The 249,313-nt window shown below is 39.2% G+C and overlaps 6 protein-coding genes and 5 pseudogenes across 35 annotated transcripts; 8 read left to right on the plus strand and 3 right to left on the minus strand.

Moving 5' to 3' along the window:
- Window positions 1-6,563: 6,563 nt before the first annotated feature.
- On the minus strand, window positions 6,564-25,147 carry TCP11X2 (t-complex 11 family, X-linked 2). Of its 3 annotated transcripts, XM_026483625.4 has the most exons (9): window positions 24,952-25,147; window positions 14,026-14,128; window positions 11,119-11,239; window positions 10,158-10,378; window positions 9,267-9,403; window positions 8,824-9,041; window positions 8,549-8,730; window positions 7,615-7,778; window positions 6,564-6,796 (listed from the first exon to the last, which is right to left on the minus strand). In XM_026483625.4, exons 1-9 carry the CDS (start codon window positions 25,076-25,078, stop codon window positions 6,564-6,566), a joined length of 1,506 nt encoding a protein of 501 aa, XP_026339410.2. In that variant the 5' UTR covers window positions 25,079-25,147. The 3 variants fall into 3 exon arrangements, with proteins under 3 accessions (XP_026339410.2, XP_044234537.2, XP_026339408.2); XM_044378602.2 differs by lacking the exons at window positions 14,026-14,128; window positions 24,952-25,147 and having other exon boundaries at window positions 6,564-6,598; window positions 11,119-11,229; XM_026483623.3 differs by lacking the exons at window positions 14,026-14,128; window positions 24,952-25,147 and having other exon boundaries at window positions 10,158-10,348; window positions 11,119-11,214.
- Window positions 25,148-46,687: 21,540 nt separating this feature from the next.
- On the plus strand, window positions 46,688-46,974 carry LOC123000272 (ragulator complex protein LAMTOR5-like; annotated as a pseudogene).
- Window positions 46,975-62,704: 15,730 nt separating this feature from the next.
- Window positions 62,705-65,712, minus strand: TMSB15A (thymosin beta 15A). Of its 2 annotated transcripts, none has more exons than XM_026483605.4 (3): window positions 65,606-65,712; window positions 64,069-64,185; window positions 62,705-63,122 (listed from the first exon to the last, which is right to left on the minus strand). In XM_026483605.4, the coding sequence occupies exons 2-3, from the start codon at window positions 64,166-64,168 to the stop codon at window positions 63,085-63,087; spliced, it is 138 nt and encodes a 45-aa protein (XP_026339390.1). In that variant the 5' UTR covers window positions 64,169-64,185; window positions 65,606-65,712; the 3' UTR covers window positions 62,705-63,084. The 2 variants fall into 2 exon arrangements, with proteins under 2 accessions (XP_026339390.1, XP_057169255.1); XM_057313272.1 differs by lacking the exon at window positions 65,606-65,712 and adding an exon at window positions 65,218-65,393.
- Window positions 65,713-75,704: 9,992 nt separating this feature from the next.
- On the plus strand, window positions 75,705-92,764 carry LOC113244331 (nuclear RNA export factor 2-like; annotated as a pseudogene).
- Window positions 92,765-94,116: 1,352 nt separating this feature from the next.
- On the plus strand, window positions 94,117-95,480 carry LOC113244345 (aspartate aminotransferase, mitochondrial-like; annotated as a pseudogene).
- Window positions 95,481-114,303: 18,823 nt separating this feature from the next.
- GPRASP2 (G protein-coupled receptor associated sorting protein 2) lies at window positions 114,304-219,330 on the plus strand. Of its 11 annotated transcripts, XM_048213219.2 has the most exons (6): window positions 211,779-213,849; window positions 213,924-213,979; window positions 214,455-214,519; window positions 215,080-215,147; window positions 215,695-215,772; window positions 216,097-219,330. In XM_048213219.2, the coding sequence occupies exon 6, from the start codon at window positions 216,409-216,411 to the stop codon at window positions 218,983-218,985; it is 2,577 nt and encodes an 858-aa protein (XP_048069176.1). In that variant the 5' UTR covers window positions 211,779-213,849; window positions 213,924-213,979; window positions 214,455-214,519; window positions 215,080-215,147; window positions 215,695-215,772; window positions 216,097-216,408; the 3' UTR covers window positions 218,986-219,330. The 11 variants fall into 11 exon arrangements, with proteins under 11 accessions (XP_057169271.1, XP_048069178.1, XP_048069175.1 ...); XM_057313288.1 differs by lacking the exons at window positions 211,779-213,849; window positions 213,924-213,979; window positions 214,455-214,519 and adding exons at window positions 114,304-114,349; window positions 126,533-126,573; XM_048213223.2 differs by having other exon boundaries at window positions 211,779-214,167; window positions 214,430-214,519.
- GPRASP1 (G protein-coupled receptor associated sorting protein 1) lies at window positions 114,319-154,655 on the plus strand. 3 transcript variants are annotated; one of them, XM_057313274.1, is made up of 7 exons: window positions 114,319-114,349; window positions 126,533-126,573; window positions 148,406-148,470; window positions 149,018-149,095; window positions 149,233-149,337; window positions 149,429-149,507; window positions 149,822-154,655. In XM_057313274.1, exon 7 carries the CDS (start codon window positions 150,134-150,136, stop codon window positions 154,304-154,306), a length of 4,173 nt encoding a protein of 1,390 aa, XP_057169257.1. In that variant the 5' UTR covers window positions 114,319-114,349; window positions 126,533-126,573; window positions 148,406-148,470; window positions 149,018-149,095; window positions 149,233-149,337; window positions 149,429-149,507; window positions 149,822-150,133; the 3' UTR covers window positions 154,307-154,655. The 3 variants fall into 3 exon arrangements, with proteins under 3 accessions (XP_057169257.1, XP_057169262.1, XP_026339393.1); XM_026483608.4 differs by lacking the exons at window positions 114,319-114,349; window positions 126,533-126,573 and adding exons at window positions 145,143-147,805; window positions 147,880-147,935; XM_057313279.1 differs by having other exon boundaries at window positions 149,018-149,337.
- On the plus strand, window positions 114,586-118,628 carry ARMCX5 (armadillo repeat containing X-linked 5). The gene is made up of 3 exons (XM_048213800.2): window positions 114,586-114,625; window positions 115,179-115,286; window positions 116,620-118,628. Exons 1-3 carry the CDS (start codon window positions 114,586-114,588, stop codon window positions 118,293-118,295), a joined length of 1,824 nt encoding a protein of 607 aa, XP_048069757.2. The 3' UTR covers window positions 118,296-118,628.
- Window positions 196,253-196,735, plus strand: LOC113244346 (translationally-controlled tumor protein-like; annotated as a pseudogene).
- LOC113244353 (U2 spliceosomal RNA) lies at window positions 204,576-204,745 on the minus strand (annotated as a pseudogene).
- Window positions 219,331-221,249: 1,919 nt separating the features above from the next.
- Window positions 221,250-235,970, plus strand: GPRASP3 (G protein-coupled receptor associated sorting protein family member 3). Of its 15 annotated transcripts, none has more exons than XM_048213234.2 (6): window positions 221,250-221,770; window positions 224,977-230,898; window positions 231,939-232,037; window positions 232,430-232,520; window positions 232,883-232,961; window positions 233,288-235,970. In XM_048213234.2, exon 6 carries the CDS (start codon window positions 233,574-233,576, stop codon window positions 235,224-235,226), a length of 1,653 nt encoding a protein of 550 aa, XP_048069191.1. In that variant the 5' UTR covers window positions 221,250-221,770; window positions 224,977-230,898; window positions 231,939-232,037; window positions 232,430-232,520; window positions 232,883-232,961; window positions 233,288-233,573; the 3' UTR covers window positions 235,227-235,970. The 15 variants fall into 15 exon arrangements, with proteins under 15 accessions (XP_048069191.1, XP_048069190.1, XP_048069184.1 ...); XM_048213233.2 differs by having other exon boundaries at window positions 232,445-232,520; XM_048213227.2 differs by having other exon boundaries at window positions 224,977-225,137.
- Window positions 235,971-249,313: the final 13,343 nt, after the last annotated feature.

A 249,313-nucleotide genomic window follows, 5' to 3' on the forward strand; every position in this document is an offset into this window, starting at 1 on the left:
ATGTACTCCAGGAAACAAACTGAGGGTATTAGAGGGGAGGAGGGTGCGGGGATGGGTTAGCCCAGTGATGGGTATTAAGGAGGGCACGTATTGCATGGAGCACTGGGTGTTATAATCAAACAATGAATCATGGAACACTACATCAAAACCTAATGATGAACTGTATGGTGACTAACATATCATAAAATAAAAAAGATTGAGATTATCCCCTGCAGATTTTCAGACCACAATGCTTTGAAACTGGAATTTAATCACAAGAGGAAATTTGGAGAGAACACAAACACTTGGAGGTTAAAGAGCTCCTGTTTAAGAATGAATGGGTCAACCAGGAAACTAAAGAACTTAAACAATTAATGCAAACCAATCAAAATGAAAACACATCAGTTCAAAACCTGTGCGATACTGCAAAGGCCATCATAAGAGGGAAGTACATAGCCATTCAAGCCTCTCTCAAAAAAAAAGTAAAAGAAAAGAAAAAGAAAAATCCCAAATGCACAAGCTAACCATACACCTACAGGAGCTGGAGAAAGAACAGCAAATAAAGCTTAAACCAAGCAGGAGAGGAGAAATAATAAAGATTAGAGCAGAAACCAATGAAATAGAAACTAGAAGAACAGTAGAACAGATCAATGAATCTAGAAGCTGGTTCTTTGAAAGAATTAATAAGATCAATAAACCTCTGTCCAGACTTATCCAAAAGAAAAGACAAAGGACCCAAATTAGTAAAATCATGAATGAAAGGGAGAGATCATGACCAATACCAAGAAAATACAGACAATACCAAGGAAATAGAGACAATTGTTAGAACTTATTACCAGCAGCTATATGCCAACAAACTAGGCAATCAGGAAGAAATGGATGCATTCCTGGAAACTTATAAACTACCAAGGCCGAAACAGGAAGAAATAGATAATCCGAACAGACCAATAACCAGAAAGGAAATTGAAGCAATAAACTAAAACTTCCCAAAAAACAAGAGTCCAGAGCCAGATGGCTTCCCAGGGGAATGCTACCGAACATTTAAAGAAGAAATAATACTTATTTTACTGAAGCCATTTCAAAAAATAGAAATGGAAGGAAAATTTCCAACTCATTCTATGAGGCCAGCATTTCCCTGATCTGAAAACCAGACAAAGATCCCATCAAAAAAGACAATTACAGACAAGTATCCCTGATGAACATGGATGCCAAAATACTCAACAAGATCGTAGCCAATTGGATCCAACAGTACATTAAAAGGATTATTCACCACGACCAAGTGGGATTTATTCATGCAATGCAAGGGTGGTCCAACATTCGCAAATCAATCAACATGATAAATCACATTAACAAAAGAAGGGACAAGAAACATGATCCTCTCAATTGATGCAGAAAAAGCATATGACAAAATACAGCATCCTTTCTTGATTAAAACTCTTCAAAGTATAGGGATAGAGGAAACATACCTCAATATTATAAAATCCATCTATGAAAAGCCCACAGTGAATATCATTTTCAATGGGGAAAAACTGAGAGCTTTTCCCTTAAGGTCAGGAACACCACAGGGATATCCACTCTCACCACTATTGTTCAACATAGTACTAGAAGTCCTAGCCTCAGCAATCAGACAACAAAAAGAAATAAAAATCACTGAAATTGGCAAAGAAGAAGTCAAACTCACTCTGCAGATGACATGGTACTTTATGTGGAAAACCCAAAAGAGACTCCTCCCCAAAATTGCTAGAACTCATACAGCAATTCAGCAATGTGCCAGGATACAAAATCAATGCACAGAAATCAGTTATATTTCTATACACTAACAATGTGACTGAAGAAAGAGAAATTAAGAAATTGATTCCATTTACAATAGTACCAAAAACCTAAGATACCTAGGAAAAAATCTTAGCAAAGAGGTAAAGGATCTACACTCTAGAAACTACAGAACACTTATGGAAGAAATTGAGGAGGACACAAAGCAACAGAAAAACATTCCATGTTCATTGATTGGAAAAATAAACATTGTGAAAATGTCCACAATGCCCAGAGCAATCTACACTTTCAATGCAATCCTTATCAAAATACCATGCACATCTTTTACAGAGCTGGAACAAACAATCCTAAAATTTGTATGGAATCAGAAAAGACCCCAAATTGCCAGGGAAATGTTGAAAAAGAAAACCAAAGCTGGGGACATCACAATGCCTAACTTCAAGCTATATCACAAAGCTCTGATCATCAAGACAGCGTGATATTGGCACACAAATGACACATAGATCAATGGAACAGAATAGAGAACCCAGAAATGGACCCTCAACTATATGGTCAACTAATCTTTGACAAAGCAGGAAAGAATATCCAGTGGAAAAAAGACAGTCTCTTCAATAAATGGTGCTGGGAAAATTGGACAGCTATATACAGAAGAATGAAACTCGACCATTCTCTTACACCATACACAAAGATAAACTCAAAATGGATGAAAGACCTAAATGTGTGACAGGATTCCATCAAAATCCTAAAGGAAAACATAGGCTCTTTGACATTGGCCCCATAAGTTCTTTCAAGACACATCTCTAAAGGTGAGGGAAACAAAAGAAAAAATGAACTTTTGGGACTTCATCAAGATGAAAAGCTTCTGCACAGCAAAGGAAACAGTCAACAAAACTAAAGGCAACCCACAGAATGGGAGAAGGTATTTGAAAATGTCATTACAGATAAAGGGCTGGTATCAAGATGTATAAAGAACTTCTCAAACTCAACATCCAAAACTAAATAATCCAGTCAAGAAATGGGCAGATGACATGAACAGACACTTCTCCAAAGAAGACATAGAAATGGCCAACAGACACATGAAAAAATGCTCCACATCACTAGCCATCAGGGAAATACAAATCGAACCACAATGAGACACCACGTCACACCAGTCAGAATGGCAAAAATTAACAAGAAAGGAAATAACAAGTTTTGTTGAAGGTGCAGAGAAAGGGGAACCCTCTTACCCTGTTGGTGGGAATGCAAGCTGGTACAGCCAGTCTGGAAAACAGTATGGACGTTCCTTAGGATGTTAAGAATAGAGCTACCCTACAACTGAGCAATTGTACTACTGGGTATTTACCCCAAAGATACAGATGTAGTGAAAAGAAGGGGCACATGCACCCCAATGTTCATAGCATCAATGTCCACAATAGTCAAACTGTGGAAGGAGCCCAGATGTCCTTCAATGGATTAATGGATAAAGATGTGGTTCATATGGACTCTGGGAAACAAACTGAGGGTTTTGGGGGGGGGGATGGGTTAGCCCAGTGAAGGGTGTTAGGGAGGGCACATATTGCATGGTGCACTGGGTGTTATACGCAGGTAATGAATCATGGAACTTTACATCAAAAACTAAGGATGTACTGTATGGTGACTAACATAACATAATAAAAAATTAAAAAAAAAAGATGTGGTTCATATATACAGTGGAATATTACTCAGCCATCAGAAAGGATGAATACCTATCATTTGCATCGACATGGATGGAACTGGAGGGTATTATGCTGAGTGAAAGAAGTCAATCAGAGAAAGACAATTATCATATGGTTTCACTAATATGTGGAACATAAGGTATAGTGCAGAGGACCATAGGGGAAGGGAGGGAAAACTGAATGGGAAGAAATCAGAGAGGGAGACACACCATGAGAGACTATGGACTCTGGGCAACAAACTGAGAGTTACAGAAGGGGGGGGGATGGGGTAACCGGATGATGGGTATGAAGGAGAGCACATGTTGTGATGAGGACTGGGTGTTATATGCAACTAATGAATAGTTGAACACACATCAAAAACTAATGATGTACTATATGTTGACTAATCGAACATAATAATAAAGAGAGAATGCAGCTCTGCAAGTAGAAAAGGCAAGTCAACAAATTCTCTTCTAGTGCTGCCAGAGGGAGACCCTACCAATACCTTGGCTTTGACCCAGTAAAATTGATTTTGTATGTGGTCTCCAGAACTATAAGAGAATAAATGCATGTTGTTTTAAGCTACCAAATTTGTGGTAATTTGTTAGCAGCCATAAAGAAATAATATTGGCATCTTTAGAGATCATCTAGTGCAGTAGTTTTCAAACTACTTTTTCCAGCTCTGCTTCAAGGTGCCTACTTTTTATCTTATTCATGGCCTTCTGGAAATACTTCATTTTTTAAAAAAAATGACCATATAGGATTAAACAATACAATCACTGATTTAGTCCAATACACAATTTTATAGATGCAGAAAAAGGAAAAGCCCAGGAAATTGAAAAGATTTTCTCTTATTCACTGAGAGCTGACAAACAAAAAACAACAAGTTCTCACTCCCAATTAAGAGTTTCTTGTGCTACACTGCACTAGACCTGGAAAATAAATTGGAGATAAACTGTGAAGGAATAAACCATATGTGTAGAGAGGTCAGAAAAGCGCCTGGCACACAGGTGCTCATAAGTGTTATATATTATTATAATATGTACTTGCATTTGCATAGAATATTTCTGGAAGAGTAGACAACAAGTCTTGGTTTCCTCTAGGTATGAGAAATGAGACACAGGGTGGGAGAGAAATTGACTTTTCGCCATGTCTTTTTTAAAGAATGTGCATATACTACAATTTATATATACATAGAATCCCTAAACAGTGAGAAGGATTGAATGAGCTATCTTACCTTGTTTAGTAATAAAGTTCCTTTCTCCTCAACGTGGAGATATAGAACCAACTCAGAACCTCTAAGAAATCAGTCATGCCAAATTGTAATTATAAAGCATTAAACAAAGTTTCATTTCAGTCCAATGTCTACGTCCACCAAGTACCTCATCATCTTTACAAAGATTCCTTCAGAGCACATTTTTCTAAGATAATCAGGCTTCCAAAATTAAGATTTTTTAAAGATTTTATTTATTTATTTGAGAGAGAGCATGAGCAAGGGGAGGGGCAGAGGGAGAGGGACAAGCAGACTCCCCACTAAGCAGGGAGCCTGACACATACGGGTTGGGGGGAAGATGGATCCTAGGACCCTGCGATCATGACCTGAGCTGACGTCAGACGTGTAACCAACTGAGCCACCCAGGTGACCCCAAAATTAATATTTTTTAAAAAATTGTATATATATTGGCAAATCAGATTTGAAAATCCAACTAGACAAATTTCACTACCTGCTTATTACATACACCACATTCACCAGTCTTGGTCTCTTTCCTGAGACTAAGTCACAAGATTAGAACTCTTGAATGATCCATTCCCCAGCTCCTCTGTGTTTCCTATATCCAGCCAAAGTTAAAATATTACTCCATTCATCTAGCTGTGTTGTCCATCTGGGATCCACCCTCTGGAGAAATTGCCCTGGGACTAACGGAACTCAAATCCCATCTGTTATGTTTCTTGGGTTAAGTAAATTATCCTCAGCTCTTTCCATCCCCTGAAATAGTGAGGACATTTTTTACCCAGTTATAATATCACATAAGTGAATTTTTATTTCCTCCTATCCATTCCAAACAAGTCAAAATCCAAAGTGAATTTTTTCCTTAGTCTCCTGGATTGCTGTTGGTCTGTTGCAGTTGGCCTAAGAATGATAGGATGAATCTCTACAATCTCAGAAAACAAGCCCAAGTCCTTGTGGACTTAGAACATTTGTCATGTGTGATTCCAACTGAGATGACAATCATAGCCTGGCAGTTAGAGTTCCAGGCTGCAAATAAGAAATGTGGTGGCTGCTTCCACCCTTGAATACCCACATCACCTCTGTCAAGAAGAACAGGGTGTCCTAAGCCTAGAGATGTGGAAATAAGAGATAAATTCAGTTATAGAGCAGCACCAGGGATGAACCTGATACAAGTCAGTCACTGATCTAATGCTTAGATTTGGTGTTACTATCAGAGACTCCAAACCTCACCCTCAGGATCACTTGAGAGACATAAATCCTGTGAAGGCTGAGAACTGTCCTCAACTGAATGCTTGTTAGCAGACAATACCAACTTTCATCCAGTCCCCAGTTTTCATACTGCTTCATGCCACACAACAGAACAGGAGGTGGGGGCTCTTACTATTGCTACATCCTTTAAAATTACAGGGAAATTTGACACTGGAAATGGGGTTCTATGTCCTCTCCTGATCTGTAGCTCAGTAAATTTCTGACTTCCAGAGGCTTTTATATTCATACTCCGGATAATTCCATTCCACAAAGAGTTTTCATAGCCCTCAAAGAAATTACTCTCTGAAAATGTCAGCACCTGATGCCCTGATATTTGCTCAACCACCGGCATACTGAAGAATGATCAGTCAGTGAAAGGAAACCTGAGAGTCTGCTGACTTCTCAGATAGTTAGAAGATAAGGACACAGAACCTAGATTCAGTTGCAACACAGAAGGAACTGATGTTTTCTTGCAGCTTGGAAGTTTATTAATAAAGGAGGTTGAACCAGTTGGTGTCACTTTCTTGAATGCTGCATCTTTGTGTCCTGGCTATAGTGAGGAAGAGGACTAGCTGCTCTGCTGGCCACAGGTGATGTCATCCCAGGAACATGCTGAGGCCTCTCTCCTGGGTCCCTGTTGCCATAGCTGGGGTCCAGCATTATCAGACAGACTCCACTTCTGTTTCTTGTGCCTGAGCTTGAGGGATGACATTTTTCAGGATTTCAGCATAGTAGGGGCTAAATACCTGCTGATTGTGATGCATCAAATTGAAAAAGTTCCAGCCTAGTTCTGCCAATTCCCCTTTGATGAGACTAAGGCCTCCAGGGAAGTCTCGCAGAGACTCCTGCATCCCACGAACCAAACAACATTTGAGAAACAAATGGATTCGCTGATCTGTGAGCAAAGAAAAACAGAGGAAAGGGGAAGATCAAAGAGATTTCAGAAGAAATTCACAATGCCCTTGTACTCTCTGCTCACCAAAGTTAACTAAGATATTCACTGACTTACCCATTTATCTGGATAAACTGTATAAATGAGATTTGTCTGCTTCATTTTGGAGAAGGGAATGCTATCAATTTCACAAAAACCATGCATGATCAAAAGATGTTGAGATAGCAAATTTCTGGCTGTTCATAAGATTGTGTGGTTTTAAGTGAGCTCTTGGTATGCACTGACCTAACAAGAGGATCCCAGATATTGTACCTGAAATTAAAAGGGCATACATTGCAACCAGTGCCCACACATCCAAATCAGACAGTTACAATGCAAAAGTTAGAAGCAAGCTGCCAAGTTCGCTGCTTCTTTTCCAGCATGGAATATGACCTGCAATCTAAGTCAGTATCAGTTCCTTGGAGGGGAGTAGAAGCCCACGCAGTAACTTTTAAAGCAAAGAGTTTCCCATCATAGATCTTGGACTATAGCTAAAAAATGACCAGGGATGACTTAGTGGGGTTAAGGGGACAGTATTTCACACCTGCAAGTTATATATCTTAGCTGCAGGTCCACCTTAAAACCATACATTCACTCTTCAAACTGAAAGAGATCTATTTCAACCTGCATATTATGGATAAGAAAACTAAAGCCAAAAGACTTTCCCAATGATCATGTTTTCCCATTTTTAAATGTTTCACTAACTGACTTCCAAGTTTGAGTCTACCTTCTCATCCTCCACATTCTTGACACCCTCCCTATCACTACTATGGGACTCTTACCAATGATGTTACGAACACAGTTCTCCTTCTTGGCGATATTCTGGAGTTGGCCTATAAGAGATGCTGTGTTTTCACTGCTCAGGGCAGTAAGGCCCATGTCTTTGAGTCCTTGATGGATTTCCCAGGACACTTGTTCACTCACACTCACCATAGTCTCTTGAGGCCTAGATAATGGACAGAAAACAGAATGGCCCTGGCATAGGATCAAAGCCCAGAAGAGCCCCTAACAGAAGACCAGTCTACTCCAAGCCCCCACCACTAGTAGACAGCAGGACCCCATGTATAGATTTAAAACCTTCATTGTTACCCTCAAGGTGACAACTAATTCATACGTATAGTACTATATTAGACTTCAAAAAAAAAAAAAAACCAAACAAGCAAAACAAAACAAATTGGACAGGGTTCAGTTCTATCATTGGACCCACTCAGTATTCTTTAGTTCCATAAACTTTATTTAAACCTTGTTTTAAGATTTTCTTGGGGATTTTCCATCATTGTGTTTTTCCGATTTCACCAGTTAAATTATAAATATGTTAAGAGACCTAAACTTCTAATTCCTCTTTTATTTTGGTTGTGGTACCCTACATGCAATGGTTATCAACCAATATTACTGATCAACTGATAAACTTTCGGATACATACACAAATCCAGTGTCACCCATTCAAATATATAATGACTCACTTTTAGAAAACACGATAATGAATCCTTTGTAGCAAACTAGCCTCCACACTCTCCTCTTGGAAACAAGTTTTATTTTTCTCTATCCCAAGCCTCAATATGACTTATCAAAAGATACCAACAATCTTTGCATGTGGTTCCCAAGGTCCTTTTTGTGGTTTGTGATGACAAATAAGTAAAAATCATATTATCTGCCTATGTCCCCAAAACCACATATTGTTTTCAACTCTAAAAAAGATCTGTCTATGAAGCTTACCTGGAGTTAAATTCCTCTGTCAGGGCCTTGGTTATGCATTTCAGTTTATCCACAAACTCAGGTGAGCTGAATAAAACATTACCAGAGAAACTTCTGGCTACTAGCAAGACTGAGGCCAGGATGGTTAACTGGTGCAACTGGGACTCCATCTCCTGTAGCCGGATTCTGTCCATCAGCAAAGTCTGTTGAAACAGGGAAGACAGTCAGGAGAGGAGAGTACTAGTAGAGATGCTCAATACAAAACAAAAAGGCAATGCTCTAACACACATTCCTACCTCGGGGAACTCGTCGTCATCAGGATCCCAGAGAAGAAGGTTCAGGTAACCATGATATAGCACCATTGTGGGACTGGGGAGCTCTGAGCTGTTAGCTGCCCAATTTGGAGGTGAACAGCCCAAGCTGGAGGAGCTGAGAGAGCCAAGAGAACTTGGAGATGGTGTAGTGAGGTCTGTTGCTGCTTTGGTTAGCCATTTTGTGGTGCAATCAAGGAGACCTATGACATAAAAGGGAATATATGAGGGTTAAAGGCTAAGGTTTTAAGATATACTCTTGGTCAATAAATATTACTTTGTAGGACTTTCTGTCTTAGAGAAATATTTTTCCCTACCCCTTACCCAGAAAAGAAACTTTTATTTAAAAATTAGAAAATATTTTATCACTGTAAGAAGGCAAACCCAAGGTCAAATCTCCCACTCCTGCACTTAAATTTTAAACATACTGGACTGCTTGTCAAGGAGTTCCTGGAATTTAGCTTGTTCATACTGGACAGAATGTTCCTGCAGGTAGGGTCGAAGGCTCTGGATAGTATAGTTCACCATGTCCATTTTCATCAGGCCCAGAACATTGAAGATACCCCTGTCATAAGGAGAAATAAAATATTTACACTATGAAAGGAAATCTAGTGTGGAGGGGTGGAACTCAAGCAAGGAGTCCTAAAATCACAGTATTTTAGAATTAAAATGGGCCTTAAAAATAACAATCCAACTTCAATTTACAAATAAAAACATTGTGGTTAGGGACCTAAGGCCACAGAGTGAGTTGTTGTCAGAAGTGAGGACAAATATATCTTCTGTCCTTTTAGTTACCAATGAAGAACTCTTTCCAACATAGCCACTATCTTCTCAGAAAAAGTATTCAGTGGAAGGAAAATGACCAAAGTCCTAACAATATCTGTGAGGAGTTGGAATGATGGCGATTGAATTTCTAACTCATTGGGCACATCACTTTACCTTTCTGGGTCTTGATTCTCCTAGCTATGAAACAGGGATAATCTTCATTTCTGTCCCCTCATGGGGTTTAAGTTAGGATACATAGGAAAACATCCGGGAAAGGGCTGTTTGAAATCTCCAGAAGAAAGAATTATTGTGCTCTGTCTTAGCATCATTTCTTAAAAGGGATACAAATGATCTAAAGATCACCAAAAAGGCCTTGAGAGACTCTCCCTGGAAAATAAAAGCCAATGGTCTAGGGAGGAAAATAAAAGGTATTAGTTAATTCTTCAGTATAGAAGAGCTAGACAAATCAGGAACTATAACACAGTATCAGGACCACAGTTTTCTGGCAGAGTGGTCTAAGGCAGATTTCAGGGACAGTACGTTTAGTTTCTTACTTTAGTAACTGCACAGGATCTGTCATGCTTTCTAGTTTCTGCACTGTTTCATCGCGGACTGGTGCACATAGCAGGGTCATTAAATTGAGAATGTAGTTCGAGAGATGAGGGACATCCAGGGCCCCATGTTCTGCTTCCTGCTTAAGGAGATCCATGTCCAGAGCTTCTTCAATCTCATTTCTTAGGCGGTTCTGGTGTGGTAATAGCAGTGATAACAAGATCTGCCCAGAAAAGAAAATCAAGGAGCCAAATTGTTTAGAAACCCAAACACTCTCCAATGAACAACCTTCTTAAAACAAAGACATCCTAGCCTATGTCTTTTGGAAGTCTTGAAAATAGGTCTCTAAATTTCTTATAGAAGAGTATTATTTCTTTCTGTTTAGGGGCCAATTATAGTTCAAGGCTTCACTGGTATCAGTAATAACAGTAGTGCCATATAATATCCTGATCATAAGGATATTAAAATATGAGTAAAAATAGGAGTGTGATAAAAAAATACGTGCAGGATATAAAATATATAAAATACACACCACCACAAGGTGATTGAAGCACTCTTAATAAGAATAAAGACATGTTTAGATTATTTTACTTCAAAGGTCAAAGATAAAATAAGCAAAGGAACCATTAAGGGTTACTTGAAATAGCTTTTGATTCAAAAGTATAAGTTCTTTGTGGGCAAGGGCTCTTTTATTCATTTATGTGCTTCTGAAAAACAAAACATAGTGAGGGTTCAGTGAAAATCTTTTTAATTGAATGACATACTGTGCCATTATAACAAGATGTCAACCTTTAAGCTTCAAATCATGCAAAAAAAAAAAAAGCTTCTCTAGATGGTCTATTTAAGTAATGGACCATGTTCAGAGAGGCAGTACAAATCTTAGGATATTGACAGCCATCAACAATCCAAAGGTTTGGTATGCCCAGGAACTTAATATCCACAAATGGGAGGTTGGTTACTCACCTCCTTAACTTCTTTTAAAAGTTCAAGAGCACACGTGAAGTCAGGGGGAGTACTCAATAGCTGCTCTTTCAGATGGTCCCAAAAGGCATTGTACATTGTCTCCATGAATCTGCCTTCCAAACTGTAAAAAGGTTAAATGAGCAAATTGCTCTTCACCCAGAGAACTGATCATAATTAGGATATAATTTCCTAAATCCCAAATAGCATTTGGGATCATGAAAGATCGTTAAATTGCCAGGCCAAGATCTATATTTATTTAGCTCTTGAATGAATAAACTAAGTTCAGTGTCGAATGCAAAGATGTTAGCCAAATCCTCTCAGGAGGGTACGTCAGGGTTCCAGAGAAGCTCTCATCCTGCAGTAGAAAGAACCATGAACTAGGTAGGGGTTGAGTCCTTGAGTTCTAGCTCTGGTTCTGCATCAAACATAAGTGTGTACCTTAGTTTCTTTTTTTTCCAGACAAAAAAGAATATATATTATATGATTTCATATACAAGAACCCCCACAACAGGCAAAATAATCTGTGGTGTTAATAATCAAACACTGGTTAGCTTTGGGGAGAACAGTTAACTTTCATTGGTAAAGTGCTGTGTGCCTTAGTTTCTATATCCATAGACTTATAGTTTGAACTAGATGTTCTTTTTCTTTCCATTTTGAAATCCAAGAAAAAATCTCCTCCTTGATAACACTTGAAAGTCTTAGGTGCACCTCAAACTCAGCAAGCTGAAAATTGAACTCATTATCTTCCCCATTCAAACTTGTTCCTTGTTTGGGCAAACCAGAAAGCTTAGCCCTTTTCCATCAAACAATACAAAAATAATTCATGATTTTGTTAAAACTTTTACAAACAATACAAAGATAAATAGGTAAAAAAGTCAAATTCATCTCCCAACACACAAATCCCACTTGTGAGATATACACACATAACTCTGGTGTGCACTAGAGTCCTTCTAAATTACTTTCCCCATTTCATCTACTTGGTCACAAAATTCCAGAGATTTTGCTTCCTAAATATCTCTGGAATCCATCTCCATTTACTATCATTTCCTATCTGGACTATTGCAGTAGTCTATTAAATGGTCTTCCTGACCCAACAAAATCTTCCTCGCACAATGCCACATACTCTTGCTAAAAATCAGTGATTTTTCTAAGATACACATCTGGTCACAGTGGCATGCTCATTTAAAGTCCTCCCTGGGCTCCCTATCACCAACAGGATACATGGCCTCTAAGACCCTTTATGATCCTCTTCTGCCACTTCTCCTACCTTATTACCTTCTTCCTTCTAACACTCTGCTTCAACGATAACAACCTACTTATAATGAATATATAATGTCTTTCACCATTCTATGCCTGTGACATGACATTTCCAGTTCCAGGAGAATCCTGCCCTACCCCCCACCCCTGGACCACCTGAGAAGTACCCATTCATACTCCAAAACTCAAGTGTTACCTTATCAGGAAAGTCTTTCTTGACCCTCCTCGGGCAGCTGAACACAAACATAGAACTCCATATACTAGATGTGAGAGTACTTATCATTGCACAGTAGCTATCTACTATTTAACTATCTACCCTACAGAAGCCTCTTGAAGGGAAAGCTAGCATCTTAGTCACCTATATGTTCCCAGCATTCATTATTGTTCCTTACACCTAGTAAGTATTCAATAAATGTTTGTTGTATAAATATCTGACAATAAAATTTTCCTTAGGATTTATAATCATGTTATTTTATAAGACCAAAGGCAAAACCAATAATCAGTATCTACAAAATAGATAACCCCCACATCCTATTTCAACTTCGTTGCTGTTATACTCTTTGCATTGCTACACTAGAATAAGGCTGTTAATAACAGAACAATGAAAATCAAGCTCTAAATAGTATTATTCCTTCTGTTTCATTTACTCACCCCTCATCACCACCAAAACCCCCAGCCACTTTAATAGATCTTCACTCTCCTAGTTTCACTTTCTCTGTACCCTAGCCAGCAGAGAAAAAAAATTTAACTTGGGTTTCAGGGATAGTAAAAGCAGTGAGGAATATGCTAGGAGATTTGTCTTTTGGTGAAAACCTCCTTTGGAGAAGCTGTGCTTGGCATAAGTACCTGTTGGCAGCCAGTAAGGGAAAACTCAGAAGCGTGAAGATCAAGAGAAACAACTAACAGAGCAAAGTGTTTTAGAAATAGAACCCTTAAAGTGGGAAATTAGAAATGTTGTACAATTAGGGCACAGCAAATTAATTTACCTATTTAACTATTAACAAGCCATTAGAAGCAATTCATACTTAATGAATTTAGCGTCTTGCAATATGAACATAACTTTACATCAAAAACCGGGGATGTACTGTATGGTGACTAACATAATATAATAAAAAATATATTATTATAAAAAAAAGAACCAGAATTAAGCCTCATTTTAGAGGGGCATTATTTATCAAGGTGGTTCTGATCTTAATCACAGACTTTTTATTAAAACTGCTTATAAAGCAGAAATGTTCTATGAAATTTTTTGTCCCATAAAGAGTTGGCAATACTACTATTAGAAAAGTACTCTTTTCACCAGTACCAGTTTGGTCTGAAGACAATTAAAAGAAAAACTTTTATGAGCTACTTCTTCCAAGGTTGTCTAAGAAAATCTGAAATAAACTCTGTTTCATTATTAACTGGGATACCAAAATAAACACTCTGACAACTGCATTGGGTTACTTCCTGTTTAAATATAATTTTTTCTGCTTTGGCATAAAAATTACACTGATAATTACACTCCTCTATTTTATTTGTTGGTACCATTTAGACATACTTAAAATTAATTGTATTAATAAAAATGCTTCAATCTTGATCGAAAGTCATTTGTGTTATATACCTATCCCGGGAGGAGTAAAATGAAAAAAAAAATAGAAGAGTCTGTACCTGTTGGGAGGTAAAACACTCTCTTCCATACAAAAATCTTGGTTTACCACGATTTCATGAGCAATGCTAAGTTTAGAAACTTCGTTAACTGTCTCTATCAGATCTGTGACAGAAAGTACTTCCGGTCTGCTCTCTGGAAAAATGTATAGCAGTCATTAACAGAGAACGTGCACAAGTAGAATTTCTCTTTTATTTAGAGATTCACTCAGTGAAGTAAGGCCCCCAAATTTAGATTCATCAAGCAGATCTTAGATAGATTCACTTAATCATTCTAGAATTTGGGTGTTTCTGAACTCTTGCCCTTCAATAGTATTGGAATTCTCAGAGAAGTCAAGCATGAATAGAAGTTTATGAAAAGCAAAAGGTGAAACTAATTTCAGAACCCTTTGCTTGAAATGTCAAAATAGTAAGTAAAAAACAGCAAAGAAACATTGATAAATTATGGTTTATAAAATAAATAATTTTCTGGCTCAGTTGGTTAAGCATCTGACTCTTGATCTCAGCTTAGGTCTTGATCTCAGGGTTGTGAGTTCAAGCCCCACATTGGACCCTATGCTGAGCATGGAGCCTACTTAAAATAAATAAATAAACAAACAATTTTCTAAAGGTTACTATTTCTATTTTTTTTTAGTTTCAGGAGTAGAATTTAGTGATACATCACTTACACACAACACCCAGTGCTCATCACAAGTGCCCTCCTTAATACCCATCACCCATTTAACCCATCCCCCTGCCCACCCCTCTCCAGTATCTCTGTTTGTTTTCTATAGTTAAGAGTGTATTTTATGGTTTGCTCCTCTCTCTTTTTTCCCCTTATGTTCATCTGTTTTGTTTCTTAAATTCCACATATGAGTAAAATCATATAGTATTTGTCTTTCGTTGACTTATTTCATTTAGCATAATACTCTCTAGCTCTTTCCACATCATTGCAAATGGAAGGATTTTATTCTTTTTATGGCTGAATAATATTCCATTGTGTGTATTTTTTACCCATTCATCAGTCGATGGACATTTTGGCCCTTTCCATAATTTGGCTATTGTTGATAATGCTGCTATAAACACTGGGAATAAATTCAAGATGAATGAAAGACCTAAACATGAGACAGGAAACCATCAAAATCTTAGAGAAGAACACAGGCAGTAACCTCTTCGGCATCGGCCATAGAAAATTCTTACTAGATATGTATCCTACGTAGTGATTTGATGAATTTATACATTAAGCTATGTTCACCACAAGTGTAGCTATCATCTGTCACCATATGTCATTATTACAATATCATGACTGTATTCCTTACACTGTGCCTTTTAGTCCCATGACTTATTCATTGCATAACTAGGAGTCTGTATCTCCCACTCTCCTTCACTCATTTTGCCCATCCCTCTACCCCTTCCCCTCTGGCAACCACCAGTTTGTTCTTTGTATTTATAGGTCTGATCCTGCTTTTTTGTTTATTCATTTGGTTGTTGTTTTTTTTTTTTCTTAGATTCCACATATGAGTGAAATCATATGGTATTTTTTCCAAAAAAGATATACAGATGACAAATAGACACATGAAAAGATTCTCAACATCACTAATTATCAATAAATGCAAATGAAAATCACAATATTACCTTACACCTGTCAGAATTTCTAAAATCAAAAAGACAAGGAATAACAAGTGCTGGCAAGGATGTGTAGAAAGAGGAACCCTTGATACACCGTTGGTGGGAATGTAAACTGGTACAGCCACTGTAGAAAACAGTATGAAAGCTCCTCAAGAAATTAAAAATAGAAATACCATATGATTAAATAATTCCATGGCTGGGTATTTACTAAAAGAAAATAAAAACACTAATTTGAAAAGATATATGCACTATTTCACACTCTAGCATAAGAATTTGGGAACCACTGTTCTGAGATTTTTTTTTTACAAACTTCTTACTTATAGCAGATACATAGTAAGCACATATACTAGTTATAACTCTTATGCAGTATATTTGGCATATAAAATAAAACTACTTTCTCATTCACTTTCAATATAGTTCCATAATTTGTTCAGATATAACTATTTGTCCCCAAGATACAATAACACACAATTTAAGAATTGTAAAACTTGGGGCACCTGGGTGGCTCAGTTGTTAAGTGTCCAACTCCTGATTTCAGCTCAGATCATGATCTCAGGGTCATGAGATTGAGCCTTACATCTGGCTCCACACTGGGCATGGAGCCTGCTTAAGATTCTCTCTCCCTCTCCCTCTGCTCCCTCTACTCATGTGTTCTCTCTCTCCCTCTCTAAAAAAAAAAAAAGAATTGTAAAAGTCACGACAAAAAGATGGTCTATTTATGCACATTTACTGCTTATTTTTAATAAATAAATTGTTTTATTTGTCATTTAAATTCAACTAACAAACATATCTAGTTTCAGATGAAGTGTTCAATAATTCATCAGTTGCGCATAATACCCAGTGCTCATCACATCACGTGCCCTTCTTAATGCCCATCACCCAATTAGCCCATCCCTCCATGGACCTCCCCTCCAGCAACCCTCAGTTTGTTTCCTAGAGTTAAGAGTCTCTTATGGTTTGTCTCACTCACTGATGACTTCCCAGTTTTCCCTCCCCTCCTCTATGGTCCTCTGCACTGTTTCTTATATTCCACATTTGAGTGAAACCATATGATAATTGTCTTTCTCTGATTGACTTATTTCATTCAGCATAATACCCTCCAGGTCCAACCACATCAATGTAAATGGTAAGTACTGGTCAATTCTGATGGCTCAGTAATATTCCATTGTATACATATATCACATCTTATTTATCCATTCTGTTGATGGACGTCTCAGCTTTTCTCACAGTTTGGCTATTGTGGACACTGATGCTATGAACATTGGGGTGCATGTGCCCCTTCAAATCACTACATTTGTATATTTGAGGTAAATACCTAGTAGTGCGATTGCTGGGTCATAGGGTAGCTCTATTTTTAATGTCCTGAGTAACCTCCATACTGTTTTCCAGTGTGGCTGTACCAGCTTGCATTTCCACCAACACTGTAAAAGAGGCTTCCCCTTTCTCCACATCCTTGCCAAAATTAGTTATTTCCTGACTTGTCAATTTTAGTCATTCTGACTGGTGTGAAGTGGTATCTCATTGTGGTTTTGATTTGTATTTCCCTGATGGCTAGTGATGTGAAGCATTCTTTCATGTGTCTCTTGGCCATTTCTATGTCTTCTTTGAAAAATGTCTGTTCATGTTTCTGCCCATTTATTAACTGGATTACTTGTTTTCTGGGTATTGAGTTTGATAAATTCCTTATGATCTTGGATACTAGCCCTCTTTCTGTTATGTCATTTGCAAATATCTTCTCCCATTCTGTAGGTTGCCTTTTAGTTTTGTTGACTGTTTCCTTTGCTGTGGAGAAGATTTTCTTGATGAAGTCCCAATAGTTCATTTTTGCTTTTGTTTCCCTTGCCTTTGGAGACGTGTCTAGCAAGAAGTTGCTGCAACCGAGGTTGAAGAAGTTGCCGCCTGTGTTCTCCTCTAAGATTTTAATGGATTCCTGTCTCACATTTAGATATTTCATCCTTTATGAGTTTATCTTTGTGTATGATGTAAGAGAATGGTCCAGTTTCATTCTTCTACATGTGGCTGTCCAATTTTCTCAGCACCATTTCTCAGCACAAAGACACTATCATTTTGCCATTGGATATTCCTTCCTGCTTTGTCAAAGATTGGTTGACCATATAGTTGCAGGTCCATTTCTGGGTTCTTTATTCTGTTCCATTGATCTATGTGTCTGTTTTTGTGCCAGTACCATACTATCTTGAGGATTACAGCTTTGTAATAGAGCTTTAAGTCTGGCATTGTGATGCCACCACCATTGGTTTTCTTTTTCAACATTCCTCTGGCTATTCGGGGTCTTCTCTGGTTCCATACAAACTTTAAGATGATTTGTTCCAGCACTGTGAATAATGTCAATGGTATTTTGATAGGGATGGCATTGAATGTGTAGATTTCTCTGGATAGCATAAACATCTTAACAGTATTTGTTCTTCCGATCCATGAGCATGGAACATTTTTCCATTTCTTTCTGACTTCCTCAATTTCTTTCATAAATGTTATGTAGTTTTTAGAGCACAGATCCCTTACCTCTTTAGTTAGGTTTATTCCTAGGTATCTTTGGGTTTTTAGTGGAATTGTAAATGGGATTGGTTCCTTAATTTCTCTTTCTTCTGTCTCATTGGTAGTGTATAGGTGCAACTGATTTCTGTGCATTGATTTTATATCCTGCCACTTTACTGAATTCCTGTATGAGTTCTAGCAATTTGGGGTGGAGTCGTTGGGTTTTACACATGTCATCTACGAAGAGAGCATTTGACTTCTTCTTTGCCAATTTGCATGCTTTTTATTTCTTTTTGTTGTCTGATTGCTGAGCTAGGACTTCCAGTACTATATTGAAGAACAGTGGTGAGAGTGGGCATCCTTCTCATGTTCCTGACATTAGGGGAAAAGCTCTCAGTTTCCCCCCTTGAGAATGATATTCACTGTGGGCTTTTCATATATGGATTTTATGATATTAAGATATGTTCCCTCTATCCCTACACTGTGGAGAGTTTTAATCAAGAAAAGGTGCTGTATTTTGTCAAATGCTTTTTCTGCATCGAGAGGACCATATGGTTCTTGTCCTTCCTTTATTAATGTAGTGTATCACATTGGTTGATTTGAGAATGTTGAACCACCCTTGCAGCCCAGGAATAAATCCCACTTGGTCGTGGTGAATAATCCTTTTAATGTACTCTTGGATCCTATTGGCTAGTATCTTATTGAAAATTTTGGCATCCGTGTTCATCACGGATATTGGTCTGTAATTCTCCTTTTTGATTGGGCCTTTGGTTTTGAGATCAAGACAATGCTGGCCTCATCAGACAAGTTTGGAAGTTTTTCTTCCCTTTCTATTTTTTGAAACAGCTTCAGAAGAGTAGGTATTAGTTCTTTAAATGGTTGGTAGAATTCTCCTGGGAAGCCACCTGGCCCAGGACTTTTGTTTGTTGGGAGATTTTTGATTACTGCTTTAATTTCCTTGATGGTTATAGGTCTGTTCAGGTTTTCTATTTCTTCCTATTTCAGTATTGATAGTTTATATGTTTCTAGGAATGCATCCCTTTCTTCCAAATTGCCTAATTTGTTCACATATACTTGCTCATAGTATGTTCTTAAAATTGTTATTTCCTTGGTGTTGGTCATGATCTCTCCTCTTTCATTCATGATTTTATTAATTTGGGTCCTTTCTCTTTTTTTGTGATAAGTCTGGCTAGGCATTTATTGATCTTATTAATTCTTTCAAATAAACATCTATTTCCATTGATCTGTTCTACTATTTTTTTAGTTTCTATTTCATTGATTTCTGCTCTAATCTTTATTATTTCTCTTCTCCTGCCTGATGTAGGTTTTATTTGCTGTTCTTTCTCCAGCTCATTTAGGTGTATGGTTAGCTTGTGTATTTGAGACTTTTCTAGTTTCTTGAGAAAGGCCTGTACAGCTATGTACTTCCCTCTTAGGACGGCCTGATAAATTTTTCTCCACCCCCCACTTTCAATCTGGAGGTGCCTTTAGGTCCAAAATGAGTCTCTTGAAGACAGCATATGGATGGGTCTTGCTTTTAAATCTAATCCAAACCCTATGTCTTTTGATTGGAGCATTTAACCCATTTACATTCAGAGTAAATGCTTAAAGATATGAATCTAGTGCCATTGCATCACCTATAAAGTCCCTGTTTCTTAGATTGTCTCTGTTTCATTCTGGTCTATGTTATTTTGGGCTCTCTCTTTGCTTACAGGATCCCCTTAAATATTTCTTGCAGGGCTGGTTTAGTGATTACAAACTCTTTTAGTTTCTGTTTGTCCTGGAAGCTTTTTATATCTCCTTTCATTCTGAATGACAGCCTTGCTGGGTCAAGCATTCTTGGCTGCATGTTTTTCTCATTTACTTCCCTGACTATATCATGCCAGCCCTTTCTCACCTGCCAGGTCTGTGGATAGGTCTGCTCCCAGTCTAATGTTTCTACCATTGTGTGTTAAGGAGTTCTTGTCTCAAGCTGCTTTCAGTATTTTCTCTTTATCTCTGAAATTTGCAAGCTTCACTATTATATGTCAGGGTGTTGATCTATTTTTATTGATTTTGAGGGGGGTTCTCTCTACCTCCTGGCCTTGAATGCCTATTTCCTTCCCCAGATTCGGGAAGTGCTCAGCTATGATTTGCTCAAATATACCTTCTGTCCCTCTCTCTCTTTCTTCTTCCTCTGGAACCCCAATAATTCTAATATTGTTTCACTTTATGGTATCACTGATTTCTCAGAGCCTCCCCTCATGGTCCCTTAGTTGTTTTTGTCTCTTTTCCTCAGCTTCCTTCCTTTCCATCATCTTGCCTTCTGTGTCACTTACTCTCTCTTCTGCCTCATTTACCCTAGTTGTTAGAGCATCTAATTTAGACTGCATCTCAATTAGAACATTTTAATTTCGGCCTGATTAGATTTCTTCACTAAGAGATTCTCTAGTGTCTTTCATGCTTTTTTCAAGCCCAGCTGGTAATTTTATATTCATTATCCTGAATTCCAGCTCTGACATTTTACTTATGTCCATATCAATTAGATCTGTGGCAGAGAGTATTACCTCTGGTTCTTTCCTTTGTTGTGAATTCCTCCTTCTAGTCATTTTTCCCAGAGAAGAATGGATGAACCAGAGAGCAAAATCAAAAATATCAACCACGACCCAAGCAAAATACACACTAGACAAATGTGAAGAGGTCAGAAACCAAAAAAGAAAAGAAGAAGAAAAAAAGAGGGGAGGTTATTCCCCTGATGTTCCAGCTGGTCTTCGGGGGGATGGGCCTGCTGCATTGATCTTCAGGTGTCTTTGCCTGGGTGGAATTGCACCACCCCTTGCCCGGGGGCCGGGCTCAGTGTAAGCTGCTTTGGGTTGTTCTATGTGGCTTTTGTTCCCTGCCACTTTAGAGGATGAAAATAAAAATGGGCGCGCCCCAATCTCCAGCCCTGGAGCTGAAAGATCATGGCCCCCTCTCTTCAGTAAACCCTCAGGGAAAAGCAGTCTTCACTTTTGTGTGCACCAAACTCTGCAGACTCCTGTGGTGTGCACTGGCACCAACCTTGTCTGGAGAGGGAGGAGGGTCGCTGCAGGCGTGCTGCTTACAGAGCTCCTGCATGGAGAGCAGTCGCCAGTTTGTGTGCACACCCCCACTGCTCCTGGGGCAAGGTGGAGGGTCGCCACATTTCTGCCCTTTGCAGGGCCCTCGCATGGAGGGTGGTGGCCCCATAGTGCCGAGGTTGAGGTTTATGGCAAACCGAGCTGAGAGCCCACTCCCGGGCTTGCTGACCAGAGCGGGTTTCCCCATTCCAATACTTGGGAACTCTGCCAGCTCAGGCACCCCCCTTCTTTCTATGACCCTGGGGATCCTGAGACCACTTTGTCCCACCTAAGATTCTGCCCTGGCTCACCACCTGAGCACCTTTTAGGCAGGGGTGTCTCTCACTGGAGCAGACTTTCTTTTTTAAGATTTTATTTATTTCTTTGACAAGGAGAGAGAGATGGCCGGTGAGAGAGGGAACACAGGCTGGGGGAATGGGGAAGAAGCAGGCTCCCTGCTGGGAGCCTGATGTAGGACTCAATCCCAGGACCCTGGGATCATGCCCTGAGCTGAAGGCAGACACTTAATGACTGAGCCACCCAGGCGCCCCAACTGGAGCAGACTTCTAAAAGTTCTGACTTTGTGCTCCAGGGCTATATCACTTTCTGGTAGTCGGCTTACTGAGGCTCCCTTTCCCCCACTGTGTATCTTCTAAAATATCCCCTCAGATTCACTTCTCTGCACCTCCGAACTTGCAAAAAGTGGTGGCTTTTCTATTTGTAGAATTCCAGCAATTCTTTTCTTGCATCTCAGGTTGACTATATAGGTGTTCAGAATGATTTGATAGTTATCCAGTTAAATTCAAGGTACCCTATGATACAAGGTCCCCTGCTCTTCTGCCGTCTTGCCTCTCTCCTTAACTAATTGATTTAAAATTTAAAAAATCATATCCTCTTTTTAATGGATGCAGAAAAAGCATTTGAGAAAGTACAGCATCCATTCCTGATAAAAACCCTCAGCAAAGTAGGTTTAAAGGGAACATATCTCAACAAAATTAAGGGACTATATAAAAAATCCATGGCAAATCATACTCAATGGTGAAAAACTCAGAAATTTTCCCCTAAGATCAGGAACAAGACAAGGTGTCCACTCTCAGTACTTTTATTCAACATAGTACTGAAAGTGCTAGCAGCAGAAATCAGACAGCAAAAAAAAAAAATAAATAAAGGCATCCAAATTGGTTAGGAAGAAGTAGAACTTTCACTATCTGCAGATGGCATAATACTACATATAGGAAACCCTAAAGATTCTACCAATAAATTACTAGAACTGATAAGTGAATTTAGTAAAGTTGCAGGATACAAAATCAATATACAGAAATCTGTTGCTCTTCCATACTCTAATAATGAAGTAGCTGAAAGAAATTAAAAACAATCCCATTTATAATTGCACCAAAAGAATAAAATGGTAAGAATAAACTTAAAAGAGGAATTGAAAGACCTGTACTTTGAAAACTATAAAACATTGATGAAAGAAATTGAAGATGACTCAAACGCATGGAAAGACATTGCATGCTCATCGGTTGGAAGAAAAAATATTGTTAAAATGTTCATATTTCCCAAAGCAATCTACACATTCATTGCAATCCCTATCAAAATACCAACAGCATTTTTCATGGTACTAGAACAAATAATCCTAAAATTTGTATGGAACCACAAAATGCCCCAAATAGCTAAAGCAATCTTGAAAAATAAGAACAAATGTGGAGGTATCACAATCCCAGATTTTGAGATATATTAAAAACTATAGTACTCAAATCAGTATGGCACTGGAACAAAAATAGACACATAGATCAATGGAACAGAATAGAAAGCCCAGAAATAAATCTATACTTTTATGGTCAATTAGTCTATGACAGAGAAGGCAGGAATATGCAATGGGAAAAAGTCAATCTCTTCAACAAATGGTGCTGTGAAAACTGGACAGCCACATGCAAAAGAACGAAACTGTACCCCTTTCTTACACCATACACAAAAATAAACTCAAAAAGAATTAAAGATCTAAAAGTGAGACCTAAAATTTCTAAAAGAAAACATAGGTAGTAATCTCTTTGTCATCAGGCATAGAAACTTTTTCTTGATATGTCTCCTTTGGCCAGGGAAACAAACACAAATTTAAACTATTGGGACTGTACCAAAATAAAAAGCTTTTGCACAGTGAAGAAAATGATCAATAAAAAAAGATAACTCACCTAATAGGAGAAAATATTTGCAAATGATATATCTGACAAGGGTTTAACATCCAAAATATATAAAGAACTTTTACAACTTTTACACCCAAAAAATGAAAAATTCAATTAAATTAGGGGCAGTAGATATGAATAGACATTTCTCCAAAGAAGACATAGAGATGGACAAAAAACACATGAAAATGTACTCAACATCATTGATCATCAGGGAAATGTAAATCAAAACCACAATGAGTATCACTTCACACCTGTGAGAATGGTTAAAATAAAAAACACAAGAAACAGCAAGTGTTGGCAAGGATGTGGACAGAAAAGAACACTTGTGTACTGTTGGTGTGAATGCAAACTGTGCACAGTGGTGCAGAAACTATGGAAGACAGTATGGAGGTTCCTCAAAAAATTAAAAATAGAATTTCTATACTATCCAATAGTTCCACTACTGGATATTTACCAAAAGAATATGAAAGCACTAATTCAAAAAGATATGCATCCCTATGTTTATTGCAGCATTATTTACAATAGCTAAATTATGGAAGCAATGCAAGTGTCCATTCATAGAGGAATCAATAAAGAAGTTGTGGTGTATATACACAATGGAATATTACTCAGCCATAAAAAAGAATGAAATCTTGCTATTTGCAACTACATGAATGGATCTGGAGGGTGTAATGCTAAGTGAAATTAGTCAGTCAGAGAAAGACAAATATCATATGATTTCATTCATATATGGAATTTAAGAAGCCAAACAAAGAGCAAAGTAAAAAAGAGAGACACAAACCAAGAAACAGACTCTTTTTCTTTGAAACAGACTTTAACTATAGAGAACAAACTGATGGTTACCAGAGAGGAGGTGAGGGGGGAATGGGTGAAATAGGTGAAGAGGATTAAGAGTACACTTACCATGATGAGCACTGACTAATGTATAAAATTGGTGGATCAGTATATTGTACACCTGAAACTAATATAACATTATATGTTAACCATATTGGAATTAACAAAATTTTTTAAAGCTCTAAAGTATAGAGAACAAACTGGTGGTTGTCAGAGAGTAGGTGGGTGGGGGGGGATAAGTGAAATAGTTGAAGGGGATTAAGAGTACAATTATCATGCACTGAGTAATATACAGAATTTTTGATTCACTTATCATACACCTGAAACTAATATAACCCTGCATGTTAATTATTCTGGATTTTAGAAATAAATAATAAATAAATAAATATGCAATCTATTTCTAATGTTTTGAACTAACTCAAATACTCTCAAGTTTTGCCAAACATAAGTTATTATGCTTTGTTGGCCTCTTTCTCTATAGCCAAAATGTCTTCTAATTTTACTTTCCAGTAAGGGTCCTAGGTCCTATATGTAAATTTTAGAAGGGGAAAAGAAAACAACAAAAATAATAATCCAAAAGAGGAGTAGTAGAAGGATGATGAGGGGAAAATGCAAGGTTGCAGGAGACTTTCATTCTCCTTAAAGACACTTAAGCCACAGGCAGTCTATTCCTTTAATGTAACTACTATCAAGCTCTACCCCAGGATGTGTTGATAGAACTCTAGACCTACCAGGAGAGTGGTCATCTAAACAGAAGCTCTTGTTTTCCTGGCTCTGCCCTGGTGTTTTAGGCTTATGAGCCCCAGTCACTGCTTCACTGGGATCATTTTGGAGCACAGTTTCCTCAATCTTGGGCATCTTGATGTTATCTGAAATTAGGGAGACAAGAAAAGGTAAGCTGTTGGTAGTATATCTGGCTCTGACCCAAGGATGACCGAGAGGAGGGCTTTTCAGCTGCCTTTGTGTGCCTTGATGACAGAGCCTAGTGCTCCCAGTTAAGGAGGTTAGGAACAAAGATTTCAAGGGCCTCTTATTGCAATAGCTAAGGTTCTCAAACAGCCTTGGGGGAAGGTGAAGTTGAGATTAGTGCGGCTGCCTTTCCTTAAATCAAAGAAATTAGGGGTAGGGCAAGCAGAAGTGGAAATTAAGGCCCAGAGATGGACAATGACTTGCCAGAGAACACTGCACAGGAATGGTGGAGCTAGGAGAGGAAACTTCCGCAACTCTGGCTGTCTTCAGTTAATCCAAGAATTACCCCCTTCCTCCTTAACCCAGACCCGCATTTGACTATGAAGAGTGTGGCATCCCCCTCGGCCCTGGGGACCCTGGTCCCTCACCTCCTGCCAGTCCTTGACCCGCTGCCCCACAGCTGCGTCTGCTAGTGAAGCCCTTCTGCCTGTTCAATATGGTCCTGGAGCATACCATGGTGGACAAGGCAGGAGGGGAGATCAGCAGGAAAGGACTGGATAGAACCATGGAAATGATGAGACCTACCTGGAGCACACCCCTGCCAATGATGCCAGGTAAAAGAGTCCAAAACCTAAAAACAAAGGGTGGCCAGTCTCCCAGGTAGCAATATGGATTTTGTGCCTGGGGTACCATGGGAACCAAGAGAGCAGGAAAGGCAAACAGAGAAGCACCATTGGTGATAGAGATAGGAGCCAGAGACTCCTCACGCAGAGGCTTCAGGCGCATATCCTTCTTCTAAGGCTTGAAGTCCCGGAAGGGCTTGAAATTAATTTTCTCAAGTCCTGTTCCTTCCCCATAGGTAAGGTACTGTCCAAAACTATTAACCTCTTTCCCCCAGGAAAAATTAAATAACCATTTAGAAAGGAAAATGATCATTAGCTTTTGTTGTTTCACTTCATGTTGTTCACGTAGACTTAGAAATGAAGAACCAACAGGGTTACAGAATTCCAGAATTCTGTTGTGATGTTTTTTTCTTTAAGTCTTCTACACAATGTGAAGTAGACATATAAGCTGTTAAACTCTTATTTAACAAATATGGAAACAAAGAATTATTTTAAAGGGCTAATCATAGAAGCTGTGTGGTGAAGGGGAAAAACCATATGCTTGAGACAGAGCTTAGGTTTTGGTTTTGTGCTTCTAACAATTTCTGATGGTTTTTCATTACAATTCAATTATGAGCCTTGGAGATCATCTGAGACCTGAGGATGCTGGAATAGATGACTCTAAGAGCCCTCATGTTGCTCACTCTTTACTCCTAGTTTACTCCTTCACTCTACTGGCCAGTTGCCACCATGATGTGCAGACCCCTGGATTGACCCCTTTCTAAATTTTGGAAAAATACATATATTTTTAAAAAGATATTTCTACACTACAGTATTCCACCCCATTCTTTTATCCTGATTTAATTTTTAATCCATTAACCTTTTTTCCATAAAACAAGACTATAATTTGGCCAAATCCTCATCCAAATTCTTGGCCTATTAGTGCCTATAGTGAAGTGTGGATATCTTGCACAGCATGTCGATTTTGAGAAAGGAAGTTATAGAAGAGAGCTTTCCAGCCAAGGGAAACTCCACCCCACTCTCCACGTCCAAGAGGATATGAGGGATCTTGGCCAAAAAACCAGAAATCAACTTGATTTCTTTTTTTAAAAAAAATCAGATTTCTACTTGGTTTGTTTTTAAGAAAAAATACCTAGAATGACAATTTATTTCCTCAAAAAATGCATTGTTTTAAAAGACTCTCCCTAATGATGCCTGAAATTCTATTAGCATTAAAATAATATAAATTAAACTTTTTAAAAAAATAAACTATGTTTTATAGAGCAGTTCTAGGTTCACAGCAAAACTAAGGAGAAAGTAGAGTAATTTTCCATATGGCCTGGGCCCCACACATGTATAGTCCCCACCAGAGCGGTACATTTGTAACGCATTTGTAACAACTGATAAACCTACATGGGTACATTATCACCCAGAGTCCATAGTTTACATTAGGGTTTAGTCTTAGTGGTGTTTCTGGACAAATGTACAACATGCATCCACCATTATAATATCCTACAGAATAGTTTCACAATCCTAAAATTTCCCTGTGTTTTTACCTATGTATTCCCCCCTTCTGCCTAGCCCCAGACAGCCACTGATCTTTTAATAGTTTTACCTTTTCCAGAATATCATATATGTCATATAGTTGGAATTATCCAGTAAGTAATCTTTTCAGAGTGGCTTCTTTCACTTGGTAATATGCATTTAAGTTTTCTCTATTTCTTTACATAGCTGGATAGCTTATTACTTTTTAGCTCTGAATAATATTCCCTTGTCTGGATACATTACAGTTTATTTATCCATTCATCTGCTGAAGGACATCATGGTTGCTTTCAAGTTTTGGCAATTATGAATAAAGTTTCTATAAATATCTTTGTGCAGTTTTTTGTGTAGATATTAGTTTTGGGTAAATACCATGGAGTGTGATTCCTGGATCATATGGCATGAGTATGGTTGGTTTGGAAAGAAACTGCCAAATAGTCATCCAAACCAGCTGTGCTATTTTGCATTCCCACCAGTAATGAATGAGAGTTCCTGTTGCTCCACAGATTTTGGCCATTCTAATAAGTGCTTAGTGGTGTCTCATTGTTTTAGTTCGCATTTCTATCATGTCATATGAAGTGAAACATCTTTTCATATGCTCATTTGCCATCTTTTTATTTTCTTTGGCAAGATGTCTGTTAAGTTATTTGACCCATTTGTTTTTAGCATACAGTGTTTTATTAGTTTCAAGTGAACAATATAGTGATTCAACAATTCCATTCATCACCTAGCGTTCATCACAAGTGCACTCCTTAATCCCAGCACCTATTTAACTCATCCCGCCACTACACCATACACACACACAAAAATCAAAATGGATTAAAGACTTAAATGTAAGACCTGAAAACACAAAAATACTAAAATAGAACACATGCAGTAACTTCTTTGGTATAGGTTGTAGCAACTTCTTTCTAGATATGTCTCCTGGGGCAAGGGAAACAAAAGCAAAAATTAAACTATTAGGACTACATCAAAGCAAAAAGCTTCTACACAGAAAAGGAAACAATCAACAAAACTAAAAGGAACCTATGGAAAAGGAGAAGATATTTTCAAATGATATATACAATCTTTGGCTTATTTTTTAATCAGGTTGTTTGTGTTCTTTATTGCTCAGTTTTAAGAGTTTTTTGCATATTTTAGGTAATAGTCTTGTATCTGATATATTATCTCATATGAGTTTTACAGTTTTGCATTTTACATTTAGTCCTGTGGTCCATTCTGACTTAATTTTTATGAGCTGTGTAAGGTCTGTGTCTATATTTTTTTCCTCACATGTGGATGTCCAGTTATTCCGGTACCATTTATTGTGGAGGCTATCTTTTCTCCATTCTATTGTCCTTGTTCCCTTGTCAAAGATCAGTTGACTATATTTATGTGGGTTTATCTGGGGCACGCTATTCTATTTCATTTGTCTATTCTTTTTTCAATAGTATACTGTCTAGATTATTGTAACTTTATAGTATGCCTTGAAGTTGGGTAGTGTCAGCCTTCCAACCTGGTTATTCTCCTTCAATATTGTGTTGGCTATTTGGGGCCTTTTGCCTCTCTGTATAAACTTTAGAATCATTTTCTAAATACCCACAAAATAACTTGCTGGGATTTTGATTTAGATTGCCCTGGATCTATACATCCATTTGGGAAGAAATGACATCCTCAAAATATTGAGTCTTCCTATCCATGGATATGAAATATCTCTCCATTAGTTTAGTTCTTCTTTGATTTAATTCACCGACACTTTGTAGTTTTACTCATATAGATATTGCACATAATTTGCTAGATAAACCTAATTATTTTATATTTGGGGTTCTACTATAGATGGACTTGTATTTTTAATTTCAAATTTCATCTCTTTAATTTTGGTATATGAGAAAACAATTTACTTTTGTGTATTAACTCTGTATCCTACAGCCTTGCTATAATCACTTATAAATTGCAGGAATTTGTTGACTCAGATTTTCTACATAGACTATCATGTTATCTGCAAATAAAGACAGTTTTATGTCTTCCTTCCCAATTTTCATACTCTATTCCCTTCTCCTGCTGCATTAGCTGGAGACTCCAGTACAATAATAAGAGTGGGTAGCCTTGTCCTGTTCCTTGTCTTAGAAGAAAAATACTTAGCTTTTCACTGTTGAGTATGATGTTAGCTGGGGGCATGTCAGATGTGACTTTTATTATGTTGAGGTACAATCTGTTGAGACTTTTTATCTTGAAAATATTTTAATTTTGTCTTTTTCAGCATTTATTGAGATGATTGTGGTTTTTTATTCCTTCATTTTGTTAACATGATATATCACATATTGATTTTTGTATATTTTGACCCATGCTTGCCTTACAGGAATAAATTATTTTATCATGGTGTATGATCCTTTTAAAGTGCTGTTGAATTTGATTTGCTACTATTTTTTTGAGGATTTTTGTATCTATGCTTATCAGGAATATTGGCCTTTAACTTTCTTTTACTGTAGTGTCCTTGTATAGCTTTGATATCAGGGTAATGTTGACCTTGTAAAATGAGTCTATACTTCTTCAATTTTTTGGAAAAATTTGAGAAAGATTGGCATTAATTTTTCTTTAAGTATTTGGTAGAATCATCTGTAAAACCAGCTCGTTCTGGGCTTTTCTTTGTTGGGAGCTTTTTAAAAATTCTTTATTTAAATTCAATTTAATTAACATATACTGCATTATTAGTTTCAGGGGTAGAATTTTGATTACTGATTCAATCTCTTTACTCATTATTGGTCTGTTCAGAATTTCTGTTTCTTCATGATTCAGTCTTGGTAGGTTTTAGGTTTGTGGGAATTTTTTTCCATTTCTTCTAGATTATACGATTTGTTGACATATAATTATCCATAAAAGTTTCATAAAATCCTTTGGATTTCTGCAGTATTAATTTTATTGTCTCATCTTTTATTGCTGATTTTATTTGAGCCTTCTTTTTTTCTAAGTCTAAGTAAAGGTTTGTCAATTTTGTTTATCTTTTAAAAAAATCAACTCTTAGTTTCAGTGATCTTTTCTATTGTTTTTCTTTTTTTATACTACTCTATTTTATTTTTTTAGAGAGAGAGAGGTGCAGAGAGAGAAAGATAATCTTACGTGGGCTCCAAGCCTGATGCAGAGCTCGATCTCACAACCCTGAGATTTTGACCTTAGCCAAAATCGAGAGCCAGGCATTTAACTGAGTGAGACACCTAGGCGCCCCTCTATTGTTTTTCTTTTTTTTATTTCACTAATTTCTGCACTTATTTGTTATTTCCTTGCCTCTACTAACTTTGGGTTCAGTTTGTCCTTCTTTTTCTAGTTCCTTGAGGTGTAAAGTTAGGGTTTTTCTTTTATTCAGGATATTTCTTTTTTCTTAATGTAGGCATTTATCACTATAAATTTCTCTATTAGAACTGATTACTGCATCTTATAAATTTTAGTATCTTGTGTTTCCATTTTCCTTTGCCTCAAGATTTTTTTTAATGTTTCAACCCATTGGTTGTTCAAGAGTGGGGAGAGTTTCAAGATGTCAGCATAAGAAGACCCTGAACTCACATCCTCCCATGGGTACAAGTTCACAGCCACATATGGAATAATTTTCCTCCAAAAAGGACCTGGTAACTAAATGAATAGTGCCTGGACAACAAAAGATGAAAGATATGCATCAGGATAGGTAGGAGAGGCCAAGACTCAGTCTCACCAGGCACAGTGACCCACAATCAGAAAGAGATTCCAAAACTACAGAACTCCTTCTTCAAGGAGTATAGGGATTGTGCCCCACATGAGACACACCAACCCTTGGGTCTGCCACCAGAAAGATGAGCCCCCAAATGGTTTTAAAAATCAACAGGCATCAAGTCCAAGGGCCCCACAGACCTGTAGAGAATAGAAAATGTATTACGGGAATCATGCACAGACCCATCCACTCTGGGATTCAGCACAAAAGCAAAAGTTTGAAACATGCCTAAACCATAATTGAGGGAGACACACTTACTAATCCTAAAACAGCTGCTGGACAGATAGGAAACTGCAGAGACTTTGTCCATGGAAGAAAGCACTGGTGCTCACCAGTTTTGCAATCTCATTCTAACTTGCTGGTTACAGAGCTGGCAGGCACTATTTTTGGAACCCTCCCTATAGCCTACTAGCACCACTGAGTGTGTTCTGCCCTGCACCCACCCTGCATAGCAGCTGTGTCACAATCAGACCAAGCAAGACTACAATGCCATGCCCTCCCCTATGTAGTACCTTGACACAACTAGGCTAGCGGAGCATCCTGAGTCCCGCCTACCCAGGACAACAGCCATACTGTGACCAGCCTAGGTAAGTACCCATGACCAGCCCATTACATGTAGCAGTTACACTGCAAGAAAACTGCAATAGCTATAATTATATTACACAAAATAGAATATAAAGCAAAGACTGTAATAAAAGACCAAAAAAGAACTACATAAAGGAGTCAATCCAGCAAGAAAATATAACATTTATTCATGTATATATATGCAACCAACAAAGGAGCACCATAATATATAAAGTAAACATAAATGGACATAAAAGAAATTGAAAGCTACACAATAATAGCAGGGAACATTAACACTCCACTTATAGCAATGCATAGATCATCAAGACAGAAAAACAATAAATATCAGCCTTAAATGACACATTAGACCAGATAAGCTTAATAGATACATACAGAATATTCCATCCAAAAGTAGCAGAATACACATTCTTCTCAGTGTGCATGAAACATTCCCCAGAATAGATCACATGTTGAGTCACAGAAAAAGTCTTAATAACTTCAAAGACATTGAAATCATACCAAGCATCTTCTCCGATCACAATGGTATAAAACTAAAATTCAAATACAGTAAGAAAACTGAAAAAAACCCACAAAAACATGAGAATTAAACAACATACTGCTGAGCAACCAATGTGAGATCAAAGAAATCAAAGAAGAAATTTAAAAAATTCTAAAGAAAAATGAAAACAGAAACACAACATGCCAAAATCTATGGAATTCAGCAAAAGCAGTTCTAAGAGGGAAGTTCATAGCAATACAGGCTTATATCAATAAAAAAGAAAAACCACAAATGAACAATCTAACTTTACACCTAAGGGAACTAGAAAAAGAACAAATGAAGTTATTAGAAGTAAGAAATAATAAAGATCAGATTGGAAATAAATGAATTATATAATAAAAAGATGTCAGAAAAGACCAATGAAAAAAAGAGATGGTTCTTTGAAAAGATAAATGAAACTAACAGACCTTTAAGGAAGCTAGCCAAGAAATTTTTTTAAAAAGAGAAGACTTAAGTAAATAAAATCCAAAATGAAAGAGAGGTTACAACTGATATCACAAAAATACAAGGATAATAAGAGAATACTGCAAACAACTATGTGGCAACAAATTGGACAACATACAAGAAATAGATATATTCCTAGAAACATAATCTTCAAAAACAGAATCAGGAAGAAATAGAAAATCTGAACAGATCAATTATTAGCAATGAGATTGAATTGAGAATTTAAAAAAATCCCCAATTCTTAGCTTCAGCAATCAGACAACAAAAAGAAGTAAAATGCATCCAAATCAACAAGGAAGAAGTCAAACATTCACTATTTGCAGATGACATGATACTCTATGTAGAAAACCCAAAAGACCACCAAAAAATTGCTAGAAATAATACATGAATTTAGTAAAGTCACAGGATATAAAATCAATGTAAAAAAATCTGTTGCACTTCTATACACCAATAATGAAACAGCAGAAAGAGAAATCCAGGAATTTATCTCATTTACAATTGCACCAACAATAGTAACATACCTGAGACTAAACCTAACCAAAGAGGTAAAAGATCTGTACTCTGAAAACTATAGAACACTGTGAAAGAAATTGAAGAGAACAAGAAATAGGAAAACATTCCATGCTCATGGATTAGAAGAACAAAACATTGTTAAAATGTCTATACTGTCCAAAGCAATCTACACATTTAATACAATCCCTATCAAAATACCACCAGCATTTTTCACAGAGCTAGAACAAACCTTCGTAAAATTTGTATGGAACAACAAAAGACCCTGAATAGCCAAAGCAATCCTGAAAAAGAAAAGGAAAGCTGGACACATCATGATTTGAAATTTCAAGTAACATTACAAGACTGTAGTCATCAAGACAGTATGGTACTGGCACAAATACAGACACATAGATCAATGGGATAGAATAGAAAACCCAGAAATGGACCCACAACTATATGGTCAACTAATCTTCGAAAGAGCAGGAAAGAATATCCAATGTAAAAAAGACAGTCTCTTCAAGAAACGGTGTTGGGAAAACTTGGCAGCTACATACAAAAAACAAAAAACAAAACAAAAAAAAAAACAAGACAGAAAGAAAAAGAAAGAAAGAAAGAAAGAAAGAAAGGAAGAGAAGAAAAGAAAAGAGACTGGAACACTTTCTTACACCATACAAAAAATAAATTCAAAATGTATGAAAGACCTAAATGTGAGACAGGAAACCATGAAAATCCTAGAGGAGAACGCAGGCAACAACCTCTTTGACCTCAGCTATAGCAACTTCTTACTAGGCATGTCTCCAAAGGCAAGAGAAACAAAAGCAAAAATGAATTATTGGACTTCATCAAGATAAAAGCTTCTGCACAGTGAAGGAAACAATGAACAAAACTAAAAGGCAGTCTACGGAATGGGAGAAGATATTTGCAAATTACATCTATGCTAAAGGGTTACGATCTAAAATGTATGAAGAACTTACCAAACTCAACACCCAAGAAACAAATAATCCAGTTAAGAAATGGGTAGAAGACATGAATAGACATGCTTCCAAAGAAGACATGCAGATGGAGAACAGACACATGAAAAGATGCTCAGCATCCCTCATCAGGGAAATACAAATCAGAACAATGATGAGATATCACCTCACACCTGTGAGAATGGCTAAAAACACAGGAAACAACAGATTTTGAAAAAAAAGTTAATAGAGGAGAGAAAGATAGCAATGGAGTAGGTGAACCCTTGGCTCATCTTGTCCCACAAGCACAACTAGATAACTATCAAATCATCCTAAATATGACAAAAATCGACCTGAAGAATGACAGAACAAACTCCACAACTAAAGGGAGAGAAGAGACCACATCAAAAAAGGTAGGAAGTGTGGAGACATGATTTATGAGAGAAACAAATAATGGGTGCTGCAGAGGGGAGGGAGCCATGGTTATGGACAAGGGCAAGAGAGAGATAGGAGCACACAGGGGAACACACAAGGAGAATGTTTCCCCAAAGCCATTGGCTTGGAAAATGAAAAGGGCTGAATTTTGTGAGTTCTTCCAGCCAGGAAGGTTTCAAGTTGGAGAATTTTAAAGGTCAGTGGGCTTGGTTGGGATAGAGACTGGCGGCACTACATTGTTCCTGGAGAGAAGACAGGAAAATAGCCCGGGGGAGGACAGAATGGAAACAGTGATCTGAAGAACACCTGGGGCACACAATGAGGAGATTATTTGCTCTTCTCACAGCATGTCATTGAGAAGCAATGTTTATAGAGACACCTTTCTGGGAACAAAGGAGTTGGCTGGTGCCATTACCCTCCCCCTCCCCTCAGCATAGACACATACACACCAGCAGGAAGGTGGAAACTGGCTGACTAACTTGCATACACAAAGCTCCACCCCAATGCCAGCACTCTTTTGGAATTGCCCTTTTCCATCATGTTTACCTCAGACCCAGCTCAGCAGGCCCCTTCCCCAGAGGACCAGCAAAAACCCCTGCCCACACCACATTGCCCAGAGGGTTTTCTGGGCTCTCAATTCCAGTGGAGGTGATGACATGTTTCATTTCAAAAGCACACCAAAGCACACCTAGATAAAACTCATCAGGCCAAAGACAAAATGCTGCCCACTGCAGGCAAGAAGAGCCACAAGAAGTAGCCATCTGGCCTCTGTAGCCAGAACGCAACAGCAGAGTGCACAGAGCACCCACTGGACACACTCCCTGAAGCACCAGGCCCTGGGCACAAGGTAACCTCTTCTTCATAAAGCCATTACTGTCAGGAGCAGGAGACATAATTGGCTTTTCTAACACAGAGAAGAAGGCAGAGACTTAGAGAAAATGTGAAGACAGAGGAATTTATCCCAGATGAAAGAAGGTAAGGCCATGGCCAGAGGGCTAAGTGAAACAGATATATGTAACATGTCTGATGAAGAATTTAAAGCAATGATCATAAGGATACTCACTAGGCTTCAGAAGAGAGTGGAAGATGACACTGGAGAGGCTATGTGTTGTAATGAGCACTGGGTATTATATAAGATTGATGAATCATAGACCTGTACCCCTGAAACAAATAATACATTATAAGTTAATTAATTGAATTTAAATTAAAAATAAACAAATAATAAATTTTTTAAAAAACAAGAAAAGAATGGAAGACATCAATGAGACCCTTACCACAAAGATGAAACAATTAAAAAAGAATAAATTGAAGATGAAGGCTGCATTAAACAAGATTAGAAATGCAATGAACAGCAGGCTGGAAGAAGCAGAGGAATAAATTAGTGACCTAGAAGACAAAGTAATGGAAAACAATGAAGGTGAACAAAAGAGAGAAAAAAAGAATTATGAAAAACAAAATAGACTTAGGGAAATCAGTGACTCCATCAAACATAACATTCATATTACAGGAGTCCCAGAAGAAGAAGAGAGAGAAAGGGGGACAGAAAATGTATTTGAGGAAATAACAGTGGAAAAATTCCCTAATCTGGGGAAGGAAATGAATATCCAGATCCAGGAGGCACAGAGAACTCCCATCAAAATCAACGAAAGTAGGCCCACATGAAGACATATTGTAATTAAATTTGCAAAATATACTGATAAAGAAAAAAAAAATCTCCAAAGCAGCAAGACAAAGGAGCCAATAACTTACAAGGGAAAACCCATTTTGCTAGCAGACTTTTTTACAGAAATTTTGCAAGCCAGAATAGAGTGGCATCATATATTCAAAGTACTGAGTGGGAAGTATCTGCATCCAAGAATACTCTATCTAGCAAGGCTATCATTCAGAATAGCAGGAGAGATAGAATTTCCTAGACAAACAAAAACTAAAGGAGTTCGTGACCACTAAACCAGCCCTGCAAGAAATACTAAAGGTGATTGAGTGGAAAGGAAAGACTAAAAGTGACAGTATAAAAGTATAAAAGTAGAAAACACAAAAAACAGTATAAATGAATATTTTTTGTAAAAAAAAATGATTCAAGGAACAAACTAAAAATGATATAAAATAGAATAACATATACCTAATACATGGGAATGAGAGGAGTCAAGAATGGGTCCAAACTTATACGACTATCAAGTTAATATACATTTCTATATGCAGAACAAGTTATATGCAAACCTAATGGTAACCATACACCAAAAGCCACCAATAAACATGCAAAGAATAAAAGGAAAGAAATCCAAATATATCACCAAATAAATTCAGCAAAACATGAAAGAAAGACAAGAAGTTATCAGAGAAAATCTCCAGAAACAAGCACAAAACAAATAAAAATGACACTAAATACATATCTATCAATAATTATTTTGAACATAAGTGGACTAAATGCTCCAGTCAGAAGACATAGGGTGACAGAGTGTATAAAAAGAAAAAAACCATCTATATGCTGCCTATAGGAGACTCTTTTCAGACCTAAAGACACCTGCAGATTGTAAGTGAGGGAATGGAGATGCAAAAGGATGTCAAAAAAGCTGGAGTAGCAATACTTATGTCAGACAAACTAGACTTTAAAGCAGAGACTTTAACAAAAGATGAAGAGAGAACTATATAATAATAAAGGGGACAATCCATCAAGAAGATGTAACAATTGTAACTATTTATGCAACCAACATGGTAACACACAAATACATAAAACAATAACAAACATAAAGGAGCTAATTGATAATAATACTAGGAGATATTAGCACTCCATTGACATCAATGGCCAGACCATCTAAACAGAAAATCAGCAAGGAAACAATGGCTTTGAATGACACACTGCACCTGATGAACTTAACAAATATATTCAGAACATTCCTTCCTAAAGCAACAGAATACACATTCTTTTCAGGTGCACATAGAATATTCTCCAGAATATATCACATATTAGGCCAAAAAATAGGCTTGAATAAACTCAAGAGGATCAAAGTCATACAGAGCAGCTTTTCTAACCACAATGCTATGAATCTAGAAATCAACCACAGGAAAAAATCTGGAAAGAACACAAATACATGGAGGTTAAATAACATGCTACTAAATAATGAATGGGTCAACCAGGAACTCAAAGAAAAAATGAAACAAAAATACATGGAAAAAATGAAAATGAAAACCAAATGAAAATGAAATCCAAAACCTTTGGGATGCAGCAAAAACAGTTCTAATAGGGGAGTTTATAGGAATACAGGCCTATCTTAAGAAGCAAGAATAAAATAATCAACCTAACCTTATACCTAAAGGAGCTAGAAAAACAACAAACAAAACCTAATGTCAGCAGAAGGAAGGAAACAAATAAAGTTATAGCAGAAATAAAAGATACAGAACATAAACAACAACAATAATAGAACAGATCAATGAAATGAGGAACTGATTCTTTGAAAAAAACTTAATGAAATTGATAAACCTCTAGCCAGTTCTATCAAGGTAAAAAGGGAAGGGACTGAAATAAATAAAATCACAAATGAGAGAGGAGAAATAACAATCAATACCACAGAAATACAAATAATCATCACACAATATTATTTAAAACTATATGCTAACAAATTGGACAACCTAGAATAAATGGATAAATTATTAAAAACATATAAACTATCAAAACTGAAACAGAAAGAAATGAAAAACTTGAACTGACTGATAACAAGCAAAAAAAATTGAGTCAATAATGAAAAAGTTCCATCAAACAAAAGTCCAGTACCAGATGGCTTCACAGGTGAACTCTAACAAACATTTTACAAAGAGTTAATACCTATTCTTGTCGAACTATTGCAAAGAATAGAAGAGGAAAGAAAGCTTCCAAATTCATTCTACAAGGCCTGTATTACCCTGATACCAAAACCAGATAAAGACTCCACTAAAAAGAGAACTATAGTCCAATATCCATGATGAACACAGATGCAAAAATCTTCAACAAAATACTAGCAAACTGAATTCAACAATACATTAAAAAAATCATTCACCATAATCAAGTAAGATTTATTCCTGGGTTGCAAGAGTGGTTCAATACTCCCAAATCAACATGATATATCACACCAATAAAGAAAGGATAAGAACATTATGATCATTTCAGTAGGCAGAAAAAGCAATTCAAAAAGTACAACATCCATTCATGATAAAAACCCTCAACAAAGTAGCTTAGAGGGAACATACCTCAACCTAATAAAAGCCATATATGAAAAACACATAGCTAGCATGATCAATGGGGAAAAACTGAGAGCTTTTCCCCTAAGATCAGGAACAAGGCAAGGATGTCCACTACCTCCATTTTTATTGAACATAGTACTGGAAGTCCTAGTCACAGCAATTAGACAAAAAAAAGAAATAAAAGGCATACAAATTGGTAAGAAAGAAGTAAAATGTTCACTATTTGCAAATGGTGTAAAACTATATACAGGAAAACCTAAAAGACTCCACCAAAAATCTACTAGAACTGATACACAAATTCAGTAAATTTGCAGGATATAAAATCAACGTGCAGAAATCTGATGCATTTCTACACACCAATAATGAAGCAACAGAAAGAAAAATTAAGAAAACAATCCAACGTACAATTGCACAAAAAATAATAAGATACCTAGGAATAAACCTAACCAACAAGATGAAAGACCTTTATTGAACTATAGAACATTGATGAAAGAAATTGAAGAGGATACAAAGAAATGGAAAGATATTCCATGCTCATGGATTGTAAGAAAAAATATTTTTAAAATGTCTGTACTACCCAAAGCAATCTACACATTTAATGCAATCCCTATCAAAATGCCAACAGTGTTATTCACAAAGCTAGAACAAACCATCCTAAAATTTGTATGGAACCACAAAAGACCCTAAAGAGCTAAAGAAAATTGAAAAAGAAAGGGAAAACCGGAGGCATCACAATCCTGGACTTCAAGTTACATTACAAATCCATAATAATCAAAACATTATTGTACTTTCTTAACCAGGAAATTAAAGAAGAAATTAAAAAATACATGGAAGAAAATGAAAAGGAAAGCTCGACAGTCCAAAACCTTTGTGATGCAGCAAAGGTGATCATAAGAGGGAAGTGTATATAGCAATACAGGCCTTCCTCAAGAAGCAAGAAAAGTCTCAAATACAAAACCTTAATCTTACTCCAAAAGGTGCTGAGCAAAGAATAGCAAATAGTCTAAAACCAGCCGAGGAAGGGAAATAAGATCAGAACAGAAATAAATGATACAGAAATTTAAAAAAAAAACAGAACAGATCAATGAAACTGGGAGCTGGTTCTTTGAACGAATTAATAAGATCAATAAATGCCTTGATAGACTTATTGAACAGAAAAGAGAAAGAACCCAAATAAATAAAATCACAAATGAGAGAGGAGAGATCACAACCAACACGGCAGAAATACAAGCAATTATAAAAGCATGTTATGAGCAATTATATGTCAACAAACTGGGCAATCTGGAAGAAGTGGCTAAACTCCTAGAAACATATAAACTACCAAGACTGAAACAGGAAAAAACAGAAAATTTGAACAGACCTGTAACCAGCAAAGAAATTCAATCCGTATTTTTAATTTCTGCCAGATTCACTCTCATTTCCGCCCTTAGAGATTCTATATTCTCGTTAATATTTTCATTAATATTTTTTTCAAGCCTACACATCATCGTGACCATTCTTACTCTGAACTCCATTTCTGACAATTTGGTTATATCCATATCCATCAGTTCTGTGGCAGAGGCCACAGACTCATTATCTTTTCTTTGTTGGGGGGGATTTCTCCTCTTTGTCATTCTGATGAGGAGAGGTTGCGGGGATGCCCAGAGCCCAAACTATGGACCAGGACCCAGGCAGTGTGCACTTGTTTTATAGGGACCTTAGGGATGTGGGCTTCTTGATTTTTCAGCCTGCCTTCTGGGGGAGGGGCCTGCCTCGCTGGTACTCAGGCAACCCTGTTTGGGTAGAGCCTCCCTGTCCCCTGCGAGGGGGGATGGGGATGGGCACAATGTGAGCTGGTATTTCCGGGCTTTTGTTCTCTGGTGGCTTTCCCTGGTGGTTTTCTGTGACTCTTCTGAGAGTCAGAGCAGCAGTGGCCGAATCCCAGCCTCTGTCTCAAAACAGAGAGATCGCAGTCCGCTCTCCACTGAGCTCTCTTGGCCCTTTTAACTCTGTTTCTGTTGGTGCTGCTAAAAACCCTGCAGCGTCCTGGGCTGTGCGCCTCACAGCCGCTCTCCCAGCCCTCACTTCCAGGGCCGGCACATCTCTGTCCTTTGTGCTTCTAACACCACCAGCCGCCCCCGGTTCCCGTGTGCGCTCCCGAGCTCCCTGTTTCAGGGTGGTTCGTGTGTGCTCCGGAGTGCCGGTTTTCAGTCTGGTCCCGCGCACACTCCTGAGCTCCCGGTATCAGTCTGGTTCCAGTGAGCGCTCTGGAGCTTCGGTTTTCAGTCTGGTTACATGGGCGTTCCCAGGCTCACGGTCTCAGTCTGCTCTCTCCCGGGTGGTCTGCGAGTCCAGCCCGCTCCCCAGTGCAAGTGGCTACTGCATCTAGGCGCCTGAGCACGGCGGCTCCCTCCCTCTTCCGTTTATCTTCCTACATCTGTGCATGGATTCACAGCACCCCATGTTCTTTGGAGAGATCCAGATGTATCTTCCTGCATCTCAGGCTTATTTTGTGGGTGTTCAGGATGGTCTGGTAGATATCCAGCTTGATTCAGGGGACCAGCTGAGAAAGGGGTCCCCTACTCCTCTGCCATCTATTTAATATCTCATGAAATTGTCATGAGTGATATGGTTTTGGAATATAGGTGAGGTTCAGTGGGGTGGAGTCCGGAGCCAATGACCAAGAAAGAATTCTTGAGATGTCTTTGGTGCAAAATGGTGGTTTATTAAAGCACGGGGACAGGACATGATGAGGTTGTAGAATATAGGTGAGATTCAGTGGGGTGGAGTCTGGAGCCGATGACCGAGAAAGAATTCTTGAGGCATCTTTGGTGCAAAATTGATGGTTTATTAAAGCACGGGGTCAGGACCCATGGGCAGAAAGAACTGCTGCCCCAGGTTGTGAGGGGTGGCTGATTATATACTATGGCATTGGGGGAAGGTAAGGAAAAAGGGAGGTTGAGAAAGGACTTTCATATGTTAAAGAATACTTACAGGATACGGGAGGCCTTGCCATTGTCAAGTTAAAGTTGTTTGCTCCTCTAGTAAGGCATTAACATGAAGATAGTTGGGAACTTCCTGGATTCGTAGAAGTATCTGTCTATGGTCTGCAGGCTATAAGACATTTAGTTGTATTTACATTCCCTTCTGGAAACTAGGTTAGTGATAGAAATGCCTTGTTCTTGTAAAATGCTAAGACATTTGCAAACTGAGGGAGACTCAAGTCTTGCAGGATTGTGGTATCTATAGGTTAACTGTTCCTTTGTCCTTTAGGGCAACCAGGAGTGCCTGAGGAATGTCAAGTACATCCCATGGGGGGGGCGTGTTGCAGGGTGTCAGTTTCTACTTTGTCCTCAACTTGCCTTCTGTTCCCTCATCAGGACCCATGGGCAGAAAGAGCTGCTGCCCCGGGTCGTCTATGCAGAGTTTTATTCAGGGTAACTTACTGACAGGGAGTATTGTTGGGTACAGACCATCCAAGCGGTGTTGGACTCATGGATCGGAAGAATAAACATAGTTAAAATGTCTATGCTACCCAGAGCAATCTACACTTTCAATGCCATCCCTATCAAAATATCAATGACATTTTTCAAAGAGCTGGAACAAACAGCCCTTAAATTTGTGTGGAACCAGAAAAGGCCTCGAATCGCCAAGGAATTCTTGAAAAGGAAAAACAACGCTGGGGGCATCACGTTGCCAGATTTCGAGCTATACTACAAAGCTGTGATCACAAAGACAGCATGGTACTGGCACAAAAACAGACACGTAGACCAATGGAACAGAATAGAGAACCCAGAAATGGACCCTCGGCTCTTTGGGCAACTAATCTTTGACAAAGCAGGAAAAAACATCCAGTGGAAAAAAGACAGTGTCTTCAATAAAATGGTGCTGGGAAAATTGGACAGCTATATGCAAAAGAATGAAACTTGACCACTCTCTCACACCATACACAAAGATGAATTCCAAATGGATGAAAGACCTCAATGTGAGACAGGAATCCATCAAAAGCCTAGAGGAGAACATAGGCTGCAACCTCTTTGACATCGGCCACAGCAACTTTTTTCATGACACACCTCCAAAGGCAAGAGAAACAAAGGAAAACATGAGCTTGTGGGACTTCATCAAAATAAAAAGCTTCTGCACAGCCAAGGAAACAGTCAAAAAACTAAGAGGCAGCCCACGGAATGGGAGAAGATATTTGCAAGTGACACTTACAGATAAAAGATTGGTATCCAAGACCTACAAAGAACTTCTCAAACTCAATATGTAAGAAACAAATAAACAAATCAGAAAATGGGCAGAAGATATGAACAGACACTTTTCCAAGGAAGACATACAAATGGCTAACAGACTCATGAAAAAATGTTCAAAATCATTAGCCATCAGGGAAATTCAAATCAAAATCACATTGAGATACCACCTTACGCCAGTTAGAATGGCAAAAATTGAGAAGGCAGGAAACAACAAATGTTGGAGAGGATGTGGAGAAAGGGGATCCCTCATACACTGTTGGTGGGAATGCACATTGGTACAGCCACTTTGGAAAACAGTGTGAAGATCCCCTAAAAAGTTAAAAATTGAGCTACCCTATGATCCAGCAATTGCACTACTGGGTATTTACCCCAAAGATACAGACAGTGAAGGGAAGGGCCATATGCACCCCAATGTTCATAGCAGCATTGTCCACAATAGCTAAATTGTGGAAGGAGCCGAGATGCCCTTCAACAGATGACTGGATTGAGAAGATGTGGTCCATATATACAATGGAATATTACTCAGCCATCAGAAAGAACGATTACCCAACATTTGCAGCAACATGGACGGGACTGGAGGAGATGATGCTAAGTGAAATAAGTCAAGCAGAGAAATACAATTATCATATGGTTTCACTCATTTATGGAACATAGGAAATAGGAAGATCGGTATGAGAAGAAAGGGAAGAATGAAGGGGGGTAAACAGAAGGGGGAATGAGCCATGAGAGACTGGACTCTGGGAAACAAACTGAGGGCTTCAGAGGGGAGGGGGTTGGGAGATTCAGATAGGCTGGTGATGGGTATTAAGGAGGGCACATATTGCATGGTGCACTGGGTGTTATATGCAAATAATGAATCATGGAACATTACATCAAAAACTAAAGATATACTGTATGGTGACTAACATAACATAATAAAAAATTATTATAAATAAAAAAATCATTGTATGTTAACTATACTGGAATTAAAATTTAAAAAAGGTAAATTAGAATTGTTTGCGATTAGTAATCTTCTTTTAGTTTTATGGAAATAGATTTTCTTAGTTACTTTTCAAAGTATTTAAAAATAGTATTTTCTTTTTGATGGAAATTAAATATCTCTAAGATGTTTTATTCCTATTTTTAAGAAATTTTTCCATAAATAAATCAGAGCACACAATATGCTAACTGAAAAAAAAAAAAGAAATTGAATCAGTAATCAAAAATCTCACAACAAATAGTCCAGAGCTAGATGGGTTTTCAGGGGAATTCTACCAAACCTTTAAAGAACTAATACCTATTCTGAAGCTGTTTCAAAAAATAGAAATGGAAGGAAAATTTCCAAACTCATTCTATGAGGTCAGCATTATGTTGATTCCCAAACCAGATGAAGACCTTACTAAAAAGGAGAATTATAGACCAACATCCCTGATGAATACGGAGGCAAAAATTCACAAGATTTTACCTAATAGAATCCAACAGTACATTAAAAGGATTATTCACCATGATCAAGTGGGATTTATTCCTGGGCTGCACAATCAACATGGTATATTTAAAATTTAAAAATAGAACTACCCTGCAATCCAGCAATTGCACTATTATGCATTCATCCAAAGAATACAAGAACACTAATTCAAAGGGATACATCCACCCCTATGTTTATACCCGCATTATTTACAATAGCTCAAATATGGAAGCATCCCAGTGTCCATTGACTGATGAATAGATAAAGAAGATGTGATATATGGAATATTACTCAGCCATAAAAAGAATGCAATCTTGCCATTTGCAATGACATGGATGGAGCTAGAGCTAATTGAAATAAGTCAGAGAAACACAAATATAGGATTTCACTCTTTTGTGGAATTTAAGAACCAAAAGAAATGAACAAAGAAAAACAAACAAACATAAAACCACACTTTTAAATACAGAGAACAAATGTGGTTGCCAGGGGAGAGGTAGGTGGGGGAATGGATGAAATAGGTGAAGGAGATTAAGAATACACTTATTGTGATGAGTGCTGAGTAATGCATAGAATTTTTGAACCATTATATTATACACCTGAAACTAATATAAGACCACATGTTAATTGTACTTGAATTTTAAAAAGTAAATAAATTAATTTAAAAAATAAAACTATTTCTCATGTAAAAAAAAAGGGGGGGGGAGAGCGGCATTCTCATTTTCACCCACCCCAAATTTCTTCCCCAGTTTGGTATCCCAGGGCTCAAAATTGCTGACACCATGGAGGTGTTTCCTCCTAATTATTCTTAACCCCAGGAGGTTCCTTTTTTTAAAATGCAAGTAGGTCCTGTGAGATCACCTGGGCCCAGATTCTTACCTTTTGTCACATGCTCCAGGGTCTTATCTATCAACCATAAACAAATTCCATAGTTGTGCTACACACACCCCAAATGATATAGAGCAGCACATCTGAAAACCATTTGAATATTTCAAAGAGAAACGTAAAAGTAAAGGATCGTTATAATTCATTGCTAAAGGTGTTTTCAATCACACCCTGCATATTATTGCAAATGACTCCTGAGAAAAATAGAAGACTCTTTAGGTCCCAAAGAAACATCACTAATGGTGAAACTTCAGATTCCAAGATAACATGAAAGGTATTTGAGGTATGAGGGGACAATGCTTTCCCCAAGTGTTCAAAGCCCACTTCAGAGGTTACCACCCACTTAGCCAGTTTCTAGGCCAACTTTGACCACTGGTAGCTTGGGGGAGAAACTGGCATGACTGAGATGGAGATTTCCAGAATCTGAGAACCAGGAGACATCTTGGAAGTTCCTCATTTTACAGGTGAGAAAACTGAAGCCCAGAGGGAGGAAATTGCTCTCTCATTCAAAGTTGAGGAACCCAAGTAGAAAATTATGGTACGGTGGGGCTAAGTTTCAGCAGAGATCAGAAGGTGACAGAGGGGAGAATGATGAAACTATTTTAAGGACTCTGCCCTCTTGGCAGCATTGGCTCCTCAGGAAACTATTCCTGCACAAGCCCTACCTAATCAGACAGAAATGACTATTCATCCTTTCAGCTGGCTGGCCACCTTTCACAAGCCCAGTATACACCCTTCTTTACTGTAGCCACTCTGTCCAGGAGAGGCCTCTCCATCCCAGTCCCTTGACTCAGTGAAAGAAAGTCTAGAAATAACACTTTTAAACTGAAAACATTTTTGCTTTTCATCATAAAATATTAGCCATTAATAACCATGGATCTGGAGTAGAAATAAAATGTGAACCCCAGGCTGGAAGCATAGAAAAGGCATGAGGTAGTAAGGGAATTGAAGGAGGGGCAAGAGGTCTGAGGAGAATATCTTTCCAATATTATCCCCTCTGTTGTCTAACCCTAAAATTTCCTTGCTAATCTTCCTCCCAGGGACATGGGAAGGCTGCATCTTCCTTCATTTAAACCCAACTTAACTCCCACTTCATCGTGTCATGGGACTGCCAAAGGGTAATGAATGAACTGTAGTCTGCTGAAGTTTAATCTATTTCCTTTTTTAAATTTATGCCATTCTGCTCATTCTTAAAACATTTTTATCATGAACTAAGTATTATCAATTTTACCATAATATATTTGTAGTGCAATTTTTTCAAAGGAAAATAGTGGATTTTTTCAACAATATCTCATTTAGCTGCTTTACTAAATAGTCATTTCCATCAGTTATTTTTCTAGGATCCTCATATTCAATATCAAAGGCTCTTTTCAGAAATGCCTACATTTTCATAATAAGAATTGTGGTCTGCTAAAGTTTTATCTCATTATTTGGCCTTGTGGCATTACAAATTTAAAAAGTAAGGAGAGAGGCAGGTGGATGGTGGACAGGATAGAGGCAAACTTGGAGCAGCATTTGGAAGACACAATGAAGAATCCATCCATTGTTGGAATCCTGTGCACAGATTCCAAGGATCTAATCTAGGCTGCTGTGGGACCCTGTCCGATGAATATGCTGGAGTGATATTTGTTCTAGCCCAACAATCTGCTAAGCTAACCTCAGATCCCACTGATATTCCTAGGGTGTGTCTAGAATCAGATAATGGGAATATTATGATCCAGAAACATGACAATATCATAGTGGCAGTGCACAAAATGGCCTTTTGACATCTCATATCTGTTCTCCAGCAGCCTATCATAGGGGACTTATCCTGCCTATGTTAATTATCTTGCAGAATTATTAAAGTTCCAGTAGTTAAGCCATTTATTTAGTGTGCATTGGACATTTTTCTATTAATTTTAGAGTATGCTGCTTTTTGTTACTCAATGGACTGACTCATCAAATTATTAGTAAGAAAGGATCATGTTTTGAAGCAGCAGGTCCAGGTCACTTTGTACATAGAATTTTATTGTGTTCAATAAACCTGGTTGGAGGAAAGCTTGGCTCTTTTCTGGATTCATTAAAAAAAAAAAAGTAAAGGGAATACAAAAGAGCCTTTATATGGGTTACATCTGCCAATATTTATTTTATTAATTGTTAAAGCTAAATTTTAAAAATGTTTTTGTTAATTCTTTTAAATAGTACCATAAATACCAATTATATCATGTAAACATAAATTGATAAATGAAAAATATGATGAAATGAGCAATTTTTATGTACTTAAAAATCTTTTTCATATCTGTCCTAATAGAAATTCCTAATTCTGCTTTGCACTAAATCCCTAGACATATCATATATAATATATCTATGAAAATTCCCACCTTGTGGAGAATGAGATTAAAAAAGGTAAATACAGGGGCGCCTGGGTGGCTCAGTCATTAGGTGTCTGCCTTCCGCTCGGGTTGTGATCCTAGGGTCCTGGGATCAAGCCCCATGTCGCGATCCCTGCTCAGTAGGGAGCCTGCTTCTCCCTCTGCCTCTGCTGTTCCCTGTGCTTATGCTCTTTCTCTGTCTCTGTCAAATAAATAAAAATTCTTTAAAAAATAAAAATAAATTAAAAAGGTAAATACATTTATTATATAATTTACACCTTTCAGATCCTTCGAAAAGCTAACCTAGAAAGATCTCAGAACTGACCATTTAGTAACTTATTATTTAGCAAATCAATTAGGGAACAAACTCACTATTTCCTTTTGAGCAAATTGCACTACAGATACATTAAAGTTGATAATACTTAGTTCATGTAAAAACAGATATTTTAAAAATCAGCAGGCCATCACAAGTTCAAAAAATGAGGTAGATAAAACTCTACTGGGGGGCACCTGAGTGGCTCAGTCAGTTAAGTGTCCGCCTTCGGTTCAGGTCATGATCCCAGATCCCGGAATTGAGCCCCACCTCAGGCTCTCTGCTCAGCGGGGAACCTGCTTCTCCCTTTCCCTCTGCCTGCTGCTGCTCTCTCTCTCTGCCAAATAAATAAATAAAATCTCTTAAAAAAAAAAATCTCTGGGGCGCCTGGCTAGTGCAATCGTTAAGCGTCTGCCTTAGGCTCAGGGCATGATCATGGCGTTCCGGGATCAAGTCCCACATCAGGCTCCTCCACTGGGAGCCTGCTTCTTCCTCTCCCACTCCCCTGCTGTGTTCCCTCTCTTGCTGGCTATCTCCCTGTCAAATAAATAAATAAATAATCTTAAAAAAAACCTCTACTGGGCTACAGTTCTTATTATGAAAACTTAGGTGACTCCAAAAATAGCTTTAGTTTCTGATGATCAGATCCTTCTGAATACAGCTCACTTGCAGCTGCTGTTCTTGGTGGTGGACTTTTTGCACTCAGATACAATGTGGTTGGCCAGCTCCCTGTACTTCAGCTGTTTGGACCCTGGACAGCTTTGAAGATGACAGTCAAAAGCCTTTGTAATGAGCCAACTGGGGAGACTTTTCTGAGATGCACTGAAAGATACCATTATATCATTATATACCTGGCCTTTTATAAAATACTGATCTCAGGATGCACCTGTCTCAGTGGCATGTATTTTTCTTCTACTCCTTCAAGCTTTTAAAGGCATTTTCACTATAGGCCTTGCATTCAAATGAAGTATTGAGTAAACTCAATATCTAACTAGATAAAATGCAATGCAACAAAGCGGGCCAATAAACCATACCACGTTAAATGTAATTGGGTAGTCTTCCTATCTGGCATGAACCAATTAGAAGACAAGGAATAATCAGACTGCTAGAAGCTTCCTGTGGCTTCTACTAAAGGCACTTTGAACAGGTTGCTGCCTACAGTACCAAATTAATGTAGAGATGTAACTAGCTCTACATATTGCTTGGGGGCTTCATTGCATTACTGGTCTGCATGAATCTTTTCCCAGACCTGTTCTATAAAGCCCCCTCCTCTGCAATGCATTTTTCTTTCCTATCTCTCTAAAAAGCTGCCTGTCTCTGTATTAAGCCCATGAGAATGGGAACACGTGTTTCCTCCATGGTCTGCTTAACTCAACCGAATTCTCCCAATAACCTTTTGTGGTATAGACTCTTTTTAGCCTCATTTTTAGATGAGGTAGGAGAAGACACAGAGAAACTAAGTAACCTATCCAAAGATGACACTGCTAATACATGGAAAATCATGGATTCAAATCTATGTCGGTCTGAGTCCATAGCCCAAGCACTTGAACACTGCCTCTGTCATATTCTGTTAGACTGGTGATGTTGTCTTCAATGAATGGATACCCAGGCAGTCTGAGGTGATCCCACCTTTACAGCAAGCCTTTCCATAGCCTGATCTTTTCTTCAAAGGCTTTATGAGCAGCTCAGAGGTATAAAAGCTAAAACCTCAAGCCAACCTCCCTGCAAAGGTGTATTCTTGTGCAATCACTGGAAAAGTTTGTTCAAGCAGTAGTTAACAAGTTCAACACTTCCTGTGCTCAATTCTTTATTTCAATAGCTGTCTCAAGCATATGCAAACCCATTCCATGTTTCATAACTGCATCCAATATACTGTGGGGGGGAAGGATGGAAAGCAGAGAGTGGAAAAAGATTTCATGTTGGAATAAAACAGCCATTACTTGATGACCCACATTAGTTCTCTACATTTAAACATTGTTGCAGAAACCTGAATGTTGTTCCCACATGTAGAATATCTAGTTATACACCAGAGGAACTGGTGATCCCATCAATCAATGCTTTTGCCTCTAATTAGTTACCAAATAGTTATGTTAGCATTCTTTCCTGCCTCTATTTAGAGATGTTTCCTTGCCATTTGATATTACTGGGAAGAACAAAATATTCAATAAAATAGTAAAGTTGAGGGCTTAATTATAATTATTACTGAAAAGGACAATTTCTTAAACATTGGAGCTCCATGTGAAACCTATTAAACAGAAAATATAATGAACCAGAACTTACACTACCTCTAATCTTGCCAGTTTATTACACTCCCTTTCCCTAACACCGTTATAGATTACACTCCTGTTTCAGTTGGTGTTGTTCAAACAAGGCATTGCTAAACTAATAAGAGTCACCATTGACTAAAAGATAACGATGTCAGGCACTCTACTATACACATTTTAGGAAATAATGTCAATTATCTTTCATGACATTCCTGCAAAGTAAATAGTATTATTATCTTCATTTTTATGGAGGAAGAAACTGAAACACAAAAGATCATCATTTGCCTAAGATTATACATATGTGAAGTTGGAAAGCCAATAATCAAATATATTTCAAAGTGTTTAAGAGTCCAAGGGCAGGAGGGAGGCAAGATGACAGAAGAGTAGGGGACCTCGTTTCATATGGTACCTTGAATTTAGCTAGATACCAATCAAATCATTCCGAACACCTATGAAGTCAACCTGAGATGCAAGAAAAGAGTTGCTGGAATTTCACAAATAGAAAAAACGACCACTTTTTGAAAGGTGGGAGGTGCAGAGAAGTGAATTTAAGGGGTTATATTAGAAGATAAATGGTGGGGTGAAAGGAGCCTCAGTAAGCAAGCTTTCAGGAAGTGATACAGCCCTAGAGCAAAAAATCAGGACTTTTGTAACTCTGCTCCAGTGAGAGACACCCCTGCCTAAAAGGTGCTCAGGTGGTGAGCCAGGGCAGAATCTTAGGTGGGACAAAGTGGTCTCAGGATCCCCAGGGTCATAGAAAGAAGGGGGGTGCCTGAGCTGGCAGAGTTCCCAAGTATTGGAATGGGGAAACCCGCTCTGGTCAGCAAGCCCGGGAGTGGGCTCTCAGCTCGGTTTGCCATAAACCTCAACCTCGGCACTATGGGGCCACCACCCTCCATGCGAGGGCCCTGCAAAGGGCAGAAATGTGGCGACCCTCCACCTTGCCCCAGGAGCAGTGGGGGTGTGCACACAAACTGGCGACTGCTCTCCATGCAGGAGCTCTGTAAGCAGCACGCCTGCAGCGACCCTCCTCCCTCTCCAGACAAGGTTGGTGCCAGTGCACACCACAGGAGTCTGCAGAGTTTGGTGCACACAAAAGTGAAGACTGCTTTTCCCTGAGGGTTTACTGAAGAGAGGGGGCCATGATCTTTCAGCTCCAGGGCTGGAGATTGGGGCGCGCCCATTTTTATTTTCATCCTCTAAAGTGGCAGGGAACAAAAGCCACATAGAACAACCCAAAGCAGCTTACACTGAGCCCGGCCCCCGGGCAAGGGGTGGTGCAATTCCACCCAGGCAAAGACACCTGAAGATCAATGCAGCAGGCCCATCCCCCCGAAGACCAGCTGGAACATCAGGGGAATAACCTCCCCTCTTTTTTTCTTCTTCTTTTCTTTTTTGGTTTCTGACCTCTTCACATTTGTCTAGTGTGTATTTTGCTTGGGTCGTGGTTGATATTTTTGATTTTGCTCTCTGGTTCATCCATTCTTCTCTGGGAAAAATGACTAGAAGGAGGAATTCACAACAAAGGAAAGAACCAGAGGTAATACTCTCTGCCACAGATCTAATTGATATGGACATAAGTAAAATGTCAGAGCTGGAATTCAGGATAATGAATATAAAATTACCAGCTGGGCTTGAAAAAAGCATGAAAGACACTAGAGAATCTCTTAGTGAAGAAATCTAATCAGGCCGAAATTAAAATGTTCTAATTGAGATGCAGTCTAAATTAGATGCTCTAACAACTAGGGTAAATGAGGCAGAAGAGAGAGTAAGTGACACAGAAGGCAAGATGATGGAAAGGAAGGAAGCTGAGGAAAAGAGACAAAAACAACTAAGGGACCATGAGGGGAGGCTCTGAGAAATCAGTGATACCATAAAGTGAAACAATATTAGAATTATTGGGGTTCCAGAGGAAGAAGAAAGAGAGAGAGGGACAGAAGGTATATTTGAGCAAATCATAGCTGAGCACTTCCCGAATCTGGGGAAGGAAATAGGCATTCAAGGCCAGGAGGTAGAGAGAACCCCCCTCAAAATCAATAAAAATAGATCAACACCCTGACATATAATAGTGAAGCTTGCAAATTTCAGAGATAAAGAGAAAATACTGAAAGCAGCTTGAGACAAGAACTCCTTAACACACAATGGTAGAAACATTAGACTGGGAGCAGACCTATCCACAGACCTGGCAGGTGAGAAAGGGCTGGCATGATATAGTCAGGGAAGTAAATGAGAAAAACATGCAGCCAAGAATGCTTGACCCAGCAAGGCTGTCATTCAGAATGAAAGGAGATATAAAAAGCTTCCAGGACAAATGGAAACTAAAGGAGTTTGTGACTACTAAACAAGCCCTGCAAGAAATATTAAAGGGAAATCTTTGAGTGGGAAGGAAAGAACAAAAGTAAACAAGAGTCCAGGGCTGGATGGCTTCTGAGGGGGCAATTCTACCAAACATTTAAAGAAGAACTAATACCTATTTTTCTGAAGCTGTTTCAAAAAAACAGAAATGGAAAGAAAACTTCCAAACTCTTTCTATGAGGCCATCATTACCTTGACCTCAAAACCAGACAAAGACCCCACCAAAAAGAATTACAGACCAATATCCCCGATGAACATGGATGCCAAAATTCTTACCAAGATGCTAGCCAATAAGATCCAAAAGCACATAAAAAGTATTATTCACTATGACCAAGTATTCCCGGCCTGCAAGGGTGGTTCAACATTCCCAAATCAATCAGTGTGATATATCACATTAATAAAGGAAAGGACAAGAACCATAAGATCCTCTCAATTGATGCAGAAAAAGCATTTGACAAAGTATAGCATCCTTTCTTGATTAAAACTCTCCACGGTGTAAGGATAGAGGGAACATATCTCAATATCATAAAAGGCATCTGAGGAAAGTCCAGAGAATACCGTTCTCAGTGGGGAAAAACTGACACCTTTTCCCCTAAGATCAGGCACATGACAGGGATGCCCACACTCACCACTGTTCTTCAACATATACTGGAAGTCCTAGACTCAGCAATCAGACAACAAAAAGAAATAAGTCACTGAAATTGGCAAAGAAGAAGTCAAACTCTCACTCTTTGCAGATGACATGATACTCCACGTGGAAAACCCAAAAGCCTCCACCCCAAAATTGCTAGAACTCATACAGCAATTCAGCAATGTGGCAGGATACAAAATCAATGCACAGAAATCAGTTGCATTTCTATACACCAACAATGAGACAGAAGAAAGAGAAATTAAGGAATCGATCCCATTTACAATTGTACCAAAACCCATAAGATACCTAGGAATAAACCTAACCAAAGAGGTAAAGGATCTGTACTCTAAAAACTATTGAACACTTATGAAGGAAATTGAAAAGTCAGAAAAAAATGGAAAAATGTTCAATGCTCATGAGTTGGAAGAATAAATATTGTTAAAATATCTATGTTACCCAGAGCAATCTACACATTCAATGCAATCCCTATCAAAATACCATCAACATTCTTCACAGAGCTGGAACAAATAATCCTAAAATTTTTTTGGAACCAGAAAAGACCCCAAATATCCAGAGGAATGTTGAAAAAGAAAACCAACACCGGTGGCATCACAATGCCAGACTTCAAGCTCTGTTATAAAGCTGTAATCATCAAGACAGTATGGTACTGGCACAAAAACATACACATAGATCAATGGAACAGAATAGAGAACCCAGAAATGGACACTCAACTTTATGGACAACTATTCTTCGACAAATCAAGAAAGAATATCCGATGGAAAAAAGAGAGTCTCTTCAACAAATGGTGTTGGGAAAATTGGACAGCCATATGTACAATAATGAAACTGGACCATTTTCTTACACCATATACAAAAATAGACTCAAAATGGATGAAAGACCTAAATGTGAGACAGGAATATATCAAAATTCTACAAGAGAACACAGGCAGCAACTTCTGTGACCTCGGCTGCAGCACCTTCTTGCTAGACACATCTCCAAAAGCAAGGGAAACAAAAGCAAAAATGAACTATTGGGACTTCATCCAGATTAAAAGCTTCTGCACAGCAAAGGAAACAGTCAACAAAATTAAAAGTCAACCTATGGAATGGTAGAAGATATTTGCAAATGACATACCAGAAAGAGGGCTACTATCCAAGACCTATAAAGAACTTCTCAAACTCAACACTCATAAAGCAAATAATCCAGTCAAGAAATGGGCAGAAGAAATGAACAGACATTTCTCCAAAGAAGACATACAAATGGCCAACAGACACATGAAAAAATGCTCCACATCACTAGCCATCAGGGAAATACAAATCAAAACCACAATGAGATACCACGTCACACCAGTCAGAATAGCTAAAATTAAAAACTCAGGAAACAACACATGTTGGGGAGGATGCGGAGAAAGAGGAACCCTCTAACACTGTTGGTGGGAATGCAAGCTGGTACAGCCACTCTGGAAAACAGTATGGAGGTTCCTCAAGAAGTTAACAATAGAGCTACCCTATGATCCAGCAATTGCACTACTAAGTATTTACTCCAAATATACAAATGTACTGATCTGAAGGGGCACCTGCACCCCAATGTTCATAGCATCAATGTCCACAATAGCCAAACTGTGGGAAGAGCTGAGATGTCCATTGACAGATGAATGGATAAATAAGATGTGGTATATATATGTACAATGGAATATTACTCAGCCATCAGAATGGACGAATACTTACCATTTACAATGACATGGATGGAATTGGAGGGTATTATGCTGAGTGAAATAAGTCAATCAGAGAAAGACAATTAACATATGGCTTCACTCATGTATGGAATGTAAGAAACAGCACATAGGATCATTGGGGAAGGGAGGGAAAACTGAATGAGAGGAAATCAGAGGGAGAAAAACCATGAGAGACTCAACTGTAGGAAAATTAACTGAGAATTGCTGGAGGGGAGCTGGGTGGGAGGATGGGGTAATTGGGTGATGGGCTTTAAGGAGGGCATGTGATGTGGTGAGCACTGGGCGTTATTCTCAACTGATGAGTTATTGAACATTACATCTGAAACTACTGATGTACTATATTTTGGCTAATTGAATTAAAAGAAAAAGAGTCCAGCAGCAAGATATTCTTTTTAGGTATGAATGTGCATTAATTAAATTTTAAGATATTTATAAAACTCATGTACCTGTGCCATTTCATAAGGATTTTAAGTCATGACACTAATTGAGATTTTTGATCTTTTGCAAAGGTGGAGCAGGAATGAAATTGTTTGACTGACTTTTCTCTCTTGATTGACTTCCAGCATATTTTTCCAGCATATATTATTTCTGTAAGACATTTTGCCCTTTTATATTCTTGGTAGCTAAGGCCATGTCTCTCTGTGTACACTAATGGGATAAATGTATAAAACCACCATCTGAGTAATTCAGCTACCTTTGCATAGGATGTGGATGAGGAGACAACCATTTATCCTGTGGCAGTAGCTATCGATTACAAAGGTTAACTACAGAAGTAGAAGAGCTGAGCTGCAATCTGTCAAATGTACTATGCACAGATACAGTCTGAGCTGAGGCTGAGGGCAAGAGACTCTGGGTTCCAATTGTTGCTCCAATGCTGTCTCTAGGATCAGAGTAAACTAAACTTAAACTGTCATGTGTGCAACAAGATGACTACTGAATTAGAGTGAATTAGGTTCTAGTCACTGGAACAGCCAAGAGTCAAGAAAAACCATTTACATCAATGGGCAGCTGTCTTCTAAGAAAACCAACTTTAGACTGGGAAACATGGGGCTCTGAAGCCGGTGGAAAAGCTCAGCACTTGATTCAGAAGACAGAACTATATCATCCCCCAGCCCCATGAAAGCAAGAGATGAAAGGAAGAAATATTCACATTTTTTATTCGTGTGGTAAAAATAATAATAATATAAATAAATAAATAAATAAATAAATAATAAATAAAGCAGCTCCTTTCTATTCTCTCCCACATCAATTCCTGCCTCCACTATTTCTGTTTACTAACTGCTTGTCCTCTTACAATTCAGGTCCAACCTTTGTGAAAATACACCTGAATTCAAAACCTACTATATAGAAACCTGTGATGGTTGAAGCATGTGCAATATACATCTTCCCTTCTATGACTCACTAAATAGAGTTTATTATTTTTAACTTTTTTTCCCACCTCCAAGTGGGACTCTTTTTGATAATAGCCATTTTAACAGGAGTGAGGTGATTGCATTTCCCTAATAATTGGTGATGTTCACTTTTTTATGTACTTTTTAACCATTCAAATATCTTCTTTGGAAAAATGTCAATTCAGCTCCTTTGCCCGTTTTTATTTTTTATTTTTATTTTTTAAAGATTTTATTTATTTATTTGACAGAGAGAGAGACAGCCAGCGAGAGAGGGAACACAAGCAGGGGGAGTGGGAGAGGAAGAAGCCGGCTTCCAGCAGAGGAGCCCAATGTGGGGCTCGATCCCAGATCGCCGGGATCATGCCCTGAGCCAAAGGCAGACGTTTCATGACTGAGCCACCCAGGCGCCCCCTTTTGCCCATTTTTAATCAGATTATTTGCTTTTATGCTATTGAGTTGTATGAGCTCTCTATATATTTTGGATATTAACCCCTTATCAGATATGTACTTTGCACATACTTTTTTCCAATTTTGTAGATTCATTTCATTTTATTGATTATTTCTTTTGTTGTCCAGAAGTTTTTTAGTTTGATGTGTCCTTGTTCAGTTTTGCTTTTACTGCTTGTGCCTTGGGAGCATATCCATGAAATTATTGCCAAGGCCAATAAAAAGAAGCTTTTTCTTATATTTTAATTCTAGCAGTTTTATGGTTTCAGATTTTACATTTAAGGTTTAATTCATTTCAAGTTATATCTGTGAGTAGTATATGATATGGGTAAAATTTTACTCATTTACCTGGAATTATAAAATTTCCCAACACTATTTATTGAAGAGACTATTCCCTGTTTAGTATTCTTGGTTCCCTTGTCAAATATTAGTTGACATATACGTAGATTTATTTCTTGGATATCATTCTGTTCCACTGGTCTATGTGTCTATATTTATGTCAATACTAACTGTTTGGATTACATAGCTTTGTAATATAGTTTGAAATCAGGAAGTGTGATGTTTCCAGATTTGTTCTTCTTTCTCAGGATTGCTTTGGCTATTTGGGGTCTTTTATGGTTCCATACAAATTTTAGGACTTTTTTTCTATTTCTATGAAAAATGGTATTGGAATATTGACACAAAATGAATTGAATCTGTAGATGGCTTTAGGTAGTATGGGCATTTTAAGAATAATAATGCATACAATCCATGAACATAGGATATCTTTCTATTTATTTGTATCTTCAATTTCTTTCATCAATGTACTAAAGTATTAAATGTATGAATCTTTCACTGTCTTGGTTAAATTCATTCTTAAGTATTTTATTGTTTTTGATGCTATTGTAAATGGGATTATTTTGTTTATTTTTCAGGTATTTTACTGTTAGTGTGTAGAAACATAACTCACTTTTCCATGTTGATTTTGTATCCTAAAACTACTGAATTTGTTGATCAGTTTTAACAGGTTTTTTGGTGGATTTTTTAGGGGTTTCTATGTAGAAGATCATGTCATTTGTAAACAGGGACAGCTTTACTACTTTCTTTCCAATTTGGATGTCTTTCTTTTTCTTGCCTGACTTCTCTGGTTAGGACTTCTTGTTCTATGTTGAATAGAAGTGGTGAGAGTGGATGCCTTGTCTTATTCTTGACCATAGAGGAAAATCTTTCAAACTTTCACCATTGAATATAATGCTTTGTGGGCTTGTCACAAATGGCCTTTATTATGAAGTACTTTCTCTATACCCAATTTGCTGAGAGATTTTATCATGAATAGATGTTGAATTTTGTCTGATGCTTTCTTGTGCATCTATTGCAATGATTATGTTATTTTTATCTTTCATTCTATTGATGTGATTCATTAGATTATTGATTTGCATATGATGAACCATCCTTACATCCCAGGAATGAATCCCCTTGATCATGGTGTATGATCCTTTTAATGTGCTAGTCCCTTGAGATGCAAAGTTAGGTTGTTTATTTGAGACTATTCTTTCTTCTTGATGTATGCCTTTATCTTTATCAACTTTCCTCTTAGAACTGCTTCGGCTGTATCCTGTATGCTTTGGTATGTTGTGTTTCCATTTTCATTTGTCTTAAAACAGTTTTTTATTTTTTAATTTTTTTGATCCATTGGTTGTTCAGTAATGTAAAGTTTAATTTCCATGTATTTGTGAATTCTACAGGTTTACTTCTGTTCTAGATTTCTAGTTTCATGCCATTGTGATTGCAAAAGTTACATAATTTCTTTCTTTTTGAATTTGTTGAGACTTGTTTTGTGACCTAACATATGATCTAATCTAGAAAATATTCCATGTGCACTTGAGAAGAATGTGTATTCTGCAGCTGTTGAATGGAATGTTCTATATATGTCTTTTAGGTCCATTTGGCTCAGCATGGAACCCAACAAGGGACTCAATCTCATGACCCTGAGATCATGACCTGTGCCACATTCAGGAGGCAGACGCTTAACTGAGCCACCCATGCATCCCAATGCATTGTTTTTCTTATGTTATTTTGTCTGTGTGTGTGTTCTTGTAGGTCACTAAACTTTTTTAAAACGATTATTCTGAATTCTTTTCAGACGATTCATAGTTCTGTTTCTTTAGGGTGAGTTATTGAATTGTTATTAGTTTCTTTTCGTGGTAGTACAGATACACAATTCTCTGTGATTCTTAATTTGTTACATTCGTATCTGCACAATTGGGTAAACTATCTCCTCTTCCAGACTTTACGGGTTCACTTTGCCAGGAAAAGACCTTCACCAGTCAGCTCAGCTTGGGGTACTGGATGGGTCAGCTGGTAGTATCAGTTGGAGAATGTCATAAAAAAGATATAACAACCAATTGACCCATAAGCCAGACCCAGGCATTCGGAGGCAACTCACCTCCTCCCCTGTCTTTGGACTGTGGGTTCTACTTATCTTTCCCACTCTCAGAGTCCACTCCAAAGACATATCTTGAGATTGTGATGTGATGTTGAGAATACCCACATGATATATGTGCCTGAACCTAGTTAGGGCTTCTTTACAAACTTTTAAGATTTGGCTGGCAGGTGTAGAGATCCATTTCTTACTGACACCCAGGGCAAACTCCATATGTAAGTTCCCTTTGCTTATTAAAACTCCCACCTACTAACCCGGAGTGGCCTGCCTTTTTCTTCAGTCTCTCCCTGCCCCAGTGTATGGGAAGTGGTTTAAAATTACACCAGGGAAGCTCATGGGAGGGATTACAAACAACAGCATCCATAAGCAGGAGGGCTTTGCTATCAGGGTCTCTCATTGGGTGAGGCCACGGCCCATGCTCTGAGGCCAGGAGGATGACACTGGCTGGGTTCCACATATAAGTAATTCCACTGGACAGGCTTCCTGGTAAGATGGGGCTTCTGGCTATGTTCTGCAGCTACACGGGGCCACTAGCTGGGCTCTGAAATTACCTCTGTTTAGGTGAACTCACAGGCTGTGCTGCCTGACAGGGTGGTGCCATGGGGTTGGACTCTGCAATTGGGAAGGACTGCAGACTAGATTCCACAATCATTCCCGGTCAGGTGAGGTCTGTTTATCCAGTCATGCTCTCCAGCCAGATGGTGTCACTGGCTGAACTATGCGTAGGAATAGCCACAGGCAGGTCTTCATGGTTAGACAGAACTTCTGGCTGTGCTCCACTGTTGAGCAAGGTTGCTGGCTGGGCTTGCTGCCTGTTCAAGGCTATAGGCTGTGTTCAACAATCAGGCAGGGCCATAGGCTGGATTCTGCTGCAGGACAGGGCTGTAGACATGGCTCTGTAGCTAGGCAGTACCAAAAGCTGTGATCCAAAACCACCCAGGGTCACTGTTCACACTCCTTGGTTATGTGAGTCCAAAGGCTATATTTAATTTAACAATTTATATTTGACAATTGGGTGAGGTTGCCAGCTTGACTCCCTGCCTAAGCAGGGCTGTGGGATTGGCTCCACTGCTGTCCAGGTTCTCTGTCCAGGTGTCCTTCTCTATGGGACTAGAGGATATACTCAGTGGTTGGGTGGATCTGTGAATTTGCTGTCTGGGCCTGTGAATTTGCTTTCCTACCCAGGAAAAGCCATAGAAGGGGCTCAACAGCACATATGGCTCATTGGCCAGAGACCGAAATTAGGCAAAACTGCCAACCAAGTTCCTTGGCCAGATATGGCCACCAGTTCAGCTTTTGCACACAGGCAAAACTAACTGCTAAGATCTCTGTTCAGGCACCACTGCAAACAGGAATGTTGTCTGCCTAGATCTGAGCACTAGCTGTTGTAAGTCCTGCTCCCCCTTCTGTCTCTATCTGTTGTCTGGTGGTCAAGACCTGAAGATTTCCCCAGTGATCCCTGTGAAGTGAGACCCAAGTGGGCCTCCTAGGAAGTGTCCCGACAACACTAGGGAAGCTCTCGTCTTCCCAGTGGAGAAACCGTAAGCCGAGGGGGTACTTCTAAGTGCAGCGCTTAACCATCCTGGGGGAGGGGCAATGCAATCATGGTGTCACTGCTCTTCTTACCTTTTTAATATAGTCCTTGGTCTCTATGATCCCGGTGAGGCCTCAGCCTCAGCCCCAAGTCCTGGGATTTTCACAATGGTGTCTTGCCTATGGATAGTTGTTAGTTGGTCTTCTTGTGAGGGAAACTGAAGTCAGGAATGAACTATGTCACCATCTTGATGACATCACTCCTCCAGATTTGCAATAAATTGATTCAGGACCCTAGATTTCAATGCTTATAGTGGGCTTATTAGAAAAAAGTGAATCTAGTGACTAGAAGAGTACCCCCATATTATATATTTAAAAATCCAGGGTAAAACTACTCTAGATGGGCAAATGTTTTTCTCATCTTGTATCTATATGAGTATTCACTTAGCAACTACAAGTCTTTCATCTCTTGCCATGTACTTCTCATCTGCTCCCACTCAGTTTAGCACTTACACTGTCCAGAGTGGAATCAATACATTAATGTAAAGAATGGTTACCAGATGAAACTGAAAAATGGAAATTATTGTCTACCCCAGCTCACCTGACAATATTCATGCTTCCTTTAGACTCTTTGAAATGGGACTTAGTGGATTAGTGCACAAATGCAGAGGTTGCTGAATCTATCATGGATTTACAACATCTTTCTCAAATTTGCAAGTGGCAATACTGAAAAGAGAGCAAATGTGTTGGATGACAGAATCAGGATCCAAAGAGATCTGATAATGAGCAAATTTGAGCACATCAGCAAACAGTATGGTTCCCCATACATGAAACTTAGGTCCAAAGGATCTGAGAATTGTCATGAAGAAAAGACAGAGGTACAGGAGCAGGCATGCAACAGCTGACTTCAAATACTGGAACAGGTATTAAATATGCTGTGTGAGTCTCCAGCATACAGTCCTAGGAGTGTTGGCTAGAAGTTACAGGAAGGCAGATTTGGGCACAGTATAATCAGCAGGTCACTGCAAGGGGCTGAGTAACTCTATTGGACAATTGTTTCAGGCAAGAGGTAAAGCATTGGTGATCAACATGGTTACTTCTAAGTCTCAAATCCTCTGGCTACACTAAGGCCTGTGATTGTGTTACTTCACTGACACTTGATCAGAGTTGACCCACCTATTCTTTTGCTTATGGAAGTTTATGCTCTAGCAAAGAAAACAGCTTCCACTACCTGTGATTATTTAAATATGTAATCCATCAGAAAGGGGTGGTAACATAATACTTGAGGTTTCAAGTGGGTATGAACAGCATAATATTTTTTGTAGGAAAAGACATATGTATTAACAGACTATAGCCTGGATGGTTATACATCCAAACGCTAACAATCCTAATTGATGGGATGATAGGGATTGATTTTTACAGTTTGAAAGTTGATAAAAGTATTAAGGGCAGGGAATGGAACACTCTAATTTATATGTATTCCTTGTGCTCACCATGAACACCAAAAGTAATTGGTTCATAAGACAGTGAATTCTGTTCCAGACAAGAACAAGAACAGAGATTCAGAGTTGCAGGTCATTAGCAGGTATTAGATATCTGAATTTATGTTCAATAGATGTGATATGCTTAGCACGATCTGTGCTAGCACATGCCTCCTTCCTCTTTCTCCCATCCAACACTAGGGTCGGGTGTCTCCTCCTATTAAGTTGAAAAGTACATTCCAGAAAGCAAGACAGCCCAGTTTAAATATCCCAGCCATTATTTGCCTTAGATCACTTCAGACCCTGTGTTTTCATTTTCTCACTTCTAAGATAAGGAGTCTAGTCCATGTTACCTCCTCTCCCAAGGTTCTCCTGGGAGAACCATGATTCCCACTCTATGGAAAAGTACCTAGCATTCCCAAGTCAGAATCCACTGCACATGGACAAAGGAGGGCCTTTTCCCTGTGACTAATCTCCTAAAGTGGCTTTCCTTAAACCATTTTGTTTGGCTAAAAAGAGTACCTTTGTTGTACTTTCATTCCTTATAAGACCACCAAGAATGGACCACCACAGTCTCAAAACAATGACTATATTTATTATTTTATCACTACATTAGAAATGAAAATAAACTGAGAAGTTGCAAATGCATGCCACTTCATGAATGTTGTGGAACAACAGATACATCCACTGTAGAAAGTTAAAAGTGGCTTAACTTTGGGGGATGCAAGGACTACACAAAGGTCATCAATGGTAAGATTGACAGCACCTGCCAGATGGAATGTACATATCAATGGAAAATTTTAAAAAGGGAACATTGGCTGGGAACACAGGTGGGAAGAAATCAGAAGATGCCTAAAATCTCTACAAATACACAGGTTTATAAAAAAAAAACAAGCCCCAAACTAAGACACTAAAGCAACATTGAAATTTGCTGTTTGGAGGAGATCCCCATTTTACGATGTTTGAACACACTCTTTCTCTTGTTGGATAGCTGGGGGGGGAAACAAACACAAAAAACCATTAGGATTAAGTTCAGTTTTCTTCTAAGAGTTCTTTGCCAAGTTATTGAAGCCTGCCATATCTGCTTTAAATTTAGAAGGCTAAGGCACTAACCATAAATCCCCAGTCGAGTGTTGTGTGTGCAGGCACACGCGTGTATGTAGCATGTGCATGCACGTTAACCACCTGAACATTTATGAGAACCTGCATGGTTTTTTTTTTCTATTTGAGAGGCAGATTTATGTTGTTGCCATTTTTTCCATAGATTATTCTGAGACTGAGGAGGAAGCGAAGCATTTTCCTCAGATTTATCTATCACTATATACTTAGGAAGTTATACCCTTTCAGATAATTCTAACTGTGGAACTCAAATAACAATGACATGACAAAAAGTGCCCCTCAGGTTTGTGAATATGCTTGGAGTTTTTCTTTTAGGCTATAACTCCCAAGGCCAAATCTGATCCTTTGGAGTCTGGGAACCTTGAGTGCCCCCAAGATCTAAACTTTTTCTCTGCCTTATCTTGTCATCAGGTAGAGAAAGCCAACACTACAGCTTGTGTGGTTCTTTAGGAACGAAATCGTGGACCCAGATTGCTAGATGCAGAAATGCCTAATAACCATAAAGTGGAAAAAACTAAGATTTTTCTAGCACTAAGTCTAATATTCCAAGATTGGTTATAATGAGATTTTTAGTAATTTTCCAACAAGAAACTAGTTTCTTATTCTCCCATTACTTCTTGGGTCTGTCATGTGAGAACCACTTACATAACTCAAGTAAGGAAACAACGATTTGATATTTTTAACTGTTGCATTAAATACAATGGTACTGTAATTATTGCTTAGTTAGTGGCAAAATTTACTGGAAGAGTTTATTTACTGAGCCTATAAATGTTCATCATTGTTTTTCTCCACCAGAAACCCCCAACCCCATGACTTACTTTCCTGTGAAGGGAGAGTATTTTTTTCTTCAGTATTGGTTTTCTTCAGTTTTGACCTGTCAAACTTCTCCACTTCAGATAAGTCTGGCTTATCACTCATCTTGACTAAAAGAAAGACTGAAAAAAACTTTAATTTAAAATCGGCAGAACTATTGTCATACTAAGGTATCACAGCCAAAAATTCTCATATTTAATATCAAAGCATATTTTACCTGCTGATTTTCAACAAGAAAACAGCACACATCTTAGAAAAGTCATGTTTTTATTAGAATACTTTGAATTACACATCACTGCCCCATTTCTGATAGGCAGTAAAAGCCTGAATCAGAATGCACTAAAAACCAAGATGCTCTAAAATCCAGTCAATATGTCTGACTCTTTCACAATCATAGCTGAGGTCAAATGGAGGTGACAGAAGCACAAGAAGAGATAGAGATAGAAGAAAAATAAGGACTGTGTTTAACCAGCTAATGACTTTGTAACAAGAGATAGCATTTATTTGAGCGAATTCACATTGCATTCAATTAACTTGGGGCATTTTTCTGGGGGAGTAGGAAGCAGCACACAAAAAAGGGTGGCATAACTTGTACTAGTTTCTTTCCATTTTATCTGCCCAAAGATAGATTCGGGAGCCGCAGTAAGAGAGGGAGGGGATTTAATCCAGTCATAACTAATTACATGTCTCCTACTAGCTCGTTATGGCACCAATTTGTAAACGCTGTACGAAAACACAGCTAATTAGAATCAGACCAAGGACTTCAGCAGAATGGGATAAACCAAATAGAGCTGATTTTTATTTCATCATGTCTTCTCTGCAAAAGGAGAGGTTAGATGAGGTGCCCTGTGACCATTCTGGATTTACTGGAGCAGAGACAACAGAAGACCCCAGAGACCGGAAAACAGAGCTGTCCCGCTCATGCCTGGCCCCACCGTGGTAGAGGTAAGACGCGTCTAGTGCCCAGAGTAGAATGGAGAGGCCCCCCAAGCAGCCAGAAGTCCCGAGTATGCCTCCCTTTCGTCGAGGTCACCCTAAGACCTCCTTTGACGACCGACCAGTCGCCAATCTCCAGAGGTAGGAAAACAGGAACTAACAAATAAATCATAAAGGACTGGGCGCGTGGGCCATTTTGTCAGGAGCAGTTTGCTTACATTTTAAAATAACCATCATCTCTGTCGGGCGCGCAGCCCACCTTTTGGCCACAGGAAGGTAAAGCGCGAAGGGCCGGCCCCCGAGGGCCCATTCCGGGCGGCACCCAAACTCCTCTTCCTCTCAGCCTCGGGCCTACAGCCACAGCGGACGGGCCGCTCTGAGGGGCCGCCCCTCGGGCCTTCAAGGACCCACCCGGGGAGGACTCGGCAACGCGCAGAAGGCGGCGCCACAGAAGACAAAGGCGCGGGCTCTTCAGGAGGCGCGGTTACAAAACGCCAGTCCCAACCCGCCCCACCAGTTCCCGAAAGACCGACCCCCTCCGCCCTGCAGCCACTGCGCCCCCCGTCCCTATAGTCTTCTGGCTCCGCCGGGACCGCAGGCCCTCACCTGGTGGCTTGAAGACGGGTGAAAGGCTAACGGCTGGACCAACGGCAACCCACACACCGGACGCGGTTAGCCTTCCCGCGCGCAACGCTGCGGTTATAAGTCGCGGAGCAGGCCCCGCCCCAGACCCCCCCAGCCATCGCTGATTGGCTGAGAGATCCCAGGCCCGCCTCTTCGCCCCTCCCCCTCCCTCCCTCCGCTTTCTTCTGGTAGGCTTGAGCCCGCTGTCTCCCCTCAGGACTTCTGGGCTCTTCAGTGCTTGATGACGTCATACAGGAGCCGCCTCCCCAGACCCTGTCGAAGCCCTCTCTGATTCGCCGAGGGATTGCCCGCCCGTTTACCAGGTCTCTCCGACACTACTTTTGCGCTGAGGATCCACTTCCCTCCTTCCCAAGTTAACTCTCTCCGCCAAGATAATTGGGACCTCTACAATAAGCAAGCACTTCTTTCTTGCCCAGTTAGGCTCCAACGTCTGGAACTGGCTTTTTATAGCCGTAGAGCCTAAGTACGCCGTGATAACCAAACAATGGTTCGGAAGCAATGCTCAGTGGCGTCTAATCCTTGGCCAGGTCATGAAGGAGGGGAGCTCATTGAGAGGGTGGGCAGTTCAGAGTCATTCACCCCCACAGCTGAGCATTTCTATGCCAGTGGTGCTCTCCTATGTAAAAGTCACATTTTCAATTTTCTCAGCCACTGAACATGGTAGTAGTCAGTTTAGGGTAATCACAGGAGGATCTACTGAGGCTATTCATCTTTATCTCCCCAATCCCTAGCACTTTGCTTGGCCCACAGGAGACACTAAATACCTGTGTATAGACTGAAGTACTACATCTATGATAGAGCAGAAATTTTGGACAGCAGCACCACCATGTTAGGGGAGAAAAGTGAGGATCCAGTAGTTACTTGAAAGGACTGTATGTTCAAAGTCATTTCTGGATACTCACCCAGAACCTTAGAGCATTAAGGTAAGATGGAGATAGGACTATGTCTTTAGCTTGTATCCCATATTTGCCATATGGTTCATGTATGGTGGTAAAGATACTCTACATAGATTAGCACCCACTCTCTCCACAAGGATTTCTCAAGCCCTCCCCACTTCTCTCCATTCATTCCCTTTCTATGTTCTTGTAGCTCTTCGTGTTAATCTTAGAATTTTGTATGTTTATTGGAGAAATTTTTAAAGTAGAAAGCCACCCTCATTCAACAAATAATATTTATTGAGTACCTACAATGTCTCAGGCACTAAATATAATAAACACCAATGTTTCCATGGCTCAGAGTTGAATGTTTTTAACATTTGGGTTTATTTACTGTCTTTTTTTAAAGAATAAAAATAGTACAGAAAAATTGAGGTTCCCTTGACCCTTGCCCTGTATCCATTTACTCTCCCACTTCCCCAGAGGTAGTTCAATCTTGAATGTAAAGTATAGTTTCTAGACCATTTTTCTATCATTATAGATTTATGCAATCTCTGTTTCCAGGAATGACATGGTATATTGTATGGACCAGTGCTCCAGGTGTAAGACTGAATTTCCACATTACTTGGGGTCAACAGGAAGTTCCAGATACCCACCCACCCCACCATAGCCCAAAATTCAAAATCTGCCTTGAATCTATCTGCCTTGAATCCATCAGAACTCACCTAATGACGATGTTTATCCTCATTTTTGCCAGTTACCACAAGAACCCCGTGATGTTCCATGATACCCCTCAACTCCCTCATTTTAACCTCCATAAGGCTGTGACCACATCCCCTCTCTAGTTTACTTCTCACACCCCTTCCCTATTCCTAAAACATAATGCACCCTCAGTAATTCCCCTATATCCTCAACCTCTTCTCTCAATGTGTCCTTTATTGTCATCCCCTAACAGAAACCAGGCTCTCCCCCTGAGGACTCTGTGTCCCTTGAAGCCCACTCAAGAGGAGCGTATGATTTTTTCTCTCCTACCACCATTGTACCACAGAACCTGAAGGCTGAATAAACGTCTTTCTTGCTTCTCTTTCTTGCTTTCTTGCTGCCTTAGATAATTCCTCTCCCACATCCTTGAAAACTGTCAGCTTTTGGCAGTTTGTCACCAACTAGCCTTTATTGTTGTCATCTACCAAACTTCAGTTTCCCATCTCTCCTTATTTCTCGAAGATTTTAGCTCCTGGAACATGGTCACTCTCAATGAAGTAGTACTGTCTTAATTCCTGGTGGGCTCAAGAACCACCATTCTGACACACTGACTCCCTCAGTTCCTTGAACATTTCTCTTTCATGACATTGTCTTTGACCCTATCTCAGCTACTCACTCACATGGCCATACCCTAGGCTCTGTCATAGCAATTTTAGCAACTCCTCCATAATCTCAATTTCAAAGATCCCTCTAACTATCACCTCCTCTCTTTTCAGCTCACTCAGAACCCCACATTCTTTCAAACTCACCAAAATCTCTACTGCATAGATCTTACCAGATTTCATCATCTCTTGCTCCCTTATAGTTTTCTCTCCCTTCTTTCCCCAGCTCAAATATTATGTTCAGTCTTCATTAACACTTGTTTACATATACCCTGTACTCTCCTGCCCCTCTCTCACTTTGTATTGTTTCCCTGGCAAAATCATAACCCTGACTAAACCCAAATACACCTCAAGGAGCTTGAACCCATACAGCTAACCCTGGCTGGAGGAAAATGCACAACCACATGACTAACTTGAACTTGACTAATATGAATTTCAATCTGGCCCCTTAATGCTGCCCGTCAATTACTCAATAGGCCTCCTCTCCCTTAACTTTCCAAATGTTTTAGGTTATGATTTTATACCTTTTCTCACCTCAAATTCCCAACACCACCTCACCACCACAACTTTTCTGTTACTTTCTATTTTACTAGAAAATTGTAGCTATCAAAAGAGAACTTTCACTGACTTCTACCACCACATCACTCCACCTACCCACACCTGCATCTGCATACATAGCCTTCTTGTTGATACCTTCATTAGCCAGAGTTCTCCGGAGAAACAGAATCAATAAGATGATAGATGATAGATAGATAGATAGATAGATAGATAGATAGATAGATAGATAATGTAGGGGATTTATTATAAGGGATTGACTTACTTATGTGATTATGAATGCTGAGAAGTTCCACCATCTACTAAATGCAAGCTGGAGGCCCAGAAAAGCCAGTGATGAACTTCTAGTCAAAGCCTAAAAGCCCAAGAACCCAGGGCCAGGGGGTGGCCATAGGGGATGGGGGGCAGGCAATGGTATAAGTCCCAGTCCGAGTTCAGAGGCCTGAGAACCAGGAGCACTGATGCCAAGGCCAGGAGAAGAAGAATGTCTTAGCTTAAGCAGAGAGAATAAATTTGACCTTTCTCTGCATTTTTTTTTTCTATTTGAGTCCTCAAAAGATTGGATGAAGCCTACTCACATTGGTGAGGACAATTATTTTTACTCAGTCTACTGATTAAAATTCTAATCTCTCCTGAAAACACCCTTGCAGACACACCCAGAAATAATATTTTACCAGTTATCTGGGCATACCTAAGCCCAGTCAAGCTGACACACAAAATTAACCATCACAGAAATTGTCTAATATAAATTAGCCAAAAAATCTTTAATATGAGTGAAATAGAAAAGAATATGCTTGAAAGGATGCCAAAAAAATATCGAGGACCTTTAAAATGTGCTAATATATATAGAATGCTGCTAAATTTTAAATGCTTTTTACAAATAAGAAAACAGTTGTGTCCTAAAATTGACTAAAGACATTTCTGGATTATTTGGGTTGTCAAAATATAAAAAAGAAAACTAAAAAAGATATTTTAAAATCTCAGGAGGAATTAAACTAAGCTACCATAAATAAATTTTGGTAAAGTGGATTTTAGATAACAATGTCATTAAATGAATTAATAAAGAAATAAGTCAATATATGGCATGAAGTAAGTCAAATATTTAAAAGACTGGAGAGAGAATATCATTTCAAAAAGACTGTAAAGGTCTGTAGTACATATTACCCTATTAAGTGTTAAGCCAAGGACTTGTGTAAGTCAGGGTTCTCCAGAGAAACAGAACCAGTAGGATATATTTCTTTCAAAGAATTTTATTTATTTACATTTATTTCAAGGAATTGGCTTATGCAACTGTGGGGACTGGCAAGCCTGAAGTCCACAGAGCAGGCCAGCAGGCTCATGCAGGAATTAATGCTGCAGTCTTGCAACAGAATTTCTTCTTCCTTTGGGAAACCCTAGTTTTTGCCCTTAAGAACTTTCAGGGAAAAAAGTGGGGCACCTGAGTGGCTCAGTTAGTTGAGCATCCTACTCGGTTTTGGCTCAGGTCCACCTCAGGGGCATGGAATTGAGCCCAGCGTTTAGCAACCCACCCTTCCCGCTGCTGAGCCCCCTGTTGGGCTCCATGTTCAGCCAGGAGTCTGCTTGCTTGGGATTCTCTCTCTCCCTCTCCCTTTTCCCCCTACCCCCCCACACACGCTCACGTGTTGTGTTGTCTCTCTCTCTCTCTCTCTCTCTCTCTAAAAATAAATAGATGAATCTTAAAAAAAAAAAGAACTTTTAGTAGATTGGATGAGGCCCATCCACACCATCCAGAATAATCTTTATTTAAAGTCAACTGATTTCAGATATTAACCACATCTACAAATACCACCATGCGAATGTCTAGATGGATGTTTAATAAATAACTGAGTACTATAACCTAGCCCAGTTGACACATCACTTTAAAACACCTTCATCAAGAACCCTCTCTGGAAGACCAACTAAATTCCTTTTGAAATTTTTACTCAAACAATCTTAAGTCTGCTCTAGTGATTTTCAATATACAGATTGCCACACACCATTCTTCCAGTTCAATAAGAATTTATTGAATATCTACAACGTGGTAGGTACTATTGGAGTGTCTGTCCCCAAGAGGCTCCATAAATCTGAGGTTTTGCAGGCAGTAAGTTTATTTGATCTATCATTACCACTTATTACCTTTAAGCAAATGTGTCGGCATTCAAAGGATGCATCTGAATAGACTACTGAAAAAGTTTCACCAATAAGATTTGATAGGTTTCTTGGGGCGCCTGGGTGGCGCAGTCGTTAAGCGTCTGCCTTTGGCTCAGGGTGTGATCCCAGCGTTCTGGGATCAAGCCCCACATCAGGCTTCTCTGCTAGGAGCCTGCTTCTTCCTCTCCCACTCCCCCTGCTTGTGTTCCCTCTCTTGCTGGCTGTCTCTCTCTCTGTCAAATAAATAAATAAAATCTTAAAAAAAAAAGATTTGATAGGTTTCTTGTCTATCAACATATCTTTTAGAGTTCAGCATTAGCAGTCCCTTTACAGTCTCAAAAGTTTCCTCTACTGTGTTGATTGTAAATTTAAGAATGACTTCATTATTATATGAACACAATGAGGCCATATCAGCCCCTCTATATCCTGGCTTTTATATGATATATATTTCTTATCTTTCAAGTCTATACTGTTCTGTTTTTACCTACCCTTTCTTATTTATTTATTCACTTTTACTATACTCATTGGTCTTTGCTAAAAATCACGAAGTGAGACCAAAATAAGGATGTTTGCTGCGTAAAAGCCAAAGTGTAATGGGGATGGTGCAGCCTCATTTTGTTGACCATTTGTAGTGGCATTTTCTTTACGATCTATGTAAGTGAAGTTGCACCTTAAGGTAAAACTATAATTGTTGGTGTATCACAATTGCTGACCTGAGGTTATATGTAACAAACTTTGTAGCCACTCTCTTTCCACGTAATTTTAGTGCTGGTAGCCATGTTTTAAAAAATACTGATACCTGGCCTCTACCCAGCAGTCTGCTGCTAAATATTTAATAACTGCCCTGTAGAAGAGGCTGATATATAGACTTTGTTGATTTTCATGGTATAAATACTCTCATGATGGCCTATTTTATTTTCTTTTTCCTCTTTCTTTTCTTTTTTCCCCATTTTTTATTTAAATTCAATTAATTAACATATAATGTATTATTAGTTTCAGAGGTAGAGGTCAGTGATTCATCAGTCTTATATAACACCCAGTGCTCATAATGCCATCCCCTCACCCTCCTCCCCTCCAGCAACCCTGTTTGCTTCCTGTGATTAAGAGTCTCATATGGTTTGTCTCCCCCTCTGATCTCCTCTTGTTTTATTTTTTCCTCTCTTCCTCTATGATCCTCTGTCTTGTTTCTTAAATTCCACATATGAGTGAGCTCATTAATTGTCTTTCTCTGATTGACTTATTTTGCTTAGCATAATACCCACTAGTTCCCTCCACATCGTTACAAATGGCAAGATTTCATTTTTTTGATGGCTGGGTAATATTTCACTCTCTATATATACAGCATTTTCTTTATTCATTCATCTGTTGATGGATATCTGAGATCTTTCCATAGTTTGGCTATTGTGGACATTCCTGCTATAAACATTGGGGTGCAGGTATCTGATGGCCAGTTTTAACCTATCAATGTGAAATAATGAATTCAATCAGCTGGTAAAATTCCTGAAATTTTTCTAACCAGATCTCATGAGCCGGTAGGAGTTGACTTCAGTGGACCACTGCCTCTACCCTGATCCTATTTCACAATAATTGAATCAAGATAAATTTGTCTCACACAGAGCTTTTGTAAAGTAGTATTTGACCCCAAGGTTTATAACTAGACTCTACTATTTCATAGCAGTGAAACCTTGGGAAACTACCTCACCTTTCTTCATTTGTAACATGGGGATATTAATTGTACTTACTTCCTAGGATAATTATGAGGGTTAAAAGAATTTGTGGGGGTGCCTGAGTGGCTCAGCTATTAAGCTTCTGCCTTCGGCTCAGGTCATGATCCCAGGGTCCTGGGATCGAACCCCGCATCAGGCTCCCTGCTTAGCGGGAAGCCTGCTTCTCCCTCTCACACTCCCCTTGCTTGTGTTCCCTCTCGCTGTCTTTCTCTGTCCAATAAATAAATAAAATATTTAAAAAAAGAATTTGTGTATGACACAGCAGTGTCTAGTATGTTAGTTATTGTTATTCTCTCTTAATTCACTTTCTTCATCTCAGCTGAACTTCTTTGAGAGGATTGTCCAAATTTGACTCTGGCTACCATTTTAATGTTAATCTTTGACTGATTGGTTATCCAAAGCACCCCAGGAATTCTGTGTAGGAAAGAATTTAAGATGATCTTAGATTAAGAATTCAGACTGAGAACAAATAAGAATTTTAATTAAAACAACACGTAAAAGTCATAGAGCATTGCATTTCATTCCTTATCCTAGGCTGGGGTGCAAGGGGGTAGTGAACATTTGATCAGCTAGAAACATTTCCTATTCATCAATATTGTGAACCTAAATTAAAAATGCTAATGACAGGGGCACCTGGGTGGCTCAGTTGGTTAAGCGCCTGCCTTCAGCTGGGGCATTGATCCTGGGGTTCCGGAATCGAGTCCCGTGTTGGGGGGGGGGGTCTCTACTCAGCAGGGAGTCTGCATCTCCCTCTCCTGCTACTCTCTTCCTCTCTCTCTCTCTCTGTCAAATAAATAAATAAGATTTTTTAAATGCTAATGACACACTCCTCAAAAGATGCTTTACTCCATGGATTAGGTACAGGTGTGGACTTAATGGATACTGAAGACATAAATAAATACCTTAAAATGAATTTCTGAAGGATAGATTACAATTTCATATTCACTGTCCATATTATTGAAAAGCTTAATCTCTTAAGAAAACCCTATTTACTTAAAATAAAATTTTAGAGCCCAAAGTCACCTTTGAGATTATTCTTTAATCACTTAAAAGGGAAGGACTTTTGCTAATTACGTCTTAGGTATAAGCAAGTTCTGAATGAGCCCATGGAATTTTCTCAAATATTCTTTGGCTCTCAGTTTTTTAATGGATTTTTAAAATTTGCTGAGAATTTCTGCTAATCAGACTCTAAACAAGAAGAGACTTAGTTAACAGGAAAATAAAGAAAAAATAATACAAGTTTATTTTCTAAATAACATCATTAGACCAGCTTGGAAATGCCCTCCTACAGCAACAAAGCTTATAAAATCTATGTGGTTTATTTAGATAAATGATCCATACCCCCACTTACTGTGTAGGCTACTTAACAGAGTAGCAATTAGGCTCCCAGCTTTGAACATTTTACTCTGTGGCTCACAAATCAGGACTTTCATCTTCTTAAAAGTGTTTTTAAATTACAAAATTTATGTGAAATATCAGGGAGAGAAAGGAAAAGAACCAACTTTTTTTTAAGTTCTATTTTCACACAAGGTACTGTGGGTAGTAATTTCCATATGCTCTCACATGAAGCCCCATGCCAACGATTGACGTTAGGTTATGTAATTCATTAAAGCCTTAGGATTAATACCTCATGAAACTGTTTTTACACACTTCAGTCTGACTCCCAAACTCTTGGCTAATGTTATTAGACCCATGCTGCTTATGAAAATGCAGGATAAAAAGAAAAGAAAATGCAGGATGAATGCAGTATATCTATAAGGGCATTATGTGTTTAGGTATCTGCCTTGTGCATGCTTTTGTGAGCTCCACCAAGAGTAGAAATCAAATATTAGTCATTTTTATATCTGTCACCAAACATTATTCCCCAAACGTAAAAATGCCCATTAAAGTTCTATTGACTGAACTAGTGGCATCAAAAGAAAGTGTTAAGTCTGGAATAACTAGAAATATTTTGACATTACTATATAATTGTATAATTACAAGCCCTATCGGCTTTCTAAAAACTGGCTTTTCAAAACCCATACCAAATTAAGTATAACTTAATATACTATACCATCTCAGAACTTAGTAGATGCGAAATAAGTGTTAGTCTTTTTATGGTGTGTATTTTACACATAAAACACATTTAATCCATATAAAATGCATTTCAAATAATCAATAGCTACATGTGACTAGTGGCTATCTTACTGGAAAGTGTGGTTCTATATTATTCGGTGTATGTTAAATTTTTCATAATAAGATTTTTATTAATAAAACTCAGAAAATAAGAATTTATGTATGATGAATTCCTATAAATATTTCTGCAAGTTTGGAGGCCTGTAAATTATATGAAATTTAAGTGGAGGAGTATTTTTCAAACATAATTTATATTACGAAATTTAAATACAATAAACTTTTAAAATTTAAAAGTGAATAAAAATATAAAGAAGCCAATCATGATTACTCCCCTACTCGGCAATATCAGCAGTCTTCTATGTCTTTATGACTACACAAACACTCACATACACACAAATATAGTAGTATGTGTTGTCTGTCCTGTGTAAGACTGGAGGACATGAGAGGGAAAGGGTTCTATGTCCTGTAAAAAGAAATAGGTCTGGTTTTCACCCCAGTGCTCTCTCTATGCAGACTCACACCTACCATTTATTCTGCTGAATACATTTCTTAATCAGCCTCCAGAGAAATCAAGACACTATTTTCCTTGACATTGCCACAGTTCCTCAGAGGTCAAAGAATAGGGAAGAGGAGGGAAGGAGTACACCAGTGAAATGCAGAAGAAAGAGATATTTGTCTCCAAGGCCTTAGATGGTAACTATCACTCTAATTCTTCTTCCCCAAAAGCTGTTGTCATTTAACTTGTGAAACAACAAACCATACCAGTTGGGTGGCCTGTCCGATATTATACAGATGGCCCACACAATCAAGATTCTAAACTTCTCTAAAAGTGAGGTCAGAAGAGAAAGTCAGATCGAAATTGGGTTGAGAGTTGGTGGTAGTGCTCATCAGAGTGACAGGTGAGGAGGTCACCCAAAGTCAGAACTGCTGATTGGGTCTTTGAAATCTCATTTGGGTTCCAGACCATGGAGATAGACTGTCCTCATTACTCCCCCACAATTACTACTTGATCCATGACTCTGGTCATGGGCCATGTGACTTCCCACCAGACAGTGTGGGAAATACCTATACTGGCCAGACCATCACTTTCTGTTCCTTTTTCTTTCATAGAAGCAGCTTGTGTGAGTACTTCAAGGGTAGCAGGAATATGAATGGGTTCAAGGACCCCTGTGTGTGTGTGAGTGTGTGATGGGCAAGACTGAGTGGGGAAAGAGGTCAATCTTAGGGCCCAGGGTGTTGCAACCCCTGACCTTTGCTTGCTTCTTCTCCCCCCATGGTCCTGCAGATTCAGCTGCTGAAGCAGATAAAACATGACATTATGGGATCCTTCTGTGTGCTGTGCAAAACTCAGCATGACCTCAGCTCCTTCATGGTAGACCTGTGGCTCCAGATGGTGAGTACCTGCTTCCTCCCTCGGCAGCCCCAAAAAGCCACAGTTGGGTAGGGGGTTTAGGTGGTGACTGAGCACTTGGGCTCTTCCCTTTCAGGAGATGCTGTTCTGCTTCTGTGTCAATGGAGTGTTCAAGGAAGGTGAATGTGCAGGGAGCCCCATCCTCTGATGCCCTCCTGCTCCCTCCCCTGCTGGGACCCCTCTGAGAACCCTCCCAGCATCTCTGATCCCTTCCCTTCTCTTCCTATTCCCTCTGTGTTTTTCAGTCCCCACTTACCCCCCCATGACCTGTGTCATTTTAAAACCATCAATTCAATTAAAATTTAGAAGCACTTTCTATAGTTCCAAAAGAAAAAAATTAAAATGTGAGAAGCAAGGAGAACATATATGCAAATAATATCGCAGGCTTTGTACTAATATGCTTACACATAAAGGACTTTGTCTAATCAGGAGTGAGAGAGACAAAGATATCAATGGTTAATTTAATTAAAAAGCAAAATGATTGTCCAATAGATGTCTGCAGAGGCTAAACCACATTGTCTAAAGATATGAAAATCCAGAGATGTCTCAATGAGTGAAAAATCCAATGTATATATTTTTAAATTTTGCAATCACATGAATCACTGAATATATACATATATGTTTATGTGTGTGTATATACATGTATATATGTTTGTGTGTATATATATATAAGACTTAAATATTTTAAGATAGGTAAATACCTATTTTATGCATCTAGAAAATATGCACCAATCTATTTACAGTGAGTATCTTTGGGTCATGGTGAGGAGATCATATAGATGAAAGATGCAGGATGATTTTATTTTCTAAGTACATACTTAATATTATTTAATATTTTGTAAGTAGACAAATTTATTGAGAGAAACACTTAAAAATACAGCTTGGCACTTTATGTATGTGTATATGTTTTTGTCCTAATACTTCCCTCACCCCAAATGTCTACATTATTAAGTACTTATTTCTCTTCAGCTCACTCAGAAGTTGGATGTCTTCTCTCAGGGCATAGAAACCCAGGAAGAGACTGCTGCAAGGAGGGTGAAAAATACTAGAAAGTTCTGGCTGATGCTCTAGAGTCCAGGCCCTTGTCTCTCTTCCCTCCCTTTACAAAGTCTTTTGGTCAGACCTTCAGAGCTACAATTCTGGTCCTGACCACCAGGGGGAATGTTTCTACATAACTTTTTTCCCCCCAAAAGGAAAAGGCATGATTTTTTTTTTCCTACTCTCATTCCAGTATCCTACCAAACTCTGTTTGCTATTTCTTTATAAATTACTGGTCAGACTCTAGTGTGACCTCTCTGAGATAAACTGGAGTTATTTCCTGCGTGTGACTATTTTCAGATCTTTAACTTTGCTCTTTCTTAAGTAAATCTGAAATCATCATCATCATCATCATCATCATCACAGAAAGCTTATTAAAGCTGTGCATGGTGGGATCATGCCCATTCTATAAAGCTCAGTTCCAGTGTCTACATCCCCACATAACGTCTGAATTACTCCAGAAAATTTTCTACATTTTCTTAAGCCTTAGCAACTTCAAGGAGGGCGAAGAGTGGTAATTCTACAGATAAGAGCCTTTTTGTGAGGAATTCTTGAAGGAACAATGTAATGCAGCCCACACAGAGCTTGGCCGCAGCTGACCCTCAGAGTTCTCTTGCTTTGCAGCTACAAATATCTGTGATCCAGTCCTCTTACCTCTACTTACTGCCTCTGTGGAGATCCCTAGGTTGGCAACAGTTCCCTGAGTATTAGGCTGGTAGCCAATTCAGGGAGGCAGTAACAACAGGAAGTTAAGTCTCCTCTGGCTGCCAGGACTCTCCTCTCTATGTCCTTGGGGAAGGAATTATCTGTAAGAACTCCATCTTACTTGTGTGGCCTTGATAAGGATTTAGGGCCTGCTCCTACTTTCTTAAAGAACTGTAATAAGATCTGCCACAAACTCCCAGCTCCAGACCCCACAGTGTCTCTTCACAAACACCCTTTGAAGACAGTGGTGACAGGTCACTGCCTTCAGGTCACACCATAGGTGAGCTGGTCAACATGAGGCATTGGCCTCAGATCCTCATAGAGCTGGAAGGATTCTAGGCAACCTCCCCCACCCTAAGCCACAGCACACCCAGCCAAGCCCTCTTTAGGTGGCCTGGCAGGGGAGTAGCAAGGGCCCAGGCTATTTTTCACTCTTTTGAAGAAATGGGCTGAGTTGGCACTAACACACCCATCCTGGTTCCACATGGAAAACCTCCACTCCTGTGGCTATACTGATACAGCTATGCTGTGACTAAGCTGAGATGTTCCCTTTGGTTGAGGGGAAGTCCTGAGTCATATAATCCTCTCTGGTCCAGGATTTGAGGTCTGAGGAGGATCACTTGGGGAGAAGTATTAGAAATTAACATAATTGGGATGCATACTAGAGGAAGGGAAGGGGCAGAGAACCCACTATTACCCTTGAATTTTCACATCAACCATTCAGGGTATATTGTATTATCCCCATAGAGGTTTCTCTGGGTTTGGTTTATGGCCCATTTTATGATATATTCTGGAATGTTGCATGGGTTGTCATATACAGTGTTTTATGTAAATTAAGGAAATTTTGCTATTCATGTTGTTTAAACCTTCTGTCACTCAGTGAAGTGTATTAAAATTTCCCACCTGGACTGTGGATTTGTCCATTTCAACTTTTACTTCTGTTATTTTTTTACTGTGTATATTTTCTCCATTTATTTCTATCAGTTTTTGCTATGTATATTTGGCTCTATATTAAAAGGTGCATACAAATTTAAAATTATTTTATTAATTTTTTTGTTGAATTAAACATTTTATCATTTGCAATCTCCCCTTTTCTCTAGTAATGTTTTTACTTGAAGTATATTTTTACTCTTATGAATTGTAATACCAGCTTTCAGACACTCTGTGTTTAAGTGGCATATCTTTTGCCATCTTTTTTCTTTCAAATTTTTTATATTTTACATATGTCCCTTTTAAGGAACATCTGATTGAATGATTTTTTTAAAAAACTAGATTCTGGGTCACCTGGGTGGCTCAGTCCTTAAGCGTCTACCTTCGGGTCAGGTCATGATCCCAGGGTCCTGGGATCAAGCCCCGCATTGTGCTCCCTGTTCAGTGGGAAGCCTGCTTCTCCCTCTCACATTCCCCTTGCTTGTGTTCCCTCTCTCGCTGTCTCTCTCTGTCAAATAAATAAATAAAATCTTAATAAATAAATAAATAAATAAATAAATAAACTAGATTCTTTTTAAAGATTTATTTAATTACATGAGAGAGAGAGAGTGGAGGTGGAGAGGGGCAGAGGGAGATAAAGAATCTCAAGCAGCCTTCCCGCTGAGCATGGAGCCTGACTCAGTGTTTGATCTCATGACCCTGAAATCATGACCTGAGCCAAAATCAAGAGTGCAACACTTAACTGACAGAGCTACACAGGTGTCCCTAATCTAGATTTATGATCTCTGCCTTTTAATTTGAAACCTTCAGGCCATTTACATATAACATAATTCCAGATATAATTTAGTTTAAATTATCTTACTGTTTAGCCTACATTTATTTTCCTGTTCTAATTTCCTTTTCCTCTATTTTATGTGTTCAATATTATTATTTTTTAATTATTCAATTTTTACCCATTTGGCTTGGTAGTTTAACATTCTTTTGTCATTTTTGTAGTGTTTACTCTTTGGATTACAACATATACTTTTGCTTTATTACAGTTAAATATAAATTAGTTCTTTTGCATTTCATGGGATAACACTAGTACTTTTCATAGTTCAACTCTATTAATGCCCCTACTAATTTATTGTTATACATTTTAATTATATAATGTAATATATTTGTATAATATAATTATATATATAAATTCTTCAAAGAAATTATCACTATATTATACAGCCAATACTTACTTAGATTTTCCTCCATATTTTGAAATGTCATTATTTTTCATTCTTCTTGCATCTGTGTACCTTCAACTCAGATCATATTTTTTGACTCGAGCATAAATCTTTAGTTGAGTTGGCTGGTGACAGATTTGCTTAGCTTTTGTTTGCATTAAAATGTCTACTTATTTAACTTCCATTTCCAAAAGATAAGTTTTTTATAGACACAAAATTCTAAGTATGTAGTTATTTTACTTCAACACTATGAAGGTAGAATTTTACTTTCTTTGAGCTGTCATTATTTCTGTTTAAACATCATATGTCAGTCTTAATTTTGCTCATTTTAAGATAGTCTGTTGTTTCTCTCTGTCCTCTTTAAATATTTTCTCTCTTTATTTGGGTTTCAACAGCTTTACTATGAGGGACCTGGGTTTGGTTTTCCTCATACCCCATTATCCTTGGCATATATACTGCTTCTCACATCTGTGACTTGATGTCTTATGTTATTTTTCAAAATTTGTCGAACGTTATATCTTGAAATACTATTCTGCACTGTTCTGTCTCCTTTATAGGACTCCAATTAAACATGTTTGATATATTTACTGCATCCCTTTTAAATTTGTTCCATTTCTTTCTATAAAATTCATCATTCTGTCTCTCCATCCTTCATTCTGGATATTTTCTTCAGACCCTTCATTTATTTCTCTAACTCTCCCTTCAGTGTGTCTCATATGCTTCTAATACCATAATTGTTCTTAATTCCAGGTATTGTGTATTTGAGTTCTAGAATTTTCATTCATTTTTTATATTTTTTATATTTTTAAATTCTTGGCTAAAATTTTCAAATTTTATATATTCTTGACAATTATAAGTATGATTATTTAAAGTTTATATCTAATAATGCCATTATCTGAATTTCACGTGGGTGGTTTTTAATGTCTTTTTTCATTCTTTGATTAAAAATCATATTGTCTCTTTTTAAAACTAGTTATTCTAATTTTTTTCGGGGAACTATATGTAATACATTGTAGATTTATTTACTTCAGTCCTAGAATGAAGTTATCTTTCTTCATGAAAAAGATTTTTGTTTGTTTTTCCTGATGAACTGCCAGACAGAAACAAACAACCCCCAATCCCTTTAATCCCACTGGTGGTTGAGATTATTAATCTGGACTTCAGTCTCTTGGGGAACTGATCTAGTTCTAGTTTGCCCTTACTTGCCTGGCATAGTTCTTGGAGGTCCCTGTGTAAGCCTGAGTGGTGTGCCGGGATCTCCTCCCCTTGGAAACTCCACTTTCAACATTTATGTACTTAGCCCTATGACTCTGTAGAAAATCTGTCACAAATCTGCCAGCATTTAAGCATTTTACGTGTCTCCTTAGGAATCATCAATTGCTGCTAAAAGAAATGTAGCCCCAAACATTGAGATTGCCTTCTGGATTTTTTTTCCCTCTGATCTTTGCTCTGTAGCATCTTATGGCATGGCTAGCTCTTTGATACCTTCAAATAATATTTTACTTTAAATGGTTTTTCACACTTTGCTAGTTGTTCTTAGTTGGAAGTTTGGCCCAATTTAGCTCATCTGTCAGTGCTGAAAGCAAAATTCTAAATTTATTTCTTTTTCATGCTTAGTTTGGCATAGTTGTTATTATAATTGCTATCTTCTGCATTGTGCTTTTTCTAATATCTAGAATATAAGGTAACAAGAACAGGAAAACTCATGTAATATGCATTTTATTAAGTTTTCCAGATGGATGTGTCTGGCCAGCGCAGAGTCAGTACCTTAGATATTTTTCTTGTTTTATTGTATTACAAGTGCACGTCATCATCTTATCCTCCCATTTTGACTACTTGCTCCTTTTTCTGAGGCCCTCAGGTCAGTTCCAGCCTTAAGCCACTCTCATATTTCAACCATTCCACTGACAATAGATTCTGGATCCCCACTCCACTGTATCTTCCTGTTCTATATGAATATATTTTTATTAGAGGCAACGCTATTCCAAATATAAATTCAAAAGATAATTGTTTAATCAACATGTAAACTTTTTAAATTTGTGGTGAGCTGGTGAGTAAATAGCCTCATTCCCTCACTCTTGAATAGCATAAAAATAGGTATATATATATATATATATATGTATATTTATAAATATCACTTATAAAAATTTCTTAAAATTGAAAATATTCATATTTTGACCAAAATAACCTACTTATGGGAATTATTACATGGAAAACTATAAAATAAACAGAATGTGTGTATAATCTTTTTCATAATAGTTTATTATAGCAAAACCTTGAATTTGTTGAAATTTGCAACTGTACTGGTAGGTTAAAGTTTGTGACAATTAAGATTTCAACTGAAATGATAATCTAAAGTACAAATTATATGAAAATAATAAATAATTATTTTTATATTTTTAAAATATAAAAAAGATATGTTTCAGATTAATCCTAGTTATTTTTTCCTGAGTTTCCAGCTCAATGAAATTCAACCCTCAGTTCTTGCTTTGGTGAATAAGTGACCTTAGCTTAAATTTCTACAATGTCTTTAAAGAAAAAGCATATTAATTTGGCAAGTGATAAAAATCTATTAAATATTTCTAAACATGCAATGACATCAAAAATTTGTTAAATAAAAAGTGCAGGTTACACATATTTTTACTGTATGATTATATTTAATATATATCTATATGTATAAATGCATAATATGTCTCATAACATACAAACATACAATACCAAATATATTAACATATCTTTCCCCCTCATTTGTTTGTTGAAGAAACTGGTTCATTGCATCCCAATGCTGAAACGAGAACTTAAAAGACTTCATCAGATTCAGGTTTGATGCTTTTGACAAGACTTCTTCACAGACAGTGCCTATAACATTGCTCATGATGTCTGATTGTTGTGTGTGTGTGATATTTACCAGCCATTTATCACCATTGTATAGGTTCCTTACTTAATTATGAGTTTTAAAATGATGATGCTCAAATTCTGTCATGCCTTCTTATATTAGCTAGAATACACTTATAAAGAGAAACTCCATCATCAATAAATTTGCTATCTTTATGTACAGCATATACAGAAAAAAAGAATAAATATTTTATTTTTCCTCTTTATTTATAAATTTTCATAAAACTAAGTTGATTTACTGGCCTTCTCCAAATGTCAACAATAAGGTTTCTTGTTGTTGTTGTTGTTGTTGTTGCTGTTGTTGTTATCATGATGAACTCACCTTTTAACATTTTGATGGGCTTCAAATCTTTTAATAGGATTTTTATAGCAAAAGACTGACAAGATTTGACTTATGCTTTAAAATATCACTCTGCCTTCTGAGTTAAAAATAGATAGTGAGGGAGCATGGGTGAAAACAGAGGGATCAGTTGGAAGGCAATATAATACAGAAGGTTGACGTTGGTAACAACTAGGTTGGTAGCAATAGAGGGGGTAAGAAGTAGCTAGACTTTGGACATATTTTGAGGGCAAGCCAAGAGAATTTTTTGATAAGTTATATGTGGAGTATGAGAGAAAGAAAGTACTCTACGTTAATTCCAAGTTTTGGGCACTAAGCATATGGAATTTCTGGTTCAAATACTTTAGTTTCACTTCCATGTGCCATACAAGGAAAATATCAAAAGTTGTGAGTAGCAGGACTTTTCTGACAGCAGGTCACACAGTGAAAGTAACCACTTCCCAAAGGAGTTAATCCAAGGCCTGTTCATCATCAGTACATCTTGGAGGGACCAGGAATGAATAGATCTCTACTTATAAGCATGCTCTGAGACAATGTGGAGTAATTAATGTACAATGTGCAACACACAAACCTAGAGAATCTTAAATGTTAAAACCAAAGAAAATCTGGTTTCTAACCTTCTAATTGCCTTAATCCTCCCTCCCCCAAAACCACTAGTAATTCTACCAACTGGTACATTGTTTCAGCTGAATATAGTAAAAATAAAATACCCATAGTTACTCTACCTTTGGGAGAGATAATTGAGAAAAATCTCATTTCTGTAGATCCCAGAAAAAACTTCCAAATCTTGCCACATGGTGAATTAGATATGTTGGTGGTAGCAAGTGTGGGGCCCAAAAAAGAAAAACTGTAGGAGTGAAAAGTGTGAAATATTTAAAAAAAAAAAAACCATGTTTGTATGCATACCTGAAGCCACAATATCTGATAAAGTAGACTTTAGAGCAAAGAAAATTAGAGACATAGAGGATATTACATAATGGTAGAAAGATAAATCCGCCAGCAAGACGTAACAATCTTTAATGTGTACACATCCAAACAACTGAATCTCAAAGTACATGAAGCAAAATCTGATGAGGCTGAAAGAAGAAATGACCATACCCACAATTATTGTTGGGGTCTCAACACCACCTTGTTTTCCAGAAGTAATAGAATTACTAGAGAGAAAATCATCGAGAATGTTGAAGAGCTGAATAATACAATCAATACAGTATCTACATGACATATACCAGAATATTCTACCCAACAACAGCAGAATATACATTGTTTCAAGTTTCCATGCAACTTCATTAAGATAGACCATCTCCTGGGCCATCTAACAAACCTCAACAAATGTAAAAGAACTGAAATAGAGTATGTTCTCTGACCGTAATAGAATTAAACTATATATCAGCAATGGAAAGCAAACAGAAAAGTATCTAAACACTTGGAAATTGTAGTTGACATCTATCATTCCAGTTCATTGTTCAGATCCTTGTTATAAAAGACCAGAGATTAGAAACATGAGAGACTATGGACTATGAGAAACAAACTGAGGGCTACAGAGGGGAGGGGGGTGGGGGAATGGGATAGGCCGGTGATGGGTAGTAAGGAGGGCACGTATTGCATGGTGCACTGGGTGTTATACACAACTAATGAGTCATCGAGCCTTACATCGGAAACCGGGGATGTACTGTATGGTGACTAACATAATATAATAAAAAATCATTATGAAAAAAAAAAAGAAATAATTGTCTCCTCTGCTGAAGGACATATCAGGTTGAACAAAAGAAAGCTCCCTCAGGATATTTCAGCATACTGTTGAGAGTAAGACTGGAAGGAGAGGGACAGTTTCGAAGGCTGTTACAACAGTCTCACCTGACATTAAAGCTTGTACTATACTAAAAAAGGAAGTACGGCTTGCTGATGTTAATGAAATCAGTTTGGTAGTTTATTGGATTTGGGAGGTGAGAGAGGTCGCCTATCAGGTCGTGGTGCAGTTGTTAGATTAGAGAGGCCTGAAAGAAGGCAAGATTCAGATGCCTTCCTAGGGTATAACTCATGAATGTTCATACTTCTGTTCTTTATAAATACCACTCCATTTTCTAAATGGTTCTGCATAGTTAACTTCTACTTCAAGATTTCCTCCCTGATTATGCCATCTGTCAAATAAAGCTCCCATATCCAGACAGGTAAAGAAGTTTGCTTTCTGGGGTTTGTATGATTGTTCTATTCAGACAGGTTGACACTTGGCTTGCCCTACCATGATGTTAGGTGAAGATGAGGTACATGGTATGAGACCACTGATGTGTCTTCAAACTTGCATGTTTTTTCTTAATTTTAAGATAAATTTGATTTTAAACTTATTTTTTATTTAAAACAAAAATGATAGCTCTCCTTAAAGAAAAATAAAGGTGGGGATTCTTCCCAGGGTAATTTTGGCAAAGGGAGTCTTCATTATGAACATGTGGGTATGAGCTTCATCCTTCCCATCTTCAGAAGGATGATGGAAACACGGCAATGAGGGATTCCCAGTAGGACCCCAAATAAGACAGTAAGTGATCAGGCAGCCTGTTTTGCATGCAGCAGCCCCTGGGACTTTGCAACTTTTTTGTTCTCCATAGTGTTTTTCTCCTCTCACTGAAAGTGAAGAGTGATAGAACTGGAATAACAACTGAGCAATCCTAATTATAGACCTGGCTTTACTGAGGTGAGAGTATATAGAAGGTTTTGTAGCATTTCTATGCATTCCTGTATATTTATGGGCAGTCCGTTCTATCCACTTCCCCACAGCACTCTCTCTACTTTCCAACCCAGTGTGAAATGGCATGATGAATACCAAGACAGAACATTTCCAGAGAGAGATGTGGAGAACACACAGGATGGAAACCCAGGGGGCTGGTTCAGGATCACAGAAAGTATCCTGATAAAAAATAGGGAATGTCGTAAAAAAAAATAGGGAATGTGCAGGAGGGGCAGATCAAGGGGAGTTGTACTGGTCTCATTTAGAGATGCTAGGAACTTTGTTAAGGACAAGAGGAGTTAACATCCTTGATCATCTAAGTGCAGATTCACACAAACAATTCAAGGGGAACAGATTGACTAAAGGAAGGTCACAGAAAGTTGACTAAAGACAAAGGTGGAAACTACCTCCAAGGATATGGAGCAACTCCTCACTAGATGCTACAGTTTGGCTCAAGCTGAGTGTGGAGGTCTATTCTCTCTAAATTCCTTGTCAGAAAAACAGGTAGTGTTTTCAACACATAGGATTTCCTGGAGCCTTATTAAAGGAAAGTCATTTTAAATATCTAAATTTGATTATTTGGGAGTTAAATATTCAAATGGGGAGAATGGAAAATTAGAGAATCCATGTCTGGCAAAAGAAAAAGTTAAAATCTTATCAATAGTCCCTAGCTTGGAAGCCTTTTAAAGCTCAGTAGAAGGTTGGAATAGAACACCAGGTTGGGTCTGTTCTACAGTCTGAATGCCCTGTTGTCTTCCTTCTCTCCCATCCCTTCTTTTCATCCTTATATTCCTTATGGAATAAAGTATAACAAGACATGGCTAATAAATTCAATCCAAAGCCATTGCAGTGTCCCCTTCACCATGGTCGATGTAAGAGAGGATAGTGAAGCCGGATGAGCAGGCACAAGGAAGAGGGAGAGAGAGCTCAGCACCGGCCACTGGCCTCTGACACTATTGCTGTTGCCTTCAACCCCTGTAGTTCCATTACTTTAAAGATGGGGCTGACTTCTTTATTCAGGATGCTAATGCTGCCTCTGCATTGAAGGATATCAGCTACAAGATTTGTGATGAGGAAAATCAAAAAGTATGTGTTGAGGGGCGCCTGGGTGGCACAGCGGTTAGGCGTCTACCTTCGGCTCAGGGCGTGATCCTGGTGTTATGGGATCAAGCCCCACATCAGGCTCCTCTGTTATGAGCCTGCTTCTTCCTCTCCCACTCCCCCTGTTTGTGTTCCCTCTCTCGCTGGCTGTCTCTATCTCTGTCAAATAAATAAATAAAATCTTTAGAAAAAAGTATGTGTTGAGGATATTACCCATACCTAGTCCCAGTGCAGGAAGACAGGCCAGTGACCAGTCATCTTAAAATGAGAGTTCCTAGTGCTTATCCTACCTCTCCTTCTTGTACTTATCTATCCATGTCAATCCCTCTGCTGTACCCTACTCTGTACAGAATAAATTGGAGCCAGAAGAAATGGAGCAGCTAAAGGTAATGAAAACTCAAGGCTCATTGTGTGCCGACACCCAGACTTACTGCTTCTTCCCCCAGCCCCCAATTTCCCTATCACCATGACAGACCCACAGTGGCTCTCACCATCTTTCTCGACAGCTGACCATGAGCAAATGCTATGATAGCTCTCAAAAAGCTCTTGACCTCCATAAACTCCACTTCAATCCAGGTACAACTGATAGCAGTAATTCTAGGGGTCTGCCTGGGAGGGAGACTGAGGGATGGTAATGAGGGAAAGCTTGGTGCTGTCCCTGGATCCCTCTCAGCCTTCTGATGCCTCCTATCACCTTTTTGAAGAGTTGATGGACCATGATATAGGTATAATCTTGAATTGAAGAAACTGCATGGCTGCCACTCTGCAGATCATTGAAGAGAATTAACCCGAGGTGAGGCTTTATGTCCACTGCTGGTATTATGGTACAGGGTGGAACACATGGGGTAGAGAGAAGATTTGTCTCTGAGGCCATAGATAATAACTGTCACTCTAACTTCTCCAAAAGCTTTTGTTCTTGAACTTGGCACAAGAACAAACTGTACCAGCGAGATGGCTCATCTGACATTATACAGATGGCCCCCATAGTCAAGATCCTGAACCTCTCCAAAAATGAGGTCGGAAGAGGGAGCCAGATCAAAGTTGGGGTTGACAGTGGGAGGTAGTGCTCATCAGAGTGATGACAGGAGGCAGGATAAGATACAAGAGCAGGAGGGAGGGTCCAGGTGTCTCTTTATTCCTGGGACATTTTTAAGGTTTCTTTTCCATATTTTTCAGGTGCAGTCAGCCTGGGAGTTGGGCAAGATGAAAGGGATGAATCTTGAAGAGCTGTGGCTGAAAGGGAACTCTCTGTGTGGCACCTTCCCAAACCAGTCCACCTATGTAAGGTCTGTAGTAATTTCTGTCACCCTTCCTGGGGACCTCTGTACCTTGGGAGCATGACTTACCCCCTCTAGGAGTACCATAGGGCCCTCTCTCCTCTCTCTGTGTCCCTTACCTATGCATAGAGGTCTTTTCCTTCCTATGACCTGCTCACTTGTTCTCCTGGTCTGGGCTCTGTTTCCACACTCTGCACCCAGCTGTCTCTAGCCTTCTCCTGAGAATGCTCCAGGAAGCCTGAGTCCTCCTCTCCAGGACCAGAAGTGACCACCTTGAGCCAGATGCTATGACCTGAACTGACAAGGGTCCTCCAGCCAAGGGCCTCATGCTGAGACAGGCCTTTTTACTCCCTGCTGAGATGGGGTGTCCCTCCTCACCCCAAGAGGAGCCTTCTTTCCCTTGAAACAAATGGGTCCCCTCTCTAATTCCAGACTGCCATGATGGCTTTCCTGCCCCATGCTGAGGGCTGAGGTCCTGGGGGGCTCTTACTCAAGGTCTTCTTTCTCTGACCCAGTGTCAGGAGCTGGGCCCTCCTTGGGAGAAACCAGGGTTTCCTGAGTCAAGAGGCCAGAAGTGGGTGACTGCCAGTGAGCAGAGGGCTTCCTGAGGCAGGAATGAAAGGCAGAGGGCAGAGGTGCTTGAGAAGAGATAACAGACCTCTCAGAGGCACTTCCCCCTCTCTTCCCTCCATACATCACATCCTCCTGACTGGTCCTTCAGAGGAGCCCTGGGTAGCCCTACATGACTATAATCCCTCAGGCTAGGAACTGACTGAGAGAGGCACAGGTGCACTGGGGCCATCAGGATGGAAGGAGGTGATCATAAAAGGCGGCCACAGACCCTCGGCCCCATTCTAACCTGGGGCTTCACCCTCTACTCCTCAGGAAGGTCTTCTACCCTGTGGCTGCCTTGTTCCCCATGACCAGCTCAGATTGAGCTCATACAGGTTATAAAGTTTCAGCCAGCACCAATGGGCCCCCAGCCCAACACCTGCACGTTTTCCATTCCTACCTTGGGTGCCAGGGCCAGCCAAGGAGATGAAGGAAAGGACTGCAGGCAGAGAGCCATTTCCCCCTTCTTCTCTATTCCTGCCGGATGCCCACCACCATGGTAGATCTTCTTTCCCTTCCCTTTGCTTTGCGTTCTCTCCCTCCTTTGTCTCTACTCCCCTGTGTCTCTCTCACCTCTACCCTCCTACCTTCACCCCTTCTTCTGTATCCATCCCACTCCCTCTTCCTCCCTGCCTCTTGGGTCTTGCCTCACTCACCTCCCTGCCCCAACATTCTGGACCATCCCTGGGGGGGAGGTGTCATGGTCCTGCAGAGTGCTGGACCCCTAGTGAGGTCTTCCTCTGGTCTTCCACCCCATTCCCTTTTCTTTCTGGAGCCTTCAGTGGGGACTTGGATGAAGGAAGGGACTTGGGGAGGGGAAGGCAGCCCTGGAGCCTGCGCTCCAAATGTTTCTTCTTGTGGTACTGGAGAAGAGACTCAGGACAGTCTAGGTGGGAGCTACGCAGGAGGAAGGAAAGACAGAGAACCTTTACAACCTAAAATGCAATTCATTTCTTTCTATTTTTGGTCTTGAGGAATGCCATCAGGTTTCCCCACATTGTTACACCTGGTAAGTGCCTACATTCATCATTGTCCCCTCTTATTAACATTGACGACCTCCACACCAGCCCTGAAGCTTTTGGGGACTTACACAGATTATGTTTTTGTATCTGACCTTTGGCCCATTGAGGTATATAGACTCCTGACAAAAGCATGGCTATTCTTCCTGGAAAATGTCCACACACACGCGCACACACGCACACACACACACACACACACACACCCTCACTCGCTCACTCTCTGTCATTACCTATTTACCCAAAGTTGCATATAATAATAGAGGCTTACAGGACCCTCTGTTGAAGACTCCTACTGTAGTCTTGCTGATAGAATTTTGGGAGCCATTTCACATCTGACCTCTGACCCTTGTTCCCCTGCACCTATCCATGCCCCTTTCACCCATTGCAACCTCCGTGGTCTGCACTTCTCATTTCCTCTTCCCTTCCTCAGGATGGTCAGGTGTTACCAACAAGAACTGTAATTGCGTTGAAGCCTCCGAGATAATAAAACCCTGTAAGGTGAGGATGAACCAAGCATGATTTGGGATTTTGCAAGGGATGCTTTGTCTACCACATACTTTCAAGGTGTCTTTTGATTCCAGGAAAGCTATAAAGGATCTGAGACGCTTAAGAATCTAATCCTTCAATGCCTGCTTCAGTAAGTACCCTCGGGACCATGAGGCAGATGAGGGCTGGAATGGGCCACCCAAGCATAGGTCTGCTCATTGAGGGGAGATTTCAAGTCTCCATGGGGGCCCAAACCACAGAGATAGCCTATGGCCTTTGTTCCTCTTCATGTATTACTTGGTCTATGACTCTGGAGACTGATAGGGTCTCCTCAGTGCTTACCACAATGAGGCCTACTTCTCCCTGACCATTCCCTTCAACCTTGAAGATGCAGCCTTGTGTGTATCACAGCTCAGACTCTGCTTCTGGGCCATGTGTCCCCCCGGCAAATACAGATCAGCTCCTGGAAACATCTACACTGCCTGGGCCACCACCTCCTTTTCCTCTTTTTTTTTTTTTTTTCCTAGAAACAGCTTGGAAGAATACTTCAAGGATAGCAGGGATATTAAGAAGGTCAAGGACCGGGGCGCCTGGGTAGCGCAGTCGTTAGGCATCTGCCTTCGGCTCAGGGCGTGATCCCGGCGTTCTGGGATCGAGTCCTACATCGGGCTCCTCTGCTGGGATCCTGCTTCTTCCTCTCCCACTCCCCCTGCTTGTGTGTTCCCTCTCTCACTGGCTGTCTATCTCTGTCAAATAAAAAAAAAAAGAAGGTCAAGGACCTTGGTAAATGTAAAAAGCAAGAAGATCAGCATGGGAAAGAGGGCATGAAGGGAGCATATATAGGGGCCAAGGGCCTGACCTTTCCTTCTCTTTCCTGCACAAACCTGCAGGTTCAGCTGCTAAAACATACAAAGTATGACATTTTTTACTCCCTCAATATGTTGCCCAAGACTCAGCATGACCTTAACTCCTATGTGGCAAACCTGAGCATCTAGATGGTGAGCGTGTGTTTCCTCCCTTGGGCAGACCAAAAAAAGTCAGAAGTGGGTAGGAGGTTTAGAAGGATACTGAGAGGCTTAGTAACTGTTCGCCCCTTTCAGGAAACAATGCTCTGTTTTTATGTCAATGGGATTTTTAAGGAAGGTACGTATCTGTAGTGTCCCCTCCCCAGATACCCCACTATGTCCTTCCCCTGGTTGAGCTACCTCCCAGTTCTCCCAGCTTTCCAAGTTGCTCCCTTCCCTTCCCTTCCCTTCCCTTCCCTTCCCTTCCCTTCCCTTCCCTTCCCTTCCCTTCCCCCCTTCCCTTCTGATTCCCTTTGTGTTCTCCCATCCCCACCTTGCCCCTAGACTATTCTGGTCTGACATACATCCATGACTTTCTGACCCAACACAGCTCACATGTTAGAGGCACAAGCTGTGGCATTTTATAGCTCTCATCTCAGTTCCTCACTCTGTGACCTTGGGCCAATTATCTAACCTTTCAATTTCCTCATTTACAAAACAGGCTAGTAATACCCTTATCTTGGGCTGCTTTAAAAAATGAATCAAGTGAACATGTGTTTGTCAGAGGATCTGATACATGTTGGGGGTCCTATCCCTGGGAGTTGATTATCCCTTTTGTTACCCTCTCAGTCCATGAAGCCCCCTCCTATCACCCAGTGAAAAATTGTCCCTGTCTGGCTATCATCAGGGTACTGCAAGACTATCAAGTAAGTCCCTGAAAGGAGAATACTGCTTGTGTGAAAAATATGTACAACTCTAAGGGGATATTATTGTTTGTTGTCATTGAAGTGGAAGGAAATTCTCAAGGTTCTGTCCATGCTTTCACTCTGACCTTCATCTTGACTTCTGATAACAATTCCATGTAAGTGCTGTGTTGTGGGTGAAACATGGGAACAAACACCCATCCCAGCTTGAGGACAGTGGTGTAATAATGTAGTGGTACAGCCTAGAGGTTTCCTCAGTGGAAAGCCAAAAGGTAGACCTAAGAAGAGATCTAGGTTAGTAGTTAAGAGTGTGGACTCTGGAGTCAGAATACCAGATTCTTTTCCTGACCTCAATACTCACTAGCTAGCTGAGTGACCTTGGTCAAGTTATAACACCTCAGTGACTCACTGTCTTACTCTTAAAATGGGGATTGGAGTGTCCATTCCTTGTGCCTCTGTAAGGGATAAATACATTAGAATTAAATCTACAAATCTAGTGAAGCTGGTAGACAGTCACTCCAAAATTGGGCTCTCTGGGCAGTCAGAGGTACCAGCCAAGGAATCCAGGGGTCAGGCACAGTAGGAGTATGGAAGGAATCTGGCTGTTGGGTGGCAATGGGAGCAGGATGGATTTTGGGGGTGGAGTTGTCCATTTCTCCAGTTGTCTAAGGGTCCAACTTTCTTCTAGTCTGTGCATTGTGATTGATGAACTGATTGTGGAGAATGCCAGGACCAAAGAAACTCAGAGCACCTTCTCCATTCCAGTGCCCTCACCCTCCACAAGCTACATGCCTACCTTCTCCCAGAAGCAGCAGGAAATGATGCAGGCTGTCTCTACTCAGTCTGGGACAAACCTCCAGTGGTCTCAGAAGTGAGTGTTTAGAGTCTCTAGGGATAGGAGGGAGCTTAGAGGAATGAAGGAGGGAAGGAGTGAATAATAGGAGCTTGCAGTTAATTTGTACAAAATAACTATTTGGATGTTGTGCTTCCAAAAATGCAAGCTCATGAAAAATATATATTAATTTTATTGTGATATATGTAAATAATTTTAAAACAGTATAATGTTCAGATGACATGAGCATGTATATGTAAAATCCTAAGGAAAATACCAAAAAGCTATTAGAATTAATAAACAAATCCAACATTGTTTCTGGATACAAAATCAATATACAAAAATAAATTTTATTACTATACACTAGTAATGAACAGTCAGAAAATGAAATTAAATAAATAATTCCATTTATAATAACGTTGAAAAATAGCATACTTAGGAAACAGACCCATAAATACAGATAACAAATTGATGGTTACCGGAAAGGGGGGGTGGGGAGGTGGTCAAAATGGGTGAAGGGGAGTGGGAGGTACAGGTTTCCAGCTGTGGAATGAAGAAGTCACAGGGATAAAAGGTACAGCATAGGAAATATGGTCAATGTATTATAATAGCATTGTATGGTGACAGATGGTAGCTACAATAATGGTGAGCATAGCATAATGTATAAACTTGTCAAATCACTATGTTGCACACCTGAAACTACTGTAACGTTGTGTGTCAACCATACTTCAATAAAAAAATGTAATAACATACTTAGGAATCAAATTTAACAAAAGAAATAGAAAATATATACTCCAAAATCTGTAAAACACTGTTGGAGTAAATTGTAAGAGAAAGAATCCCATGCTCCTGAATCAGAAGACTTAATATTGTTGAGATGGCCAAAGTAATATACAGATTCAGCGCAATCCATATCAAAACCCCAGCTTGTTTCTTTATAGAAATTGGTGAGTTAATCCTAAAATTCATATGAAAATGCAATGGACCCAGAATAGACAAAATGTTCTTGAAGAACAAAGTTGGAAGACTCATAATTCCCTATTTCAAAACTTACTATTAAGCCAAAGTTATCAATACCACATGGTACTGACTTGAAGATATATAGATTAATGTAATAGAATTAAAGTACACAGACACATACACACACACACACACACACAAACCCTCACCTTTATGAACAATTTATTTTCAACCATAGTGCCAAAAATATTCTGAATTAAGAATAGTCTTTTCAACAACTGGTTAAGGAACAACTGGACATCCACTCACAAAAGAATTAATTTGTACCCCTATCTCACACCATTTACAAACACAAATTACCATAAAAATCTTTAAAAAGGTGTCTGTGCCTGCTGCTCCATCCTGCAGCTACCGTCTGCCTTCTCACCACCCACCATGGCCCTCCTGCTCTCCAGCTGCATCCTGTCTTGGGTCGCCATTGCTTTCCACCCAAGCCTTGCTGCCATGACTCCTACCAGAGCCAGCTCCTGATAGATCCATGTGGAGATGGGGCCCCCAGAGCCCATCCTGGAAGTCACAGAAGCCTTTAAGAGAGACACCAACAGCAAAAATAAATAAATAAATAAATAAATAAATAAATAAATAAATAAATAAATAAATAAAAAATTAAAAATAAAAAAAAAGAATCTGGGATTTTGTGCCCCCAGGATGATAATGGAAAGGCTTATGTGCTCCCTAGTGTTCAGAATGTGAAGGCCCAGATTGCTGCAAAAAGTTTGGACAAAGAATATCTGCCCATTGTGGGACTTGCTGAATTTTGTAAGGCATCAGCAGAACTAGCCCTGGGTGAGAATAACGAAGTGTTGAAAAGTAGCCAGTATGTCACTATGCAGACCATTTCTGGAACCAGGACCTTGAGGATTGGAGACAGTTTATTGCGAAGATTTTTTAAGTTTGGCCGAGATGTCTTTCTGCCCAAACCATCCTAGGGAAATCGTACACACATCTTCAGGGACTTTGGCATATAGCTACATGGTTATCGATACTAAGACCCCAAGACATGCAGCTGGGACTTCAGAGGCACTATAGAGGACATTTCAAAAATGCTACAGCAAAATGTTCTTTTGCATGTCTGTGCCCACAATCCCACAGGAATGTGCTTTCGCCCTGAGCAATGGAAGGAAGTAGCAACAGTGGTGAAGAAAAACAATCTTTTTGCATTCTTTGGTATGGCTTACCAACGCTTTGTCAGTGGTGATGGCAACAAGGATGCCTGGGCTATGTGCCACTTCATCTTCACTGAACAGGTCATTAATATTTGTTTCTACCAATCCGATGCCAAGAACATGGGCTTATACAGTGAGCACGTGGGAAGCTTCACTGTGGTCTGCAAAAATACTGATGAAGCCAAAAGGGTGGAGTCACAGTTGAAGATCTTGATCTGTCCCATGTATTCCAACCCTCCAATCAGTGGGGCCTGCATTGCCTTGACCATCCTGACCAGCCCTGACCTGTGAAAACAATGGCTGCAGGAAGTAAAAGGCATGGCCCACCACATCATTAGCATGTGGACTCAGCTGGTCTCCAACCTCCAGAAGGAGGGCTTCCCCCACTACTGACAGCACATCACTGACCAGATTGGCATGTTTTGTTTCACAGGACTAAAGCCTGAACAGGTGGAGAGGCTGACCAAGGAGTTCTCCATCTACATGACAAAGGATGGCTACATCTCTGTGGCAGGGGTCACCTTGGACAATGTAGGCTATCTTACCCATGCCATTCACCAGGTCTCCAAGTAATTTCCCTGGTGAAAGGGAACACAGACAACCTTCCTGTCTACAACATCTGCTGTTGTGAGATTCACATGGAGGGGAAGGAGGGTGGATGGTGGTGAGCAGGTCATTTCTTTCAACCACAGTACTTAACACTCAACCATTGAATGTGTTTCTCAGAAAATAACATGTAGTGAAATAGGGCAGAGGCATCTGTGGCTGATGTCTGAAACTTTGTCTCTCAAAACCAAACTCCTGCTCATCTTTAACTCCAGCTGTTCAAAAAAAGTTTACGTGTACAAGAAAGACATAACTACTGAAAAAAAACCTGTCAATCATGCCACTGCAATCAATATTTCAGAATTAACTGAAGCACCTTATGGTGCTGGGGGCACCTCTGCAGATCCAGCATGAGAATAGCACCTGCAAGAGGCTTTGTGGGAAGACCTAGTTCTAACATTAGCAGTCAGCTTCATGTTTGTCCACCTGTTGAGCAAGCTTATCAAATAGACCTTGTTTCAGAATCATGTTTCATGAAAACCAGCAAGTCTGCTGCCACTGCAGTGAGGAAAATAAAAGATGCTGTTTCCTGTCTTATTTAAGAAAAAAAGCTCTTCTTTTTAATACTTTCAGGCATTTTAATGTTCTTCTCTACTCCTTTATCATTGCTGTTCTTTTCTTTAGGCACAGAGGATATATAACTAGTCTAGATTTTCATCCTATTCTACTGCTTGATTGACCATCAACCCCATCCTATAGGATTTACTTACTTGAATAATGAAGAATATAATTTACTGTTCATCCAATATCCTCACCTTCCTTGTCAAAGAATATCAGAGAGTAGGTAACTAAACTTAATTTCAGCATCCTCTTCAATGATCATTTAATTGTCTCCTGTCAGGATGTTGCTTCTGGCCATTTGGACTTCTTACTTCATTCAGTGATGTTGTGTAGTCTCTCATCTCACATCATGAGCTGGTGATGCAGGGCAGAACCAGGAAAGAGGGTATCTGGGCTTTGGTTTAACCTTTGTGTGCTGGCAACCGGGCTCATACTTCACAGTTTGGAAAGATAACCACCATCTGCTCTGATCATGTAGACTTACTTACTGCAGCCTGGTTTCTCTGTTAAAGCTACTGCAGACCAAAAAAAAAAAAAAATTTAAAAGAGGGGTGCCTGGCTGGCTCAGTCAGTAGACCATGAAACTCTTGATCTCACGGTCATGAGTTCAAGCCCCATATTGGGCATAGAGCTTACTAAAAAAAACTTAAAATATAGGGGTAAACTCTTTGTGACCTTGAATTAGGCAACAGTTTCTGAAACATAATGCAAAAGCACAAAAGAAAAAAGAAAAAAATAGATCAATTGGACTTCATCAAAATATAAAATTTTTGCATCAAAGGAGACTAACAGCGTAGAAAGACAACCCACAGAATCAGAGAAAATATTTGCAAATCATATCTGATAAGGGATGGGTATCCTGAGTAAAGAAAGAACTCTTAGAATTTATTGTTTTCAACTAACATCTTTATTCCTGGGGATGGAAGCATTTTCTTTTTTATGTAAATTCAATTAAGTAACATATAGTGTATTTTTAGTTTCAGAGGTACAGTTCAGTGGTTCATCAGTTGTATATGACACCAATTGCTCATTACATCACTATGTCACGCCCCCACCCTCCTCCCATCCAGCAACCCTCAGTTTTTTTTTCCTAGCTTTCAGTGTCTCTTATAGTTTGTCTCCTCTCTGATTACTTCTTGTTCTATTTTTCCCTCCCTTCCTCTATGCTCCTCTGTTTTGTTTCTTAAATTCCACATGAGTGAAATCATGTGATAATTGTCTTCCTCTGATTGACTTATTTCACTTAGCATACTACCCTCTAGTTTCAGTCACATCATTTAAATGGCAAGATTTCAATTTTTTGATGGCTGAGTAATATACATATATACTACTTCTTTATCCATTCATCTGTGGTTGGATATCTGGGTTCTTTCTGTAGTTTGGCTATTGTGGACATTGCTGCTATAAACATTGAGGTGCAGGTGCCCCTTCTGATCAATACATTTGTATCTTTGGGGTATATACCTAGTAGTGCAATTTGTGGGTCATAGGGTAGCCCTATTTTCAACTCCCTCAGGAGCCTCCATACTCTTTTCCAGAGTGGCTGTACCAGCTTGCATTCCCACCAGCAATGTAAGAGGGTTCCCCTTTCTCTGCATCCTCGCCAACATTTGTTGTTTTCTGAGTTGTTAATTTCAGCCATTCTGACTGGTGTGAGGTGGTATCTCATTGTGGGTTTTTTTTTTAAGATTTTATTCATTTATTTGAGAGAGAGAGAGCGAGCAAGAGAGAGTACAAGCAGGGGGAGTGACAGAGGGAGAGGGAGAAGCAGGCTCCCTGCTGAGCAGGGAGCCTGATGCGGGACTTGATCCAAGGACCCTGGGATCATGACCTGAGCCGAAGGCAGATGTTTAACCAACTGAGGCACCCAGCCACCCCTCTCATTGTGGTTTTGATTTGTATTTCCCTGATGCCAAGTGATGTTGAGCATTTTTTCCTGTGTCTATAGCCATTTGTGTATCTTCTTTGGAGAAATGTCTGTTCATGTCTTCTGCCCATTTCTTGACTGGATTATTTATTCTTTGGCTGTTGAATTTGATAAGTTCTTTATAGATTTTGGATACTAACCCTTTTTTAAGATTTTATTTATTTATTTGACACACAGAGAGAGAGAGACAGCGAGAGAGGGGACACAAGCAGGGGGAGGGGGAGTGGGAGAGGGAGAAGCAGGCTTCCTGCTGAGCAGAGAGCCCAATGTGGGGCTTGATCCCAGGACCCTGGGACCATGACCTGAGCCGAAGGCAGACACTTAATGGCTGAGCCACCCAGGCACCCCAACTGAGCCACCCAGGCGCCCCTGGATACTAACCCTTTATCAGATATGTCATTTGCAAATATCTTCTCCCATTCCATAGGTTGCTTTTTAGTTTTGTTCTTTCCTTTGCTGTGCAGAAGTTTTTTTTATCTTGATGAAGTCCCAATAGTTCATTTTTGCTTTTGCCCCCCTTGCCTCCCGAAAGCTGTCTAGTAAAAAGCTGCTATGACAGAAGTCAAAGTGGTTGCTGCCTGTTTTCTCCTCTAGGAATTCAATGGTTCCCTGTCTCACATTTAGGTCTTTCATTCATTTTGAATTCATTTTTGTGTATGCTTTAAGAAAGAGGTCCAGTTTCATTCTTCTGCATATAGCTGTCCAGTTTTCCCAGCACCATTTGCTGAAAAGACTCTTTTTTCCGCTGAATATTCTTTTCTGCTTTGTGGGAGGTTAGTTGACCATACAGTTGTGGGTCCATTTCTGGGTTTTCTGTTCTGTTCCATTGATCTATGTGTTTGTTTTTGTGCTAGTACCATACTGTCTTGATGACTACAGCATTGTTTTATAGCTTGAAATCCAGAATTGTGATGCCTCCAGCACTGCTTCTTTTTCAAGAAAAAGCTCTTTGGGGCCTTTTGTGGTTCTGTACAAATTTTAGGATAGTTTGTTTTAGCTCTGTGAAAAATGCTGGTGGTATTTTGATAGGGATTACATTAAATGTGTAGATTACTTTGGGTAGTATAGACATTTTAATAATATTTGTTCTTGCAGTCCATGAGCATGGAATGTTTTTCCATTTTTTGTGTGTGTCCTCTTCAATTTCCTTCATCATTGTTCTGTAGGTTTTGGAGTACAGATCTTCTACCTCTTTGGTTCAGTTTATTCTTAGCTTATGATTTTTGGTGCAATGTAAATGGGATCAATTCCTTGATTTCTCTTTCTGCTGCTTCATTATTGGTGCATAGAAATGCAACAGATTTCTGTATGTTGATTTTATATCCTGCAACTTTGCTGAATTCACATATCAGTTGCAGTAATTTTTTTGGTTCAGTCTTTCAGGTTTTCTACATAGGGTATCATTTGTCTGCAAATAGTGAAAGCTTCCCAATTTGGATGCCTTTTATTTCTTTTTGTTGTCGGATTGCTGAGGCTAGGACTTCCAGTACTACGTTAAATAACAACAGTGAGAGTGGACATCCCTGTCATGTTCCTGACCTTAGGGGAAAAGCTCTCAGTTTTTCCCCATTGAGGATGATATTTGTTGTGGGTCTTTCATATATGGCCTTTATGATGTTGAAGTTTGTGCCCTCTATTCCTACTTCATCGAGGTTTTTCCCAAGAATGGATGCTCTATTTTGTCAAATGTTTTTTTCTGCACCTATTGAGAGGATCATACGGTTCTAAACCTTTTTAAAAAAATTAATGTGGTGTATAACGTTAATTGATTTGCAAATATTGAACCACCCCTGCAGCCCAGGAATAAATACCACTTAATTGTGGTGAATAATCTGTTTAATGTACTGTTAGATCCAATTTGCTAGTATCTTGTTGGGAAGTTTTGCATTCATGTTCATCACAGAAATTGGCCTGTAATTCTCTTTTTTAGTGGGGTCTTTGGTTTTGGAATCAATGTAATGCTGGCCTTATAGAATGAGTTTGGAAATTTTCCTTCCATTTCTATTTTTTGGAATAGTTTGAGAAGTATAGGCATTAACTCTTCTTTAAATGTCTGGTAGAATTCGCCTGTGAAGCCATTTGGCCCTGGACTTTTGTTTATTGGGAGAGTTTCGATTACTGATTCCTGCTGGTTATGGGTCTGTTAATTTTCTATTTCTTCCTGCTTCAGTTTTGGTAGTTTTTATGTTTCTAGGAATTTATCTATTTCTTCTAGATTGCCCAGTTTTTTGGCATATAATTTTTCATAATAATCTCTTACAATTGTTTGTATTTCTGTGGTCTTGAATGTGATCTCTCCTCTTTCATTCGTGATTTTACTTATTTGGGTCTTTTCTCTTTTCTTTTGATAAGTCTGTGACCCAGTATGTGATCTATTCTGGAAGTATATTGCAATACAGGCCTACCTCAAGAAGCAAGAAAAATCTCAAATACACAACCTAAGCTTACACTTAAAAGGAGCTAGAAAAGGAATAGCAAATAAAGCCTAAAGTCAGCAGAAGGGGAATAATAAAGATTAGAGCAGAAATAAATGACATAGAAACTAAACTAAACACACATACACACACACACACACACACACACACACACACACACTAGAACAGATCAACAAAACTAAGAGCTGGTACTATGAAAGAATTAATAAAATTGTAATTGTTCTTGTTTCAGTTTTGGTAGTTTGTGTGTTTCTAGGAAATATATGTTAAGTCATCTGGTCCAGGGTGTCATTCAAAGACATTTCCTTATTGATTTTGTGCTTAGATGATCTCTCCATTGCTGTAAGTAGGGTGTTAAAGTTTCCTACTAATACTGTATTATTATCAATGATTTTCTTTGTGTTTGTTATTAATTGATTTATATATTTGGCTACTACCAAGTTGGGGGCATAAAGATTTACAATTGTTAGATCTTGTTGGATAGACCCCTTAATTATGATATTGTGCCCTTCATCTCTTGTTACAGTCTTTGGTTTAAAATCTAGTTTGTCTGATATCAGTATGGCTACTCTGGCATTCTTTTGACGTCCATTAGCATGATAGGTGTTTCTCCATTCCCTCACTTTCAATCTGGAGGTGTCTTTAAGTCTCAAATGAGTCTCTTGCAAGCAGCATATTGATGTGTCTTTTTTTTTTTTATCCATTCTAATACCCTATGTCTTCTGGTTGGAGCATTTAGTCCATTTACATTCAGAATAATTATTGATAAGAATTTAGTGCCATTGTATTACGTAAAGTTGCTGGTTCTGGAGATTATCTCTGTTCCTTTCTAGGCTATGTTGCTTTTGGTCTCTCTTTCCCACTCAAAGAGTCTCCTTTAATACTTCTTGCAGGGCTGGTTTAGTGGTTACAAATTTCCTTGATTTTCTGTTTGTTTGGGAAGCTCTTTATTTCTCCTTCTATTCTGAATGACAGCCTTGATGGATAAGTATTCTTGGCTGCATATTTTCCCCTTCAGCACTTTGAATATATCATGCCACTATTTCTGTCCTGCCAGGTTTCTGTGGATAAATCTGTTGTGAACCTGGTTTGTCCTCCCTTGTAGTTTAGGGATTTCCTTTCCCTTGCTGCTTTTGGGATTCTTTCTTTATCTCTGTATTTTAAAAATTTTACTACCATATGTAATGGGGTTGGCCAACTGTGTTGAATTTGATGGGAATTCTCTGTGCCTCCTGGATTTGGATGTCTGTTTTCTTCCTCAGAATAGGGAATTTTTTCAGCTATAATTTGCTCAAAAAATAAACACTCTGCTCCTTTTCCGCTTTCTTCTTCTGAGACTCCTGTGATATTAATGTTATTATGCTTTATGGAGTGGCCAAGTTCCCTAAGTCTACATTCGTGATCCAATACTTTTATTTCCCTCTTCTTTTCAACTTCATTATTTTCCATAATTTTATCTTCCATATCACTGATTCATTCCTCTGCTTCTTCCATCCTTCTTGTCGTTACATCCAGTTGGATTTGGATCTCAGTTATAGCATTTTTTACTTCAGCCTGACTAGTTTTTAGTTCTTTTGTCTCTGTAGTAAGGGATTCTCTAGTGTCTTCTATGCTTTTCTCAAGTCCAGCTTGTATCCTTAAGATTGTTGTTTCAAATTCTGGTTCAGTCATATTACTTACACCTGTTTTGATTAGACCCTGCCCATGACCTCTTTGTGTTCCTTCTTCTGGTGTGAATTCTTCAGTCTTGGCATTTTGTCTAAGTCACTGTTTTTTGGGATGTGTGTTAGGAAAGTCTGTTATATTTCCTGCTCCTGAGAGTAATGGCTATATTAAGAGTTCCTATACTGTCCAGGGCCTGGCACTTCAGGAAGTGTTTTAGAGTGCTGCTGTGTTTTGGCTGCTCTTTCCCTCAGGTCAGTCTTCTTCAATTTCTCCTTGCCTACAGCAGGGAGTGTTTGGACCTTGGCCAGTGCATGGCATTTTACTAGGTGTGCATTGGTCTGCTTGTTAAAATAAGCCTGATCCTCTTTCCCATAGAGCTGAAACTTTGCAGTGCTTTATGATCAGATTTGGTGCATGCAGGGGATTTATACTTGTCTTCTGGGGGAGGGGCCTGCTGTACTGTTTCTCAGGCTGACTTGGCCTAGTAAAGATGCACCTGTAAGGTACAGTGGGGTGGTGCTTGATATAAATGGCTCTAGCCTCCACTGGGGGCCCTGTGCTGCTCACTGAAGTCTGCCTGAGCTGATGGGGGGGGATAGTGTTTCCTGGCTCTCAGAATTCACACCCACCACTGTTAAGGAAGCCCTCACAGAAGAGCTATCAATCTCCTCTCTTGTGTCCCAGGCTTCCGTCAGTACCCTGCTGTCACCCTGTCTGTGTCTGAGCTGTCTGCCTGCCTGGTGGCACAATACTCTTGTTTCAAAAACTCCAAATACTGGGGACCCTTCATGGCAGGGACTCCTGCTGATCTTCTGGGGGAGGGTCTTACCACACTGCAGCTGGTACTGGTTTGTCTCAGAAAAGCAGCCACACAACCATACAGGAGCTCACATTATGTTAAAGCACAGCCAAAAGCTAGCTTCCAGGTTAGCTGCCTCCAGCAGGTACCTCTGCTGCTATGCTAATTAACAGAGCTGCTCAGTGGTGCCACCCCCCATCTCTTTTGTCCCTTGAGAGGCAGTGCCACCCCTTCCAAATGCACTCCAGAAAGGGGAACTTTTTCTCTGCTGTGACCCAGGAGATCCTTAGAGCATGGTGTATGCTCCCACACCTCTGCCTTCTCCCTCATAGGAACACTGCTAGGCCCACCAGGCACAAACCCAGCAATGGTGTGGATTTCTAAAACTTCAGACATTGAGATCCACTGATTGTAAAAACTTGCAATAATCAGACCTTCTCCTTTTCCCAGTCAATGGTTTTGGGGAAGAGTTTTTCTTGTTCAATCCCTTGAATGCTGTTTTTTCTCTCTCTCTCTCCTCTTGCCATGATCGGGGCTCCATACCCTCCACAGCACCTTCAATTCTTTTCTCCCTCAAATCAACTCTCCACAGCTCCTACCTTCCACGATGTGGCCATTTTTCTCCCTCTAGATTTGGAGTTTGTTCTTTTTGCCCTCAGGTCGATTTCTTGTGTGTTTAGAATAATTTGATATTTATCAGGCTGCATTAGAGGGACAAGACAAGCATAGGGTCCTCCTACTAGTCTGCTATCTTCTCTCTCTCTCTCTCTCTTTTTTTTTCTTTTTGATGTGTCTGGCTACAGGTTTATCAATTTTGTTGATCTTTTCAAAGAACTAGCTCCTGGTATCATTAATCTGGGGTTTTTTTGTTTGTTTTGTTTTGTTTTGTTTTACATTTCTATATTACTTATTTCTGCTCTAATCCTTATTGTTTTCTTCCTTTAGATTCTTTAGGTGTAAGGTCAGGTTTTTTATTTGAAAGTTTTCTTGCTTCTTCATGTAGGCCTATATTGCTATAAACTTCCTTCTTAGAACCACTTTTGTTGCATCCCAAAGATTTTGGACCACTGTGTTTTCAATTTCATTTGTTTCCATGTACTTTTTTACTTATTTTATTTCCTGGTTGACCCATGCTGGTGGGTGTTTGTTTAGTAACATGTTATTTAACCTCTATGTGTTTGTGCTCTTTCCAGATTTTTTATGGTTTATTTTTAGTTTCATATTGTTGCTGTCAGAAAAGATGCATGGTATGACTTTGATTTTCTTGAATTTGTTGAGAATTGTTTTGTGGCTTAATATGTGATCTCTTCTAAAGCATTTGACAAACTGCAACATCCTTTCTTGATTAAAACTCTTCACAGTGTAGTGATAGAAGGACCATACCTCAATATCATAAAAGCCATCTACGAAAAGTCCACAGTGAATATCATTCTCAATGAGGAAAAACCAAGAGCTTCCCCCCTAAGGTCAGGAACATGACAGGGAATGTCTACTCTCACCACTGTTGTTCAACATAATACTAGAAGTCCTAGCCTCAGCAATCAGACAACAGAAAGAAATAAAAGTCACTGAAATTAGCAAAGAAGTAGTCAAACTCTCACTCTTCACAGATGATATGATACTCTATGTGGAAAACCCAAAAGACTCCACCCCCAAATTGCTAGAACTCATACAAGAAGTCAGCAAAGTGGCAGGATATAAAATCAATGCACAGAAATAAGTTGCATTTCTACACACTATCAATGAAACAGAAGAAAGAGAAATTAAGGAATTGATCCCATTTACAGTTGCACCAAAAACCATAAGGTACCTAGGAATAATCCTAACCAAAGAGGCAAAGGATCTGTATTCAGAAAACTATAGAACACTCACAAAAGAAATTGAGGAAGACACAAAGAAATGGAAAAACCTTTCAGGCTCATGAATTGGAAGAACAAGTATTGCTAAAATGTCTACGCTTTTCAGAGCAATCTATACATTCAATGCAATCCCTATCAAAACACCATCAACCTTTTTTCACAGAGCTGGTACAAACAATCTTAAAAGTTGTATGGAACGAGAGAAGACTCCGAATAGCCAAAGGAATGTTGAAAAAGAAAACCAAAGCTGGTGGCCTCACAATTCCGGACTTCAAGCTCTATTATTAAGCTGTAATCCTCAAGACAGTATGGTACTGGCAAAAAACAGACACATAGATCAATGGAACAGAATAGAGAACCCAGAAGTGGACCCTTAACTCTATGGTCAACTAATCTTCGACAAAGCAGGAAAGAATATCTCATGGAAAAAGGACAGTCTTTTCAACAAATGGCGTTGGGAAAATTGGACAGCCACATGCAGAAGAATGGAACTGGACCATTTCCTTACTCCATACCCAAAAATAGACTCAAAATGGATGAAGGACCTAAATGCAAGACAGGAATCCATCAAAATCCTAGAGGAGAGCACAGGCAGCAACCTCAGTGACCACAGCTGCAGCAACTTCTTGCTAGATACATCTCCAAAGGCAAGGGAAACAAAGGCAAAAATGAACTATTGCAACTTCATCAAGATAAAAAGGTTTTGAACAGCAAAGGAAACAGTCAATAAAACCAAAAGACAACTGAAAGAATGGGAGAAGATACTTGCAAATGTCTCATCAGTTAAAGGGCTAGTATCCAAAATTTATAAAGAACTTCTCAAACTCAACACCCAGAGAACAAATAATCCAATCAAGAAATGGGCAGAAGACATGAACAGACATTTCTCCAAAGAAGACACACAAATGGCCAACAGACACACAAAAATATGCTCAACATCACTTGGCATAAGGGAAATACAAATCAAAACCACAATGAGATACCACCTCACACCAGTCAGAATGGCTAAAATTAACAACTCAGGAAACAACAGATGTTGGCGAGGATGCAGAGGAAGGGGAACCCTCTTACACTGCTGGTGGGAATGAAAAATGGTGCAGTCACTCTGGAAAACAGTGTGGAGGCTCACCAGGGAGTTGAAAATAGAGCTACCCTATGACCCACCAACTGCACTTCTAGTTATATACACCAAGGATACAAATGTACTTATCCGAAGGGACACTTGCACCCCAATGTTTATAGTAGCAGTGTCCACAGTACCCAAACTATGGAAAGAGCCCAGATGTCGATTGACAGATGAATGGATAAGGAAGGTATATATATATATATATATATATATATATATATATATATATATACACATATATATATATATTCACACACCATGGAATACTACTCAGCCATCAAAAAATGAAATCTTGCCTTTTGCAATAACATGGATGGAACTAGAGGGTATTATGCTAAACAAAATAAGTCAATCAGAGAAAGACAACTTTCACGTGATCTCAGTCATATGTAGAATTTAAGAAACCAATCAGAGCATCATAGGGGAAGAGAGGGAAAAATAAAATAAGATGAAATCAGAGAGGGAGAGAAAGCATAAGAGATTCTTAATCATAGGAAACAAACTGAGGGTTGCTGGAGGGGAGGGGGGTGGAAGGATGGGGTAACTCTTGATTTGGGCTCAGGTCATGATCTCAGGGTCATAGGATCAAGCCCTGAGTTGGGCTCCATGCTTAGCCAGGAGTCTGCTGGAGATTCTCTCTCTCCCTCTGCCCCTCCCCACCTAAAATAAATAAATAAATCTTTTTAAAAAGGGACAATTGTGAAACTGAATTTAAAGAGGGAACTATTAGGCTGCATCAACAGACATAGCATAAAAATTAAAACACAAGAATTTTGGAAGTTAATTGTGAGAAAAGGAATGTCCCGTGCAAACACTAACTAAAGGGTAACTAACGTAGCTATAATAATATTAAAAATGTAGACATAAAGGGAAAAACATTATAGAAATAGGGAAGTTTTATAATGTTAAAGGTCAATCCACCATGATATTATACTCCTACATTTGTGTATTCCAAATAACATAGTACCAAAATATACAAAGGATAAATTGTAGAAATCAAAAGACTAATTAAAAAAACACAGAGTGGGAGACATTAACATAAGTCTTTTGGTAAGTTTTAGAACAAACAGAAAAATCCAGTTGAGATATAGAAAATTTGAACAAAATGACTAACAAACTTAACCTCATTGACATAGAATACTAAAATAAAGAAAGAATATGCATTCTTTATTATATACATTTGTATTCAATGTTATAAACATTTTTTTCAAGTGAATATGGAACATGGAATATTTTTCATGAGAACAAATTTCTCAATACATTTTTACATTTTAAGCAACTTAAATCAAAAGTATTGTTAAAAAAAAAAAAAACAGTCCCGAAGTGGAGTCATTCACGCTAAGAACCAAGTCACCAAGTCGAGTTTTACCTTCATTACACTTTTGACCTCTCGCAGAAGTGTAATCTTAGACCAGTCAGGAGCTACCTAATCAGCACTAGTGAGATAATCTGCCTGGTAGACCCCAGCAACCCCCTAAAGGAAAGTCATCTTAATAAGTCATCTCTATAAGTCTTTCATTTTGTATACTTCCTTGGAACTTCTTTCTATCTGCTAAATGGGATGCTGACTGATTCATGAATCAATGAATAAAGTCAATGAGATCTTCAAAACTTAGTTGAATTTTGTTTTTTAACAGTATATTCCTCAATAACAGTGAAATTATGCTAAAAATTTAAATACATATATAATATATATAATATAGAAAATTCCCAAATAATTTTGATACTAGGTAATACTACTTCAACTTTAAAATAAGCCTAACAAATTCAATACCCTCCAGCCAAAGAACACAGGAATACACTTGTAGTTAAGTAAGTTGGATTTATTACTCATTTTTTGAGAGACAATGTACATCATGCGGAACCATGGGACATCTCAGTTAGAGGGTGTTAAAATAGATATAGTGTAGTATTTGAGGTTGTGTTAAACAACTTTATGGAAAATTTAAAGCAGTGATTGCTCTGGATCAGATGCTGTCAAAAAACAAGGGTAATTCTATTACTGGGAATCTTAATAAATCTTATCCAAGAGGCAAGATTAGACTGAGGCTAAAGCTATAATAGGAAAAAAAGGAACAATCTCATCTTTGCCAGGATAGGGGACTGTTCGGTAGTTTGTGGCTAGGGCAATATTCATGTTCTCTTCTCGGACATGATTATATAGTGGTCTTATTTTGATCCACCATGGGCAACAAATGGCCTTGTCTGCTATTGATGTTCTATGGAGCTGTTTAACAGGAGAACACCAAGGCCTATATGTAAAGACTAGGTTAAGTGTTAGCAACACCTATATCAAGCTAAAGTATTGGCAAGCTCCCAGATGTCAGGAGCTGCTTTTCTCTTTTGTAGGGAACTGCAATGAAACTATAGATCAATTTGAGAAGAAGTGATATACTTACAATATTGAGTTTTTCAGTCCATGAACAAAGGAATATCCCTCCATTTATATAGCTCTTCTTTAATTTTTCTTAGTATATTTTTCTTTTGTATTTTTATAGAAGTCTTGTTCATATTTTATTAAAAGTGCTCCTGGATATTTTATTTTATTATAAATGGTTTTATTTAAACTGTTCATTAAATTTTCATTGAAATGTTTGTTGCTATATATGGAAATAAAATTGATTTTTAAAAATCTACCTTGTACCAGCAAATGTTCTATTTTAACTTCTCAGAAAATCAACTTTATTTAGTTTTAAATATACATGTGTATATGTATTTATTCATGTAACCACCATCAAAATAAAGATATAGAATATTTCCATTATCTAAAAAAGTTTCTTCATGCCTCTTTGTATTCATACTTCCCACATTCTACATTCAGAAAAGCACCAATCTGTTTTCTGTCACTATAGGTGAGTTTTTGCTTTTTCCAGAATTTTACATAAATGTAATCATACCATATGTAGTACTTTGTGTCTGGCTTTTTTTGTTCAATATAATATTTTTAGACATTCTGACTCCATGTTGTTGCATGTATTCATTGTTTATTCCTTTTGTTGCTACATAATCCATTAAATGTATATACCCCATTTTTTTTGTTCACATGTTGATGGACATCTGGGTAGTGTCTAGTTTTGATGTCTAAATAAAGCCAATATAAACTTTCATGTACAGGTTTTTGTATGAACATAAACTTTTTTCTTTTGAGTAGATATCTGGGAGTGGTATTGATATATATTATGGTAAGCGTATTTTTAATTTTATAATAAACTACACAACCATTGTCCAAAATTGTTGTACCATTTTATATTTCCAACAAAAATGTATGTGATTTCCAATTGCATCACACCTTTGCCAACACCTGATATTGTCAGCTTTTTTAAATTTAGTGATTATAGGGATTTCATACAAGTTTCTCATTTTAGTTTTAGTTTGCATTTCCAAGATGATAAATAATGTTGAACATCTGCTTATGTGCTCATTGGCCATTTGTATATCTCCATTTGTGACAAACCCACTCAAGTTGTTTGCACATTTGGTATTCTTATATTTTATTTTGGGTTTTATATTGGATTGGATTTTTATTGGATTTTTAAATATTTTACATTTGACTTTATATTGGGCTGTCTGTCTCATATTATTAATTTGTTACTTTTTTTTAATATATTCTGCATACGAGTCCTTTGTCAGATATCTCTGGCAAGCCTTTTTATTATCTGAATATTGTCTTTCTGAGAGCAAAACATTTTAAGATGTCTAATTTTTTTTCTCCTATGGTTCATGGCTTTTTGTCCTAAGAAATCTTTTCTACCTTAGGGTTCCAAAGAATTTCTCCGATGTTGTCTTGTAGATGCTTTATAGTTTGAACTCTTATTTTGAGGTCTGCAATAAATTTCAAGTAAATTTTGTGTAAAAGTTATCGTAAGGATCTAGGTTCATTCCCGCCCCCCAAATAGATATCCAGTGGTATCAGCCTCGTTCGTTAGAAGGACTGTCAATTCCTTTGATCACTCAAATAATCTGAGTACCTTTTTCAAAAATGAATTGACACTTATATGTGTCTATTTCTAGACCTGCTTCATTAATCTGTATTTATGTCCTTACATCAATGCCTTATTTGTAACTTAAAATCAGTGGTGTAACTCCTCCAACATTGTTTTTCTTTTCCAATACTGTAATTGCTATTCCAGGTCCTTTTAATTTTTTAATAAATTTGATAATCTGGTTCTCTATTTCTACCAAAAAGATGTCTAATAAGGAACCTGGATCCAAAAAATATAAAGAATTCTTACAATTCAACAACAAAAAGACAAAAAATCCAATTAAAAAATAAACAAAGCACTTGAATAGGGAATTCTTCAAGGATGATATATAAATGGCCAATAAGTATATGAAAAGATGCTCAACATCATAAATAATTAGGGAAATGCAAATTAAAAACTACAGGGAGTTACCACTCCATACCCATTAGAATGGCTATATTAAAACAACACAAAACAAAACAAAACAAAAACCCCCAGAATATAACAAGTATTGGAGAAGATGTGGAGAAACCCTTGTGTATTGCTAGTGGGAATGCAAAAATGGGGCAGCCACTATGGAAAATAGTATGGCAGTTCCTCAAAAAATTAACCATAGATTTACCATATGATCCAGCAATTCTATTTCTATGTATATGCCCAAAAGAACTGAAAGCATGGACCCAAACATACTTATACACCAATGTTCACTGAAGCATTATTCACAATAGCGAAAAGGTGGAAGCAACCCAAATGCCCACTGACAGATGAATGGATAAGCAAAATGTGGTATATACATGCAGCGGAATATTATTTAGCCATTAAAAAAGGAGTGAAGCATTGGTCATGCTACAACATGAATGAATCTTGAAAACATGCTAAATGAAGTAAGTCACAAAGGACCACATATTGTATGATTCCATTTATATGAAACACCTAGAATAATCCATAGATCTAGAAAGTAGATTAGTCTTTGCCAGGGACTAGGAAAAGGCAGAAATGTGGCATGACTGTTTAATAGATGTGGTAGATATGGGTCTGCTTTTAGGATGATGAAAATGTTCTAGAACTAGATAGTGGTGATGGTTGTACAAAATTTGATTGTACTAAATGCCACTAAATTGTATACTTTAAAATGGTTAAAAAGGTGAAGTTTATGTTACGTGACATTTTCCACAATAAAAAAGAGCTAAAACATGAATTAACCTTGAAAACATTTTGTTAAATGAAAAAAAAGTCATTTATATAAAATATCCAGAATAGGTAAACCACAGCAACAGAAAGCAGATTAGTGGTTGCCAGAAGCTGGGTGGAGGAGGAATGGTAGTAAGTGATTAATAGTATGAGGTTTCTGAATAATTTCTGAAACTAGGTAATGATGATGGTTGTACAACATGGATGTACTTAATGCCACTCAATTGTATACTTTAAAATGCTTACACTGGGGTACCTGGGTGGCTCAGTCGGTTAAGCATCTGCCTTCGGCTCAGGTAATGATTCCAGGGTCCTGGGATCAAGTCCCCCCTCATCAGGATCCCTGCTCAGTGGGGAGCCTGATTATCCCTCTCCCTCTCCCCTCCCCCCCACTGGTGCTCTTTCTCTTGTTCTGCTGTCTCTCAAATAAATAAATAAAAATCTTTTAAAAAATAAATAAAATGCTTAAAACAGTAAATATTATGCTGTCTGTATTTTACCACAATTTTTAAAAATCTACAGTAGGATCTTTTAAAAAATAATACTGAATTTTTCATAGATATGATATACTCACTGTAGAAATGTGGGAAACACAGAAGTATATAAAACTGTGGGGGAAAACCTCATATAATCCAAATCATAAATGCAATCACTACTGCTGATTTTTGCTTTTCTTTGCACATACTATTTCCTCATATAATTTATATTCTGGATAAAATTGTTTTTAGAGAATATATTTTTTCACTTGGCATCGTTTCATAAGAATTTTCCCTATGTCATTAAAATTTTCCTAAACATAATTTTAAGAAAGTAAGTTGCAAAATACTATAAATAAACAAGTAGAAAAATCTTTGAAGCAAGAAATGGTGGAGGCAGAAGCTTTTGGGGAAAGAGGGGTCTTAAGATAGTGTGTTTTTAAAACGGGAGAAATAACAGCATGTTTTATGCTATTGGAAAGATAACTGATTACAATGAAATAAGTATAATGAAATCTTTTCTTGGAAGATTGTGTGTGTGTGTGTGTGTAAATATATATACACACACTGGCATTGATAAAAGTCTAGGATGATATATACCAAAATGTTAGGAGTATTTATCAGTGTTAGGAAATGCAGTATCTTTTTTTTTTAATTTTCCATATAATTACTAGGTTTTCTACTGTGAACATATATAACTTAAGTAATAAAACATGAGTTAAAGGATGTGGAAAATAGATGTTCCTAGAAATTGCAATAGAAAAAAATGCAATAGAAAAGAAGCTGAACCATTTTTGGAATAAGGAACATTTCTTTTTTTAAAAGATTTATTTAATTATTTCTGAGAGAGAGGGAAAGAGTGGGGAAAGGGGCAGAGGGAGAGAATCTTCAAGCAGACTCCCCAATGAGACTCCCCACCAAATGTTATTACAGTATGAGATATTAATATACCCCAGGTTTCTTTCTAAAATATAATTTAGTAGACTCTTGCTTCCTTCCTCCACTGAAAAATTACATATAAAGCATCTCTTGTGTGGCAGACTCGAGGCTAAGCCCTGGGGTTACAGACATCAAAGACAAAGACACACTTAATAGACAGGTATTGATCTACAACCATCAGAAGATACCATGGAATACTCATGACTCAATGGCCCTCACCTCCTTCAACTATTAACTGACAATTTTGTCTTCCATGTGTGACACTGAGGATACAGTGGGGAACCAAGACTGAGAAAGGGGCCCTTCCTTCATGGAACTTACAGTCTAATTCAAATTCCCTCCTGACACTGCTTGGAATGGAAATTCAGGAATTTCATATATTCAGGGAGAAAGAGCATATGCATTCATTAGGCAGGTGAGAGAAAAGGAGTCAGGGGAGCAGCTAGGATCTGCCTTGAGAAGTACATTGGTAGTATCCCTTTTCCTTAGAGAGGAGTGTGGAAGAGAAGCCAGAACCGCCCCTAACTAGCTCCTGACACCAGGCTGTGAGGTGACAGAGAGGATTGCATGACCTGGTCTGGATCCTTACAAGAACAGGCCCTTTTTCTTGCCACATTAATCTGTGGGGACCTGGAAATGGTACAGTGTGCTACCATTTCAAGTGAGAAAAAAAGCAGTGCGGCAGAAAGAATGACTTGGCACAGGCCAGTGGTTTGTTTCTTCGGGTTAGAGGGCAAGGTCTGCTTTCCTTTAGAAGAAAGACAGTGGTGAGGCCTCCACAGGAGCCCCTTCCCACCTTCTTCCCTTCCATGGCCCCATGAGCAATGAAAAAACTTGGGAAGGCCACCATAGAACCTCCGCACAAGTGGTTTACAGGTACAAAGTTATTTAACTATAAAGCCTCTTTCATGAGTACAGAGTTGTTTTCCTCATGGTGCACGCTCAGAACCATGCATATTTAGGTGAAGGAAATATTGTGGACATCAGGAGGGGAGGCAGGGCTTGAGAATGGCATACGTACACACAGGGGTAGTTTGGTATAAATATGCTTCTCTTATCCATCACTGTTTTCCCTATATCTTTATCTTTATCCCACCTTAACTTCCACTATTTCAGGGCAGGAAACATGGTAGGGAATAAGATGAGGGGCTCTTATCCCCTCCCTCAACCCTCCAAAGGCCTAGGACTTTGGAGAAATGAACTTGTAAATACGACGCTGCGGTATCCTTCCGCATGATCGGGGGGGGGGGGGGGGGGGGGCAGAGCAGAGTCAGCGACGTCACCAACCCATAGCCGCATGTGTTTCATTTCAAGAAAAAAAATGTAGGTTTGGTTGGGGGAGATCCTAAAAGAGGGCAACTAATGCTGAGACCCTTTGATATTGGTTTGCTTTTCCCTGTATCGCGCTGCTTCGTCTTTGTTCAGATGTCGCCCCAACCCTTACCGGGATGAGTAAACGCTGGGGTTCAGCTCACCGACAGAGGGCGGACTGGCGCGGTGCAAAGCTTGGTATCACTCCGCTTGCCTAAGGCCGGATCCCCTTCACTGCGCTCTAGCTCCTCCCGCTGCCGATTTGGGTACCGGGGACGTGGCGAAGCGAGGTCTGCGGAGGAAAAGGTAGCTGTTAATTAGCCGCTAGGTGTGGGTCCCGGAGGAGCTTTGGGGACGGGAGGTAGGGAATACCAAAAAGTAGCAATTGTTTGCCAGTTACGGCCCTTAATCTGATAAAGCAGGTATCGCGTCCTAAATCCCCGGTGCCGGGCCAATCCCCAAACACAGTCGCCGCCATTGTCTCGTGCGCTCGCGTCCATCTGACTGTCCGTCCCTCTTTCTGTAGGGCACGGCACCCCTTCCGGCAAGGAGATAAGAAAACTGCCTCTGATCCAAGCAGAACAGGTCAGTGAGAAGTCGGGCATCGCTTGGGAATGTGGATATGGGTGTCAGAGAGGAATGTGGGATACGTGATCTGGTCGTGGGGCGCGGGCGGTGAGAGGGAGAGGTGGACAGGGGTAATTTGAGTGGCACGCAACTATAAATTTAAAATGATCTTGCTAGCTTGATTTCCAGACACTACTCACCTCCGACCGTGTTTGGGGATGTAAAGGAGTATAGTAGCGGCTCCTAGCGGGGAAATGGCGGTTTATGTAATAGGAGGAGGGGCGGCTGCTTTTGGTGAGAACAGTTGTCAGGGGAGCCCTGGGAGGGAGAGTGTAAAAAGAAGTTGTGTTTGATAATCAAGGCCCTGAATTCGAAAATGGTCTCGTCCTGGTTACTAGTCTGACCATTAATAACCAAGTCTCTCCCACTGTGTTTTCGTTTGGTCCTTGAGTGTGTATCATGCGTTTATATGTTTAGGTCTGTTCCTAAGTTTTCGGTACAGCATGTTTCTGTAAAGATTTGTAAAAGGCCGTGGACCCCAAAGGGAGGGGATGAGAAAAGGAAACTTGGCCCGATTTCTGCGGAGTGGGCAGTGCTTGGAATTGGTGCATGGCTAAGACTAGAACAGGCAGGAGTCTGGGGGAAACTCCAGATCTCCTTTCTGCATGCTTTCCAAACAGTCCTCCCTTACTCCTGTTGTGTTGCAGAAAATGATAGGTTTTAGGGAGAGGAAGGAAACATAAAAGCTTAGATGAAATTTGGAGATAATACTTTTCATTGATTTCTAGCCAACTTCCATGGCTTGTCTGAGCATTCCATCTCTACTACCACCACCGTTGTCTTGCAGGGATGTTTGAGTTGTCTGTGCAGGAGGATTATCAGGCTTTTGGAATGGAGCAGAGGAACTTGGAGGGAGAGGGAGGAAAAAAGGGCTGCAGAAAATTTTGGCAAACAGGTACCTGTTTCCAGAAAGGATTGGTGTCCCAGGTGCTGATCTCTACCAAGGACTCAGTCTCCATTGTCTCCTGTGTCTTGATTTATTTCTTTATCTCTGCATTTGTGAATCTCTGGGTATAGACCCATCCCCAGGTCTGTGGAACTCAGTTGTTATAAAAGTTTGCAAATGGTAACCAAACTTGAACCTAGGAAATAATGAAGAAGAGAAACATGCCCTGTGTCTGTTAGGATTGGTGTGACGGTAGATGGACAGGAGAGGATTGAGACTTGGGAATTCTATTCTCTTTTGTTTTGCCAGTTTACTAAGCCGTCTTTGGTCCTCTGCTGATTTAGTTTGGGAGTCTTTGAAAGCTTTGGGAGTATAGAAGAGTAACACTTGTTTTTCTGATTTCCCACTTGGTTTTCTTATTCTTATGCTTCACCCAGGCCTATTTTAAATAGAGAAACGTAAGGGCAGTCACTGAACAGTAAAATGGTGGGCAGCAGGGAGAAGGAGGATCAGTCCTGAATTAGGGCAATGGTGGTATGGGACAGAAGGAGGGAAACACTATTCAGACTACAAATACAGGGACCAGGGACCAAGGTCTTTCTACCAAGAGGTCAGTTTGCATATCCTATTTGTTTATTTGTCCATAGATCTGCCTGTAGTTCTGCTGTAGGGCTTGTCAACATTGGAAGCAAGGAAAGGAGGAGAAAATTACTCCAGATGAATGAAATTTGGTATGAGTATGGAGACTTCCCTAGTAGACGTGTAAGATGAAGTAGTAGTCCAACAGGGATAAAGAGCCAGTCTAGGGATTCCTTAGTCTCTCTCACTTCCATTAAACTTTCCCAGTCTCCATATTCCTGTCTTGTGTCTGGAAAGAAGATTAGTAGCACCTGCAGTTTTGTTGAGAGTGTGAAATGAGGAGAGAGTGAGTTTGATAATTACCTGCCTCTCCCACTTAGCACTGAATGTCCATACTCTCTTGTCTCTCTGTGCTAATCAACATAAGAAATAAATTGAAAGAGACTCAAAGTCCCATTTCCTTCCTCCACCCCTAGGTCCAACTTCAGTGGCAGATCTGGTGGCCTTGGAGTGGCTGAAGACCACAACCCTCCACAGGGCTGCGTTCAGGCACACAGCCATTCTTCCCTTACCTGAGTGAGCTTCCTCTGCACGTTGTTTGTATCATTGGCAGAGCCTGTAGTTGGAAAGGGGGCCGAGTGACGAATGGACTTTGTATGAAAACACCAACCTGGGACAGACCTTCAGTCAAGGTTGAGATGGGGTTGGGGTGTATAACTTGGCCTTGGCTTTAACTTGGATCATGACTGGCTCTGAGGCTAAGGCAGGGGCAGAGCAGAGCCTGGGGCTGCCCTAAAAGCTGGAATCAGTGGCCCTGCCAACACTAGAGCCAAAGCTAAGATCCAGGCCAAGGCAGTGGCTGAGGCAGAACTGAAAACAGGACCAGTGACCCAGGCCAATGCTGGGGTTGGAGCAGTGGCCAGGACACAGACAGTAACCTACACTGAGGCCGTGGCTATGACAAGGGATGTGGGCAAGATGGAAGCTATGACTAAGAATAGAGTCATGACTGAGACTAAGGCAGAATCCATGGCAGAACCTGGTATAGTGCCCGAGGCCAAGTCAAAGGTGATACCTGTGGCCAGGGTCAGTGCAGTGACCAAGTACGAAGTCAAGGCTGGTCCTGGAAGTGAAGCCAATATCAGGTACTTTGCCAAGGCCAATATTGAGTCCAGGCCCCAGAGAAAGAGAGAGGACGGCATCAAAGTCAGGGCTGGGGCTGGGGACAGAGCTGGTATTATAATCGAATCCAGTGATGAGGATGAAGAAAATGTCTGCTCCTGGTTCTGGACCGGAGAAGAGCCTAGTGTAGGATCCTGGTTCTGGCCAGAAGAGGAGACTCCTTCTCAAGTTTATAAGCCTCCACCTAAGATCCAGGAAAAGCCCAAGCCCATACCCAAACCAGAACTCACTATAAAACAAAAAGCAGCAGCATGGTCAAGGGCCAGGTATAGTGTCCTCGTCCCAATAGAGGGAGGAGAGCGATCTTTGCCTCCAGGGAACTGGACTCTGGTTGAGACCTTGATTGAAACTCCTCTGGGCATTCGGCCTCTGACCAAGATCCCACCCTATGATGGGCCTTACTTCCAAACCTTAGCTGAGATCAAAAACCAGGTTAGGTATAGGGAAAAGTATGGGCCCAATCCAAGAGCCTGCCGCTGTAAATCACGTAACTTCAGTTTAGAGCCTAAAGAGTTTGATAAACTCGTTGCCCTACTTAAGTTAACTAAGGATCCTTTTATTCATGAAATAGCTACTATGATAATGGGCATCAGTCCTGCTTATCCATTTACCCAAGATATAATTCATGATGTAGGTATTACTGTTATGATTGAAAACTTGGTCAATAATCCCAATGTTACAGAACACCCTAGAGCTTTAAATATGGTAGATGATAACTCTGAGTCTTCTGAAGAACCACAACCAGCAGAGTCATACATACATCAAGTTTGTAAGGACATAATCTCTTGTCCATTGAACTCCCCTGTGCAACTGGCTGGACTAAAATTATTAGTGAACCTGAGTGTGAAATTTGAGGATCACCGTATAATTGCTAATTACATTCCAGATTTTCTTACCTTGTTAAACAAGGGAAGTGTCAAAACCAAATTTTATGTTTTAAAAGTGTTTTTGCGCTTGTCTAAAAATCAAGCCAATACAAGAGAACTGATTAGTGCCAAAGTACTATCATCATTGGTTGCGCCCTTTAACAAGAATGAGTCAAAGGCCAATATTCTTAATATCATTGAAATATTTGAGAATATAAATTTCCAATTCAAAAAGAAGGCGAAGCTGTTTACTAAGGAAGAGTTCACTAAATCTGAGCTTATTTCCATATTCCAGGAAGCAAAAGAGTTTGGTCAGAAACTCCAAGACTTAGCAGATCACAGTGATCCTGAGGTGAGAGATAAAGTTATACGATTAATACTCAAACTCTGAACAGCTGTATGTTCTCACAAAACCGTGAACAATCTTTTTGGTGGTGTAATATGAAGCCATGCATATTATAATTGTAAGTTCAATATTTATGTTATTTGTATTGATTGAAGGAGGCAACTTTATGGATACCAAATGATCATGAGAACTTGAATGTTTGTTGCTTTTTATTGTGCTATATAAATGGAAATATTTTTAATATTTCTGCAACACTACCTGATAATGAACCTATTCATTCTGAGTAAGCTATATTTCTGTGCTTTATATTGACATAAGTGTATTTGTTTGAGACTTTATTTACATGTTAATAAAGTTGCATGCTAAAACTGGTGAAAACATTGTCCTAGTTCTTCAGCTGAAGTCTAGTCAGAAGGATAAAGCACAATTACCACAAAGGTGATAAAGAACATTGTCTGTGTGTGTAGGAGGGTACAAACAAAACAAGTTCACATTGATAGATCCTTTGGTTTCAACATGTTCAAGGAATGGACTCACTCTACACGAGAAGACAGGACTGTGCTACTAGATGACATCTGGGCAGATCTGGGGAAAGGGGTGAGGACACAGACCTAGGAGAAAGAGAACACAGATTCTTTCATTCCAGTCTGAGTCGCAGAACTTGGGTTCACCCTTTAACATAGGATTTCTCATTAGGATATCTTGAAGGTTTTTAACTCCCAGAAGGATTCCTGGTTCTCACCCCCATTCAGCAAATCCATGGAAGTATGGTTCTGAAAGGACTTAGCCCCATGGTGCCCTCAAACTCTAGGTACCCCCATCAAGGTACCAGGTTTACTGCTTCATTCCCTGTAGTCCTGGGCCTCTGAGGAAGGTCTTCCTGGAGACCAACTACAGAAGCTGCTTCATGGATAGTCTCATTTGTCCTGCCTTGGTGACTGTTTACTCTCATCCTTGCTTTTGTTTGCTGGCCAATGCTTTGGGCTTGGTAATTTGCACCTATCCTTGGTGGTAGCACCTTGTTTGTGCTGATCCCTTTTGGTCAGAGTTCAGCGAGCTGAACTCAGATAGCTACAGGATTCCAAAGTCCTTTAGGGGTGTGTAGTTAGAAAGAAATTAATTCCCCTAACTCCATTACACTCTCTGTTTGTGCAGTTTACAGACCCGAAGCCATGTTGTCTATACTGCTTCAGGTCCTCCTGTTTATACTTAACAAAAGCTAGGTTCTGGCTAGAAGTTACTGGCATAGAATGCTGGAGTATAGATTGGGATCTGGGGTTACCTCTGCCTTCTTTGCTGTTATTGTCCCCTTTCCTTTACTGCCAAGAATTGGGAAATAAAGATATTAGGATCAGTGTACAAATACTAGTCTTTCTTTTGAACTTCCTCTTGTTCCTAATTTATGTATTGGGGGGAAGGCCTAAACTGAAAAATCTCAACAAGGTTTCATGTGTTCCTAGTTTTAGAAACCATGCTTAGTTTAATTTCTATGAAGGCCAGTTCTGAACCTATCTTTTATACATCTGGGATTTAAAATGAAGGACAACTGGCCACACATATGCACTAAAGGGTGAAAAAAGTAGGGTTTTGCAATGTGCAGTTATAGCTTAGATGATTTTTGAAGTTCTTTGTGATTTTTTTTTAAAGTAGGCTCTGCACCCGGCATGGAGCCCAACGTAGGGCTTGGACTCACAACCCTGAGATCAAGACCTGGGCTGAGGTCAAGAGTTGGACACTCAACCTACTGAGCCACCCAGGCGCCTGTTTATAATTTGTTTTTTAATCCCCTGGAATTCCAGCTATGTGTACTAATTTCAGAGTTAGGGGTCTTCACAATGCAGTTGGACCAGACCCTTTGGAAATACTCTGTGTCTCAAATGCCCTGTGGAGCACACAGTCAGCTATGGAATTTTCCATCAGTGTGGGCTATGCAGGTATTTGTGTCAAAGCAAGAAGGGGATGGTCTCTCCTTAGGTGGGAGTTTTGGGAGACAGTTGTTTCCCAGATTGTTCCTGGGGTGTGCTTGAAGTCAAAACCCTGTTACTCATCCCTTGTTTTACTCCTTTCCTGGAATAATAATTCAGGCAACTCCATGTAGTATGAGGGCTGATTCGATACTACTTCTCTTAAAATGTTGCTACCTGGGAGTAAAAATCAGGATGGATTTCTCATCTTCCCTGTCTTGAAATAAAGCAACTAATCTTCCTACAATACACCTGGGCTGTTAGCACACACTGACCCTTTACCATACCCTCAATTTTAAGAGAGGAATTTTCAATGGGAATTCATCTATACAATATCACCAGATTCCCTAGCAAGGCTTTCAAAGCTCTGTATCCTTCAGCACCTTTCCATTTTTCCCATTATATCCCACCACGCGACCTACATTCAGGCCACAGTGGGCTATTGTTTCCTGACTTTTTATGCTCTTACCTGCTTTTGTGCGGTTGCTTAGGCTGTTCACTCATTCTGCAATGCTTTTACAACCTTTTTTTTTCTTTTTTACTTTTGGGCATACTACTCATTCTTTTTTTTTTTAAAGATTTTATCTATTTATTTAACACAGATAGAGACAGCCAGCGAGAGAGGGAACACAAGCAGGGGGAGTGGGAGAGGAAGAAGCAGGCTCATAGCGGAGGAGCCTGATGTGGGGCTCGATCCCACAACGCCGGGATCTCGCCCTGAGCCAAAGGCAGACGCTTTAACCACTGTGCCACCCAGGCGCCCCAACTACTCATTCTTTTTAAACTCAGCTCAAATGCCAGGTTGTTTTGAAGTCTTCCCTGACATGCTTATCCTCCTTGTCTCCATGTTGGAATTAATAGCCTCTTCTGCATTTCCAAAGTTTTTTATTTACTCCTCTATTTTAGCATTTGTGTCTTTATATTATGCTTTGGAGTCTTTTTAGTAAATTGGAGCTTGTGTTTAGAGACAGCATAGAGGGGGAAGCTTGGGCTTTGTGAATGTCTGAACTCCAAAGCCTGAACTTTTGATTATGTATAATAATAATGATTATTAACATTTATACATTATTAAGTGCTTACAATGTGCCAGATACCATCCTGTGTGCTTTACTTGTATTAATTCATTTAATTCCTAAAACATCCCTATGGAGTAGGTCTCCCATCCACATTTTTACATGGTGGAAAGCTGAGATACTGATTGACTAAATATCTTGGCCAACCTCATTTTCATTCATGTCTAAGTATCTTCTGATTTCCCTGTAACTTCTTCTTTGACCCACTGGCTGTTTAAGAGTATGTTGTTTAATTTCCACATTTGTTAATTTCCCAGTTTTCCTTCTGTTATTGGTTCTTAGCTTCATCTGTTGTGGTCAATAAGGATACTTCATACTATTTCAATCATTTTTAAGTTTATTGAGACTTGTTTTGTGTCCTAACATGTCTGGAGAATGTTCCATGTACACCTGAGAAAAAATGTGTATCTTGCAGTTGTTTTGTGGAGTATTCAGTATATGTCTGATAGGTCTAGTTGATTAATAACCCTGCTGCAACCCTCTGTTGCCTTTTGATATTCTCACCAAGTGTTCTACTCATTGAGTGTGATGTTGGAAGTCTTCAGCTATTATTGTAGAACTGTCTATTTCTCCTTTCAATTCTGTCAATGTTTTCTTCTTAGAGATTTTACCTTCCTGATGATCTCTGCTCTACTTTTATTATTTTTAATCCCTCTCTATCTATAGGTTCCTCTGTATCTGCATGGGAATATATATATATATATGAAAAAGAATAATCATTTCTTCAACTCTAACTCCACACACTTTTCCACCTACCATCCTGTCTTTCTCTACCCTTTCACAACAGTGTTTTCTATATTTCTACATTGTTTTTTTTCTGCTTTCTTATCTTCTACTCAGTCCTCACATGATTGCAGTCTGATTTCTTTCTCTCTTCTGTACTGAAACCCTGCACTCAAAGTCACCAAAGCTTTCATCTTCCCTGAAGAAAAGGGACAGTTTAATTTTTAAAATATTTTATTTAAGCATGATGTTAGAGATTAATGCTTATTTTCCACTTTTGATGTATCCTTCCACGTGGTGGGAACTTAATTAGAATGGAATATTACTCAGCCATCAGAAAGAACAATTACCCAACATTTGCAGCAACATGGACGGGACTGGAGGAGATTATACTAAGTGAAATAAGTCAAGCAGGGAAAGACAATTATATGGTTTCACTCATTTATGGAACATAAGAAATAGGAAGATCGGTAGGGGAAGAAAGGGATAAAGAAAGGGGGGGTAATCAGAAGGGGGAATGAAGCATGAGAGACTATGGACTCTGAGAAACAAACTGAGGGCTTCAGAGGGGAGGGGGGCGGGGGACTGGGATAGGCCAGTGATGGGTATTAAGGAGGGCACATATTGCATGGAGCACTGGGAGTTATATGCAAATAATGAATCATGGAACACTACATCAAAAACTAAGGATGTACTGTATGGTGACTAACATAACATAATAAAAAATTGTTATTAAAAAAAAAAGAATGACAACCGTGACGTTTCTCTGCCCTCATCCTTATTCACTCTTGTTTTTCCATCTTCCCTTTCTCTCTGGAAGTTTGCCTTACCACAAAGGACTGTGTCCTACTTTGCTTTTCCATAATATACATTTTCATGTGTACATTGAAATAGAGCCCCAGTTTCTAATTGGGTGGGATATTGTAGCAAACTCTTGGATTTATTTTTAGGAACACTGTTGTCCAAAATTCTAAGTCACATTCATCTGTATCAAATTTGTCAGTAGCAAAGATTTTTTATTCCCCAGCTTTGTAGAGATATTATTGACATATAACATATGTAAATTTAAGTTGTATAACATCATGATTTGATACACATATATATTGTGAAATGATTACCACTATAAGGTTAGTTAATACCACCATTCCATCACATGATTACCATTTTTTTTGTGGTGATAACATTAAGATTTACTCTCCTAACAATGTTCATATATGTTATACAGTATTGTTAGTTATAGTCACCTTGTGGTACATCAGTTCACCAGAACTTATTCATCTTATAGGTAGAAGTTTGTATCCTTTGACCAACATCTCCTCATCTCACCCCTTCTCAGCCCCTGGCAACCACCATGCTATTCTCTGAGTTGTTGTTTTTTCTTTAGATTCCACATATAAGTAAGAACATACATTATTTGTCTTTCTCTGTCTGGCTTATTTCACATGGCATAATGCCCTCAAGGTCCATTATTACTATCCCGAAAGGGAGCCAATTTTTATGGCTGAATAATATTCTTTTGTATATACACCACATTTTCATAATCCATCCATCTATCAATGGACACTTAGGTTGTTTCCATGTGAATAATGCTACAGTGAACATGCAGGTAAAGATGTCTCTTTGAGATAGTGATTTTATTTCCTTCAGATATATATCTAAAGAACTGGGATTGCTAGATCATATGGTAGTTACATTTTTAATTCTTCGAGGAACTTCCATACTGTTTTCTATAGTGGCTTAACCAATTTACCTTACCACCAACAGTGCACAAGGATTTGTTACTACAAATCTCCCTCTTAGACATGTTTTTGTTACATCCTGCAAGTTTTGGTGTGTTGTGTTTCCACTTACATTGTTTCAAGATTTTTTTTTTTAATTTACCTTTTGGTTTTATTTTTGATCCATTGGTTATTCAGGAGGATGTTGCTTAATTTCCACTTACTTGGGAACTTTCAGGTCTTCTTCCTGTTATCTTCAGCTTAAAGAATTGAATCCTTAGGGATGCCTGGGTGGCTCAGTCAGTTAAGCATCTGTCTTTGGCTCAGGTCATGATCTTAGGGTCCTTGCTCAGCAGGGAACCTGCTTCTCCCTCTGCCTCCTGCTCCCCCTGCTTGTGCTTTCTCTCTCTCTCTCTGACAAATAAATAAATGAAATCTTTAAAAAAAATAGAATCCTTTAAGAAATTAAAGAACTGAGTGATGAATCCTTTCATCATTTCTTGTAAGGTAGATCTAGTGGTGATGAACTGCCTCAGCTTTTGGGGTTTTTTGGGGAAATTATCTCTCATTTATGAAAGACAACTTTGCTGAGTAATGTATTTTTGGTTGGCAGGGTTTTTTTTCTTTCAGCGCTTTGAATATATCACCCCACTCTCTCTTGGCCTACAAGATTTCCACTGAGAAATCCATTGATAGCATTATGGAGGTTCCCTTATAAGTTACAATCTTCTTATCTTCGCTGGTTTTAAGATTGTCTTTTTGTCTTTGACAATGACAAAGTGCCCTTGAATTTTAGACAGTTGTATTATAATGTGTCTTAGAAAAGCTTGTTTTAGGTTGACATTTGGGACTGGCCTATGACCTTCGTCAACTTGTATGTCCAAATCTCTCTCCAAATTTTGTAAATTCTTAGGCATTATTTCTTTAAATAAGCTTTCTTCTCCTTTCTCCCACTCTTCTGGGACTCCAGTAATGCAGATATTTTTTTAATGGTATCCCATAATTCATGTAGTATTTCTTCACCTTATTTCATTATTCTTTCTTTTTGCTTTTTACTGAAAGATTTCAAATGACCTTCAGATGTCTTATTTCCTAATTCTGCTTGGTTGAGTCTGCTGTTGAAGCTCTCTTTTGAATTCTTCAGTTCATTTAATGTTTTCTTCAACTCTAGGATTTCTGCTTTTTTCTTAATGGTTTCTGTATCTTTATTGAACTTCCCATTTTGTTTATTTTTCTCTAATTTCATTTACTTGTCTGTGTTTTCATGTAGTTCACTGAATATAAGAGGATTATTCTGAATTCTTAGTTCACAGATCTGTTTCTGTAGTCATTGGAGTTTTATTAGTTTCTTTTGGTGAAGTCATGTTTCCTTGATTATTCATGATCCTTGTGGCCTTGTGTTAGTGCCTGCACATTTGAGGAATTAGAACCTCTTCTAGTCTTAATAGACTGCTTCTGCAACCAAAGCTCATCATTAAACAGCTCATCTAGAGATTCTGGGTGGGCTATCCAGTAGTGTCCATGGTGGGCTTTCTGCTGGACAGTGGGAAGGTCTGGTGTCTGGGTCAGCAAGTGGGCAAGCCTCATGCTTATGTATATTGTGATCCACCTGGTGCCTGGGTCCAAAGAGGCAGGTCTGGAGCCTAGGTTCACTGGCGCCTAATAGGCACCAAGAACCACAGGAGTTGGCCTGATGTCTCAGTCCACAGGGTCCAGGCGTGTACTAGGGGAAGCTGTAAGCCTGGTTTCATAGGAGCCAGCCTGAAGGCTGGGGCGATTGTGGCCGCTCTGGTGCTGGGGAAGGCCAGGCACCTGGGTATGTGGGAGTTATCCTTGAAGCTGGACCACAGAGGCTGGCCTGGTGCTGGGGCAGGCTAAGAGCCTGGGTCCATAAGAGCTGGCCTAGAGTTTAGGTCTGTAGGGGCTAGTCTGACACTGCAGTGGGCTGGGGGACTAGGGCTACAGGAGCTAGCCTGGTACTGGGATGGGTCAAAAGCCTGGGTCTGCAGTACCCAGCCTGGTATTGGGCCCAGCTGGAAGCCTGAATTCATAGTAGCTGATTGGCTGCCTGAGGTGACAGAAACCACCTGGGGCTGTGGGGGCTGGCAAGCATGAGGATATGCTGAAAGCCTGGGCCACAGAGCCATTCACGGCCTCAGGAGCAAGCCAACACTGTGGTAAGCCAGGAACCTAGATGTTCAGGAGCCTGCTATGAGCATGGCCCCACAGATGGCACCCCAGACCATTGGGGCTGGTTTTTGCCAGGGTGAGCCAGAAGCCTAGGTTCATAAGAACCCTCTGGGATCCTGGTGCCACAGAAGCCACCTGAAGCCACAGGAGTTGGCAGGCACCAGGATGAGTCAGAGGCTGGGGCTTGTGAGAGCCTGCTAGGAGTCTGGTGCTCTAGAAGCTGTCTGGAGATATGGGAGTCACTTGGGCATGCTGGAGCTGATAGGCACTGAGGTGAACCAGGAGCCCGGGTTTGCAGGAGCTGATTGGGAGCCGGGTATCATGGGAGGTGCCTAAAGCTGTGGATCTGGAAGGCACTGCAATGAGCTGAGGGCCTGGGTTTGTGGGAGCCTGCAGAGAGCCACTTAGGGCCACAAGAGTTGACCTTGTGCTGGGACAGTCTGGCTCTGGAGTCTGGTGAAATTGGGCACTCACTTCACTCTCCATTTCCCATGGGAAGGGTATCTCTCTGTGCTGGGCTACTGGGTCTTGGGGGAGAGGTGATGGAGTTAATGTGAATCTATCTTTCCTACCCCCCCTCAATACATCTTTTCTTATTTCTGTGCTTCACCCAGGTGCTGTCATCCCTCAGCTGGAATCCTTGGCTCTTTTGAAGGTATTTTGTGCATGGATAGTTATTCAAGTTGGTATTTCTGAGGTGGTTGAGCACTAGAAAGCCCTGTGCATCTGTGTTGCTGACATCACTCCCTACTTTATTATTTTTACTCATTCTATCTAGAGTATGGGTAGGGGAAGAGGATAGATATTTACTTGGTCCCTCAAACCTCTAATCGTGCAATATCTTAATTACACTCTGGTTTCAAAAAATTAAACATCATAAATAAAGACCTCTTTGAATGCATCTCCAGTCCCAGTCTCCTTCCTAGAGGCAACACATATTGTTAGTTTCTAGAACTTCTGTATACATTGCTTACATACGAAGATATGCAAGTATCCTGAGGATTTTTTAAAGTATTAAATTTTATCATAGTATATGTATATTCTTTAACATTTTTGCAATAGTATGATTTAGAGATTTTTCCATCTAAGTATGTATCTATGTCTTTTTTCTTAGTGCTGTATCAAATTTCATGTATTGCAATATCATTTTTGTTTCTCTGGGTGATTCTGAGTAGACTTCTGGGTCCTAGGTACTTTTCATTTTAATAGACATTTGAAATCTCCTTAGAAAGGGATTATGTCATTTTACACACTATCAGTATATGAGAGTCCCTGTATATGAGAGAACCCATTAACGGTTCTGAGTATTTGCATATTTAAACATATCTGCCAATCTGATAGATGCAAAATGGTATCACTTTGTTGTAATTAAAATTTTACTAACACTGAAGAACATATATAAGTTCTGTTAACTCAGAAAAGAATCAGATGAGGAATATGAATTTCCCCTTTAAGAAAATATAATTCAGGGGTGCCTGGGTGGCTCAGTCAGTTAAGCGCCTGACTCTTGATTTCAGCTCAGGTCATGCTCACAGGGTCATAGGATCAAGCCTTGCATTGGGCTCTGTGCTCAGTGTGGAGTGTGCTCCAGATTCTCTTTCTCTCCCTCTGTCCCTCCTCTCTCTCTCTCTCTCAAATAAATAAATAAAATCTTTAAAAAAAAAAGAAAATGCAACTCAATTTGTAAGCAGCTAAATGCTTCTTAACAGCTTTCTGGGGTCTATGGAAAAGCCTGAAAAGAAAAAGAATTTTTTGCATGAACTTAAGATTCACAAATCCCTGGTATGCAAAGAAAAGATAAGAATTCTCATAGTGCTAACAAATTTGAGAGTTTACTATTATGAGTTAGAAGATATTTTTTTATTTTAATTGTTTCAAATATGTGGAGATACTGTTCAGATAATTATATAAGTCATTAATATAAATCATCAATAATTAGTGTAATAAATGATGATTTCACAGTAAGATTACTAAACTTTTCTAAAGAGAAGGGACACAAGGGGAAGTTATTAACTTATTTATATGTGGGGCAGAATAGGAGGAGGGGTGAAGCTTAAAAGCTGACAGTAGTCAAAAATCAAAAAATGGAGTCAGCCTTTTTGTTACACAGACTATAAAATATGTTTTTTTTTTTTTACTGGTCATAACTAGAAGCATATACAGATAGGTTTCTATTGTGAGTAAAGCAAAACGTCAATTTTGGTTGATCAGATTTCTCTGAAATACATACTTTTGTTCTGGCATCTTTGTCCCCAAAATTAAATGTATCAGAATATCCTGGAGTTGCAAGGATTCAATAAATCAGTGGCATGGATATCTTGAGTAACTTAAGTATTGGTATTGGCTTCACCATACCAATACCAGGGTAGTGGTTAATATAATGAATATTAATATGTGAATACTGTTATGAATATATTGAATACTGAATTAATATAGTGAATACTGTTTTCCAAAGTATTTTCCTTCAGCACTTTTTAGAGCAAAGCTATTAGGCTTACTCAGTTTGGCTTTAAACATAGCAACATGTTTCAGATGATGCTGTCACTAAAGTAAAAAGATGACTCATAGCATAGGAGAAGGTATTTGCAAATTATATATATGATATGGGTCTAGTACCCAGAATATAAAATGAACTCTTACCATTCAATAAAAAAGACAAATAAAACAATTAAAAAATAGGCAAAGGATTTGAATAGATATTTCTCCAGAGAAGATATTCAAATAATCAATAATGATTCAAATCAAAACCACAATGATATAAATTCATACCCACTAAATAGCTATAATTCTTTAAAAAGTGAATAATAGCAATAGTTGGCAAGGATGTAGAGAAACTGGAACCCTTGTACATTCTGGTGGGAATGTAGAAGGGTACAGCCACTGTGCAAAGCAATTTGGCATTTTCTCTAGTGTACTATTTTGTTTTACTTCTTATTTCTTTTTTCTGTATGTTTTTAGGTTTTTTTTCTTAGTGACTACTCTGGCAATTATAATTAATATCTTAAGTGTATAACACCCAAGTTTGAACCAATATCAACTTAGTTTCAATAGTCTATAAAACTCTGCTCCTTTACAACTCTGGTTCCCTCTTTATGTTGTTATTGTCACAAATTAGATCTTTATACATTGTGTACCATTAACACAGATCTTTAATTATAGCTTTATGCATTTGGCTTTTAAAATGCACCAGAAATAAAAAAAAACAAGAAATGACAAACCAAAAATGCAATAATATTGGCTTAAAAAATTACTTGACTGTTTCAGAGCAGTTTTAGGTTTACAAAAAAGCAGAAAGTACAGAAAGCTCCCATATGGGGGTAGTAAGGAGGGCACATATTGCATGGTGCACTGGGTGTTATACACAACTAATGAATCATCGAGCCTTACATCGAAAACCGGGGATGTACTGTATGGTGACTAACATAATATAATAAAAAATCATTATTAATAAAAAAAAAAAAAAGAAAGCTCCCATATACTACTTCTCTCCCACCACCCTTTTCCCACAGTTTCCCATATTATTAGCATTTTGCATTAATGTGATATATTTGTTACAGTTGATTAATGAATATTGCTACATTATTGTTAACTAAAGTCTCTAGTGTACATTAGTGTTCACCTTTTGTGTTGTACATTTCTATGTTTTTTAAATTGTGGTAAAATATACATAACATAAAATTTGCCATTTTAGCCAATTTTGTGTACAGTTCATTGGCCGTAAGTACATCCACATTGTGGTTCAACCATCACCGCTGTCCATCTCCAGTACATTTTTTGTCACCCCAAACTGAAACTCTCTATCCATTAAACAGTAACTTCCCACTCCTCACTACCCACTCCTGGTCAGCCACTATGAACACTATTCTATTTTCTGTCTCTATAAAGTTGCCAACTCTAAATACATCACAAAAGTGAAATCATACAATATTTGTTACTTTCTGGCTGTTTCACATAGCTTAGTGTTTTTCAAAGTTCATCCTTATGTCAAAATTTCATTTCTTTGTAAGACTGAATAATATTCCAAAATATATACCACATTCTGTTTATCCATTCATCTCTGTGTGTATTTTGGTTGTTTGCACTCTTTGGCAATTGTGAATAATGCTGCTAAGAACACTGGTTGTACAAATATCTGAGTCCCCGCTTTCAGTTGGTTTGGGTATATAACAAGAAGTGGAATTGTTACATCATATGTTAATTATGTGTTTAATTTTTTTGAGGAACCACCATACTGTTTTCCAAAGCAGCTGCCCCATTTTACATTCCTACCAGCAATACACGTGGGTTTTAAGTTCTCCACATCCTTGCCAACATTTGTTGCTTTCAGTGGTTTGATAATACCCATCTTAATGTGTGTGAAGTGGAATCTCACGGTTTCACTTTGTATTTCCCTAATGACTAATGATGTTGATTGTCCTTTCATGTTCTTATCGGCCACTTATATATTTTCTTTGAAAAAGTTCTTATTCAAGGGTTTGGCCCTTAAAACAAACCCTTAAAATAGGGTTGTTTGGTCTTTTTGTTGTCATTGTTGAGTTTTAGGGGTTCTTTATTTATTTTTGATATTAACCCCTTATCATATTTATGATTCAAAAGTTTTTTCTCCCACTCTGTGGGTTGTGTTTTCACTCTCTTCAAAGGATCTTTTGATGTGCCAAAGATTCTAATTTTGATGAAGTCCAATTTATCTATTTTTTTCTTACGTTTTTGGTGTCATATCCGAGAAATCATTGCCAAACCCAATGTCATGAAGTTTTTCCCTATTTTTTCTTCTAAAAGTTTCAAAGCTTTAGCTCTTAAGTTGTCTTTGATCGATTTTGAGTTAATTTTTGTATATTGTATAAGGTAAGGGTCCATATTTTTTCTTTTGCATATGATTTCCAGTTTTCCCAGCACCATTTCTTGAAAAGAATATCTGTTCCCCATTGAATGGTCTTGATAGTCTAGTCAGAAGTTATTTGGCCATATATACAAGGGTTGATTTCTGACATCTCTGTTCTGTTTCACTGGTTTATATGTCAGTTTTTATGCCAGCACCATACTGTTTAGATTACTGAAGTTAGTGTAGGAAGTTCTGTAGATATTGTGGATTATAAGAAATATGTATTTGGTCTTTATCCATGATTCCTGGCTCAAAGCTCCCAAAGCCCTTAGAATTTCCTGAGTGATAAAAACAATGGGGGAGGGGGCACCTGGGTGGCTCAGTCCTTAAGCGTCCGCCTTCGGCTCAGGGCGTGATCCCTGCGTTCCAGTATCGAGCCCCACATCAGGCTCCTCCGCTGGGAGCCTGCTTCTTCCTCTCCCACTCCCCTGCTGTGTTCCCTCTCTCGCTGGCTGTCTCTCTGTCACATAAATAAATAAAATCTTTAAAAAAAAATAAAAAAGCAATGGGGGCATCTTTTGTCATAATATTTGGTCTCTTGTCCTCAGTTCCTGAAATACACTTTAGAGCCATTAATATGAAATGGGTGTCATGTTATTCATAACAAGTACCTTTTTACCACAACTGTGTTTATGTGAATAAGGTGACTTTTGGAGAGCACCTAAGGATGGTGGCTGGTTTCCAGAGGAACCAGCCATGTGATTAGAGGGTTAGAACTTTCAGTCCAACCCCTCACCGCCCCATCCCACCCCTACTTCCTGGAAGGAAGTTGAATCAGTCCCCAGTGGCCAATAATTTAATCAATCATGCCTGCATAATAAAAATTCCATAAAGACCCAGAAGGACAGGGTTCAGAGAGCTTCTGCATTGGTGAACACATGAAGATTCTGGGAGACTGGAACGCTGGGAGAGAGCATGCAAGCTCCGCACCCATTCCCCATACTTTGCCCTATGCATTTCTTCCATCTGGCTATTCCTGAGTCATATATATATTTTTTATTAATGAATGCTAATCCAATAGATACAATGTTTCTGTGAGTTTTGTGAGCTTCCCTAGCAAATTAATCAGACTTAAGGAGGGGGTCATTGGAACCTCCCATCTATAGCCTGTCAGTGGAAAGCAGAAATGGTAATCTGGATTTGAGACTGTCATTCAAAGGTGAGGGGGGCAGGTGCAGTCCTGTAGGACCGAGCGCTTAACCTGTGCGCTCTCATGCTATTAGTACCAGAATTGGGTTGAATTGTAGGGCACCCTGCTGGTGTCCAAGCATCTCTTAGTGGTTTTGGAGCCCCTCCCATACACATACATTGGAATTGGTGCCAGAATACCTTTACTTTGAAATTAGGAAGAGTGAGTGCTAACTTTTTTTCTTTTTCAAGATTATTTTGTTAATTTTGGATCCCTTGAGATTCTATATGACTTTAAGATAGGTTTTTCTATTTCTGCAGAATATATCACTGGGATTTTTTAAAAGATTCTATTTATTTTTTTATTTTAGAGAGAGTGACAGCTCCCCACCACCAGCAAGGAAAGGGGCAGAGGGAGAGGGGGAGGGACAAGCAGAATCAGAGCTGAGCTCAGAGTCAAGCTCAGGGCTTGATTTTACAACTCTGAGATCATGACCTAAGCCTAAATCAAGAATTGGACTCTTAACCAACTGAGTCACCTAGGCACCCCTATCATTGGGATTTTGATAGGGATTGCAGTGGATCGTACAGATCACTTTGGGTAGTGTTGACATCTTAACAGTGTGGAATATTACACTTGATGAGCACGAGATGTGTTTCCGTATATTTATGTCTTTAAATTTCTTTCAGCAATGTTTTGTAGATTTCGATGTGTAGTCTTTGACCTACTACATTGTGTTCTTCTGTATTATATTCTTTTGATGCTATTGTAAATGAAATGGCTTTCTTAATATCTTTTTTTTACATTGTTCATTGTTACGCTATAGAAATGCAACCCATTTTGTGTGTTGATTTTGAATGCTGAAACTTTGCTGAATTCATTAATTAGTTCTAAGGTTTTTTTTGCAGAATCTTTGGGGTTTTCTACATATATGCCTTGCCATTTGTGAGCACAGATCATTTTATTTCTTCCATTACAATTTAGATGTCTTTTATTTCTTTGTCTTGCCTTATTGGTACAGCTGAAACCTTCAATACTACATTGAATAGAAGTGGGGAATGTGGACATCCTTGTCTTGTTCTCTATCCTAAGGAAAAAGCTTTCAGTCTTTCACTATTGAATATGATCTTTAAATGTGGGCTTTTCATATATGGCCTTTATTGTGTTGAGGAAGTTTCCTTCTATTCCTGGATTGTTGAGTGTTTTGATGAAAGGGTGTTGAATTTTGTCAAGTGCTATTTCTACATGAATTGAGATGATGATATGTTTCTTGCCTTCATTTTGTTAATGTGGTGTGTTGCAATATGATTGATTTTTATATGTTGAATCATCCTTAAATTCTAGAAGTAAACCCAAATTGGCCGTGGTGTAGAATTCATTAAATATGCTGCTGAATTTGCTTTTTTAGCATTTTGTTGGAGAATTTTGCATCAGCATTATAAAACATATTTGACTATAATTTTCTTTTATTGCAGTATTTTTGTCAGACTTAGGTACCAGGGTAATGCTGGCCTATTGGAATGTTAGGAAATGGTCCCTTCTCCATTTTTTTTGGAAAAATTTGGGAAGGCTTACTGTAATTCTCCTTTTACTGTTAATTTAGTAGTGAAGGTATCTGGCCCAGGGTGATTTTTTTTTTTTTGGTAAAGAGGCCTTTTTTGATACTTATTTAATCTTTTTACTAAACATAGGTTTATGCACATTTTCTATTTTTTCATGATTCAGTCTTAGGTTATGTTTGTTTTTTGTTTGAGTGTGTTCATTCCCCTAGATTATCCAATTTGCTTTGTATACAGTTGTTCATAGTATCCTTTTATAATGCTTTTTATTTTGGTGAAATTGGTAAGGTTTCCATTTTCATTTTTGATTTTAGTAATTTTAGTCTTCTCTTTTTATTCTTAGTTAATCTAGCCACAGGTTTGTCAAATTTGTTGATCTTTTGAAGAACTAAGTTTTAGTTTCATTGATTTTCTCTATTGTTCTTCTATTCTCTATGTTTATTACTTTCTCCTATCTGTTGGCTCTGGGATTCATTTGGTATTCTTTTTCTAATTCCTTAAGGTATATGGTTTAGTTGTTGGTTTGAGATCTTTCTTCTTTTTTTAATGTAAATAATTAGAACTATAGCACTGCTTTTGCTGCATCCCATAGGTATTGGTATGTTTTGTTTTAATTTTCACTTCCTTGGTTATTTTCTAATTTCCTTTATGATTTCTTCTTTGGCCTGTTGGTTGTTGAAGAGCGTGTATTCACATATTTGTGAAGTTCCCAATTTTTCTTCTATTATTGACCTTTAGTTTCATTCCAGTGTGATCAGAAATGGTATTTTGTATGATTTCATCTTTTAAAAAGTGTTAAGACTTGTTTTGTGGTATAACATTCTGGAGGATGTTCCATGTGTACTTGAGAAAAATGTGTATTCTGCTATCGTTGGATGGCATATTTTGTATATGTCTGTTAGATACAGTTAGTCTATAGTGTTATTCAAGTCTTCTATTTCTTTATTGATCTTCTGTCTGGTTTTCTACATTATTGAAAGTGGGGTTACTGATATTTTTAACTATTACTGTAGAACTGTTCATTTCTCTTGTCGATTCTGAGATTTTTAAATGTATTTTGGAAATCTGATGTTTTGTGCATATGTTCATAATTGTCACATCCTCTTAGTGAATTGGCCCTTTATTTTCAGTATATAATGTTGTCTCCTTTAAAAGCTTTTGACTGAGTTTCTTTTTATTGCTCCTATAACAAATTACTACAAATATGACTTTATTATCTTAGTGCTCTGTAAGTCAAAAGTCCAAAATTAGTCTTACTGGGCTAAAGTGAAGGTATCAGCAGGGCTGGTTCCTCTGGAGGTTGCGAGATGAGAATCCATTTCCTTGCCTTTTTTGAGCTTCTATAGTCTGCCCGCATTGCTTGGCTGATGGCCCTTTCCTTGCATTACTCTAACCTTTGATTCCATTGCTGCATCTCTGTCTACTCTCTTTTACTTTCTTGTCTCCCTCTTTTAAGGATCCTGTTACTTACATTGGTCCATCTGCGTAATCCAGGATAATTAATCTTTCCATCTCAAGAGCCTTAATTTAATTACATTAGCAAAGGAGCTTTCTGCCATGTAAGGTAACATACTGATAGGTTCCAGGGATCAGGACATTGACATATTTGTGGAGGGGCTTTATTCAACCTACCACACCACTTACAGTAAAGGCAGTAGTCACAGAAACAGTAAAGCAAATTCCAGATGGGTAAATAAATGCTGTGGTAAAGCAGGCTACTCATATGCTTTGGTTTTTGGACATTATATAGACATCTTTGATAGACTTATATCCAGTCATCACCATGTCACCATCCATGAGTTCATAAAAGGGTATATTATAATAAGTAAAAACAGATGAGTATCAAACTCCACAGATGTCCTTAACAAAGTGAAATTTGACCACTCTAGGTTTCACTTCACAATGAACTATAAAACAACTTGGAAACATGTCCTTTGGTGGAGTTCCTGAAAATATGATAGGGGTTCATTGTAACACTCTCTTTTCCATGATAATCCACTGTTATGGGGTGAGTTGTCCCCAAATTCATATGTTGAAGCCCTAACCTCTGGTATCTCGGAATATGATTATATTTGGATACAGGGCATTCAAAGAAGTGATTAGGTTAAAATGAGGCTATTGGACTGGGCCTTAACCCATTCCTACGAGTGCCCTTATACCACGTGCAAATTTGAATAGAGACAGAGATACCAAACATGCATGCCCACAGAGGAAAGACCGTATGAGGACATAGCAATAAGGTGGCCATTGAGCCAAGAAAGAGGCCTCAGGAGAAACCAAACCTGCTGACACCTTGGTCTCGGACTTCCAGCTTCCGGAACTGTAAGAAAATAAATTTCTGTTGTTTAAGCCACCTAGTCTGTAGTATCTTATTATGGTAGCCCCAGCAAAACTATACATCTTCAAACTTTCATTTATTGGCTCGGCATCTTATATTAGCTTGAGAAAAAAGAAGCCTTGTCTTTGTGGTGAATGTACAGAATTTTGTGAAAGCCTCTTTAAAATTCCAAACTGTATAAATCTTAGCAAACCTACAGCTTTGTTTTAGTATTATGTTCCAGTGTGGTGGTGTACAATTAGCTTTCCACCTGCCTGAGATGGCAGAATAGGGGGGAAAACACTGTGTGGGACACTTTCACTTTCACCAACACAAAATATTATCTCCACCAACACAAAATATTATCTCCCAACAAAATAGTCTAAAGATTTTTAATGGCATGCTTCTAAGTCTGTTTGGTCAGTGATAGAAGCATAAAGCATAATAACTCTGCTCAGATTTTAACTTATGGTGTAAACTCATATGACTTATATAACCAACAACAAAAAAACACCTCAGGGTTCCAGAGGCATTTATATATTCAGCAAATATTTATTGAGCAATCTATTATGTGGCAGGCACTATTTCTAGTTGTTGGGAATATATAGAATAGAATACTCGTGGAGCTTACATTTAAGAATGGAGGGAAACAGATAATAAGAAAGTCAACATATAAAATATGCAATAAAATATTTAATTGTGATAAATGCTATGGAGAAAAATAAAGTATGGGGATAAAGGATATTCAAAGGGGGAATACAAATACAGTTTTAGATTGGATAATCAGAGAAATTCACTCTGAGCAAGTTCCTGAATGAAATGAGAGAATGGACCATGAAGCTATCTTAGGGAAAAACATTGTAGGCAGTGGGAACAACAAATGCAGAGCTCCTTGGGTAGTGATATGCTTGGCTTGTTCAAGAAATAGCAAGGAGGCCGGTGTGGCTCAAAGGGAGCTAGCAAAGGGAGAATGGTTGGACATGAGTTTAAAGTAGTAGCTAGGGGCCAGATCTTATGAGATATTGTAGGCCATGGAAAGAACTTTGGGTACTATTCTAAAGGTTATGGGGAGTCATTAGAGGATTTTGACAAGGGGATCAGCATGATATGACATGTTTTTAAGGGATAAACCTGGCTACTGTGAAGAGAATGGAACCTAGGGAAACAAGAATGAAAACGGAGAAAAATTTGGAGGTAGGAAGCAATCAGTGGTCTAGGTAAGAGATGATAGTGGCTTGGACTAAGGTGTTAGCTCTGGATATGGTGATAAGTGTCCAGCTTTGGCATATATTTTGGAGGTAGAACCAATGGATGTTGTAGATGAATTGAATATAAAGTAAGAGAAAAAGAGGGATCAATGATGATTCTGAAGCTGAGCAACTGAGTAATCATTTATTAAGATGGGTGAAGACTGGGAAGAGCGGGTTTTAGGGGGAATCTCAGGAGCTCAGGTTAGAACGTGTTGAATTTGAGATATGTTTTATATATACACATAGAGATGAAAAGTAGGCAGTTGGATATATGAACCTGGGATTTTTGAGAGAGATCCAGATTAGAGGTAGAAATTTGAGACTCATCAACGTATAGATGATATTTAAAGCCATGAGACTTGATGAGATCACTAAGGAATATAGGTAGTGTATGTAGTAAGGGAAGAAGTTCAAAGATTGAACTCTGGGACATTTTAATATTGAGATACAGGAAGTGACAATGAACTAGCAAAAGCAACAACAAAAAAGAAAGCTAGGAATGTGCAGTCAGGAGTAGCCAGTAAGACTCTTAACTATAAAAAACAAAGAGGGTTGCTGGAGGGGAGGTAGGTGGGGGGAAGGGATAATTGGGTGATGAGCATTAAGGAGGGCACTTGATGTAATGAGCACTGGGTGTGATATGCAACTGATGAATCACTAAATTCTACCCCTGAAACTAATAATACAGTATATGTCAACTAAATTGAATTTAAATAAAGAATTAAAAAAATAAAAAAAGACATACAAATGGCATACAGTTATATGAATAGGTACCCAACATCAATAACCACCAGGGAGATGCAAATCAAAACCAAAATGAGATATTAACCTCATATCTGTTAGGATGGCTATTATAAAAAAAAAGTCACAAGTGTTAATCAATTAGCAAGGATTTGAAGAAATTGGAACATACATCATTGGTGGCAATGTAAAATGGTGCAGCCACTATAGAATACAGTATGGAGGTTCCTAAAACATACATAAATACATAGATACATACATAAACACATACATAAATGTATCTCTCCCTCCATATACATATGTATATATGCATATACACATATATTATCATATCATCTAGCAATTCTGCATCTGGTGTACATCCAAAAAAATTGAAATCAGGATCTCAAAAGGATTTCCATTCTGTCTTATTTATTGCAGCATTATTCACAATATCTAAGATATGGAAACAACCCAAATGTCCATTGACAAATGGGTAATAAAGAAAATGTGGTATATCTAGAATTGAATATTATTCAGCATTAAAAGAGAAGGAAATCCTGCCATTTGCGACAACATGGATGAACCTGTAGGACATTATACTAAGTGAAATAAGGCAGTCAGAAGGACAAATACCACATGATTCCACATCATGATTGTGATAGATTCCACATATATGTGATATCTAAAATTTTCAAACTCATAGATGCAGAGAATAGAGTGGTGGTTGCCAGGGGTTAGGGGGAGGGAGAAATGGGGAGTTGTTGAGGATGTATAAAGCTTCAATTGTGCAAGACGAATATGCCCTAGAGAATGGTACAACATAATGCCTATAATTAACAATACAGTATTGTGTACTTAAAATTTAGTTAAGAAGGTAGATCTTGTGTTAGGTGTTCTTACAACAACAATAACAATAACAACAACAACGGGGCACAAGTAAACTTTTGGAGGAGATAAATGTGTTATTACTTTGTGATAATGGTTTCACGAGTGTATGCATATGTTCAAACTAACCAAATTGTGTATATTAAATATATGCAGTTTTTAATATGTCAGCTATATCTCAATAAAGCTGTTTTAAAAAGTCATTATTACACTAAAAGTCATCAAGTTTTCTCCTATGTTATCTTCTAGGAGTTTTATAGTTTTCCTTTTTATAGTTAGCTCTGTGATCCATTTCGAATTAATTTTTGAAGGGTGTGAGGTCTGTGTCTAAATTCAGTTTCTTGCACAGGCATGTTCATTTTTTCCAGCACCATTTGTTGAAAAGGCTATCTTTGCTCCATTATGTGCCTTTCTCCCTTTGCCAAAGATTGACTGTATTTATGTCTGTACATTTCTGGACTCTCTGTTCCATTGATCTATTTGTCCAATCTTTTGTCAATATCACACCATCTTGATTACTGTAACTTTATAATAAATCTTGAAGTTAGGTAATATCAGTCCTCTAACTCTTTTCTTTTCCTTCAATATTGAGTTAGCTATTTTGGGTCTTTTGCCTCTTCATATAAACTTTAGTGTCATCTTGTCAATATCCATAAAGTAACTTGCTGGGATTTTGATTGGGATTGCATTGAATCTGTAGACCAGGTTGGGAAGGACTGACATCTTGATAATATTGAGTCTTCCTATCCATTAACATGGACTATCTCTCCATTTATTTAGTTCTTCTGAGAGTTCATTCATCAGAGTTTTGTAGTTTTCCTTACAGAGATCTTGTACATGTTTGTTAGATTTATACTTGTATACTTCATTTTTGGGGGTGCTAATATAAAAGGTATTGTGTTTTTAATTTCAAGCTTCACTTGTTCATTGCTGGTATATAGGAAAACAATTGACTTTTGTATATTAACCCTATCCTCTAACCTTGCTAGTATCACTTACTACTTCCAAGAGTGTTAGTCTATTCTTCCAGGTTTTCTGTATAGACAATCATGTCACCTGCAAATAAAGGCAGTTTTATTCTTCTTCCCAATTTGTATTCCTTTTATATTCTTTCCTGGTCTTAATGCATTAACTGGGAATTTCAGTACAGTGTTGAAAAGGAGTGGTGAGAGAGAATATTCTTGGCTTTTTCCTGATCTTAATGGTTAATCTAAGTTCCTCACTATTAAGTATGATGTTAGCTATCGAGTTTTTGTAGATGTTCTTTATCAAGTCAAGGAAGTTTTGTTCTATTTCTGGTCTGCTGAGACAACTTAATTCTTCTGCATGTGGATATCCAGTTGTCCCAGCTTGTGAACAGACCATATTTTCAATAAATGGTGATTGAGTTCCAGTCAATCGAATGTGAGTGGAAATGATGTGAACATTTCTTGACCAAGGATTTTAAGAAGTGTGTGGACTACCTTTACTCCCCCCCCCCATTTTGCTGTCTGGAAGCAGACATCGATTATGCCCTGTCATAATGAGGCAATAAATGATGGTTAGGTAATGAGAAACATAACAAAATGTACTATGGACTTATATATTATTTTTTTCTATTTTAAAAAGTAATTTGACATTCAGTTAACTGTTAGTATTTGCTGACATTGTGGAAATTCGCAATTTCTTATCCCTTCAAAGCTAATAACCTAACTTTACCAGCCCCTTTAATTCTAGAAATCCTCAAGGGGTATTTCCCAAGTCCTGAATTTTGGTGGTTTTTACAAGATTTTTCCAGGTGTTGTTGACACATTAAGTTTTACTGTCACGGGGGCGCCTGGGTGGCTCAGTCGTTAAGCGTCTGCCTTCGGCCCAGGGCGTGATCCCAGGGTCCTGGGATCGAGCCCCGCATCGGGCTCCCTGCTCCTCTGGGAGCCTGCTTCTTCCTCTCCCACTCCCCCTGCTTGTATTCCCTCTCTCGCTGGCTGTCTCTCTCTCTGTCAAATAAATAAAATAAAATCTTAAAAAAAATGTTTTACTGTCACAAACAGTTAAGTCCCTCCAACGCTCCCTCTAATTTTTTCATCCCAGAATCCTCATGATGTCAGAGCTGAGTACTACTCTAAACTTTAAGTCCATGTTGTAGAGGAATATATTTTCCTCTTTTTATGTTACACTTTATAAATGGGATCTGCACACCAGAGTGTTGCAGAATGGATCTGCAACAGTTCTTTCTGGGACAACCTGCTTTTATTTGTTTTTTCATTTTTGGTTTTGTTTTGGTCTTATTTTGTTTTACCTGGCTTTGTTGTGACAGACATATAGTTGAGGGCATCTGCTAGACCAGGCAAAAATAGAAGTCCTAATCCCAGTGTGGCCATTAAAATAGCTATATTCCCCTAATGACAAGGCATTGTTTCTGCACTGAGGTTGTTGTGCCTGGCTCTGTTTTCCCTCAGGATAAATTCTTTTAAGGCGGAACCCACTCCAAATGTGACCTGAAAATATTCTTGGGTCAGGCCTCCCCACAAGTTTTCTAGATGTGCCTTGTCCCAAGTAGTGGACACAGGCTGAGATCTTTCCCTGCGGTTCATAAGCCTCTTGAGCCAATTTCATCAGATAGTTCACAAGAACTAACCTAGCTTGCGTGGTCCTAATGCAAGGGACTTGAGTTCCTGTGTAAAGCTCCTGAAACTCAGGGGTAGGAGCCTGGATAAATTCTAAGAATGCAGAGTTTGGCTCAACCTTAGACAAAAGGGAGATCCCAGAAGGAGAGTTTGCCTGAGGCACATGGAGGACAGAAGAGAGGCAAATTAACTTAAAACGGCAAAAAACAGGTCCATGACTCCGATGATTAAGACAGACAAGAGGAAATCATTTGACCTGCACTAGTAAGGTATATGCTAGTTTGAAAGTTCACATGCATGTATGTGGGAGGTGGGGGTGGGGCTGGGGGCACAGCTGCTCCTGTATCCCTGGCTTAATGCTTGGAGGATTATTTTGTTCTAAAGTTGTTGCATAGGTCCCAAGCATACGGTGGGGGATGGGAGGGAGAAGAGACCTAGGATTCTTCTTTATTAGGATCAGAGGGTGGGAGCCTAGGGTTCCACAAGTATACTCCTTATTGGCTTATTTAAGGCATAAAAGTAGGGATTAGGGCTGGGAAGGAAAAAGCAGGATGAGTCAAGGGCTCAGTTATTTAGGTTAACAGGGCATTTTGAAAGGTGACTTCATGGATGGGGGTGGCTGAGTTCCTTATCTGGTTGTTTTGCTCGTAGGTGGGTCATACACCAAGCCATGTGTCTATTCAAGATGGATGTCTTTTTTATTTAAGTTTTTATTTTAATTTTATTTTATTTTATTTAAGATACAGTGTTATATTAGTTTCAGGTGTACAATTTAGTGATTCAAGAATTCCATACACGACTCAGTGCTCATCACAAGTGCACTCCTTAATCCCCATCACCTATTTAACCCATCTTCCTACCCGCTTCCCCTCTGGTAACCACCAGTTTTTTTTCTATAATTAAGAGTCTGTGTCTTGGTTTGTCTTTCTCCTTTTATTTTCTTTGCTCATTTGTTGTGTTTCTAAAATTCCACCTATGAGTAAAATCATATGGTATTTCTTTCTCTGAGTTATTTTGCTTAACATTATACTATCTCCATCCATGTGATTGCAAATGGCAAGATTTCAATCTTTTTATGGCTGAATAATGTTACATTGTATATATACCACATCTTCTCTATCCATTCATCAACTGATGGATACTTGGGCTGCTTCCATGTTTTGGCTATTGTAAATAATGCTGTATAAACATAGGGGTGCATGTATCCCTACAAATTGGTGTTTTTGTATTCTTTGGGTGAATATCCAGTGGTGAGATTGCTGGATTGTAGGGTGGTTCTATTTTTAACTTTTTGAGGAGCCCTCATACTCTTTTCCAGAGTGGCTGCACCAGTTTGCATTCCCGCCAACAATACCGAGGGTTCCTCTTTCTTCACATCTTGCCAACGCTTGTTGTTTCTTCTGTTGTTGATTTTAGCCATTTTGACAGGTGTGAGGTGAAACCTCATTGTAGTTTAGGTTTGCATTTCCCTGGTGATGAGTGATGTTGAGCATTTTTTCATGTGTCTGTTGGCCATCTGGATGTCTTTTTGGGAAAATGTTATGAGCACACTATGAAGACATACACACAATTTGTGTCTTTCCACAATGTCGGTTTTATTCAATCATAAGACAAAGTTAGTCACAATTATAAAGCAGGTTCCGGATTCCAAACGCAGTGACATTTCACCATGTGATTAAACTTGGCTTCTTACATAGCATATGTTCTGCTCTGTGAACATAAGACAAACCACACAACAAACAAGATAAAAGAAGGGTGTAGGAAGTTAATGAACCTAACACAGAGTCAGTCTGTGGGCGTGCAGTTGAGATAAGGTCTTGGTCCAGTCCAGGCACTAACTGCTTATTATGTTCAAGCAGTGAAGGATCTCAGTTCTGTTCAGAGATCAAATGAGCAGAGCCTTGGGTGGCAGTTGCCTTTTTTAAGTGGTCAGACATAGAGGTGTCATGTCTGAAGAGTCTGACAGTTTGCTGCAAAAATCCTCCCTTTTTTAAAGGGATTGAATCAGTCTTGGGACCCTGCAGACCTCCTCTGGTTCTGTTTGTTATCAGTTTTGTGGTGTCATCTGATGCTGATCCAAGCAATACCTCATGGCTGCATTATCTTTAACTATTTGCGTTTTGACACAGGCCCCTGCGTGACACAGACTCCTGCTTAACATGAGAGACTCCATTTTGCTCCCTACATCTCTTCATGTCTCCTGCCCATTTTTTTTAACTGAATTATTTGTGTTTTGGATGTTGAGTGGTATCAGTTCTTTATATATTTTGGATACTATCCCATGATTGAATATGTCATTTGCAAATGTCTTCTCCCATTCCGTTTTGTCGATTGTTTCCTTTGCTGTGCAGAAACCTCTATGTTGCTGTACTCCCAATAGTTTATTTTTCCTTTTCTTTCCCTTGCCTCAGGAGACCTAGCTGGAAAAAACTTGTTATGGCCGATGTCAGAGAAGTTACTACCTGTGTTCCCTTCTAGGATTTTTATGGTTTTGGGTCTCACATTTAGGTATTTAATCCATTTTGAACTTATTTTTATATATGATGCAAGAAAGTGGTCCAGTTTCTATCTTTTGCATGTTGCTTTCCAGTTTTCCCAACACCATATCTTGAAAACACTGTCTTTTTCCCACTGGATAATCTTGCCTCATTTGTTGAAGATTAATTGACCATATAGTTGTGGGTTTATTTCTGGGTTTCCTCTTCTGTTCTATTGCTCTAAGTGTCTATTTGTGTGCCAGTACCATACTGTTTTGATTACTACAGCTTTGTAATATAACTTGAAGTCCAAAATTATGATGCCTCCAGCTTTGATTTTCCTTTTCAAGGTTGCTTTGATATTTGGGGTCTTTTGTGGTTCCATACAAATTTTAGAATTGTTTGTTCTAGTTCTGTGAAAAATACTGTTGTATTTTGGTAAGGATTGCATTAAATGTGTAGATTGCTTTGAGTAGTATAGACATTTTAACAGTATTTGTTCTTCCAATCCATGAGCATGGAATTTCTTTCCATTTCTTCATGGTGTCTTCAATTTCTTTCATCAGTGTTTTATAGTTTTCAGAATACAGGTCGTTCACATCTTTGATTAGGTTTATTCCTAGGTATCTTATTATTTTGGTGCAATTGTAAGTGGGATTGTTTTCTTAATTTCTGTTTCTGCTGCTTCATTATTGCTGTGTAGTAATGCAAGATTTCCATACATTGATTTTGTATCCTTTGACTTTACTGAATTTATCAGTTCTAACAGTTCTTGGTGGACTCTTTAGAGTTTTCTGTAGTATAATGGATGTCTTTTGAAGTAGATACCTTGGCAATCAAAAGCTCAATATCAAGCATTTACACTACAGAAATTTAGATTTTAGAGGCTAGTCAGTGGAGACACTGGGGAGTGCAACTATGGCTGTTGCAATCAGACCAGAATCCATTTTAGGAGGAAGTAAGTAGACTATAACTTAGCAGCCACAAAGACATAGGTCAGCATCCCATTTCAATCATTTATATGCTCTCTGATATTAAAGATGACACTTAGGGGTGCCTGGGTGGCTCAGTCGTTAAGCGCCTGCCTTCAGCTCAGGTCATGATCCCAGGGTCCTGGGATAGAGCCCCGCATCAGGCTCCCTGCTCAGCAGGAAGCCTGCTTCTCCCTCTCCCACTCCCTCTGCTGGTGTTCCCTCTCTCGCTGTGTCTCTCTCTGTCAAATAAATAAATAAAATCTTTAAAAAATAAATAAATAAATAAATAAATAAATAAAGATGACACTTAAGTTATCTGATATATACACATAAAGTGCTAACATATACAGAGCTTAAAATAGGACTTTTCTCAGTTTAATAAATATTAAACAGCAATAGCGCCTGTTCTATAAATGAATTGAGAACAAATTGTCCAACAAAATTTCAAACTCTCACAGTGTAATCTCTCAGCTTATGGTAGGTCCACTCCCCTGTTAGTAAATATCTTGAAATCAATACTGGATCACCTTGAGAATTACCAGACAACATTATGCTGGTATGACTATAAAATTCTAGGATAAGAAATTGAATAAGAAAGAAATTATAAGTAAATGTAGCCTCCACAAGAACAGAGATTTCTTTCATTGGTGTTTCTACCATTATCTCCAGTGCCTAGGACAAAGAAGGTATTCATATGTATTTCTTGAATGAATGAAAGGCACCATCGACTTTAAGAAAGTGAAAGAACAGTTCAGGGAGGCAAGGAGATTCACACACACCCACAGATAACAGCATAGCTCAGACTCCCTTCTTCAAGCCTGGCATTCACCCAAGATAGTATGCTGTGGAATAAAGAAAAAAATGATCCACAATTCAGCTAAAGCCATTTAAACAGCACAGTAAAAGCAGCCCTCCTCTGATAATTGATATCCATTGTCAGTCCAGGTACTGTATAGAATCATCTCCAGATGGGTTTTTATCACCTAAATATTGCACAGTTGTAATAAATGTTTAGAAACAAATAAAAACCGAAATGAAAATATATGAAAATTCATGGTAAGAATATAGTTCCCTTTCCATGTTCAAAGCCATCAGTGATTTTCAGCAAATGGGGACTTTCTCCAAGATGAATCTCAAAGGCCATTGCAAAAGTCTCTTTTCTTTAGAAAACAGAGACAGGGGATTGCTGGAGAGGGTGGTTATAGGGGTAAGAGATGAGCCCCCGAATTGATCTTCCCAGGGGTTGAAGGCCAAGTAAAGTAAGTCAAGGGGAATGGACTTTCAAGTCAAGATGGTGAGTAAACTTAGTTCCTACTGCTGCTGTAACACATTACCAGGTTCTTGGCGGCTTAAAATAACACAAATGTATTATCTTACAGACCTGGAAGGTGGGAATACAAAAAGGATCTCACTGGTCTGAAATGAAGGAGATGGTCAGGCTTCATTTCTCTGAGGGATCCTGGGGAGAATCTGCTTCCTTGCTTATTCCAGCTTCTGGAAGCTGCCTGCATTCCTTGGGCCCTGGCTTTGTTTCATCTTCAAAGCCAGCAATGGCCTACCCAGTCTTTCTCGTGCTACTTCACTGTGACACTGACTCTCTTCTGCCTACTTCTTCCACATTTGAAGTACCTTTGTGATTACATTGGCCAGGAAAGAGACCCAGCATATTTTCATTTTAAATTCAGCTGATTAGCAATCTTAATTCCATCAGCAGTCTTACTTCTCCTTTGCCCTGTAACATCACATATTTACAGGTTCTGACGACTGGGATGTGGACATCATTGAGGGACCTTTGTTCAGCCTATCACAGTGAAAGTGCCATTTAATTGGGTTTAAAATGGGCATCAGTGGGTTCGTGCTCAACCACAGTCGTGCTTAAACACATTGCTCTGTTTGCCCCGTGGAGGATTCAAGAACCACCAGGCTCTGTCCTGGAGAACTAGGTACACGATGGGGCCTTCCTCCAAAGAACGGCTGGGGAAACTAGACGGGTGTGTATGGCAAGTGGCTGAGATCCAAGCTGGTTCTAATCCCTGCCACATTTCCACACCGCCAAAGATCATGAGCACTTGGACGTGACTGCAATAGAAGACTTGACACACAGGACAGTTGAAGAGGAGCCAGGAGCAGCCCGACCCCTGGCCATGGGGGCAAGAGACAGGAAAGATCCTAGGACCCAGTGCGGGTCCTGACAGGGAAAAAAGGCCCTCCTTCTTGGGCAACTGTGGGGACTGCAAAATGGCAAAGCATGTTACCAGTTGGCATGGGGGAGGACAGCAGTGTGGCAGAAAGAATGGGCACAGCAGTGGTTGGTTTTTCTCAGGGTAGAGGTGTAGGTCTGCCTTCCTTTAGAAAAGGGGCAGTGGTGAGGCCTCCGTGGGGGCCCCCTCCCACCTTCCTCCCTTCCGTGGCCCCGCGAAGCAATGAAGGAAGAACGTGGGAGGGGCCCCCCACCCCAGAACCTCCGGGGCAGTCTGGCCTTAGGTCGCCTTTCCCCTCGCAGTCTGCTGTCCTGACAGCCCCTGGCCCACGGGCCTCCAGTTAGGATGGCGGACCGAATGGGCGATGTGGGGGCAGACACCGAGCAGTCTGGGGGTTCTGAGGCCCCGAGGGGCAGTTGCTATCCGTTCGATATCCATCCGCTGCTGCCTGCGGCGCACCTTCCCCGCCCCGCCGCCCCCGACTTCTGGATCCTAGCCCCCACCGCCAAGCGTCCCCCGGTCCCATGGATGGCAGTGCCAGCAATGAGGGGGTGGTCGCCTCGGAGGTCTGCAGAGGCGGGCTGCTGTGAGCCCGCCCCTTAGGCTGGGCTCCTCCCGGCCCCGCCCCCTCTGGGTCGGAACTAGGGTGGGCCGGGGAGGGGGCGTCGAGCCCATTCGTGCCGTATCCCTCCGCCCCCCTTCCCGACACCCTCGCCGCCAGCGTTTCGTGCCGCATCCTGCGCAGCCCCTGCCCAGTTCGGTGCAGCAGCGCGGGGGGCGGGACGCCTCTTTGCGATTCTGGCCGCTCGCAAGGCGGTGGGAATCCGACTGAGGAGCTCCGAGAGGAGGGGGAGGACAGCGACCTACACCTTGAGCCTGTGAAGGCAAGTGGGGGTGTCCTGGGGGGAGGCGAGAGGACCCCCACTGTCGCCCGGCTTACAGCCTTCCCGGACCCCAGACCCTGGCAGCCTGGCAAGGAGGAGGCGACCCGGTCGTAGCTGGTCCCTGAGAGAGGTGCGCAGCGCCGCGGGACCCCTGGCGAGGAGAGGCGGCGACTGGCGCGGGCTGGGCCCAGGGCACCGGGGCTGGCCGGAGAGGCTCCCTCGGATCGTCTGGAGACGAACTGCGCCCGCCACTGCGCGGCCAGCTTTCCAGGCGCCCGCGACCAGCCGTCGACGGTGCCTGTACCGGGAGAGAGCTGTGTGTGTTGGGGGGGGGGGGGCGCTGCTGCGGTAAGAAATGGCGGAGCGGGAGCTGGGGCGGGGGGCGCCCAGGGAGGCCGCCGTGGCAGGGACGGGGACGGCGTCCGAGGTCTGTGCCCAGCTGGCGGGAGCGGGTGGCCGGTGGCGTCGGCTGCTTCGGGCCCTGATTCTGGAAAGAGGCCTGTTGGGCCCCGCGCCCTGGGTGCTGTCCTTTCCCACAGGTGCCTGGTTGATGCCAAAGTCTTCTCTCTGCGCAGTAGCTCTGGCGGTTTCCTCCTGCAGGGTGCATCTGTAGAGGAGAGACTTGAGAAAAAGAAGGAGCAGGACAATAGCCTGGATTTCTGGAGGTGTGTGGGGCTGGCCCGGGGCGGGGGGTGGACAGCAACCATTGAGTGGAAACGGGAATCGGGGTCGGTGACGGACCAGGACAGGTCAGGCATCCAGAATACCTTCTAAAATTCCCCTTTGCATTAGCTTTCTAAGCACTTCCCTTGCCTTCCTCCCTCACCTCCACCCAAAATTCGAGGCAGGAAAAGATGGGCTAGGAGGTGAGGGTGAGATAAAAGTCATAATTACAAGTGCCACGTCACATACTGTTTTCTGGAATATGCTGCGTACTTCCCCCCATTTCTGTAGTACAGCACAAGGGAGTGTGAACACCTAGTGGTGGATTCGTATAACTGGAGAGTGGAGTAATGGGAAGAGTGTCATGTGATGAGTTGCTATCCAGAACCGCGAAGCAGAGGGCCTGAATTAATTGAGAATATTCTATCAACAGTACCCTAAATGTTAGAAGATAATATGGATACTCTTATCTTTGGTGTTGGTCAGTCCATCAAGCACTCAGTTGCTACCATTATTTCCTGAATAATTTGCCTTTGTGTCTGTCCATAGACCTGCTTTAAGGCTGCTCACTCTGTAAGGAAGGAGAGAGGAGGAGACTGGTTCAAATCTCTGGAGGTTGGTGTGAAGGTGGGTAAATCAGGGCAGCACTACAGAGTAAGATCATGGCAAGTGTCTTTGATCCAAGTGGGTCCTGGACCTCCTCCACCTCCTGCTTGCTGCCAGATTTTCACACTGCCACAGCATCCCTTGTCCATTTCCTGCAGGAGATACTAGGAATATTGGGGTAGGTGTGGATTGGCTGTGAAGGGAAGGAGAAGACCTGAGAGGAGGGACACGGAGACAGGAAACAGACAAATGGAACTCTAAAGGTAAGAAAGATATTTGCATCAGAGGTCGGTGTGCCCTGTTATCTATCTAGCATCAGTTTCCATTCTCTCCTCTATTTTTACTTATTCCTAGGACAGCCTCCAGGCTGCTTTAGGGTTTGACAACACTGGAATCAAGGAAAGGAGGGGGAAATCGCACCACATCCATATAGGTTGGTATGAGGGTGGTACAACTTTGGGTGGGGAAATGGAAATCAACACTGGCCCAAGAGTGATTAGGGTACTCTGGGGGCTCTTAAACCTCTCCCATTGCCAACACTTACCAGTTTCATACCTGTTTTGTATCATGCAAAGTAACGTGGCAAACTCTGGGGTAAAATGTGAGTGAAATGAGGTGACAGAAGACTTTCTAACTAGTCCAGCTGTCCCACTAAGCATTCATGTTCCAGTTTCTCTGTGAATCTCTGCATGGAGCAACACAATTAGAAGAGATTCAAAGCCCCATGTCATCATTCTCTTTCCCTAGATCCACCTCCAGTGGCAGCTCTGGTGGTGTTGGAATTGCTGCTGATCTGTACCCTCAACAGTTCTGCACCCACCCGGAAACATCCATCATCCCCCAGCTTGCTTGTGCCTCTTCTGCACTTTGTCTGTGATATTGACTGAGGCTAGGCTTCGGAAGGAGGTTGATTGATTGCTGGACTGGTGATTGACTCTGACATTTGTTTCCAACTCTACCGCCTGAATCACTGAAAGATCAGAGTGTGAAGATAGAGCTGTGGTAGAGGCTGAGACTGGGGTAGGGTTACTTAACTGGGCCTCCTCTGTAACTTATACCATGACTGGGGCCGAGATTGAACCTGCTGCCCAGGCAAAGCCTGAAAAGAAGGCTGGAGAAGAGGTTGGGAGTGGGGCTGAAAGAGAGAATGAAGTCCCGTTGGTGGTCAGACCCAAGGTCAGGACCCAGGCACAGGTAATGCCTGGGGCAAGACCTAAATCTGATGCCATGGTAGTAGGTGGTGCAAGGCCCAAATCTGAACCAATGGTAGTAGGTGTGGTGCATCCTAAGAATGAGGCCAAGGCAATCCCTGGGTCAAGGCCCACAGATAAAGCCCATTCATGGGCCCAGACTGAGTTTGATGGTAAAGCAATGTTGAAGACAGAGGGGGTGTCCCAGACCAATACCATAGCCTGGCCACTGGTTAGTACTGAGTCTGGGTCAGTTGCTAAATCTAAGACCTTATCTATGGATAGGGAACTGATCAGTATGGACACTGAGTCCTTTTCTGGCACCAAGGTCAAGTTCCAATCAGGAAAACAGCCTTTGTTTGGGTCAGAGGAAAAGACCAATGTGGGGTCTTGGTGGTGCCCCAGGCCTACATCCAAGCAAGAGATCTCTCACAAGAGTGATTTCAGATGGGTGGACAGATCCTCTCTGAGTTCCTGGTTCTGGAGTGGAGAAGAGGTCAATACAAATTTTCATCCTAGAGGCAGGGTAAAGGCCAGTGCCAGATCCAGGCACATAGCCAGAGAAGAGGCCATGTCTAGGCCCAACACCAATCGGGAGTTTTATATTTTGTCTAGTTCTGGCTCTGAGGATGAATCTATTAAGACATCCTGGTTCTGGACCAGAGAAAAGGCTAATAGCTGGTCCAGGCCCAAGGAAGAAACCAATAACAGGTCCAGGTTTAGGTCCAAGAAAGAAGTCTCTGAGTCCAGTTCTGGATCTGAATGTGAGGACAATGTGAAGTCCTGGTTCTGGGCTAGAGAGGAGGCCAAATCCACGTCCAAACCCAGAGCCAGGAAAGGGGCCAATGTCAGGGCCAGGCACAGGGCCAAGCAAGAAACTTCCATTGATTTTTTGTCTGGATCTACAGATGTAGTCAAAAAAGAGTCCTGGTTCTGGCCTGGTGAAAAAGCTAATAACTTGTCAAGGCCCAAGTCCAAGAAAGAGGCCAGGGCTAGAATAATGGCAAAGGAAAAGGTGAAAACTAAGGCCAGAGCCAGGGCCAAGCAAGAAGCCAGGTCCGAGGAGGAGTTCCTCATTGGGAACTGGTTCTGGGCTACAGAAGAGTCCAGTGTAGTTGATGGGGCCAGTGTCAAGCACAGTTCTCAAGTGGAGGATGAGTCCATTGTTGGCAGTTGGTTCTGGACTGAAGAAGAAGCCAGTTTGAGGACTGATGCCAGTAGTAAATCCAGCCCAAAGACTGAGGAAGAGTCTATTGGTAATTCTATGCTTGGGTCTGGGGAAAAGACCAGTATGGAAACTGGGGCTGAGGCTACCTCCAAATCTGTGGTAGCATATGATAAAGAAAAGCTCATTGCTGGTTCCTGCTTCTGGGCTAGTGAAGAAACCAACCTAGAGGCTGAGGAAGAGACCATTTTTGGGCCCTGGTTTTGGGTCAGTGATGAGGCCAGTGTAGAAGCTGATGTTAGAGCCAGCTGTGCATCCACACCAAGGTCTGAGGAAAAAGAGGCCATTGGTCCCTGGTTCTGGGATAGAAAAGAGGTCGATACAGAGGCTGAGTTTGGAGAAGACGCCAGTCCAGAAGATGAAGAAGAGACAATATTCGGGTCCTGGTTTTGGGCTGGAAACCAGGCCCAGATAGATTCTGGGGTTAAAATCAGTTGTGACACCATGCCAGGAGCTGAGGAAGAGCCCATTATTGGGTCGTGGTTCTGGGATGGAGTAGAAGCTTGTGTGGGGACTGAGGTCAGCAACAAGTCTAGCCTGAAGGACAATGAAGAGGTTCTTATATCATCTTGGTTTGGGACCACAGAAGAGGTCAGTATGAAGTATGGAGCTGGTGCCAGATGCAAATTTATGGCAGGGCCTGAAGAGATGAATAATGATTCTTGCTTCTGGGATGAAGATGATCCCTGCATGTATAGTGCCAATGGAGGCAGCTGGAAGTCTAGGCCAGAGGAGGAACAGGACACTGTTGATTCATCATTCTGGTCCAGAAAATACACAAGCCCAGAGACCATTATAGGGCCTTGGTTATGGGCTACAGAAGAGGTCAGTATAGATGATGGGACTGGAGAAGAGGCCAAGCCACTGATGGAGGAGGAGACCATGATTACATCCTGGTTCTGGAAAGGAGATGAAACCATTAGAGAGGCTACAGACAGAGAAGAATCTGGGGCAGATGCTGAGGAGGGGGACATTATTGGTTCTTGGTTCTGGGCTGGGGAAGAGGACAGGCTCAAGACAGCAGTGGAGGCTAGAGAAGAGGACCTGCTGGCAGCTGAGGAGGAAGCTATTGTTGGGTCTTGGTTCTGGGCCAGGGAAGAGATCATTAGGAAGGAGGCTGGCTTTTGCAACAAATCCAGTCCAGAGGCTGAAGAGGAGGAAGCCACTGTTGGGTCTTGGTTCTGGGCTGAAGAAGAGGCCAATTTGGAGGCAGGAGCCAGTTTCGAGCCCATGCCAGTGACTGAGGAAGAGGAAATCATTTTTGGGTCCTGGTTTTGGCCTGAAGAAGAAGAAGACAATATAGAGGTTGGGCCTCAGGCAATAGAAGAGGGCAAGTCAAGCCCTGAAGAAGAAATCATTTTTGGATCGTGGTTCTGTGCTGCAAAAGAAGTCAGTGTAGAAGCAGAGAAATGCTGTGCATCCAAGCCAGAGGATGATGAGATAATTGTCGAGTCCTGGTTCTGGTCTGGAGAGAAGGACATTAACGAGACTGGAACTACTGTTACCTGTGAGTCCAGGCCAGAAAATGAGGAAGAGACAGTTGTTGGGGCCTGGTTTGGAGCTAAAGATGAGGCCAATAACAGGACTGGGTATGGGACCAACTGTGAGACCCAGACAGTAGCTGAGGAGGATGAGGCCATAGTGGGGTCCTGGTTCTGGGCAGGAGATGATGCCCATTTTGAATCAAATCCTAGGCCTGTGTTCAGGGCCATTTGCAGGTCTGAGTATTCATTTGAGCAGGAGCCTGATGCCTCACGCAGGCCCCAGAGCTGGGACGAGGTCACTATTCAGTTCAAGCCTGGTCCATGGGGTAGGGTTGGCTTCCCATCTCCAATTCCCTTTAGATTTCCAAAAGAGGCAGCATCTCTGTTCTCTGAAATGTTTGGAGGAAAGCCCAAGCACATGGAACTTAACCCAGAAGGGGAGGAGCAGGAATCTGATCAGCCTGAACCTGAGTTCCCATTTCAGTATGACCCTTCCTACAGGTCAGTCAGGGAAATTCGGGAGCATCTTAAGGCCAGGGATAGTGCAGAGCCTGAGAGTTGGTCCTGCAGCTGCATACAGTGTGAGCTTAAAATTGGTACTGAAGAGTTTGAAGAACTCCTTCTGTTAATGGACAGAATCCGAGATCCTTTTATTCATGAAATATCTAAAATCGCAATGGGTATGAGAAGTGCTTCTCAATTTACCCGCGATTTCATTCGGGATTCAGGTGTTGTCTCACTTATTGAAACCTTGCTTGATATTCCTTCCTCCCGAGTTAGGACAAGTTTTTTGGAAAATATGATTCGCCTGGCTCCACCTTATCCTAATCTAAACATGATTCAGACATATGTATGTCAAGTGTGTGAAGAAACCCTTGCTTACAGCTTAGATTCCCCTGAACAGCTATCTGGTATAGGGATGGTTAGACATCTCACTACAACTACTGACTACCACACACTGGTTGCCAAGTATATGTCTGGATTTCTGTCCTTGTTAGCCATGGGCAATACCAAAACAAGGTTTCATATTCTGAAAGTGCTACTGAATTTGTCTGAAAATCCTGTCATGACAAAAGAACTACTCAGTGCTGAAGCAATGTCAGAATTTATGGGCCTTTTTAACAGGAAAGAGACAAATGACAATATTCAAGTTGTTCTAGCAGTGTTTGAGAATATTGGTAACAATATCAAAAAGGAGTCAGTGTTGTTCGCTGATGATGATTACAGTCTTGAGCCACTTATTTCTACATTCCATGAAGTTGAGAAATTTGCTAAGGAAATGCAAGGCAAAAGAGCTGGTCAAGAGGACCCTGAGGCAGACCAAGAAAATTAGTATGATTAATCACTCGCCTTTATCCTTATATTCCTAAGTTAACAATTCCTTGAATAATGTTTTGATTTACATAGTTGGTTCTGTGTTGTAACGTACATCTTTATTGCCAACACTGCCTTTGCCTAACTGTGTATGAGCTGAATCATTCTTCTGATGCCAAATGAATATTAGAACTGAAAGCACATTTGTTGATATTTGTGTTTTTGTCCAGATTGTGACACTTAGTATTTAAGCTAAAGTGAACTGAGCCATCAAAGTAAGCCAGCTACCCTTCTGATTGTTGTTCTAGTGTATTGAGGTCTATTTGAGACTTGTTTGTATTTTCAATAAAGTTGTGTTAAAGTTGTCAGAAGTCACCCTTCTCCTTGAACTTAAAATATAGATGCAAAGATAAAACAGGAATATACACAGCTCATTAATGCATAACTAATATGCACCTTGAAAAAGCTTATTCTAATAACTTTAAATGCAAAGATTACCATGGGCTGCTACTCAGGGCATGCCTCAGAGAAAAAGGACCCAATTAAGTTGGGCTCTGGAATATTTGAAAAAGATGGGGTGGTATGAAGAAAAGCATGGAGTTGGAAAAGCAGTTTCCATGGGAGTGAATTATCCAGTCAGCCTGGAGTGGTTAAGGGATATAGAGGGTGAGGTAAGTTTTGAAGAGCTAAGAAGTTGCATTTTGCAGCTCAAAGTATGGGTGTTTCTTTGATACTGCCTAAAAGTTAAACGAGTAAGACAGGAAAGTAGACAAAAGTAACTGAGGAAAACCGTTTCTTCAGGATGGTGCCCATGGAAAATGTTACCGTAATACCATACAGCCACTAAAAGTGATGATGTATAGATTTTTAAATTGAATAAGAAAAGCTAAGTGTGTAAGTGGACCAAATTTATGCAAACTTATGTTTGATTATGCAAAAATCTGTAATGACAAGATATATCAAAGGAATAAATAAGTGTAAGAGACTACAATTTCAAAATGACTGGTTTGCCAAATAAAAATACATAATAAGTTAAAGGGAATAAACTTTAAAAATTTCCAAAGTTCCTGAATTCATACTACAGGTTTTTCACATTCAAAAAGGTAATATATATTCAGACAGGAGTGAAAGTCAGGCATACAGTTGTTTTGGGGGGGGTGAGGGGGATGAAGGGGAGTGCAGGTTAAGGGGAAATATACAAAGTTTTATTTTTTTCAGGAAAATAAACAGACATGGTGACCCTGTTATTTTTTGCTTGTCTGAGAACACAAAGTGTTTTTTTTTTTCCTACCCCATTCTGGTATTCAAGGTTTATGGAAGTAGGGCACAGTGGCAGTTTTGCCTGCCTTTACAAACCGCAAGCATTAACAGGGATCATCCTGGTAGTGGACATTGGAGTTCGAATGCTTGTTTCGCTTATCAGTATTTTTCAAGGTAGAGAGAGAGAGAGTGTGTGTGTGTGTGTGTGTGTATTTTAATATGTCGCCCGAGTATCGTACAGAATAATAAAAATCAGTCTCCAAACTCTTCATCGAGTATTCCTCACCAGCCCTGTGCTCCTGACAGAGCAGGGCCCAGGTCTAGCGCTAGGGCCGGAAGCTCTGGCTCCAAATCCAGCCTTCCTTCAGCTCTGTCTTCAGCAGGGACGGGAGCTTCAGATTCTTCCAGCAAGCATCTCAACCTCAGGCGCAGAAGATTCTGCCATCCGTGCGGCAGGGCTGCGGCGGGCAGGCTGACTGCGTGGTCACGTGAGGCGGGTGGTGGCTCACGTGACCACGCTCTCACTCAGGCAAACACAGACGTGTGCCAAGCGGAGAGGGGGCAGGAGGGACCTACGCTTGACGAATGACAGACGGCCGCGCGAGGAGTGGTAGGACGTTGTGGTGGATGGGTGGGTGTCTCTCCATGCTGCACTAACCTGGAAACGAATTTCTCGGGCGATCAGAGATACAGCATTCGTTGGTAGAGGGCGCAGCCCCTCAGCCTATTGCCAGCGTCTTAGCCGGGGTCAGTCTTTTGCCCAGGAGCTCAAGAGGCAGGAGGTCATCCTGAGGGAGGAAGACGTGGAGAGAAGCAGCGGTTGCTGTTGGAGGAGGTGGGTGCGCGGCCGGGAAATGGCATCCGTGGGAGGTGGTGGCTGAGACTAGGTGCGGGTGCAGGGAGTGCCTCGGACCCTCCTGCTCTCTGTTCTCTCCTGCCTTCTGAACACCCCTCCCCCACTCCCAGCCTCCCCTCCTAGCTCTGTGTGACTCTTTGTGGGTGTGGGAGGTGGACACACGGAGGGAGTTGGCTTCAGGGGGCCCCCGAGAGAGGAAACGGTGAATGGACAATTTCTGCACACCAGTGGCCTTTTCTCTGAAAAGGCAGAGATGGAAACTGGTAGGATCTGTGACCTACATTACCGCTCTTGTCCTCTCAGCTAGTTGGCACTCACTCTTTGCTGTCTGTCTTTCAAATGGTGGGGATGGCTGAACTCAGTATTGGGGGTAGGTTGGGGTGGGGGGGAACAAGACTGACTTACTCCAAGGCCCCAGCTGCCTGAAGATGCAAAAGAGGCATTAACCTCAATCCCGCCAGCTCTAAGGAGTGTGAGAGGCAACACACTTAAGAGGAAGGAACCTAAATGCGCCCTTCACATAGGATTTCTCATCGGTAAAACAGCAAGCTTCTCAACTCCCAAGAGGATCCCTGGATCTCATCCCAGGCAGCAGCGTTCTGGGGGTTTGCCCTGGATATGAGGTTCTGAAAGGGCCTAGTCCCATTGTACCCCGGAGACAGCTCCCTCCCATATAAGGATACAAGGGTCACTGCCCTGCCTTCGCTATCTGAGGTCCCTCCTTTTTCAGTCTTGAGCCTTAAAGAAAGGTCTTTCTAGGAACCACCTACAGAAACTGGTTTATGGATGGTCTCACAGGTTCCCTTCTGTAGACGTTAGCTCTTTCCCTTGTTTTTGTTTTCTGGCCAAAGCTTTTAGACTTGGTGATTTACAGCGATCCTTTGTGGCACTGCCTTATTTGTGTTGATCCCTTTTGGTCAGAGCCCAGAACTGTGAAACAGCGACAAGATACCAGAGGTCTTTGTTGTTGTTGTTGTTGTTGTTGTTGTTTTTAGGAAAATATAGTTATGAAAAATAAATTTTACTAATCACATTAATCTATTTGCATATTTTACAGACTTGAAGCCAGTTGGTACATAGAGATCTTTCTCATTTCTTACAGCTGAATAACACTCCCTTGTGTCACTACCATAATGTGTTCAGTCACTATATGTGAACATTTATTTCCAATATTTTGCTGTTATAATTTATGGTGGACAGATAACCTCATGCAAATGTATTTTTGTATGGTCAGAGGTCTATCTTCAGGATAGATTCCTTGAAGTGGAGATGGATGATATGTATGTGCAGTGTATTTTTATTAGGTATTCTCAAATATCCCTCTAAAGGGGTATTACACATTTTTACACCCACCAGCAATGTATGAGAGTGCCTGTTTCGCTATAGCCTTGTCAGTCAACTTCTTATTATCCTTTTGATATCTGTAGACTATTTAGTGATGTCTCCTCTCTCATTCCTAATGTTAGTAATTGGGTCTTCCGTTTTGTTTTCTTTATCCTTCTGGCTAATAAATTATCAGAATCCTACCAAGGGCCAACCATGCAAGCAGGCCTTTCTAAGGCTAGCAAATTCAGGTCTGTTATGTTAACTCTTCTACACATTGGTGAATGGTGTTAGAATAATTACCAAGGCATTTGGAAAAACAAAGTTAGACCCTGATACACATGAGCAAATTCCAGGAAAATTAGGTATCTTAAATATTTTAAAAGGAATGGGTGGATGAAGAGAATGAAACACTCCTTTATCTAGAATGAATTTCGGCTTGTGTTTTGTAGAGGAAAATGGATATGGATCCTTTCCACATAATACCAGTATCATTTATTAAATAATCTGCCCCTACTCTAACAATTTCTAATGTCTCCTTTGTAGTGTATGGAATTGGTTTTGTTTATATTTCTGAGGTAAATGCTCTCTGGTGTTAGAAATATACAGGATTGCATATTGCAGTTTATAATAAGCATTGTGGGTTATCTGAAATGTTGTATCCATACTTCACATATGTGATCAGACTCTCCAGTTAATTTTATCATTTTATCTTATCTTTAATGTAATAGTATTATATTGATTGGGGCTGAGAGGTACTGAAATTCTCATATAACTCCTTTGAAACTCTTGGAATTCCAAAATGGAAAGTGTATTGGCCAGGTCAAAGAATATGTCTCTGTGTTGCCAAAGCCAGCTCGTTGTCTTTCATGAAGACTTTCATGATGGTGCTCATTACCTAGATGACATTTTAAAGAATTCACTATATCTGTACCTCAACCATACCAGCTCAGAAGCTGAATTTCCTCATACAAAAAAATAGCATCTGTTTATATAGGGTGAGTTCATAATTAACAAAATCACAAGGCTTATATAGAATCCAGAGTGTCGGTTTACTAATTTGTACAGGGAAATAGCAACATCAAAGGAAATGAAATAATATTATCCATTGTATTCTCTTACTGTATGTACACCTATAGGAAATTAAAATCAAAATCAGAAGCTCAATTAAATTGAATTTAAAAGTAAATACTTTTCATATATATTTAAATGTGTAAATGTTTGTTATAAGGTTGGAAGAAAAGATTACTTTTGTTTTAAATTTTTCAATTTTTTTCCATCTTTATTGCGATATAATTGACAAAAACATTGTGCAAGTTTAAGGTGTACAATGTGATTATTTGATATACATATATATTGTGAAATGATTACCACAAATAGGCTAGTTAACACCCATCACCGCCTGTACTTATAGTGTGCATGTGTGTGTGTGTGTGTGTGTGTATTTGTGTGGTAGGAATATTTAAGATCTACTTTCTCAGCAAATTTCAGTTTACAATACGCTATTGTTGACTCCAGTCATCAGGCTGTACATTAGATACCCAGGACTAACTCATCTTATAACTGCAAGTTTTTACCCTTTGAACTCCATCTCCCCATTTTTCCCACCTATCTGGCAACCACTTGTCTATTTTCTGTCTCTATGAGTTTGACTTTTTTTAGATTCCGCGTATAAGTGAGAACATATGGTATTTGTCTTTCTCTGATTTATTTCACTTAGCATAATGCCCTCAAGGTCCATCCATGTTGTCTCAAATGGCAAGATTTCTTTCTTTCTCATGGTTGAATAATATTCCATTTGATATGTGTTACATTTTCTTTATTCATTTATCCATCAGTGCATAATTAGGTAGTTTCCATGTCTTGGCTATTGTGAACAATACTACAAAGGAACATGGGGGTGCAGATATCTTTTCGAGATAGTGATTTCATTTTCTTAGAATATATACCCAGAAGTTGGATTGTTGGGTCGTATGGTAGTTCTATTTTTAATTTTTTGAAAAACCTCCACACAGTTTTCCATAGTGGCCATTCCAGTTTACATTCCCACCCACAATGCAGAAGAGTTTCCTTTTCTTCAGATTCTTGGCAACAGGTGATATCTCTTGCTTTTTGATAATAGCCATTCTAACAGGTGTGAAGTGAGATCTCACTGGTTTTGATTTGCATTTCCCTGATGATTAGTGATGAGCATCTTTTCAAGGACCTGTTAGCCATTTGCGTATCTTCTGAGGAAAACAGTCTGTTCAGGTCCTTTGGCCATTTTAAAATCAGATGATGATGATGATGATGATGATGATGATGATGATGATTACTATTCAGTTGTATGATTTCCTTATATATTTTTGATATTAACCCCTTTTCAGATATATGGTTTGCAAATATTTTCTCCCATTCTGTAAGTTGCCTTTTCATTTTGTTGATCATTTATTTTGCTGTGCAGAAGCTTTTTAGTTTGATGTAGTCCTACTTGTTTATTTTTGCTTTTTTCCTTGTGACTTCAACATCATATCAAGAAAAAGTTGCCAAGGGCGCCTGGGTAGCGCAGTCGTTAAAGCGTCTGCCTTCGGCTCAGGGCGTGATCCCGGCGTACCGGGATCGAGTCCCACATCGGGCTCCTCTGCTATGAGCCTGCTTCTTCCTCTCCCACTCCCCCTGCTGTGTTCCCTCTCTCGCTGGCTGTCTCTCTGTCACATAAATAAATAAAATCTTTAAAAAAAAAAGAAAAAGAAAAAGTTGCCAAGACCAACGTCAAGGAGCTTTTTTCCTTTTTTTTTTCTTCTAGGAGGAAGTATCAGGTATGACATTTAAGTGTTTAATCCATTTTGAGTCAATTTTTGTGACTGGTGTAAGATAGGGGTCAACCTTCATTCGTTTGCGTGTGAATATCCAGTTTTCCTGTCACAGTTTATTGAAGAGAATGTCTTTTCTCCATTGAGTATTGTTGGCACTCTTGTCAAATACTAGTTTACCATGTATTTGTGAGATTATTTCTGGGCTCTCAGTTCCGTTCCATTTTTCTATTTGTATGATTTTATGCTAGTACCTTAGTGTTTGAATTATATATCTCTGTAATGAAGTTTGAAATGAGGAAGTGTGACGTCTCCAGCTTTGTTCTTCTTTCTCAAGATTGCTTTGGCTATGTGAAGTCATCTGTGGTTTCACACAAATTTTAGGATTTTTTTTCTATTTCTGTTAAAATTCCAATGGAATTTTGATAGGGATTACATTTAATCTATAGATCACTTTGGGTAGTATTGACATTTAACAATACTAATTATTCTGATCAATGAACACAGAACATTTTTCTATTTGTTTCTTCTCCAATTTCTCTTATCAATGTCTTATCAATATCTTCTAGTTTTCAGTGTACGGATCTTTGACCTCCTGAAATTTATCCTTAAGTATTTTATTGTTATCGATGCTATTGTAATTTGGGATTGTTTTCTTTATTTCTTTTTCAGATAGTTAATTGTTAGTTTATAGAAACACAACTAATTTTTCAGTGTTGATTGTATATTCTAAAACTTTACTGAATTTTTTTCCAACAGTTTTTGGTTGAGTCTTCAGGATATTTTTATTTTATTTTTTCTAAGTAGGCTCCATGCTGGGGCCTAAACTCACAACTCTGAGATCAAGACCTGAGCTGAGATCAAGAGTTGGATGCTTAACTGACTGAGCCACCCATGCGCCCCAGGATTTGTTAAATATAAGCTTATTTTATGTGCAAACACAGATAATTGTACTTATTCCTTTCAATTGGGATACCTTTTCTTTCTTTTTTTTAAATTGACACACAGTGTTACTTAACATTAGTTTCAGGTGTACAACATAATGATTCAACCCCTGTATATGTTATGCTATGCTCACAAGTACAGCTACCATTTGTCACCATACAGAGCTATTACAATACCATTGACCATATTTCCTATTCTGTACATTTTATCCTTGTGACTTATTCATTCCACAACTGTAAGCCTGTACCTCACACTCTGCTTTGCCTATTTCCCCCTTCCCCTCTGGCAACCATCAGTTTGTATTTATGGGTCTGTTTCTGCTTTTTGTTTGTTTATTCATTCATTTTTGGATTCCATATATAAGCAAGTCATATGGCATTTGTCTTTGTCTGACTTACTATACTTAGCATAATATCATGTAGGTCCGTCCATGTTGTTGCAAATGTCAAGATCTCATTTTTTATGGCTGAGTAGTATTCCATTGTATATATATACTACATTATCTTTATCCATTCATCTATTGATGGATACTTAGGTTGCTTCCATATCTTGGCTATTGTAAATAAAAATGTCATAAAGACTCAACCAAAAACTATTGGAATAAATTCAGTAAAGTTTTAGAATATACAATCAATGCTGAAAAATCAGTTGTGTTTCTATATACTAACAACAAACTATGAAAAAGAAATAAAGATTGCTTTGGGTAGTATAGACATTTTAACAATAGTAATTCTTCCAGTCCATGAGCACGGATAATTTTGCATTTGTTTGTGCCATCTTTAATTTCTTACATCAGTATTTTACTGTTTTCAGAGTATAAGTCTTTCACCTTCCTGGTTAAGTTTATTCCTAGGTATTTTATTTTATTTTTTTGGTGAAGTTGTAAATGGAATTGTTTTCTTAATTTCTCTTTCTGATACTTTGTTATTAGTGTATAGAAATACAACCATTTTGTATGTATTAATTTTGTATCCTATGACTTTATTGAATTCATTTATTAATTCTAATAGTGTTTTTGGTGGAGTCTTTAGAGTTTTCCACGTATAATATCATGTCATCTGCAAATAGTGACAGTTTTATTTCCTCTTTACCAATTTAGACACCTTTTATTTCTTTTTCAATTGTGCTTGCTGTGGCTAGTATTTTCAGTACTATGTTGATTTAAAGTGGTGAAGGTGCACATCCTTGTCTTGTTACCTGGTGTTAGAGGAAAAGCCCTCAGTTTTTCATCATTGAGTATGATGTTAGCTGTAGGCCTGTCATATATGGCCTTTATTACATTGAGGTATGTTCCCTCTAAAGCCAGTTTGTTGAGAGTTTTTATCATGAATGGATGTTGAATTTTGTGAAATGCTTTTTTCTGCATCTGTTGGGATGATCATATGATTTTTATTCTTCTTTTTTAATGTGGTGTATCACATTGATTTGCAAATATTGATTCAACCTTGCATCCCCAGAATAAATCCCACTCGGTTGTGGTGAATGATCCTTTTTTTTTTTTTTTTGAGAGAGAGAGATAGAACATGAATGCAATGGGGGAATAGCAGAGGGAGAGAGAGAATCCCAAGCAGGCTCCACACCCAGCATGGACCCTGATGTGGGGCTCAATCTCACGACCCCGAGATCATGACCTGAGCCAAAATCAAGAGTCAGATGCTTAACCGACTGAGCCACCAAGGTGCTCCAGAGAATGATCCTTTTAACGTGATGGTAAATGTGGTCTCCGAATATTTTGTTGAGGATTTTTTATGGATACCTTTTATTTCTTTTTCTTGCCTATTTTCTCTGATTGGGATTTGCAGTGCTTTGTTGACTAGGACTAGTGAAAGTGGGCACCCTTGTCTTACTCTGATTCTAGAGGGAAAGTTTTCAGTTTTTCGCCATTTTGAGCTACTTACATATGGCCCTTACTGTACCCAGTTCCTTGATAGTTTATCATGAAAAGCTGTTGATTTTTTTCAGTTTTTTTTTCTTCATCTACTGAAATTATGTGATTTTTATCCTTCATTCTTTTAAGGTGGTGTATCTCATTATTGATTTGCATATGGCATACCATCCTTTCACCTCAGGGTTAAATCCCACTTGATCGTAGTGTATAAGTTTTTAGATGTGCTGTTGAATTCAATTTGCTAGTATTTTGTTGAGAATATTTGCATGTATATTCATCAGAGATATTGGCCTGTAATTTTATATTCTTGTAGTGTCCTTCTCTGGCTTTGGTATGAAGGTGATGCTGGCCTCATAAAATGAGCTTGGGAGTGTTCCCTTCCCCAAGTTTTTGAGGGGTGGCATTAATTCTTCCTTAAACGTTTGGTAAATTCACCAGTGAATTCATCTGGTACTGGGCTCTCCTTGGTTGAGAGATGTTTGCTTACTGATTCAGTCTCCTTACCCATTATTGGTTTGTTCAGGTGTTCTGTTTCTTCATGATTCAATCTTGGTCAATTATATGCTTATAGGAATTATACGTTTCTAAGTCACCTAGTTTGTTGGCTTATAATTGTTCATAGTGATCTCTTATGGGCCCTTTGTATTTCTGTGGTATCACTTGTAATGTCTTTTCTTTCACTTATACTTTTATTTATTGAGTATACTCTCTTTTTTTCTTGGGTAGTGTAGCCAAAGATTTGTCATTTTTGTTCATCCTTCAAAAAACTCAATTCTTAGTCTTGTTGATATTTTCTATTGTTTTCCTTTTCCTCATTTTGTATATTTCTTTTTTATTTTTTTTAAAGATTTTTTATTTATTTATTTGACAGAGACAGAGTCAGCCAGTGAGAGAGGGAACACAAGCAGGGGGAGTGGGAGAGGAAGAAGCAGGCTCATAGCAGAGGAGCCTGATGTGGGGCTCGATCCCACAACACCGGGATCACTCCCTGAGCTGAAGGCAGACGCTTAACCGCTGTGCCACCCAGGCGCCCCTCACTTTGTATATTTCTGCATAATTGTTTTATTATTTACTTCTTTCAGCTAATTTGGACTTAGTTTGTTCTTCTTTTTCTAGTTCTGTGAGATATGCTAGGTTGTTTATTTGAGATCTTTTTTTTTCTTAAAATAGGCATTTTAAGCTATAAACCCTACTTTTAGAGATACGTTTGTTGCATCCTATAAATTTTGGTATGTTTTGCTTCTGTTTTCATTGATGTCAAAGTTTTTAAATTTCTTTTTTGATTTATTCTTTGATTCATTGGTTATTCAGAAATGTGTTTAATGCCCATGTATTTGTGAATTTTCCAATTATCCTTCTTTTATTGATTTCTAGTTTCACGCCATTGTTGTAGAGAAAGACTATTGGTATAATTTCAATCATTTTGGATTTGTTAAGACTTCTTTTGTAGTCTAACATATGATCAATTCTGGAGAATGTTCCATGTCCACTTGTGAAGAATGTGTATTTTGCTGCTGTTGAATAGAATGCTCTTTATATGACTTTTAGTCACATTTTGTCTTATAGTGCTGTCAAATCTGCTTTTTCCTTATTGATTTTTTATTTGAATAATATATCCATAATTAAGAGTGCGGTATTAATGTCATCTACTATTATTGTGTTGCTTCTCCTTTGAGTTCTGTTAGCATTTGCTTTACGTATTTAGGTGCTCCAATGTTAGGTGCATAAATATTTACAACTGTTACATCTTCTTTATTAACTGACCACTTTATCATTATATAATGATTATATTCATCTCTTGTGACCACGTTTAACTTAAAGCTTATTTTGTCTTATACAGGCATCTCCTGCTGTCCAAAAGTTGGTGTTATGCCACTTCACTAATAAAAAAAACCTACATTAGTAAAGTAACAGATTTTTTCATAAAAGTGAAAATCCTCTTCAGATTCCTTTCCATTAGTGAAAATAGGTACTAATGTAGTTCTTTCATAAAAGCAAAATGACTAGCACAAAAATAGACACATAGATCAGTGGAACAGACTAGAAAACACAGAAATAACCCACAATTATATACTCAATTAATCTTTGACAAAGGAGGAAAGAATATGCAATGGGAAAAAAAACAGTCTCTTTAAACAAATTGTGTTGGGAAAAATGGACAGCAACAGGCAAAAGAATGAAATTGGACAACTTTCTTACATCATACACAGATATAAACTCAATATAAACTCAAAATGGATGATAGACCTAAATGTGAGATAGGGAACCATTACAGTCTTGGAAGAGAGCTCAAGCAATAATTCCTCTGACATTGGCTGTAGCAACATTTTTTCTAGCTATGTCTCCTGAGTGAAGTGAAGTAAAAGTAAAAATAAATTATTGGGACTACATAGAAATAAAAAAGCTTCTGTACAGTGAAGGAAAATCAACAAAACTAAAAGGGCAACCTACTGAATGGGAGAAGTTATTGGCAAATAACATATCCAATAAAGGGTTAGTATCCAAAATATATAAAGAATTTATACAATTTAACAACCAAAAAACAAATAATCCAATTTGAAAAGGGGCAGAAAACATGAACAGACATTTCTGCAAAGAAGACATCCAGATGGCCAACAGACACATGAAAAAATGCTCAACATCACTCATCATCAGAGAAATGCAAATCAAAACTACGATGAAATATCACCTCACACCAGGTAGAATGGTTAAAATTAAGAGCACAAGAAACAACAGGTGTTGGTGAGGATGTGGAGAAAAAGGAACCCTCTTGCACTGTTGGTGGGAATGCACACTGGTGCAGACATTGTGGAAAACAGTATGGAGGTTCCCCAAAAAGTTAAAAATAGAACCTCCCTCTGATCCAGTAATTGCACTATGGAATAATTACCCCCCAAATATAGAAACACTAATTCGAAGTGATACATGCACCCTTATTTTTATTTTATTTAAAGATTTTATTTATTTATTCCAGAGAGAGAGAGAGAGAGCAGGAGGAGGAGCAGAGGGAGAGGGACAGGCAGACTCCACATTGTGTGGAGCTGGACGTGGGGTTCGATTTCGGGACCCTGAGATCATGACCTGAGCTGAAACCAAGAGTCAGATGCTTAACTAACTGAACCACCCAGGGGCCCTGCACTCCTATGTTTATACCTGCATTATTTACAATAGCCAAAGTATGGAAGTTGCTCAAGTCTTCATCGATAGATAAATGGATAATGAAGATGTGTATATATATATATATATATATATATATATATATATCCACATATATACATATATATGTACACACACACACACACATATATATACATACACACATCTACATACAATGGAATATTATTCAACCATAAAAAATGAAATCTTGCCATTTGCAACAACATGGATGGAACTGGAGAGTAAAATGCTAAGCAAAATAAGTCAGAACAGACAAATACCATATGATTTCATTCATGTGTGAAATTTAAGAAACAAAACAGATGAGCAAAGGAAGAGAGACAAACCAATCATACAGTATTTGTCAAGAAAGAGACTCTTAACTATACAGAACAAACTTATGGTTACCAGAAGGTAGGTGGGTGGGCGGATGGGTGAAACAGGTGATGGGGATTAAAGAGTACACTTATGATGATGGCACTGAGTAATGTATAGAATTGTTGAATCACTATATTGTATACCTGAAACTACTATAGCATTGTATGTTTACAGGAATTAAAATTAAAAATTAAAAAATAGCAAAGTGGGGGTGCTTGGGTGGCTCAGTCAGTTAAGCATCTGCCTTTGGCTCAGGTCATGATCCTGGGGTCCTGGGATCCAGCCCCACATCGGGTTCCCTGCTCAATGGGGAGTCTGTTTCTCCCTCTCCCTCTGCCCCTCCCCCCACTTGTGCTCTCTCTCTCTCAAATAATAAAATCTTTTTTTAAAAAAAAAGAAGTAAAGTGGCATGATGCAAACTTTTAGAAAGCAGGAGATACTCTTTGCTTTGTGCCATTTCAGCTTGCAAAAGGTTTCATAGGAATTCTCTACTTTCACACAGCAGGGGAAACCTGTACATATATAGCACCCCTGTTCTTTTTGTTTACCAGTTGTTTGGAATATCTTTTCCATCTGTATTGGTGTATGTATGTTCTCAAAGCTAAAGTGAGTTGCTCATAGATGGCATATCACTGCATCTTATTTTTTTTTAATCCATTCATCCACTGTATGTCTTTTGATTGGAGAATTCAGTCCATTTATGTTTAAAATGGTATTGCTAAGGACTGACTTTTGCCATTTTGTTCATTGTTTTTCTACCTTGTTGTAGCTCATGTTGTCTTATATATAAGTTTGACTTTTAATCAAACGAAAGTTGAAAGTGTTTTACACACCACCATCACATTAGAGAATCTGACTTTGACTCTTTACCTACCTTCAGCAATGGGTTTTCCTCATTCGTATATTTTTACATTGTGTTTTTAATTTATTTTTATTTTGTTAATTTATTTTTTTTTTTTGAGTAAGCTAGATGCCTAACAAGGGGCTTGAACTCACAACCCTGAGATCAAGAGTTGCATGCTCTACCAAGTGAGCCAGCCTGGCACCCCTTCTTTTTACATTGTTACTTGGTGTCCTGTCTTTTCAGCTTGACAAATCCCCTTTAGCATTTCTTGTAAGGCTGGTCTAGTGCTGACAAACTCCCTCATATTTTGTTTGTTTGGGAAAGCCTTTATTTCTCCTTCATAACTGAAGGACAGATTTGCTGGGTATAGTATCTTGTTTGAATTTTTTTCCTCCAATATTTCGAATCTCTCTCTTTTTAATTTTTTATTATGTTATGTTATTCACCATACACTACATCATTAGTTTTTGATGTAGTGTTCCATGATTCATTGTTTGTGTATAACACCCAGTGCTGCATGCAATACGTGTCCTCAATACCCATCACCGGCCTAGGCCAATCCCCCCCCCCCCCGAAACCTTGCAGGCCAAGATAGAATAGAAGGAGATATTCAATTCACTATGGACTCTGGGAAACAAACTGAATATCTCTTTCTATTCTATCTTGGCCTGCAAGGTTTTTGTGGCAAAATCAGATAGCTTTATGGGTCTAATGTATGTAATGAGTTGCTTTTCTCTTCTTGCTTTCAAAATTCTTTGTCTTTAACTTCTGACAATTTAATTATAATGTGTCTTGATGCACCCCTTTTCATGTTCATCCTATGTAATTTGGGGCCTCATGAATCTGGGTGTCCATTTCTCTACACAAGTTTGGGAAGTTTTCAGCCATTATTTTATTCATAAGTTTATTTACAAATAAACTTTATGTCCCTTTCTCCTCTCCTTTTGGGATTCCCATAATCCCAGGTATATTGTTTCACTTCAAGGTGTTCCTTAAGTCCTATATGCTTTCTTCACTTTTTTTTTTTCTCCTCTGACTGGATAATTTCAAATGGCAAGTCTTAGAGTTCGTTAATTCTTCTGCTCGGTCAAGTCTATTGTTGATGCTCTGTATTGAATTCTTCGATTAAGTAATTGTATTCTTCAGCTACAGGATTTCTGTTTGATTTTTTTAATGGTTTCTATTTCTTTCTTGAATTTCTAATTTTTTCATGTGTTGTTTTCCTAATTTTGTTTAGTTGTCCATTTGTGTTCTCTTGTAGTTCACTGAACTTCTTTAAGAGAATTATTCTGAATTATTTGTCTGTCAGTTTTTAAATCTCCACTTCTTTGGGCTCAGTTATTGGAGGATTATTCATTTCCTTTGGTGTTATCATGTTTACCTCATTCTTCATGATTCTTTTATCCTTATGTTGGTATCTGTGTAATTGAAGAAGTAGTCTCCTCTTCTACCCTTTACAGATTCAGTGTAGCCAGGGAAGATGTTTGTCAGTCAGTCTATTTGAGGGTTCTGGCTATATCATGTATAGTTTTCATGAGCAGACAGGGCTTGCTATCAGGGTCTCTAGTTGGACTAGTTAATTTCCCATGCTCTGAAGTTGGTGGAATGGTGGCCAGTGGCTGTGCTCCATGGTCAGTTGAGCCTGCTTACTGGGCTCAGTGTTCACACAGGGCTGCTGTCAGGGCTCCTTGGTTTGGCATGCCTGGTAGCATGGTCAGGTGGGCCCAGAGCCTGGGCTTTGGCCTTCATGATTAGAGCAGGTTTCAGATTGTGCTTTGCAATCAGGAAGAGCTTCAGGCTTTGCCTTGTAGTTGGCTAGAGCCATTGGGTAGGCTTTCCAATTGGGCAGGCTGCTGGCTATGCTCTGCTGTTGGGTTAGGTAGCTACCTAGGACCCCTAGTCTAGTGTAGCCACCAGCTATACTTTGTAGTTGAATGAGACTGTAGGATGTGCTCTGAGGTTGGGTGAGGTTTCTTTGTGTTCTCCCTAGTCAGGTAAGGCCACAATCTATACTTTGTGATTGGGAAGAATTGGTGGTTAGGCTCCTTATCTGGGTGAGGCAGCAGGCTGTGTTAACCAATTGGGCAGTGCCATAGGCTGGCCATCATGGCTGAGCAGGGTTACTACCCAGGCATCATGGTTGGGTGAAGCTGCAAGCTTTGCTTCACAGTTAGGTGGGGCTGCTAGTGCACTACCTGCTGAGGTACTGCTATAGTCTGAACACTGAGGCTGCCCAAGGTTGTATTGAGGTTCCCTCATCAGGATGGGGAGGCATATTCTCTGCAGTTGAGCAGAGTTATTTGCTTGACTTCTTGCCCAAGCAGGGCTGAAGGATGTGGTCCACAGTTGCCCAGGACCTCTGGCCAGACTTCCTGATTGGGCAGAGGTGGAGGCTCCACCTAACAATTTAGCAGGGAAGTAGCCTTGGCTTTCAGCCTGGGTGAGGCCTTAGACTGTGTTCCATGGTTTTATGGCATCATAGTTTGGGCTTTTTTGTCAAGAGGGGCCAGATGCTATGCTATGCTATTTATTTGTTTGTTTGCTTGATTTGTATGTGTTTTATTTGCAATGAGACAAGGATGTTGGCTTCGCTTCCTGCATGTTTGGAATTGTGGACTGTGCTCTGAGGTTGCCTGGAATTGCTGTTTGGGCTCCCAGTTCAGGAGAGGCTGGAGGCTATGCTCCACATTTGGGCGGGGCTGCTGACTTATTTCCCTGAGTGTGCCATAGGATGGGCTCCACAGTTGCCTCCGATCTTTAGCCAGGCTCCCTGTTTGAGCAGGGCTGGAGCCTGTGATCAGCAGTTGGGCAGGGTTGCTGGCTTGCCACCCTCTCCAGGAAAAGTCATAAGATGGATCCCATGGGAAAGCCTGTTGGCCGAAGACCCAAACCAGGTAGACTGCCAACCGAGCTCCCTGGCCACTTGGGTCCACTGGCTTGGTTCTGTAGATGGCTGGGCTCTCTGCATGGGAGCCATTGTCAATAGGAAAACAGTCTGCCATGATCCACACACTGGTTGCTGTGAGCCTCACCCCCTTTTCCTCTCTAGCAGATTCCCTGTGGTCAGGCTTCACTGGTTTCCTCAGTGATCCCTGTGAAGTAAGACTGAATTGAGACTCCCAGAAATCATCCAAGAGTGCTTGGAAGTTGGATGTCCACCTCGAGCTCTCCTTTTCCCACTGGAATAACCATACACCCAAGGGAACCCTCTCAGAGTACTCTGCTGGCCTGGAGGAGAGGCAATGTAGTGAAAGTGTAACTGCTCCTCTGAACCTTTCCCAGTTTTTGTGGTCCATGAGAATACTTCAGCCTCACCCCCAGATTCTGGAATATCCAGAAGTGTCTTGTCTCTGGATAGTTGCTAGTTAGTCTTTCTTTGCGAGGACTGAATCTGGGGTCCACCTGTTCCTCCATCTTGCTGTCATTCTTATATGATAATTCTTGAATGATGCTACCCAAAGTGCCAATCTGAAATGGGAAAACAATGGAATTTGTGCCAAAACTTGAATGGACTGTATGAAAGCACACATTATTTTTGTAGCAAAAATTTCTTGATGAAAATAGCCATGAGTAAATTACCATTTTGATGAAAGCTGTCTTTGCAGACTGGTAACATAACTTGCCACCTATGGAGAAACAGCCCATGTATGTATTGTATTAGGAGCTTGCCATGGAATATTTCATTATGGGTTATTTGAACAAAAATCTGATTCCTTCAGAAGAAAGAAAACAAGTAACTCCATTTAGAAGTCCACTGGCTCTGATTTTATTAATTAGAAAGCTTGTTACCAATATATGGAATAAAGTAAAGAATTTAAATACAGAAGTCATGAAAATACAGGCTCATTGCAGAAACAGCAAATAAAGGTAACATTTTCTTTTCTTTTTAATTTTTATTCAAGCTTTTATTTAAATTCCAATTAGTTAACATACTGTGTAATATTAGTTTCAGGTGTAGAATTTAGTGATTCATCACTTACATACAACACCCAGTGCTCATCACGAATGCCCTCCTTAATACCCATCACATTTTTAACCCACTCTGCCACCCACCTCCCCTCCAGTAACCCTCAATTTGTTCACTATAGTTAAGAGTCTGTTTCCTGGTTTGCCTCCCCCTATGTTCATCAGTTTTGTTTCTTAAATTTCACATATGAGTGAAATCATATGATATTTGTCTTTCACTGACTGACTTATTCCACTTGGCATAATATTCTCTAGTTCCTTCCATGTCATTGTAAATGGCAAGATTTCATTCTTTTTTTGGCTGAGTAATATTACATTGTATATATATACCATGTGTTTTTTTTTTATCTATTCATCTGTTGATGGACATTTGGGCTCTTTTCATAGTTTGGCTATTGTTCATAATGCTGCTATAAACGTTGGGGTGCATGTGCCCCTTCATATCTTATTTTTGTATCCTTTAGGTAAATACCTAGTAGTGCAATTGCTGGGTCATAGGGTAGCTCTATTTTTAACTTTTTGAGGAACCTCCATACTGTTTTATAGAGTAGCTGCACCAGTTTACATTCCCACAAACGGTGTAAGAGCATTCCCCTTTCTCCACATCCTTGCCAACATCTGTTGTTTCCTGTTTTGTTAATCTTAGCCATTCTGACTGGTGTGAGGTGATATCTAATTGTAGTTTGGATTTGTATTTCCCTGATGATAAGTGATGTTGAGTATCTTTTCATGTTTCTGTTAGCCATCTGTAGGTCTTCTTTGGCAAAATGTCCATTCATGTCTTCTACCCATTTTTTAACCAAATTTTGTGTTTTTTGGGTGTTGAGATTTATAAATTCTTTATATATTTTGGATACTAACCCTTTATCAGATATGTCATTTGCAAGTATCTTTACCCATTCCAAAGGTTGTCTTTTAGTTTTGTTGATTGTTTCCTTCTCTGTGCAGAAGCTTTTTATTTTGATGAAGTCCCAATAGTTTATTTTTGCTTTTGTTTTCCTTGCCTTAGGAGACATATCTAGTAAGAAGTTGCTGTGCCTGATGTCAAAGAGGTTGCTGCCTGTGTTTTCCTCTAGGATTTTGATTGTTTCCTGTCTCACATTTAGGTCTTTAATCCATTTTGAATTTATTTTTGTGTATGCTGTAAGAAAGTGGTCCAGTTTCATCCTTTTTGCATGTTGCTGTCCAGTTTTCCCAACACCATTTGTTGAAGAGACTTTTTTTTTCCATTGAATATTCTTTCCTGCTTTGTTGAAGATTGATTGACCATATAGGTAACATTTTGAATGAGAGAATGGAATAAAATATCCTAGACATATTGTGACAATGGATTAACTATTTAAAGGAAATAAGCTCAGGTTCCCAGCCAAAGCATACACCTAGAAAAATCAGATAGACTAACTTTAAAAAAAAACTCTTTCCCCTTTATTACAAAGGGAAACCATGATCTGTGTACAAAAAGTTATATACCAAGGGGCGCCTGGGTGGCACAGCGGTTAAGCATCTGCCTTCGGCTCAGGGCGTGATCCCGGTGTTGTGGGATCGAGCCCCACGTTGGGCTCCTCCGCTATGAGCCTGCTTCTTCCTCTCCCACTCCCCCTGCTTGTGTTCCCTCTCTCGCTGGCTGTCTCTATCTCTGTCAAATAAATAAATAAAATCTTAAAAAAAAATTAAAAAAAAAAGTTATATACCACGACCAAGTGGGATTTTACTCAGATATGAAGGGCTGGTTCAGTATTCAAAAATCAGTTAATGTAGTCCATCACATCAATAGGCTAAAAAGGAAACACCACATGATCATACCAATAGATAGAGAAAAAGCGTTTGGTAAAAAAAGTAATGCCCATTTTTGATAAAAACTTTCAAACTAAGAAGAGAGAAACTTCTCAACTTGATAAAGAAAATCTGCAAAAAGCCTACAGCTAGCATCATACATAGTGGTGAGAAACCAGAACTTTCCCACTCAGGGACAAGGCAAAGATGTCTCCTCTCACTATTACTTTTTAGCATTATATTGGAAGTCCTTGTTAATGTGGTAATAGAAGATAAGGAAATAAATGGGATATGGATTTAAAACAGAAAGCAATAATAAAACTGTTCATAGATGACGTCATTGCCTATGTAGAAAATCTGAAAAAAATCGCACACACACACACACACACACACACACACTCACACTCACAACCTCTGGAACTAAGTGATTATAGCAAAGTTGCAGAATACAAAGTTAATATAAAAAGCCCATTGCTTTCTTGTATACCGGTGATGAACAAGTGGAATTTGAAGTTAAAAACACAATACCATTTACACTTGCCCCCCCTCCAAAATGAAATACTTGTGTAAAATCTAAGAAAATATGTATAAGGTCCATATGAGGAAAATTACAAAGCTCTGATGAAAAAATTCAAAGAAGAGCTAAATAAATGGAGAGGTGTTCCATGTTCATGGATAGGAAGACTCAATATTGTCAAAATGTCAGTTCTTCCCAATTTTATCTATAGATTCAATGAAATCCCAATCAAAATTCCAACAACGTAAGTTGTAGACATTGACACACTGATTCTAAAGTTTATATGGAAAGGGAAAAGACACAGAATATACAACACCATATTGAAGGAGAACAATATTGGAGGATTTTCACTGTTTGGTCTTAAAACAGTATAACAAAATAAAAATTATAAAAAAATAAAGACAAGAATTTGATGTAAATTAAAATGAACAAATATAGTAAATATTGTTTAAAAAAGACTTAGTATAAAGCTACAGTAATGCAGGCAGTGTGATAGTGGTGAAAGAATGACAAATAGATCAATGGAACAGAATAGAGAGCCTAGAAATAGACCCACATAAAAATAGTGAACTGATCTTTGGGGCACCTAGATGGCTTAGTACATTGGCTATCCGACTCTTGATTTCAGTTCAGGTCATGATCTCAGGGGTGTGAGCTTGAGCCCTACATCAGGCTCCGCACTGGGCGTGGATCCTGCTTGGGATTCTCTCTCTGCCCCTCCCCACTCCATCTCTAAAAAAATAGTGAACTGATCTTTGACAAAGGAGTAAAGGCAATAAAATGGAGACACGTTGGTCTCCTCAATAAATGGTGCTGGAATAACTGGCATCCATATGCAAAAAAACTGAATTTACACACAGACATTACATCCTTCACAAAAATCAACTCAAAGTGGATCACAGAGCTAAATGTAAAATGCAAAACTGTAAAACTCCTAGAAGCTGACCTAAGAGGACATCTAGATGATCATAGGTTTGGTGATGACTTTTTAGATACAACACCAAAAACACAGTCTATGAAAGAAATAATTGATAAGCTGGACTTTGTTAAACTTAAAAATTCTGCTCTACGAAAGACACTGTCAAGAGAATGAGAAGATGAGCCATCAACTGAATGAAAATACTTTCAAAGGCATATCTGATAAAGGACTGATAACCAAAATATACAAATAAATCTAAAAGCTCAACAATTAGATAACAAACAACCAAATTTAAAAATGGGCCAAGGACCTTAAGAGACACCTCACCAAATATGTGTGTGTGTGTGTGTGTGTGTGTGTGTGTGTGTGTATATATGACACAATGCTCAACATTATGTATCATAAAGGAAATACAATTTAAAAGAGCTATGAGATTCCATTGCCTACCTATTAGGAATGGCCACAATTAAGAACACTGACAAAACCAAATGCTGACAAGGATGTGGAGCAACAGGAACTCTCATTCATTATTAAGGGGATGCAGAATGGTACAGGCACTTTGAAAGGCACTTTGGCAGTTTCTTACAAAAGTAAACAACATACTCTTACCACAAGATCTAGCAATCATACTAATTAGTATCTACCCAAAGGAGGTGAAACGTGTGCCCACACAAAAACCTACACAAGATAATTTATACAGCTTCATTCATAAGTGCCAAAACTTTGAAGCAACCAAGATATCCTTCAGCAGGTGAATAGATAAACTTTGATAAATTCAGACAATGGGAAATTATCAGCACTAAAAAGAAATCTATCAAGAGATGAAAAGACATGGAGGGAACTTAAGTGCATGTTACAAAGTGAAAGAAGTCAATCTGAAAAACTACATAAATGATTCCAACTATATGACATTCTAGAAAAGGCAAAACTATAGAGACAGTAAAAAGATCAGTGGGATAAGGGGGAGGAATGGATTAGGGGCATGGAGTTTTGCCAGTGTTCTTAATTGTGGCCATTCCTAATAGGTAGGCAGTTGAATCTCATAGTTGTTTTAAATTACCATGGGATAAGGGGGAGGAAGGGATTAATAGGCAGAGCACAGAAGCATTTTAGGGCAATGAAACTATTCTGTGATACTGTAACAGAGGGTATATGTTAATATATGTTTTAAAAATTATGAATTATGGGCATGGTAAAGGATTTCCTACATATGACAACAAAAGGGAGGAATATAAAAGGGATTAATTAAAATATTTTGCTGCATAAAAAAAGTGCCCATCTGACTATGTACATCAAACTGTTAATACATCTAATGTAGTATATAAAAGCTCTTGTAAATCAGTAAACACTACTACCTCCAAAAACTTTATAAGGGATTTTAAAAGCCATATCACTCATTCAAAAATATAATAATGGCCAGTAAATACATGAAATTTTGAGATATCACTACTCACCATTTACTAGTCCAATTAAAAAGACATTTTGAAATTATAATACCTGGTATTTATCAGCCTTATAAGAAGGCTTTTTAGGCAATAGCTTTTCCCGGTTGCCCACCCCTCCCATCAAATTTTAATACCTCAGATATATTGAGGTCATATGGTAATTCTGTGTTTAACTTACTAAGGAATGGCCACACTGGTTTCCACAGTGACTGTACCATTTTACACTCACAGAAGCAATGTACAGAAGTTCCAGTTTCTCCACATTCTCACCAATACTTACTAAATTCCATTGTTTTTTTAAAAATTATTAGTATAGGCATTCTAGTTTGTGTGAAGTGATACCTCATTGTGGTTTTCATTTGCATTTCCCTAATGATTACTGATGTTGATCATCGTTTAATATGCTTGTTGGCCATTTTTATATTTATTTGAAGAAATGTATGTTTAAACATTTTGCCCATTTTTAATTGGGTTAGTTAATTTGCTTTTGAGCTATGAATTTTACTTATTCTGGATACTGGACCTTTATCAAATACATGACTTGCAAATATTTTCTCCCAACTGTGAGTTGTCATTTCATTGTCTTGATAATGTCTTCTGATGCACAAAAGTTTTTAATTTTGATGAATTCCAATTTATTTGTTTTTCTTTAGAAGCTTGTGCTTTTCATATTATATCTAAGAAACCATTGACGAATCCAAGGTCATGAATATTTATCCTTATGATTTCTTCTCATATTTGGGTAACAGATTTATTTTTTTAGGATTTATTTATTTATTTGAGAGAGAGACAGACAGGGCACAAGTGGGAGGGGCAGAGGGAGAGAGAATCTCAAGCAGACTCTGTGCTGAGCACAGAGCCCACACAGGGCTTGATCCTACAACCCTGAGATCTGGACCTGAACTGAAACCAAGAGTCAGATGCTTAACCGACTATGCCATCCAGGTGCCCCACAGCTCCATTTTGAGTTAATTTTTGTGGATCATATGCTGTAAGGGTCCAAATTCATCATTTTCCATATGAATATTCAGTTGTTCTAGCATCACTTTTTGAATAGACTGTTCTTGCCCCATTGAATGGTCTTGGCACTAGTCATAAAAATGAAGTGACCATAGATATGTAGGTTTATTTCTGGATACTCAGTTATATTCCACAGGTCTATATTTCTATTCTTATGCTAGTTCCATACTGTTTTAATTCTGAAGCTTTGTTGTAGGTTTTGAGATTGGAAAGTGTAAGGCTTCTGACTTTGTTATTTTTCAGGATTGTTTTGGCTCTTGGGGACCCTTGACATTGTGTAGGGTTTTGAGGCTCAGCTTTTCCATATCTTCAAAAAAGGGCCATTGGAATTTTCTTTTTTCTTTTTTTTTTTACGATTGAATTTAGTTTTTTTAAATAATAATATTTTTTATTATGTTAGTCAACATACAGTACATCCCTAGTTTTTGATGTAAATTTCCATGATTCATTACTTGCATATAACACCCAGTGCACCATGCAATATGTGCCCTCCTGAATACCTATCACCAGCCTATCCCATTCCCCCCCCCGCCGAAGCCCTCATTTGTTTCCCAGAGTCCATAGTCTCTCGTGGTTCATTCCCCCTTCTGTTTACCCCCCCCTTTCTTCTTCCCTTTCTTCTGCTACTGATCTTCCTACTTCTTATGTTCTATAAATGAGTGAAACCATATGATAATTGTCTGTCTCTGCTTGACTTATTTCACTTAGCATTATCTCCTCGACTCCCATCCATGTTGCAGCAAATGTTGAGAAATCATTCTTTTTAATGGCTGAGTAATATTCCATTGAATATATGGACCACATCTTCTTAATCCACTCGTCTGTTGAAGGGCATCTCGACTCCTTCCATGATTTAGCTATTGTGGACAATGCTGCTATGAACATTTGGGTGCATAAGGCCCTTCACTTCACTACGTCTGTATCCCTGGGGTAAATACCCAGTAGTGCAATTGCTGGATCATAGGGTAGCTCAATTTTTAATGTTTTAAGGGACCTCCACACTGTTTTCCAAAGTGGCCGTACCAACTTGCATTACAACCAACAATGTAAGAGGGATCCCCTTCCACCGCATCCTCTCCAACATTTGTTGTTTCCTGCCTTGTCAATTTTTGCCATTCTAACTGGTGTAAGGTGGTATCTCAGTGTGGTTTTGATTTGAATTTCCCTGGTGGCTAATGATTTTGAACATTTTTTCATGTGTCTGTTAGCCATTTGTATGTCTTCATTAGAGAAGTGTCTGTTCATATCTTCTGCCCATTTCATGATTTGTTTATTTGTTTCTTACGTATTGAGTTTGAGAAGTTCTTTATAGATCTTGGATACCACTCTTTTATCTGTAGTGTCATTCGCAAATGTCTTCTCCCATTCTGTGGGCTGCCTCTTAGTTTTTTTGACTGTTTCCTTGGCTGTGCAAAAGCTTTTTATCTTGATGAAGTCCCGCAAGTTCATTTTTCTTTTGTTTCTCTTGCCTTTGGAGGTGTGTCATGAAAAAAGGTGCTGTGGCCGATATCAAAGAGGTTGCTGCCTATGTTCTCCTCTAGGATTTTGATGGATTCCTGTCTCACATCGTGGTCTTTCATCCATTTGGAGTTTATCTTTGTGTATGGTGTGAGAGAGTGGTCAAGTTTCATTCTTTTGCATGTAGCTGTCCAATTTTCCCAGCACCATTTATTGAAGAGACTGTCCTTTTTCCACTGTGTGTTTTTTCCTGCTTTGTCAAAGATTAGTTGCCCGAAGAGCTGAGGGTCCATTTCTGGGTTCTCTATTCTGTTCCATTGGTTTATGTGTCTGTTTTTGTGCCAGTACCATGCTGTCTTTGTGATCACAGCTTTGCAGTATAGCTTGAAATCTGGCAACGTGATACCCCCAGCTTTGTTTTTCCTTTTCAAGAATTCCCTGGTGATTTGGGGCCTTTTCTGGTTCCACACAAATTTAAGGGCTGTTTGTTCCAGTTCTTTGAAAAATGTCATTGGTATTTTGATCAGGATGGCATTGAAAGTGTACATTGCTCTGGGTAGCATAGATATTTTAACTATGTTTCTTCTTCCAATCCGTGAGCATGGAATACTTTTCCATCTTTTTGTGTCTTCTTCAATGTCTTTCAAGAGTGATTTGTAGTTTCTAGAATACAGAACCTTTACGTCTCTGGTTAAGTTAATTCCGAGATAACGTATGAATTTTGGTGCTATTGTAAAGGGAATGGATTCCCTAATTTCTCTTTCTTCCGTCTCATTGTTCATGTATAGAAATACAACTGATTCCTGGGCGCCTGGGTGTCGCAGTCGTTAAGTGTCTGCCTTCGGCTCAGGGCGTGATCCCAGCGTTCTGGGATCGAGTCCCACATCGGGCTCCTCTGCTGGGAGCCTGCTTCTTCCTCTCCCACTCCCCTGCTGTGTTCCTTCTCTCGCTGGCTGTCTCTATCTCTGTCAAATAAATAAATAAAATCTTTAAAAAAAAAAAAAGAAATACAACTGATTCCTGAGCATTGATTTTGTATCCCGCCACATTACTGAATTGCTCCATAACTTCTAGTAGTTTGGGGGTGGATTCTTTTGGATTTTCCATCTAGAGTATCATGTCATCTGTGAAGAGAGACAGTTTGACTTCTTTGTTGCCAATTTGGATACCTTTTATCCCTTTTAGTTGTCTGATTGCTGTTGCAAGGACTTCTAGGACTATGTTGAATAATAATGGTGAGAGTGGGCATCCTTGTCGTGTTCCTGATCTTAAGGGAAAGGCTTCCAGCGTTTCCCCATTAAGATAATATTTGCTGTAGGCTTTTCATAGATGGCTTTTATGAGATTGAGAAATGTACCCTCTATTCCTACACTCTGAAGGGTTTTAATCAGGAAAGGATGCTGTATTTTGTCAAATGCTTTTTCTGCGTCAATGAGAGGATCATATGGTTCCTGAGTCTTTTCTTGTTGATATGATGTATCACGCTGATCGATTTGCGAATGTTGAACTACGCTTGCATCCCAGGTATGAATCCCACTTGGTCATGATGGATAATCCTTTTAATGTACTGTTGGATTCTATTAGCCAGGATCTTGTTGAGAATTTTGGCATCCATATTCATTAGGGAAATCGGTCTGTAATTCTCCTTTTTGATGGGGTCTTTGCCTGGTTTGGGGATCAAGGTAATATTGGCCTCATAGAATGAGTTTGGTAGTTTTCCTTCTGTTTCTATTTTTTGAAATAGCTTTTGGAGAATAGGTATTATTTCTTCTTTGAATGTTTGGTAGAATTCCCCAGGAAAACCGTCCGGGCCTGGAGTTTTGTTATTTGGAAGGTTGTTTATCACTGACTCAATCTCTTCATAATTAATTGGCCTGTTTAAAAAATCAATTTCTTCCTGTTTCAGTCTTGGTAGTTTATAGGTTTCCGGAAAGGCCTCCATCTCTTCCAGATTGCTTAATTTATTGGCATAGAGCTGTTGATAAAAGTTTCTAATAATCCTTCTAATTTCCTTGGTGTTGGTCATGACCTCTCCTTTTTCATTCATAATTTTATTAATTTGGGTCCTTTCTCTATTCTTTTGGATAAGTCTTGCCAGCGGTTTGTCAATTTTATTGATTCTCTCAAAGAACCAGCTTCTAGTCCTGTTGATCTGCTCTACTGTACTTCTGGTTTCTAATTCATTGATTTCTGCTCTAATCTTGGTCAACTGCTTCCTCATGAGTGGGTTAGGCCTTGTCCCTCTGTTGCTGTTCCAGCTTCTTGAGGTGAGAATATAAAAACTGCATTTTAGATTTTTCTATTCTTTTGACTGAGGCTTGAATGGCTATGTATTTCCCTCTTAGGACTGCCTTTGCAGTATCCCATAGGTTTTGGACCGTTGTGTTTTCATTCTCGTTGGTCTCCATTAATTGTTTAATTTGATTTTTGATTTCCTGGTTTATTGAGTCATTCCTGAGCAGGATGGTTCTTACTCTCCAAGTGTATGAGTTTCTTCCAGTTTTTTCCTTGTGGTTGAGTTCCAATTTCAGAGCGTTGTGGTCTGAGAATATGCAGGGGATAATTTCAGTCTTTTGGTATCGGTTGAGACCTGTTTTGTGTCCCAGAACATGGTCTATTCTTGAGAATGTTCCATGGGCATTAGAATAGAATGAGTATTCTTTGGTTCTGGGGTGTAGTGTTCTATATATATCTATGAGGTCCAACTCATCGAGTATGGCATTCAAAGCCTTTGATTCTTTGCTTAGTTTTTTCAAGGGTGTTCTGTCTATTTCTGATAGTGGGGTGTGAGGTCCCCTACTATTAATGTATTTTTATCTATATGTCTCTTTATTCTGGTTAAGAGTTGGCTTGTGTATCTTGCCGCTCCCCTGTTGGGGGCATAGATATTTATAATTGTCATATCCACTTGTTGGATGCATCCTTTAAGAATAATATAGTGCCCTTCTGTGTCTCTAACTATAGTCTTTAGTTTAAAATCCAATCTATCTGATATGAGAATTGCTACCCCAGCTTTCTTTTGAGGTCCATTTGTGTGAAAGATGGTACTCCATCCCTTTACTTTCAGTCTGAATGTATCTTTGGGTCCAAAATGAGTCTCTTGTAGACAGCAAATGGATGGGTCATTTCTTTTTATCCAGTCTGCAACCCTGTGACATTATGGGAGCATTTAAGCCATTCACATTGAGACTGAAAACTGAGAGATGATTTTAATGATGCCATGTTGCCAGTAAAGTCTTTGTTTGTATCAGTTGTGACATTCTGTTCTGTAAATATTATTTCTGCTTCCTTTTCTTTTTTCCTCTTATGACTCCCATTATTTGTATGTTGGTGTACTTGTTGTTTCTCCAGAGGTATCTTAGGCTGTGTTCATTTTTTCCATTCTTTTTACTTTCTGTTCCACAGACTGAATAAGCTCAATTGAACTATTTTTAAGTTTGCTGATTTTTTCTTCTAATTGCTGAAACCTGCTCTTGAACCCTTCTAATAAATTTTCATTCTAAGTATTGTTTTTTTTTTATATTTTATTTATTTATTTGACAGAGATAGAGACAGCCAGCGAGAGAGGGAACACAGCAGGGGGAGTGGGAGAGGAAGAAGCAGGCTCATAGCAGAAGAGCCTGATGTGGAGCTCGATCCCATAACGCCGGGATCAAGCCCTGAGCTGAAGGCAGACGCTTAACCGCTGTGCCACCCAGGCGCCCCCTAAGTATTGTTTTTTATCTACAGAAATTTTGTTTCTTTTTTTATGGTTTCTACCTCTTTATTGATATTCTCTACTTTTTGAGACATTGTTCTCCAGATTTCGATTGCCTTTTTTTCATGCTTTCCTTTAACTTTTTCCACATACTTAGGGTACTTGCTTTAAAGTCTTTATTAAATCCAATGTTTGGGCTTACTCGGGGACTATTTCTACTTCGTTTTTTTGTTTGTTTCTTTGTTTCTTTGTTTGTTTGTTTCTTGTGAATTGGCCTGCCTTTCATATTTCTTTACATGCTTCATTTTCTGTTGAAAACTAGACATATAGAATATTATAATGTGGTTGCTCTATAAATAGGGTTTTCTTTCCTCTCCATGGTTTTTTGTTGCACCTTTTGCATTGTAATTTTTTGTTTGTTTAATGACTTTTCTAAATTATTTAGAGACTGTATTCTTTGTCATTTTTGGTCTCCAGAATCCCTGTTCTCTTATCTTAAGGGTCAGCTAGGAATTTGACAGATATTTCCTTAAATATCTGTAGCCAAGAAAATCAAAAAGACACTCTCCCAGTTTTTGCTGTGTTGGGGCATTCCTTCAGTGCTTAGATCTGCAATTTACATTTTTTCTTCTTCCTTCACTTCCTGCCTACATGACTTGAAAGGTCAGCAGGAGATAAAGTTTTAGGATCTTCCCAGTATTTTCTCAGCATGTATCTCTATCTGGACATATATGTGGCTTTCTAGGCTTTTTTGTTATCTCTGGGTGCTTTTAAAAGCCCTAATTTTCCCATGTATCTCCTTCCCTAGCCTTTTCCTTCCCAGGCTTTTTAGTCTGTCTATTGCTTATTCCACGTGGTTGCAGCAGTTTGTTTATCTATAAATGATTTCAGCAAGTGCCTCCTGATAAGCCACTTCTTCTTTAAGAAAATTCCATGGCAGGTAGAAAAAAAAAAAAGTCAAGTCCTTAGACAACGCCTCTGGAAACCTTCAGAGAGGTGAGATAACAAAAACACATTTCTTTGAGAATAAGGTCTGTGTTGCCCCTCTGGATCAAGCGAGGTAAACCAGGAACACAGGCAGCCATCCACATGGCTGCCTATGAGCTAGGTGGTGTAGGATAGTAGGTGGCAAGTTAAAAGGCTACAACACTGTTACTGAAAGTTAGCAGGTTTTTTTCCTCATTAAATGTTCCCTTGGTTATTTTTTTATTAGATTACAGTTTTCTAAAACATTTGACTTTGACAGTTTATGCCACTTTAATTTCTTTTTTTGGTAAAGAATAGAGTTTTGGAGTTTCTTACTCCACCATTTTCAATGACATCACAACCACGAAAATTTTTAATCAAGCCAATTCACACACAAATTAGAAGTTTCATGTCATTCTATTTGGGCGGTCTAATAAATATCATGTAGACAATTTTGAGGTTCCAAAAAAGTTGTGAACCTAGGTACATTGCTCAAACAAACAAATCCCTGGAGGAAATCTACCTTTATCTTAGGCCTTAAAGAATTATAATAGATGTATTTTAAAGGAAAATATGTACTTCACAGTCAGACATCACAAAAGACACATGAGGAAATAGATTCAAGACTCACTACTCTAAGAATCAAAACTCTCAAGAACTTCAGAGTTTGGGTTTCAATCATGGAGTATTAAATATATTTAATAGGTTTCTAGAAAAAAGAAATGAAATTATCAATTAAGTGCCAACAAAAATCCTAAATAGATTAGAAAAATAAATACAAATTGAAATTCTGCAAAGGACAGTGTATACTAATTGAAATTGATATTTTATAACATATTAAATTCACATGAAGAGAAAATGCATTAAGTGGGATTTAGGTTTATTAAATTTTTCTGCAGTTAACAATAAGAGACAGAATATTTCGTATAGAAGGAAAAGAAGGAATGAGGCAACATTTGAAGAGACAATGAGAATATTTCAGAATTGATGAAAAACATAGAACACATCTTCAGAAACCCCAGCGAATCTAAAGCAACTTAAGAAAAAGATATACACATCTAAACCCTTCATAGTAAAACTGTAGACATCAAACTCATATACATGAAATTAAGAGGAGCTTAATAAGAGCTAGAGAAAATAAATTCCCTTCAAAGGGATACAACTTATACATGCAGCTGATTCTCAGCAACATCAATGGAAGCCAGAACACAATGGAATTAAACCCTTAATGTAAAAGAGACAAAGCTATCAATGTAGATTGCCACCCCCAGAGAATGAGAGGGAAAAAATAATTACATGAATCCAGCTTTTGGATCTAATTTTTAGGGCATAGGAAATACAGGGCATAAGACAAGTGAAATAATATCATGAATATTCTGTCAAATTAGGAATGTGGGACATTATTCAAAATAATCATCACAATTTCTTCAAAAAGTCAATGTCATGGGAAAAAAGTCAAGAGGAAAAAATATTGTAGATTAAATGAGATTCAAGAAATGTAACAACTAATGCATGTGTGATTCTTGATTGAAATCTGGCTTGTAAAACTGCTATAAACTACATTTTGGAACAACTGGGAAAATTTTAGTGTAGAGTGGATCAGATATAGGGAATAATAGTTAATCTTACTGCTAGTGATAATGGTAGTTTGTTTTGGTAGGAGAATGTTCTTATAGTTTGAAGATGTATGGCAAAATATTTAGGCTTACATGTTATGGTGTAACTTATTTTTAAAGGTTTAGGCCAAAAAATGTAAAAAAGATAAATATGTATGTATGTATTTATTTATTTTTATTTGAATTCAGTTAGCCAACATACAGTACATCATTAGTTTCAGATGTAGTGGTCAATGATTCATCAGTTGCGTATAACACCCAGTGGTCATCACATCACGTGCTCTCCTTTATTGAATCCAAGTACGTGTATAGGTGTTTTTTATTCTGGATTTTAATGTATATTCTAAATGCTCACTAAAAATCAATGCAAAGAATGTTGTTGAAATAAAGACAGTTCAGATAAATAGTAATAGATTTTCCAAAAACTAAGTCACTAAAATAATTTTTAAATTGTAAATCAGGCAGAAGAGGACGACTTGAGATGTAAAAAGGAATGAAAAGTAATAAAAGCAGAAATATGTGTAAATCTAAAGAAACATTGGCATAAAAAATAATGATACCTTACGAGATAAAAACATAGCAAAGAATTAAATACATGACAAGAATGTGAGTTGGGAGGTGAGTAGAGTTTAAAGTGTTTTGAGTTTGAAAGGTTTTTATTCTTTTCAACAAAAATGAATAAGTTAACCACTAAAATAATAGAACATATAACTTTTGAATTAGCAGATTTTTAAAACAGAACAAGAAAAAATATTCAAGTCAATTCAGAAGAAGCAAAGGAGAGAAAAATAGATGAGTTTAGAATGGTAGAAAGCACAAATCAAAATGGAAAATAAATTTAAATATATGATTCATTACAAAAATGTAACAAGATTAACATTCAAAGGACAAAGATATTCAGACTGGTTACAGAAAGAATCCAAGTATATCTTGTTTGCAAGAAACATCTAAAAGGATACAAAATTATCGAAATTAAGAGAATAAAAAATTATGTATCATGCTCGCTAATAAAAAAATTATAATGTAACTTTATTAAACTCTGAAAAATAGAATTTGATCAAGATGGTAACTTTATGATAAAATTTCTAATTTACCTAATAAAATAACTTCAAGATAAATAAACAAATATTCAAAGAATTATATGAAGAAATGGTTATGCCCATCATCACAGTGGGAGATTTAAAGACTGTAATTGTTACATCAAGGAACAAAAAGAAACAAGTGATAGAATATTTCAGCAACACAATAAGCTTGATTTAAGGAAAGCATATAAGACAGTGCACCTAACAATTTGAGTATATACATTCATTGAAACAAAACTGGAGCATTTACTGAAAGGGTTATAAAACAAATCTCAACAAATTTCAAAGAATGGTTATATAGATTATGTTATTTGACCGCTATACAAGTAAGTTAGAAATCAATTGCAAAATAACTTCAAACAAAAAAAGTGTTTTGAAATTTAGGCACACTTCAAAATAATCTAAGGATTAAAGAATTCAAAGTGGAGGTCATAAAATGTTTACAACTGAACAATAAAAATATTTTACCGCAATTTCATTAATATCTTGGGGTTAAATTTTCATCATCCTTCGCTCTAACAAACATTATGTCATTACATCTTTAGGGAAATACTATGAAGTTGTTTTTTTTTTTTAATTTTGTAAACAAGGAAACTGTCTTCAGGAGGGGGAGAACCAGTCTTGTGAAGATACATCACAGTATTTCCCATATTTTCAGATTTTTAACTCAATAACTGGTTTCTGGCTACAAAAGTATTAAATGTTTGTTGTAAATTAATTCCGACAACACAGAAGCATATATTCCTTGTGTCTTCTTTCTTTTTCCATCTCTACAGAAAATAGTGTGGGTCTTGATTTTCAGGTTAACAATGTATCTAGTCTATCTTTCCATGGTTTTCATTGAATATATCATGCCTGTCTTTCCATTTAAAGTACAAATGTAATCTCTTTCTCTTTTTAAAGATTTCCTACTCTTCCATTTGTGAGGGATATTGTGCTTCTTTCCCATTTCTGCTACTACAAACTAGCTACAGTAATCAACTTTCTCTATACAATTTTCATTTGAGAAGGAAGTATGTATAGCTACACGAAAAGTCCTAGACCTAAAACTTTTACCAAAAAGCCTGAACATTGTATATTTTACTATTTATTTCTAATAAATCACCGAAATGTTGTAATATATATTTGTGCCAACAGCGTATTGCACTGTCTAGTTCCCCGCACCGTTGCAAACACTGGCTGTTCTTTATATTGTGTGTGTGTGTGTGTGTGTGTGTGTGTGTGTTTGTGTAGTTTTACAGGGAAAAAAATAATTGTTTCCATCATAAGTAATTTCAGTGGTCACATAACATTCTATCCGATGACTGTGACATCATTGAACCCAGTTCATGTAGTTGACTGTTTAGGATGATTTTCACTTTTCCTCTTACAAAATATACAGCAGTGAACACTGTGGTAGGCTGAAAATTGCCTCCCAAAAGATACCAATGTTTTAACTCTTGTAACCTGTGAATGTTACCATACATGGCAAAAAAGGGTCTTTTAGGAGTTGATTAAGTTAAGGAAATTGAGGTAGGGAGATTATCCTGAATTAGGAGAGGTCTCTGAATGGAATCATAAATTTCTTTTTAAGAGTGTTGTAGAGGGACATTCACACAGAAGAGAAAACACACACAGAAGGGGAAGAAGGCAATGTGACCACAGAGGCAGAGATTGGGGTAATGTAGACACAAGCCAAGGAATGCTATCAGTCACGAGATGCTGGAAGAGGCAAGAAAGGGATTGTTCCTGAGGACCTCTGGAGGGAGCATGGCACTACCAACACCTTGATTTTGGCCTAGTGATACTGATTTTGCATTTCTGCCCCCCCACAATTGCAAGAATAAATTTCTGTTACCAGCCACTCAATCTGTGGCAATTTTTTACATTAGCAATAGGAATAAATATTAACATTCTTTTAGTTATTTTATTTGTTAAAGTATGTGTTTCCTGTGTATCATTTGACTCATTCTGCCGAAGAATCAAAAGGTTCCCTCCTTCCCCCTGCAAATTTATGATTATAATAACAGGACCTACAGGACTGTGTGTATATGTGTGTATTCACTGAGCATATGTGTAAGTGCACATGAACACCACACATCTGGTGATGTCTGTCAAATGTGTTTCCCCCTGGAACTTTATTGCTGTCCTACCCCTGTCGTTTCTAAATTCCATCCATCCTGGGATGCCTGGGAGGTTCAGTCGGTTAAGCATCTGCCTTTGGCTCAGGTCATGATCCCAGGGTCCTGGGATCGAGTCTCATATTGGGCTCCTTTCTCAGCAGGGAACCTGCTTCTCCCTCTGCCTGCCACTCCCCCTGCTTGTGCACTCTCTCTCTCTTTGACAAATAAATAAAATCTTAAAAAAAAATAAATTCCATCCATCTCATAACAGGTGAGTTAGGCTGGTGATTAAAGTATGACAATTTTAATTAAATTTTTGGACACATCCCTTACTATCACATTAGGATTCACTTTAAGTAGCAAAGCTGACTCAAATAGAACGCCTGAATTTAATTCAGCTTCACAGGTGGCACCCAGAAAACTTTTACCAAGTTGCAATACACAGATTGGAATTAAATATAAAGGCATCAGGGAGTGAGAAATGTAATCATCCTGATATTTCATAAAGAATAAGCTCTAGTTTCTGTCAAGGACCATCTTTCAAGCTTTAGCCAGTTACTTTACTTACAAGTGATCAGTAATAGACAAGAATTTATGCATAAGTGCCTCCCAAAGTAGCTTTGTAGTCATTCATGACAAGACCACAAGGCTTGGATTTAACCAACTTTGGTATTTATCTTAGGACCAAGAGAGGGAAGGCACAAATCTTAAGGAACATGTGAGAAGGTGTAAAGCAAAATGATTAAATAATATGAACAAGAAATAAAGATTGAACAACTAAAATATTAAAAGAATCTTTAAATTCATATATAATGAAAAAATACTGGTTTTCATCTATGACATTGGTGAGGCTTAAATGTTGGATACATAAAATCAGAGGAATTGAGTAAACAAGCATGCCAATAACTTTCTGTAAGGACTGTACTATGGTGTGACTTTAATGCAGAAATAATTTTATAATATCAGTAAACAGAAGTGGTCTGTATTTTGGGGTTTAGCACTTTCACTTGTAGAAATACATAATTAAAGTAGACAAATGAGACAAGATAAAATGTGTGTATGATGATGGTTATCATGGCTTAAAACATTAGTCTGTTTATTTCATATTAATAGCAAAAAAAAGTGACAGTTTAGCACTAATAAACGCTATTGGCAGCATCTAAACCACAACGGTGAGCTCTGAAAGATTCTAAAGTGACTGCAGATGCCAATGAGGAGGGACGCTGTATCCACTTAAAGAAACTCATTCAAATATTGGATGTCAACAGCTTCACTCCTCTCTGGATAATTTTATAAATACCACAAGAACTGCCTCAGGTTCTCCAGACCTAGAAGGCATCACACCAGGAAGGCATAGGTTTAGGTTCTCCTGTGGGCTCCTGTCTTTGGAATCTGAAAGAAAAGGCAAAAGCAGTTAACAGGGAAGAGTACTCAGAGTGTGTGGCCATCTAGCCAGCTGAGGGCAGGACTTCCATACATGAAGAGCTGCTATCTGAGAGACAAAGTCCATTAATTCTCATCTTCTGTCAAGTGGTGACTGTGATTAGCACCGTGCTAGGCACTAGGTTAAAGTGATAAAATACACAGACTTAATTTCACAGTGATCATGAAAACTAGCAGGAACCATGCATTTCACTAGCGTCTTATATTTCATTCCTCCTCTAGTCTAGCACTACCTATATCAGACCTTACATTCAAAATATGAAATTGAATTTAAAATGTATAAGTGTTTATCATGAAACTACAATAATTAGGTGATTTGGTGATGGGTTAAAAATAGAACTGTAGAACAGATTAGAAATCAGAAACTGACCAAAATAGATACAAAGATTTTATATATAATAAAGATGGCATGTCAGTCTGCAGGAAAAAGATGGATTGTTCAAAAACGGTATCTGGGAAGATAGTGGAGTAGAAAGTGCCATGAAACCATCTCTCCACTTAGAAAATAATTTTACTGGTAAAAAAATGTCTGAAGTGACTAGATTGAAATTATGGATTCTGTTTGAACTTTTGCAGCTTTTAGAGGAAAGGTTAGCTAATAAACTATGGATAATAGTCAATTTCAGCCTTCAGTGTGGTAGCAGCTACTAATTCTCCAATCTCCGGGCTCATGGCAGGCAGCTGTGGGACACCAACCTGCATTTGAAACATGACTTTCTGGAGCCAAGGTAGACAGCAAAGACATTGTCCTCTAAGAATTGGGGTTTGTGTTCTGATTTTTGGTGGTTTCAGATCACTGAGGTGCAGGCACAGAGGCTGATCATTGTTTCACACCTACCAGCTAAGGTGGCTACCAAGGTATGTAGAGAGATGCATCCGGGGTATTGGGGGGGCATTCAAAAACAACTGCATATACAGGATAATTTAGAAAGCCACTGTGCATGCACAAGGAAAGACAGTCTCAGAAAAGCCCTGAGAATTTAAACTTTCACCTCAGGCTGATTTCCAGCCAGGAGGCACCCTACAAACATAACATAAAAAAACAGTAAAATCCTGGATATGGGAGAGATAATCTAATCTCCACAGTTATCAAATGTTCAGTTTTCAACAAAAGATCATAAGACATACAAAGAAACATGAGAGTGTGACTCATTCCAACGAACAAAATAAATCTACAGAAAAGTTGCCTGAGGAAGCACAAGTGTTGCACATAACAAAGACTTTAAAACAACTGTCTTATAGATGCTCAAAAAACTAACAGGACAAAGAAAGGAATAATGTATGAACAAAATAAGGATATCAATAAAGAGAAATAATAAAAAGAAACCAAAAAGGATTTTTGGAATTGAAAGCTAAAATAACTGAATTGAAAATATACTTTAGAAGCTCAAAGGCATATTTGAGCAAGCGGTAAAAAGAATCAGTTAATTTGAAGTAAGGGCAATGGAAATTATTGAGTCTCATGAATAGGAAGAAAAAAACGAAGAAAAGTGAACAGAGCCTAAGACACCTGTGGGACACCATCAAGCTGACCAACAGACCAACATATACAATTGTAGGAATTCCAGGAGAAAAGAGATAAGAGCAGAGATTTGTTTTTTGGGTATTGAGTTTTATAAGTTCTTTATATATTTTGGATACTAGCAGTTTATCAGATATGTCATTTGCAATTACCTTCTCCCATTCAGAAGGTTGACTTTTAGTTTTGTTGATTGTTTCCTTTGGTGCTAAATGAAATAAGTCAGTCAGAGAAAGATAACTACCATATGATTTCAATCAATTGTGGGATTTAAGAAACAAAACAGATCAACAGAGGAGGAGTAAAGAGAGAGGCAAACCAGAAAACAGACTCTTAACTATAGAGAACAAACTGAGGGTTGCTGGAGGGGAGGTTGGGGGGGGGGGTTAAATGGGTGATGGGTATTAAGGAGGGCACTTGTGATGAGCACTGGGTGTTGTATGTAAGTGATGAGTTACTAAATTCTACACCTGAAATTAATACTATACTGTATGTTAACTAACTGGAATTTAAATAAAAACTTGAAAGAAAAAAAAAGAGCAGAAATTATCCAAAGAAGTAATGGCTGAAGACTTTACAGATTTGATGAAAGACATGCACGTACAAATCTAAGAGGCTCAATGAACTCCATGTAGGAAAAACAAACTGATCCACATTAAGACACATTATAATCAAACTACCAAAGGACAAAGACAGAGAATCTTGAAAGCAGCAAAAGAAAAGTGACTTTCACACACAAGGGATCCTCCTTAAGATTATCAGCATCAGACACCTTGGAGGCCAAAATGTAGTGAGTTTATATATTCAAAATGCTGAAGGAAAAATTTATACCAAGAATTCTTTACCTGGCAAATACTGTTTTTTTTAAAAATGGAGAGAAATTAAAACATTCTCAGATAAACAAAAGTTGAGGGAGTTCATTTCCACTAGCTATACCCTGCAAGAAATGCTAAAGGGAGCAAATTAAAATGAAAGGGACACGAGACAGTAACTTGAAGCTATATGAAGAAATAAAGACCTGTAGTAAAGATAAATACAGGGCAATTATAAAAGCTAGTATCATTTTATTTGGGGTTGTAACTCCACATTTTAAAATACTATTTAAAGCACAAGTAAAAAAGTAATCATTAAGCAATGCTTTTGGGTGCACAATGTACAAAGATATAATCTGTGATAACAATAACAGAAGGGTGATGGAGCTATATGGAGGAAAGTTTTGTAGTCTACTGGAGTTCAGTTGGGAGGAATTCAAATTAGATTGTTATGACTTTAGAATGTTAAATTTAATCCCCATGGTAACCACAAAGAAAATACCTGCACGTAGTGAAGAGAAGGGCCATATGCACCCCAATGTTCATAGCAGCATTGTCCACAATAGCTGAATCGTGGAAGGAGCCGAGATGCCCTTCAACAGATGACTGGATTAAGAAGATGTGGTCCATATATACAATGGAATATTACTCAGCCATCAGAAAGAACAATTACCCAACATTTGCAGCAACATGGATGGGACTGGAGGATATTATGCCAAGTGAAATAAGTCAAGCAGAGAAAGACAATTATCATATGGTTTCACTCATTTATGGAACATAAGAAATAGCAGGAAGATTGGTAGGAGAAGGAAGGGAAGAATGAAGGGGGGTAAACAGAAAAGGGAATGAGCCATGAGAGACTGTGGACTCTGGGAAACAAACTTGAGGGCTTCAGAGGGGAGGTGGGTGGGGGACTGGGATAGGCCAGTGATGGGTATTAAGGAGGGCACATATTGCATGGTGCACTGGGTATATATGCAAATAATGAATCATGGAACAGTACATCAAAAACTAAGGATATGCTGTATGGTGACTAACATAACATAATAAAAAATTATTTAAAAAATAAATAATTAAGTAAAAAAAATCTATAAAATATATCCAAAAGAAACTGAGAAGGCAATTAAAAATTTTATTACAAAAATAAATTCAATACAAAAGAAGGCAATAATGGAGGAAATGAGGGACATAAAAACTATAAGACTTATAATAAATAACATAATGGCAGAGGTAAGACTATCCTTATCAATAATTAAATGTAAATGAATTAAACGCTCCCATCAAAATAAATAGAATTGCAGAAGAGCTTAAAAAGGCATGATCCATCTACATGCTCTCCATAAGAGACTCATTTGATCTCCAAAGACAGATTAAAAATGAAATAATGGGTAACCAATAGAAAGCTGTGGTGAGTATACTAATACCAGAAATAATAGATGTAGATTTTTAATGATTATAAGAAACAGAGGACATTTTATATTAATAAAGGGTCAATACAGTAGGAAGATATAACAAATATAAATATTTACATACCTAATAGATACTTTATGAAGCAAAAATTGACAGAATTGTAGGGAGAAATACTTCTACAGTAATAGTTAAAAGACTTCAATACATCATTTTCCATAATGTGTGGATGAAGTAGGCAGAAGATAAGTAAGGAAATAAAAAACTTGAACAACATAATAAATGAATGAGACCTAATCAACAATTACAGAACACTCTATTTAACAAAAGCAGAATACACATTATTCTAAGTGTACATAGGACATTCTCCAAGAAAGACAATATGTTATGCCATAAAACAAGTCTTGATTTATTTAAAAAGAAAGATATACAAAATATCTTCTTCAATGACGTGGCATTAACTTAGAAATCAATAAAAGAAGGAAAACTGGAAAATTCACAAATTGCAGAAATTAAACAAGATCAAATAGCAAATAGGTCAAAAATGAAATTACTAGGAAAATTAGAAAATACTTAAAGATGAATGAAAACAAAAACAAAATATACCAAGATATATGAGATGCAGCAAAACCAGTGCTAATGGAGAAATTTATAGCTGTTAATGCATACATTAAAAAATATAAAAGTCTATGGAGAGCAACATGCAAAAGAATGAAACTGGGCCACTTTCTTATACCACACACAAAAATAAATTCATAATGGATTAAAGACTTAAATGTGATACCTGAAACTATAAAAATACTAGAGGAGAACACAGGCAGTAACCTCTTTGACATCTGTCGTAGCAGCTTCTTTCTGGATATGTCTCCAGAGGCAAAGGAAACAAAAGCAAAAATACGCTATTAGGACTTCGTTAAAATAAAAAGCTTTTGCACAGGAAAACAATCAACAAAACTAAAGGCAACCTACTGAATGGGAGAAAATATTTGGAATTGACATAGCTGATAAAGGGTTATTATAAAAAATATATAAGAACTTATACAACTCAACACCCCAAAAATTAATAATCCAATTAAAAAATAGGCAGAAGACATGTATAGACATTTTTCCAAAAAAGACATACAGATGGCCAACAGACTCATCATCAGGGAAATATGAATCAAAACTACAATTAGATATCACCTCACACCTGTGAGAATGGCTAAAATCAACAGCACAAGAAACAACAGATGTTGGTGAGGATGTGGAGAAAGGGGAACCTTCCTGCACTGTTGGTGGGAATGCAAACTGGTGCTGTTACTCTGGAAAACAGTATGTAGATTCCTCAGAAAGTTAAAAATAGAACTACCCTAAGATTCAGCAATTGCACTACTACGTATTTACCCCCAAAAATACTAACTCAGAGGGATGCATGCACCCTTATGTTTATAGCAGCATTTTCTACAATAGCCAAATTATGGAAAGAGCCCAAATGTCCATTGACTGATGAATAGCTAAAGAATGGTATATTTATACACAAATGTACACACACACACACACAGAGGAATATTATCCAGCCATAAAATGATTAAAATCTTGCCATTTGCAAGGACATGGATGGAGCTAGTGTGTATTATGCTAAGCAAAATAAGTCAATCACAGAAAGACAAATACCATATGATTTCACTCATATGTGGAATTTAAGAAACAAAAGAAATGAGCAAAGGGAAAAAAGAGAGGCTAGCAAAGACGCTCTTAACTATAGAGAACAAACTGATGTTACCGGAGGGGAGGTGGGTAGGAGAATTAGTTAAATAGGTGATGGGGATTAAGGAGAGCACTTGCGAGTACTGGGTGTTGTACGGAAGTGTTGAATCACTATGTTGTACACCTGAAACTAATATTACACTGTATGTTAACTAACTGGAATTTAAATAAAAACTTTTAAAAAGAAGTAAAATTATCTGTTTGCAGATTACTTGATCTTATATGTAGAAAATACTAAAGATTTTGCACACACATACACACAGATAGAACTAAAGAACGAATTCAGCAAAGTTGAAGGATGCAAAATCAAAAATTAAATACAAGTTGTTTTTCTGTACATGAACTGTGAACAATTCAAAAAGGAAATTAAGAAAACGATGTCATTTACAATAGCATCAAAATAATACAATACTTAGAAATAAACCTAACTATGGAGGTGAAAGACTTGTACACAGAAAATAAGAAAATATTGCTGAAAGAAGTTTTAAAAGACACAAATGGAAAGACATCCCATGTTTATGGATTTCAAGGTTTAATATTATTAAGATGTCCATACCACCCAATATGCTCTACTGATTCAATACAATCCCTATCACAATCCCAACATACTTTTTACAGAAATAGAGAAAACATTTTAAAATTCATATGGAGTCTCAGGAACTCAACCAAAACAATTTTGAAAAAGAACAAATTTGGAGGACATACTTCCAGATTTCAAAATATTACAAACCTACAATAATCAAAGCAGTGTACAGTCATAAAGGCAGACAAATAGACCAATGGAGCAGAATAAAGATCCTAGCAATATGTCTTTGCATATATGGTCAAATTATGCTTAACAAAGGTGCCAAGACCATTTAATGGGGAAAGGACATCTTATCAACAAATGGTGATGGGACTTTTCTGCCTGCTTCTCCTCCCGCCAAGTGCCACCCATGCTGTACTATACTATGGACTCAGAGCTCCCAGCTCCTGCTAATCTAGGGCCACCCTCCTCTCTCTCTAGCTCCTATTATAATTATCTACCCAGACCTCATCAGGCATGATGAGATGTTCTCCAACATCTACAAGATCCAGATCATGGATGGCCTGTGCCTGGAGATAGAGGGGAAGATGGTCAGTAGGACAGAGGGTGACATTGATGACTTGCTGCTCATTGGTGGAAATGCCGCCACTGAAGGTCCTGAGGGCAAGAGTACCAAAAGCACAGAAATCACTGGTGCTGACATTGTCATGAACCATCACTTGCAGGAAACCAGCTTCACAAAAGAAGCCTACAAGAAGTATATCAAAGATTACATGAAATCAATCAAAGGCAAACTTGAAGAACAGAGGCCAAAAAGATTAAAACCTTTTATGACAGGGGCTGCAGAACAAATCAGGCACACCCTTGCTAGTTTCAAAAACTATCAGTTCTTTACTGGTGAAACATGAATCCAGATGTTTGCTTTGCTGGACTACCAGGAGGATGGTGTAACCCCATATATGATTTTTTTTCAATAAAAATTTATGAAAGTTTAATGTTTTTTTATTATGTTAGTCACTGTACAGTACATCCTGGTTTCTGATGTAAAGTTCGATGATTCATTAGTTGCGTATAACACCCAGTGCACCATGCAATACATGCACTCCTTAAGGGTGTTTTAGAAATGGAAAAATGTTAAGGAGTTGTCTGTTACTTTGGATGTATCTCCTGTTGTCATAACTGGCTGATGCTCTTCATCCACACAACACCAGGACTTAGACAAATGGGAATGATGTCATCTTGAGCTCTTCATTTATTTTTACCTTGATTTATTTGGAGTGGAAGAATTGTTTTTAAGAAAAAACAACAGGTCATGTAGGTTGTCTAAAAATAAAATGCATTTAAATTCATTTGAGAAAATGTCTCATGGTTTAATACATATTTAAATCCATCCTGTGTAATGTCCTGGAGAAGTTAGAGCCTGGTTGTAGACTACTGCTACAAAACATAAGACTACCTGCAGATAATTTCTACACTGAAAAGTACTATGGGACTGGTATATAAAAAACAAGAACCGAAAGTCTTAATTCTGAGTTTAAGTAGAGGGAAAGACCATGCTCATAGCTGTGCCAACATTTCAAGTGGATTCCTTACACATTTCATTACCTACAAATGGAAGTAGTCAACTCTGGAAGAGATTACCAAAAGAATAAAAATAGCCTGTTACAGTTGGAAGCAAACACTCACACACACACACACACACACACACACACACACACACAAATGATGATTGGAAAATGGGAATGTCTATATCCAAAAGAAATTGGGGCCCTTATCTTGTACCATATACAAAAATTAACTCAAAATGGATTAAAGACCTAAATGTAGAACCCAAATTATAAAATTCTTATAGAAAACAGAAGGGGAAATCTTCATAAATTGGACTTGGCAATGATTTCTTCAGTATGACACCAAAAGCACAAGCAACAAAAACTAGTGGACAAATGGGACTACATCGAACAAAAAACTTTTGTGAATCAAAGAGCACAATCAACAGAATGAAAGGTAACCCATGGAAGGGGAGAAAACAATTGCAAATTATATATCTAATAATGGATAAATATTTAGAATTTATAAGGAACTACAACTCAACAACAACAAAAATCAAATAACTTGATTAAAAAATGGGTAACGAACTTAAATATACATTTCTCCAAAGATGATATAGAAGTGGCCAACAAGCATATGCAAAGGTGTTCAACCTCACTATCATCAGAAATGCAAATCAAAACCATTATGTGATACTGCCTTATACCCATTAGGATGGCTACTCTAAAAAGAAAAACGCTTAATAAAGTTTCAGCAAGGATATTGAGAAATTGAAACATTTAAGTAATGCTAGTGAGATTGTAAATGATGCAACCACCATGGAAAACAGTATGGAGGGTCCTCGAAAATTTTAAAATAGAATGACCATACTATGTATCTATCCTACTTCTGGGTATATATCTGAAATGATTCAGGTTTTGAAGAGCTATCTCCATGCCCATGGTGATAGCAGCACTAGTCACAATAACCAGGATGTTGCAGCAATTTTAATGTGCAATGAAGGATGAATGGATAAACAGAATGTGTATATGTGTACAATGGAATTTTATTCAACATTAAGGAGAGAAATCATGTTATATTCTTCAACATGAAATTAACATTGATGACATTATGCTAAGTAAAATTAGCCAGTTACATAAAAACAAATAGTGTATGAGTCTGCTTATATAATGTATATAAAGTAGTCAAGTCATAGCTACAGAAAGTAGTATGGTGGTTTCCATGGGCTGGGGAGAGGGAGAAAGGGGAGTTGTTTAATTGGTATAGAGTTTCAGATTTGCAAGATGAAAAATTTCTGGAGATCTTTTCATAATAATGTTAATATACTTAACCTACTGACCTGTACACTTGAAAATAGTTAAGATGCTAAATTTTATGTTATGTATTTTTACCATAATAAAAAAAATCTTAAAAGACCTAAAAATGAATGGAGATTGAATCAGCAATCAAAAACCTCTCAAGAAGTAAAGTCCTATACCAGACACCTTCACCAGTGAATTCTACTAGGTATTCAATGAAGAATTAATCCAATCCTTCTCAAATTCTTCCAAGAAATTAGCGAAATGCTTCCCAAAACACTTTCTGTTAGGCCAGAATTGCCATGATATCAAAATTAGATAAAGATATTACAAGAAAAAAATTAAAAACTAATACATTTTATAAATATAAGACAAATATCTTCAACACAAAAGCATATCAAATCCAAAAGCATATTAAAAAGATTATTCAGCATAACCAAATGGGATTTGTCGTGGAGATTCAAGGGTGTTTGAACATAAGAAAATAAATCAATGTAATACATCCTGTTCCTAGAAACAATGGAAGAAAACAATATTATTACTCAGTTGACAAAAGGCATTTGACAAAATCCAATATCCTTTCATAATAAAAACTCAGAAACCTGGAAATAGAGGGAAAATTCACTAACATGATAACATGTACTCATGAAAATTCCACAGCTAACATGGTACTCAATGGTGAAAGACTTAGGTTTCCTCTAAGATCAAGAACAAGACAAGATTGTCAACTTTTACTGCTGCTATTCACCATTGTATTAGAAGTTCTAGCCAGAGTTATTCTACAAGAAAAAAGAAATAAAAGACATACAAATTGGAAAGGAAAAAGTAAAATTATCTCTGTTTACTGCTGGTATGATCTTTTATACATAGAATCCCAAATAATCCACAACAAAGCTATTAGAGCTAATAATCCAGTTTTACAGGGTAAAAGGGCAGCACTAAAAAATAAGTTGTGCTTCTATATAGCAGCAATGAACTATCTGAAAGGGAAATTAAGAACGTAATTAAACTTAAAATATCATCTTAAATAATTAAATATTTTACAATATATCTAACCATGGAGGTGAAAGACTTGTATGCTGAAAGCTATAAAATATTTTTGAAGGGAATTTTAGAAGGCTTAAATAAATGGAAAGACATTGTGTGTTCATGGATACAAAGACTTAGCATTGTTAAGATGTCAGTGCTATCCAAAGTGATCTACAGATTCAGTGCAACAAAAATTCCAACTGCCTTTTACACAGAAATGGCAAACTTGATACCCAAATTAATACAGAATTAGAAGGGGCTCTTAATAACCATAACAGTCTTGTCAAAGAAAAATAAAGTTGGAGGACTCACACTTCCCAACTTCAAAACTTACTACAAAGCTACAACAATTAAAACAGTATGGTACTTGAATAAGTATACATAGACCAATGGAATAAAGTAGAGAGAGCGCAGAAATAAACAAAAAATCAGTAGTCAATTGGTTTTTAACAAAGATTCTAAGACCCTTTAATGGAGAAAAGATCATCTTTTCAATAAATGGTGCAGGGAAACTGAATATCCACATGCAAAAGAAGGAAGTTGGACGCTTATCTTACATTGTATACAAAAAATAATTCAAGATGAATTCATACCTTAAATTTAAGAGATAAAACTCTCAGAAGAAAACATTTGAAGAAAACTTCATGATATTGAATTTGATGGTGATTTCATGGATATAACACCAAACTGCACAGGCAAAACAACAAAAATAGATAAATTGGACTTCTTCAAAATTAACAACTTTTTCACCTCAAAAGATAATACCAAGAAAGTGAACAGATAACCTACTGAATGGGAGAAAAATATTTGGAAATGATATATCTGAAAAGTGATAAATATCCAGAATATGTAAAGAACTCCTAAAACTAAATAACAAAAAAAGAAAACAATCTAAGAATGGGTAAAGAACTTATGGACTATGGACTCTGAGAAACAAAGTGAGGGCTTCAGAGGGGAGGGGGGTGGGGGAATGGGCTAAGCTGGTGATGGGTAGTAAGGAGGGCACGTATTGCATGGTGCACTGGGTGTTATACGCAACTAATGAATCATCGAACTTTACATTAAAAACCAGGGATGTACTGTACGGTGACTAACGTAATATAATAAAAAAATATTATTATAAGAAAAAAAAAGAATGGGTAAAGAACTTAAATATACACTTCTCCTAAGAAGATATACAAATGGTTAATAGCACACGAAAAGATGTTTAACATCATTAGTCATTAGTAAAATGTGAATCAAAACCACAATGACATACCATTTTATTTTATTTTATTTTTTGTTTTAAGTTTTTATTTAAATACTAGTTAGTTAACTTATAGTGTAATATTGGTTCAGGAGTAGAATTTAGTGATTCTTCATTTACATATAGCCCCCAGTGCTCATCACAACAAGTGCCCTCCTTAATACCCATCATCATCCATTTATCCCATCCCCACCCATCTCCCCTCCAGCAACCCTCAGTTTGTTCTCAATCGTTAAGAATTTTATATATATATATATATATATATATATATATATATATATATATATATATATATATATATATATAAAATCACATCTTTATCCATTCATCAGTCAATGGACGTTTGGGCTCTTTCCATAATTTGGATGTTGTTGATAATGCTGCTACATATCATTTTATACCTACTAGGATAACTATAATTTTTTAAGGAAAGGAAAATACTGGTGGTATCTTGATACAGATTGCATTAAATGTGTAGATTGCTTTGGGTAGTGTAGACATTTTAACAATATTTGTTCTTCCAATCCATGAGCATGGAATATAGCAAGTGTTGGCAAGGATGTGGAGAAACTAGAACCCTTGTGCATTGCTGGTGGGAATGTAAAATAGTGCAGCTGGTGTGGAAAACAGTTTGACAGCTTCTTACATGGTTAAACATAGAACTACCGTATGATCCAGGAATTTCACACCTAGCTATATACCCAAAGTAATTGAAGGCAATGACTTAAATAGATATGTCTATACCAGTGTTCTTGCACTATTATTTACAATAGCCAAAAGGTAGAAACAGCCTAAGTGTCCATTAGTGGATGAATGGGTACACAAAATTTGATAAATACATACAATGGAATTTTATTTAGCCATAAGAAGGAATAAGATTCTGATATATACCACACCATAGATTGACCTTGAAGAAATTATGTTTATTGATAAGGCAGGCACAGAAAGGCAAATACATGATTCCACTTGTGTGAGGTACCTAGAATGGGCAAATTTATGGAGACATAAAGTAGAATAGTAGTTATTAGTAGTAGGAGGAGCTTAGGGAAGGGGGGAAAAGGGAGTTATTGTTTATTGGGTATAGTGTCTGTTGTGAATGATGAGAATGCTTTGGCATAAATAGTAGTGATGGTTATACAACATTGTGAATGTATTTAATGCAATTGAATTATACACTTAACAATGATTATAGTGATAAATATTATGTATGTATATTTTACCAGAATAAATTAATGGCATTTAGTCAAGTGTGACCTATTTGGGAAAAAAAAAAGAACTAAATGTATCCCACCAAAAAAAACTACTTGATTCAAAGACTTAAGTGGAAATATTGAAACATAAAAGTACCAGGACAATGTATTAGAGATTTTTTTAACCTATATTCTTGGTGAGAGAAAATGCCATTGCAGGTTAGATAGAAATCAATGGGTACATTAAAAAAAATTGATAAAGTTAATTGATAATGTTAACATAATTCATAATACCATAAATATTTGCCAGGGAATTAATCTTATATGTAGAAAATCCTTAAAAATCCACTAAAAACTATTAAAACTAATAAACAAATTCAACAACTTTGCATGATAAAATATAAATATACAAAATCATTTGTATTTCTGTACAGTAGTAGTGAGCAAACCAATAATACAATTTTAAAAACAACTATATAATAGCATCAAAAAAAACCTTTTTTAAAGACTTAGGAATATGTTTGACCCAAAAAAGGTGTAAGATTTGTGCACCGAAAAATACAAAATATTGTTGAAAGAAATTTTAAAAGACTTAAACAAATGGAAAGACACCCTGTGTTCATGGATTGGAAAACTTAAAATTCTTAAGGTATCAATACTAACTAAACTGATATGCAGAATCAATGCAATCCTTACCAAATTACAGCCTTTTTTTTTGCAGGAATTAACAAGCTGCCCCTAAAATTTATATGGAAACTCAAGGGAACCAGAATTGCCAAAACAAATTTTAAAAAGAACAAAGTTGGAAGACTCACACTATTGAATTTCAGTACTTACTATAAAGCTACAGTAATCAAGACTGTGTGTGTGTCTTGAGATACACATAATTATATATATATATATATATATGAGATATATATATATGAGATACATATATATATGAGATACATACATATATATGATATATAATGAGACATATATATGTATATATCAATATAGAGATGAGATATGTATATGTGTATATATATATACACATATGAGATACGTGTGTGTGTGTATAGATATAGATAGATAGATCACAATATTAAATAGAATTGAAAGTCCAGAAATAAATCTTCACATTTATTGAGTTTTGACATATATCCACTGTACAGTGGGGTAAGAATTGTCTTTCCAACAAATGGTGCTGGAACAACTGACTAGGCACATATAAAAGAATTAATTTGGATCCTTACCTCACACCATATATAAAAACTTGAAATTGATCAAAAACTTAAATATAAGACCTAAAACTATAAAACTCTTAGAGGAAAAAATAAGTATAATGCTATGTGACCTTGGATTAGGCAATAGTTTGTCAAATATGATACCAAAAACACAACAAACAGAAGAATAGGCAAACTGGACATCATCAAAATTAAAACCTTTTGTGCTTCAAAAGACACAATCAAGTAAGTGAAAAGTGAACCCACAGAATGAGAGAACATTTTGCAAATCATATATTTGGTAAGGCGCTTGGATCTAGAATGTATAAAGAATGTTCCAATTCAATAATATAAAGACAACTCAATAATAAAGAGATAAATAACCCAATTATAAAATGGTCAAAGGATTTGGATAGATGTTTCTCCAAGGAAGCTATTAAAATGGCCAATAATCACATGAAAATATGCTCAGCATCATCAGCCATCAGGAAAATGCAAATCAAAAACATAAGTAGATGCTACTTCACATCCACTCAGATGACTGTAATATAAAAGACAGATAATAGTAAGTACTGGCAAGGATATGGAGATATTGGAATCCTCATACATTGCTGGTGGGAATGTAAAATGGTGCAGTTGCTTTGGTAAACAGTCTGATAATTCTTCAAATGGTGACCATATGTTCCAGCAATTCCACTCTTAGTTATACATCCAAGAGAAATGGAAATGGATACATATATCCATGCAAAATGTCCACGAATGTTTGTAGCAGCATTGCCCATAGTAGCCAATAAATGGAATTGAATTTAACTAATAAATGGGTAAATAAAATGTAGTATATTCACATAATGGAATAATTTTTAGCAAAAAAACAATGAAGTACTGATACATGTTATAACATGATAAGTGAAAGAAGACAGCAATAAAGGACCATCTATTTTATGATTCCATTTATATGATCCATCTGGAACAAACCAAAGCAGATTAGTTGTTGCCTCTGGTTTGGGAGTAGGGGAATGGAGTCTGACAACTAAGAGCTGACGGATATAATCTTGGGGTAATGAAAATATTACAAAGTTGATTTTGATGATGAATTTACAACTCTTTGAATATATTAAAAGTTATTGAATTGTACACCTTAAATTGATGAATTGTATCTCAATAAAGCTGCTGTAAAATACTATAAACAAGTGAAAACAGCAAATAATGGAAACACTAGTTAGAATATAGATGCAATTTATAGACTAGTTTTCAGATTTTACAAAGAAATAGTACAAATCAATGGAGTGAATAACCCAATGGAAAACCGAGTAAGCAAATAGTAAATAGTTCAGTTCACAGGAAATGGTTTTCTGCTTTTCCTATCATGTGTCCAAAGTTGAATATGATATGCTTTCTCCCAATAATAATTTAATATTTTCCTCTCATACCCTCGTCAGGCAATCCATTTCTACACTTGATCTTAGCCAAAAGGCTGAGAAGCAATGAGACAGTCCATCCATCTCTCTCTTGCTTCAATATGCCAATTTCTGACTTTATGGAGACAGAGAAGCTGTGCTATATTCAGTTATAATAACCCTCCTACTTACAGCTACTTATTCTCCCCTTCCCTCTCCCCCTCAGTTTTATTTTACTCCTATAAAAATCCCTTCTCTTTTAATCTCTATTCATAGGTCCTTCCCATCATTTTAATTAAAATATTTCAGGGTTTTCTATAACAACATTTCCCAGTTTGATTAGATGATGTTAAAAATGGAACAGCCATTAACATCCTGCTGACCTATTGTTCAATGGAAAAAAATTTTGGAAACATGGTTCATTGATGTTTGTACATTCCTCTTTAAATATTAAGATAAAAGGGGTGCCTGGCTGGATGAGTTGGTAGAGCATGTGACTCTTGATCTTGGAGTCACGGTTCAAGCCCCAAATTGAGCATAGAGCTTACTTTAAAATATTTTTTAAGAAAAATATTAAGATAAAAGCTAAATGTGATATCCTTGTTAAGTACATTATTTATATCATATATGGTATAAAAAAGCCTTCCCAGCTGCAGCAAGGTCATATTTCTGTAAGAAAAAAAAGTCTCTAAGGAAATACAAAGATAACAGGGGAGATAAAAACAAGGACATCAGAAGAAAATTTAGCCTCTGACATATATAGCTACAGCAAACAGCATACACAATCTAACTTCTCTATCCATATAAACATAAAACCTCACACTAAAGGCCTATTTACATCAGTTTCCTTAACTCATATTGTCTTTTAACCAAACTTTCAAGGCATACTAAAAGCCAAAAAGAATGCACTCGATCAAGAGACAGAGCAAGCATCAGGACCAGATTTAGATATGGTAGAAATTTTGTAATTATCATACCAGGATTTTAAAACAACTATGATTAATAGGCTAAGTGCTCTAATGGGAAACGTGGGTAATATTCAAAAATGGATAGGTAATAGAAGCACAGAGATAGAAACCCTAAGAAAAATTCAGAAGTTAATGCTGGAAATCAAAAACAGTGTAAAAGAAATGAAAACTGTCTTTGATGGGTTCTTCAGTAGAAGAACTGTACATGGCTGAGAATAGAATCAATGTGCTTCAGGAAATGTCGATAGAAACTTCCAAAGGAGAATGCAAAAAGCTAAAGGAGTGAAAAAGACTGAACAGAATATCCATGAGCTGGGGGACAATTACAAAAGATGTAATGTATGTGTACTAGAAATACCAGAGCAAGAGAAAAGAGAAAGGAACCGAGGAACTATTTGAAGTAATAATGGTTGAGAATTTTCCAAAATTAACGGCACAGTCCAAACCACAGATCTAGGAAGCTTATAAAACATAAATCAGGATAAAAATCAGAAAATATATACCTGTGCATACCATATTCAAATGGAGGAATATCTGGAGCACCTAGGTGGCTCAGTCAGTTAAACGTCTGACTCTTTATTTCTGCTCAGGTCATGATCTCAGGGTCATGAGATTGAGCCCCACATCAGGCTCTGCACTGGGTGTAGAGCCTGCTTAAGATTCTCTCTCTCCCTCTCCCTCTCCCTCTCATCCCCCACTAGAGCTCTCTCTCTCTCTTAAAAAAAATGGTAGAATATCAAAGACAAAGAGAAAATATTGGAAAAAATCCAGAGAAACCAGCCACTTTACCTATAGAGGAGCAGGGGTAAGAATTACATCAGATTTCTCGTCAGAAACCTTGCAAGCAAGAAGAGGGTGGAGTGAAATATTTAAAGTGTTGAAGGGAAAAAAAACCCACCAATCTAGAATTTTGTATCCAGCAAAATTATTCTTCCAATATGAAGGGAAAATAAAGACATTCTCAGACAAAAAGAGAGAGAGAGAATTTGTCCCCAGTAGACCTGTCCTGCAGGGGATTGGAATCAAAATGCTTCAGAGAGAAGGAAAATTATATAAGTCGGAAACTCAGATCGCTATATATATTTTTAAAAAGAGTATTAGAGAAGGAATAAATTAAGGTAAACTGAAATCTTGTCTTTTTATTCTTAATTGATTCAACAGATCACAAATTATTCAAAATAATATCAACAGTATGTGTGGTGATTAAAGCTTATAGACAAGTGAAATGAATGACAGCGATGTTATAAGGCATGAAAGGGAGGAAGTGGAAATACTGTGTTATAAAGTACATGCACTACCTGTGAAGCAGTATGGTGTTATTTGAAAGTGAACTTGGATATATTGTAAATGTATATTGCAAACTCTAGGGCAACCACTAAAACAAAATAAAAACAGAAATATCATTGATATGCTAAGAGAAGAGAGAAGATGATATATAAAATGTACAATTTAAAATAGAGAAGGCAGAAGATGAGAACAAGAAACAAAAAGGGAACATAGAAAATAGTAACAAATATGTAGATATTAATCCATTTGTGATCTAATGATCACTTTAGACGTCAGTGGTCTAAATGCACCAGTCAAAAGAGACTGTTAAGGTAAGTTGAAAAAATAAGATCCTGTTTACGTGTAGCCTAAAAAAACACACTTTAAATATAAAGACATAGATAGATTAAAAATAAAGGGATGGAGAAAGAAATACTATGCTAACATTAAAGAAATGAAAGCTGGAGTAGCTCTGTTAATTTCAGACAAAGCAAATTCAGAGCGTGAAACATTACCAGGGTAAGGGGGGTAGTATTACATAATGATAAAAGGCTCAATTCTCAAGACATAACAATCTTTACTGTATATGCACCTAACAACAGAGTGCAGAAATACATGAGACAAAACTGATAGAATTGCAAGGAAAAATAGACAAATCCACTATTATAGTTGGAGACTTCAATACCCTTTTATCAGTAATTGACAGATTCAGTAGGTATAAAATCAGTAAAAAAAAAAATGAAATGAACAGCACCATCAATCAAAAGGATCTAATTAACATTTATAAAATACTTCATCTGAAACAGTAGAATACATTCTTCTCAAGCTCACATAGGACATTCACCAAGATAGACCATATCCTGGGACATAAACCACCTTAAAAATTTTAAAAGAATAGACATCATTCAAACTATGCTCTCAGATCACAGTGGAATTAAACAAGAAATCGATTACAGAAAAATAACTGGAAAACCCTAAAATACCTGGAGATTAACCAACATACTTCTGAATAACACTCAGGTCAAAGAACTTGCAAGGGAAACTAAAATATTTTGAAAAAATTTTATGAAGATATAATTTATCAAAATTATGGGATGCAGCAAAACAGTGCTTAGAAATTTATAGCACTGAATGAATATATTAAAAAAATTAAAAAGATCTAAACATCAATAATCAAAGATTCCACCTGAGGCAACTAAAAAAAGAAGAGCAAATTAAAGCCAAAGTAATCAGAAGAAAAGAAGATACTAAAAGTTAGAGCAGAAATCAATGATATGAAAACAGGAAGTCAATAGAGAAATTCAATAAAACAAAAAAAGTTGGTTCTTTCAAAGATTAATAACATTTTTAAGTCACTAGGCAGTTTAAGGAAAAAGGGAAAAACACAAATTGCTAATACCAGAAATGTTTCTATGGACATTAAGAGGATAATAAAGGAATAGTATGAACAACTTTGTCCAAACATTGATAACATAGAAGAATTGCAACAATTCCTTAAAAGACATAATCTACCAAAACTAACACAAGTATAAATAGATAATCTGCATAAACCTGTAACTATTAAAGAAGTTGAATCAATGCTTAACAACCTTCCAAAAGCAAAGCACTAGGCTCAGGTTCACTGGTGAATCCTACAAAACATTTAAGGAAGTAATCACACCAATTTTATCTAATCTCGCAAAGAAAATAGAAGCTGAGGAACTAATTCCCCCCAAAATCCTGAGACTGGCATTACCCTAATACTAAAACCAGGCAACTACATTACAAAAAGAGAAAACTACAGACCAATATATTTCATGCAGATCGGTGTAAAAATCCTCACAAAATATTAGCCAATAAACCCCAACAATGTATAAAAAGAATATACACTACAACCTAGTAGAATGTATTCCAAGTTTGCAAGACTGTTCAAATTTTGAAAATCAATTAATGTAATCAATCACATCAAGGTTAAAGAAGAAAAATGACATGATCATGTCAATAGAGCAGAAAAAGCATTTGGCAAAATTCAACACCCATTCATGATAAAAACTCAGAAAACTAGGAATAGAAGATAATTCTTTAAACTTAATAAGGAGCATCTACAAGAAATTTACAGCTAACATAAGGGTAAGATGCTTTCTGCTAAGATCAGGAACAAGGAAAGGATATCCCCACTCACCATTCTTGTTTAACATAACACTGGAAGTCCTAGTTAATGCAATAAGAGAAAAAAGGAAATAAAGGTATACAGATGGGAAAGGAAGAATTAAAACTGTAGTTGTTCACAGATGACACGACTGTCTTTGTAGAAAATCTCCAATAATCAACAAAAAGTCCTGGAACTAATGAGCAATTATAGCAATTTTGCAGGATAAATGGTTAATATACAAATTTCAAATTTTTTCTTATATACTGGCAATGAAAATTTGGAGTTTGAAATTAAAAGCACAATACCATTTATATTAGCAGCAAAGTTAAATAATTATTATAAATCTACAAAAATATGTGCGAAATCTATATGAGGAAAACTGCAAAACACCAATGAAAGAAATCAAGGATCTAAATAAGTGGAAAGATATTCCATGAGCATGAATAGGAAGGCTCAATATTTTCAAGATGTCAGTTCCCAAAAAATCTATAGATTTGATGCAATCCCACTCAAAATCCCTACATGTTATTATGTGGGTATCAGCAAACTGATTCTAAAGTTTATATAGAAAGGCAAAAGACCAAGAATAGCAAACACAATACTGAAGGAGAACAAAGGCAGAGGACAGACATTACCCAACTTCAATAATGTCCATAAAGCTACAGTAATCTAGACAGTGTGGTATTGCCAAAAGAAAAGGCCAGTAGATCAGTGCAACAGAACAAAGAGGCCAGAAATAGATCCACACAAATATAATCAACTAGTTGTTGACAAAGGAGTAAAGGTAATTCAATGGAAAAACTACACTCTTTTCTACAAATGGTGATGAAACAACTGGTCATTTACATGCAAAAAAAAAAGAATCTAGACACATATCTTAGATCTTTCAAAAATATTAACTCAAAATGGATGACAGAGCTAAATATAAAATGCGAAACTATAAAACTCCTAGAAACTGATCTGGATGGCCCTGAGTTTCATGATGACTTTTTAGATACAACACAAGAAGTGTAACCCACGAAAGAACATGTTAGTAAGTTAAACTTTGGTTAAAAATAAACGTTCTCTGCAAAATACTCTGTTAATAGAATGAAAAACAAGCCAAAAATTGAGAGGAAAAGCTTTGCAAAACAAACATCTGATATAGAAAACCTGGTATCCAAAATATACAAAGAACTCTTAAAATTACAATAAGAAAACTATCAACAGCATTAAAAAGTGGGCAATGATCTGAACAGACAACTGACCAAAAAAGATAAAACAGATGGCAAATAAGCGTTATAAAAAGATGCTCAAAATTGTACGTCATTATGAAATTGAAAATTTAAACAAAAAAAGAGCCAACTTTAGCTAAATGGACAAAAAAAAAAAAGATCTGTGTCCATGGTGATTGAGATGGACAAGGAATAGATCACACCTGGTACCCAGGCAAGGTATATGCCAGTATGAAATTTCACATGCGTATTTGTGGGAAGTGGGGCTTGGGGCTGGGGCAGAGCTGTAGTTCTGATGAATCAGCACAGCTGCTTCTATATCTTAGGCTTAACAAATGGGGGTTGATTCTGAGATTTTGATTGCAAGGGCAAGTCAGAGTAACACAGATGCTAGTGCAGTCACTGGATAGCAGAACCATGGCTGCTGCAATCTGTTAGACTGGAATTCATTGTAGAATGAATTAAATATTGCTTAGCAGTTAGACATAGATCAGAATCCTTTAATCTCTTTTTTCTTGCTTTCGGACTTTAAAGATGACATTTAACCTATCTGAGCTGGTTTCCTCGCCTGTTACATGAAGGTAGTAATAGTATATTTTGATAATATTCCATATTGTCCACTATTGTTGTAAGTTAATGCACACAAAGATCTTAGCACAGGGCCTTTCCCAGTTCAAGAAATGTTAATGAGTAATAGTGCCTATTCTTTAAATAAATTCACAATAAATTCTTCAACAGGTATTTAAAAGTCTTACAGCAAAATCTGTCAACTATTGGTAGATTCAACCCTCTGTCAGAAAGATCTTGGAATCAAAATTCCACCACATGCAAAATTATCAGAGAAGCTTGTGCCGATATGATTTTGAATATATCTGTAAACTTTAGGGATACGAGATTGTGAAACATAGAAACTATAAGTAAATGTAGCTTTCACAAAAACAAGGATTTCTTTCACTTGAGTTTCTACCATATCTCCAGTGCCTAGGACAAAGAAGGTATTCATATGTATTTCTTGAATGAATGAATGAAAGGCACCATCGACTTTAAGAAAGTGAAAGAACAGTTCAGGGAGGCAAGGAGATTCACACACACCCACAGATAACAGCATAGCTCAGACTCCCTTCTTCAAGCCTGGCATTCACCCAAGATAGTATGCTGTGGAATAAAGAAAAAATGATCCACAATTCAGCTAAAGCCATTTAAACAGCACAGTAAAAGCAGCCCTCCTCTGATAATTGATATCCATTGTCAGTCCAGGTACTGTATAGAATCATCTCCAGGGGCGCCTGGGTGGCACAGCGGTTAAGCGTCTGCCTTCGGCTCAGGGCGTGATCCCACCGTTATGGGATCGAGCCCCACATCAGGCTCCTCTGCTAGGAGCCTGCTTCTTCCTCTCCCACTCCCCCTGCTTGTGTTCCCTCTCTCGCTGGCTGTCTCTATCTCTGTCAAATAAAATAAAATCTTTAAAAAAAAAAAAAAAAAAAAAAGAATCATCTCCAGATGGGTTTTTATCACCTAAATATTGCACAGTTGTAATAAATGTTTAGAAACAAATAAAAACCGAAATGAAAATATATGAAAATTCATGGTAAGAATATAGTTCCCTTTCCATGTTCAAAGCCATCAGTGATTTTCAGCAAATGGGGACTTTCTCCAAGATGAATCTCAAAGGCCATTGCAAAAGTCTCTTTTCTTTAGAAAACAGAGACAGGGGATTGCTGGAGAGGGTGGTTATAGGGGTAAGAGATGAGCCCCCGAATTGATCTTCCCAGGGGTTGAAGGCCAAGTAAAGTAAGTCAAGGGGAATGGACTTTCAAGTCAAGATGGTGAGTAAACTTAGTTCCTACTGCTGCTGTAACACATTACCAGGTTCTTGGCGGCTTAAAATAACACAAATGTATTATCTTACAGACCTGGAAGGTGGGAATACAAAAAGGATCTCACTGGTCTGAAATGAAGGAGATGGTCAGGCTTCATTTCTCTGAGGGATCCTGGGGAGAATCTGCTTCCTTGCTTATTCCAGCTTCTGGAAGCTGCCTGCATTCCTTGGGCCCTGGCTTTGTTTCATCTTCAAAGCCAGCAATGGCCTACCCAGTCTTTCTCGTGCTACTTCACTGTGACACTGACTCTCTTCTGCCTACTTCTTCCACATTTGAAGTACCTTTGTGATTACATTGGCCAGGAAAGAGACCCAGCATATTTTCATTTTAAATTCAGCTGATTAGCAATCTTAATTCCATCAGCAGTCTTACTTCTCCTTTGCCCTGTAACATCACATATTTACAGGTTCTGACGACTGGGATGTGGACATCATTGAGGGACCTTTGTTCAGCCTATCACAGTGAAAGTGCCATTTAATTGGGTTTAAAATGGGCATCAGTGGGTTCGTGCTCAACCACAGTCGTGCTTAAACACATTGCTCTGTTTGCCCCGTGGAGGATTCAAGAACCACCAGGCTCTGTCCTGGAGAACTAGGTACACGATGGGGCCTTCCTCCAAAGAACGGCTGGGGAAACTAGACGGGTGTGTATGGCAAGTGGCTGAGATCCAAGCTGGTTCTAATCCCTGCCACATTTCCACACCGCCAAAGATCATGAGCACTTGGACGTGACTGCAAGAGAAGACTTGACACACAGGACAGTTGAAGAGGAGCCAGGAGCAGCCTGACCCCTGGCAATGGGGGCAAGAGACAGGAAAGATCCTAGGACCCAGTGCGGGTCCTGACAGGGAAAAAAGGCCCTCCTTCTTGGGCAACTGTGGGGACTGCAAAATGGCAAAGCATGTTACCAGTTGGCATGGGGGAGGACAGCAGTGTGGCAGAAAGAATGGGCACAGCAGTGGTTGGTTTTTCTCAGGGTAGAGGTGTAGGTCTGCCTTCCTTTAGAAAAGGGGCAGTGGTGAGGCCTCCGTGGGGGCCCCCTCCCACCTTCCTCCCTTCCGTGGCCCCGCGAAGCAATGAAGGAAGAACGTGGGAGGGCCCCCCACCCCAGAACCTCCGGGGCAGTCTGGCCTTAGGTCGCCTTTCCCCTCGCAGTCTGCTGTCCTGACAGCCCCTGGCCCACGGGCCTCCAGTTAGGATGGCGGACCGAATGGGCGATGTGGGGGCAGACACCGAGCAGTCTGGGGGTTCTGAGGCCCCGAGGGGCAGTTGCTATCCGTTCGATATCCATCCGCTGCTGCCTGCGGCGCACCTTCCCCGCCCCGCCGCCCCCGACTTCTGGATCCTAGCCCCCACCGCCAAGCGTCCCCCGGTCCCATGGATGGCAGTGCCAGCAATGAGGGGGTGGTCGCCTCGGAGGTCTGCAGAGGCGGGCTGCTGTGAGCCCGCCCCTTAGGCTGGGCTCCTCCCGGCCCCGCCCCCTCTGGGTCGGAACTAGGGTGGGCCGGGGAGGGGGCGTCGAGCCCATTCGTGCCGTATCCCTCCGCCCCCCTTCCCGACACCCTCGCCGCCAGCGTTTCGTGCCGCATCCTGCGCAGCCCCTGCCCAGTTCGGTGCAGCAGCGCGGGGGGCGGGACGCCTCTGCGATTCTGGCCGCTCGCAAGGCGGTGGGAATCCGACTGAGGAGCTCCGAGAGGAGGGGGAGGACAGCGACCTACACCTTGAGCCTGTGAAGGCAAGTGGGGGTGTCCTGGGGGGAGGCGAGAGGACCCCCACTGTCGCCCGGCTTACAGCCTTCCCGGACCCCAGACCCTGGCAGCCTGGCAAGGAGGAGGCGACCCGGTCGTAGCTGGTCCCTGAGAGAGGTGCGCAGCGCCGCGGGACCCCTGGCGAGGAGAGGCGGCGACTGGCGCGGGCTGGGCCCAGGGCACCGGGGCTGGCCGGAGAGGCTCCCTCGGATCGTCTGGAGACGAACTGCGCCCGCCACTGCGCGGCCAGCTTTCCAGGCGCCCGCGACCCGCCGTCGACGGTGCCTGTACCGGGAGAGAGCTGTGTGTGTTGGGGCGGGGGGGGGGGGGGCGCTGCTGCGGAAGAAATGGCGGAGCGGGAGCTGGGGTGGGGGGCGCCCAGTGAGGCCGCCGTGGGGGGGACGGGGGCGGCGTCCGAGTTCCGTGCCCAGCTGGCGGGAGCGGGTGGCCGGTGGCGTCGGCTGCTTCGGGCCCTGATTCTGGAAAGGGGCCTGTAGGGCCCCGCGCCCTGGTTGCTGTCCCTTCCCACAGGCGCCTGGTTGATGCCAAAGTCTTCTCTCTGCGCAGTAGCTCTGGCGGTTTCCTCCTGCAGGGTGCATCTGTAGAGGAGAGGCTTGAGAAAAAGGAGGAGCAGGACAATGGCCTGGATTTCTGGAGGTGTGTGGGGTTAGGGGGGGATGGGCAGCAGCCATTGAGTGGAGACCCGAATCGAGGAGGGTGACTGCGACCAGAACAGGTCAGGCAGGCATCCAGGAATATCTTCTAAAATTCCCCTTTCTATTAGCTTTCTAAGCACTTCGCTTTCCTTCTTCCCTCATCTCCACCCAAAATTCGAGGCAAGAGAAGATGGGCTAGGAGATGAGGGTGAGATACGAGTCATATACAAGTGCCACTGCACAACCTGTTTTCTAGAATATGCGGGAACCCTTCCCCCAATTTATGCTGCGCAAGGCAGTGGGATGTGGTGCACCTAGTGGTGAATCCTTAGAATTGGAGAAAGGAGCAATGTGAAGAGTGTGACGTCAAGAGAAGATGTCGTTGTTTGGAACTCTGAGATAGACCTTATGTAAAAGGAGAATATTCTACGAAGAGGACTTTAAATGTTTGAAAAACAAATAATATGTGGACTCCCATCTTTGGTTTTTGTGGGTTCACCCACAGCTCAGTTGCTACCATGGTCTCCTGACTGTCATGCTTTTTCATCTGTTTGTCCATAGGCCTACTTTAAAGCTGCTCACTTCTGCAAGGAAGGAAAGGAGAAGGAGAGTGGATCAAATCTCTGGAGGTTGGTGTGAAGGACAGCAATGCAGGGGATAGTTGCAGAGTAAGATCATAGCAGGTGTCTTTGATCCACTTGGGTGTGTTTGATCCATCTCTCCTGCTTTGCCAGATTTGCACACTGCTACAGCATCCCATGTCCATTTCCTGCAGGAGATATTAGGAATATTGGGGTAGGTGTGGATTGGCTGTGAATGGGAGGAGAAGACTTGAAAGCAGGGACCATGAGACAGGAAAAATTAGACAAATTTTTTTTAAAGATTTTATTTATTTATTTGACAGAAAGACAGCCAGTGAGAAAGGGAACACAGGCAGGGGGAGTGGGAGAGGAAGAAGCAGGCTCCCAGCGGAGGAGCCCAATGTGGGGCTCAATCCCAGGACTCCAGGATCACGCCCTGAGCCGAAGGCAGACACTTAACGACTGAGCCACCCAGGCGCCCCAAAAATTAGACAAATTAAATCTTTAAACAGAGACATATTTACATCAGTGATCAATGTGTCTGTCAACCAAGCATTCAAACTTCATTTTCTCCTGTGTGTTTACTTCTCCATAGGACAGCCTGCTCTCTGCTATAGGGCTTAATACCACTGAAACAAAGCAAGGAGGGAGAAATCGCAACATATCCGTGCAGGTTGGTATGAGAGTGGGTACAAATTTGGGTGGGGAAGTGGAGATCAATACTCGTCCACGAGTGATTAGGGTCTAGTCTAGGGGCTCCTCAGCTTTTCCCATTGGCAACCCACTTTCCCACTAACCTCACACCTGTTTTGTAGCAGGCAAAATAACATGGCAACTCTGGGGGGTAATGTGTGAGGTAAAATGAGGGTGACAGAAAGACTTTGTAATAGTTCAACTGTCCCACTAAGCATTCATGTTCCAGTTTCTCTGAATCTCTGCATGGAGCAACACAATTAGAAGAGATTCAAAGCCCTATGTCATCATTCTCTTTCCCTAGATCTACCTCCAGTGGCAGCTCTGGTGGTGGTGGAATTGCTGCTGAACACCACCCTCAACAGGTCTGCACCTACCTGGGAACATCCATCATCCCCCAGCTTGCTTGTGCCTCTTCTGCACTTTGTCTGTGATATTGACTGAGGCTAGGCTTCGGAAGGAGGTTGATTGATTGCTGGACTGGTGATTGACTCTGACATTTGTTTCCAACTCTACCGCCTGAATCACTGAAAGATCAGAGTGTGAAGATAGAGCTGTGGTAGAGGCTGAGACTGGGGTAGGGTTACTTAACTGGGCCTCCTCTGTAACTTATACCATGACTGGGGCCGAGATTGAACCTGCTGCCCAGGCAAAGCCTGAAAAGAAGGCTGGAGAAGAGGTTGGGGGTGGGGCTGAAAGAGAGAATGAAGTCCCGTTGGTGGTCAGACCCAAGGTTAGGACCCAGGCACAGGCAATGCCTGGGACAAGGCCCAAAACTGAGACAAAGTCTATGCCTGGGGCAAGGCCCAAAACCGAGTCCCAGGCAGTGGCTGGGGCAAGGCCCAAAACCGAGTCCCCGGCGGTGGCTGGGGCAAGGCCCAAAACCGAGTCCCCGGCGGTGGCTGGGGCAAGGCCCAAAACCGAGTCCCAGGTGGTGGCTGGGGCAAGGCCCAAAGCCGAAGCAAGGGCAGTAGGGGGAGCACGTCCTAAGACTGAGGCCAAGGCAATCCCTGGGGCAAGGCCCAAAGATGAAGCCCAGGCTTGGGCCCAGACTGAGTTTGGGGCTGAGGCAATGTCGCAAACAGAAGGCTTGACTCAGACCAATGCTGTAGCCTGGCCACTCGTCAATACTGAGTCTGGGTCAGTTGCTAAACCTATGGCCGTATCTGTGGATAGGGAGCTGGTCAGTGTGGACACTGAGACGTTTCCTGGCTCCCAGGTTCAGACAGGAATCCAACCCTGGTTTGGATCGGGGGAGGAAGCTAATATGGGGTCTTGGTGCTATCCCAGGCCCCGGGCCAGAGAGGAGGCCTCTAATGAGTCTGGATTCTGGTCAGCAGATGAGACCTCTACAATGTCTTCTTTCTGGGCCGGAGAAGAGGCCAGTATCAGATCGTGGCCCAGGGAAGAGACCAGTACCAGGTCCAGGCACAGGGCTAAACATCAGCCTAACCCCAGGTCCAGGCCCAGAACCAAGCAAGATCCCTATATTGATTCTTGGTCTGGGTCTGAAGAGGAGTCTGGCAACCCATTTTGCTTGTGGGCTGGAGAAAATAACAATAACTTGTTCAGGCCCAGAGTCAAGGATGAGGCAAATATAAGGTCCAAGCTCAGGACAAAGAGAGAAGACTTTTTTGAGTCTGAGTCTGAAGATGAATACTATAAGGAGTCCTGGTTTTTGCCTGGAGAAGAGGCCAATAGTAGATTCAGGACCAGAGACAAGGAAGAACCTAATACTGTCTTGAAGCCCAGGGCCCAGAAAGATGTTAATAACAGTGGTAGGGTCAAACAAGAGCCCAGGTATGAAGAGGACATCATTATTGGGTCCTGGTTCTGGGCAGAGAAGGAGGCAGGTATGGAGGCTGGGGCTTCTGCCATCTGTGAATCCACACCAGGGGCTGAGGAGGGGGCCATTGGCGGATCCTTGTTCTGGACTGAGGAAAAGTCCAGTTTGGGGGCTGTGGCCAGAGAAGAGGCCAGGCCAGAGTCTGAAGAAGAGGCCATATTTGGGTCCTGGTTCTGGGATAGAGATGAGGCCTGCTTTGACCTAAATCCCAGTCCTGTGTACAAGGCTAAATCCAGATTCAGAGATTCAGCTGAGGATGAACTTAAGGCATCATCCAGGCCCCAAACCTGGGAAGAGGTCACTGTTGAATTCAAACCTAGTCTTTGTCATGGGATTGGCTTCCCATCCCCAAGCTCCTTTAGAATTCCTGAAGAAGCAGCATCTGTTTTCTCTGAAATGTTTGAGGCAAAGCCCAAGAATGCAGAATTTACCCCGGAAGGGGAAGACCCGGAATCTTTGCTTCAGTCTGAACAGCCTGAACCTGAATTCCGATTTCAGTACGATCCTTCCTACAGGTCAGTCAGGGAAATTCGGGAGCATCTTAAGGCCAGGGATAGTGCAGAGCCTGAGAGTTGGTCCTGCAGCTGCATACAGTGTGAGCTTAAAATTGGTACTGAAGAGTTTGAAGAACTCCTTCTGTTAATGGACAGAATCCGAGATCCTTTTATTCATGAAATATCTAAAATCGCAATGGGTATGAGAAGTGCTTCTCAATTTACCCGCGATTTCATTCGGGATTCAGGTGTTGTCTCACTTATTGAAACCTTGCTCAATTATCCTTCTTCCCGAGTTAGGACAAGTTTTTTGGAAGATATGATTCACATGGCTCCACCTTACCCAAATCTAAACATGATTGAGACATTCATATGTCAAGTGTGTGAGGAAACCCTTGCTCATAGTGTGGGTTCCCCTGAGCAGCTGCTTGGATTAAGGATGCTTAGACATCTCACTATAACTACTGACTACCACACACTGGTTGCCAATTATATGTCTGGGTTTCTTTCCTTACTAACCACAGGCAATGCAAGAACAAAGTTTCATGTTCTGAAAATGCTATTGAATTTGTCCGAAAATCCTATCGTGGCAAAAAAACTATTCAGTGCCAAAGCACTGTCGATATTTGTGGGTCTCTTTAACATAGAGGAGACGAATGATAATATTCAAATTGTTATTAAGATGTTTCAGAATATCAGTAATATTATAAAAAATGGAACTATGTCCTTAATTGATGATGATTTCAATCTGGAGCCGCTCATTTCTGCATTCCATGAATTTGAGAAGCTAGCTAAGGAACTGCAAGTCCAGATAGACAATCAAAATGATTCTGAGGTGGGACAGCAAAGCTAATACGAATAACCACCTGCCTTTGATCAGCCTTATGTTCCCAAAGAGCCCTGACTAGTGCTTTGGTTTTCACAGTCTGAATTTATGTTGTAACTCCTATTTTAATGCTGATGTTAACTTTGTCCAATTCTTGATTTGAGCTGGATCATTTCGTGGATGCCAAATGAATATTAGAGCTGAAAACATATTTGTTGATATTTGTCTTGCTGTCCAGATTGCAATATTTTTCAGTATTGAGCTTCTGATGAACTGAGTCGCCTGTGTACGCTACCCTGCTATTTGTTGTTTAAACATATGGTTCTCTATTCAAGTCTGTGTTTTCAATAAAGGTCTATGTGAAAATTGGCAGAAGTGACCCTTCTATTTGAAACTGGGTACAGATACACTGCGCACATTTACAAATATAGGTAAGTTAGTAGTATGACAAACATCTTCATTGAAGAATCCCATTCCTGGAGTTTAAGAAGAGATTTCTGCAGGCTGTGGTATTTGAGAAATGCTTCAGCAAAGAAGAACCCACTTAAACTGGTCACTAAAGTGTGGGATAAGACAGACCATTAGGTCATTCTTAGAAGTGAGCTGTGGTGGCGTGAAGAAAAGTGTGTTGTTAGAAAACCTGTCTCAGTAGCATGGATGTACCCTGTCTGCCTGGAAGAGGTAAGGCACAATTTAGTGAGACATGCAGCTGGAATGAGGCCAGCTCGAAAAGCAAAGTCAGCCAAATCTGCACAGTTTACAACTAGTACTGCTGTTGCTTCAGTGCCACCTATAGCGTGAAAGAGTACAACAGCACACAAATGAAATGAAGTCAGGAACAAGATTTCCTTTGTGATGATCCTAGTCCAAGGAAAGTAGTAAGGAAATACCATGCAGCTTTTAAAAATGATCTGTTTATTGGCATGGATGACACTGATGGTTTTATGTCAAGTGAAACAGAAGAATGTGACATCTATGGAAAACTGGATTCCATTTTAAAATCTCGTGTGTAAATAGACGTAATTTCTATGTAATTGCAATATGCCTAAGAAATTTCATACACTATAGTCTGGAATAAAATACACCATATTAAAAAATTTTCATAGACAAGCATTGGGGATATACAAAAATTACTAAGACAGGGTTTTTTTCTTTAATATGCTTCTATCTAGTGCCTCAAATATAGGTGGACATATTGGAATGGACACAGTTACATAAAAAATTGAGCTATAAGTGTTAAATGTTTAGAGATAAAAGCATTTAGAAAAGTTGAAAAGGAATGTTTCCCTTTAGAGTGACAATAACATTCCAGAAATAGTGGTGATGATTGCACAGCATTGTGAACATGCTTAATGCCACTGAATTGTACACTTTAAAGTGGTTAAAATGATTTTTAGGTTATGTGTATTTTCCGCAATGATAAATAAATAGATTATACCATACCTTCAGACAGAAGAATTGCAGAAGTCAGGAATAGAGTTGGTTTGGAAAGAATCCAGACTTATGGGAAACATCATATTTTATTATTTTTAGACATGGTGAAAATGGTATTTCAGTTTTGTTCGAGGATGCTAATTTTTAAAAAGGTAAAATCATAACTTGTAACTTAGAAATTAGATTAGGTGAAAGATTTTTTTCAACACGAGGAACTGCTAAGAATATGAAAAATGGTTGAAGGACCTATGTATACATACACAATAATATAAACAACATATAAAATTTCATACAGAAAATAAAAGGATGTAATTTCTGGGTTAAATACAAAACTAGTTAATATTTTAAGGACAATCCATTGTAACTATTTATGTTATCTGTCCACTGAACATAAATCAGTTCCATATCTGTTAGATAAAATATCTACAAGTTAAAATCAGCCTCTCAGTGTTGAACTCTTCCTCAATAGGAAGTGAAGCCCAGCACTGCACTGGAATAATATCCAGTAACCCATGCTATCCTTAGCCAAGTTTTGTATAATTTTTCTGACTGTGCAACATGTTTCTTTTCCACCGACTCCAGTATGCAAGGTTTATGGAAGTAGGGCAGTTTTGCCTGCCTTCACAAACCGCAAGCATTAACAGGGATCATCCTGGTAGTGGACATTGGAGTTCGAATGCTTGTTTCGCTTATCAGTATTTTTCAAGGTAGAGAGAGAGAGAGTGTGTGTGTGTGTGTGTGTGTGTGTGTATTTTAATATGTCGCCCGAGTATCGTACAGAATAATAAAAATCAGTTAGTCTCCAAACTCTTCATCGAGTATTCCTCACCAGCCCTGTGCTCCTGACAGAGCAGGGCCCAGGTCTAGCGCTAGGGCCGGAAGCTCTGGCTCCAAATCCAGCCTTCCTTCAGCTCTGTCTTCAGCAGGGACGGGAGCTTCAGATTCTTCCAGCAAGCATCTCAACCTCAGGCGCAGAAGATTCTGCCATCCGTGCGGCAGGGCTGCGGCGGGCAGGCTGACTGCGTGGTCACGTGAGGCGGGTGGTGGCTCACGTGACCACGCTCTCACTCAGGCAAACACAGACGTGTGCCAAGCGGAGAGGGGGCAGGAGGGACCTACGCTTGACGAATGACAGACGGCCGCGCGAGGAGTGGTAGGACGTTGTGGTGGATGGGTGGGTGTCTCTCCATGCTGCACTAACCTGGAAACGAATTTCTCGGGCGATCAGAGATACAGCATTCGTTGGTAGAGGGCGCAGCCCCTCAGCCTATTGCCAGCGTCTTAGCCGGGGTCAGTCTTTTGCCCAGGAGCTCAAGAGGCAGGAGGTCATCCTGAGGGAGGAAGACGTGGAGAGAAGCAGCGGTTGCTGTTGGAGGAGGTGGGTGCGCGGCCGGGAAATGGCATCCGTGGGAGGTGGTGGCTGAGACTAGGTGCGGGTGCAGGGAGTGCCTCGGACCCTCCTGCTCTCTGTTCTCTCCTGCCTTCTGAACACCCCTCCCCCACTCCCAGCCTCCCCTCCCAGCTGTGTGTGACTCTTTGTGGGTGTGGGAGGTGGACACACGGAGGGAGTTGGCTTCAGGGGGCCCCCGAGAGAGGAAACGGTGAAGGGACAATTCCTGCACTCCTTAGGCGCTGGATCTGGAAAGCGGTTCTGAGAATGGTGTAGGGGCCTAGGGCAGGCTGCCTCCAAATGTGCCATTTTGGCATGCGGATTATTTGGAGCTGAAAATAATTTGAGGCCCAAAAGACTCAGGAGGAAACTTTGACCTGCCTAACTGCCTAAAAATAATTTAGGTTGAGAACCTATTCCAGGAAGAGAGCTACCACCATAGATAACTACAGTATGATATGAACTAGCGGTGGTTGACAGGGAGGAATTTAGCAAAGTATCTGTTAAAATTCCTATGTCCCATTGTTTCTCTATGTCCGCACTAACATTTGTTTACCAAACATTCATTCTTTCCTCTTCTGAATTGCTTTCCTTCCCTTCGAAGTCCCAAATCCCTACCCTTTTTCTTAGTTAGGTATGACAAATTGCTTCATTTTGCCTGTCTTTGGAGTCTCATGTCTGTGTGAGTTCACTATATGTATGAAGTTAAATTTTATTTTCTCCTGTTAGTCTGTCTCATCCATTTAATTCCTACTCCAGCTAGAAGAATCTTGAAAGGGAGAGAAAAAGTTTCCTCAACAATGGGAACTGTGAGCTGCACTTCCTTCCTCTCACCTAGTTGGCACTCACTCTCTACTGTCTGTCTATGTCTTCCAGACATTGGGGATGGCTGAGACCAGATCAAAATTGGGGGAGAGTGGGGGAAAAGAAGGCAGGGTTACATCTGCCTTATACTCCAAGGTTCCAGCTTCCAAAAGATTGCAAGAGTAGAATGAACCCCAATCTGAGCAGCTCTAGGGAAGGGGGATGGGAACAGACTCAGGATGAGGGAACCTAGAAGCTTCAGGCCTTTTACATGGAATTTCTTGTTGGGATACCACCAAGTTCTTCAACTCCCAAGAGGATCCTTGGATCTGAGTCCCCAGGCAGCATCTCCTTCCCATCTAGGAGCGCAAAAGTTGCTATTCGATCCGAGGCTCCCTACCTCTGCTGTCCTGGGCCTCAGAGGAGGTTCTTTCTGGGAACCACTGACAGAAACCATTTTATGGATGGTCTCACATGGTTCCCTCTGTAGACACTTTAGTCTTTTCCTTCTGATTTGTTCTCTGCTCATTTCTTAGGGCTTGTTCCTTTGGTCTCATCCTGGGTACCACCCCTTGGTAAATCTTTCTAACTGAAAATCCCCCCCCATGCATCCACTGGATACCAGTGCAGTTTAGGAAGGTGTCACCAGAAAGTAAAGAGTTTTCCCAAGCTCTCTCATATCCTTATTTTTATACTCAGTATAGAGGTGAAACCATACCATAATAATACTTCACGCCCTCCTGTTTACATTTAAAAGCTAGGCCTGAGCAGTGGGCATGTGGGGTAAAATTACAGAGATTGAGGCCTAGAACTACCTCTTTTACTTATTGCCTGATTTGTTATTATCCTCTTCCCACCACCCCACTTTCCAGAATTCTGGTCATATAAGTGTTGGGTCCAATGTTCAGGTTATAGTCTTTCTCCTCAAGTTCTGTTTTCTCTTGTCTGTGTGTCTTTAGAATTTGACAAAAGAGAATACCTCAAACATAATGTGGTATAAGAAAGAATATATATATATATATATATACACATATATATATATACACATACATGTATATATATGTATATATATATATATATTTTAAAGATTTTATTTATTTATTTGAGAGAAAGCAAGCGAGAACATGAGCAGAGAGGAGAGGCAGAGGGGAGAGGCAGAAGCAGACTCCTTGCCAAGCAGGGAGCCTGATGTGGGGTTCAATCCCAGAACCCTGGGACCATTACCTGAGCTGAAGGCAGACGCTTAACTGACTGAGCCACCCAGACGCCCCTAAGAAAGAATGTATTTAACGTTTGTCCCCGCCTGGTTCCTGGCACAGAGCTTCAAAAAACCTACAGATTTCTTCAGTGATAGGACTATATTTGTTATTAATAAAGCGACTTTTGTTGGGCCCCTAGATAGGTTCAGGATGTGGGCTTGTCACCAGTAGGACCTACCATGTGACTAGAGTTGGAACTTTAGGTGAGCTGGAATTCTCAGAGAGGGGAGGAGGGCTGGATTTTGGGTTCAGTCATGTGGCCAATGATTTAATGGATCATGTCTATATAACAAAACCCCAATGAAAACTCAGGGCTTCGTGGGGCTTTCTGATTGGTAGAAACACTGATATCCAGGGAGGTTGATGTGGCATGAATCCATGGGAAGAGGGCTTGGGAGCTGTGTTTCTAAGACCCTTTCAGACCTTATTCTATGTGTATCCTTTATAATAAAACTATAATTCTAAGTGTAGAACTTATAATGAGTTCTGTGAGTTGTTCTGGTAAATTATCAAACGTGAGGAGGTCATGGGAGACGGTGAATTTGTAACTGGTCACTCAGAAGTATGAGTGGTTCCCATGACTTGTAATTGGCCTCTGATCTGAAATGGGGCAGTATTGTTGGGGATTGGGGACTGCATCCTAAACCCATGGAGTCTGATGCTAACTCCAGGTAGTTCCTGCCAAAGAACTGATGTCAGGGGGCGCCTGGGTGGCTCAGTCGTTAAGTGTCTGCCTTCAGCTCAGGGCGTGATCCCAGGGTCCTGGGATCAAGCCATCATGCTCCCTGCTCCACTAGGAGCCTGCTTCCTCTTCTCCCACTCCCCCTGCTTGTGTTCCCTCTCTCGCTGGCTGTCTCCCTCTCTCTCTGTCAAATAGTAAATAAAATCTTTAAAAAAAAAAAGAACTGATGTCAGAATGATGGTGTCACATGTCCCTATTTTTAGCAGCCATCCCTAGATTAATATCTGTCTCTGATCCTATGTATCATACATAAACAAGTTAAAATGAAGGAGGCAGAGGCCACCAGTATATTATGGATGAAAAAAGTAGCATGTGTTTTTGTGGCAAGCACCTACAATTTAAATTATTTTTAAAGTTCTCTATAATTTCTCTATTTTTTTTCTCATTAGAGCTCCCTCCACCTAGAATTCCTGTTGGGAGTACTGCATTTATATTTGGAGGACTTCACACTCTGGCCTGGCTGGATACCTCTAAGTCCTACGTACAACCTAAAGCAGATACTTAGCCAGTCAACACCTGTGGATTTTTTCAATCTCAGCCAAAGGGCAGGGTAAGTGTGGTAGGGGTGTGTGTATGTGTGTGTGTGTGTGTGTGTGTGTCCCCAAGTATGAAGATGATTATCTCTGTTCTGATCACTCCTTGGGTATGACTTGTAGAGGCCAGGATCATCCATCAGTTTTTTCCTGGGGTGTAGTTGAAGTAGAAACCTCATCACTCATATGGCCCTTTTGTTTCTGTACTTTTTCTGGATAAATATTACGGGCTATCTCAAGTAATAAATATCAGGACACATTCAGATGTTACTTGACTTAAAATGTTGCTGCCTGGGGATAAAATTAGAGCAGATTTGTCTTCAGTCCAGTCATGAATGAAAGAAAGGTATCTTTTTACGGTACAGCTGGACTGTTGTCACTCACTGACCCTCTACTCTGCCCCTAGTTTTAAAAGAGCACCCTTCAGTGGAATCTCATCTATAAAATATTACCAGGTTCTCTATCGGGAGTTTCAGGGCCGTGCACCCTTCCATACAATTCTACCTTCCTATCTCTCCCAACACATTCTTCCAAGTCAGGGCCGGGACTAGAATGAGATAAGGACACATTTTATTTTTTTTAAAGATTTTATTTATTTATTTGACAGACAGAGAGACAGCCAGCGAGAGAGGGAACACAAGCAGGGGGAGTGGGAGAGGAAGAAGCAGGCTCACAGCAGAGGAGCCTGATGTGGGGCTCGATCCCAGAACGCCGGGATCATGCCCTGAGCCGAAGGCAGATGCTTAACTACTGAGCCACCCAGGCACCCCAATAAGGACACATTTTAAAGAGGCACCCACTGTCAGATGTCTCACCCTAGTCCAAGCCCTCCTCCACTTTGCCTGCACTCAAGCTACATTGGACTCTCTGCTTTTGCCGAACCCAACTATACCTTATGCTTTACTACTTCTGTGCCTTTCCCCACACTGTTCCCTCAATCTTCAATGCTCTTGCAAACCTTTCTGTGCCTATGGGAAACATAATCATTGTTTTAGGCTCAGTCTCAAATGCTAGGGTTTGAAGTCTTTCTGATACCTTCACCCTTACTCTTTGCACGTTGGTAGGAAGGAATTCCTCCATCCATTGTACTTATACAGTATTTTATTTAGCCCTATTTTAGCATTTGTTTCTTTATATCATGTACTGGAGTCTTTTTTATGAGTAAGAGAGAACTAGTGTAGAAGAAGAAACTTGGACTCCAGAAGTATGAATCAAACCCCAGTCTGTCTGACCACAGTGCTTGAGCCTTTTTCTACTTACAGTAGTAATTATTGTTAGTATTAAGATTTATTGGGTGCTTTATATGAGCCAGATACTCTTCTAAGGGTTCTAAATGTATTAACTTATTTAATCTTTAAAACAAACTTAGGGAGTAGGTGCTGTTGTTGCCTCTGTTCTACAAATGAGGAAGCTGAGGCACAGATTGGTTAAGTAACTTACCCAAGCTCACTGAATTGGTTAGCAGAGGTGCTGAAATTCAAACCTTGGTAGTTGGACTCTAGAGCTGGTATGTGTTACCATTATGCTGCATCTATATCCCTCTAGTGCTAATTATCACTAAAAGTTGCCATCATCACCATCATTATCTTCATCGTCAGATTTTGTTTCTTATAGTGTGTAGCAAAGTACTTCATTCATCATAAAGAAAGTTAAACCTTGAGTGTTATTAGACCTCTTGTCCCTTATCCATCTTTCTGTATCAGCCTACTCCAGCTCTTCCACCCTTCTCAATTTAATGGTCCATCGTGGTCCGTCATTTTTACTACTCTCCTACCTCATCCTCTAGTGCCTGGCTTCACTGCCCTGGCAAAATCTCTGCTCTTAATAAATCCCAAATATTCACCTCTTCTTATACCTGTGTTGCTTAGTGCAGCGCACCTGGGGAACGTTAACCAATTTTTTCTGACTATTGACACTATGAATTTATCTTTCTTGACATCAGTACAGTCCCCCAAATTGAAAGCAGATAATCTCTAATGTCTACATTATGGATATTTCACAAGGGTGCGTTTTCACACAGTGACTCTCTGAACTGAAACTGAGCTCAAGCACTTAATGTACTTCTGAGCCCCTTGGATAAGTAAAGGCTTGGGTTTTCTGCCTGAAGCATTCCTTTTCAATATAGAACAGAAGCCAATCGCAGTTGTCAGACCTCTAGCGATCATTAGGCAAGGTGTTCAGAATGTACGGTTTTCCTTTCATGTGGAAACATGAGTTTCTGACACTGGCTTTAAGAGGTAGGTGCTCACTGACAGACAAAAGTCAGGAACTTTGGCTCATTGAAGACTTGTTTTGTGCCTGAGAATACATATCATTTAGGATTGTTCTATTTTCATATAACAAGGAACCCAACTAAAACAAACCTAATAAGGAAATTATTATCCACAGATTGGAAGTACTGAGGCAGAGCAGCCATGATGGTTGATTTAGCTAAGGACTCAACTTTTTTCCATCTCTTTCTTCTGCTATTCACAATATCAACTTCTATCCTAAAGCTAGAGGCTTGATAGCTCAACAGTTGGAGGTGTCAAGCACCTTACCAAGGAAAAAAAGGAGACAAGCTTTCCTGATGGTCTTTTCTTATGATTGAGGGCACTTTTCTCAGCAGTCTTTCCGTAATCTCCTCCCAATGCCTCACTGAGTAGAGTTATGTCACCAGAAGGTAACATTCCTGAACCAGAAGGTAACGGGGTTGGATTACCCCTAGAGCAAGCCGACTCACTCCTGGAAGTGGGATCAGCCTCCCTGTGCTGCATGACTACAAGGAGGAGGGAGGCATACTTATGCAAAAATGACATTCTTTAGTAAGGGACTATGGTAAGCAATGCATTATACAAAGTACTGAGGTTACAGTGACAAAGAACACAGTGGCAATATCTTATCAGTTATGACCACCAAAAGCCACCAGGGAATTCTCATCTATTCTTTCCTACTTTCCCCAGCCCACCTCCTAATATGACTAGATCACAATTTTAGAAGGAATTTAAAAAAAAAAAGAACGAGAAAGACCAGATGCATGCAGGTATTTCAGAATATCAGATACTTCCTAATTTAGTGTGCACCAGAATCCTGTGAAGTATTATAAACAGCCTCATAAAAACACTAAGCACCTTTGCCAAAGTGACACAAGTAGTAAATGGTAAAGGCTCTATTCAAGTTTTGGACTGCCTGGCTCCAAAGTCTGGCCAAGTTCCAGAGTAGAGCCCAGAGGAGAGAGACCTTACTTTACCATCCAGCCTCCTTAAAAAGTGCTTCCAGGACTCAGAGACTGGCCATTCTAGTCTATGCAGGCACTTAGTAGTATAGTGCACTGCCTCTTGGTGGTAGTAGTGGTGGTGACAGAGGTGACTTTTTTCCTCCCAGGGTTAAGTCACAGTTGCTCAGACCTCACCACCAAGAACTTTGGTTCTGGAAGTCTAGACTCTAATCTGCACTCCAGGTTATGAACTTAGAGGCTGAGATGCCAGGTTCAGGGAGCCATATAAATATTCTATACCTGGGAGGGAAACAAGCCAATATTTATGGAACAGCTCAGTTTTCAAGGGCAACTTTATTCCCAGATCTAATATACAGCTAAAAGGAAGAGGACAAACACTGTGTTCACTGGTCTTTAGCTACACCATCAAAATCCATGCACCAGACTTCCAGGTTCAGTTAGGACGTGTAAAGAGCTTGGAAGTCATCACTCCTGTACTTCTAAACAGAAAAAAAAAAAAAAGCTGAACAAACTGAGAATCAATGACTTATCTTAGACCCATCAAAGAACTGAGGTTACAGGGCAAATAATCACTGCAAATTCTGGAGAAAAGACAAATCTGGAGAGGCACAACCTATCTCTCCTTACATAGATCAGAAACTGCTAGAAATATAAACATGTGAGAACACTTAAATGGTAATTTTGACAAATTGCCAGACTGGATGTGGAATAGTTTGAGAGTGGGAAATCCCCTGGGGACCTGCAGGCTTAGAGGCTTAGTGGGCTTTACCTCTAGGAAGTACAGCAGGTTCTCACAAGTGAACATGCCAGAAAGATACCCTCATGGCTCTGGAAAGGGAAAATACACTCTTGTGAATACATCAAGAACCATCTCTATGATAAAGGCCTACTCTCCAGTGAAAAAGCCTTTCCCTGAGCCTTATTCCAGCTGAGGAAAAGGCATTCCTCCTATACAGCCCCCTCTAGCCTTCCATTCTCACATAAGGAAGAGAAAGAAGCCAAAAAACACTTGTGAAGGTCATAGCCTAGGGACACAGGCCCACAAAACACTGGAATTTAATCATGAGATTATAGAACACTTGCTCTCCTCCACACATTATCACATTGCTAACAAACCTCCAGTGTCTTAACAGTGGAGTATAGCTAAATGAGCTGCGAGGAGTAATTAGGGAAGCCGGAAGTTTGGAGGGGAGATAAAAATAAGCACACTGGAGGAATTTGAAGACCATAGCACGTAGCGCAAACATTAACCACAGCTCAACTGCTAACCAGCTTAACTTAAAACTTTTCACTAAAGGTCTGTTCACCTCAAAATTAAAAGGCATGCTAAAAAGCAAGAAAAAGCACAGTTTGAGGATACAAAGCAAGCATCAGAACCAGACTCAGATATAATGCAGATTTTTGAATTATCAGGGAATTTAAAATAAGTATGCTGAATATGTTAACAGCTGTAATGGATAAACTAGACAAATGTATATGGCAAATGGCTGAGATCCAAGCTGATTCTAATCCCTGCCACATTTCCACACCGCCAAAGATCATGAGCACTTGGACGTGACTGCAAGAGAAGACTTGACACACAGGACAGTTGAAGAGGAGCCAGGAGCAGCCTGACCCCTGGCAATGGGGGCAAGAGACAGGAAAGATCCTAGGACCCAGTGCGGGTCCTGACAGGGAAAAAAGGCCCTCCTTCTTGGGCAACTGTGGGGACTGCAAAATGGCAAAGCATGTTACCAGTTGGCATGGGGGAGGACAGCAGTGTGGCAGAAAGAATGGGCACAGCAGTGGTTGGTTTTTCTCAGGGTAGAGGTTTGGTCTGCCTTCCTTTAGAAAAGGGGCAGTGGTGAGGCCTCCGTGGGGGGCCCTCCCACCTTCCTCCCTTCCGTGGCCCCGCGAAGCAATGAAGGAAGAACGTGGGAGGGCCCCCCACCCCAGAACCTCCGGGGCAGTCTGGCCTTAGGTCGCCTTTCCCCTCGCAGTCTGCTGTCCTGACAGCCCCTGGCCCACGGGCCTCCACTTAGGATGGCGGACCGAATGGGCGATGTGGGGGCAGACACCGAGCAGTCTGGGGGTTCTGAGGCCCCGAGGGGCAGTTGCTATCCGTTCGATATCCATCCGCTGCTGCCTGCGGCGCACCTTCCCCGCCCCGCCGCCCCCGACTTCTGGATCCTAGCCCCCACCGCCAAGCGTCCCCCGGTCCCATGGATGGCAGTGCCAGCAATGAGGGGGTGGTCGCCTCGGAGGTCTGCAGAGGCGGGCTGCTGTGAGCCCGCCCCTTAGGCTGGGCTCCTCCCGGCCCCGCCCCCTCTGGGTCGGAACTAGGGTGGGCCGGGGAGGGGGCGTCGAGCCCATTCGTGCCGTATCCCTCCGCCCCCCTTCCCGACACCCTCGCCGCCAGCGTTTCGTGCCGCATCCTGCGCAGCCCCTGCCCAGTTCGGTGCAGCAGCGCGGGGGGCGGGACGCCTCTTTGCGATTCTGGCCGCTCGCAAGGCGGTGGGAATCCGACTGAGGAGCTCCGAGAGGAGGGGGAGGACAGCGACCTACACCTTGAGCCTGTGAAGGCAAGTGGGGGTGTCCTGGGGGGAGGCGGGAGGACCCCCACTGTCGCCCGGCTTACAGCCTTCCCGGACCCCAGACCCTGGCAGCCTGGCAAGGAGGAGGCGACCCGGTCGTAGCTGGTCCCTGAGAGAGGTGCGCAGCGCCGCGGGACCCCTGGCGAGGAGAGGCGGCGACTGGCGCGGGCTGGGCCCAGGGCACCGGGGCTGGCCGGAGAGGCTCCCTCGGATCGTCTGGAGACGAACTGCGCCCGCCACTGCGCGGCCAGCTTTCCAGGCGCCCGCGACCCGCCGTCGACGGTGCCTGTACCGGGAGAGAGCTGTGTGTGTTGGGGCGGGGGGGGGGGGGCGCTGCTGCGGAAGAAATGGCGGAGCGGGAGCTGGGGTGGGGGGCGCTCAGGGAGGCCGCCGTGGCAGGGACGGGGACGGCGTCCGAGGTCTGTGCCCAGCTGGCGGGAGCGGGTGGCCGGTGGCGTCGGCTGCTTCGGGCCCTGATTCTGGAAAGGGGCCTGTAGGGCCCCGCGCCCTGGTTGCTGTCCCTTCCCACAGGCGCCTGGTTGATGCCAAAGTCTTTTCTCTGCGCAGTAGCTGTGGCGCATTTAACAAAAGGGCAGTTGAGTGGGTAGATTATGAAGACATTGAAATGAAGTTTTTGTTTATTCATTTCATAATAATTGCCTTCCGTATTTAGATCTTGTATCCAAGTAAATGCAAGGAAATGACGGGGTGAGGAGTAGATCACCTTTCACAGGAAGCGTCCGTGTAAAGAAATAGTGTGGTATTAATCCACCTTTCTCCTTCAGGATCCTTTTTGTCAACATAGCAGCCCACTTGAATATGTCAAAGTGTGGGAATGGTGGGTCAGAATAGAGGGGAATGTTTTCTGAAGGGTCAGTGTAGACCCTGTGACGTTTATACTTATTTCCTGATTCTTCAAAAGGTGGTGTTAGGACCTGAATTCTGGGTATCTATTAACCTGGTATTTTCCTGCCATTGTCAATATATTCTCTTGGTATTTTGCTGAATGCTCCTCCTCCTTTTTGCAGGACGTGACTCTTCTCCAACTAAGAACTGTTCTTTGGTGGAAAGGATAGAAGTTCCTGAGGACCCCTACTGTGTAGGCTGCTGGCATAGGTGGCAGTGAGGTAGGGTCTGTGTATGCATGGGGAAAGGGAAAGAGTCGGGGCATGCAAAGATGGTATTGAAACAATAGTCACTATTATCTTTACTGAGTGCTTTCTAAATACAGTTGCCTACATTCCTACTGTCCACTCTTGCATCTCATATTTTGTTCAGGGAAAGAGGTGTGGTCTCTGCTGGGAAAATGACGAAATTAAAAATTGGGAGGAAATATAATTAGACAAGCTGCAGGTCTTGGGGGAATGGATGCAGAATCATCTGGTAGGAGCAGACAGGTGGTTTAACATTTAACATGGCCTCAAGTAAACAAAAGTATGTGTTACAACACTTGTGATGGGTGTCGAGCTAGCTCAATCTCTTCTGTTCTCTCTCTTTTGCCTTTTTATCTGTTCTTAAGTTTGTTTCTTTATAGGTTCCTGTAGACCTCTGTAGATAGTTGTTCACTTTGAATTAAGCAAGAGGACGAAAATTACTCATTTGGATCCAAGGTGAGTCTGAGCACCAGCACCCCTATTGATTGGGGATGGAAATAAGCTATTGGCAAGTAGGTGAGACCAGATCATATCTTGGAGCCATTGTCTTCCAACTTTCCAGACACTTCTGTCCTCACTTTTGTGTGTAGGAAATGGGGATAAGTTAAGCCAAGATTGTACCTAGAGGGTAATCAATAGATACCCAGGAAATGGGGTGGGAAGCCATGAGGAGGACCAAGGTAACATTATATAACCAAAGAAACATTATATAACCAAAGTTCTAGATTTGGAAAGACATATATTGGGTTTAGAATCCAGAGTACATGCCTGTCTACCAAATACTCAAAATTCCAACCCTCCTATGTTTTTATCCTTAGGTCTGCCTGTATATTGGCTGTAGGACTTATCATTCCTGGAAGTAAGGAAGGGGGAGAAAATTGCACTAGATGAGTATAGGTTGGTATGAGGCCTTTCTGGATAGACCTGTAGAGTATAGTGGTGTATACCAAAGGGGCTGAATGTTTCTTAGCCTTTCTCACTTTCAGCAAGCTTTTCTGTCATCCCTGCTCCTATGTGATACAGAGAAAAGAGTGTGTTAGTTCCTGGGCAGTACATTGTTGGGCATTAGTGGGAGCATGGAAGGGATAAAATGAGGTAACAGAGTTTTCTACTATTCCACTTCTACCACACAGTCCATCTCTATTCTCATGTCTTGTGTGCCTGTCTGCATGGAAAAACACAGTTGAAAGAGACTTAAAGCTCATTTTCTTGTTCCACCTCAGGTCCATCTCCAGTGGTTGCTGTAGTGGCCTCAGAGTGGCAGATCATCACCTTCAACAGGTCTGCACTCAGGAACCATCATCTTCACTCAGACTGAATGCCTCTGTCTTCTCTGTATCACTGAAGAGACTGGGTGTTTGGAAAGGGGACTGTGTGACTACTGAGCTGATAACAAACTTGCTACAAAGTTTATTCACCCAGTGAAAGAGTGTTAAGGCATTGACCTGGGACACATTGAGAACCAAGGCCAAGATTGTGTAGGGCTGTCTATATAACTGTTCTTCAACCATGACTGGGGCTAAGAATGAGGGTAGAAAGAAAGCCAAAGCTCAAAAGAGGGCTGGTGCACAAGGCGAAGCAAAGAGGGAGTCTACTGGCGTAGTCAGACCTGTAGCCAAGACCCAGGACAAAGCAGTAGCCAAGGCAGGGTCTCAAGCTGATGCCGCGACAGCGACAAAGGCAAGGTCTAAGAACAAGACTGTTACAGAGATAAAGGAAAGAGCCCTGGCAAATTTCAGTCCCAAAGCTGAAGATGAGGCCACTAGAGTATCTGGGATTTGTTCTGTGGCTGAGGCTAATGCTGAGCCCAGGTCCACATGTAAAGATAAGGCTGGTGTTGATACCTGGTTTTGGGCTGGGGAAGAGGCCAGTGTTGGTTCCTGGTTTTGGAATGGAGAAGAGGCTGGTAATCGTTCCAGTGCTAAGGATGAAGATAGGGCTGGTATCGGTCCCCAGTCCTGTGCTGAAAAGTTAGAGCCTGTGGCTGGGGCCAGCTGCAAAGCTAGGCCAGGGACTGAGGAGGAGGAGGAAGAAAATGTTATTGGGAACTGGTTTTGGGATGGAGATGAAACTAGTTTTGATCCTAATCCTAAACCTGTGAGCAGGATAGTTAGGCCCCAGCCTGTGGATGAAATTAATGAAAAAAATAGGCCCAAGGACTGGTCTGAGGTAACTATCTGGCCCAAAGCCCCTGCTGTAACTCCAGCAGTGTTAGGATTTAGATCCCAAGTCCCATTTGAGACAAAGCCTCCTTCATATATTGTCCTGGCCTCAGCTGAGGAAAACACCCAGTCTTTGCCTGTGGCAACAACATGCCCTTCTAGGAGCACTGCTTCATGCTCACAGTCTGTCCCTGAGTATCCATTTGGTTCTGACCCTTGTATCCAGACTATAGAGGAGATTAGACGCCAAATCAGGATCAGGGAAGTGAATGGGATTAAGCCATTTGCTTGCCCTTGCAAAATGGAATGCTACATGGATTCTGAGGAATTTGAAAAACTTGTTACCTTACTTAAATCGACTACTGATCCTCTCATTCATAAAATAGCTCAGATTGCAATGGGGATCATTAATGTTCATCCCTTTGCCCAAGAGTTTATTAATGAGGTGGGTGTAGTGACACTTATTGAAAGCTTGCTCAGTTTTCCTTCCTCTGAAATCAGAAAAAAGGCCGTAATTACTCTGAATCCTCCTTCTGGGGATGAGAGACAACGCAAGGTTGAATTACACGTTAAGCATATGTGTAAGGAAACCATGTCTTTTCCCTTGAACTCACCCGGACAGCAATCTGGATTAAAGATACTTGGGCAACTGACTGCTGAGTCTAACCATCACCACATTGTTGCCAATTACTTTTCAGAGCTTTTCCACTTGCTATCCCTGGGAAATCGTAAAACCAGAAATCTTGTTTTAAAAGTACTTTTGAATATGTCTGAAAATCCAGCTGCAGCCAGAGACATGATCAATACAAAGTCCTTAGCAGCATTAAAACTCATCTTTAACCAGAAAGAGGCAAAAGCCAATCTCGTTAGTGCTGTGGCCATCTTTATTAACATAAAGGAGCATATCAGAAAGGGTTCGATTGTAGTTGTTGATCACATGAGTTACAATACACTGATGGCCATTTTCCGTGAAGTTAAAGTAATTATTGAAACAATGTAAAATGCGCCAGAAATAGAAGTGAACACTTTGAACAATCTAAAAGCCTGTGTATTCCTAAAGAGCCTTGCATAATGTTTTGATTATTACAGTGTGTACATTACAAATCACATCTTCACCATGACATTACCTGCAGACAGTCTCCAGGTTTGAGCTAGAGCATTTTTGAGATGTCAAATGAATATTGCATTGTAAGCTGGAAACATCTGTTGATTTCTATCTTGTGTAGATGGACAACTTTTTAACATTTTACTTAAGATAGTGAACCAGTTCATCTTAAGTAGGCTAAACTTGTTCATTAGTATTTGCTTACATCTATTTGTAGCTTCAAATGACAAAAAAAGAATATCATTGAATTTGTAATCTAGTTGCAGAAATAAAGCGTATGCGCACAAAAAGATAACAGCACTCACCTATATCTGTACATACACACATTCGTTGCTGAAGGTGCACTCAACGTGTGAAGAAGGCAGGAGTTGCTATAGGCTGTTTAATGTAAGAGGAATTACTGTTTTTCCCTTATTCTGCCTTTGTCAGATAACTCATGGTAGGAGTTACAACCACTGGTGTAAACTGAAGAGAATGTCTCAGTGTGTGAAAATATTAAGTTATATGCTTTGAGATTTTTCAATAGTTAAGAAATTAAAACAAGATCATACTGTAAATACTGTTTGTAACTTGTTTTTTCCCCACTGACTCTATATTGTGAGCATCTTGCTATATCAATAAATGTGCTTCTATAACATATTTTTGAATCATTTAATGTTTCTTCTGTGTTAACAATTAGGGCATAGTGCCCTAATGTTTCATTGCATATCCCTTTTAATAATATGCACACATTTATTCTTTTGGAAAAACAGGAGTATAGTATTCTGCAACTTGCCTCATCTTTATAATTATCTTTCCAGGTTAGTATTATGCAGCTCTACCATGAGCTTTTCATTCAACAGCTTTATTGAGGTACAATCAACATACATTAATCCATACATATTTAAACTATACAATTTGGGGGCACCTGGGTGGCTCATTTGGTTAAGCATCCGACTCTTGATTTCAGCCCAGTCATGATCTCAGAATTGGTGAAATCGAGCCCAGCATTGGACTCTGCACTGAGCGTGGGGTGTGCTTAAGATTCTCTCTTCTCTTTTGCCCCTCCCTGCTCCTGCTGTCTCTAAATTTAAAAGAAAATCTTTAAAGTATATCATTTAATACATCTTGACATATGTATGCATATGTGAAACTATCACCACAGTCGAGATTTTGATTTGCATTTCCCCAATGATCAGTAATGTTGAGCAACTTTTCATGTTGGCCATTTATATGTCTTCTTTGGAGAAATGTCTATTCAGGTCCTCTGCCTATTTTTTAATTGGATTGTGTTTTAAGTTTTTTTATATTGAGTTGTATGCATACGTATGCGTGTGTGTGTGTGTGTGTATTTGGGATATTAACCCCTTATCGGTTTTATCATTTGAGAGATCTTTTCCCATTCAGTAGGTTGCCTTTTCATTTTGCTGATGGTTTCCTTCACTGTGCAAAAGCTTTTGTTTGATGTAGTTCCATTAGTTTATTTTTGCCTTCTTGCTTGAGGAGATAGATCCAAAAAATATTGCTCAGACTGATACCCAAGACTTTAGTGCCTGTGTTTTCTTTCTCATTGTAGTTCTAATTTGCATTTCTCTAATGACAAATGATGTTGAACATCTTTTCATATGCATATTTGCCATCCATATATCTTAGGTGAAGTTTATGTAAATGTTTAGCTCTTTTTTTTCAAACTGGGTGGTTCATTTTTATTGTTGATTTGTAAGAGTTGTTTTTATATATACCTGGATTCAAGTCTATTATCAGATATATGTTTTACAAATAGTTTCTCCCAGTCTATGGATTGTTTTTTTACTCTTAAAAAATGACTTTCGAAGAATGGAAGATTTAAATTTTGATAAAGAACAGTTCTTTTACCAGTTGTATTTTGCTGTTATTTATGAGAAACCATTGCCTAACCAAGGTCACAAAGATTTTATCCTATATTCTAAAAGTTTTATAGCTTTAGGTTTCACATTTAGGTCTGATCCATCTTGAGATTTTTTTATATGGTCCAAATTATAAAGTAAAGTTCACTTTTTGGCACAGTGATATCCAATTGTTCTGGCATCACTTGCTTGAAAGACTTCTTTCTCCCTTGAGTTGTCTTTGTTGCATCTTTGTCAATAAATCAGTTGTCCCTGTATGTATGGATCTGTTTCTGGACTCTATTCTGTTCCACTGACCTGCTTGTGTATCTTGATTGCAGTGCCACGGTATCTTTTTTTTTTTATTTTAATGATTTTTTATTATGTTATGTTAGTCACCATACAGTACATCCCCGGTTTCCGATGTAAGGCTCGATGATTCATTAAGTGCCACGGTATCTTGATTACTGTAGCTTTATAATGTCTTGAAATCAGGCAGTGTGAGTCCTTTAACTTTGTTATTTCTCATAGTTATTTTGGTTATTTTTACTTTTTCTTTTAGATAAAAATTTTAGAATCTGCTGATCCATTTCTACAAAAACTCCAGCTGGGATTTTGACTGAGATAGTTTTAAATCAATCGATTAATTTAAGGAGAACTAACATCTTAACAATATTGAATCTTCTGACCCACAAACAAAATATATCTCTCTACTTATTTAGGTCTCCCTTAATTTCTCTCAGCATCATTTTGTAGTTTGCAACATACTTTTTAGTATAATCTTTCATATTCATATTTTTCCTGTGAAAATTGATGTATCCCTGTTTATACTTCATGCCTTTTTAAATATTTCTATATGATAAATTCCTTCAAGTGGAACTTCTTTGTCAAAGATCATGAATGGAAATGCCCTCCAGCCAAAAACCACCAGGAATATGCCTGTATTTGAACAAGCGTGGTTGCAAAGAGAAAGAACATGTACCATGGCAAATCATGTGGTACTTCAATAAGAGGGTTTTAAAAATGACTTATTATAGGATTAGGACTTGTGTGTGATTTAGGGGAGGGTTTAAGGAAGTGAGGCTTTGCTGTGTATTGAAAGTTGTCAGGAAGCATGAGTACTCGAAGCACGATATGCTATCTCAATAAATCTTACTTTGCAAATGGGGAAGACTAGGCCAGGGCAAAGTTGTGATTGGTAAAGAAGCAGAAGTCACTCATATTAGCCAGAATAAGGGGATATTTGGTTATTTTTGTGATTTGGACAGTGTCTCCCAGTGTTCATAGATGATTACACAGTGGTCTTTTTTTTTTTTTTCTTGCTACATCACAGCCATAGAGTGACTTTTTCTGATATAAATGTTCTGTGAAGTTGTTTATATTCAACAAGAGAATACCCAGGCCTGGCTGTGAGTGCCAGGACAGCTCCTAGATGTCAGTGGCTACATTTCTTCTCATGGATATTTACAAATTTTGACATATACTGGCCAACTGAGTTCTAAAATATATCCACTCATCCCATGGAGTATGAATGTCTGTTTCTTCATATACTTGCCAGCACTTATTAATATTATCAGTCTTTGCTACTCTGAGGGGCAAAAAAAAGAAACATCTCTCTGTCTTTTTTATAACATTTTAAAGTGTACGTAATATTTCTTATTATGAATGTGACAGTTGAATCACACCTTTATATTCTGTTGGATTAATTCTAGGTATGTGAGGATAGACCCCATCACCTAGTGGGAAGGGAGTGAAGTATATACATGTATGTGTCACCTTCCCTATCTTACTTATGTCCCCTCATTGCTACTCTTCCCCCGTGATCTTCAGATTCAGGCCCTCACAAGTACTACGGACTGACAACCAGAAAAGTTGTATCACTTTACACTCTGTGAACTAAATTTAAAACAGAAGAGTGAAGAGTTTAACTATGCTGACGTTGTTTTACAGAATTTTGTCCTGAATTGTGTTATGGACCCACACTCAGGCAGCAGCTACAGTCAGTAGACTAGCAAGTGATATGTACACACAAGTACAGCTCAGGACAGAATGGGGATTATTAATGAAACAAGCACAAGCTTTGCAGTGAGCAAAACTGCTTTCCAGTCACAGCTGTACAAAGACTATATAATTAATTGTATTTTAAGTACTTCAGATTAAAGAGATTGGTCATTCTTAGATAAGCTTCAGAACAGCATCATAATTAATCATGAGTTTATAAAAGGCTTCAGTAAATCAACATGCAGATTTTGCTTTAAAAGATCATGGGGCCACCTTAGCTTACTCTGGACAACTACTCTCAAGAGTTATGTAGCCTGTCAGCAAATGTCTGAAAAACACTCTGGCTACTTATCTCCTAGAGGTTCCATATCCCCTCAATAGTCATTGACAAGGTTTCCCTAAAGGAGAGAACAGCAGAAACATGATGATTGTTTCTTGTGTATGTTGAACACTTCATTTAGCAAACTAAACTTGGCTGTCATGGTCATAGTACCCAAAATAAAGCAGAGTATAAAAATAGTGGAGTAGAATTTTTTTTCTTCTCCAGAAATTGTTAATCATCCATGTGGAAAGGGGAGACTTGCTACTCTACTCCCCACAGCCCAATTAAGTCCTTGTGGAAAGCTCTAAAATATGTCAAGGAAAGACAAATACCATATAATTTCACTCAAATTTAGAATTTAAGAAATGAAATAAACAGGGGCACCTGGGTGGCTCAGTGGTTAAGTGTCTGCCTTCGGCTCAGTTCATGGTCCTGGGGTCCTAGGATAGAGCCCTGCATTGGGCTCCCTGCTCAGCAGGAAGCCTCCTTCTCCCTCTCCCACTCCCCCTGCTTGTGTTCCCTCTCTCGCCGTCTCTCTCTCTCTGTCAAATAAATAAATAAAATCTTAAAAAAAAAAAGAAATGAAATAAACAAATCAAGAAAAAAAGAAGAAGAAACAGTCTTAAATACAGAGAACAAGCTGGCGGTTGCCAGAGGAGAGGTGGGTGGAAATGATGGGTGAAATAGATAAAGGGGATTAAGAGTACACTTACTGTGATGAGCACTGAATAATGTATAGAATTATTGAATCATTATACTGTATACCTGAAACTAATATAACACTGTATGTTAATTGCACTTCAATAAAACATATTTTAAAGGTAGAGGGAGACAAGGTGGTGGAAGAGGAGGGGACCTCGTTTCATCTGGTCCCTTGAATTTAGCTAGATAGCTATCAAATCATTCTGAACACCTATGAATTCAACCTGAGATGTAAGAAAAGAATTGCTGGAATTCTACAAATAGAAAAGCCACCACTTTTTGCAAGGTAGAAGGTATGCAGAAGTGAATCTGAGGAAATATATATTGGAAGATAAATGGCGTGGGGAGGGAATTTCCAAAAGCCAGCTACTGGAAAGTGATATAGCCCCAGAGTGCAAAATCAGAACTTTTAGAAGTCTGATCCAGTGAGAAATGTCCCTGTCTGAAAAGTGCTCAAGTGGCAAAGCAGGGCAGAATCCTAGGTGGGACAGTGTGGTCTCAGGATCCCCGGGGTCACAGAAAGAATAGGGGTGCCTGAGCCAGCAGAGTTCCAAGCATTGGAGTGGGGAAACCAGCTATGGTCAGCAAGCCTGGGAGTGGGCTCTTAGTTCAGGATTTTCCATAAACCAAGAACTGTGGCACGATTGGGCAGCAGCTCTCCCTGCAGGGGTCCTGCAAAGGGCAGAAACGCAGAGACCCTCCTCCTTCCCCCAAGAGGAGCAACACAGGTGCAGCATGTGGGATGGGGCAACTACTCTCCCTGTGGGGACCCTTCAAGTGGTATGCCCCCAATGAGAATCTCTTAGTTCAGAAATAAAATCTAATGAGACCAAAATTAAAAATGCTTTAACTGAGATGCAGTCCCAATTGGATGCTCTAACAGCTAGGGTAAATGAGGCAAAAAAGAGAGTCAGTGACATAAAACATAAGATGGTGGAAAGGAAGGAAGCTGAGGAAAAGAGAGAAAAACAGCTAATGGACATGAGCGGAGGCTTCAAAAAAATCAGTGATATCAGAAAGCAAAACAATATTAGAATTGTTGGGGTCTCAGAGGAAGAAGAAAGAGATAGAGGGACAAAAGGTATATTTGAGCAAATCATAGCTGAGAACACCATTAATCTGGGGAAGGAAACAGACGTTCAAGTCCAGGAGGTAGAGAGAACCCCCCTCCTCAAAATAAAAAACAGATACTCCGACATATAATAGTGAAGCTTGCAAATTTCAGAGGTAAAGAGAAAATCCTGAAAGCAGCTCAAGGCAAGAACTCCTTAACCTACAAGGGTAGGAAGATTAGACTGGAAGCAGACCTATCCACAGAGACCTGGCAGGCCAGAAAGGGCTGGCATGATATATTCAGGGTAGTAAATGAGAAAAACATGCAACCAAGAATACTTTATCCAGCAAGGCTATCATTCAGAAAGAAAGAAGAGATAAAGAGCTTCCAGGACAAACAGAAACTAAAAGAATCTGTGATCACTAAACCAGCCCTGCAAGAAATATTAAAGGGGATCCTGTAAGCGAAGAGAGAGCCCAAAAGAAACTTAGATCAGAATGAAACAGAGACAATCTACAGAAACAGGGACTTTACAGGTGATACAATGGCACTAAATTCATATTTTTCAACATTTACTCTGAGTGTAAATGGGTTAAATGCTCCAATCAAAAGATATAGGGTATCAGATTGGTTAAAAAAGCAAGACTCATCCATATGCTGTCTACAAGAGATTCAATTTAGATATAAAGACACCTCCAGATTGAAAATGATGGTGTGGAGAACCATTTATCATGGTAATGGACATAAAAGAAAGCTGGGGTAGAAATCCTCATATCAGACAAATTAGATTTTAAACCAAAGACTGTAGTAAGGTATGAAGAGGGACACTATATCATACTTGAATTAGAAAATGTGAGTCATTCAACGTTGTTTTGCTTTCTCAAGATTGATTTGGCTATTCTGGGCCCCTTGCATTTCCATATGGATTTTTTAAATCAGCTTTTCATTTCCCTAAAAAAGCAGCTTGGATTTTAATGGGATTATGCTGAATCTGTATGTACATTTGAATAGTATTGTTATCTTAACAATAGTAAGTACTCCAGTTCATGACAACAGATGTCTTTCCATTTATTTTTTCTTATTTAAATTCAATTAGCCAACACATAGTACATCAATAGTTTCAGATGTAGTGTTCAAGAATTCATCAGTTGCCTGTAACACCCAGTGTTCTTCACACCATGTGCCCTCCTTAATGCCCATCACCCAGTTACCCAATCCCCCCACCGACCTCCCCCTTCAGCAGCCCTCAGTTTGTTTCCCATAGTTAAGAATCTCTCATAGTTTGTCTCCCTCTTTGATTTCTCCCCATTCAGTTTTCCCTCCCTTCCCTTATAGTCCTCTGCACTGTTTCTTATATTCCACATATGAGTGAAACCATATGATAATTGTCTTTCTCCAACTGACTTACTTCACTTAGCACAATACCCTCCAGTTCCCTCCATGTGGACGTAAATGGTTAAGTATCCGTCCATCTCGGCTCCTTCCAGAGTTTGGCTATTGTGGACATTGCTGCTATGAACCCTGGGGTGCGGGTGCCCCTTCATTTCACTACATCTGTACCTTTGGGGTAAATACCTAGTAGTGCAATTGCTGGGTCGTAGGGTAGCTCTATTTTTGACTTTTTGAGGAACCTCCACACTGTTTTCCAGAGTGGCTGTACCAGCTTGCATTCCCACCAACAGGGTAAGAGGGTTCCCCTTTCTCCACATTCTTGCCAACATTTGTTTTTTCCTGTCTTGTTAATTTTCGCCATTCTGACTGGTGTAAGGTGGTATTCCATTGTGGTTTTGACTTGTATTTCCCTGATGTCAAGTAATGCTGAGCATTTTTTCATGTGTCTTAGCCATTTGTATGTGTTATTTGGAGAAATGTCTGTTCATGTCTTCTGCCCATTTCTTGACTGGATTATTTGTTCTTTGAGGTGTTGCATTTGATAAGTTCTTTATAGATTTTGTATACTGGCCCTTTATCTGATATGTCATTTGCAAATATCTTCTCCCACTCCATAGGTTGCCTTTTAGTTTGGTTGACTGCTTCCTTTGCTGTGCAGAAGCTTTTTATCTTGAGGAAGTCCCAATAGTTCATTTTTGTGTTTGTTTCCCTTGTCTTTGGAGACATGTCTAGCAAGAAATTGCTGCAGCGGAGGTCAAAGAGGCTGCTGCCTATGTTATTCTCTAGGATTTTGATGGATTCCTGTCTCACATTTAGGTTTTTCATCCATTTCAAGTTTTTCTTTGTGTGTGGTGTAAGAAAATGGTCTAGTTTCATTCTTCCACATGTGACTTTCCAATTTCCCCAGCACCATTTATTGAAGAGAGTGTCCTTTTACCATTGGATATTCTTTCTTGCTTTGTGGAAGATTAGTTGACCATAGAGTTGAGGGTCCATATCTGGGTTCTCTCTTCTGTTCCATTGCTCTATGTCTCTGTTTTTGTGCAAGTACCATTCTGTCTTGATGATTATAGCTTTGTAATATAGCTTGAAGTCTGGCATTGTGATGCCACCAGCTTTGGTTTTGTTTTTCAACATTCCTCTGGCTATTTGGTGTCTTCTCTGGTCCATACAAATTTGAGATTATTTGTTCCAGCTCTGTTAAAAATGTCGATGGTATTTTGATAGGGATGGCATTGAATGTGTAGATCACTCTGGGTAGCATAGACATTTTAACAATATTTATTCTTCCAATCCATGAGCATGGGATATTTTTCCATTTTTTTGTATCTTCCTCAATTTCTTTCATAAGTGTTCTGTAGTTTTCAGAGTACAGATACTTTACCACTTTGGTTAAGTTTATTCCTAGGTATCTTATGGTTTTTGGTGCAATTTTAAATTATGTGACTTTCATGAACAGCTCTGGCATCGCTGTTTAAGAATATGAAGGATTAATCTTTTTTCAAAACCATCTTAATTCTATACAATGACAATATGATATGAGATTGATTATTCTCCTTCACAAACATCAAAATGTAAGTGCACATAAACTGTCTTTTACAATGGCCTCCATGGAAAGCCATACACTTACGCTGCAATTTGAAACATTGGAACTGCCTTCAGAACCGGTTTCTGAGTCACACAAGGACACCAGGACCATTATTGTATACCCATGGCTATACACTGAATACTTCTTTTCTCTAGATCAGTGTTTCCCAATCTTTATCATGTCATGGTACACATGGAAAATGATAGTTGTACTGGGATAAACAGAACCATCTGTTTTCCATTAAAGATATCACTGCCAGTTACTCTAACTGCCCCATTCCCTACTCCAACCACTTAGAGCACTGAAGGAAGCAATATCTCTGGTGCACCTGTAACACATTTCCAGCATACCAGGTGGGATGCTTTACCCCCAAACAGTGGTTTTCAATCTGTTTACTCAAGTTCTAGGATTACTGGAAAATGCTTCAGAAGGCACTGCAGAGGTTCCAGGGGAGGGCAAGTGGGTTGGATCTGTATGCATGCTCCATACATATAGCAGCTGTACTTTGGGTTATGAGTAAGAATGTGTTTGGGAAAGGGTTTCCTCAGTTAAAATTTTTTGTGACCACATCTATAGATATCCATCCATCTGGCTTTTAAAGGAATTTGGCAAATGAAGGTTGAATTGCCTTTCTGCATATTCATAACACTGACAGTGTTAGTGTCTACTATGTTTTTTCATTAGAAAGAAATCTTTTCGTGTTAACCAAAAGATTTCCCAGTGTTCAGGCTTTACATGATTTATCAAAGGCTCTATATAATATGTTCAAAAATACAGTCTGAGAACTTACATAAATTCCACTTTTGCATAAGTATTTCAGAATAAAGTATTAGGTTTTTTAAAATTTTTATTTATTGATTTGAGAGAGTGAGAGCAGAGCAAGAGAGAGAGAGCACAAGCTGGGAGGAGGAGCAGAGGGAGAAGGAGAAGCAGACTCCCCTCTAAGCAAGGATCCTGACGTGGGGCTCAGTCCCAGGGTCCCAAGATCATTACCTGAGCCAAAGGCAGATGTTTAACTGACTGAGCCACCTAGGCGCCCCAAGTAGTAGTTTTTAATACAAATCTCAAATTCATTATTTTCTACAATTTTAATGCCATCGTTTTCATTTCTCTTGCCTTATTTTCTTTCTGCCAAAACCAGAGTCCTGGACTGTACACACATTCATTTGTGCATGTGTCCTACTAGGAAAGTTTCTAGAAGTAGAATTTGTAGGTGTGAATAAAATATTTTTTCATTGTTGTTGAAGGTGTAGAATAGTTATTCTCAAACCTGGTTGCATTATAATCATCTAGAGAGCTTTTAGAAAATACTAACGCTCAAGTTCCTGCTCCCAGAGATGCTGATTTAATTGGTCTGGAGAGGAATGTGGGCCTTGATAATTTTTAAAAAGATCCCTAGGTGATTCTAATATGCAGTCAAATTTGAAAATTACTGTTGCTGAAAATCAGGCAATTTCATATGCTATTGGAGGTAGAGGGGGATAATTTGGTATTATTCCTTTTAGTGGTCATTTGGCAATTAAAATATAAATATAAATGATCATACTTTTGAATGATAAATTAATAAATATATACCAACAGAAATACTTATAAGTGAGCAAAGACATATGTATAAATATGTTAACTGCATTATTTATAACTAAAAAAACTGGAAATATTCCAAATATTAAAAAATAGGAGATTAGTTAAATAATTTACAACATTTCCACAACGTTAAATTTGTGCGTCAGTTAAAAAAATCAGAGAGATCTGTATTTACTAAAGCATGATCTTATTTTTGAAAAATACTACTTTACATGCAAAGAGAAAAACTGGAATGACATACCAAAAAGCTGATTATAGCTAGAAAGGACTCAAATGTTTTATTATTATTTTTTTACTTGTTTATAATTTTGTTAGGTAAGCAAATACTACTTATGTAGTAAAAACTATAAACTTAAGAAGATCTGATAAGGAAGCATTTGTTATACAAACAGAAAAGCATATATCCACTAAAAACATCAATTAAATAGTATTTCTCCAGTGGTGAATTATTGGAGCAAGATACATAGTCAAATTTCAAGCACCCATATTAGTCCAGGAATTACAAAAATGTCATTAATTGGAAGGTATAAATCAGAGCTAAAGCCTGCAGTAATCCCCGAAGTAAATCAGATATTTAAACAAGCCAGAAGCTTCCCCCAACAAGGTGATTAAGGGGGGATAATCTCCCAAGGTGTCAGGAGGCTAACAGGACTATGTACATTCACAAAACAGCCAGAACTCAAGAAACCTGATAGACACAAACTCTGTAAGTAAATAATGGGGAGAAAAAAGCTGCTTTGTTCTCTGGAGGAATTGGTCATAGGAAGTGGAAGTTCATAGATGGTTGTGCATACATTATTGGCAATGCAAAGAATCATTTTACATTCAGACATCAGGTTTTCTACAAAAGTAACTAAATCAATAAATTTTGTTAGAAGCAAAGAACAAAAAATTATGTTTTATCTTTATTTAACCAGCCACAGAAACAATTGGTTATTAAATTTTTTATGTCTTTTTATTAAGTTGTACCTCCCTAGACAGTTGTGATGTTCTGTTATTGGAGCAAAAAGTAACTAATGAAGACATCTCTTCTTTCCCCTGAAACTGACATTCTTTACACTCTTTGGTTAAGGCAATAATATGGTTTCAGTATTAAGGGGCACAATTGATTAATACTTGCCATAACACCCTCACTACCATCTACAATTGTACAGTGAAAAAACCTGAGCACTTAGTCAACTGAGTGTTCCTTTATTACATGAATAAAGGAGTGGATGAATGAAGTATGAGGCCCCAGATATTGAAAAAACAATTCCTCATCTTTTCTCTCTCTTTTTTTAAATTTAAATTCAATTAACTAACATATAATGTATTATTTGTTTCAGGGGTACAGGTCTGTGATTCATCAGTCTTATATAATACCCAGTGCTCATTACAACACATAACCTCCTCGATGTCCATTAATTCCTCATCTTTAAAATGTAAATTGAAGGGGTGCCTAGGTGGCTCAGTTGGTTAAGCATCTGACTCTTGATCTCATCTCAGGTCATGATCTCAGGGTCATGAGCTCGAGCCCTGCATCAGGCTCCATGCTCAGCATGGAGTCCGCTTGAGATTCTTTTCCTCTGCCCCTACCTCAGCTCCTCCCCCTTCACTCTCTCTCTCCCCCAAATATATATATATCTTTAAAAAAATAAAATGTAGGTTGAGAACTAAACATTAGTTCTTTGGACAGCCTTTGCCAGTAAGAAATGCAAACATTTCTTGAATAGAATGTATGATCTTTGATATATTTCAAACTGTGGTAGAAACAATGCATTGAATTTGAGCAGGTCCCTTCTTTAGTTATCATTCACACACCCTATTACTGATCAGGCAAACTTCATGATTCAAATGAAACAACTCAAACTGCAGCTATGAACTACTTCCCAAATGTTTTGTATGTATAAGAGCAATAGAGGTTTTGCTTGCTTTTTTATTAAAAATTGGGATCTTAATGATATATTATTTTAAATAATACTGTTATCATTTGACATTATATCCTATATAATATGCTGTGAGGAATGAAATCTAACCTTATTTTCTTTTGAATTATTTTCTTTTGAATATTTAATAAAAATAATTTAAAAATTCTTTACCCTGTGATTTGAAATGCCATTTTCATCATACATAATAAGTACTTACAAATAAGTAATTTGATCTCTTTCTGGGGTTTCTATTCTATTTTACTAAATTACATATACTTGCATTAGTTTTAGTTATTTTAGCTTTGTAGTTAGTTTAGAATAAAATAGAGGAAGTGTCTCTTCATTATGCTTTTTCTGGTGACCATCAGGGTTATGTGGTATTATTAGTGTTTCTGATGGAAGTAAGGAGGGGTGGAGTGACTTACTCAATGTCGTAAGGTGAGAATGTGGTGAATATAACCCTGGGACCCAGATTTTCTGCCTCTCATTATGGTGTTTTGTTCAGCAGAATCATTATTTTGCTTTGTTTTTTTGTAGGATTGTGTCTTTCTGTAATTTGAAGGATAGAACCAACATCAAGTTCTCTTGCTTCTCTGCTGCTGACCAAGAGGGTACAAAAACAGGAAGCAGGAATGTACGCACACCTTTTACATGGAAATGGGTGATATTTTCATTCTTGTCCCAATTATATCACCCTAGTCATTCTACAACACAAAAAAATGATGCTGAAGTTTATATATATTCTGTAAATGTATGCTTATTTCCCTTCCTGATTCTATAAAATCTGTGATATATTTATTGTTATCCTTATTTGACAGATGAAGAAACCAAGGCTTAACAAAGTTAAGAAAACTTTCAGAGGTTATATTGCTAATTAATGACAGAGCCAGAACTCCCATATAATTTTGTCTAATTTCAATGACTGTGCTCTTAACACTTGATCAATTCTCCCTTACACACAGCATTTTTCTGTGGTCCAAGTACTGGCCAGTTTAAACCTTAACCGATATGGGATATGGTGCCTAGGCTGAAACATTAACATCGATACCCAAACAACAACCTAGGAGAATGACAATACTGGTAATGTGCTTATCTTTTTCAGATTAGAGCTCAATCTGGAAGCAAGTATCAGGAGATGTAGCAATGAGCACAAAAACCAAGGTTGAGGGGAGGGCAGATTTCTTGATTATCTTCCACGTGCCAGGCACTATGCTAAGCACTCACTATGGCATCTTATTTCACCATTTTCATCTATACTCCATAAAGGAAGCTATTTCAAAAATAAAGTCATTTGCATAAGGTTCTGTAGCTATTAAGTGGCAGCCTAACTGCTACGTCATTATTTTCATGACCCTGAAACCTTTTGTTACATTTATCATGTTCTCTTTCATTGCTCTTTTGTCACTGGTGGGTGCTCAGTAATCATCTACTGGCTAATGAGTCACAAAAATGGGGAAATTCATTTATTGTGCAAAGAATGGGCTAGTATTTAGATGCTATTGAAAAACAAAATAGGAAGGTGTGGGAAAGATGACAGACTAGGAGGACCCTAACCTTACCCCATCCCACGCTTATAATGGGATATCAC

Source organism: Ursus arctos, chromosome X (genome assembly GCF_023065955.2).
Source record: "Ursus arctos isolate Adak ecotype North America chromosome X, UrsArc2.0, whole genome shotgun sequence".
Lineage (NCBI taxonomy): Eukaryota > Metazoa > Chordata > Mammalia > Carnivora > Ursidae > Ursus > Ursus arctos.

Coding starts and splice junctions, on each gene's coding strand:
- TCP11X2 (XM_026483625.4), bottom strand. CDS start 25,078: ATGCCCAAGATTGAGGAAACTGTGCTCCAAAATGATCCCAGTGAAGCA. Junction 9,404..10,157: donor GATCCTGTGCAGTTACTAAA/GTAAGAAACTAA, acceptor TCCTTATGACAG/GGGTATCTTCAATGTTCTGG. Junction 9,042..9,266: donor ACTCCTTGACAAGCAGTCCA/GTATGTTTAAAA, acceptor TTTATGTCATAG/GTCTCCTTGATTGCACCACA.
- TMSB15A (XM_057313272.1), bottom strand. Junction 63,123..64,068: donor TACTCTCCCTTCACAGGAAA/GTAAGTCATGGG, acceptor TTCCCCCCCCAG/CTATCCAACAAGAGAAAGAG.
- ARMCX5 (XM_048213800.2), top strand. CDS start 114,586: ATGGCGGTTTATGTAATAGGAGGAGGGGCGGCTGCTTTTG. Junction 114,626..115,178: donor AGGAGGGGCGGCTGCTTTTG/GTGAGAACAGTT, acceptor GTTGTCTTGCAG/GGATGTTTGAGTTGTCTGTG. Junction 115,287..116,619: donor CAGAAAATTTTGGCAAACAG/GTACCTGTTTCC, acceptor TCTGAGGCTAAG/GCAGGGGCAGAGCAGAGCCT.
- GPRASP1 (XM_057313279.1), top strand. CDS start 150,134: ATGACTGGGGCCGAGATTGAACCTGCTGCCCAGGCAAAGCCTGAAAAG.
- GPRASP2 (XM_057313288.1), top strand. CDS start 216,409: ATGACTGGGGCCGAGATTGAACCTGCTGCCCAGGCAAAGCCTGAAAAG.
- GPRASP3 (XM_048213234.2), top strand. CDS start 233,574: ATGACTGGGGCTAAGAATGAGGGTAGAAAGAAAGCCAAAGCTCAAAAG.